The 210473-nt window shown below is 50.0% G+C and overlaps 5 protein-coding genes, 2 long non-coding RNA genes, 1 other non-coding gene and 1 pseudogene across 16 annotated transcripts; 6 read left to right on the top strand and 3 right to left on the bottom strand.

The window, feature by feature from the left end:
• Nucleotides 1–4141: 4141 nt before the first annotated feature.
• On the bottom strand, nucleotides 4142–34229 carry LOC118149542 (uncharacterized). The gene is made up of 3 exons (XR_004737094.2): nucleotides 32589–34229; nucleotides 5589–5670; nucleotides 4142–4452 (listed from the first exon to the last, which is right to left on the bottom strand). It is a non-coding gene; the product is annotated as an uncharacterized LOC118149542 (long non-coding RNA).
• CSRP1 (cysteine and glycine rich protein 1) lies at nucleotides 32887–58085 on the top strand. Of its 2 annotated transcripts, none has more exons than XM_002760640.7 (6): nucleotides 32887–32937; nucleotides 43619–43731; nucleotides 51137–51305; nucleotides 52488–52617; nucleotides 56232–56325; nucleotides 56819–58085. In XM_002760640.7, exons 2-6 carry the CDS (start codon nucleotides 43620–43622, stop codon nucleotides 56893–56895), a joined length of 582 nt encoding a protein of 193 aa, XP_002760686.1. In that variant the 5' UTR covers nucleotides 32887–32937; nucleotide 43619; the 3' UTR covers nucleotides 56896–58085. The 2 variants fall into 2 exon arrangements, with proteins under 2 accessions (XP_002760686.1, XP_008983651.1); XM_008985403.5 differs by lacking the exon at nucleotides 32887–32937 and adding an exon at nucleotides 34425–34559.
• On the top strand, nucleotides 56875–135593 carry TNNI1 (troponin I1, slow skeletal type). Of its 5 annotated transcripts, none has more exons than XM_078356379.1 (11): nucleotides 56875–60191; nucleotides 76709–76798; nucleotides 77669–90703; nucleotides 123239–123292; nucleotides 124712–124849; nucleotides 126897–129496; nucleotides 130052–130183; nucleotides 131382–131471; nucleotides 132964–133140; nucleotides 134028–134137; nucleotides 135265–135593. In XM_078356379.1, the coding sequence occupies exons 7-10, from the start codon at nucleotides 130058–130060 to the stop codon at nucleotides 134133–134135; spliced, it is 501 nt and encodes a 166-aa protein (XP_078212505.1). In that variant the 5' UTR covers nucleotides 56875–60191; nucleotides 76709–76798; nucleotides 77669–90703; nucleotides 123239–123292; nucleotides 124712–124849; nucleotides 126897–129496; nucleotides 130052–130057; the 3' UTR covers nucleotides 134136–134137; nucleotides 135265–135593.
• On the top strand, nucleotides 74730–78344 carry PHLDA3 (pleckstrin homology like domain family A member 3). Its single transcript, XM_035280650.3, has 2 exons — nucleotides 74730–75523; nucleotides 77669–78344. Exon 1 carries the CDS (start codon nucleotides 75078–75080, stop codon nucleotides 75459–75461), a length of 384 nt encoding a protein of 127 aa, XP_035136541.1. The 5' UTR covers nucleotides 74730–75077; the 3' UTR covers nucleotides 75462–75523; nucleotides 77669–78344.
• LOC118149647 (U4 spliceosomal RNA) lies at nucleotides 99643–99783 on the bottom strand. The gene has a single exon (XR_004737204.1). It is a non-coding gene; the product is annotated as a U4 spliceosomal RNA (small nuclear RNA).
• On the bottom strand, nucleotides 110608–118632 carry LOC144580386 (uncharacterized). Its single transcript, XR_013529806.1, has 3 exons — nucleotides 118508–118632; nucleotides 115603–115684; nucleotides 110608–114371 (listed from the first exon to the last, which is right to left on the bottom strand). It is a non-coding gene; the product is annotated as an uncharacterized LOC144580386 (long non-coding RNA).
• A 12269-nt stretch (nucleotides 135594–147862) lies between the features above and the next one.
• On the top strand, nucleotides 147863–166409 carry LAD1 (ladinin 1). 4 transcript variants are annotated; one of them, XM_078356796.1, is made up of 10 exons: nucleotides 147863–148025; nucleotides 158667–158810; nucleotides 160474–161281; nucleotides 161815–161919; nucleotides 162817–162860; nucleotides 164252–164324; nucleotides 164422–164559; nucleotides 164895–164981; nucleotides 165284–165358; nucleotides 165719–166409. In XM_078356796.1, exons 1-10 carry the CDS (start codon nucleotides 147946–147948, stop codon nucleotides 165722–165724), a joined length of 1560 nt encoding a protein of 519 aa, XP_078212922.1. In that variant the 5' UTR covers nucleotides 147863–147945; the 3' UTR covers nucleotides 165725–166409. The 4 variants fall into 4 exon arrangements, with proteins under 4 accessions (XP_078212922.1, XP_035136603.2, XP_078212921.1 ...); XM_035280712.3 differs by lacking the exon at nucleotides 147863–148025 and adding an exon at nucleotides 148077–148166; XM_078356795.1 differs by lacking the exons at nucleotides 147863–148025; nucleotides 164422–164559 and adding an exon at nucleotides 148077–148166.
• Nucleotides 166410–170242: 3833 nt separating this feature from the next.
• Nucleotides 170243–188679, top strand: TNNT2 (troponin T2, cardiac type). Its single transcript, XM_008985392.5, has 16 exons — nucleotides 170243–170300; nucleotides 174963–175016; nucleotides 176202–176212; nucleotides 176315–176329; nucleotides 178498–178527; nucleotides 180005–180070; nucleotides 180420–180455; nucleotides 181346–181379; nucleotides 182467–182527; nucleotides 182839–182955; nucleotides 183605–183682; nucleotides 184229–184339; nucleotides 185584–185693; nucleotides 186234–186324; nucleotides 188035–188075; nucleotides 188440–188679. Exons 2-16 carry the CDS (start codon nucleotides 174976–174978, stop codon nucleotides 188483–188485), a joined length of 888 nt encoding a protein of 295 aa, XP_008983640.1. The 5' UTR covers nucleotides 170243–170300; nucleotides 174963–174975; the 3' UTR covers nucleotides 188486–188679.
• A 13869-nt stretch (nucleotides 188680–202548) lies between these two features.
• Nucleotides 202549–203139, top strand: LOC100396378 (large ribosomal subunit protein eL15 pseudogene; annotated as a pseudogene).
• Nucleotides 203140–210473: the final 7334 nt, after the last annotated feature.

Raw genomic sequence — 210473 nt, 5'->3', positions numbered from 1 at the left:
TCTATACTAAAAATACAAAATTAACTGGGTGTGGTGGCACCTGCCTTTAATCCCAGCTATTTCAGAGACTGAGGCAGGAGCATCACTTGAACCTGGGAGGCAGAGGTTGCAGTGAGCCGAGATTGCACCATTGCACTCTAGCCTGGGCAACAAGAGCGAAACTCCATCTCAAAAAAAAATATATATATATATATTGAGGTCAAGTATCTTGTCTGGGTCTCAGCTAGTAAGTGCTAGAGGCAAGATTTGAACTCAGGAAGCCTGGCTCCTGAGTCCATGCTTTCTAATACTACATATATGCAGAGGACAGGTGTCTATAGCAGTGTGGAGAGCTTGATTATGTACTAGCTCAGCACATTTCTTTATTTCTTTTCGATAGCTTTATTGAGGTACAATTTACATGCTATAAAATCCACCCACTTGAAGTGTAGAACTCTAAATCTACAGAGTTGTACAATCATGACCACAACCAAGTTTTAGAACATCTCCACTACCCCAAAAAGCTTTCTTGTTCAGTGTGTGTTTTAAACTGAGTCTCAATTTTCTCAACTATAAAATGGGAATATCAGTGCCTGCCTCATAGGATTATTATGAGCATTAAATAAACATGTAAATGGCATACGGTAATGCTCAACGAATGTTACTTATTATTGTTATAGTCTCTTAGAGTCACTTAAATACAGACTTTTAGACCTAGAAGTGGGAATGGTCTTAAAGACAATCTAATCAAACTCTCTCCTTTAACAGAGAAAGAAATAACAGAGCTTATAAGATAATAAGCAGCTTGCCAATTAATGATAGTAAGTTTAGTGGCAGAGCTGGAAATGAAACCCAGGTTTCTTGGTTGGTACTTCAGTTCTTTCTTTTTATTTATTTATTTTTTTGTTTGTTTGTTTTGAGATGGAGTCTCACTCTGTTGCCAGGCTGGAGTATAGTGGTGCAATCTTGGCTCACTGCAATTACTGCCTCTCCAGTTCAAGCGATTCTCCTGCTTCAGCCTCCGAGTAGCTGGGACTACAGGTATGCACCACCATGCCAGGCCACACTTGGCTAATTTTTTTGTATTTTAATAGAGATAGGGTTTCACCATGTTGGCCAGGATGGTCTCAATCTCCTGACCTCGTGGTGAATCCACCTCAGCCTCCCAAAGTGCTAGGATTACAGATGTGAGCCACTGCGCCTGGCCCCAGTCCTTTCTTATCTCCTGAGAGAATTTTCACTCAAAGCACAGGAATATCATTGTCCAGTACCTCCCACCCCCATCTTTCCAGTCTTTGTGGGTGTCTCCAGAACAGTGCTGACTGGCAGGCGTGGATTCTGGGAGTCTGCTTGCGCCGGAATACACAGCACTCTGGGTTTGGAGCAGGGAATGTGGCTGGGGCAGACTGGGTTCAGAACAGGAGACAAGATTCAATGTGGAGGCTGAGAAAGGAATGTCCATTGACAGAACAGGGAATGCATTGACTCAAAAAATCCAGGACACAGCTAGTCCAACAGTCAGCTAGTCTCTGAAGAGCCAGCTTCAAGGCATGTGACCTGTGCAGTCACACGGGGCCTCAGGCTTAGAAAGGCCCCCTGCTTGGTTTAATGCTCTGTTGTTGCCATCTTGAAATTCATAATGATCTTTAACAAGAAAGTCATATTTTTATTTTGCACTGGATCTTGTAAATTATGTAGCTGGCTTTGCACATGTGAGAGAGCAGTGCTGCCGCCAGACTCCTAAGGCCCTAGTAAAGGATAGTGTCTCCCCACCCAAAACTTACTCACATGCAAACTCTCTGTGTAATAGAGTCTTAACACTGAGCATTAGGAGAATAAAAGCCTGGGCAACATAGGGAGAACCTGTCTCTACAAAAAATGTATTAAAATATTAATTTTACATGGTGGCACACGTCTGTGGTCCCAACTACTTGGGAGGCTGAGATAGGAGGATGACTTGAGCCTGGGAGGTCGAGGCTGCAGGGAGCCGTGATTGTGCCATGGCACTCCAACCTTGGCAACAAAGCAAGACCCTGTCTAAAAACAAAGAGAGAATAAAAGTTGTGAAAAAATTTGCACGTTATGATCCAATTTAAGACAAAAGATGCCCCATCAAAGTATATCTTTCTATATGTACATATGCTTGTATGGAGGTATGTTTTTTTAAAGTCTGGAAAAACACTTCAAACTGGCAATCATCAAGGGAGTCATTATTTTTTTCTGTGTGTTTGAGTTTGTTTTTTACGAGGAGACTGTATTCATGTATTATATACATATTATTATAAATAAAATTGCAAAATACTCCTAATATGTTCTGCAAACATTTTCTTATATTAATAAATAGTCTTAAAATGCTAAGAAAAGGTGTCTTGAGAGGGGAAAATGGAAGTAGGTGTGAAGAGCAACCCTGGAGAGTGGTAGACAGAGGAAAAGACTATTTCAGGCCATACAGGGCCTCAGGGAAGCAGGCTTGGACTGGAGGAAGGGAATACAGGGTGGGGAAACGCAGAGGTAACTGGCAAGAGGGTGGGTGCTAGGTGTCAGCTCTGTTCAGATTTAGAGGCTGTGATGTCCGCTTTGGTGAGGGTGGAGGAGGATGATAGAAGCTGGAGGTGGGTGAATTGTCAAATACGACTGGTGGTAAGGGCTGTATAGGTGACTCCGGCTGTGGTGAGAAATGGATGAGGTGGAGGTAGGCAGTGATTCCCTGCAGAGGGAGAAAGAATGGGGCTCAGATATGGTATTTACCAGGGAATGGGAGATTTGAGGCAGTGTGGTCCAGTGGTCAGAGTACAAGCTTTGGAGTCAAGACTGCAATCAAATCCCAGATTTGCCAGGTGCAGTGGTTCATGCCTATAATCCCAGCACTCTGGGAGGCCAAGGCAGGCAGATCAGGGGGTCAAGAGTTCAAGACCAGCCTGACCAACATGGTGAAACCCTGTCTCTACTAAAAACACAAAAATTAGCTGGGCGTGGTGGCAGAGGCACCTGTAATTCCAGCTACTCAGGAGACTAAGGCAGGAGAATCACTTGAACCCAGGAGGCAGAGGTTGCAGTGAGTTGAGATCACACCACTGCACTACAGCATGGCGACAGAGCAAGACTCTGTCTCAAAAAAAAAAAAAAAAAGAAAAACAAAAAAAACAACCAGATTCACTGTATCCTAACAGTGTAACCTTGAATTCTCCCCTGGGAAACAGAATGATCTTAATAATACCTATGTGACAGGGTCGCCTGGAAGATTTGATGAGGTGATGGAGGTAAAGCATGGCATCCAGTGGCTGGCACAGACCCCAAAACCTTCCCCTTTCTCTTTAATTGATTTTGTGGTTCGAGGCTCTTAAATGGCAAGAAATCATTTGCATGAATAAAGAGCCATTCTTCCAAGCACTTCCCTCCTAGTTTTCTGGGAGAGCCACTGGGAGCCAGGATTCAGAGTTCCATCCTGCAAAAGCTGAGCTGAGCTGGCCAGGAAGGAGGAGGAGCTGTGGCCCAAGCTGGGGGAGCAAGGCCGAAGGGGAGAAGCCAGCCCTAATTCCCGCAGTGCTGGTGCCAGCGAGGCTGACTTTGGGAGAACCTTATCAGGGGATAAGTTTCCTCTAAGAGGGATCTCTAAGAGAAGGGTGCTCTGTGAATGCCGATCTCAGATTCTCTCACCCCCTGGCCTTTTCAGAGCACTCCCCCCAGTTCTGGGGAGAGTGTGAGTGACTGACGGGTCCTGCTGCAGCTGCAGCCTCCTCACTGTGGGTACAGATGTGCTCAGCAGCAGCTGTGACGTGGAGCCCACACCTGCTCCCTAGCTCAGCTGCTGTAACTCTACTCCTGGGAAAGCAGGCCAGGTGCCCAGGCCTTGCCAAAGCGGTCAGAAAGCAGGTGGAAAGTCGGGCATCTGCCTGTCACAGCAGCGGTGCAGTCTGCCTGGAAGGGTCACGGGGCCCTGGGAGTCTGAGCTACAGGCTCCGCTTCCTGCCCAGGCTTGCTCCCAGCTGTGCGCCTCCCATGGGCCCTCTGTGGTTTTCTGACCCCCTTCCTGGGCACCACCACATTGGGGTGGGAGAGACTGAGGAGCTAGGAAGGAGGCGGGGAGTTTTGAATGGGATGCCTCTGGCCATCTGTTATTCTGGACCTGTGAGTTATAAAGTCAGGCCGACTTATCCTGGGAGGTGAAGGCGCAGTGGAGCTGAGCAGCAATGAGGACCGGAGAAGTCAAAGAGAACTGGGGCTGGGAGAGGTCAAGGATGAGGGTGCATCTGAAAACCAGAGCAGGAGCGCCTCTTGCGTGGCTTCGGCCTGGGAGACCTTCGTTCCAGAGACCCTGGGCTGCTATAGGAGAATTCCACTGAGCATGTGTCCAGGGCGGGCCCAGGCAGGCGGCTGTGGGAGTGCTGCACAAACGCTGCTCCAGGCCGTGGCCAGCCAAAGCTCCACTCCAGGAGAGCCCGCGTACCGGGTGAATCCAGAAATCCCAGGTCCCTGGGAAAATTTCAACAAGGCAACTCCGACACGCTCCCTCTGACACCCAGACCGACACAATATATTGCTCATGCCAATACACATAAAAACCTCCCGATAGAAAACCAGATGGTGAGTTGGCATTGCTGATGTCTGGATTCTACACCCACACCCACGTAGTGCTTATAAAGAACACACCCTCCACTCCTCCAGCCCACTCCATGTTCAGGGAGAGGAATCTTGAGCCTGCGATGCTCACAATGATGCTATTGCCTCAATGGAAAGGTGTTTGCCAATTCCCCAACATCCCTGGCAGTGCCAGGAGAAACAGCACATGTGGCAAGAGGCTCCCGGCCAGATGTAGGACACTGCTGACCCCTGCTGGCGTTTTTCTCTCCACGCCAACCAGGGAGAGCCCCAGGGAGAATGCAGTATTGGAAAAACCTTGCAATCTGTCTGGGAGGGGTAGGAAGAAATACCCCAGCTCAGAATCTCCTCATCTGGAGCGACTTTGATGAGACTGAGATGAAATTAGAATAAAATCCAGACTGAGTTTCTGGGAGGAGTGAGACAGACTAATAGTATGTCCCCTTCAGCCTTTGTGGCCTGAAAAACCCTGCTGCCAATCCCCTTGAAACTAAATTAGGAAACCATTAACAACACTCCTTTAGCCAAGCTCAACCATTAGAAGAACAACAACAACAACAACAAAAATTAAATAAAAAGAGAGAGAGAGAACGAAAAAGAAAAGAAAAAAACCCACCATCCCCAAGTAGCCCAATATTTTCCAGTTACAATCAACCCCTTCCCGGTCACCCCCACCCCCACCCCACATCAACCTCTTGCAGAGCCTTTGTGAAGTTTTAGCATAATTTATTATTGTGGGTTTAATATTCCCTTTAGACTAAGATGTGATCATCACATGGGTTTAACACTTTTCTTTCCATGAGAGCACTGTGCTCTTTGAAAAATCTTTACTAAGGCTGGCTCTGGTGGCTCATGCCTGTAATCCCAGCACTTTAGAAAGAGGCCAAGGCAGGTGGATCATCTGAGGTCAGGTGTTTGAGACCAGTCTGGCCAACATGGTGAAACCCTGTCTCTGCTAAAAATACAAAAATTAGCCAGTTGTGGTGGTGGGCGCTCACAATCCTAGCTACTTGGGAGGCTGAGGCAGGAGAATCACTTTAACCCGGGAGGCAGAGGCTGCAGTGAGCCGAGAACATGCCACTGCACTCCAGCCTGGGAAACAAGAGTAAAATGCCACCTCAAAATAAAAATAATAACTTTGTACACACAGAGACAAAGTTCAAATCTTCCAGAATCTCTACTGGAATAGTCATAGGGACCAAAGGAGGACCAGGACTCTGATAATTCCAACAGAATTAGTATGGAAGCCCCTCAGAGAAGTGGTTACCCATTATTAAAACTCCTTTCTCTGGCCAGGCATGTTGTCTCGCCCCTGTAATCCCAGCACTTTGGGAAGCCAAGACAGGCAGATTGCCTGAGTCCAGGAGTTCGAGACCAGGCTTGGCAATGTGACGAAACCCTATCTCTATAAAAAATACAAAAAAATTAGCCAGTTGTCGTAGTGCATGTCTATGATTCCAGCTATTCAGGAGGCTGAAGTGGAAGGATCAGCTGAGCCGAAGAGGCGGTGGTTGCAACGAGCTGAGACCGCACCACTGCACTGCAGCCTGGGCAACAGAGCAAGACCCTGTCTCAAACAACAACAACAAAACTCTTTCTCTCCTTTGTACTCCACTCTAGACCCAGAGCTGCTTTTCACTTTGTTGTTAAACTCCATCAAGGGTGTGTATACTCCCTGTCACTCTGCAACCCATCACCATTAAGCTTCCACTCTGAATACTCCCACAAAGGCAATCGTGGGCCTCTCAAAAGCTAATCTAATGTACATATTCCAGTTCTCATCTTACTTGCCCTCTATAGCATCTGACATTTTAACACCCATTCATTATTTATTTAAAAATTTATTTGGAACTATTTTAGGTCTGCAAAACATATACAGAATAATATAACAAACATACCTGTTTTATTAGTCAGGGTTCTCCAGAAAAGCAGAATCAATAGAATGTATACTATAGAGAGAGAGGGAGAGGATGAAGGGAGAAAGAGAGACAGAGAGGAAGGGAGAGGGAGAGAGAAAGAGATTTATTATAAGGAATTGGCTCATGCAAGTTCCAAGACCTGCAGGGTGAGTCAGCAAGCTGGAGACCCAGGAGAGTTTATAGTCTGTTAGTTCCAGTCCAAGTCAGAAGGCATGAGAACCAGGAGAGCTGATGATGTAAGTCCCGTCCAAAGGCCAGCAGGCTCAAGACCCAGGAAGAACCAGTGTTTCAGGTCAAGTCTGAAAGCAGGAAAAAGCCAGTGTCCCACTTTGAAGGCAGTCAGGCAAGAGGAATTCGCTTTTACTTAGGGGAGAATCAGCCTTTTAAAATTCTATTTAGGCCATCAACTGATTGGATAAGACCCACCTTTATTAGAGAGAGCAGTTTGCTTTACTCGTTCTACTGATTTCAAGGTTAATTTCAACCAAAAGCACCCTCACAGAAACACCCAGAATAATATTTTACCAAATACCTGGGTATCTTATGGCCTGGACAAGTTGACACAAAATTTAGCCATCATACCTGTAAACGCCATGAGTTAATATAGCTTAAGCTCCTCCTCTATTGCATTCCTTTCTTTCCCCCCAGAGGAAATGTTATTCTGAATTTGGTGTTAATCATTCCCATGCATATGTTTCTATTTGTACTGTATTATATACTCTATATGCATTGCGTTTTAACTATATAAATAACATCATGCTGTGTATATTCTTCTACAACTTTCTTTTTTGACTCAACATATTTGTCAAGTTCATCCATGTTAATGCATATAGCTTTAGTTTACTCATTTCACTGCTGTATAATATTCCATTGTACAGCTACACTCTATTCTCTTGTTTCTCGTTTTTTTGCTATTATAAACTGTGCTGCTATGGAAATTCTTGTACAGATCTTATTGTGCCCATTTGTGCTTCTCCAGCAGTCTACCCAGGAGTGAAATTGATGGCTGCAGAGTCTGCACACCTTTAACTCACCATACTCATGCTAACGCTCGTATTGTCAAAGCCTTTTTTTGGACAACCAGATGGGTGTGAGATTTTAGATTATCATGATTTTAATTAATTCAAATTAATCCTCCAACTATTAATAGGATTGAACATCTTTTCATGTGTTTATTGAGATTAGAATTGCCTTCTATTCCTGTTTCCTCATCTTTTTCCAATTATATTATTGGTCATTTTCTCTTGGATTTATAATAATTTTATAGTGTGGCCAATTGTCCCCTTTCAGTTACATGTTTTTATGTTATCCTTTCCAAACTGGTGGCTTCTGTCTCAGCAGCTTTTTAATAGCATTATTAAGGTCTAATTAACATATCCTAAAATTCAACCATGCTAAAGGTATAATTCAATGATTCTTAGTAAACTTGAGGAGTTGTGTAACTATTACCACAGTCTAGTTTTAGAATATTTATAACATCCCAAAGCAATTCTTCCTGCCCGTTTGCAATCAATCTCACCCCCGCCACAGGCAAACGCTAATGTGCTTTCTCTCTATATAGATTTTTCTTTTCTAGACATTCATGTAAATGAAATAATCTAATTTACGGTCTTTTACATCTGGCTGTTTTCACTTAGAATAATCATTTTAAGGTTCATTTGTGGTATAGCTATAGTAGTTTTGTTTTTCTTTTTATTGCTGAGTAGTATTTTATTGTATGAATACAGCACATTTTGTTTATTTACCAATTAATGGATATTTGGCTTAATTATTTCCGATGAGAAATAGCTCTCACATTTATATTTGACCCCAGCATGTAATGTGTCTTTTTTCCCCTTATGGCTGCTTTTAACATTTGCTCTTTATCTTTGGTTTCAGCAACTTTCTCTGATGTACCAAGTGTGATTTTTGTGTGTGTTTTTTGTTTTTTGAGATGGAGTCTTGCTCTTGTCACCCAGGCTGGAGTGCAATGGTGCAATCTCAGCTCACTGCAATCTATGCCTCCTGAGTTCAAGTGATTTTCCTGCCTCAGCCTTCCAAGTAGCTGGGATTACAGGTGCCTACCACCACGCCCGGCTAATTTTTGTAATTTTAGTAGAGACAGGGTTTGTCCATGTTGGTCAGGCTGGTCTCGAACTCCTGACCTCAGGTGATACGCCCACCTCAGCCTCCCAAAGTGCTGGGATTACAGATGTGAGCCACTGCACCCAGCTCTGGCTAATTTTATATTTTTAGTAGAGATGGGTTTCACTAAATTGTCCAGGCTGGTTTTGAAATTCTGACCTCAAATGATCTGCCTACCTAAGCCTCTCAAAGTGCTGGGATTATAGGCCACACCTAGCCGTAAGTATGATTTTTTAAAAGTTTATCCTGCTTGAGTTTAGTTGAACTTTTGGACCTCTGGATTGTTATTTTTCATCTACTTTTAAGCTACTCTTTCTTTAAATATTTTTCTGACTTATTGTTTCTTTCTTCTCCTTATGGAACTTTAATTGCATGTATGTTAGACTGCTTACTATAATCCAACAGTTTGCTAATGCTCTGTTCATTATTTTCAACCATGTTTTCCTCTCTCTGCTTCAATTTAGATGATTTATATTAGCTTATATTCAATTCGTTTATTTTTTTCCTCTGCAATGTCTAATTTGCTGTTAAGCTCATCCAGTAAATCTTCATATGTTGTATTTTTCAATTTTATAATTTATCTTTAGGTCATTCTTGAATTTCTATTTCTTTTGAAATACCCTATCTCTTTACCCATTGTGTCTGTTTTGTTTTTCCTTTAAAATTTTCAGCATACTCACAACTGTTGTTTTAAAGCCTTTGTCTGCTGATTCTCATAACTAGATCACCTAATGATCTAGTTGTCTTGTGACTATGAGTCATAGTTTTCTACTTTTTCATATGTCATAGAAAATTTGTATTCTGTACCCTGTGTGTGAAATAGCAGTAGAGGCTTAAGCATAATTTTTTGTTTTGTTTTCATTTTTCAGGGAGTGCAAGCTTTTCCCTCTGTTTGGTGGTTAAAGTGCATAAACATAGGATTATTATATCCTTTTGATGAAATGACCCCTGATCATTATGAAATGTCCTTCTTTATCTCCGATGTCTTTGCTCTGAAATCAATTTTTATTGTTGTTGTTGCTATTGTTTTGTTTTTGTTTTTTGAGATAGGGTCTTACTCTATCACCCAGGCTGGAGTGCAGTGGCATGACCAGAGCTCACTGCAACCTCTGCCTCCTGGGCTCAAGCAATCATCCCACCTCAGCCTCCCAAGTAGCTGGGACTACAGGTCTGCACCACCACACCTGGCTAATTTGTTTGTATTCTTTGTAGAGACAGGCTTTCACCATGTTGCCCAGGCTGGTCTGAAATCAACTTTGTCTGGTGTTTATATAGAAACTCCAACCTTCTTTTGACTAATGTTAACAAAGTATGTCCTTCTTACCCTTTTAAAGATTTTGTATTTAAAGTACATTTCTTGTAGATAGCAAATAATAGAGTCTTAAAAAAAATCCATCTAACAGTCTCTGCCTTTAAAATGAAGTGTTTAGGCCATTTAGATTTAATGTGATTATTGATGTAGTTAGACTTGAGGCTATCACTTCACTGTCTATTTTCTATTGGTCCCATCTATTCTTTGTTCCATTTTTTCTCTTTTTCTGCTTACCTTTAGATTAATTATTTTCAATTGAGTATCAATTATTTGCAAATGTTACAAACCCAGAAATACATTCTTATTATTTTTGTTTAAATAGTCAACTATCTTTTAAAAAGTTTTAAACAATTTTCTTTTTTTATGAGATGGAGTCTTACTTTGTCACCCAGGCTGGAGTGCAGTGGTGCCACCTCGGCTTACTGCAACCTCCGCCTCCTGGGTTCAAAAGATTCTCCTGCTTCAGTTTCCCATAGCTGGGATTCCAGGCACCCGCTCCCATGCCCAGCTTATTTTTGCATTTTTAGTAGAGACGGGGGTTTCAGCATGTTGGCCAGGCTGATCACGAACTCCTGATGTCAGGTGATCTGTCTGCCTTAGCCTCCCAAAGTGCTGGGATTCTAGGTGTGAGCTACAGTGCCTGGCCAGTTTTAAGTACTTTTTAAAAAATTGTATTTTTTACCCATATAGTTACCATTTCTTCTACTCTTTATTTCTAAAACATATTTTTTCTGGATATAAAAGTATATGTTGACAATTTTTTTTTTTTTGTGGGGTGGCAGTTTGAGGTTGGAAAATAGGGGTGTGGCCTAGAGGAGCAAGAGGTAGATCGCCCAACAGGAAGAAAGAGAAAGAAAAAGAGGGAAAAAGAACAGGTATATTACTTGATTCTAAAAATAGGTATTAATAATGGCCGATCAATATTTTTTGTGTTTAAAATGGACAATGTATATTTTGTGTGTTTAAAATGGAGAGCTCTATTGAATTTATTTGTTCTGGATCTGAGTTCAAGTCCTGGATATCGTTATCAATTTTCTGTCTCGTTGAATCTAAATCTCATTATGGGTCTTATGTATCTGGGTGTTAAGATCTCTTATTATTACATTAATCCTTTTACCCTTGTATCCTTGTAGCTTTGAAATCTATTTTATCAAATGTGAGAATTGCATCTCCTGCTTTTTATTTATTCATTTTTGCTCTCCATTTGGTTGGTAAATTTTTTTCCAACCCTTTATTTTGAGTCTTTGTATATCTTTGGATATACCATTAGATTTTGTCTGTATCTTTTGATTAGGGGATTTAATCGATTTAAATTTAGGGTTACTGCCATTTGATATTAACTGGCTATTTTATCCTTTTGTTGATGTAAATTCTTCTTTATGTTAATGCTCTTTACTTTTTGGTGTATTTTTAAGAAAGGTTCATACTGGTTGTTCCTTTCTATGTATAATGCTTCTTTTAGAAGTTCTTGCAAAGCAGGCCTGGTGGTAATAAAATCTCTGAGTACTTGCTTGTTCCTAAAATATTTTATTTTTCCTTCAATTGTGAAGCTTAAATTGGCAGGATATGAAATTCTGGGCTGAAAGTTCTGTTCTTTAAGTATGTTGAATATTGGCCCCCACTCTCTTCTAGCTTGTAGGGTTTCTGCTGAGAGATCTGCTGTAAGCCTAATAGGCTTCCCTTTATGGGTAACCTGATCTTTCTTTCTGGCTGCCCTTAATATTTTCTCCTTCGTTTCGATCCTGGTGAATCTAACGATTATGTGCCTTGGGGTTGGTCTTCTTGAGGAATATCTTTGTGGTGTTCTCTGTATTGCCTGGGGTTGAATAGTGTCCTGCTTTGCTAAATTAGGAAAATTTTCCTGGATAATGTCCTGAAGAGTATTTTCCAGCTTGAATTCATTCTCTCCATCACATTCAGGTACACCAATCAAACGTATATTAGGTCTTTTCACATAGTCCCATATTTCTTGGAGGCTTTGCTCATTCCTTTTTATCCTTTTTTCTCTATTCTTGTCTTGTCGTTTTATTTCATTAAGTTGGTCTTCGACATCTGATATCCTTTCTTCTGCTTGATCCATTCGGCTATTTAAGCTTGTACATATTTCACTAAGTTCTCGTGTTGTATTTTTCAACTCCATAAGTTCATTTGTATTCCTCTCTATATTGTCTATTCTTTTCATCATTTCAGCCAACCTTTTTTCAAAGTTCTTAGTTTCTTTACATTGGGTTAGAACAAGTTCCTTTAACTCCCAGAAGTTTCTTATCATCCACCTTTTAAAGCCTACTTCAGATAATGGAACACAGTCCTTTTCCATCAGGGCTTGTTCTGTTGCTGATGGGTCCTTTTCCATCAGGGCTTGTTCTGTTGCTGATGAGTCCTTTTCCATCAGGGCTTGTTCCGTTACTGATGGGTTCTGATTTTGGGTATGCTCAGCCTTCTTAGGCTGTTTTTTCCCCTTCATTGTAGATGAACCGCCTTTCTAATTAGGTTTCTGAGTCGACGTCTGGTTTATTGATTCCCAGTGCTGGGATCCAAGCAACCCACTGTGCCGGCCTAAATAGCAGCGATAAGACTGATGGTGCTCTTCTGCCCGGGAATCTCTGGTCTGGCTTCCCTCTTGAGTCCGCAACAAGCAGCTCTGACTTCCCGGAGCTCCAAACTCCAGTCAGTAGGGGAAGCAGTCCCGTTTGCTCTGCATGAAGAGCTGCTGCGCCAAGGCACTGGCAAAACCGCTGCGGCAGCCACAAGAGTCGCGCTGGCGACCCGTGGGGCTCCTCCACTGGAAATCGGCTGATCCGTGAGTGATGAAAATTCGTCTAAAAGTGTGGCATCGTCTCGTTCTCTGAGCTTTCACTGGGAGCTACAATCCCGAGCTGTTAGTGATCAGCCATCTTGGATCTCATCTCTCCGACAATTTTTTAAAAGAACTTAAAAATGTTACTCTGCTGTCTTCTTGCTTGTTTCCAGTGAAAAATAAGACATTATCTTTATCTCTGTTCCTTCTTTTTACTTCTGTTAAGGACTTCCTTTAACATTTCTTATATTGTGGGTCTGCTTGTTGTGAATTACTTCTCCTTTTTAATAACTTTATTAATATACAGTTTATATACCATACAAGTCATCTACTGAAAATAGACAACTTAGCCAGGCACAGTGGCTTATGCCTGTAATCCCAGCACTTTGGGAGACTGAAACAGGTGGATTGCTTGAGCACAGAAGTTAGAGACCAGTCTGGGCAATGTAATGAGACCTCTTTTTTTTTTGAAAAAAAACAAACAAACAAAACTCTGGTTTCTCTTCAGATCGTATAAATCTTTCACCTTTTACTAAAGAAATGGAGTTTCGCTCTTCTTGCCCAGGCTGGAGTGCAATGGTGCAGTCTGGGCTCACAGCAACCTCTGCCTCCCGGATACAAGTGGTTCTCCTGTCTCAGCCTCCCAAATAGCTGGGATTACATACAGGCACCCGCCATCATGCCCAGCTAATTTTTGTATTTATAGTAGAGACAAGGTTTGGCCATGTTGTCCGGGCTGCATGAGACCTCATTTCTACAAAAAAAAAAAAATCTAAAAAATGAGGTGGAAAAATTGCTTGAGCCTGGGAGGTTGAGGCTGCAATAAGCTGAGATTGTGCCACTGCACTCCCATCTGGGTGACAGAGTAAGACCTGCCCTGCCCCAGCCCCCCCAAAAAAGAAAATGTCCAACTCAATGATTTTTAAAAACTACTTGAGATATAACTGACATACAAAAAGATGTACAGATTTAGTGGATACAACTTAATGAATTTCAATAGTTTTTCTTATATTCTCACAGTTCTGCAACTATCACCACAATCTAATTTTAGAACATTTATCACCCCAAAAAGAAACCTGGTACCCATTATAAGTCACTCTCCACTCTTCCGTGCCCCACCCAACCCTAGCAACTGCTCACTTACTTTCTGTCCCCGTAGAAAGAAACTGCTAATTTATTATACTTCCTGGTCTCCCCAGACTCAGCTCTTTCTCAACTCAGGAAATCTCCAAGCTCTGCTTAGGTTCCTTATGCTGCACCTCGGCTTGGAAGTTCTTTCACATGGTAACCTGGGGCAATCAGAGGGCACCTCATTTGTGTCTCATTTCTCATAGACACTCTCCTTTATTGCCTGATTTCCAGTGTCTTGAAAACTATTGTTTGATATATTTTGTCCCCTGTTGTTTTAATCAGGAAGGTACCTGTTACTCCATCTTGCCCAGAGGCAGATGTCCATTAAAAGGAGTGGCCACAGGGGTGGGGGCACAGTGCCTCATGCTTGTAATCCCAGCAATTTGGGAGGCCAGTGGGGGCAGATCACTTGAGATCAGGAGTTGGAGACCAGCCTGGCCAACATGACGAAACCCTGTCTCTACTAAAAATACAAACATTAGCTGGGTGTGGTGGCATGCACTTGTAATCCTAGCTACTCAGGAGGCTGAGGTGGAAGAATCTCTTGAACCTGGGAGGTGGAGGTTGCAGTGAGTCAAGATTGTGCTACTGCACTCCAGACTGGGCAAAAAACAAGACTCTGTCTTAAAAAAAAAAAAAAAAAAAGAAGAAGAAGAAAGAAAGAGAAAGAAGGAAAGGAAGGAAGAAACATTTAACAAACCTGACTAAGAACCCACAGGTCTCCAGATACTACATTTGTGGAATCTTTGTTTAAGAAATTTTATTCAATAACAAAAAGGCAAATAATTTAAAAATAGGTAAAGTCGAGGCATAGTAATCACAGCACTTTGGGAAGCTGAGGTAGGAGAATTGCTTGAAGCCTGAAGTTTGAGAGCAGCCTGGGCAACATATTGAGATCCCATCTCTACAAAAATTTCAAAAATTAGTTGGGCATAGTGGCGCGTAACTATAGTCCTAGCTACTCAGGAGGCTGAGGTAGGAGGATTGCTTGCTTGAGTCCAATAGTTACAGGTTACAGTGAGCTATGATCACACCACTGCACTCTCTTCTAGATGACAGAGTGAGATCCTATCTCTTAAAAAAAAGGAAAGAAAGAAAGAAAGATAGGTTAAAAGGGACACATGTTCTCAGGATCTCCTGAGGGCTGTGTCATGAGAAAAATATTATATATAAAAAATAAGTAAAATATTTAAATAGACATTTTTTTCCAAAGAAGTTATGCAGACAGAAATAGATATCATTAGGATATGCAAATCCAAACCTCAATGAATTACCAATTCACACCCATTAAGATGGCCATCAACAAAAAACTGATAATAACAGGTGTTGGTGAGGATATGGAGAAATGAGAACCCTCCTTGTTAGTGTGAATATAAAATGGTGCAGGTACTTTGGAAAACAGTTTGACAGTTCCTCAAGAGTTAAACAGAGTTACCATATGACCCAACAATTCCACTCCTAGATATATATCCACTAAATTTAAAAACTCATCTACATGAAAATTTATGCATTAATGTCCATATTAGCATTATTCAAAAATACAAAGAAGCAGAAACAACTCAAGAGGTAAAAGCTAATTGAGGTCCAGGCACGGTGGCTCAGGGCCTGTAATCCCAGAACTTTGGGAGACTGAGGTGGGTGGATCACTTGAGGCCAGAAGTTCAAGACCAGCTTAGACAACATAGCTAAACCCCATCTCTACTAAAAATACAAAAATTAGCTGGACAGGGTGGTGTGCACCTGTAATCCCAGCTACTTGGGAGGCTGAGGCAGGAGGATTGCTTGAACCCAGGAGGTGGAAGTTACAGTGAGCTGAGATCGTGCCATTGCACTCTCAAAAAAAAAAAAAAAAAAAAAGCCCACTGTTATTTAAAGAAAAAAATTAATAATAATAATGAATATGTGTTAGTGAAAGAAATAAAAATATTTCACCTTAAAATCTACTTCTCTGACAGATTTTGAAACAGCTGTTCAAAGGGCCTTGGAAACAAAAAACTGAGGAGAGCAAAGATCACCTAGTGACCATCATGCCAACTATCCAGAGGCAAAACTTCTTGTCTGAGGAGTTTAGAAGTAGACTTCTCTGTTACCTAAAGCAGGCATCTGGTACCAGGCCAAAAATTATAAGTAACTAGAATTTCTGTACTTCGCCTGAATGAATGCATGTTGAAACTCATTGTGCAGTCCTTGCTGACATTAAGGCACCAAAATATCAGCCGGGTGTGGTGGCTTACACCCATAATCCCAGCACTTTGGGAAGCCGAGGCCGGTGGGTCACCTGAGGTCAGGAGTTCAAGACCAGCCTGGCCAAGATGGTGAAACCCCCCTCTCTACTAAAAATACGAAAATTAGCTGGGCACAATGGCAGGCGCCTGTAATTGGAGGTTGCAGTGAGCCCAGGTCATGCCACTGTACTCTAGCCTGAGCGACAGAGCAAGACTCCATCTCAAAAAAAAAGGCACCAAAATGTCTACAAATGTAATCACTTATCATGACCTATGTGGCTAAGAAGGTCCACATTACTCCTAAGCTCCTGCCTTAAGCTCCATAAATACCACAAGGAAAAGCCTGCAGCGGTGTGCTTACTTTTCTCACGCTGGGGCACCTGGCTGCACCCTTCTGCAGCGTTCTTCCTTTCTAGTGAAACTTTCCTTTTTCAAACCTATATTGTTCTCAGTAAATGCTTCCTACCAACCCATGAGTCAACCACTGTTTTGTTTGTTTGTTTCTTTGTTTTTTGAGACAGAGTTTCGCTCTTGTCGCCCAGGCTAGAAAGCAATGGCAAGATCTTGGCTAACTACAACCTCTGCCTCCCATGTTCAAGTGATTCTCTTGCCTCAGGTTCTTGAGTAGCTGAGAGTACAGGCACCTGCCACCATACCTGGCTAATTTTTGTATTTTTAGTAGAGACCATGTTTCGCCACGTTGGCCAGACTTGTCTGGAACTCCTGACCTCAGGTGATCCACCGGCTTCAGCTTCCCAAAGTGCGGGGGTTAAAGGAGTGAGCCACGGTGCCCGACGAGTCAACCACTTGATGTGGGGCTCTGATACCTCACCCAGCATTGATGACTTTATAAACAAAATGTTCTATGTTCATGCAATGGCATATTATTTGGCGATAAAAAAAAAGGAATGAAGTACTTATACGTGTTAGTGAAAGAAATACAAATATTTCACCTTAAAATATACTTCTTTGACATATTTTGAGACAGCTGTTTAAAGGGCCTTGGAAACAGAAGTATCCCTGCAAACCTGTCTTTTGTGGGAGAGATTTGAATCTGTAGAGAAAATCTTCACTGGTGTAGGGCCTCTCTTCTTTAGATTTAGGAAAGATTAACCAAGACTCTGACACCTTTAAGGGTCTGAAAGAAATATTTACCATTGGCTGGGCGTGGTGGCTCATGCCTGTAATCAATTCTAGCACTCTGGGAGACTGAGGCGAGTGGATCACTTGAAGTCAGGAATTTGAGACCAGCCTGACCAACACGGATAAACCCCATCTCTACTAAAAATACCAAAATTAGTTGGGTGTGGTGGCAAGCGCCTGTAATCCCAGCTACTCAGGAGGCTGAGGCAGCAGAATTGCTTGAACCCGGAAGGCAGAGGTTGCGGTGAACGCAGATCGCACAATTACATTCCAGTCTGGGCGACAGAGTGAGACTCCGTCGCAAAAGAAAAAAGAAGTATTTACCATCAATTCTGTCTGAGGGCTCCTACCTGTGAGATTTCATTCACATAACAAGACCGCTTACGCTAGCCAGGCCTCATCTTTTCCCCTCCCGTAACATGTCTTGCCACTAAAACCTGCTTAACACTATAACTTGTTTTTGGTCATGCTCTGAGTCCCCATTCATTTTGCAACCTCAAGATGGTATGGGCTGGGCGCAGTGGCTCACACCTGTAACCTCAACACTTTGGGAGGCCAAGGCAGGCAGATCACCTGAGGTCAAGAGTTTGAGACTAGCCTGGCCAACATGGTGAAACCCCACCCCCGCTGAGGCAGAAGAATTGCTTGAGTCTGGGAGGTGGAGGTTTCAGTGAGCTGAGATTGTGTCACTGCACTCCAGCCTGGGTGACAGAAAGAGACTGTCTCAAAAAAAAAAAAAAAAAGATGGTATGTAAGCTCCTATACCCCGTTGGGAGGTTAGGGTAACTCTGAGGTGCTCCCCTGCATGCATGTTAATAAATGTATATGCCTTTTCTTCAATTAATCTGCCTTTCATCAGTTGCTTTTTCGGTGATCCTTCAGAGGGCCAAGGGGAAGATTTCCCTAATGTTATGTAAAAGAAACTAGACATGAGCTGGGGGCAGAGGCTCATGCCTATTATCCAACACTTTGGGAAGCTGAGGTAAGCAGATCATGAGGTCAGGAGTTTGAGACCAGCCTGACTGACATGGAGAAGCACCGTCTCTACTAAAAATACACACACACACACACAATAAGCCAGGAGTGGTGGCATATGCCTGTAATCTCAGTTACTCAGGAGGCTGAGGCAGAAGAATCACTTGAACCCAGGAGGTGGGGTTTGCAGTGAGCTGAGATTGTGTATCTGGGTGACAGAGTGAGACTCCATCTCAAAAAGAAAAAAAAAGGAAGAAACTAGACACAAAAGACCACATATATGATTACATTTATATGAAATGTTCAGGTCAGTTGTGGTGGCTAACACCTGTAATCCCAGCACTTTAAGACGGGTGGATCGCTTAAGTTCAGGAGTTTGAGATCAGCCTGGGGAACATGACAAAACCCCATCCCCACAAAAAATACATAAAAATTATCCAGACTTGGTGGTGCACACCTACAGTCCCAGCTACTGGGCGAGGGGGTAGAGGGTGCTGGGGTGGGAGGATCACTAGAGGTCAGGAACTGGAGGTTGCAATGAGCAATGATTGAGCCACTGTGCTCCAGCCTGGGTGACAGAGCCAGACCCTGTCTCAAAAAAATAAAAATAAAAATTGGAACAGGAGATTTATAGAAACATAAAATGTATAAGTACTTGTGTAACCACCCAGATGTTTCTCCTTGCCCTATACCTAAACAGAGCAGATTTATCAAGAGAGGGAAATTGCAAAAAAGAGTTTAATTTACAAAGAGCTTGCTGAAGGAGAGACGGAAGTTTTATTATTACTCAAACCAGTCTCCTGGAAAATTTGGAGACTGGAATTTTTAAGGACAATTTGGTGGGTAGGGGTCCAGGAAGTGGAGAATGCTGATTGGCTGGGTCAGAGATGAAATCACAGGGGGTCAAAGTGGGATTTTCTTCCTGTCCTCTGTTATGGGGTGAGATCGCAGAACTGGTTGAGCCAGATGTGGGTGGAACCACCTGTTGCATCAGAATGCAGTGTGAAAAATGTCTGCAGCACTGGTCTTAGGTTTTACAATAGTGATGTTATCTTTCTGAGCAATTGGGGAGGTTCAAAATCTTGTGGCCTGTCTGCATTAATCTTTTAAGACTGAGTCTCACTGCTTTTTCACCCAGGCTGGAGCGCAGAGGTTCGATCGGCTCACTGCAACCTCTGCCTCCTGAGTTCAAGCAATTTTCCTGCCTCAGCCTCCCAAGTAGCTGGGATGACAGGCCCCCTGCCACCATGCCCAGCTAATTTTTGTAATTTTAGTAGAGATGGGGTTTCACCATGTTGGCCAGGTCGGTCTCCAACTCCTGACCTCAGGTGATCCGCCCGCCTCAGCCTCCCAAAGTGCTGGGATTACAGGCGTGAGCCACCACGCGCCCAGACTGTCTGCATTAATCTTGAGGCTAATTTGTTAGTGCTACACAGGCAGTCTGGTCCAGGGGCTGTGTTAGGGGAAAAGGCTGTTTTCATCTCTGTTTCAAAGTTAAGCTATGAGCTAAATCCTCCCAAAGTTAGTTTGGCCTATGCCCAGGAATGAGCAAGGGCAGCTTGGGGGTTAGAAGCACGATGGAGTCAGTGAGGTCGGATCTCCTTCGCTGTCATCATTTTCTCATTGCTGTAATTTTTGCAAAGGCAGTTTCAGTTGCTGGGGAGGTCGTGGGAAAATGCGGAAGTGATTGCAAGTGGGCACAGGGTTTTTATTAGGCTGATAAAATGTTCTAAAATGGTCTGTGGTGATGGTTGCAAAACTGTAAATATACCAAAAACCATTGAAATGTACACCTTAAATGGGCAAATCATATGACTTGTGAATTATATCTCTATAAAGCTTTTAAAAAAATGTTATCACATATCGTATGTCTATGTGGGTTTCCAGTAACTACTCTTGCGCTCCTGGACTGGCCAGATTAGGTATGACTAAGAATTCGTGGTATGGCCTTTTGTATTATCGACTCTTTTCCTCTCTCCCTCCCTCCCTCCCTCCTTTCGTCCTTCCCTCTCACCCTCCCTCCCTCCCTCCCTCCCTTCCTTCCTCTCTCCTTTCCTTCCTTCCAAGACACTATGCTTGGAATGCTACCCCAGGCACTGAGCATACAGATACTGACCAAGATCTAATCCTGTCCGCAAAGGACATGATTGTCCTCAGCCCCCGCAGCAAAAGAAACTTTTATTGGGACCACTTCTGTATACCCTGAGCTATGTAGAGTAAATTCAACCTTTCTAAAGTCACATAAATCTGCACTTAGTAGGGGCTCAGGTAATGGAGCTCCAGTGCTCATAAGCAGGTGAAAAACACAAGGTAGATTTAATACCTTGTATCTATTTAGCCCTTCTCATCTCCAGGGTAGGTCACAGAAAAGGAAGCCAATGTCTCCTTCCTCTTTTGGTCTCAGGGTCCAGACACCATGTAGCTGGAAGCTCACTAATGAGACACTCAGCAGCTGCCAGGTGGGCAAACGCCCTATTTCCTACACAGCCAAGCTTGACCACCATTATTCCTGGCTCAGGCATCCTTTCCTGTAAGGCTGGTGGTTGACATGGAAGGTCCTGGGCATTCAGGCTATGGTGCCATCAAGGGCCTTGCGCTGTCAACCTCTGAAGTGGTTCTTGATCTCACTCCATATCCAGCTCAGTGTGAAGCTGCCTTCTAACTGGGGCTGTGTCTTATCTCTGACCCAGCTCTTGCTCGTGCATGATGACTGTTCCCTGCCTGTTATTACCCGCAAATGATAGCTTCTATGTCTTGTGGCTTCTTGTGAAACTGCCTTTGCAAAACTATAACTGAAGAAATTATGACAGTGAGAGAAATCAGACCTAACCATTCTGTTTCTAACCTTTAAGCTGTCCTTATTCATTCCTAGGCACAGGTGGAATTAACTTTGAGAAGGAATTCAGTTCATGATTTGACTCTGAAACAAAATTGGTAACAGCCCTTTCCCGAAAAGATCCTCTTCTTGCCTGGGAACCAGTCTACCTTTGCAGGACTAACAAATTAGCTACAAGATTAGAAATGACAGTTTAGGGGTCACGAAGCCTCTGGCTCCAAGAGTCTGAACCTCCTTAAATTGCTTCTAGGGATCCTATCACTTTTGTAAAACCGAAGATCAGTGCTTGAGATATCTTGCAGACCCTACATTCTGGGTGGATCAGCTGACACCACCCAGACCTGTAATCTGGCTCAACCAGTTCTGCCATCCCACCCAGGAACAGGAAACAGCAAGATAAACTCAATTCAACCCCCTTTGATTCCATCTCCAACCTGAGCAATCAGCACTCTCCACTTCCCAAGCCCCCACCTGCCAAATCAAAACTCTGATCCCCGAATGCTCAGAGAAGCTGATCTGAGTGGTAATAAAACTCCGGTCTCCCGCACAGCCAGCTCTGTGTGAATTCCTCTTTCTCCATTGCTATTCCCCTGTCTTGATAAATCAACGCTGTCTAGGCAGCGGACAAGGTGAACCTGCTGGGCAGTTACACTTGTGTGCTTATCTCTCTTGCTGCAGTACAGTTTTCGTTAACTATTGCTTTCTGGTTTGGGCCCTGCCTACTACGGCTTTTGAGGACTCAGCTTGGACATAGCCTCTGGTTATTCCTGGCCACTTGCTATAGGGACACAAAGTCAATTCTTCCCTCTCTAAGAATCGGTTTTGGCAGGCCTTTACTAGTTTGCTAGTCCACTGCCTTTGCCAACTGTGAGCTGCCATCCATCCCAGCCTCCTGACTCCCCCTTGGAGTCCACTTCAAAAGGCATCTCTCCCTGCCTCAGCATCTTCTCTTCAGAGGAATGTTTCTTATAGGTCTTAGTGAAGATGGCTCAGTAAATGCTTCCAAAACCTCATGCTTTCCCTTAATGCCAAGTCTGTAGAAACCACTTTCGTTCTAAAAATGCATCTCCAAAGTCACCATCAGTGAAGACATCCACCTGAAATGACTCCCTGCCAGCAGCAAGTTGTATTTTCCCCAAATGGTTGCAACAATACTTTATATTTCACACGCTCTTCCAGCACCTTGCCACTCACACATCAGGAGATACAGTCTCTGTTTCTTTCTTTGGAAACTGAGTGGGGCTTCATGACCATCTCAACTAGTGAAGCACAGGGGAGGATTCAAAAGGCGAGACAACTTTCTCCTGCTCTCTCTTGGGATGCTTGCCCTTGCAACCAGTCACCATGCTGTGAGAGAGTCCAGGTCCCATGGCTAACAGCCTCAGCTGAGGTCCCAGCCTCCAGCCAGCATCAGCCTCCAGCCACAGGAGTAAGGCAGACTCTGAAGAATCCAGCCAGCTCTCATCTGAGTATAATCACAGGGGATATCCCAGCAAGAACAATCAGCTGAGCTTGGTAAACCCCTAGAACCAAGAGAGATAAACACGAATGACTGCTGTGTTACGCTACCAAGTTTGGGGTGGTTTGTTGCACAGTATAGGTTACCAGAACACTGTCTGTCTCCCCACATTCTGAGCCTGACCACCCTTTATGGGCCAGCTCATTAGCCTGTCACCTCTCAGGTAAGCCTTCTGGGATCCCCACAATGGAGTTCTCTCCCTCTCTGAACTCCCAGTGCTCTCACAGTGTCAGTCTCCTCTCTCACATCTGGGTGCACACCTGATCCCTTTACAGGGATCTCCCCTCCCTGTAAAGTCTCAATTCATATCTCTTGGCACCTAGCCCAATGCTTGGCCCAGAGTGGGTGTTCAATACAGGCCTTCTCTGTCTGGAAGCATGAAGCATAGGGGAAGGGATCCTGAAGAGAGAACATCTGCCAGTGGAGAAGAGAGGGTCCTGAGTAACAAAACAGCTTCCACTGCTTTCAAAGATCTGTTTCTCTGACTAGTGTCCTAGGACATTTTTGGCTGCTCTGCTAAGAATGTAGGGTCATGAGTTACATCAAAATAACTTATTAATAAGTATCAAGTTGTCAGAGGTGTTTGAGCCAGAGCAACTCCATCTTGAGTAGGGGCTGGGTAAAATGAGGCTGAGACCTACTGGGCTGCATTCCCAGACAGTTAGGTTAGGCATTCTAAGTCACAGCATGCAATAGGAGGTCGGCACAAGATACAGGTCACAAATACCTTGCTGATGAAACAGCTTCCAGTAAAGAAGCCAGCTAAGCCAGGTGCAGTGGCTCACGCCTGTAATTCCAGCACTTTGAGAGGCTGAGGTGGGCAGATCACGAGGTCAGGAGTTCGAGACCAGCCTGGCCAACAGGGTGAAATCACATCTCTACTAAAAATATGAAAAATTAGCCAGGAATGGTGGAGAGTGCCTGTAATTCCAGCTACTCAGGAGGCTGAGGCATGAGAATCACTTGAACCTAGGAGGCAGAGGTTGTGATCAGTGGAGATTGTGCCATTGCACTCCAGCCTGGGTGACAGAGCAAGACTCCATCTCAAAAAAAAAGCCAGCTAAAACCCATCAAAACCAAGATGGTGACCAGAGAGACCTCCAGCTTTCCTCACTGCTACACTCCCACCAGCACCATGACAGTTTACAAATGCCAGGACAATGTCAGGAAGTTACCTTACATGGTTTAAAAGGAGAGGCATGAATAATCCACCTCTTATTTAGCATATAATCAAGAAATAAGCATAAAAATTGGCAACCAGCAGCCCTCGGGGCTACTCTGTCTATGGAGCAGCCATTCTTCGTTACTTTACTTTCCTCATAAACTTGCTTTCACTTTACTCTATGGATTCATTCTGAATACTTTCTTGCATGATATCCAAGAACCCCTCTTTGGAGATCTGGATAGGGACCCCTTTCCTGTAGCAAAGTGCTCCTAGGAAAGAAAAGATTGTCCAAACTGAGGGTTTTCTTAGGATGACAGTGTATGGCCACTTTGGGGGCTGAGGCACTGCAAGGCGTCTTTCATAAGTTCACCAGCAGATGGCAAGCTTACTCGTGGTTTCTTGCAAATTGGATTTAGGCACACATTTGTAAAATATTGAGCACCTACTCCATATAAGGCTCTGTGTGAGCTACAGAGGAGGGTAAGCTACAGTTCCTGCCCTCTGAGATCTTCCAGTCTAGTGAACTAAATGCTTCTTTAGTTTCTCTTTGGGTTGAAATCATTCTTCAAAAGTCATCCAATCCTTTCTTCTGTCTGTGTAATTTCATATAATTGATCCTGATGGAAGAGAGGTGTCAATAATCTTGCCAAGGCCAGGTGTGGTGGTCCACACCTATAATCCCAGCACTTTGGGAGGCTGAGGTGGGCAGATCACTTGAGGCCAGGAGTTCGAGACCAGCCTAGCCAACACGGTGAAATCCCATCTCTACTAAAAATACAAAAATTAGCCAGGCATTGTGGCTCATGCCTGTAGTCCCAGGCTGGGAGGCTGAAGTTGCAGTGAGCTTAGATCGCACCACTGCACTCCAGCCTGGGCAACAGAGCAAGACTCCGTCTCAAAAAAAAAAAAAGAGTTTTGCCGCAAGTCTGGTTATTTTGAGTCTGTTTCACTGCTTTAAGCAGATTGGCCAGGTGACCATAGGCGAGATCAGAGCAGTAAAGGTGGCATGGCTAGGGACCAGGAGGGCAGGGAGAAAGAGATTTTAAGGCAGGAGGAAAGCAAATTGATTAGGAGATTAGGAGCTGGGGTGATTGAAACTGGGCCTGTCAGAAAAGCCTCTCCTGAGCCTTCAGCCAGCTCCCTGTGGCCACACTTCCTAGAGCCTGTCAGGCTCAGAATATTGGAGCCATGCAAGCCAGCTGCCGGGAGCTCCCTGCCGTCTGCTCCTGCCCTGAGCCCCAGCTCCTCCTGCTTTCTGCTCTCCACACTTTGGCTGTGAGAGACACTCCACAGTTTTGCCTGTTTGGGACAGAGGCAGTGGCTGCAGAGGGAGCAGGAAGGAAGTGGCCTTATATCAGTTTCAGGCCAAGGGGAGGGGAAGAGGAAGTGGTCATTTAAAAACCTAGCTAGACTGTTTCAGAGTGTCCTTAAGGACCCAACCCTGAGCCACACCTGTGCATTTCTGAGTCACCTTTCAAGCTCCCCTGGAAAATTCTTTGTGCTTCACAGTGTTAATTTCAGCTTGAAAATCAGAGGAACAGGGCATGATGGCTCACGCCTGTAATCCCAGCACTTTGGGAGGCCAAGGCGGGCAGATTGAGGTCAGCAGTTCGAGGCCAGCCTGGCCAATGTGGTGAAACCCCATCTCTACCAAAAATACAAAATTTAACTGGGCGTGGTGGTACACACCTGTAATCTCAGCTACTCAGGAGACTGCGGCAGGAGAATCACTTGAACCCAGGAGGCGGAGGTTGCAGTAAGCTGAGATCTCCCGGTCGAGAGTGCACCATTGCACTCTAGCCTGGGTGACAAGAACGAAACTCAAAAAAAGGAAAGAAAATGAGAAGAGGTTTCTAGATCAAGAGCCCCCTGGAGTTTTTATTTTGTTCCTTTCCAAAAGGATTTCCCCTTTTCTTGCCTCCAGGCATTTTATTTTTATAACAAGTATACACTGCCTTTTCTGATTTTCATTTGCCTCTGGCTGCCAAGCTCATTTCTGCAGCAAACCCTGAGAGATTCCAGGAATCCTCCTTGGGAAATCTGAATACGGGAACTGAAAGCAAATGCTGGGCCTATTCTACAACCCCCTTTGACTTGCCTCATCATAGCCTAGCAAGAACAGCACCAGAACCAGGGAGAGCCTTGCAGACCACCTATGTGGGTAGGTGGGGCCCAGTCATATTCCCAGGGGCCCACAGAGATACTAACCAGCAAGCATGATACATTTTCTAAGAACTTCCATTTCTCTGAACAGTAAGTAATTTTATTTATTTATTCATTTATTTTCTGAGACAGGGTCTCACTTTGTCACCCAGGCTGGAGTGCAGTGTCGTGATCTCAGCTCACTGCAACCTCTGTCCCCTGGGTTCAAGTGATCCTCCTACTTCATCTTCCTAGTAGCTGGGACTACAGACATGCCGCCTTGTCCAGATAATTTTTGTATATTTTACAAAGACTGGGTTTTACCATGTTGCCAAAGTTGGTCTCAAACTCCTGGACTCAAATGATCCACCTGCCTCGGCCTTCCAAAGTGTTGAGATTAGAGGTGTGAGTCATCCTGCCTGGCCAGCAAGTCATTTTAACATTAGCTTTCTTTTTTTTTTTTTTTTTGAGACTGAGTCTCGTTCTGTCGCCCTAGGCTGGAATATACGGGCATGACCTGCTGTGCTCACTGTAACCTCCGCGTCCCGGGTTCAAGCGATTCTTCTGTCTCAGCCTCCACAGTAGTTGAGATTACAGGCACACACCACCATGCCCAGTTAAGTTTTGTATTTTTAGTAGAGATGGGGTTTCACCATGTTGACCAGGCTGGTCTTAAACTCTTGGCCTCAAGTGATCCACTTGCCTCAGCCTCCCAAAGTGCTGGGATTAAGGCGAGAGCGACTGTCCAGGGCCATCAGTAGTATTTTAAGTCATAGATGACAGAGCTGAGATTCAAATTGCAAGTTTAGGGCTGGATATTTTAAAGCATAGCTGCCTCAGGTGACCTAAGGGGTCTTGTTTTATATTGGAGTCCGTTTCAGGTACGAAATGGCTCTGAATACCCCTTGGGAAGTGTGAACACTGATGTCTGTAGAAAAACATTCTAATCTGTGCAGTGAGGTCATTAATCTCTGAGCCTTCATACTCCCTAAATTTATTTCTTTAGCTCTACAAAATCCTCAATCCTTCAAGCAGAACTTGGGGGAATACATTACACATTTTCTAGGGTGTGGGGAAGAGGAAGGAAAACCAAATGGTTTGGCATAATGGAGATTAGTACTCCTTTAGCAAGAAGTGCTATAATTTTTTTGTATTTTTAGTAGAGGCGGGGTTTCACCATGTTGGCCAGGATGGTCTCGATCTTTTGACCTTGTGATCCACCCGCCTTGGCCTCCCAAACTGCTGGGATTACAGGCTTGAGCCATCGCGCCTGGCTTCTTTTTTTCTTTTGAGACAGGGTCTCACTGTTGCCCAGGCTGTGGCAGGATCAGCCTTTACCAGCTGGGCCTAAGCAATGCTCCCACCTCAACCTCCCAAGTAGCTGGGTCTACAGGTGTGCACCACCATGCCCAGCTAATTTTTGTTTTTTTGTAGAGATGGGGTTTCCCCCATGTTGTTCTCCAACTCCTGGGTTCAAGTGATCCACATGCCTTAGCCTCCTAAAGTGCTGGGATTACAGGTGGAGCCCCCGTGCCTGCCTGGCGGCTCCATTCATTTTCTTCCCCAGGCATCTCCATACTTCCCAGGTGTGAGGATGCCTGGGAAAGGCTCCCAAGGCTCCTTCCTCCTTGAAGCTCTCTCTCCCTTGGCCTCCCTGCCATCAGTTTCTCCTACATCCTTCATCATTGTTTCTCAGTTTCCTCTGCAGGCTCTCAGTCACCCTCAAAGGGTGTTTCTCGGGGTTCTGAGCCTGCTCCTCTTTTATAAGCTCTCTCTGGACTGAAGACCCCCAAATCTCTTTCTCCATCCTGACTCCTCCTTTGCTTTGTGTCCAACTGTCTACTGGACATTTCACTTGGATGTTTCACAAGCATCTCAAATCCAGTGAAATTAAGTTCATTATCCCCTCCTGTCCCTTAACCTGCAGCTGGTTCTGAATTCCCTAACTAGAAACAAGGAGCCATCCCTGACTCCTCCCTTCCTTTTTCTGCTGCACCCCACCCCCAGAAGACAATTGCTTATCACGTCTGGCAGATTCTGCCTCCTCAACAACCCTCAAATCCATCCCCCACTTTCCATCCTCCGGGCTACTGCCGGTCATTGCTTGTTCTTTTTTTTTTTTTTTTTTGAGACGGAGTTTCACTCTCATTACCCAGGCTGGAGTGCAATGGCGCGATCTCGGCTCACTGCAACCTCTGCCTCCTGGGTTCAGGCAATTCTCCTACCTCAGCCTCCTGAGTAGCTGGGATTACAGGCACGCGCCACCATGCCCAGCTAATTTTTTGTATTTTTAGTAGAGACGGGGTTTCACCATGTTGACCAGGATGGTCTCGATCTCTTGACCTTGTGATCCACCCGCCTTGGCCTCCCAAAGTGCTGAGGTGGCTTGAGCCACTGCGCCCGGCCTTTTTTTTTTTTTTTTTTTTTTTAAGACAGAGTCTAGCTCTGCTGCTAGGCTGGAGTGCAGTAGGGTGATCTTGGCTCACTGCAACCTCTGCCTCCCGGGTTCTAGCAATTCTACTGCCTCAGCCTTCTGAGTAGCTGGGACTATAGGCATGTGCTGCCACACCAGGCCAATTTTTTGTGTTTTTAGGAGAGACGGGGTTTCACCATATTGGCCAGATTGGTCTCGAACTCCTGACTTTGTGATCCGCCCACCTTGGCCTCCCAAAGTGCTGGGATTACAGGTGTAAGTCACTGTGCCTGGCCTACTGCAATAATCTTCTGATGGGTGCCCCAGGCTCTCCTTCCACCTCACAGGGAGTCATAGTCATCTTCCTAGAATATTTTTCAAACTGACCATGTCATTTTCCTAGTTAAGGTCCTTCAGTACTCCCACTGCTCCAAGTGGTGTGCAATGTCCGCCATATTCTTCTGGTCTCTGCCTAGCCAACGGCCCCATCTCTCACGGAATCCTGTCTTTCATCTCAGGTGTCAGCTCTGCTGATAAACTTGACATTCTTTGGTTGAACAATGCTGTTCCAAGATCTTGCCCCTTCTTCTTGTTCCCTAGCCAGCTCTTAATCATCTTTCTTGACCCCAGGCTCTCCCCCAGGGAAAAAGCTTTAAGCATCCTTTGTTACTCACTGTCCCCTACACCCATTCCTTCATGCTCCTGAAATACTTCGAGGGCCTGATATTAGTTTACCCATTAGATGAGTAAATTTCTTGAGGTCAGGATCCAAGTTATATTCTTCCTTGTATTCTAGAGCCTAGAGACCAGCACAGAGTGGGGCCCTAATAGATGTCTGCTGAGTGAATGGGTGAATGGATACATGGATGAACAGGTGGATGGATGCACAGACAGATAGATGAACAAAGGGATGGATGGATGGATGAATGAATTAATGGACAGATGGATGGAAAGATGGACGAGTAAGAAGATCTTCAGCCCAGACTGGATCTCTAAGGTCTCTGGGATAATGGGCAGAGCTAAGCCAGCCACATCTGCTTACTCTTTCCTTAGCCTTACACTCAGGTCCCCCTCACTTGGGATCAATGCGGAAAAGAAAGGTTTCACCACAGGAGACGAGAGAGAAGATGTAGCATCAGGTTGCTGATGAGGGAAGAAAGAGAAGAAAAGATGATAGAAGAAGTGGCAGAGAAAGTTGGAAGCTGGAGGACAGGGGCCCTACTTCCTGCCTGTAACAGGCCCCACTTCATCCCCAGCAGCCATCAAATACCAATCCAGAGGCGTTGGAAATAGAGTGCACAGAGAGGACATAAAGATACTGAAAAGGTTAGACGTTTGTGAGAGTCCTGAGAAGCAGATGAGCCCCTAAGCGTGCCAAGTCTCCTTCTAGAATGCCCAGCAGATAATCCCTTGGTGATGAGCCCCAACTGCGCTGTCTCTGCAGATGTGGGTGCTGCTGGCCAGGTGGCGCCAGTCTAGATATGGTTATGTAAATGAGGTCAGCCAGAATGAGAATCTCTTTCTTAAGGATATCCTAAGTAGTGATGTTTACTGGTTTTTCTGTGATTTCAACATCAGGCTTGTGCCTGTTTGTGTGGTGGGTAACCCCAGCATCTTTGACTCAACTAAATCCCAAAGCCCTTCCACATTCCTCAAGCCTTCTTTATCTGCAAATGGGCTATCTAAGACCAAGCCCAAATAATTGGCAGCAGGCAGAGAGAACAACATAATCAAGTGAGAGGTTCTGGAAAAACAGCAAACAAGGCAGGTCCTACTCGGCTTCCTTTATCTCTAGCTCTGCATAGACAGCTCTTAAGAAAACTGCACTGGCAGTCTTTGGGTAGACAAGTGGGGTGACCACCTGCCCTGGACTGCCTGAGGTAGTCCTGCTGCCTTAGTGTCGTTAGGAATACTACCACACACTGCTGACTATCAAAAGGATTCTGGTTTAGAGACACATTGTACAACTGCTCTGTTTACAAGGTGCTCTAAGATCTGGGAGAAATCCAAGTGTGACTGCGGTAACTGCTCTTCTTTTCCTGGATCTGCCCGAAAGCCATTTCACAGCACAGGTTGGCATGTCCTCACAGGGAAATTTATCAACAGTCTCACGACTCCAGAGAGGACAAACCAGACCAAAGAAGGAAATGTAGGAGTTTGCCCTTTTAGCAAAATCCTGGGCAGAACTCTGAGGTTCGTCTCTCCGTGATACTGAGAATTGAAAGGAAAGGGGAAAATCCCATGGGATTGCCATCTTCAGGCAGAAGCCCTTGGTCTCTGACACCGATGGTAGTTCTGCAACTGAAGGCACCTGTTTAACTATTGCTTGCTCAGTGCAGCTGTGACCAGGAATTCTTCTGATTTCTCCTCCTACATCTTGGTTGGGTCAGATGAAAATGGCCCAGTCTGCAAGAAACGCTGGTTGGGTGCCTATAGACATTTTAATCTGGGAGGGCCTTGTTTATATGATGGACCTGGCCAAAGGGAAGATGTTGCTTAAGGCAGAAAGCAAGAAAACCTAGATAAACACTTCTTGTTCTTCTCCTCCTCATCCTCCTCGTCGTAGTCGTCGTCGTCCTCCTCCTCCTCCTCCTCCTGCTCCTCCTTCTCCTCCTTCTTCCTCCTCTTGTTCTTCTTCTTTTTTTTTGAGACACATTCTCGCTCTGTTGCCCAGGCTGGAATGCAGTGGTGCAATCTTGGCTCACTGCAACATCTGCCTCCCGAGTTCAAGGGATCCTTCCACCTCAGCCTCAAGTAGCTGGGATTGCAGGCACACACCACTATGCCTGGCTGATTTTTAAAATTTTTTGCAGAAACATGGTTTCCCCTGGTCTTGTCCTGGGTTTAAGCAACCTGCCTGCCTCAGCCTCCCAAAGTGCTGGGATTACAGGTGTGAGCCACCATGCCTGGTCAAATACTTCATTTTTTAGATCATAAAATGCTTAACTTTATTCCTGGAAAAAAGTTGATTCAGCAAACCAGGGCTTTAAGTGAAGCTGGTTGAGGCCTGAACCCTTTCCTGCTGCATCTATAGGCCACCTGGGGTGTGGGGTGAGCAGCTGCTTAGCAAACCTTCCAGGGCCGCCCTGCAGTGAACTGCTATGGGCGTTAGGAGGCTGCAGAAGTTCCTTCTGAGCATGCTCTGGAATATAGCAGAAAGTTACACACAGAGACACTCACACAACATTCACAATCACACTGAAGTGCACATCCAAGATCCGAGGGCAGTTTCTTTCCCATCACAGTCTACAGTGAAAATAATGTAATTCAATGTTAGAGAATAGACATAACATCAGCCCTTGACTTCCTTTGGTCTTAGAAATAAAGTGAACAGGTTTGAGAAAACTTACAAACTACAAGACAGGGCTTTGTTTCACTCCTTCCTTATTCCTCCTACTCCTGGAAACATCAGTTTCTCTTGCAGATTCTTCATGTTTCCCCAAATCCAAACTCACAAGTTCCCAAAAAGGGCAGTGTTCCTTGCTAGATGTACAGCAGGATGGACAGGGACAGGGAGGAGGAAAAGAAAATGGTACTTCCCCTTAAAGTCTGTCTCTCCTCACCTGCCTAGGTCCTCCCTGCCAGAGGCTTCTGGGAAGCTGCTTCTCTGTGTAGAACATTGCATTTCTGGGCTGTTTCCCATCCAGGCAAGGGGTGAGGGCTCTCCTCTGGCCCAGGCAGCGGCTCTGGAGGGTGTGAGCTTCTCTGCCCCCTGTAACACCTACACAGGACACTCAGGAAGGGATGGGGACTGGATGAGGAGGTAGGGACAGAATGCCCCCTGGAACTGCCCCAGGGGCAGCTTGAGTGGCCTGAGCCTGTGTTTGTCCTACTGAAGGTTGGAGCCCCAGAGAAAAGCCTCTATGGAGGCACCCACTTTTCAGAACTGCTGCTTTTGGGTGAGAACATCTTTTTCCAGGTGTTGTCCTTGGGGTAGCAGGGAAGACTGGGAAAAAGTGACAGGACAAGAGCTGTTGGAGGGGGAGTTACACTGGTTGAGTGTCTACTACATGCTGGGTGCCGCTGAAGGTGTGTGGGTCCTACAGGATGTCCTTTAGGCCTCACTTCCCTGTAGATTACACGCAGTTCACAGATGACTCTGAACCCAGAGGGGCTGTCTAGGCCCAGGGCCCAGCTAGTGAGTGGATGGGCAGAATCAGACCTGCCCTGGAAGGGTCTGTCTTACCCTGGCGCCCAAGATGTGTCCCTTACCCTCTGCCACCAGTACACGCAAATTCGAGACACTCCTTGTTAGGGGCCGAAGTTTATCGTGGGTCTGACCTCTAAGGTCACATCTCCGCCTGCTCACCCGACTGACAGGAAAACCCTGAAATGTCCCTCACATGTGCAAGACGTTTTCCGCGGTGGCGGCGACAGGGCACACAGTGGGACCGCAGCGCGAGCACGGGGCGCGCCGGCAGTCGGTGACTCCTGAACCCGCCCCCTGCCGGCCGGGCTGTCCCGGGGCCTGGGAGGGCAGCGCCGCCGGGCTTCGCGCCATGACATCAGCCCTGGAGTGGTGCAGTGTGCAAAGCCCACTGGTTGGCGTGGCCCGGGACACGCCTTCCCCGGAGCGGAACAAAACGGCGCGCAGGCCGGGCGCACCCAGCCACTTCCGAGAGCGCCTGCATCCCGCGCGCCGCCCAGCCAGCTGCCAGGTGAGTGCGCCCCGGGCCGCGCGGCTCTGCCCCCCTCAGAGGGGCGCCTGGGCACGCACCCAGCGCCTCCCAGTCTTGCCCGCCCCGCCGCGGCCCGGGGGCTGTCGCTGATGGGGAACTGTGAGAAGTGACCGCAGTTAGCCGGGGGCAGTGCTGCTCTTTCCTGGAGGCACTAGGTCCCTCCACATCCCGCGGCTTCCTGGGCTTCCTGGACACAGTTGACTTACGCGTGTCCGTGACCCAGGGCGACCCGGCCTCCCCCAACTGCCTGCAGGTCCGGCAGAACAATCGGTGATTCTGCGCGACACTGACGCTCATTGTATGGCAGAAAGATGAGGGCATCCGTGCCACCCCCTCCCTCACCCTCCTGCTGGGGAGAAAATGCCCGCGGGCGGGGTGGGGCAAACATCTGGCGTCATAGGCCTGACCTTGGACATCTGTGTCCCTGAGGCAGGTACGAGTTTTACCTCTTGTGAAAGAACTGCATGGAAACCTCTCCACGCCAAGTCTTGGTGCCAGGTGGTGATAGTTACTGAAGCCTGAAAGAGCCTGCAGTCAGTATTTTGTGGCCTCAGTTTTTGAAAGCGATGGAGGAAGAAAGGGGCTGGTATTAAGCACGTTTTAAGCAAATCACAATGTGTTACCTAACCATCAACCCTCTGAGGCAGGTAGTGTATCTTCTGGTACAGACCAGAGAATATTTTGCATGTTTCTTGTTCTGGTGCTGTTGTGATCCAGGAATTGGCTGGAGCAATAGTGGGCTCAGGCTCTGCCTAGATCCCTGGGCTCCAGCCACCCACCCACTGCTCCCTGAGAGTGAATGAATGGGCAGGCCCTCCCCACTCTGGGATACTGTCACAGTGGCACCGAGGAAATCCACTGGATGGGTCCTGGTAGAAAGTGTATCAGTGTATCGTGAAGAGGCGGCCTGGAGTCTTGCTGGGGATTGTTTGGAAGGCAGAGTTTTGACTCTTGGATTTGCCACTTAACACATAGGTTTCCTTGGCCAAACCGTTTAACTTCTTAATGCGTCAATTTCTTTCAGGGATGCTACTTGGGGAGTGTAATTACACAGAGCCTCCAAGGCAGGAGTGCTCTCTCAGTTACATCTTCTTCCTTGTCCTCTGCCCATCCCTTGCCTCCCTCCCAGAAGCTAAAGAGGCTGGAGGTGCTAGCTGTCTCTCTCTGTCCTCTCAGAGCGCATGCTGGGGATTTCCCCAAGTGGGATTTGGGGGACTGAGCTTGCCCTGTTCCCATTCAGCTGCTGCCTCCTGACTCTCCAGCGGCACTCTGGCTCAGGAGGTCAGGCTTCCTCTTTTGAGAGAGACTGTCCTCAGCCCTCAGCTGCTGGTGGGCAGCTCTTACCCATTGTTTCCTAAATCCAGCCTCATGCTGCCAGGCTCTCCCAGTGAATGACCCTTTGCCTTGGAAGGGATATCCGGGGCGGAGGCAATCAGACAAGGAAGGAAGTTTATCCTGCAGAGGGTGTAGTGTGGGTTAGAAGAGAGGGAGGAGAGAACCGTCTTTAAGGCCTGAGATGCCCAGGATGGAGGGTATGTGGGCGATGCAGGAGAGAAACTGACGAGAAGGCCCATCAGCTCTGCAATTGGCCTGCTAATAAGGTGGGGAAAACAAGGGTGCTGTGGCCTCTGTGCCTCCGCTGGTCTGTCTTAGCACCTTCCTTCCTGGCCCAGGTGTTTGCTCTTTTAATCGCACACTTGTGCATCTGCGTCTGGAGCTAGTGAGTCCTGACTAGTCAAGTGTAGAGACAGTTGACTGGTTGATCAGTAAGCATTTGATGAATGAGTGGGGTAGCCATGGCCTTTCAGCTGAGTTGCCCTACGGACAGAGACTCATAAACCTTACAAATAGTTACTAGCCAGTTTTTCCACATAGGTAGATTGACAAGCAGGTGAGGAAAAAAGGCATAGTTTTCTTTCCTCTCTCCTTCCTTCCTTCCTTTTTTTTTTTTTTGAGGCAGAGTCTGGCTCTGTTGCCCAGGCTGGAGTGCAATTGTGGGACCTTGGCTCACTGCAACCTCTGCCTCCCAGGTTCAAGCGATTCTCCTGACTCAGCCTTCCAAATAGCTGGGATTACAGGTGTCCGCCAATACGTCCTGCTAATTTTTGTATTTTTAGTAGAGACAGTCAGTGTTTTGCCATACTGGCCAGGCTGTTCTTGAACTCCTGACCTCCAGTGATCCACCTGCCTTGGCTTCCCAAAGTGCTGGGATTACAAGTGTTAGCCACTGAACCTGGACTGTTTTGTTTTTTAGAAACTGTGTCTCATATATTGGTCAGTCTGGTCTCGAACTCCTGGCCTCAAGTGGTCCCCTCCCTGTCCCCACCACCATCTCGGCCTTCCAAAGCACTGGGATTATGGGCATGACCCACTGTGCCTAGAGACATAATCTTTATTCACCGTCCATCTCCTGGTGAGGGAAGCAAATTGGGAAGGCTTTTCTGGCAGGTTGCTAAAGTTGTAAATATTTATGTAAGCCTGGCTTATTGTGATATGTTGGCTTGCTAGAAGACTATGAAGATACAGGCATTAAACATTTTGGGACCCAAAGAGGTGTTAGTGAGAATAAAAAGACTTTTTCTTCCAAGTCAGCCGTTTGCTATTACTCAGTCATATTGTTGAATATCAAAAGAGACACAAAACTGAGTGAGCAGTGTTAGAGTTGGCCTCTCCTTCAGATAAGAATGAGCGGATACGCACGCTTGCTATGTACCAGCGTGAGAAGTACTTCACATGTGTTGTCTTGGACAGTTTATGAGGTAGCTACTGATGCTCTCCATTTTACAGATGGAGAAACTGAGGCCCAGAGGTAGTAAGAAAGTTGCTCAGGATCACAGCTGGTCAGCTGTGGAGCTGCCGTTCAAATATGGGCTGTTCCCAAAATTTATGCTCACTCGCTACCTTAGTATTTTTCTTTGCTGCTCTACATTTCCTTTTTCCAGATCAACTCACTCAGGAAGTAGCTGTCATTTGTGGAACACATCAGCTTTACAGGGTACTTTACAGTGTCTTAGAAACTATTTAAGGAAGATAATCTTTAAGTTGGATGGATCAGGGCTAGAACGCCTGACTTCCGGGTTTTTAGTCTGTTGTATGGGCAGGTAGGAGCAGAAGGGACCCTGGGAGTTCATTCCCAGACACCCATGGATATGCTTTCACCAGGTCCGCATGTTTGAGTTTCGGAGGCAGGTTTGCAGGAAAGTCAAGGAAGCCTGGAAAAGAGCCTGCTTGAGAAAGAGAGAAAGAGCGAGAACTAGTAAAATTTGAGGGGAAGGCAGAGAAGGTGAGGTGGAGGGGTCTTGGGTTCTGACTGCTATTTCCAGTTGTCAAGAATTTATATGGTAATGATGTGCCTGTACTACGCAGCTCCCCAGGAATTTGTCTGACGTCAGCACTGAGCAATTCCCATGTATGGTAAAGTGTGTAAATACGGGGGCAGCTAGCATTTCCAGACTCTGACATTTCCAGGGCTTCTCCAGGGCCAGTAGGCAGCGTCTGAGTCGTCAGTGGTGACAACAGAGGAAGAGATGGAAGGTTAGCAGCTGGAGCTCAGCCCCAGCCAGGCAGCCGGCACCCCCGACCCTCCACCGTGTGCCTGGCTTTCTTTATGCAGGGGTGGTGTGGATTGGTGCTTTCTTTATGCAGGGGTGGTGTGGATTGGTGCTTCCTGGGACATCGGCTGCAAACAACTTGTGTTTGTAAGACCTAAGTGCTAATTTGTTTTTACTATTTAAAAATTAATCAAAGAAAAATCACTCAGACCATTTGTTCAGCACGGGATAACCAACATCATTCCAGATCTGGATAAGAGCAAGGAAACCACATCTGTTAATTTTTCTGTCAGGCTTTATTATAATGCAGGATTTCCTGTAGAAGTTTTGAAATACTACAAAGAACTCATCGACCTCCATTTCTACCTGTGTTGACCTTCAGCCTTTTTTTTTTTATTTTGAGACAGAGTTTCCCTCTTGTCCCCCAGGCTGGAGTGCAGTGGCGTGATCTCAGCTCATTGCAACCTCCACCTCCTGGGTTCAAGTGATTGTCCTGCCTCAGCCTCCTGAGTAGCTGGAATTACAGGCACGCGCCACCACCCTTGGCTAGTGTGTGTGTGTGTGTGTGTGTGTGTGTAGTAGAGACAGGGTTTCAACCTGTTGGTCAGGCTGGTCTCAAACTCCTGACCTCAAGTGATCTAACCATTTTGGCCTGGCAAAGTGTTAGCTTTATAGGCGTGAACCACCATGTCCTGCAAACTTCTGAGCTCCGAGGGTAGAGAACTCTGCTATCGAAAGCATCAGGGGCAAGAAAAAGGAGAGACATACACCGCCCTTGTCAGCTCACTATCTCACAAGGGCCTGGATATGGATTTGAAAAGAGAAAACTCATGCAATAGAGAGGAGGATCCCTGAGCTAGAATGACAGTTGAGTTCTGGAGTCCCATAGGGCCTGGAGTGATTGTAGCTCAGTGATGCTGGTTACCTTCTCAGAGAGTTGGGCCATGTGCAGCGTTCTCAAGGAAACATGAGGTGGAATGTACAAAGCTGAAGCCAAGCCTGCCCCATCTCCATGGCAGCCATTCTCCCCCTACCAGTGACCCTTACCTTCAGGAGAGACCTATTTCCTGAGCTCTCAGGTGTCACCTCTAAGACTTGGCTCTGAGACCCGACCAGCAGGGCCCCCTCCTTCCCTCTCTGCCCTTGGCTGCTCTCTGACACTGGGGAGTGGGGGCAAAAGCTGAGCTGCAGTTTGGAAGGGATGCAGCCCTCCTTTCCACCTGGCAGATACCAAGCAGCTCAGCTAATTCGAGGGAGCTAGATAAACATCTGCCAGGTTTCTACTGGAGCAAGTGGGTGGGGACTTTAGCCCTGTGCAGTCAGTCACTCTTTGGCCCTAGGGGATAAGTGATTTTGAAATGGGAGAGTTGGGAGTTTTCCACTGGAGAAATAAAGATATGCGTGGTTTTGAAGGGTTTGATAAGAGGGGGCTTGCCTTCAGGCACTGGTGGCTGGCAGTTAAGGATTTTACATCTCTGCAATTGTTCCTTCAGCTTGAAACAAAGGTGACCACCTGTCACCTGAGCCTGACTTTTTTTTCTTGAGACTGAGTCTTGCTCTATTGCTCAGGCTGGAGTGTCATGGTGCAGTCTCGGCTCACTGCAACCTCCCCCTCCCGGATTCAAGCAATTCTCCTGTCTTAGCCTCTGAAGCAGCTGGGATTACAGGCACCCACCACCATGCCTGGCTAGTTCTTGTGTTTTTAGATGGGATGGGGTTTCACCATGTTGCCTCGGCTGGTCTCGAACTCCTGACCTCAAGTGATCTGCCCTCCTCGGCCTCCCAAAGTGCTAGGATTACAGGTGTGAGCCACCATGCCCAGCTGAGCCTGACTTTCATGAGATTTGGGATGACTGTGAGAGTCTGTGCCCTTTTTCTTCTCCTTTCTCTGCTGCTGTAAGAGCTGCCACCTTGGCTTTCTCCTCTCAAGACTGAGGAAGATATGGCAGCAGACACAGCAGGCTTCTAGCCTCCAGCCACTTCGGGAAAATAGCTAACCAGGTGTTTCCAGCCATTCAGCAGAAAATTCAAGATCTGTTCTCTATTGAGATGCTCAACACAGTGAAATAGGACATCTCACACAGCCGGGGGGAGCTAAACCCCAAAGAAGGTCAAGTAACTTGTCCCAGACTCATTTGCTGGGCTGGCAGATGAATCAGGAGTTCCTGGCCCTATTTGGCCTGTTACTTCTTAAGCCTCGCTCCTTCCATATGTGGACTAGATACACGGGGACAGCTGACCCACATCTAGCAGTGTGGTGTCAAGGTAGGACTGGGCTAGTCTTGTGAGAGGTAGTCAGAGGGTTGGGCACTTACAGTGTGCTGGCCATCACTTCCATACATCCTCATTTAATCCTTACAGCTCAATTTTAGGGAGTTCACTTATGGTCCATATTAGAGACAAGCAAATTGATGTTGAGAGAGGAAAGTAACTTGCTCAAGATCATTCAGCTAAGAAGGGGTGAATCTGGGTCCATCGAGCCCAGCTGCCATTTTCCTAACCATTGACCTTTACTGCCTGAACTCTGACCTGGGGAACTTCTCTCGTCCCAGCCTCCTGCAGGGCCTCTGTCCCCCAGAGCTGGGAAGGCAATTGAGAAGGAGCCAAACATCCCTCTGAGGCACTCCATGAACTCAGAGAAACAGGTTTCCTTTTAAGGCAATCCAGTCTCCCTACAGGCAGAATTTGGCTTTTGGAGAGAAGGGGCTGGGCAGAAAGGGTGGGGGCTGGAGTGGAGACTGAGCCCCGCCTGTTGCCAGGGTTCCCTCCAGCTGAGCTGAGCCTCTTCCCCACAGGCAGGGTCACCTGGAGGGGTCCTCTTGTGTGTGGAGAGGGACAGGAGCCCATCCACAGGGACTGTCTCAAACCCTTCCTGGCTAGGGACGCAGTCATCACTTTTCATCTCAGGGCAATAGAGCCCTGTCCCTTCACTGGGCTCTTGAGGGGAGACCCCCCACCCCACCCAAACTAAATGACCAGGATCAAAGAGCAGCCTCGCTAAGGGACGTCCTGAGCAGATTTTCCTTACTGGCAGGTCCTTGGGTTTCACCCATTTCTCCGCCCATGTTCTTGATTCCCTGGGGCCTTGCTGGATGTGGGCCCCTGACATGGAGCCAGGGAAAACAAGGGGAGGCCTGTATGGAGCTGTGGGTCTCCCCCAGAGGGAGAAGGGCTTTTGTGTCTGGGAACAAAACAGTGCTTGGAACTGGCTCCCAACCATGTGATTAGGGGAATTTTCCTCCCTTAGGGGTGTTCCTAGGGGCCTGAGTGTGTCCCCTGCTGGTTCAGGGGCTTGGAGAAGGAGAGGATCCGCATTGATGTATTGTATGCCTACCACAAGCAGCCCCTCTTAAATACGCAAGGGCCACAGCATGGTGACTGGGGCACAGAGGACTCAGAAGTAGAGGAGCTTGCATTAGAATCCCAGGTCTACCTCTTCTAGCTGTGTGACTATAAGCAAGTTGCCTAACCTCCCTGAGTCTTGCTTTTCTTATCTGTTAGGTGGGCATACATTCTTTATCTTTGGATGATGAGGATGAAATGAGATGATGTGGCTGGGCGCAGTGGTTCATGCCTTAATCCCAGCACTTTGGGAGGCTAAGGCAGGAAGATCACTTGAGGTCAGGAGTTCGAGACCAGCCTGGCCAACATGGTAAAACCCTATCTCTAATAAAAATACAAAAATTAGTTGGGTATGGTGGTGGGTGCCTATAATCCCAGCTACTCAGTAGTCTGAGGCCTGAGAATTGCTTGAACCCAGGAGATGGAGGTTGCAGTGAGCATAGATTGCGCCGCTGCACTCCAGTCTGGGTGATAGAGTGAAACTCCATCTCCAAAAGAGAAGAAATGAGATGATGCAAACGAGCCATCTGATACATAGTAGGCATTCAGCCCATGGCAGTGTGGGTGCTGTGGCTGAGTTCCAAGGGTCACACTGAGTCACCTTATCAGAGGGAGAAGAGAGCCTGTGTGGCTCCGTACAATTGGACACATTATTCACAGAAGCTTCCCAGCAGACCTCCTTCACATCTCACTGGCCAGAAATGGTCTCAGCCTGTTCCTGATCCAGCCACTGGCAGGAGAATGGAATCCCCATGGTTGGCTGAGGGGATGCAGGCTCTGTTCCTCCCTCAGGGGAAAGGGCATCTCCCCAGTCACTCCATGGCCTGAATAAAATCAGGGCTCTGTAGCAAGGAAGAAGGGGGAAATGGCTGATGGTTAGCCCGACCGTAACACACATTGCTCTTGGCTGTTCCTGTTGGACTGTCCTTCACATTGTATTGAGGTTTTCAGCCCCAAATCTTTGCTCAACAAGGGCAGCTAGCAGTCCTCAGAACAGAAGAAGTCTGAAGGAACAGTGCGACATCAGAGGCCAGGAACGGGGAGCTCAGGCGCAATGGATAATCTTGAGGAAGATGGAGATGGGGATGTGAGCACTAGATAAATTCCTGCCGGGCGTGTCAGCGACATGTGGGGGCCTGAGCAGGAGCGGCCGGTCCAGAACCCCAGAAAGGGAGAACTGGGCTGATGCAGCAGGCACAGTCTACCTAGACCCCCCAGCATCACCAACACCACTTCCCCACAGGAAGCCCTGCTCTCAGCCTGCACATGCTTACTAAGCACCTCCACTAGGGGCCAGGCCCTGCAGAGATTCACTGTGCAGAGAAAATGGCCCCAGAAGCCGTGGCTTTCAATATCAGTACATCCTTCATTCATTCCTCAACTATTCACGGCCACCTATCTGAACAGCTACATGCCAAGAGCTATGCAGGGCATGGGACAGAGTGGTGAACCTGACCTGGATCCTCATCTTGAGCGGAGGCCTGTGTCACCACCAGACAGGAAGCTCTCCAGCAGTGGAGACTGTGTCTCCCTTTGCCCTTGACGTTGATTCTTCAGCTGACATTGACTCTCCAGCTGTTACCGGGGGGTTGGGCTCTGGTTGCCCCATCCCTATTTTCAACATTTCCATACCACAGGCTCCCTGAGCTCTCTCCTTAGGCTCCTTTGCCTGCCTCCAGAGGCACAGACCCCTCTGACTCCCAGCCCCTTTACTTCCCAGCACCTCCCTGTGTCCTTTCCTCACTATGTCCTGGGCAATGGCAGGCACCCAGCCTGTACCCACTGTAGGTGGTGCTTTGTATAGCCCTTCCCTCATGAACTCTGTTGAAAAAGAGCTGGAAGGGCCATCTTCCTCCTCCAGCCACTCCTTCTATTGAGTGAGTGAGTGAAATGGAAGGAGAGAAGCAGCCCCCATATGTTCTTCATGACCTTCTGTGCTGCTCTGTGGCCACGGGGGCACTGACCTGAGGCATCGCCTGGACTTCTGTGTGCCATGTATGTGCCAGGCTCTGTGCCTTGCCTTTGATGTATCATATCTTATTTAATTGCCAGATATACTTGGTGAAGCTGCTATTCTTTTTTTTTTTGAGACGGAGTTTCACTCTTGTTACCCAGGCTGGAGTGCAATGGTGCGATCTCGGCTCACCGCAACCTCCGCCTCCTGGGTTCAGGCAATTCTCCTGCCTCAGCCTCCTGAGTAGCTGGGATTACAGGCACATGCCACCATGCCCAGCTATTTTTTTGTATTTTTTTAGTAGAGACGGGGTTTCACCATGTTGACCAGGTTGGTCTCTATCTCTTGACCTCGTGATCCACCCGCCTTGGCCTCCCAAAGTGCTGGGATTACAAGCTTGAGCCACTGTGCTGGGCAAAGCTGCTATTCTTATCCTTATCTAACACATACAGAAATCAAAAGTTTGGAAAGACCAACTATCTGGCCCAAGGTCACACAGCCAATGAGTGGCAGGATCAAGACTGAGATGCCTGCCTAGCATCAGGACTCAGCTCTGAACTAACACCTAGAGCACCTCAAAGTTCATCTGGGCCACCTGCTTTGTTTGCCTGGGGTGCTTATTAAAAAATTGAGATTCATGTACCTCATTCTCAGAGGTTATAATTCATTAGATGTGGGGTGCTGCTACTAAATCTGATTTTGCAAAAGCCCCTCACTCTGAAGGTTGAGAACTCTGCCCTGTGTGCCTACCTCCTGCTTTTTTTCTTTTCTTTTTCTTTCTTTTTTTCTTTTTTTGAGACACAATGTTGCTCCGTTGCCCAAGCTGGAGTGTAGTGGTGCTCTCTTGGCTCACTGCTACCTCCGCCTCCCAGGTTCAAGTGATTCTCCTGCCTCAGCCTCCTGAGTAGCTGGGATTGCAGGGGCCCACCACCAGACCCAGCTAATTTTTGTATTTTTAGTAAAGACGGGGTTTTGCCATGTTGGTCAGGCTGATCTGTAACTCCTAACCTCAGGTGATCCACCCTCCCCAGCCACCCAAGTTAAGGAGAACAGGCGTGAGCCACCACACCCAGCCCTGCATTTTTTTTTAAACCTTTTTTCTTGTGGCGAACTATAGCTTATATACAAGAGTACACACAAAACCTACATGTACAGTTCAAAGAATAATTATAAAGTGAGTCCCCATATGCCAGCCACCCAAGTGAAGACGGAGAATATTGTCGGGCAGCGTCTTGCCAGCCTCCCTGGCCTCCCACTCAGTCATGGTCCCTTCCTTCCCTTAGAAGGAACTTTTCTAAGGTAAGAGCTTGTGATCATCATTCCTTTGCTTTTCTGTAGTAAGTTTTCCACACATACGTCCATTTCTTAACAATATGGGTTTAGCCCATTTGTGAATTTCATACAAATGGGCTTGCATTTTCCCAGCTCTGGTCTGTCCGCTTCTTCCCTTCCACATTCTCTTTGAGATCCGTCATGTTGATGCATGTAGGGGTTGGCAGTCCATTTTTATTGCCACTGTAGCCCTGTATCTTCTGCTGATCCACATCCTTTGGTGTGCCTAGCACAGGGCTAAAAATGCAGCAGCTGCTCCGTAAAGACCTGCTAATTAGATTGGGGGAGGAAATCCCCACGTGACCTGTGAGGATGCCGTGGAGAGCTAGCAGAAAGTGCTCAGCCAGGCCTGGTGGCCCCCTAGGCATTCTGCCTTCATCTTTCTCTCCTCAGGCTCTGACTGTTGCATTTCTGTCGTGGACAATCTGAGATGTTTCCATCTCCTTGTAAAATTAATTCTCATTTCTGTGTCCCTTTTCAGAATGCCAAACTGGGGAGGAGGCAAGAAATGTGGGGTGTGTCAGAAGACAGTTTACTTTGCCGAAGAGGTTCAGTGCGAAGGCAACAGCTTCCATAAATCCTGCTTCCTGTGCAGTGAGTACACCCGAGGCCCTGCTGCTGTTGCCTTGGACACCCGGGTCGGGCCTGCCCCCACAGGCTGGGCCTGTCAACACCCTGGGGAACTGGTCCCATGGGATGTAAACAGCTTGACATTTGGCTGAAGCGCAGCTGGGCAGGGAAACACTTAAGGGAGTCTTTGTTCCGTTCAGAAGCTTCTTTCTCAGGGATGAACTGGCTAGAGCGGGTTGGGGTGGCAAGCGTTCAGGGGCTGACAGCCAAGCCATAAGGACTTCGTTAAGAAAACTTTCCACTTAGCTCTCTCTTCTCTTTTTTTTTTTTTTGAGACGGAGTTTCGCTCTTGTTACCCAGGCTGGAGTGCAATGGCGCGATCTCGGCTCACCGCAACCTCGGCCTCCTGGGTTCAGGCAATTCTCCTGCCTCAGCCTCCTGAGTAGCTGGGATTACAGGCATGCGCCACTATGCCCAGCTAATTTTTTGTATTTTTAGTAGAGACGGGGTTTCACCGTGTTGACCAGGTTGGTCTCAATCTCTTGACCTCATGATCCACCCGCCTCGGCCTCCCAAAGTGCTGGGATTACAGGCTTGAGCCACCGCACCCGGCTAGCTCTCTTCTCTCTCTCCCTGCCATGATCCCACCATTTCAGAGGAAAACACTTCCAGCCCTTTGGACCCTAATTATCTCTTGTTCAAAGGCAACAGAGCCCACATCTCATGGTGCAGCTGAGTCTGGAGTAAGAGCAGGGCTCCTCCTTTGTCAGTGCCTTGGAGGCCAGCCCGTTCACTTCTTCACTTCCCATTCCCACCCAGACAGCCTGGGATGAGAGGAGGAGGGAGTGAGGAGTTCCGTGAAATCTATTCCTAATAAGCCAGAGCAAGGCTTGCTCCAGTCACAAGCCTAGATGAGTAGGAAATCAGATGAAAGATACGAAGCAACTGACAGGTCAGCTCGACCCAGGGATCCTGACACCGTGATGCTGCACCAGCCGGTACCTGGGCCAGGTGATGTTTCCAGGATGTGGCAACTTGGAGAAGCATCTCCTCAGGTTCCTAAATGACTTGGTTCATTGTGATCAGAGCAGAAGGTCTAGATTAGAAGAAGAGTCAGCTTCAGCAAGGTGCATTTTATTTCCTAAGACAGAGTCTCACTCAGTCACCCGGGCTGGAGTGCAGTGTCTTACTGCAGCCTCCACTTCAAAAGATCCTCCCACCTCAGCCTCCTAAATAGCTAGGACTACACATGCATGCCACCACGCTTGGCCAATTAAAAAAAAAAACTTTCAGAGAGACTGGGTCTCCCTATATTACCTGGGTTGGTCTTGAGCTCCTGGGTTCAAGCAGTCTGCCCACCTCAGCCTCCCAAAGTGTTGGGATTACAGGTGTGAGCCACTGTGCCTGGCCAAGGTACATTCTTCATGAGAGCAGACGGAATGGACGGTAGGAGAATGTCTTCGTTAAAAAAAGATTCAGTGTTTATTATCCATGTGATGATGGACAAGTGACTCAGTTTCTTTCTGGTTGAGTTTTCTCGTTATTACAGTGGAGGTAATAATAGCTACCTTGTGGGATTGTTGTGAGAATTAAAATGAAAGAAACTCGTAAAACAAAGCACTTAAAACAATTATGACTATTGAAGAAATGATACACACACACACACACACTGCGGAGGGATCTATAGCAAGACAGTGTGATGCAAAAAAGACCTCAGAGGGGCTGAGGCCCCAGCCCATCTGGGAGATCCAAGAATGGGGTCCTGTCTGTTCGGCATTACATGAAGCAAAGTTTCATGATTTGTGCTCCAGAGCAGGATCCAGGTGGGCCACGAGCCACGTGTTCAACAGACGTTTGCGTCTCTGCCTGTCACTGGGTAGACCAACCTAAGGCCACCTCACGCAGGGCAGCAGGGGCCCCACACCCTGCTCGGCCGGCCTGGAGTGACAGCTCCAGGGCTGCGTCTGATAATGGGGAGTAAACAAGGTTCGGTGGAGCTTTGTTGGCTTCCAGCCTGCAAAGGAAGCCAGAAACAGCAGCATCTTGTTATCAGCAGTTCACTACTCTTAGGAATTTCCAAGCTGTTTATTTTTCCAGAGGGAATAAGTGAGAGCTTGGCCCTGGCTGGGAAGGAAGTCTAGGCGGGGAAAGGGGTCCTAAGGGCCCCTCTCTTTGCTCGTGGATGTTGCTTAATCACTGACTATAAGGGGTCAGCTGTGGGCGACAGTGCCTGCCTGCAGACCTGTTTATGGAGGAGTAGTCGGTCAGAGGGTTGAGGGAAGTCAGGAATTCAGGGGGTGGCATAGGAAGGAAGGAGCAGGGCCTAGGGCAGGGTGTGAGGGGCGCTGCGGATGAGAAACAGTTGCAGAAGTCAGGCTGGGGGGCAGGGCTCTGTGTTATGCAATGAGCAGCCATAGGAGGCAGTCCCAGGTCACACTAGGGTCTCAGGGGCCGTGCAGCTCTTGGGTATCAGAGCACCAAGTGGACCCCTGAGCACTGCATGAGTCCCAGCAGGCTGAGCCATCTCCACAACTTGCTCATTCCTCATGCCCAGCACAGTGCCTGGCACACAGTGGGGTTCCTGACAAAGATTTGTTTACGAATGGAAGGAGCATCATTTCTCTTTCTCAGTGAAGTGGGTGGTAACTGTCCACCCCATTCAGGGTGCCTACTGAATCAAAGGACTTTCCCTCCCGAGGAAGGGAGAGGCTAGCTGGGTCTGGGCCAAAGGCAGTAAAGGCCATCCATCTCCCTCATTGGTCAGGCCTGGGTAGGTCCCCAGAAGCAGTTCTGACCAGGTGGGTCCTTGGCTCCAGATTCTACTCAGCTTGCCCACTTACATGCCTGTATTAGTCTATTCTCAGTCTGCTAATAAAGACATGCCTGAGACTGAGTAGTTTATTTATTTATTTTTATTTTTGAGACAGAGCCTTGCTCTGTCACCCAAGCTCCACCTTCTGGGTTCAAGCAACTCTTGTGCCTCAGCCTCCTGAGTAGAAGGGATTACAGGTGCCTGCCACTGCATCCAGCTAATATTTGCATTTTTAGTAGAGATGAGGTTTTACCATCTTGGCCAGACTGGTCTTGAACTCCTGACCTTGTGATCCACCCACCTCGGCCTCCCAAAAATGCTGGGATTACAGGTATGAGCCACCGCACCTGGCTGAGACTGTGTAATTTAAAAAGGAAAGAGGTTTAATGGACTCACAGTTCCACATGGCTGGTGAGACCTCACAATCATGGCAGAAGGCAAAGAAGAAGCAAAGCCATGTCTTACATGGTGGCAGCAAGAGAGCGTGTGCAGGGAACTCCCATTTATATAACCATCACATCTTGAGAGACTTTTTCACTATCACAAGAACAGTCCCGGGGACCAACCACCCCCACAATTCAATTATCTCCATCTGGCCCCACTTGACATGTGGGGATTATTATAATTCAACGTGAGATTTGGGGGGAACGCAGCCAAACCAGATCAGTGCCCTTTCCTGAGGGTCTGAATGGGCAGGAGGAAGACAGGATGATGTCATAGGCAAAGTTGGGGAGAATCACCTCCACCCTGGGCTTGGCCTGGGAACAGGGACTAAGAGGGTCTACAGTATACTCCCATGGCCTGGAAAGGGGCTGCCAGATCCTATGAACGGGCGGTGGTTCAGAGACTGGTGGGAAAGCTCAGCCCCATGGCCGGGAACCTGCCCAAGGCTATGTGCCCATCTCTGAGCTGTACCCAGCTCTCTCCTGGGGAAGGTCGGGTAGGGCAGCCCTGGGGAACGAGCTCTGTGGTGGTGGCCGATAGAACAGGACCCCGCAGGTTGGCCCTGGGCTGTTCCCTAGAATCCAAGAGCACGGGGGAGCTCACAGAAGCCTTGCCCACCCTCTGACCCAGCGTCTCCTCACCCACAGGCCAAGGCTTACTGTCACTTTTCACCCTCCCTGCCCCAGTGCCTGGCCCACTGGAGGGGAGCCATGGCTCGCAGAAAACAACCAGGTCTGGGGGTCAGGGGCTGCGTTCTGGCCTGGCCCTGCATCTGGCCGGCATGTGATCTGGAACTATTTTGTGGGCCTCGGTTTTCCTTCTAGAAGCAGAGAATTATTCTCCATTTCGGAGTGGGGCAAGGGGGCTCTGACCTCTCCCCTGGGGCTGCCTTTCCCCTGGATTTCCAAGCAGCATCACAAGGGCCCACCAAGGTGGCATCTGCATGTGTTTCCAACAAATCCAGTCCTTTTTTTTTTTTTTTTCCTTTATTGGCTTACCATGATTTGGTAGAAATTTATTCAGACCTGCCTTCAAAATTCCCCTTGATGGAGTCTTTGGTGGGTCTTACAAGTGAGCTACAGAGTCTCTCACTATATCACCTGGATGGAGGTAGAGGGGCAAAGGCCCATTGTGAGGCAGGATTGGGCCTCTGGGAGGACAGAAGGGCCAAGGCAGAGCAGGAAGGAGCAGGGAGGTCTTCGGCAGGGAGCCATCTGAAAGGTATCAGCTTTTAGGCCCTGAAGTCTGCTCTGGGCCGAGTTCCTGGGTTTCCTGCTGGAGAGATCGGCCAAAAGAGACCTTGGTTCCCCCAAGTGCTCTTATCTGCTTTCTGCCTTCTCTCTGGTCTTGGAATTTTCAGTTCAGTTTGGATCTTACAGGCAAATAATTCCAGGCCAATTCCTGACTTCCCACCCTAGAAGGGAATGTTGGAGCCCTCGGCCTGTGGTTCCCTCTCCCTCCTTCTCCAGGCCCCAGGGGAAATGGTGGGAAGTTCCATATTTGGATGGCCCAGAGTGCTGGAATGAGATGGAGAACTCCAGGGCAGGACAAGAGGGTCCTTATTTAGTCTGAAGCCTCCAACCTGGGGCTTAGGGTGAGAGAGGAGCTGGCAGAGGGCTGGACCCTTTAAAGGCAAGAGGATGGCAGTTGCAAAGAAAGGAGCTGAGAGCTTCTCCGAGGGCGGTAAGAGGTGTGGCCTCTCCAGTGGCATCCTTGGTTTCTGTCTTCAGGACATGTTTGAGGGTGCAGTCAAACAGGTGAGATGCCAAACTCCAGTATTTAAGGAATATTATCAAACCAAAGTAGAATTATAGGCCAAGTGAAGAAACAGAATGCAGCTGAATCTCTTGAGGAGTATTTGGAGGTTAGAAGCAATGATCTCTTGAGGCCAGGGCCTGTCCCTCCCGCTTCCTTGTCTCCCGATGGTACTGACTTTATACAGTCCTAATAAGAGTAGCCAACATTTATTATGTACCTGTTGTATGCAGGGCAGTGTGCCAAGTACTTGACATGTCAGATCTCATTTGATTCTCACCACCAGCTTTTGGGGAGGACATTATTATCTTCGTTTACAAATGAGGACACAGAGGCCGGAAAGGCCGAATAACTTGCACACAGTTGGAAAGGGAGAGAGCTGGGGTTTGATTCCGGGAAGTCTGACTCTTCGTGACCCCAAGCTCTGAACTATTTTAACTTTATTTGTTTATTTTATTTATTTCTGAGACAAAGTCTCACTGTGTCTCCCAGGCTGGAGTGCAATGGCGTGATCTCGGCTCACTGCAACCTCTGCGTCCCTGGTTCAAGCGATTCTTCTGCCTCAGCCTCCCGAGGAGGTGGAATTACAGGCACATGCCACCACGCCTGGCTAATTTTTCTATTATTAGTAGAGACAGGGTTTCATCTTGTTGGTCAGGGTGATCCCGAACTCCTGACCTTGCGATCCGCCTGCCTTGGCCTCCCAAAGTGCTCGGATTACAGGCATGAGCCATCGCTTCCAGCCACTTTATTTTTATTTTTAAATTTTTTTTTTGTTTATTTATTTTCAAATAAAGAGACAGGGTTTTTCCATCTTGCCCAGGCTGGTCTCAAACTCCTGGGCTCAAGTAATCTTCCAGCCTTGGCCTCCCACTGCTGGGACTACAGGTGTGAACCACTGCACCCAGCCTCAACTCTTTTACTTGGATAGCTAGGCATAGCTGCCCTCTGAGAGTAACAGGATGAAATATGAAGGGCCCACAGCCTTTCTAGCTCAGACCATTGCAATCCCTAGCTCCTCCCACTCTACTCTCTCTGACCCCAGGAGTCAGGAAGTTCTTCCCAGTGTCTGACTTCACTTCTTCCTGTGGCAAAGTGATTTCTGAGATTAGAAACTTCAGATCCTGTTGTGATCAGCATGAGCTGCATCTCATTTCAAAGCCCACCATGTGGGGCACTTAATAAAGGTTAAACTTTTCTTCTGGGGTGTCATGCCACCTGCATCTCCCCAGCTGGCTCCCTGCTGGCATGCACAGATAGTCTCTTCTGGGGTGTCATGCCACCTGCATCTCCCCACCTGGCTCCCTGCCGGCATGCACAGATAGTCTCTTCTGGGGTGTCATGCCACCTGCATCTCCCCAGCTGGCTCCCTGCCGGCATGCACAGATATTCTCTTCTGGGGTGTCATGCCACCTGCATCTCCCCAGCTGGCTCCCTGCTGGCATGCACAGATAGTCTCTTCTGGGGTGCCATGCCACCTGCATCTCCCCAGCTGGCTCCCTGCCGGCATGCACAGATAGTCTCTTCTGGGGTGTCATGCCACCTGCATCTCCCCAGCTGGCTCCCTGCCGGCATGCACAGATAGTCTCTTCTGGGGTGTCATGCCACCTGCATCTCCCCAGCTGGCTCCCTGCCGGCATGCACAGATAGTCTCTTCTGGGGTGCCATGCCACCTGCATCTCCCCAGCTGGCTCCCTGCCGGCATGCACAGATGTCTCTTCTGGGGTGTCATGCCACCTGCATCTCCCCAGCTGGCTCCCTGCCGGCATGCACAGATGTCTCTTCTGGGGTGTCATGCCACCTGCATCTCCCCAGCTGGCTCCCTGCCGGCATGCACAGATAGTCTCTTCTGGGGTGTCATGCCACCTGCATCTCCCCAGCTGGCTCCCTGCCAGCATGCACAGATGTCTCTTCTGGGGTGTCATGCCACCTGCATCTCCCCAGCTGGCTCCCTGCCGGCATGCACAGATAGTCTCTTCTGGGTTCCATTGTTGAAGGCAGGAAAACCCTGCCCCTCCTCTTTTCTTTTTTCTCCTCTCCTGCTAGGACACATGACCTCTGTTGAGAGCAGACTAAGGAACCTCAACAGGCGTCCTGTGGCTTGTGGTCAGCCTAGGCTCTTGCCTCTGAACCCCTGTGTTGCACTGCAGCCTCAGGAAGTTTGGGGGTGCAGAGGACCGGCGGAGACACACATGGATTCCTGGAAGAGGAATTGGTGTTGGCCAGCATTTCTAGAGTCAGACATGCAGATCCCATCCCTCTGTCCTCCCACCCATTGGCCATCCCGCCTGCCTCCATTTCTAGATAGTTTCTGAAAGATCAGGATATGATTTATGCAAATAGCACAGAGAGCTTCAGCAGTAGGAAGCTTGCAGCTCCCCGCAGCTTTGACTCACTGTGCCCGCTTCCCCTCCGCAGTGGTCTGCAAGAAGAATCTGGACAGCACCACTGTGGCCGTGCATGGCGAGGAGATCTACTGCAAGTCCTGCTACGGCAAGAAGTATGGGCCCAAAGGCTATGGCTATGGGCAGGGCGCCGGCACCCTGAGCACCGACAAGGGCGAGTCGCTGGGCATCAAGCACGAGGAGTGAGTAAAACATCCTCTCCCAACCGTTCTCTTCAGTTCTCTCCCCCACCCCTGCATTAGGCCTCACGTGTATTTAAACCATTTTTGGGTAAGCAACGGAAGGCTCAGAAAACCAGTTATTTAAAAGGCAGCCACAGAGCAGTGCTGTGTGTCAGGCTGCTGCAGAAACTGAGGATTCAGCTGGGGCTAAAACAGGTGGGGCTCCTCCCTGCGTGGAATGTGCATTCTATATCTAGATAAGGGTCAGAGCTGGGAGGAGCCCCAAGAATTACTTAGTCCAATTTTCTCTGTTTATTTTTTTGGAAAGGGAGTCTTGCTCTGTCACCCAGGCTGGAGTGCAGTGCTGCAATCTTGGCTCACTGAAGCCTCTGCTTCTTGGGCTCAAGTGATCCTCTTGCCTCAGCCTCTTCAGTAGCTGGAACTACAGGCGTGTGCCACATACCCCGCTAATTTTGTGTTTTTGTAGAGACGAGGTTTCACCCTCTTGCCTCCTCTTTTTATAGATGAGAAAATCCAGCCCAGGCCCAGTTACTTTCCTGGGGTCCCACGGCCAGTGAGTGTCAGAGCCAGGCCAGGGGCTCAGGGCAGCACCACTGCCACACCAGCCTCACTCTCAGCCCTGCTGTCTCTCACTCCTAGTGAGGAGAAGTCATCTCCCTTGCTCGGAAATGCCACAGGCTGTCACTAGGTCCCCCCCGCCCCCACCCCACTGCACTCCCTGGCCTCTGGGTAAATGGTGGCTTTGGCAGTCGGCCTGGCTGGCTCCTCAGCCTGGAGGTGGACGGATATGATGGATGAGTTACCAAGTTTCAGCCAAGGTCATTGCCCCAATAGGAATGATTCGTCAGCAGAATTGTCCTGGAAAGAATCTGATAGTAGACCAGCTGCAGGAATGAGGGGCAGAGGAGGGGGGTTTTTAGCAAATGGGGTGTTAAATGATTCTGAGGTTAACTGAGTGACCGAGGGAAGTATGATGTTTCAATGAAAATAATATTATGCGGAGCCTTGGTTTGTCCATCTGTAAAATGGGAGATAACCCTAGAGGCCCTAGCCTTTGTGACACAGGCAGAGAGAACTGCCCGCTGCTCTGGCATGAGACAAAGGTAGGTCATGCCCTCTCAGTGCCAGCCCCACCTGTACTTACAGTATAAGTCACCTCAGCCCATGCCCTTCTCCATACAGAGCCCCTGGCCACAGGCCCACCACCAACCCCAATGCTTCCAAATTTGCCCAGAAGATTGGTGGCTCCGAGCGCTGTCCCCGATGCAGCCAGGCAGTCTATGCTGCGGAGAAGGTGATTGGTGCTGGAAAGGTAAGGCGGCTGTTGGGCTTGATGGGGATGGGGAGAGATACCTTCCTGAAATGTGGATTCCAGAACTTTTAAGTTGGTGACCCAGCTCTGCTCAGGGCAGCCTGAGCACTAGGGTTTAACCTCTTCCCTTTGTCCCTGTGGGTTGCATGTACCTGTGCTTTCCAGTCTCCAAGGAGCTCATATCAGCCATGAACAGTAACTGGATGGACAATGGGCAATGCATAGGGAGTGGCAATGATCTATATCTCTAAAGTTGGAGAACAGAGTGTAAGCATACATGGATGGGCTCAGAGGGTCCACAAAGCCCCGAAAATTATATGCAGTTTCATGGGAATATGTCTGTTTCCTAGAAGACAATCCATAGCTTTTATCAGATTTTCAACGGATTTGTGATCCCAAAAATATACATTCTGTTTCATGGGATGTGAACTCCCAAACCCCATCCAAATACCCCAGGGCAGAGATTTTCAAGGTTCAAGCCTAGCAGAGCCTCCTGGGAGGCTTTTTTCACACTGTTTGTAATTGCCACGCATGCCATTCCCCCATGATATCCTGACAGTAGCCCTCAATCACCAATGCACAGTGACGGTGACCAGAGCAAACCAGCAGCTCCCAGTTGAGCCGATCCCTTCCCTCAGACAGGCTGCATAGAGAAGAGGCAGAATTCTTGCCCCAGGAGTTTGCAGCATCAGATGAGCAGTCAGAAAGTCACAGAAGAGGTATCTTTAAGCTATGAGGCCAGAGTGGATTTCTGGAGCATCACAGGAAACCTGAGATAGAAAAGTGACTTGGCCAAGATCACACAACAAGGTTGTGGAGTGCCTGGGCCTAGAGCCCATCTTTGGCTCTTCTGGGTTTGGGTTTTGGGTTTCAAGGCTTTTGACCTTGAGGAGTGGGATAGGGGAATAGATTAAGAAATGTTGATAGGCCAAGATTTGACTCAAAAAAAGGTTAGCCTCAGTCAAGAAATACTGAGGAGCTGGGAGTACTTTTGGGTGCTTAAGAATGAGCAAAGGGATTCAGCTTATTTTGGCGGTGGGGGGTGGCTAGAAAATATGAGGAGGGGTATTGGTCTAGGGGTGATTTAGTTCTTCTCCAGCCTGGAGAGTTTGGGGTGGCAGCCCCTGCTTTACAGAGGAGGCAGCAAAGGCTGGACTCTCACAGTCATAGTCAGACAGAGATGGGCATTAGTGTCGCTGCTGTACAGATGAAGAAACTGAGAGTCAGAAAGATTAAATAATTTGCCCAGATCTGCTAGCTAGAAAGGGGCTAAGCCAGGCTCCAGCCCAGGTTTGTCTGACCTCGAAGCCCTTGCACTTACTGCTCTTACTACTGCTAATGCTACTTTGAACCATTTAACCCCTTCGAACCCATTTCCAACACTGCAAAACGGGAAGGGATTGTTAATCCTAGCGCAGTGATTAAGAGCTTGGGCTCCAGACAGCCCTGCTTTGAATCCTAGTTTTGCCACTTATTGGCTGAGTGACCTTGGGAAAATTTAGCATTCCTGAGCCTCAGTTCTGCACCTCTAAAGTGGGCCCGGATGGTAGAGGAAATGCAAAGTGGACAAAATAAGGCAGGGTTTTTGTTTTCGTTTTTGAGGCAGAATTTCACTCTTGTCACACAGGCTAGAGATCTTAGCTCACTGCAACCTCTGCCTCCTGGGTTCAAGTGATTCTCCTGCCTCAGCCTCCTGAGTAGCTGGGTCTACAGATGTGTGCCACCATGCCCAGCGAATTTTTGTATTTTTAGTAGAGATGTGATTTCACCATGTTGGCCAGGCTGGTCTTGAACTCCTGACCTCGTGATCTGCCCACCTCAGTCTCCCAAAGTGCTGGGATTATAGGCATGAGCCACCATACCCGGCAACAAGTCAGTTTCAATGATTAAATGAAATAATACATGTGTAGCATGCAATGTAGTGCCAGGTATGTGCTCAGTACAGTTTTGCTATTATTATTATTATTGTTGTTTATTTTCAGGGATTGTTATGAGGTCACTATGAAGATCCTTACCATTGATTAAATAATATAAAAATAGGAGAACATCATATTATTATGAAATTGGGTTTTTTTGTTCTATCTCATTATGAGAATGGAAAGTTGTTAAGAATAGCTAAGGATCACTATTTCCATTAGTTAGACAGGCTATAAGGTAAAGTTAAGGCTGGACTAAGGAGTAGGATAAGAGAATTTTGCATTCAAGTGGAAAAGGTAGGGAGAAGCCCCCACCTTTCTATTGCCTTGGTCAAGAGATATTGAGGAGCTGGGAGTACTTTTGGGTGCTTATGAATGGGCAAAGGGATTCAGCTTATTTTGGCAGGGAGATGGCTAGGAAATAGGAGGAGGGGTGTTGGTCTAGATGTAATTCAGTTCTTCTCCAGCCTGGAGAGCTTGGGGTAGCAGCCCCTGCTTTACAGAGGAGGCAGCAAAGGCCGAGTGACTATTGAGGTTGCACCGGCACTAACTGAGACCCGGGTTTCCCCATCTCAGCTCTTTGGAGGAGAAGCCAATGTGCAAGGTCAGGCAGCCAGGAAATCTGAGGGCATGAATTTCCTTTCTCATCCTCCAGCCTGGGCACTTTGGAGTCTCTTTGCCCTTAAAAGGCTTTGCTTTGTCTTCTCTGACTGCTGCCTGCCTCTTGCTTTTCCTGTGGTAAGCAGAGCTGTCTACACGTCAGCCTCTTAGCCTGCTCAGCTGCTGATGGGAGCTGGCTGCTAAGAAGTCTGCCTGCAACATCCCATCAGTGTACAAACTCGGGCATCGCTTTTTTCTGGGAGAGCTGATTACCCTGTGTTGCAGAATGGATGTGAGGGCTAGATAGTTAAATCTATGATGCCTGGCCACAGAAAAGCTATTTATCATTGGGATTCTCCTGGACCAGCCCAGTCTCTGAAGTTCTAGAATTGGGTGCCTCCTTTGCCCAAAGCCTATCACCCATTGGAGGGTAGGGTGGCAGTATGTCCCTTCTCACTGGGTAGCTGTGAACATTAACTGACTTCACCAGTGTAAAGTGCCTGGTACAGGGCCTGGCACAGAGGAGGCTTGAGTCAGTGTTGTCTAGTATTACTTTGGAAGGAGAATAAGTCCATGAAATGCATTGAACTCAGCAGGGAAAGACCTGAGGAGTGTAGTTTCTCCAGGGGCCGCAGAAGACCCTTTGTGTCTCTGAGATGCCCCAAGTCAACACAGGGCAGAGAGTTCTTTTCAATGAGGGCTGTTCAAGAACGAAGTGGCAGTGCCAGGAAGAGTGCAAAGCCCTGGCTCTACTGGCAAGATGGATCTGGAGAAGCCTCATTTAGCCCAGCCAGTGGGGGAATAGCTACCTTGGTGTTAAACCCATCCCCTCACCTGCCTTTTGTGATATAGCTGGTGACCCTAATCATCAGGCCATTGCAACATATCATGGAAGATGGTGCGAGGTGGCCTGTGGTCGCTGTCCTTCTCCCTCTACTGCCTATCACTATGCCCATCTCCTCCTAGCAGCACCAGCTGAGCAGATATCAGAAATGCCTCGAGCCTTTATATGATGGTTCTGTCAAAGGGAGTTGGCCTGGGGGTGGAGGGTGCCCTAGTCACTGGTGGCAGCCATTAACTATTTCCTTCCCTACCTAGTCCTGGCATAAGTCCTGCTTCCGATGTGCCAAGTGTGGCAAAGGCCTTGAGTCAACCACCCTGGCCGACAAGGATGGCGAGATTTACTGCAAAGGTGGGTAGTTTCACTTCTAATTGAGGATCAGGAGGCCTGAGGGGACAGGGGGACTAAGTAGTTTTGCCTTTGCTGAATGTAAACTAATTCCTGGCCTTGGGATCCAAGGTCCAGAGCATCTAGTATGATTCCTTCATTGTACAGATGAGGAAACAAGCCCAGAGGGAGAGAGTAACTTGGACAGAATCATATGGCAAATTGAGGCAGGCATAGGGCTAGACCCTGGCTTCGTAACTGCCAGTCCAATGCTCTACAGCAGATGATGCTTCTATAATTTTGGTGGCAGGGGCAGTGGGTACAGGGTGGAACCAAGAACCTCTTCACTTTTTTGCTATTGAGATTGGGGTACTGTGGAGGTGAGGGGGTGCTAGTGGACCTTCCTTCTCTAGGGGTCTGGCTGGGCTCTAGGAGTGGGGGATCGTCAGCAGGAGGGTGGGTGGTGTGGCTGGGGGTGGAGAAGGAACATGCCCTTACCTCTCTCCTCTCTCTACAGGATGCTATGCTAAAAACTTTGGGCCCAAGGGCTTTGGTTTTGGGCAAGGAGCTGGGGCCTTGGTCCACTCTGAGTGAAGCCACGATCGCCCACCACGCCCTGCCCACTCCTGCGCTTTTCATCACCATTCCCTCCCCAGCAGCTTTGGAGACCTCTGGGATTATTTCTCTCTCGGCCCTGCCACATATCACTAATGACTTGAACTTGGACATCTGGCTTCCTTTGGTTTGAGGGTCTGCCTGAAGTCCCATGCCACTAAAAGGCTCCCCAGGCCTGGCATCTGACCCCATCACCAGCAGGAGACCTCAGTGATTTTAGTCTAGGTGAGAGCAGGCCCCTCTCCCCACACCTCATCCCACAGAGCTCTGTTCTTAGCCTCTTGCTCTGTGGGTATCCATCATCAGCTGGCCAAGACACCTGAGGACACATCTTGGTGCCCAGAGGAACAGCAGCAACAGGCTGGAGGGAGAGGGAAGCAACACCAAGATGGGGACGGGGGAAGGCTGGGTTTATTGGATCCCAGAGATTCTCTTCTGTGGGAAAGAGGATGGGCTTCCTAGTGTTCCTCAGAATAAGCCTGAGGAGTCCCAGCTCAGGGAGTCACTGCCGGACGCAGAGAGGCACGCAGGCAGGGTCCTAGGAGCCCCTGCTTCTCAAGGCCTCTTGCCTTTGAGTCTTTGTGGAACTGATAGCCTCCCACTTGGAGTGGAGGAGAATAACCCAGGTCTAAGGACTGCTAAGTCAGGATGTCGTTTAACCTTCTCAGACATGCCGTTCCCTGCTTGATGGGGGGATCCTAATGAAACGCCCGAAACATATGTTGGCATTTATCAGTGGCCCAAATCTTCAGGTAGTTACCTCTGGCCTTAACCCTGGGTCCTGAGGCTGTGGTCAGCAGAGCCCAGATCAGGGCCCTGTTCTTGCCACACCTACTTGATCCTCAGATGTGGAGGGAGGTAGGCACAGCCTCGGTCTTCATCCAGACACCCCTTCCCTTTGCCCTGAGACCTCGGACTCTTCCCTTTAACCCAAGACCCTGCCTCTTCCACCCTACCCTTCTCAAGGGACCCTTTGATCACACCACTCCACCCGTTCCAGGCCCCAGGTTAGGAGTAGTGGTAGGAGGAAGGGGAAAGGGCTGGGCCTCACTGCTTCACGCAACTGAAAGAACACTATCTGAGTGAAAGAACAACACGGAAAAGGCTGAAGGCATGGGCTGTACCCAAGTGGATTTCTCATCTGGTCAATAAAGCTGTTTAGACCAGAACTCTGGTGTCCCAATCCTGTCTATGGAGCTGGGAAGGAACTCAATGGGAGCAATCAAAATTAGCAGGGCTTTGGGAAGCTGAGGTGGATGGATCACCTGAGGTTAGGAATTCAAGACCAGCCTGGCTAACATGGTGAGATCCTATTTCGACTAAAAATACAAAAAATTAGCCAGGCACGGTGGCTCACGCCTTTGTTATCACAGCACTTTGGGAGGCCAAGGTGGGCAGATCATGAGGTCAGGAGTTCAAGACCAGCCTGGCCAATACGGTGAAACCCCGTCTCTACTAAAAGTACAAAAATTAGTTGAGCATGGTGGCACTCGCCTGTAATCCCAGCTAATCAGGAGGCTGAGGCAGAAGAATTGCTTGGGAGGCGGAGGTTGCAGTGAGCCAAGATTACACCACTGCTCTCCAGCCTGGGTGACAGAGCGAGACTCTGTCTCAAAAAAAAAATTAGCTGGGCATGGTGGCAGGTGTCTGTAATCCCAGCTACCTGGGAGACTGAGGCAAAAGAATCCCTTGAACCCAGTAAGCAGAGGTTGTAGCAAACTGAGATCACGCCATTGCACTCCAGCCTGGGTGACAAGTGCAAAAATCTGTCTCAAAAAAAAAAAAAAAAAAAAAAAATTAGCAGGGAGTCTGGTCAAAATGAATCAAAGCAGATTTGTTCCTGCTTTTTCTAAGGACCAGTTACTTCTCAGCATCAATTCCAACTGAACCACACTGTCTGAAGTGACCTGACCAACCAAATACCACTGCCTTGTTCTGTCTGGTCTCCGCCCCCAAATCTGGGCCTGAGAATCACATGAACTTTGGACTTGGAGGGGTTCAGCTAAGCCCCAAGACTGTGCTCAGAACTTCTCCCGGCTTGGAAAGCCCCCGGCCTGAGGGGGAAATTCAGCCAGAGGAACTTTCACTTCAAATCTAGAAAGCTCACTTCTGCTTAGGAGGGAGTGGTGGAGGGACCTGGCTCCGCCTGCTGTGCTGTTAGGGGCTCCACAGCAAGTCTATGGAAGGCCACATTTTTTGGAAATAGGGTCATGTGAGGGGGCGAAGCATCCTTCATCTTAGACTCACCTGTCTAATGTGTCCCAGCTAAGCTGCTCTGCTTTAGCCCTTCTTGAAAATGTGCCCACACTAAAATTTCAAAACAAAGGCAAATGCTTTAACAAGGCCTCTTGTAGGTACTTCCCAGATGACCAGTTCCAACAGTGGCCTTGACAGAGCCCCCTCCTCGACTCTGAGAAACGGACCTATGCATACAATGGTGCAGAGCGATGAGAAAGTGCAAGGTGACAGGGAGAAGAGCTGGAGGAGCTCAGAGAATTTCAGCCCAGGGTGGGCACTGACGGGGAGTTCTGCAATCGGGGTCAAGGGCTCCATCTTGGTAACCCCTCTGGCTCCAGCACAGGGCGTGGCCCACAAAAGCTGCTCTGGACAGGTTTGTGCACCCAGGAGGATGGCTGGTTCCACGCACACAGGTGAACCCTCCTGTTCTGGGAGGGGCCTGCAGGAGTGACCAGGATGGGAACTTTTGGGGCCGAAAGCTGGAGAGAGGCTGCCCTCTGCTGGCTACTCCGGAGGGCCTGTCGGCCACTCCTCCTCTTGTCCCCTGCTCCGCTAGCTGTCCTGCCTCGGGGCCCCTGTCTTCCAGTGCAGCCCCACGGTGGGGAAGGGGCCCCGGGCGCACCTCCTGGGAGTAAGACCCGGGTAAAGGCAGTGGGCTGTAAGCCAGCTACGGCCAAGTCAGGAAGCACCCACTGGACAATGAAGGGCGCGGCGAGGAAGGAGGAACACCAGGCAGGGGAGGCACGGGGCGAAGGGGGGTCGGGTGACGGGAAGGGGGCCCAGCATCCGCAGGCGCAGTGCTTGCGCCGTCCCAGGAGACACCAGGTGGCGCTGTGGGGTCAGGGCAAAAGGCGGGCGCTGCCTTTCCGCGCCCCCCACACCCCCTCCTGTCCCCGTGGACCCTGAAGACTCAGCTCCTGCACAAGACAGCGCACGCGTCTGATCCCCGACGCTCCCTTCTTCTCTGAATACTGGCGTGCTTCGGGGCCCTGTGGAATACCAAACCCTGTGGAATTGACACGAAGGGTCACCAAAGGGTGAGCAAGGTCTTTATGTGCACTTAGGTATTTCTTTTCTCGTTTCTGTCATCTCCAAGCAAGGCGTCCAGGGCGACCTCGGGAGAATGCATTTGGTGGGAGCTATGCCCAGCTGCAGGGGCGGCCGAGCCCTGGGCTTTTTCGGATGTGATGGGAAACAGCTCTCCTCCCGATGGGCGACAGGCCCAGTCTCCTCGGGCTGCCCTTCTCCAAGAGCCTTAGCAAATTGTCTGGGTCCCCTGAGAAGCTGGGGAGGCACAGGAAGACCAGGAGGCCGACTGGAGGGGTGAGGCCAGAGATCTTAGGGAGCCGGGGTTGGGGGCGTTAGAGCCTCTATTAGGTGTGAGAGTGATCCCTGAATCGAGGGCCAAGAAATTATTCGAGGGGGGCACCCAGTCGCTTCTCGAACTTTTGGCTAAGATGAAATGTGGGGGGGCACCCAGCGAGGCACGATCCCTCGACCCAGATCGGTGAGGGTGGTAGAGGAGAGTGAGGAACGCAGGGATTAGCTACTGGACAGTCTGGCCCTCCGCCCGCCTCGCCCCCGTGCCACGCCCAGCCCTGGCCCCGCCTCCAAGCGCGGACCTTATTCTGAGAATCATTGGGGAAGCCTTTAAAAATTCTGATCCGGTTGGCCTGGGCGGGGCCTGGGCATCTGTATTCAACAAGCTCCTCAGGTGATGCTGACGCTCGCCCGCGCTCTGCCCGGCTTGAGAACCCGCGGACCAGCCCAGCCTCCCAGGGGGTGCTGGGCTCCACCCCGCAGCTCACCCTCCTGATTGGGCAACCGCTTAGCTGCCAAGAGCTCCGCACCCCGCCCCGCCCCGCCACGCAGCTGGGGCTGCCTCTGAACAGTTCTAATGATTAGAGAGGACGTCCTGGAACTTCCTATTTCTGTCCCCTAGAGTCATCCAGAACAGATCTAATCCCTCTCCTGTGTGACAGGGCTTCGGAGATTTGAAGACAGCTGTCATCTGCCTGAGTGTGCCCCTCCCCACCAGAGATCCCCTGGCCTTTCAGGGCGTCCTGATGGAGGCACCAGGGAGCCCAGTGAGTCCAGTGGAGGAGGAAAAACACAGCCAGGGGTTGGGGCCCATCCAGTGGCCAGAGAAACAGACTGGGGACTTAAAATAGGCCAAAGGGACAAAATGGAGGCAGCTCCTCCTGAGAAATGCCTGTCCCCTGCCTTTCTAGGGTGCAACTACCTCCACCCTAGTCTTCATTTGGACATTTTGGAAACATTATTCATCCAACTTGTGTGCCTACTATATGCTATAGACCCTTTGAAGACCTTAAATATATTAACTCATTTAATTCTCACATTATTCATCCAACTTGTGTGCTTACTAAGTGTATAGACCGTTTGAAGACCTTACATGTATTAACTCATATAATTCTCACAATGGCCCTATGAAGTGGGTGCTGTCGTTTTATCCATTCACAACTGATCAAACTGAAGCCAAGAACCAAAAAAACAATTCAGCAGCTGTCTCAAGGTCAAATTGAGCAGGATATAAATGCAGGCAGCTGGGTCCAGGTCCCATCTCTGCAGTGCCAGATCTAACACCCTTGCTTTAAGAAGAAACTGTCATGTTCTGGGAGTATGAGGCCTGGTGCTGGAACAGTGAGTTAAGACCACAGCAGGCCGGGCACGGTGGTTCAAGCCGGTAATCCCAGCACTTTGGGAGGCTGAGGCAGGTGGATCCCGAGGTCAAGAGATCGAGACCATCCTGGTCAATTTGGGAAACCCCGTCTCTACTAAAAATACAAAAAAAAATTAGCTGGGCATGGTGGCGCGTGCCTGTAATCCCAGCTACTCAGGAGGCTGAGGCAGGAGAATTGCCTGAACCCAGGAGGTGGAGGTTGCAGTGAGTCAAGATCGCGCCATTGCACTGCAGCCTGGGTAACAAGAGTGAAACTCCGTCTCAAAATAAATAAATAAATAAATAAAGACCACAGCAATACCTAACAGTTACTGAGCACATACTATGTGCCCGGCACTGGTCTAGATGTTGTCTTATTTGATCCTCATATAAGCACTGAGAGGTAATTATATTATCACTTTATTATATAAGAGGAAACTGAGATTGTGAATTTTAAAGAGACTTACTCAAGTCCCTGGCAAGTGGTGGAGCCAGGATTGGAACCAGCTGTGTGACTTTGGGCTGCCTCCTCCCCTCTGGGTGTCAGCTCCTCATTTGTGGAGTGAAGATGTTGGCCTAAATTAGTTCTGGGGAAATGCTTCTCAAGCTTTAATGTGCATATGAATCTCCTGGGGATCTTGTTAAAATGCAGATTCTAGTTCAGTGGTTTTGGGTGGGGCATGAGATTGGACATCTCTCACAAGCTCCCAGGGGGAGGTGGTGCTGATGTGGCTGATCCTGAGACCACACTTGAACAGCCAGGCTTCAGGGGATCTGCCCACCTCTGATGTCCGAGTTTATGGGCCTACAAAGACTCACCCTAAAGGCCATGAAAATTCAGGAAGCAGATTATCATGAATAAAGCCTTAGTGGGCATTTCCCATGCCTGGACAAGCCCTTGATGCCTTTTCAGAAGCACCTGCTCCTGAGCCTTCTACATTTCCACTCTGTTGACCCCAACCTGACTCTTCCAGAAAGTTCAAGGGCTTGGTCCCACACCAAGGGGGATTGTTGCTTTCTACTGGAGGAGCGAAGAGATGGCTCTGCCTTCTGGGGGTACCCACCAGTCCCACACTGTCTAGTCCTTTAAAGGATGGCAACCACACGGTCTAGTCCTTTAAAGGATGTTCACAGATATTCCTGGGCACACAGTAATATCTACCTTTACATTGAGAGGTTACATTTGGCCTCCTCCCTTGAATTTTGATATGGTAATGTGACTTGGTATGGCCTCTAATTGAGACCAGAAGTGTCACTTCTGAGAAGACTTCTTTAAGAGACACGGTGTGACTCCTCATGTCCCTTTTCCCTGTTGCAGAGAGTGTGGAAGTCGGTGTCGTGATGGAACCTCAGCCACCTGGATATGTGTATATCACAATGAGTAGAATCTCCCCTGCCAGCTCAAGTAGGGCATATGGCATGAGTGAGATGATCTTTGCTGTGTGAAGCTACTGGGTTTGGGAGGAGTTTGTTAACGCAGCATAACCTACCCCATCCTGATTAGTACACATACCAATATCACCTTAGATAGGCCAAGTCCGGTACGGAAACCATGTTTCTGTAAAGTCAGAATCATGGCCTGTCAAAGATCTAATGCTTAACTCTGGGACCTTCAGTAGGAGGGAATATCTTCTTGCAAGAGTAGGCGGGGATTCCTAAGGATGTGAACTCCACCTCCCCTTGTGTTGCCAGTCCCTGTGAAGTACAGAATTCTGATTCACACATTTGCCATTGTGTCCTTAAAGTCTAGCCCAAGGCCTGGCTCACAGAATGCTTAATTCTTAATTCACAAACAAGGGGATTTACTCTGAAGTTCCTTTCTGTGAATCTCCCTGTAGATGGAATCCAAGAATATGCCATGAGCCTTTCTCCCTTCCCTAATCCCCTCCACACACCCCTCTGATTTGAGCAATCTGTTAATTTCTCCTTGACCTAAGCCTCAGGCTGAACAACTCACAGCCTTCTCTGCCTGATCTTGACAACGGCACTGTGTAAGAACTTCTCTGTTATCAAAGTAATACTCACAAATTATATATATATATAATTTTTTTTGAGACAGAGCCTCACTCTCTCACCCAGGCTGGAATGCAATGGTGCAATCTCAGCTCACTGCCAACATCTGCTTCCTGGGTTCAAGTGATCTCCTGCTTCAGCCTCTCAAGTAGCCAGGACTACAGGTGCATGCCACCACACCTCGCTAATTTTTATATTTTTTTTAGAGAGGGGGTTTCACTACGTTGGCCAGGCTGGTCTTGAATGGCTGACCTCATGATCCTCCCGCCTTGGCCTCCCAAAGTGCTGGGATGACAGGTGTGAGCCACTGCACTTGGCCAAATAATAATCTTTATAACTCTCAGGATGGAACATTTGAAAATCAGAAGCAAGTGGTAAAAAACTCATCCATAATCTCCTCACCTTGAAGGAACTGCTTTTGACACTGTGACCTTTCTTTTCCTATTTTCCTCTATGCATTCCCCTTCCACCCTATACTTTTAGGGAGATCCTATGAATGTCTCCTCTTTCGGAAGAGAGGGAAAAGCCACCCACAAATGCAGACAATGGCAGAGATGGAAGGGGACTTATGAATCCTTCAACCAACTTCCTTATATTACCAATGAGAATGCTGCTTTATACTAGTCTGAGTACAGAGGCACGAAAAGTCAAAACAAATGTCTGTCGAGACCGAAACCAGGCTAAGGGATTGTTGTCTCTGGGGTTGGGGGACTAGAGGGGTGGTGAAAAATACTGTCATGTTTTGAATCTTTTGCAACAAAAATGTATTCAAGCATTACTTGCATTTAAAGCACACTATTATTACTAGAAGAAAAGAGAAAGCAGTTTATAGGTCAAGGGCTTCACGGCTATTACTGGCATGCTGGTTGAGGCCACTAGTTCCCTGGGCATCGGTCAGTCTCCTCCTAGTGTGCTTGCCCCTTGGCCAAGTGTCCTCAAGGAAGAGAGTCATTCCAGGGCAGCTCATTTGTTCCTACAACATGGGCACGCAGATGCCAAGATGGCATGGGAAAGGGAAAATTCTACAGGCCCCAACCTGAACTGTGAGCCCACAAGTCCAATCTCTGTAAGACCCATTCTGGGATCAAATGCCTTCAAGCCCAGACTCAGCCCCATCAGAGAGGGGCAGTAGGTGCTCTCAAGACGAAAGGGATTCCTGGTGAATCAGGAAAGTTATTGGGCTGGAAAGTGATTAAAGGGCTGAGCGTGGGAGGGGATTTCCACTGAGAGAGCCAGGCCCAGGAGCAAGCCTGGGCGGGTCGGCTGCAGGGTTGCTGCTCACTTGAAGTCTGTCGCAATGGTGCCCATAAAACCCAAGTCATCAGCGACTTGAAACCTCTGTCGATTTTTCCTTCTGTTTCCCTTGAGGAAAACAGAGATCCGAGGAAACCCCAAAGCCCTGGAACAAAGAGCTGTACATCAAAGGGGACCGAGCAGGCCAGGAGAAGTCTAATAGAGTGGTCAGCTGGGGAGTGGGTCTCCTGGCCCCAGCTCCCAGGGAGAGGAGAGCAGCAAGGGCCCTGTGGATTGAAGGGTGGGTGCAGAAACCTGAAGGGAGAAGCAGGGTGGTGAGGAACAGGGCTGGGGAACCAACACATTTTCACGCCCTATGTAGGTGAGGAGGAGCTACCCGGCCTGAGGAATCCAGGGATGTAGAACAGATTGAGGAGTAACGATGTTTTCTTTTCTTGCCTATTCAGGGGGTTCCATAGCTCCCATAAAGTAGCCAGGTTTTTTTTTTTTTTTTTCAGATATGCTCTAAATCTGCAAGACAGAACTCAACAGTTTCCATTTTACAGATGAGAAAACTGAGGTCAGAGAGGGGAAATGATTGTGTAAGGTGTCACCAAGCTTGGGCTATGACATGGGTTCCCTGTCTCCTAGCTGAGTGCTCCTTCCCCTACACCAGTGGTTCTCACACGTGTGCATCAGAATCACCTGGAGGGCTTGTTAAAACATGGATTGCTGGGCTCCAAACCCCGGACTGGGGTGGAGCCTAGAATTTGCCTTTCTAACAAGTTCCCAGGTGATGCTGACGCTGCTGGTCTGAGGCTGCATTTTGAGAATCACTGCTCTAGACCCTTGCTATCTAAAGTGTGTTCTTTTTTTTTTTAGGGAAAAAGAGAAAAAGAAGGGGAAAAAAAGAAAAAGGGGGAAAAAGGAATATTACTTCATTCCTAAAATGGGTTTCAATAATGGCCGATCAATATTTTGAGTGTTTAAAGTGGTTAATGCATATTTTATGTGTTTAAAATGGAGACCTCTATTGTGTTTATTTGTTCTGGCTCTGAGTTCAAATCCTGGATATCGTTATCAATTTGTTGTCTCGTTGAATCTAAATCTATGTGTCTTATGTATCTGGGTGTTAAGATCTCTTATTGTTACATTAATCCTTTTACCCTTGTATCCTTATAGCTTTGAAATCTATTTTGTCAAATGTGAAAATTGCAACTCCTGCTTTTTATTTATTTATTTTTGCTCTCCATTTGGTTGGTACGTTTTTTTTTTCCAACCCTTTATTTTGAGTCTATGTATATCTTTGGATATACCGTTGGATTTTGTCTGTATCTTTTGATTGGGAGATTTGGTTGATTTAACTTTAGGGTTGCTGCCATTTGATATTAACTAGCTATTTTGTCCTTTTGTTGATAAAAATTCTTCTTTATGTTAACGCTCTTTACTTTTTGGTGTATTTTTAGAAAGGATCATACTGGTTGTTCCTTTCTGTGTATAATGCTTCTTTTAGAAGTTCTTGTAAAGCAGGCCTGGTGGTAATAAAATCTCTGAGTACTTGCTTGTTCCTAAAAGATTTTATTTTTCCTTCAAATGTAAAGCTTAAATTGGCAGGATATGAAATTCTGGGCTGAAAGTTTTGTTCTTTAAGTATATTGAATATTGGCCCCCACTCTCTTCTAGCTTGTAGGGTTTCCGTTGAGAGATCTGCTGTAAGCCTAATAGGCTTACCTTTATGGGTAACTTGATCTTTCTCTCTGGCTGCCCTTAATATTTTCTCCTTCGTTTCGATCTTGGTGAATCTAACGATTATGTGCCTTGGGGTTGGTCTTCTTGAGGAATATCTTTGTGGTGTTCTCTGTATTGCCTGGGGTTGAATAGTGTCCTGCTTTGCTAAATTAGGAAAATTTTCCTGGATAATGTCCTGGAGAGTATTTTCCAGCTTGACTTCATTCTCTCAGTCACATTCAGGTACACCAATCAAGCGTATATTAGGTCTTTTCACATAGTCCCATATTTCTTGGAGACTTTGCTCATTCCTTTTTATCCTTTTTTCTCTATTCTTGTCTTGTCGTTTTGTTTCATTAAGTTGGTCTTCGACCTCTGATACCCTTTCTTCTGCTTGATCCATTCGGCTGTTTAAGCTTGTACATATTTCACTCAGTTCTCGTGTTGTATTTTTCAACTCCATAAGTTCATTTGTATTCCTCTCTATATTGTCTATTCTTTTCAACATTTCATCGAACCTTTTTTCCAAGTTCTTAGTTTCTTTACATTGGGTTAGAACAAGTTCCTTTAGCTCCCAGAAGTTTCTTATCATCCACCTTTTAAAGCCTACTTCAGATAATGGAACACAGTCCTTTTCCATCAGGGCTTGTTCCGTTACTGATGAGTCCTTTTCCATCAGGGCTTGTTCTGCTGCTGATGAGTCCTTTTCCATCAGGGCTTGTTCTGTTGCTGATGGGTTCTGATTTTGAGTATACTCAGCCTTCTTAGGCTGTTTTTTTCCCTTCATTTTAGATGAACCGCCTTTCTAATTAGTTTTCTGAGTCGACGTCCGACTTACTGATTCCCAGTGCTGGGATCCGAGCCACCCACTGTGGCAGCCTAAATAGCAGCGATAAGACTGATGGTGCTCTTCTGCCCGGGAATCTCTGGTCTGGCTTCCCTCTTGAGTCCGCAACAAGCGGCTCTGACTTCCCGGAGCTCCAAACTCTGGTCAGTAGGGGAAGCGGTCCCGTTGGCTCTGCGTGAAGAGCTGCTGCGCCGAGACGCCGGCAAAACCGCTGCAGCGGCCACAAGAGTCGCGCTGGCGACCCGTGGGGCTCCTCCACTGGGAGTCGGCTAATCGGTGAGTGACGAAAATTCGTCTAATGATGTGGCGTCGTCTCGTTCTCTGAGCTTTCACTGGGAGCTACAATCCTGAGCTGTTAGTGGTCGGCCATCTTGGATAGATCTCCCTAAAGTGTGTTCTGTTGACTAGCAGCATCGGTGTTACTTGGAAGCTTCTAGAAGTGCAGAATCTCAGATCCTACCCTAGACCTATTCAGTTAGAAGCTGCATTTGCAAGATTCCCAGGTGATCTGTTTTCACATTAGAGTCTGAGAAGCTGGTCTATACCACACACCTCTTTCTAGACTGGGGGTCAAATTGAGGTATCCTAGATGAACCTTCCAACTCCAGTTGCCAGGGGATAATGGGATGGGTGCCCAGGGTCCTGTAAGGGAACCAGCCCTTTTTTATGTTCCCCAAGGTTGGAGGTAGAGGGCAGAACTGCAGAGACAGAAGGGGCTGCATGCTGAGCTCTGGGTTTGCTCAGCTCTGGTGTACACACCCCACCCCAGGAGGGTCTGTGTGCCACCTTGGGGAATCCTGGGGATGCCTGGAGGCCAGCAACTGCGATTCAAACCTCTAAATCAACCCCTGCTCTGAAGGCAGCCCCTGTGTTTGAAATTCTATTTAAAGAACATATGTAACAGCTATGTGTTTATTTTATTTTAAAAATATGCCTAGTACATGAGTATGACATCCAAACCATATTGAAGCATGCTTGTAAAATGACAGGTATTCTCATACTGCCCATCCCCAGCCTGGACATTCCACAGGTAACATATCGCTGTGAATCCTTCCAGATATAACCTGTACAACAGAGAGGGACTTTTGTTCATGTGTGGTCTTGCTATATGCCTTATTACATTTAGTCTACCGTAGCGTTTCCCCACGAAACAACATATTTCAGGCATCTCAACCTAAGACCTGTGATCTGTTGATTTTTAACTGCTGTACCACATAAACATTTACGTGCTGTGCAGTTGACTAGGTTTTTTTTCCTTCTTTTTCTTTTTTTTGTTTTGACACTGAGTCTCACTCTGTTGCCCAGGCTAGAGTGCAGTGGAGCGATCTGGGCTCACCGCAACATCTGTCTCCCAGATTCAAGCAGTTCTCCCGCCTCAGCCTCCTGGGTAGCTGGGATTACACGTGTGCTCCACCATGCCTGGCTAATTTTTGTATTTTTAGTAGAGACGGGGTTTCACCATGTTGGTTAGGCTGTATCTACCAAAAATACAAAAATTAGATGGGCATAGTGGCACATGCCTGTAGTCCCAGCTACTGGGGAGGCTGAGGCAGGAGAATCACTTGAATCAGGGAGGCGGAGGTTGCAGTGAGCCGAGGTCGCACCACTGCACTCCAGCCTGGTGACGGTGAGACTCCGTCTCAAAAATAAAATTTTTTTGTTTTGGAGACACAAGATCTTACCATGTTGTCCAGGTTGGTGTCAGACTCCTGGGCTCAAGCTATCCTTGTGCCATAGCCTCCTAAAATGCTGAGATCAAGCAAACTATCAATTTTTAGAATTTAATTAAAATACTTAATTGTTATAAGTATTTTAATTATAAAATTAAATAAAATACTTTAATTTTTGGATGTATAGTAAAATTGAGCAGATAGAACAGTTCCTGTATACCTACCTTCCCCCCATAGTTTGTCCTATTATTCACATCTTGCATTAGTGTGCTACATTTGTTACAATGAATGAGCCAATATTGATACATTTACTATTAACTAAGTTCATAGTTTACATTAAGCTCACTCTTGTTATATGGCTCCATAGGCTTTGACAGATGCATAGTGTCACGTATCCACCATCATAGTATCAAACAAAATAGTCTTGCTGCCCTAAAAATCTCCTGTAACCATCTAGTGGTTTCCATTATTGTTTTAAATAATACAGTTACATTCTCTTTATTAGTTCATTAACTCTAGATTGCATTTATTGCTTCCCCATAATGAGAGAAGGGGAACCTATTGCATTATCCTTTCTACCTCCCAGTTTTTGTAAGGTACATTGCCACTTCATTTTCTTATTCAGTAATTATTCGTTGAGGTCCTACAGTGTATTAGGCAACGTTCCAGGGCTGGAGCCACAGGGGTAAAAATGAAATAGATAAAACTCCCTGCTAGCATAGAGCCTACAGGTAGAGGAAGTAGACAATAAATAAAAATATAGAGTTGTGGATGCTAATATGTGCCATAGAGAAAAACTGAGCAGGGAGGGGATATAATATGTGTATCTATGTCTATGGGAGGAGGTTGTGGCTTTAAACAGGGTGTTGGGGGAAGACCCCACTGTGACAGAAATATCTGACCAGAGCTGAGTGAGGTAAAGAAATGAACCATGTGGTGATCTGGGGAAGGGGATTCCAGGCAGTCAGGACAGCAGGTGCAAAGGCCCTGAGGAGGGAGAGTTGCCAAGTTCAAGGGATGATGAGGACCGTGGCTGGAGCCAGGGAGAGAGGAAAGTGGAGGAGGTAAGATGAGATAGTGACGGCTAGGTCTCAGAGGGCCTGCAGGCAGCATCAGTGACTTCCGCTTTACTCAGAATGAGATGAGAAGGTTCTGGTGGCTTTTGAGCAAAGGAATGATATCATCCTTAGTTTTAAAGTTTTTGTGGTGTTAACGTACATTTTGTTTTGTTAATAAATTGCCTTCAATGCTTTTCTTTAGATTGAGTCTAACAATTTATGATCACCAAACAGAATTTATATAAGATTAAGTAAATAGCCAGGTGCGATGTCTCACGCCTGTAATTCCAGCACTTTGGGATTACAAAGTAATTCCCCATAATGAGAGAAAGGGAAACTATTGCATTATCCTTTCCACCTCCCAGTTTTTGTCAGGTACATTGCTGAACCTGGTGGATTGCCTGAGGTCAGGAGTTCGAGACCAGCCTGGCCAACATAGTGAAACCCTGTCTCTACTAAAAATACAAAAAATTAGCCGAGCATGGTGATGGGTACCTGTAGTCCCAGCTACTAGGGAGGCTGAAGCAGGAGAATCGCTTGAACCTAGGAGGTGGAAGTTGCAGTGACCCGAGATTACGCATTGCACTCTAGCCTAGGGAACAAAAGCAAAACTCATCTCAAAAAAAAAAAAAAAAAGATTAAGTAAATATAGAAAACAAAACAAAAGCAAGGTTACTTTTTGCATCTCTCTGGGTCTCATTCTTGCCTTTGTCCTACTTTATTCTCATCTTTCTTTCACCTTGTCCTGGGGAGCTACCCAGAGGGAGCCCTTCTCTCTACTTGGACTTCCTCCTTCTCACACAGGTGTGGAGGTGGGGTGGCTCAGCCCTAGCTAGAACCATTTCCAGCATATTCTTCCCTGGGCCTTTTTGTAGTCTAGCCTGTTCCAGCTGGACTTAGATTTATTGACAGTGCAGATCAGCTGTCCCTTTGGGGTGAGCAGAGGGAGGAGCCAGCTCTGGGCTGCTATCAGGGGACATTCTGTCCATCAGCCCCATGTGGAGTTAACAAGTCAATAAGAATTGAGTAAGTATCTCTAGGGCCCAGCACTGCTCCAGCCCAGTGCCTCAGGAAGGTTAAGTTAGAGCTCCTATTCCATGGGGAGGGGAGGGATACCCTAGCAGGGAGGGAGCAGCAGCACCAGCCCTCTCTGCTCCCTGCTCCCTGGCTTTTGAGTGCTTCTTGATCCTTCCTATGGCCCAAATAATCCAGCCTGGGCCTGAGCCTCTCCCAGATGTGGCTATCAGGCAAGATGCCAGCTCTGGGGAAAGATTCAGAATGAGTCATTTCCCCTAGTCCCAGAGGTCATGAGGCTGGAGGACAGGACTCCAGGTTCCAAGGACCAATTCAGGCCTCCAGAAAGACATGGTGCTGTTGGGAACCAGATGTTTAGTTGATGAAGACCCTTCCAGCAGTAGAGTATGTCTTGCTAACTTTCCTCCAATGGCCCCCTCTTTATCTGCTCACTCTTGCTATCCAATATTCCCTTCTCCTATGTCCAAAAGCCTGGCCCCTCTCCACTCAGTAAGCTCAAGAGAAAAGTATGGGTGGCTGGGTCATTTCTAAAGGAACTGTGTGGACTCAGATGTTCATGTATGGGCAGTGTGGGTATGTATCATCAAATGATCCTGGGCCCTGTTAGCCAGTATGCATTCTCATCCAGGTTTTGCCATTTACAAAGCCACGTAACCCCGTTTACATTACCTGACCTCTCTGGGTCTCAGTTTTCTCAACAGTACAATGCACACAATGACAATAACACCTGTCTATCATGAGCATCTAAAACACATGAGAGGGCTCTGTAAACTTTCAAAGCCCATACAACAGTGAATCGACCTGGAGCTGGAAAGAGCATGAATCCCAGGGCCAGTTTGGGGAGAAGAGAAACTGGTAGAGAGAAAACAGAGTTAGGGGCCAGGCATGGTGGCTCTCGCCTATAATCCCAGCACTTTGGGAGGCTGAGGGGGGCAGATCACCTGAGGTCAGTTCAAGACTAGCCTGGCCAACAGGGTGAACCCCCATTACTAAAAACAAAATGAAACAAAAAAATTCACAGGGACAGAGCCTGGTCTAGGGCCCTGTTTCCTCAGGGAGAGAACTTTGGATCATGGCAGGACTGTGCAAGGTTGGTGCACCCAGGAGACCCCTGTGGGTGGCAGGGAGGAGTCATGGGAGGGCATGGCTGGCAGGCAGGCTGAGACCCTGGGGGAGGTGCTCACTCCCTGTTCCAGGGGACAGGTAGGGATAGGTCTGGCTGTACTGCCCAGGCTGGAGTGCAATGGCATGCCCAGGCAAGGCCATGGCCACCTTAAGCTCCCTCCCCTGCTGCCCTGTGGGCCTCAGGAGACATCTATCTTTGTCTCTTCTTTTATGCCACTATCTACTCCCCCTCCTGGAAGGGCATTCTGGGAGTTAGGAGTTAGTTGTCACATGTGAGTGTGTGTGTATGTAAAGAGCTGTGGATGAGACACTGACAGTTCCCTTCTCTCATCCCCTAACTTTGGGGCTGCAGAGGAGGGCACTCCTACCCCCACAACAGGACCCTCCCTGCATCCGTTAGGCTCTGCTCTTTGGGTAGGAGGATGGCAATACAGGGTGTAAGTACAAAGAGGTCTTATTCCTGTCATTATTCCATATCATTAGCCCCTAAGAATCTATTGTTAACATGTTGGTGAATAACTTAAGAAACTGTGGGCCTGGAGGAGCTGACCAAGAGGGGGGCAGAATAAGGACCTAGGAGAGCCCTCTTCCCCGTGCCTGGCATCTCAGGGTCCCCTCATTCTCTACAGGGAAGAAAAGTAGGGAGAGGGAAGGAAGAATATTTATTGAGACTCAGAGTTGCCAGACCCTGTCTTTGGTCTTTCACAAATGTTATCTAACTTATTCATTAGGACAACCCCATGAGATGAGAATAATTAATAATTTGATGGATGAGGAAATTCAGGGAGGTCAGTAAAGTTGCCCCAAGTGGGTAGGACACAGCAATCAAGGGAGAAGAGGTTTGAACTTAACTCTGCAAAGCTCTGTCTTTACGCAATATTCTAGACAGAACAGAAAGAGACCTCTCCTTCCGGGTTCCCCTCCAGCTCTGCATCTGGGAGAAGTCCATTCTAGGAGGAGGCTGAGGGAGGAGGACAGAATCTTCGGAGCAGGGTCAGGTGCGGTGGCTCAGGCCTATAAATCCAGCACTTTGTGAGGTCGAGGTGGGCAGATCACGATATCAAGAGATCGAGACCATCCTGGCTAATATGGTGAAACCCGGTTGCTACTAAAAACACAAAAATTAACTGAGCCGAGATTGCGCCATTGCACTCCAGCCTGGGTAACAAGAGCGAAACTCTGTCTCAAAAAAAAAAAAAAAAAAAAAAATTAGCTGGGCGTGGTGGCACACACCTGTAGTCCCAGCTACTGGGGAGGCTGAGGCAGGAGAATCGCTTGAACCCGGGAGGCGGAGGTTGCAGTGAGCCGAGATCGCTCTACTGCACTCCAGCCTGGAGACAGAGCGAGACGCCATCCCAGCCTATATATATATATATTTGCGGAGTGGAAGCAAGGTTGGAGCTTTGCTCACACCTGGAACTACTGTGCCATCGGTCCAGCGTCTGCCTCTGCAAGTGTGTGCGGTGGAGAGGACCGCAGACAGTGGCACCCCCAGGTCACGGCGGGGGTCCCTCCTCCCCCACTACGAGGAGTTCATGAATGACCTCAAGGCTCAGCTCTCCTTTGTTGGCACTGGCTACTCTCTACAGGCCTCCCTGCGCAGCGCATGAAGGTAGGAATAGGAGCTGGTGAACCGTGTGGACAGCCTCTCTTGGGTCCTGCACAGAGAAATCGGCCGATGGAGGAGGAACCCAACATAGGCTAGATGCAGAGGCTGAGGGCCCCACGGCCTGCCAAGTAGCCAGCAGCTGTCTGACGCCTAACGTGCAACTGGTGCCATAGCGCGATCGCCAAGCCAGCCACCCACTGTCTAGCAGTACCCTCTCCAATCTAGGAGATGCGCCTTCCCCCTTCCTTCCCCGCCACCTCCCGCTTCATTCAGGGCTTGGGGGAGCCGCGGTTCCGAGAAGTAGCAGACCCGCAGCCAGAAGGCTTGGGCTGTTGAGTAAGCAGCCCCTTCTTGGTCCCAGCCTTCCCCGCCCCTCGCGCTGCGCCTCCAGTGAGTGACAGAGCCCCCGCGGCGGCCCCGCCCCCGGTGCCCGGCTGGAGCTGTGCGCGGAGCGGAGGGGAGGGCCGGCCGGGGCGGGGAGGGCCGGCAGGGGCAGGAATGCGCGGAGGGCGGGCGGCGCAGGAGGCGAGCGGCGGAACATGTAAGGGCACATCCAGCGAGCTGCCGCTCTGCTCTCAGACAGAGCCCAGGGGAGCAAGAGAACGGGCGCACTGCGGGGCTCACGGGCTAGGGAGAGGCGGAGGCACCCGGCAGAGGCGGGTCGGGCTGGGCCAGCTCCGGTCGGGCGGAGGAGCCGGTGCCAGCTGAAGCTGGGCTGTAGGCGCGGCGTGCGCGGGGGGCACGGACATCACCTCCCCGGCAGCGGGGTGCTGAGGGCCGCGGTGCGGGCGCGCGGGGCAGTCAGGGCGCAGGTGAGCACGGCTCACGGCCAGCTGGCCCTGGGCGCCAGAATCCGACGCTGCGGGGCCAAGAAGGGCCCCGCGACCGCCGCAGCCTGCAGCTCTCCGCGAACCTCGAGGCGCCCATGACGGCGGCGGCGACGGCCACCGTGCTCAAGGAGGGCGTGCTGGAGAAGCGCAGCGGCGGGCTGCTGCAGCTGTGGAAGCGGAAGCGCTGCGTACTCACCGAGCGTGGGCTGCAGCTCTTCGAGGCCAAGGGCACGGGCGGCCGGCCCAAGGAGCTCAGCTTCGCCCGCATCAAGGCGGTGGAGTGCGTGGAGAGCACCGGGCGCCACATCTACTTCACGCTGGTGACCGAAGGCGGCGGCGAGATCGACTTCCGCTGCCCCCTGGAAGACCCCGGCTGGAACGCCCAGATCACCCTAGGCCTGGTCAAGTTCAAGAACCAACAGGCCATCCAGACAGTGCGGGCCCGGCAGAGTCTCGGGACTGGGACCCTTGTGTCCTAAACCACCGGGCGCACCATCTTACCTTCATGCTACTCACCACCTCGGTGCTGAGGTCATGGCAGGTAAGCCCCCGGGAGACTGGGCCCTCTCATCTCCTTCTCTCCATTCTCCTCTTTCCCCTACAGAGCGAACGAGAACGAGCATTCTACTTCACAGTTGGACAGTCTTAGGGGAGGTTACTGGGGCCAACAGAGGGCATGGGAGACCTGGGCCAGCGGCCAACCCAGCAGATCCGGACTTTCCCCGGGGCGCCAGGCCGGCGGGTGCTGAATGTGACCCTGGTGCCTCAGAGGAAGATGGAAGCCCTGGGAGGGGGACTCCTGGGTGAGATGAGCCTTCCCACAGGTTGGTTCAGCCCTGACTCAGGTGGAAGGAAGTAGAGAGAGGCTGGCCTGCAGGTTACGCCAGGCTGTGGGCCTCTGCTTTCCACACAGAGCAGGGCTTCTGGACTTCAGCTTTCTGGCAGCTGGGGACAAGCGAGGTTGGGAACGTGGAAGTGGAGACAGACCCTCTTTCCTCTAGGTTGAATGCTTGAATGCTTGTTATAAAGTTTGAGCACTGAATTGATGCAGAAAGACTGTATTCCCCAGTTAGTGAAGGCACCATCAAGGGTTTCAAATAGAGCCAAGGGGTCCAGCTCCCAAGATGGGGCCTCAGTGGGCTGGCTTGGCTGGACTGGGCCTGAGGGATCCAGCTCCTCCTACACACACATACATATATGTATGTGTGTGTGTTTTGTTTGGTTGGGTTTTTTTGGTTCTGAGACAGAGTCTCACTCTGTCACCCAGGCTGGAGTGCAGTGGCACAATCTTGCCTCACTGCAACCTCCACCTTTCAGGCTCAAGTGAATCTCCTGCTTCGGCCTCCCCAGTAGCTGGGATTACAGGTGCCCACCACCACACCCTGCTAATTTTTGTATTTGTAGTAGAGATGGAGTTTTTGCCACGTTGACCAGGCTGGTCTTGAACTCCCGACCTCAGGTGATCTGCCTGCCTTAGCCTCCCAAAGTGCTGGGATTACAGGCATGAGCCACTGTGCCTGGCGTGCGTGTGTGTGTGTGTGTGTGTGTGTGTGTATTCTCTACCTGTTGCCCAGGCTGTTTCAGTGGTACAGTCATGGCTCACTGCAGCCTCAAAAGCTTCAACCTCATGGGCTCAAGCAATCCTTCCACCTCAGCCTCTAGGTAGCTGGGACTACAGGCACATGCCCCCAAGCCTGGCTAATTTTTTTTTTTTTTTTTTTTGTAGATTTGAGGTTTCCCCATGTTGCCCAGGCTGGTTTCAAACTCCTGAGCTCAAGCAATCTGCCCTTGGCTTCCCAAAGTGCTAGGATTACAGGTGTGAGCCACTGCACCTGGTCCCCATTCTTGCCAGTGGGTTTTGGGCCCTAGGGCTCACTGTTGGGAGAGCGAGGGAGCTGGAGGATGGCAACTGCATCAGAGGCTAGGCCACTGATGCCAAGGACCAGGGGTGGTGGGGTGGCATGGGCCTGTCTACCTGCTCCTGACTGCCAGTCAGGAGTGGCTGGGCCAGAGGAGGAGAAGCTGGAGGAGGGCACAGGGCACTGGGGCAGGGTGGGTGGGTACAGGATGGGGTCATGAGTTGTTATTTGTGCTGTCTTAATCCTCCATGAACAGCAGGGCAGGGAGTGGGGGGCAGATTTGTGGTCAGGAAGGCCCAGGAGAGGGGCCAGGAATAGAACCTGGAAGCCCTGGCTGTCAGCCCTGTGCCCTCTTCCCCAGATGCCACTCCTTTCTTGTGAGAACTAGGAGCAGGGCGAGGAAGGATTTAGCCTGCCTTCTAGCCTTAATTTTTCCAGTGGAAACCTAGATCTCCCTCTCCCCACTACCACCTTCCAGGTGGCATCACCCGCCTGCAGGCATCTTAAGAGTCCTAGTGAGCCTGGGACCCCCTTTAGTGCCATAACCCGCTTAGATGGTCCTGTTAACACCCTCCCACATTGTAGTGAGGGTTAGCTGAGAAGTGGGGTGTAAGGCAGATCCCCTGTGCTGAGGATTGATCCACATTGGTCCCTCAGGCCTCAGGGGCCTGGGAGGAAGCAGATTCCCCTGGCCGCAGTACATGTGCAAAAAGTGTTTTCCATGTTTACAGAAAAAGCTGGGAAGCACGGGTGTAAAATGCCCAGCTCATAATAGATATTCCTTTCCCCAGTGTTGCCCTGCTCTGACTGCTGTTCTTTCTTGCCAGCTTCGTTGTTTCCTCTGGCTTGTGGGGGCACGACTCTGCTCCATGCAGCGAGGTGGAAGGCATGGATGTGTGGAGGAGGCACTGGAACTGAAGGAATGGACAGGCCCTGGGAGGAGGGCAGAATGCTACGCAGGGCTGAGGATGAAGAGTCAGCCCCTGGATGCTCCCAGACTCTCAGGACGTGCCTAGCTCAGGGGCTTTGAGCCACAGACCTGGCCTCATATGGCAAGAGAGGGAGCTGGCATCTGAGCCCCCTCCCTGCTGTGGTCCTGCCCTCTGTCCTGCAGACTGCTCTTAGCCCCCTGGCTTTGTGCCAGGCCTGGAGAAGGGCAGTCCCCCATGGGGTGCCGAGCCAACGCCTCAGGAATCAGGAGGACAGGCTGGTACCCATGCCCTCGTAGACAGGCTCACTTTAGAATGGCCTCTGGACTCATCTTGAGAAGGGGGAGCTGCTGGGCCTAAAGCCCACTTCTGGGGGTCTCCTGCTGCTTAGGTCCTTTTGGGACCCCCACCCATCCAGGCCCTCTCTTTGCACACTTCTTCCCGCACCTCTACCCATCTTCCTCCCACTGCGATGTTAGGCCTGGAGGTGGTGGGGGTGAGGTGGGGGTTTGGCCACTACCATTTCATGCCTTTCCCTAAATGAAGATGCCCTGCAAAGGGCAGTAACCACAAAGTTTGCTGAGTGAAATTATTTGCCCACAAAGACCCATGGCTTGGAGCATCTCTCTCTTTACCCCTATTCTCCCAGTTCACAACCCATTCTGGAATCTCTAGCCTAGATGGGCAGAGATGCTACAACCCCAGTAGACAGGGCCTCAGTGGTCTTAGGAAGGAGGGCACATGAATTCTGGACCAAGGGATGTCAAGCTGGTCAGTGCAGTCCCTATAGGGACTCTTCTACAGGAGGCTACCCTGCCCTGGCTACCCTGGGAGAAGCCTCAGCTGCCTGGGCAGAGCTTGTCACCTGTCATTTATACTCAGGCTTTATACATTTACATGGTAAGTTTGCTCTCCTGGAAAGTTAAAAGGAATAATTTCAACAGGGTGAAGGCCTGAGGCAGTGGTTTATGCCTGGAATCCCAGCACTTTGGGAGGCCGAGGTGGGCAGATCACCTGAGGTCAGGAATTTGAGACCAGCCTGGCCAACTTGGTGAAACCCCATCTCTACTAAAAATGCAAAAATTAGCTGGGCATGGTGGTGCACACCTGTAGTCCCAGCCACTAGTGAGGCTGTAGCGGGAGAATCGCTTGAACCTGGGAGGCAGAGTTAGCAGTAAGCCGAGATCGCATCACTGCTCTCCAGCCTAGGTGACAAAGCATTGAGATTCAGTCTCAAAACAAAACAAAAAGCTGGGGAAAACTGAGGAACAGACAATAGCTGCCCAGGGTTATATGGAAACTATTGATCGGGTGACCCTGGACCTTTCCAGGCTGTGGCCAGCAGTTGCCTCTGCCTTCCTTTCCTCCATTACTCCCCACATCTGACCTTCCCTATTGCAAAGCAGTGGCCTACTTCAGAGTCTCTGGAAGGAGCAAGGAGGCTGAGTGGCCCCCTTCAGCAATCAAAGTCTTAAATTGTTTTTTGCTCCAACCTGTTTTGTTCCCCTTCGGATTCCTCCTGCCTTCCAATCAAAACTTCCCTGTCCTGTGTCCCAGTCAGTCCCTCAGAGTCCACAAGAGAGGCATCCTGCTCATCTAATGTGTCATCTGCATTGCACAGTTGAATAGGAATTTGTAAATTACAACAGAACTTTTATAAATATATCATTTATTATTGTATCTAATGGTACAATTGTCCATGAGTGGCTTAATCCCACCATGGCAAATAAGCATCTTTTCATGCAACCCTGATCAGTGCTGAGAAAGATCAGGGCTCAACTAGAATGCTGTGATCAATTGGTGGTGCCTGCCATGGGCTTGGGGAGAAAGGTGGGGAGAACGGCGGTATTATCTGGGAGGTGGGCATGGTTGGAAAGAATAGAGTTGCCACTCCTCCCTTGACTGAGCTTTATTAATGGAAGAGATTAGTTTCTTCATCCTATAAAACAGAAGCCTCTAAAATATAATCTTTTTGCTTTTCAATAAAACCCAAGGGTACCTGATGGTGGGGGGTTCAGGTACTCAGAAATAGGGGAGTGGGCTGGGTGCAGTGGTTGATCCCTGTATTGTAATCCTAGCACTTTGGGAAGCTGAGGCGGGTGGATCACCTGAGATCAGGAGTTTGAGACCAGCCTGGTCAATATGTCAAGACCCTATCTCTACTAAAAATACAAAAATTAATGGGTTGTAGTGGTGCACCCCTGTAATCCCAGCTACTTGGGAGGCTGAGGAAGGAGAATCACTTGAGTCCAGGATGTGGAGGTTGCAGTGAGCCGAGGTCACCCCATTGCACTCCAGCGAAGGGAGCAAGACTCCATGTCAATAAATAAATAAATAAATAAATAAATAAATAAATAAATAGGGAAATGTTAGTGAGCAGACGAGGTTGAGAGACAAGACATCCGGCAAACTAAATGCCTTTGCTGGGGATGCAGAGGAGAAAGACAAGATCCAGTCCTTGCCTCAAGGAGCCCAGGTTCTGGTGAGGAAATCGGTCATTGCTAACTGGTGCCAATAGAACTGGCCACGGGGTCCAGGGGAGCACTGGGCAACACTTCCTCTGTCCAGCACTAGGGGTCGTTCTGGGAGCTTGGCTGCAAAGGGCAGTGGAGTGCATAGCTAGTATGGGACATCAAGGGCAGAGGGCGGGTAGAGGGTGAAGGGGAAAGCAGGCTGTTTTGGAACACCCAGCCCTGTCAGTTTAAAGTATGCTTTGGTTCTTGACCAAACCCAGCTTCAGTTTCTCTTGCTAGGAGAGTCCTTGGAGTATGCTGCTGTTTAGAGACCCTGACACAGACCCTAGAACGCAGTAGGCTCTTAGTAGGCAGCAGGGTAGGTGCTGGTGGTTTCAATGGGATGATCATTTACTATCATTTGTAAGAGCCCTCACAGCACAGAGGTCTGGGGTTCAAGACCAGCTTTTTAAGAAAGATCCATGACCTCTCTGGGGAGTCTTTGCCTCTCTGATGGAGGAGAAACCACCCTGCTTCTGGGGTTCATGGGTGTTCTCAATGCTCTGGTTTTCATGACTTTGAATTTCCAAGAAGGAGCAAAGGCCTCACCCTGGGAAGGCTTGGCTAGACCTCAGCATAGGGTCAGGACCTCTTTGGGGGCACAAACAGGCTCTGACAGTGCCAGCAGACATGCATGAGATGGAAAACCTTTGCTCAATTGGGCCTGTGAGGCCAGGGAGGGGCTGTTGCCACCAACTCTCCCCCTGCTTCAGCAGCCTCAGCCTGGCCTCACCCCCGCCTGATACATGAGTCATCCATGGGAACATGAGACAGGGCAAGTCTCAGCCAGGCAGCTGGGAGTCTGATGAGGTGGGGTGGGGAGGCTGAGGGAGAAGGGATGGGCTTGCTCTGGTTAGGGTGAGCAGGGGTTGGGAGCTAAGGCTTTAGAAAGGGTGAGAATGGAGACCAGTGGGAAGAGCCAGAATGAGAGTCCATGAGCTGGAATTGCAGCAGGAAGGAGTGGGGGCAGATGGACAGGGCACTTCGGTGTGCAATCTTGAAGTCTGTTGGGGATGTATAGGCACTGTCAGCAGCTGTCCCACCAGAGCCAGGACCTGAGGACCTTGGCAAGACTGGCTGTGCAGGAACATACTGTGAGGCTGCGCAGAGAGCCCCAGTTTTACTTCCCTCAGTCTCCTGCCTCAGTGGGTTCACTGTGGTCCACTGAAGTTCTGCTAAAGCTGCCAGCGCTTTCCCCACTGCAGTGGGAGGAGGCCAACTCCTTGCAAGGGTCTGCTGTCCACCATCAGGGCTATCTCTCTAGTGTCTGTTTCCACATGCTCCACACACCCGGCCTTAGCATGCAATTCACCCCCATTCCAGGAGCAGGGAACGCTGCCTCACACTGCTAGGCCAATGTACCGCCACTCTTGCTACACAATTCTGTATCACTGGCTCAGCTCTCTCTCGTGTCACCACCTCAGAGAAGCCTCCCTGACTGCCTTGCCTACAGGGCAGACTGAGTAACTGCTCGCTTCTCTCCGTGCTGCCATACCTCCTCCATTAGTCACACTGCCTTCTGACTGCTGGTTTATGCATCTGCCTGTCCAACTAGACTGGTCAGTTTCTGGACTTGTTATTTGTATATTTCTGGTGCCTCAGAGTATCTGGCACATAGTAGATTCTAATAATAATAATGGGAAGTGGTATATAGTGTTTACTCTGTGCCAGGTATTGATCCAGGAACTGTACAATTCTGGGTTTTTTTGGAGATAGGGTCTCATTTTGTTACCCAGGCTGGACTGCAGTGGCACGATCTTGGCTCACTGCAGCTTCGACCTCCTGCTGGGCTCCAGTGATCCTCCCACCTCAGCCTCCTGAATAGCTGAGACTACAGGCATGTACCACCATGCTCGGCTAGTTTTGTTACGTTTTGTTTTGTTTTGAGATAGGATCTTGTTCTGTTGCCCAGGCTGGAGTGCAGTGGTGCGATATCGACTGACTACAACCTCTACCTCCCAGGTCCTGATTCAGGCAATTCTCCTGCTTCAGCCTCCCAACTAGCTGGGATTACAGGAGCGTGCCACCATGCCCAGCTAATTTTTGTATTTTTAATAGAGATGGGGTTTCACCATGTTGGCCAGGCTGGTCTTGAACTCCTGACCTTGTGATCAGCCTACCTCGGCCTCCCAGAGTGCTGGGATTACAGGCGTGATCCACCACTCCTGGCCTGTATTTTTTGTAGAGATGGAGTTTTACCATGTTGAACTCCTAGGCTCAAGTGATTCACCTGCCTTAGGTTTCCAAAGTGTTGGGATTATAGGCGTGAGCTACCATGCCCAGCCTGTACAATTCTTAAATCATGTAACATTTCAACAACCCTGTGAGGTTCGTGCGATTATCATGACTCCTATATTTTACATTAAGAAACTGAGGCCCAGAGAAGTTAAGTGACTGGTTCAGAGTCATACAGCAGCTAAGTGGTGGAGCCAGGAGGCAATGTGGTCACAGTGGGACTCTATGTAAAAGTGCTCTTAACCCAACACCAAATAGATTCTTAGAGTTTGTGAGTGAATGAGTAAGTGAACGAACCCACCATTTTGCTGGAAGAAAGGAGGTCAGAAGAGAGAGAGTTGGTGAGGATTAAGCCTCGAGGAGTGGGGAGCACGAGAGGGCAGAGAAGGGCATGGGCTGTGGGCTGGGGGTAGGGGAGGCTTCATGGAGAGGATGACTGGAGCCAGGCCTTGAAACAGGGGTGGAGACTAACTACAGGGAAGGACCCAGGGAGATGTCTCATGGGCTCTGGGCCTGCTCACGGGAGCTATGCCTGGGGTGGAAATAGCCTAGAAGAGCAGATGGACTCCTGGTTAGGAAGGAGCAGTGACAACTCTGAACTCAGGTTCAGAACCTTGTTGCTGTATTGGCCTGAGATGTTCTTTGTCTAAGGACCTGGGCACAGGGTCTGTAGGGATAAGTGCTCAAGGGATCAGCAGCTGTGACCTTGTGTGGTGGCAATCCTGGTCCCAGAGGCTTAGAGGCAGCATTCATGCCCTGCTTGCTGGCTGACCAACCATCCTGGTTGGCCTGGAATTCTCCGGTTTTAACATAGAATGTTCTGCACCCTGAGAAGCCTCTCAGTCCTAGGCAAACTGTGATAGATGGCCACCCTACCCACTGCCCCAGGGACAAGGCCTTGCACAACCCATCCTCATGATCTCACCAGTCAGCTCTGCCCACAGCACTCAGTCCCATTGAAGGGACCATGCAGAGTCCAAGCCTGTGGGCAACAGCCCCAAGGAAGGCATCACCCACCGATGATTCAGATATCATCAGCATTTCCTGTCATCTCAGCAGGGAGACCTAGGCCCCCAGCTGCAAAGAAGTAAGATAGCCAGGGGTTTCTCGGGGACTCTCCAATCAGCTCTGGGCTTCCTCCTGGAAGCCAACTGCCACTCACTTTAACTCAACCCAACTTCACTGCTTTGTTAAGCATGAGTGGGTATTTGCTGCAAGGGACATAGGCCTGTCCCACATAAAGCCTGCCCCATACCCTGACTTTAAAGAGCTCCCACGGTAACTGAGACAGAGAGGGCAGCATGCAAAAGGAGCAGGCAGAACTATGGGAGGTGGGGTGGAGGGGCAAGGAACATTTGAGCTGGCTCTTTGAAGGGAGGATACAATTCTGACCATCAGAGAGGAGAGACGGTGTTCCAGGTGGAAGAAATTGCCTATACAAAGGTGCCAGGACCAGCAAAACTGAGGGAGGACAAGAGACACAAAAAGTGTACGTAGAACCTGAGCAGCAATAGCCACGCACAGAGGAAGTGGGCTGGGAGTCTGGGCTTCTTTCTATAGGCAATGGGGAGCCCATCACAGAGCTCTGTTACACACACACACACACACACACACACAAACACAGACACACACACAGTCACAGACACACACACAGACACACAGACGACACACACACAGACACACAACACACACAGACACACACACATGACACACACACAGACATGCATGCACCCCTTATTTTTATTATAAGAAAAATGTGAAAGCACATAAATTTTTAAAGAAGAAAACAAACAATCACCTTTATGCTTCTATCTCTCAGAGATAGTCTTTGTTAGCATTTTGGTATATTTTCTTCTACATCTATTTCTATGCAAACATAACATGTAATTGTTTTTCATACATGGGGTCATACTCTGTATACTCTGTTACATTCTGGTTTTGGTTTTTTTTTTTTTGAGACTGAGTCTCGCTCTGTCTCAGGCTGGAGTGCAATGGTACGATCTCAGCTCACTGGAACCTCCGTCTCCTGGGTTCAAGCGAATTTCCTGCCTCAGCCTCCTGAGTAGCTGGGATTACAGGCATGTGCTGCCACGCCTGGCTAAGTTTTGTATTTTTAGTAGAGACAGGGTTTCACCATGTAGGCCAGGCTGGTCTCGAACCCCTGACCTCATGATCTGCCTGCCTTGGTCTCAGAAAGTGTTGGCATTACAGGAGTGAGCCACCACACCCGGCTCCTATACTCTGGTTTTTAATGTGTCAATATATTGTGGTTATAAAACCATACCATTATATGCCTCTCAATGCCTGTATGTTATGCTGTTCTCTGTACTATTATCTATATAGCGAATTAATCTTTTATTGTTGGACATTCATGTTCATGTTCTTTTTCATTCTTTCTCTCTAACACATGAGGCTTCAATGACCATTTGAACATATTCAAATTTCTGTCTCTGGTTGTTTCTTTAGGGTAATTTTTTTTTTTTTTTTTTGAGACAGAGCCGCACTCTGTCACCCAGGCTGGAATGAGTGAAGTGCAGTGGCGCCATCTTGGCTCACTGCAACCTCTGCATCTCAGGTTCAAGTGATCCTCCTGCTTCAGCCTCCTGAGTAGCGTAGCTGGCACTACAGGTGTCTGCCACCATGCCCGGCTAATATTTTGTAATTTTAGTAGAGATGACGTTTCACCATGTTAGCCAGGATGGTCTCTATCTCCTGACCTCATGATCCGCCTGCCTCGGCTTCCCAAAGTGCTGGGATTACAGGCGTCAGCCACCGCAGCTGGTCCTCTTTAGGATTTAGGTGGAATGGCTGGGTCCCCCTGGAGGGTGGGCAGAAGTGAGAGGTGGTGGCAGTGATGGAGAAGGGAGACCCTGGGAGCCAGGAAGTGAGTTAAGAGTAGAGCTAATGAGAGCCTGATGACCAGAGGCTGGAATGCAAAGAGGAGGTGGAAGGCAGTAATAACAACTAGTTAGGAAATGCCCACTGCGGGCGAGATACTTAAGTACCAGGAGACCTGCCAGTAGCAGTTAACAACTTAAGCTCTAATCACAGCCCTGAGCGTGAAGCCCCGCTGTGTCTCATACTAACCACATGACTTGGGCAAGTGATTTGGCATGCCATTAAAATAGGGGTGATGATAGCCCCACTTCCTAGGATCATTGTGGGACTTAATCGAGAGAATGCCTGTAGAGTGGGTAAAGTACACAGACAGATAGTGCACAATAAATGACTGTTATTACAGTTGCATAATAATCCTCTCAGGAGCCTTGCTTTGCCTAATCCCTATTTAGAAAACTGCACGTAATTAACAATTTAAATTCGTAACACTTCCTGAGTGCTTTTACCTAATCCCAATTCCTAGCCTCCATGCATAAGGGTCTAAATTTTAGACTGTGCTAGATTGATGTTCCTTCCAGACGAGTGTCCTCATTTTACAGATGATGAAGCTGAAACTCAGAGAAGCAAAAGCAGTTGCCTGAGATTCCGCAGCCAGCCGGTGGCTCAGAGTGGATTCCTACCCTCTGACTCTGGATCCTATGCTCTTCTCACCACCTCACGGTACCTCCCTGGCATTTGAACTTCCTGGTTGAAACTGAGGATGGAGAGAGCAGGTGTGGCTCATCACAATCCCCTGGTCATCCGGTTGCGCTGCGCTGTCCTCACCAGCACTGCTAATTGCACTCCATTCCAACAGCTCATGGCCCTTCACACACACAAAGGCCCCGCTCCCCTGCCAGGGAAGAGAAGGTCAGTTGCCCAACCTGTCTGAGTTCACGGAGCATGTCGCCAACTAAGCAAGAAGGAGGACACACAAGTCTGGCCCTGGAAAACCCTTGGCTGACTCTGTCGAGGGCATGGGCCTCCAAGCTCACTGAGTCAGTGCAGATAGAGGAACTGAGTTGTGAAAACAGCTCTAAAAAGCAAACAGCATCTATTAATTAGACTTGACTCGGGTGGTCAGGACTGCGGTTTGGAATTGTCAGCTACTTATGCAAAGGGGACTTTAGGTCACTCTGTGCTTACTCCGTTTCCAAAACACGCAGAACCAGCGGATGCTCCTCACAGTCCGGGTGGCCTCCCACATGGCTCCTGCCCAGTCTGTTTTTCCAGTGGAAAAAAACACAGGCTCCTCCCTGGAAGATTCCTGGAAGACCCTTCCCCCCATCTTCACCTTTCAGTCATGGAAGCTTCGTCATCACTGCTGTGTTTCTTTCCAGGGCTCTTTCAGAGAACGCTCTGGGGTGTTCCTCATCACATGATCGCAACAGCCCTGTGAGGTTGGAAGAGCTGGGACTATTTCCCGATAGATTACAGATGGTCATGCTAAGGCTCTGGGAAGTGAAGTGTCTTCCCCATGGTTAAGCTGGGGTCCTGGATCTGGAATTACACCTAGACTATCTAGTCTGGAATTAGAAAGACAAATGTTTTCAGCCGGGTGTGGTGGCTCACGCCTGTAATCCCAGCACTTTGGGAGGCCAAGGCAGGCAGATCACTTGAGGTCAGGGGTTGGAGACCAGCTGGGCAACATGGCAAAACCCTGTCTCTGTTAAAAATACAAAAATTAGTCCAGTATGGTGGCACGCACTGTAGTCCTAGCTACTTAGGAGGCTGAGGTATGAGAATCGCTTGAACCCTGGAGACGGAGGCTGCAGTGAGCCAAGATCGTGCTACTGCATTTGTGAGACCCTGTCTCAAAAAAAAAAAAAGACAAATATACCCATCCAGGGCCCTCTGCTGAAGGCCGTGGAATTTGGGCATCTTGATTAGTTGAGTTTAACAAGGGGATATCCTCCACGCTCTGTCTCCTGGCCTCTGCTAGGTATCCTGTGGCTCCTCTCAGCTTAGCCTGCAAGTCCTGTTTGTAGTCAGGATCCTCTGCCAGGGCCGACTGCTCACAGAGGTTTCAAAATAAAGGTACTAGTAAATCCAGGGTGCCTGGAGGGCTGTGGGAGGACCTGAGTCCACTTTGTTTTTCCCAGTGCCTCCTGAGCTCCTAGACCCAAAGCTGAGAGGTCTTCTGCCTGCACAGTCTGGTGAGGGGACCACCCTGACCCCAGCAACCGAGCCCTTCCTCTTCTGCTCAGCTGCTCATGGGCCTGGGCAGAACCTGCTGCTAGAACTGACTTGAAGCAGCCCCCTGGTTCCCTGTCCTAGACTGGAGGGTGCAGGAGGGTGGGGTTCGGTAATTTTTTTAAGTTGTGCTCACTGCTGGATTCTCAAGTGAGTGGCTGGCATATGGTGGGTGAGTGTCCAGTAAAGACCTGTGGAAAGTGTGAAATTACGCATGTGTATAGTGTGCACTCATGCACCTGCGTGCATGTGTATGTGTATACTGTCTTGCGGGCTTATTGGCTCCCGGGGTAAGTGTTTTCTGTTTGTAGGTGGATGTGGGCTAGGCTCCTGGGAGCTCCTGGCACACTTCAGATGAGTGAAGCTGGGAAGAAATCAGGCAGGTATGCAGTCGAGGGAAATACAGTGAGAGGACACCTAAGTGGCTCTCAGCAGGAACGCTGGCAGCCTGCACCCTCATTCAAGCTGTCCCTTACCCAGCCCTATGAGGTTGGGCAGTTCCCTCCTTGCTGGGCGTCACCTTCCTCACTTGTAAAGCAAAGAGCCTGAAGTAGGTCAGTAGGTTCCAAATCCTGCAGATGGTCAGACTCTCCCAGGTGCCTATTAAAAGCACAGAACCCTATCACTACTTGCAGCCCACTGAATCCGAACCTCTGGAGCTGGCCTAGGTTTCAGCATTTTTAGTAAGAAGTCCCCACAGTGATTCTGAAGTTGGCAGCCCAAGGGAAGGATGCTTAATGATCTTAGTGACATTCAAGGACTCAGGGCACATAAAAACCGTGGCTGCTGTCCTGGTTCCCGGGGTTTAGGACCCGGGTGATTGGTGGAGAGTCATTGAAAGAAGCCTGCTGAATGGTGTTACACACACACGCCCTGCAATCTTATACACATCCATGTAGCCTCACACGCCAGGGTCCTGGGGAGCACCATTTGCAACAAGGGCAATCTCATTCCTCCCTTTCCCGTGTCTTCCTCAGGCTGTCACTTGTCTTTGGTGATTTTCTTTGTCAGTTCTCATTCATGTCCAAATATTCACTGGAGAAGAGAGCTCCATGGGCAGTTGGCTTCTGGTCACACTCGTACTGGTCTGGGCATCAGTTTTCACAAATATAGAATAGGAACTATTAGCCTCCCTCCCTGCAGGAATACTATATAAATGAACAAGGTCAAAAATACAACACAAATAAGCATATATAAAAAGTAAACCCTGGCTATAGACACACTGTCGCTGATTTGCTTGGGCTGCTCTCTGCAGTGGCAGCCCTCTCTGCACCAGTCTTTCCTATAGAACTCTCTGGTCTCCTTCAGCCTCTGTAGGTCTACCTACCTGGTCCCTTCTGTTCCTTTGAGACTGAGTTCTGGAGCCATGGTGACAGACAGACTGTAAGATGCCCCTGCCCATGAGCTCTGCCTTCCAGAATTCATCCCCTTGTGTAATCATTTCCTTCTGAGAGTGAACGGCCTCATGACTTGCTTCTAACCGACAGAATGGGAATGGGATGGGATGCCACTTCTGTGGTTAGGCTACGTAAGATTGTGATTTCCATCTTGCTCATCCTGACTCTCTCCCTTGCTCATTTTGATGAAGCAAGCTGCCATGTTTTAAAGACCCACTTGGCAAGGAACTGAGGGTAGCCAGGGTGGCTTCTGGTCAAAGCTCACAAGAAACTAAATCTACCAACAACTGTGTGGGCTTGGAAGCAGGTCCTTCCTCAGTCAAGCCTTCAGATGAGACACCATCCTGGCAGATACCTTGACTGCAGTCTTGTGAGGGACCTTGAAGCAGAGGACCTCGTCAAGCCATGCCTGGATTTCTGACCCATAGAAGCTGTGAGACCATACGTGTGTGTTATTTTAAGTCACTAAATTTGTAATAATTTGTTACATAGCAACAGATAACTAATATGGACATCTTCTTCAGGAAGTCTTGCCAGAGTTCTTTTCTTACCCCTAGTCAGAGCCAAGCGCTCCTCCTCTGCATACATCTGTCATTACCCTTTACACAGGCTTACTGGTTCAGCCTTGGTTTACTTGTTCATATCTCTCTCCAGGTAGGGATGACATCTCTTTACTGTTGATCTCTAGTGCTTAGCCCTGTGCCTGGCACATAGTAAGGTTTAGTAAGTGTTTGCTGAGTGATTAAGATTATAGAATCTCTATCCCTCTTTACCTCCCTGCCTTTCCCTAGATTTGGCAGTTTGCCTTCTCAAAAAGTAGGAGTGGATCACCCTGAGATTACTGGCTACTAGAAGGCACCAGAGTGCCCTGGGCTGTGCGAGCAGGCCAGGCTAGCACAGAGAAGGTGCTCAGGATTCAGGCCCATGGTCTTGGAGGCCACATGTATCACCAAGAGGCTGAGAGCGGGCGGAAGAAGAGCTGGGCTCCTCTGCTTTCCACCTGGGCAATTCACCTTCTTTAGCTGGCCTGCTCAGCGTAGACTTCCTACCTTCCTTCTTCAGGTCATCCTGGAATGTTCCGAAGCTGGAATGTCATCGTTTTTTTTTTCCTTTTGAGACCGAGTTTTGTTCTTGTTGCTCAGGCTAGAGTGTAGTGGTGTGATCTCGGCTCAGTGCAACCTCTGCCTCTCAGGTTCAAGCAATTCTCCTGCCTCAGCCTCCCAAGTTGCTGGGATTACAGGCATGTGCCATTATGTCCAGCTAGTTTTTTTTTTTTAATTTTTAGTAGAGACAGGGTTTCATCATGTTGGTCAGGTTGGTCTCGAACTGCTGACCTCAGGTGATCCACCTGCCTCGGCCTCACAAAGTGTTGAGATTGCAGGTAAGAGCCACTGTGCCCAGCCTGAAATGTCATTTTGACCAATTAAAAGTGCTATCCCATAGCAGGGCAGATGAATTCCTTCAAAAGGAAATTCTCCAACACAACATAGAAAAAGAGCCCCTTCCTGAGGGAACCAGGGCTGGGCATATGTTCTTCTCCATTCCATCAGGTGAGGAGAGTATACTGGATTCCTGGGGCTGCTGTAAGAAACTGCCACAAACTTGGCTGCTTAAAACAACAAAAATTCCTTCTCTTGCAGTTCTAAAGGCCAAAGGTCTGGAATCAATGGGCTGAAGTCAAGGTGCTGGCGAGGCCGTGCTCCCTGTAGTGGTTCTAGGTGAGAAACAGTCTTGCCTCTTTGAGCTTCGGGTGGCTCCAGGTGTCCTGTGGTTTATGGGATAGTACTTTCACCTCTGCCTCTGTGGTCACATTGTCTTCTCTTCTGTCTATAACGTCCCTGTGCCTTCCTCTAATAAAGACGTGTGTGACATTTACAGCCCACGCAGCTCATCCAGAATAATCTCAAGTTTCTTCACGTCATCCATTTGCAAAGTCTTTGCCATATGAGGTAACATGCACATGTTCCCAAGGTTACAAAGTGGACACTGTCGGGGCTGCCATCACGGGTGTGCCCAGCAGGGGAGAAGCCGAGGCACAGAGCAGTGCAACATCATATTTTCTTTTTTTCTTTTTTTTTTTTGAAACGGAGTCTCTCTCTGTCTCCCAGGCTGGAGTGCAGTGGTGGGATCTCAGTTTACTGCAACCTCTGCCTCCCGGGTTCAAGCGATTCTCTTGCCTCAGCCTCTAGAGTAGCTGGGATTACCACACCCAGTTAATTTTTAAATTTTTAGTAGAGACAGGGTTTCACCATGTTGGTCAGGGTGGTCTTGAATGCCTGACCTCATGATCCTCCAGCCTCGGCCTCCCAAAGTGCTGGGATTACAGACGTGAGCCACTGTGCCCAGCCGACATCACATTTTCATTTGGAAATGGAAGCTGAGTGCCTGAACTCCCAGACCAACTTCTGCGCCACAAGCTACTGTCTCCAAATGAGGTGAGGCCTTGGACAGACAGGCCCAGCTCCCTCTTTGGTCATTTTGTTCTGCAGAGCCCAGCCTGCCTTCTCCTAGATCCTGAGGCTTCTCTTTCCTGCCCCCTCCTTTCTGCTGGCGCCTGCGTGGGAGGCTCTGGCTGCATGACAGGGGAGTCTGGCCTCAGAGCAAGGACTTGGAGGCATCCTTCTTCAACAAGCTTGGTAGCCCCACGTTGGGGGAGGCTGTAAATCCCCCGCCTCGCCCACGGGAAACAGCTGGGTCCCGGGCACATCCTGTGGACTTAACCCTTTCCAGAACTGCGGACTCCTCCCTAGGGCTGAGCTGGGAAGGGACGGGGTGAGAGGGCTTCAGGTCCAAGCAGAGCTTTTGCTGCTCTTGTGTGCGGTGCTGGCAAGAGACCCCACTATTGTTTATTGAGGGGACTTAAGCCTGCCTATCCTGCCAGTAGCCAGGAATGGCTGGGACTGGTTAACCCTTGGTGTGGCTGGCAGGACCAGGGCAGGAAGGGTGTGGCCTGGGGTGCATGAGCCTCCTCTTCCGTCATCGCCAGCATCCAAAAGGCCTTTGTTCAGAACCAGACTACACCGGGCTTTGGGATGAAGGCTGGACCCGCTGGAAAGAACTGTACACCAGCCCCAGGGCGGGGCTGCTGAAATCTACTGTTTAGTGAGCTCTCTCCTCCATAGACTGCAAGTGTCCAGGGAGCAGGGACCTTGGTTATCGTTGGCAGATAATAAATTGTTTATAAATGACCCAAGTGATGCTTCGACTTTCCAGCTTTCCAAAATCGTTTTTCTTCCCCTATCTCTTCTGACATGGGATCTCTGGGAATGTTGTAATAGTTTGAAGGGTGTGAAAATGCTTAGTAAAGTTAGGTCATTACACACCTAATAATAATAGAGATAATTGTCATCATAGTCTCCAAGAAGCTGGAAGAAGATACTTTTATCTCCAGGTGGGTGGGAAGGCCATCCATTAGTACTGATGATTGTAATAAAATCTCTGCTGTGTGGCCTGGTAATAAATTTTCATGAGGTTTTGGTGACCACAATCTTATTTGATCTTACTTGCCCCCTGGAGCAGAGATAATCCTTTCTCACTTTGTGGATAAGGAAATTAAGAATCAGAGAAGTTTAATATGTAACTGGCTCAAAATTGCAGATTGTGTAGTATGGGAGCTGGGATAAGAGCTCAGGTCTGTGGGACCTGAAAACCAGCCCTGGCACAGCCACAGGAGGACGCTGAAGGCATCTTGGAAGAAGTAGGACCAACAGGAGGAAAAGGGAACAAAAATGGGAATATGGGATCCAGAGCAAAGGCTTGGAAGTTTTACTGTTAAATCCGTGCGCAGGCACGGCGGCTCACTCCTGTGATCCCAGCACTTTTGGAGGCCGCGGTGGGCAGATCACTTGAGGCCGGGAGTTTGAGAGCAGCCTGTCCAACAAGGTGAAACCCCCTGTCTACTAACAGTACAGAAATTTGCCGAGCACTGTGGCGGGTGCCTGTAATCCCAACTACTCAGGAGGCTGAGGGACAAGAATCGCTTGAACTCCAGAGGCAGAGGTTACAGTGAGCCAAGATTGTGCCACTGCACTCCAGCCTGGGCGACAGAGCGAAACTCCATCTCAAAAAAAATAAAAAAAAAAATAATAAAATAAAGTAAATCCTTAACCTGAGTGATTTGGAATGGTAGCTGGTCAATACCAGCATTATGTTGAAAGTTAATTGTGGGCCAATACTGTTAGGTGCATTGCGTGATTTCGTATAGTTCATATAATAAAGGCAGCAAGGGAACAAGGATGGGATGGGGTTATCAAGATAGAAGATGGGAGCTGAGCTTTTTCAGGAGGGGCAAGGGCAGGAGGCAGGGTGCGGAGGCACCTTGATTAGCAATGGGACCCAGCAGGCTGGAAGGATACAGAGCAAATCCTGGCACATGTCTGGCCATTGTGGGGTGGGAGGAAGGTATCAATACCTACCGCTGTAGAAGATGGACTAGAGTGTGAGCCTGGTCCCTCTGGCCTGGCCCTGATGAACCATGATCTATTCCTCCCCCAGGCCACAACAGAAAGACAATAGTCCCAGCGAGCCTCCTTGGGACAGGACAGATCGTGCCAGGCTGCCCAGCAGGACAAGGGGCCCTTGTGCAGGCCTCAGCCTCAGATCCTGCTCCACCCTCCGTGCTTTGGGGGTGGTCGGAAGTTCAGATCCTGCGGTGGGAGGGAGGCTGAGAGTCTTTCTATAGGGCCAGTGCTGGGGCCAGGGTCACCCAGAGGTCTCCAGGGAGCCAGGGGTGGGGCTGGGTGGCAAGTTTTGGGTTTCTGGAGTCTGGGGGATGCAGGAGATTGGCTGCTCTGGTGGCTTCTGGTGGAGCTTGAGGAGTGGCCTTCTCCGAACAGAAGTTTCCAGACCTTTCTCATTCGATCCTCACAACCCTGTGGGGTATAAATGCAAAAGATGATTACCCCCCTTCTACAGATGAGAAAATGGAGGTTCAAACAGAAGGAAGGCTTTACCTGAGGCCACCCAGGGAGTAAGAGGAAGCGCCAGCATTCACAGCAGCTCTGGGAGTGGGGATGGAGCATGTGTGGTGAATTTACTCAAGAGGCCAGAAAGCCATCTGAAAGCATGGGTGCCAGGGTCCTATTTGCAGTGAAGGTCAGGGTCCTCTCATCACTCCACCTGTTCCGTCCCTCCCCACCGCCTCCCCCCCCAATACCAGGGTCGGCTCCTGGAAGCCCAGCCAAGCCTGCAACATTCCAGGGAAGGGAGGTGTGGCTCAGGCTGGAAGCTGGGTCAGGGGGCACAGCGGCCCAGCCAGACTGCCCAAATCCACTCAGCTTTTCCTTGAAATTCCACACACCCTGGGCGTTTGGCAGGAGCCTGGAATGCGCTTCATCTGAACAATTTGTCTTTCATGGTGCATTTGCATCAATCACCCCATTGTTGTTTTGCCTTTTCCTGGACCACTCTGGCGCGCCGTGTGTGTGCTGGGAGCTGCCGGATATGAGGTGTGGGGAGGGTGGGGGCGCCCCCTGGTGGCCCAACCTGCACTCTCCCACCCAGATGTCTGCCTGAGCTACTTAAGAAGTCAGATTCATTTCTCACGATGACTCACCCCGACCCCAGCTTCCCACTCCCCATCCTGTTCCCAGGATCCCTGGGTGGAGTGGGAGAGAAAGATTATGAGAAGCAAAATAGCATAACACAGGCAGGTCAGGCACTTCATGAAAGGGAGGGTCGCTTTGTGACCAAAAAAACCATCCATGGATCCAGGACTTGGGATCAGCCCCCACACTGCCCCAACAACTGTGTAGAGGTGATTCAGCAACCCCTCTGGGCCTCGGCATTATTTGTAAAATAGAAGCAATAGTGTGCAATGGTGCTAAACTCCTGGGCGTGGTCCATCTACGGGGTTTGAATCCTGGCTCTCCCATTTGCTGGCGGGGTGCAAGATGTTTACCTTGAGAAGCCTGTTTCTTGTTCTTTAGAATTGTGAGAGCAACACAGTTGGTCCCGTTATTTGTGGCTTCCATATTTGCAAATGAGTGTACCTGCTAAATCGTATTGGTAGCCCCCAAATCAGTACTTGAGGAGCCCTGATTGCTGGCAGCTGTACAGAATGTCATTTTGAGTCAAATAAGGTGACACGTTGGCTTCTCATTTCAGTTCTCATCTGTAAGCAAGAGTCTTTTTCTTGGTCTGTTTAGTGCCATGGTGTTTTTGCATATCCTTGCTTTTTGTTGGTGACTTTACGGTTCAAAATTGCCACCAAGCATAGCACTTAAGTGCTATCTGCCGTTCCTTAGTGCAAGAAGGATGTGATGTACCTTATGGAGAAAATACGTGTTAGACAAGCTTTGTGCGGTTATGAGTTACCGCGCTGTTGGCTCTGAGTTCAATGTTAATGAACAACAATAAACATTAAATGTAACGCCTTTTATTGTTATTTTTTTGAGAGAGAGTCTTACTCTGGTCACCCAGGCTGGAGTGAGGTAGTACCATCACTTCTCACTGCAGCCTTGACCTGTCAGGCTCAAGAGATCGTCCCACTTCAAGCTCTTCAGTAGCTAGGACCACAGATGCTCACCACCACGCCTGGCTATAGTGGAGATGAGGTCTTTCTGTGTTGCCCAGGCTGGTCTCAAACTCCTGAGCTCAAGGGATCCTTCTGTCTCCCCTTGGCCTTTTGAAGTACACCATGCCTCAATAAGGTGTCTTTAAACAGAAACACACATCATACAAGGTTATAAATTGATTTTATTTATTTATTTATTTTTAACTTATTTTATTTTTTTGAGACAGAGTCTTACTCTGCTGCCCAGGCTAGAATGCAGTGGCACGATCTTGGCTCACTGCAACCTCTGCCTCCCGGGTTCAACCAATTCTCGTGCCTTAGCCTCCCAAGTAGCTGGGATTACAAGCATGTGCCACCACACCTGGGTAATTTTTGTATTTTTTAGTAGAGACAGGGTTTCGCTGTGTTGGCCAGGCGGGTCTCGAACTCCTGACCTTAAATAATCTGCCTGCCTCGGCCTCCCAAAATGCTGGGATTACAGGCGTGAGCCATGGTGCCCAACTACAAACTGATTTTTAAAATTGATAAAAAAACATTGTGACCACAGCTTGCAAGGACATAATTCCAGGAGCAATTGGTCAGTATTTGCTAATTCAGGGTTCCCAGAGACTTTCTACAATGTAACTACCCAAATAGCAAGAATCTACTGTACTTAGAGCTTTTCTCCAAGGCTTGAATATGTCAAGTGCGACATTGTAGCAATCGCAGTTATTACTGTTCCTTGGTGTATAAGCTCCTGTGTGGATTCTCCTGAAGCCTCTAAGCTTCATGTGGGGGCAGCTGCCTGAAGGTGGGATCATACCATGAGTAAAACATCACCGGCCTCGGCTTCGCCGCTCATGCCTGAAACTTCTACCATGAATATACTTCATTCCTTCGTTGCATGAAAAGGCCAACGTTGCTCTTGATGACTCAGGGCTCTCTTCAGTGACGTTACCTCATTTGGCCTTCACAACAATCTCGATGATAGTGCCATTGTTTCCCATTTTATAGATGAGTCTGAAGTTCATAGAGAATGTCCGACCTACCCTCTGCGGGAAGACTGAGCTCGTTCGGAAAAAACCGGACCGCAGGCTAGAGGAAATTCCTTAAGTTCAGGCTTTATTGAGAGGAAAGAGCCTCCGGGCGGACCAGCCGGGAGGAAGAGGAGAATGGCCGCGCCGCTCAGAGGGGCAGGGTTATTTATAGGGGGCTGAAGGGCTGGGGGTGGGGAAGCCAAAAGCCGAGGTGGTGGGCAACTGTTGGTCAGTTTGAACTGCTGGGCGGGAAGCTGGGCAGCGGGAAGCTGGGCAGCATGAGGGCTAGGGCCGGTATCGGTATGTAAAGTGAGAGATAAGGGAGCCTCTTTGTGGGGGAGGGAAAGAGAGAGAGAGCTTTTGCGGTAGGGGCAGAGTTTTCCAAACAGAGAATAAATAAGCTGACCGAGTTCACCTGGTCTGCTGATAGCTGTATTAGTGCATTCTCGCGCGGTTACAAAAAAATACCTGTGAGAAATATTCTCACACTGTTGTAAAGAGGTTTGATTGGCTCATGGTTCCACGGGGTGTACAGGAAGCATGGCAGCATCTGTTTCTGGGGAGGCCTCAGGGAGCTTTTACTCATGGCAGAAGTCAAAGCCGGAGCAGGCATCATACATGACACGAGCAGGAGGAAGAAAGAGAGAGAGAAGAGGTGCTACACATTTTTTTTTTTTTTTTTTGAGATGGAGTCTCCCTCTGTCACCTAGGCTGGAGCGCAATGGTGTGGTCTCAGCTCACTGCAACCTCTGTCTCCTGGGTTCAGTTCTCCTGTTTCAGCCTCCCAGGTAGCTGGGACTACAGGTGCCCATAACCACATCCGGCTAATTTTTGTATTTTTAGTAGAGATGGGTTATCACTACGTTGGCCAGGCTTGTCAAGAACTGCTGACCTCCCAAATGTGTGATTCGCCTGCCTTGACCTCCCAAAATGCTGGGATTACAGGCGTGAGCCGCTGCGCCTGGCAGGTGCTACACACTTTTAAACAACCAGATCTTGCAATAACTCACTCACTCACTATCAGGAGGATAGTACCAAGGAGATGGTGCTAAACCATTCATGAGAAATCCACCCACATGATCCAGCCACCTCCCACCAGGTCCCTCCTCCAACACTGAAGATCACAATTTAACATGAGATTTGGGCAGAGACACACATCCAAACCATATTAGCGGCACAGTCAGAAAGCTTCAAGCTCCACTGTCTTTCTACCACCAGACTCTTTTCTGGTAAAATATAAATGCTCCGGGGGAGGTAAAAGCCAGGTCTTGTTATTTACACTTTAGTGTGAATGAGTGCATTGAGATCCCCAAGGAAATTGACTGAGATCAGGTGGGCAATAAATATCTGATAAATACGCCTCTGCCTCTACCCTGGGCCAGGGATCCCTGCGGCTTATCTGAATCACCCTGACTCCTCCTACCTCCCTTTCTGCCTACAGTCCCTGCCCCACTATCAACACAGTTACCTTTCTAAAACTCAGGTTTGATTATCTTGCATGCCCTAAAATGAATCAGAGAATGCCTTTGCCCGTAGGGTGGGTCCACATCACTTAGCCAGGATTCAAAGCCTTTCCGATGACGTGAGCTTTCCTCTTTTCCCTCCCTTCCTACCAGCTCCCTAAGTTCTGGCCCCAAAGAGAGGTTGCAGGGTCCTACGATGCCTCCGCTTTTTTCCCTTCGGACTTTGGCTTGCAGAGCTCCCTCTGCCTTTGTCTGCTATCTTAGTTAGCTGGGGCTGATAGAACAGAACACCACAGACCGGTGGCTTAAACAACAATTTATTTCTCACAGTTCTGGAGTCTGGGAAGTCCAAGCTCAAGGTGCCGGCAGATCCTTTGTCTGCTGCGGGGTCTCTCCCTTATTTGCAGATGGCTGTCTTCTTGTATCCTCCCATAATCAAGAGAAAAACAATCTGTCTTACGTTTCTCCTCAAAAGGACACTAATTCCATTCATGAGGGCTCTACCTTCATGACCTCATCACCTCCCAAAGGCCCCACCTCCTAACGCCATCACATTGCAGGTGAGGATTTCAACATATGAACTTTAGAGGGAGGCCGGGCCTGGGGCTCACGTCTGTAATCCCAGCTACTCGGGAGGCTGAGGCAGGAGAATCGCTTGAACCCTGGAGGTGGAGGTTGCAGGGAGTCGAGTTTGCACCATTGGCTCCCGGCCTGGGTGACAAGAGCAAAACTCCGTCTCAAACAAAACAAAGCAAACAAACAAGCTGTAGAGGGTCACAAACATTCAGTCCATAGCACACGCCTGTCCTCACACCCTCCTCAGGTCTGCCTGTTCAAATCCAACCCATCCTTCTCGGAGCCTGCTCCATGGTGAGACCCAGCAGCCTCTTGAGTCTGTCCCTTCTTGTCCTCCTGCCCCTTCCCCTCTCTCAGGCTTCAGAGGCCTTTTCAAGGTCACCCGCTGGACTCCCTAACCCCCAAAAACCACCAAGTCCTTTCCTGACCCTGAGGGTCTCTGTGGAACTCGGCCCTGCCTGCCTCAGCCTACCCTCCGGTGGGCTCTGGGCAGGGTTTGCAGGGGCAGAGCTGGGAGAGAGGCTTCCAGGAACAGGAAGCAGGGAGGAGAACGGCTGGGAAAGCTGCTGCGGTGTGAGATCCAGAGGCGGAGAGGAGGCTGGCCGTCATGAATGTAACTGCCTCTTTGACTTTTCTGTCAGAAGGGGAACGGGACTTCAGTTAAGATTTAAATGGGTTTAAGTTGTTTCTGGTTTCCAGACATAATTTTATGTGCATCCCTGACCCAGAGGAGCCCAAGACAGGCATGGGTGAGCGTGCTTCCCCATCCTCACCCCACCCCATCTGGCCCCCACTTTCCTTGCATTTTAGCAAACACCCCTACCTTTTCCTTCCCTGAGACAGCCAAGGATTGGCTGTGCTTAACCTCCTGATTCCATACAAACTCCCAGCTTCTCTATGTATACCTCCCGTCCCTCCTGCCTCAGGGATTATGTTCCTTTCCTGTTGAAGCCAATCTGGCCACTGGTACTCTTTTCTTTTCTCCTTTCTCTTTCAATGTTTTTTTTTTTTTTATTATGGCAGATATGCTTAACCAAATTCACCATATTAACTGTGTTTTCTTCCCTTTTTTTTTTTTTTAAATTCAGTCCCCTTAGAGACTGTCAAAAATTGCCAATGCCAACTATATTTCAAGTCATCATGGCGGGGTATTGGGAAAAGTTTTCAATTAGCAATAATCGAGCCTCGGATAAACCTCATTGGCCACGATGCTGCCACTGCGCAAAGCTCATATTAACCATGTTTAAGAGTAGACTCCGGTGGCATTAACTACGGCCACACTGTTGTGCAGCCATCACCACTGTCCATCCACAGAGCTCTTTTCATCTTGCAAAGTCGAAACTCTGTACCCATGAAACAACAACTCCCCATGCCCCTCCCCCAGCCTGGGCAACCACCATTCTACTTTCTGCCTCCCGAAGTTGACCACTCTAGGAATCTCCTGTAGGTAGATCATAGAGCATTTCTCTCTCTCTCTTTTTTTTTTTTTTGAGACTGAGTCTCACCTGATTACCCAGGCTGGAGTACAGTGACATGATCTTGGTCTACTGCAACCTCTGCCTCCTGGGTTCAAGTGATTCTCCTGCCTCAGCCTCCCGGGTAGCTGAGATGACAGGCATGTGCTATCACGCCTGGCTAGTTTTTGTCTGTTTGTTTTTGTATTTTTAGTAGAGACACGGTTTCACCATGTAGTCAGGCTGGTCTCGAACTCTTGGCCTCAAGTGATCGGCCAGTCTCAGCCTCTCAAAGTGCTGGGATTATCGGCATGAGCCACCACACCCAGCCAGCATTTGTCTTTTTGTTACTGATTTACTTCACTTAGCATAATGTTCTCAAGGTTTACCTGTGTTGTAGCATGTGTGAGAATTTCTTTCCTTTTCAAAGCTGAATAATATTCACACATACAGTGGTATGTCTATATCACATGTATATATCACATTTTGTTTAGCCACTAATTTTTTGGTTTTAGACAGCGTCTGCTTCTGTTGCCCAGGTGTACAGGTATTCCATTGTATGTATACATCACATTTTGCTTATACATTCATTCGTTGTTTTAGACAAGGTCTCACTCACTCTGTGGCCTAGGCTGGAGTGCAGTGGCACAGTCATGGCTCACTGCAGCCTCAATCTCTCAGGCTCAAACGATCCTCCTGCCTCTGCCTCCCTACTTCAGTAGTCCCAGCTACTTGGGAGGCTGAGGCAAGAGCCCCCATGCCTGGCTAATTATTTATTTATTGTAGATGTGGGACCTCACTATGATGCCCAAGTTGGTCTCGAACTGCTGGGCTCAAGTGATCTTTCCACTATGGCCTCCCAAACGCTGGGATTACAGGTGTGAGCCACCACACCAAGCCTCCATTCTTTTGTTGATGGACACTTGGGTTGCTTCTACCTTTTGGGTATTGTGAATAACGCTGCCATGAACACAGGTGTACAAACATCTCTTCAAGATTCCTGCTTTCAATTCTTACAGCCAGGAGTGGAACTGCTGGATCACATGGTAATTCTATTTTTAATATTTGAGGAGCTGCCATGCTGTTTATCACAGTGGCTTGCCACTTCCTGTTGCCATCAACAGTGCACAGGTGTTCCACTCTCTCTCCATCCTCACCAACACTTGTCACTTCCCGTGTGTTTGATGGGAACCATCCTAATAAATGCGAGGTGGTGTGTGGTTTCGGTCTGCATTTCCCGTAACAATTAGTGAAGTTGAGCATGTTTTCACGTGCTTATTGGCAGTTCATATATATTCTCCGGGAAAATATCTATTCAAGTCCTTTGACTTTTCTTTTTTTCGAGACAGAGTTTGCTCTTGTTGCCCAGACTGGAGTGCAATGACACAATCTGGGGCTCATTGCAATCTCCGCCTCCTGGTTCAAGCAATTCTCCTGCCTCAGCCTCTCCAGTAACTGGGATTACAGGCATGTGCCACCATGCCTGGCTAATCTTGTATTTTTAGTAGAGATGAGGTTTCTCCTACTAAAGGTCAGGCTGGTCTTGAACTCCTGACCTCAGGTGATCCACCCACCTCGGCCTCCCAAAGTGCTGGGATTACAGGAGTGAGCCACCTCGCCCGGCCTCTTTTGACCTTTTTTTTTTTTTTTTTTTTTTTTTTAATATGGAGTCTTGCTCTGTCACCCAAGCTGGAGTGCAGTGGCATGAACTCAGCTCACTGCAACCTCCGCCTCCCAGGTTCTAGTAATTTTCCTGCCTCAGCCTCCCGAGTAGATGAGATTACAGGCACACACCACCAAGCCCAGCTAATTTTTTGTATTTTGGTAGAGACAGGGTTTCACAGTGTTGCCCAGGCTGGTCTCCAGCTCCTGAGCTCAGGCAATCCACTACCACGGCCTCCCAAAGTCTTTGACCGTTTTTCAATCTGGTTGGTTGTTTTCTGTTGTAGAAGTGTAGTTCTTTCTATGTTCTGGATATTAATATCTTATCAGATATATGATTGGCAGATATTTTGCCCCATTCAGCGGGTTGCCTTTTCACTCTGTTGGTAGTGTCTTTGAATGCACAAAAGTTTTAAATTTTTATGAAGTCCAATTTGTCTATTTTTACTTTCAATGCCTGTCTTTGGTGTCGTATCCAAGAAGTCATTGCCAAATCCAATGTCGTGAACTTTAGCCCTATGTTTTCTTCTAAGTGTTTTATAGTGTTTACATTTGGGTCTTTGGTCCATTGTGAGTTAATTTTGCATATTAGGTAAGGGTCCAACTTCATTCTTTTTCATGTGGATATCCACTTTCCCAGCACCATTTGTTGAAATGACTATCCTTTCCCCACTGAAGGGTCCTGGCATCCTTGTCTAAAATCATTTGACCATATATATGAGAGTTTGTTTCTGACTCTCTAATCTATTCCATTGGTCTATATGTCTGTCTTTATGTCAGAACCACACTGTTTTGATGACTGTAGCTTTGTAGTAAGTTTTGAAATCAGAAATTGTGAGATCTCCAGCTTTGCTGTTCTTTTCAAACATTGCTTTGGGTTTTAGGGTCCTTTGAGGTGCCATGTAAATTTTAGGATAAAATTTCTATTTTTGAAGAAGATGTTGGGAGGCACCGATACTTTCCACTGCCCTTCTCCACTGAGTTTCCTTCTGTCCTCTGTTCCTGTTAGCTCGTTCTCCACAGGTGCCTTCTCCTTGCTATAAACATGCTCACTTCACTTTGTCATCCTAACAATGATTCCTTTGACCCTGTGTCCACCTCAGATATTTGTTTTATTTATTTTTACATATTTTAAAATCCAACCTCCTTGAAAAAGAAGCTCACTCTCTCACTTCCTCACATATGCCCACATGCTGCTTTTTACTAGCCAATTATTATTTTTATGAAGATAATGAATGGTCACAGCTTAGAAAGACAATAAAGTACCAGATTTCCAGCAGTTTCCTGTGTTTCACTCTCCCTAAAGGCAACCACTTTTTTTTTGAGACAGAATCTTGCTCCTGTAGCCCAGGCTGGAGAGCAATGGTACAATCTTGGCTCACTGCAACCTCCGCCTCCTGGGTTCAAGTGATTCTCCTGCCTCAGACTCCTGAGTAGCTGGGATTATAGGCATGCACCACCATGCCCAGCTAGTTTTTATATTTTTAGTAGAGACAGGGTTTCACCATGTTGGTTAGGCTGGTCTTGAACTCCCAGCCTCAGGTGATCCTCCTGCCTTGGGCTCCCAAAGTGCTGGGATTACAGGCGTGAGCCACCCGCCTGGCTGGCAACCACTTTTAAGTCGTAATTTTTCTGATATTCGACTGCGTACTTCCAACAACAGCTTGATAGTGCTCTTTGCAGAGTTTTCAGTTTAAATACTAGCTAGGCCAGACACAGTGGCTAATGTCTGTAATCCCAGCACTTTTGGGGGCTGAGGCGGGTGGATCATCTGAGTCAAGGAGTTCGAGACCAGCCTGGACAACATGGTGAAATTCTGTCTTTACTGAAAATACAAAAATTAGCCAGGCATGGTGGCAGGTGCCTGCAGTCTCAGCTACTCGGGAGGCTGAGGCAGGAGAATCACTTGAATCCGGGAGTCAGAGGTTGCAGTGAGCTGGGATCTCACAACACTGCAGCCTAGGCGACCGAGTGAAACTCAACCTCAAAAATAAATAAATAAATTTAAAAAAATACTATCTAAACTGACTTCTTGTGACAGAAGGCAAGAACAGTGTTATAGCAAACCTCACCCCCAGCCCCCATGCAAACCCATCGCCCATCCTCTCAATACATTTAGTTTCATCTCAAGTTTTGGTTAAGTGAAAAGTAGCGGCCGGGTGCAGTGGCTCACGCCTGTAATCCCAGCTACTCGGGAGGCTGAGGCAGGCAGAGCACAAGGTCAGGGGATGGAGACCGTCCTGGCCAACACGGTAAAAACCCATCTCTACTAAAAATACAAAAATTTAGCTGGATGTGGTGGCACTCGCCTGTATTCCCACCTACTTGGGAGGCTGAGGCAGGGGAATCCCTTGAACCCGGAAGATGGAGGTTGCAGCAAGCCGAGATAGCACCACTGTACTCCAGCCTGGGTGACAGAGCGAGACTCTGTCTCAAAAAAAAAAAAAAAAAAGTTACATAACTTTGATTAAATTTTTTACCTCCCATGCAGTATGTTATGATCAACATTCCCTTTGTGTATGACTTTTGGTTTTCTCTGAAGTTAAGCTTTGCCGTGTTTTTATTTGCTTAGTTGTCTATGTATTCAGGACTAAATTGGCCTCTTTTTCCTGATGGCCTAGAGGGCTCAGTATATCCCAACCTGTGAGGAAGTTATGAGCATTCTTATCTCTTCTCCTTTCTTTTTTCTCCTCCATACGCCTTGTCCCTAGTCTCCCACTCTAATCTGTGCTAGCTGCTTACTGGGCCTCCTACACAACCCTTAGTGATGCTGGAGCTTCCCTCCCCATTGTCCTGGGAATTCCCTTTGCCTCCTACCTACAGGATCCCAAATTCCCTGAACCCCATGCCTGCCTTTTGGTGATTTACCCCTTTATTTTGGTAAAACCCAATCTCTAGTAGCTTTGTGAGAAAAGAGGCAAGAGAATTTAGAAACTTTGCATGTTTGAAAATACCTTTTGTCTTTTTCTTTTTCTTTTTTTTTTGAGACTGAGTCTAGCCCTTTTGCCCAGGCTGGAGTGCAGTGGCACGATCTCAGCTCACTGAAACCTCCACTTCCTGGGTTCAAATGATTCTTCTGCCTCAGCCTCCTGAGTAGCTGGGATTACAGGCATGTGCCACGATGCCTGGCTAATTTTTGTATTTTTAGTAGAGATGGGGGTTTTACCATGTTGGCCACGCTGGTCTCGAACTCCTGAGCTCAAGTGATCTGCTTACCTCGCCCTCTCAAAGTGCTGTGATTACAAGTGTGAGCCACCAATCCCTGCTGGAAAATATTTTTCTTCTACCTTGACAGTTAATTGATAGTTTAGTCGAACATACATAGAATTCTAGTTGAAAATTATTTTCTCTTATAATTTTTGGGCAGGGTGCGGTGGCTCATGCCTATAATCCCAGCACTTCGGGACGCCAAGGTGGGCATACTTGAGTCTCGAACTTAAGGTCAGGAGTTCGAGACCAGACTAGCCAGCATGGTGAAATCCCCTTTCTACTAAAAATACAAAAAATGAGCTGGGCATGTTGGCATACACCAGTAATCCTTCCTACTCCAGAAGCTGAGGCAAGAGAATCGCTTGAACTTGGGAGGTGGAGGGTGTAGTGAGCCGAGGTTGTTCCAGGGCACTCCAGCCTGGGTGACAGAGTGAGGCTGTCTCAAAAAAAAAAAAAAAAAAATTTTATAGAGTTTTTTTTTTTTTTTTTTGAGACGGAGTTTCTCTCTTGTTACCCAGGCTGGAGTGCAATGGCACAATCTTGGCTCACCGCAACCTCCGCCTCCTGGGTTCAGGCAATTCTCCTGCCTCAGCCTCCTGAGTAGCTGGGATTACAGGCACGTGCCACCATGCCCAGCTAATTTTTTGTATTTTTAGTAGAGATGGGGTTTCACCATGTTGACCAGGATGGTCTCAATATCTTGACCTTGTGATCCACCCGCCTTGGCCTCCCAAAGTGCTGGGATTACAGGCTTGAGCCACCGGAGATTTTTCTATTGTATTCTAGTTTCCTGTGTTGCTCTTCAGAAGGCTCAAACTGTCCAACTTGGAATCTTTTGTGCGTGACCCACACACACAAAAACTTCTCTTTGGAAGTTTCAAATGTCTTCTCTGTCTCCTGTGCCCCAGGTCTTGGTGGTTAATAGAGATGGGACTTGGTGAGCCCTGGCCCCTGCAGCGCTGTGAGTTTCATTTCTTTGGTGACTATCTCCATTTCCGGCTCTTTGTTCTCTTTTTCTGGAGCTCCACGTAGTAAAATATTGGACTTCCTGGATGATCCTTGATTTGATTATCTTTCTTGATCTATTTTCCGTCCTTTTTTTGTGCCTCTGGAATCTTTCTTCAACTTTATTTTCTAGCCCTTCTCATGCACATTCTATGGTTGTTTTCACAGTCCTATTAAGAGTTCCTTTTGTTTCCTGAATGTCCTTTTTTCCTTTTTCGTATGGACTCTCTTCCCATTTCTTGGATGTGATATTATCTCTCTGTCTTTGGAAATATTGATCAGAGCTTTTTGATGCTTCGTTTGTTCTTTGCATTGTGTTTTGTTAACCAACAAGTATCTGAGACAGATCTCAACTGATTTAGAAGTTTATTTCGCCAAGGTTGAGGATGCACCTGGGAAAAAGAAACACAAGCCACGGTGGGATCTGAGGCCCATGCTTTTTCCAGAGACGGTTTTGAGGACTTTAACATTATATCAATTATTTATGTCATTAACAATATCGCATTAATTATGTTAATAGTCCCTTCAGGACTCTGCCTCCCCTTTACTTCTGTGCCATCAGGCTAGTCTTATTCTAGCCCTGTCTCTTTTTCTCTCCTCTTCTGAGTATCTTCCTCTGCCTCTCTTTAAAACATGTCCAAGGCCGGGCACAGTGGCTCACGCCTGTAATCCCAGCACCTCAAGAGGCCAAAAGGGGTGAATCAACTGAGGTCAGGAGTTTGAGACCAGCCTGCCAACATGGTGAAACCCTGTCTCTACCAAAAATACAAAAATTAGCTGAGCATGGTGGTGCGTGCCTGTAGTCCTAGCTACTCAGGAGGCTGAGGCAGGAGAATTGCTTGAATCCGGGAGGCAGGGTTGCAGTGAGCTGAGACTGCACCACTACACTCCAGCCTGGGTGACAGAGCAAGACTTCGTCTCAAACAAAACTAAAAAGAACATGTCCATGTCCCTTGGGGCTTATTCGCAAACTTCTTCTCTTCCATAGCAAGAGTAACTTGCTAGAGTTCCCCACACAGTTTCCTATGCCACTGTGCCTTGGCCAGGCTGTTCCTTGGGTCTGTAGAGCCCTTTGTCCTTGCTTGCCTGATGAACTCCTATACAAACCCAGCTCAGGGCTTATGCCCTCTGCAAAGCTTCTCTTGAGTCTCCTCTGAGAGAATTCATCACTACCTTCTCAGTATGACAGCAAAACACATGTTATTGCATGTATTACAAATGTTTGCCGAGTTTTTATACATTCATGTGGCCAAGAACGCAGGAAAAGCAGGTTTCCCTTCTGTCCGGATTCAGACTGAGTAACAAAAAGTTCACATTTATCAAGGTAGGTGGAGAGGATAAGAGGCAGGTTATAGCGAGAGTGTATTTCGCTCCAGGCTGAACGTCTTGAATTATTTTGAGGTGGCTGCCCCTGGAGGTGGGAGTGAATATTGTTTTGTTACAGGCTATGAGATTCTTGGCTCTCTGGACTCCACAAAGCACCCTGGGAACCTCAATATCCTTCAATAGTGGCAATGGGAATTGTCCTCATACCTGGGTCTCCTGAGGCATCAGGACCGTCCACTCACTCCCTGCTCCACACCTCCCTTTAGGGTCAGCAGCCTTCTCTCAAAGCTCTTTCCTGGCTTCTCAGCGTCTCCGCTGGCCACGCCCAGAGAGGAGCAGCAGGGGCTACTGCAGCCGGTGTCTCTTCCTGGGATGAAGTGTCATCAAGTCTTTAGAGACACTTGTGCACACACTGCTGGTCAGGCATCCTTCCCATGTGCGTCCTTGAATGGGTTCCAGAGGGTCTCTGAGCCCCCTGGAATTGGTGTGTGACAGCTTTTGGCTTTTCAAAATGATATATGTGAATGCCTTTGGTTTGCGAAAGTTTTCATAGGAAGCTTGAGCCCTCTCCCACGCCGTCTCCTTAAAAGTTAAGACCCACAGACCACTTAGATTCTCAAGGGAATTCTGGGACTACAGCGAGACCTCACTTTAAGAAAGATAGTCGTGTCCAAAGCAGCTAGGTTGGGGTTACAGTAGCTGCATTGCAAGACGCTTCAGATGAACTGTATTTGTTGCTCTCCAAGCTTTAGCCCAGGAATCGACCCAGATCACCTAGCTGTGAACAAACATGCAGGGAAGGTTCAGGGAGGGGTGAGTAAGAGGCTGGGACTGGAAACACTTTTGATTGTTTATCGTGTGGGTGGAGGGAGAGAGGAGGGTGGAATGGGGAAGAGGGACATTCACATACCATCAGCCACTCTGAAAGTTTCTCATCCAAGTGATCTCAGGCATATGGTCGGTCACAAACAGGTTGCCCGCTAATTCTTTCTCTCTCTCTCCTTCTCTCTCTGTCTCTCTCTAAACACACACACACACACACACACACACACACACACACCCACACACACACTGGATGCTCACCAATGCTCCCTCTGGTGGCAAGAAGAAGAACTTTATCTCTTTATTCCAGGAATAGAAATTCAGCCAATCAATGCCAGGGTTTTCTCACATAACCCACACAGAGGGCTGAAACAAAACTCACAGTTTTATAATGACACTGTTTCATGCAGTGCCTTAAGGACATTTTATTAAACCACAAAATACCTGGAGCTCACTAGTAATGGCTCATCTTACACGCAATAACTTGTATATTAAAAATTTCTTGGGTGGCGAACGGCGGCTCACGCCTCTAATCCCAGGACTTTGGGAGGGCGAGGCAGATGGATCATCTGAGGTCAAGAGTTCGAGACCAGCCTGACCAACACAGTGAAACCCCATCTCTACTAAAAATACAAAAATTAGCCAGGCATGGTGGCATGCGCCTGTTGTCCCAACTACTCGGGAAGCTGAAGCAGAAGAATTACTTGAACCTGGGAGGCAGAGGTTGCAGTGAGCCAAGACCGAGCCACTGCACTCCAGCCTGGGTGACAGAGAGAGATTCGGTCTCAAAAAAAAAAAAAAAAAAAATTCTTAGTTGAATCCTGTTACTGGCTGCCATTGGACATAATTATAAAAATCATACTTTATTTTTTCTTGATTATTTCATCTTTTGTGTTATTTTGTAGATGCGAATCAGGATAATAACAATAATAACCTACTAATAGTATGGAATGTTGGCTCTCAAACGAATACTAAAGGGTGTAAAGTCAAGGCAAGGTAGCAGCCCCAGGTCACCAACCTGAATAAAGCGTTTATACCCGTGGCAGTCCTCAGTGGCTTAGAAGTTTGTGACACCCTGGGCAACAGAGGGAGACCCAGGACCCCTTTACATGGCTTGCTAAGGACACCAAAGACCTTTTGTTTCAGTCAGTTAAGTCTATTAATATTCTCCATATCAGAAATTAAAACTGAGAATAAAGTTAAACATATGTATATTTGAAACAGAGTCTTGCTCTGTTGTCCAGGCTGGAATGCAGCGGTGCAATCTTGCCTCACTGCAGCCTCCACCTCCTGGGTTCAAGCTATTCTTGTGCCTCAGCCTCCTGAATAGCTGGGATTACAGGCATGTGCCACCATGCCTGGCTAATTTTTGTATTTTTAGTAGAGACTGGGGTTTCACCACGTTGGCCAGGCTGGTCTTGAACTCCTGAGCTCAAGTGATCCACCTGCCTTGGCCTCTCAAATTGCTGGAGTTACAAGTGTGAGCCACTGTGCCCAGCCTAAAATATATTAATTCATTTAGTAATTATAATAAGTCCATCTTACGTGTTAACTTAAACATTTTATTGTATGTTATAAATAATATAACAATATATTATATATTATAAATAATGTAAAAAATAAACAAATAAAGTATTATTATTTATTATAAATAAAATGTTTTATGATAAAATTATGGAGCAGAAATACCTAGTGAAGAGTGGCATTTTTTTACCTTTTTTTTTTTTTTTTTGGGTGGGGAGGAAGGCAGGAAGGGAGGGAAGAAGGACGGTAGGGAGGAAGGAAGGGATGAAGGAAGGAAGGAAGGGAGGGAGGAAGCGGGGAGGGAGGGAGGGAGGGAAGGGAAGGAAGGAAATCAAGCAATGAGAGAGACATTGCTGACCTGGATCTAGAGGTTTACAAGTTGATTTCTTTTTTTTTTTGAGAGAAGGAAAGAAAAAAAAAAAATAAGTAAAGGAGAGGAAGAAAGAGGAAGAGAAAGAGGGAGAGTAAATGGAAATATTGCTTTATTTTGAAAAAAATTGAGTATTAATAATGGCCAATCAATGTTTCATTTAAACTTATGGGTAGGTGTGATGTGGTATTGACAAGAATGTATATTTTATGTATTTGAAGTGGAGAGCTCTATGAATATTTATTAAGTTTACTTGTTCTGGATCTGAGTTCGAGTCCTTGATATCCTTATTAATTTTCTGTCTCATTGAATCTAAGTCTCGTATCTGGGTGTTAGGATCGTTAGCTCTTGTTGTTGCATTGATCCTTTTACCACTATATCTTTGTTGCTTTAAAATCTATTTTCTCTGATACGAGGATTGCAACTCCTGCTTTTTATTTATTTATTATTTATTTTTGCTCTCCATTTGGTTGGTAAATCTTTCTCCATCCCTTTGTTTTGAGTCTTTGTGTGTCCTTGCATGTGAAACAGGTCTGGATGTAACATGCCGTTGGGTTTTGGCTGTGTCTTTTGATTGGGGGATTTAGTCAATTTAAATTTAGGGTTACTGCCATTTGATGTTGACTGGCTGTTTTATCCATTCGTTGGTGTAAATTCTTCTTTATGTTGGTGCTCTTTACTTTTTGGTGTATTTTTAGAAAGGCTAATACTGGTTGTTTCTTTCTGTGTGTAATGCTTCTTTCAGAAGCTCTTGTAAAGCAGGCCTGGTGGTAATAAAATCTCTGAGTTCTTGCTTGTTCATAAAGGACTTTATTTTTCCTTCAGTTGTGAAGCTTAGTTTGGCTGGATATGAAATTCTGGGCTGAAGGTTCTGTTCTTTGAGAATGTTGAATATTGGCCCCCACTCTCTTCTGGCTTGTAGAGTTTCTGCTGAGAGATCTGCTGTAAGTCTGATAGGCTTGCCTTTGTGGGTAACATGACCTTTCTCTCTGGCTGCCCTTAGTATTTTCTCCTTCGTTTCAACCCTGGTGAATCTAACGATTATGTGCCTTGGGGTTGCTCTTCTTGAGGAATATCTTTGTGGTGTTCTCTGTATTACCTGGGGTTGAATGTTGACCTGCTTTGCTAGTTCAGGAAAATTTTCCTGAATAATATCCTGAAGAGTATTTTCCAGCTTGGATTCATTCTCTCGGTCGCATTCAGGTACACCTATCAAACGTAAATTTGGTCTTTTCACATAGTCCCACATTTCTTGGAGACTTTGCTCATTCCTTTTTATCCTTTTTTCTCTAATCTTTTCTTCACGTTTTATTTCATTAAGTTGGACTTTGACCTCTGATATCCCTTCTGCTTGAACAATTCGAGTGTTTAAACCTGTGCATACTTCTCGGAGTTCCTGTATTGTATTCTTCAGTTCCATTAATTCACTCATACTCCTCTCTATGTTGTCTATTCTCAATAGGATTTTATCAAACCTTTTTTCAAAGTTCCTAGTTTCTTTACGTTGGGCTACAACATGGTCTTTTAACTCACCGAAGTTTCTTATTATCCATTCCTTGAAGAGTGATTCTGTCATTGGGATGCGCTCGTTCTCCATCAAGCCTTGTTCCATTGTTGATGTGGAACTGTGATCATCTTTAGAGGTAGAGGCATTCTGACTTTGAGTATTCTCAGCTTTTTTACGCTGGTTTCTTCCCGTCATTGTAAATTTATCCTCCTGTCTCTTTGAAATTACCAACTTTCAGATTAGGTCTCTTGAGTGTACGTCCAGGTTGTTAGTTCCCAGGGCCAGAGCAGCGGCGCTAAAACTGATGGTGCTTTTCTGCCCAGGATTCTCCTGTCGGGCTTCCTTCTTGTGTCCGTAGTAGGCGACTCTGCCTTCCTGGGGCTCCAAACCTCGGTCAGAAGGGAAACCGGTCCTGTTTACTCTGCGCCGAGCGCTCCCGCGCCGAGGTGCCGTCACAGCCGCTGCCGGGCTCTGGTGTCCTGCTGGGGACCCTGGCCGGTCCTCCGAACCTGTTTACTTTGCTCCGAGAGCTGCCGCGCCGAGGTGCCGGCGGAACCGCTGCACCGGCCACGAGAGTCGCGCTGGCCACCCGTGTGTTTCCTCCACTGGGGGATCTCCTGCTCCGTGAGCCACCAGACTTTGTCTGAAAGTGTGGCGTCCTCTAGTTCTCCGCGCCTTCCCTGAGAGCTGCAATCCCGGGATGTTAGCGATCGGCCATCTTGGATCGTTCTGTTTTACCTTTTTATGAATCCTTTTTAATTAAAGGCCTAATAGAAGACAGTTGCATTCTCCTATCTGCTCTGCAGTCAATCTGTTTGCTAGAAATACAAACGAAAATATCTAGTTTTGCATAGATATGTAGTCAGAAAAAAGAAGTATTTTAATAGCCTTTTCAGAGAACTGTGAATATTCTTGGGTACTACATATCAAAACTCAATAAGTGGGAGTTTCTTAAGGGTTAACTACAATGTACAATCTGAAACCTGTCAGTAAAGTTTTAATACTCGGTTACATTAAATTCCATTGATTTATCTTGCACTTTGAATAGATCTTTTACCCATGCATGATTTTGTGACATTATGCCTTGGTCATTTGGAGGATATTGATGTTCTGACTTATGCATATTTTCCAAATGTTGACACATTTCATACATTAAACAATGTTAAAAAATTTCATCCTTAATATTACCATTGACAAATAGAACTTTTCAAGATTCAAATTTTTGTTGGAACGCTTGAATTGTATAATTGGCAACAAATACTCTGAGCTGTTTTCCTTGGAGTTACAGGCTTAGGCTGGGTGCGGTGGCTCACGCCTGTAATCCCAGCACTTTGGGAGGCTGAGGCTGGAGGATCACCTAAGGTCAGGAGTTCTAAACCAGCCTGGCCAACAGGATGAAACCCTGTCTCTACTAAAAACACAAAAATTAACTGGACTGGGTGCTGTATGCCTGCAATCCCAGCTACTCGGGAGGCTGAGGCACAAGAATCACTTGAATCTGGGGGGTGGAGACTGCAGTGAGCTGAGATCCAGGTGCTGCATTCCAGCCTGGGGGACAGAATGAGATTCTGTCTCAAAAAAAAAAAAAAAGTTACAGGCTTACTTTGTTCATTTTTGAGAAAATATCTACCAGTGGTCAAGTCCAGTTAACAGTAGTTTTTCTTTTCGTCTCTTTTTTTTTTTTTTGGAGACAGGGTGTCCCACTGCTGAATTGCAGTAGCTGCTCAATCTCTTCCCTTCCCTTCCCTTTTTCTTTTTCTTTTTTCTGAGACTGGATTTCACTCCGTTGCCTAGGCTGCAGTGCGGTGGTGCAATCTTAGCTTACTGCAGCCTCAACCTCCAGGCTCAAGTGATCCTCCTGCCTTAGCCTCCCAAGTAGCTGAGACCACAGATGTGCACCATTATGCCTGACTAATTTTTGTATTTGTTGTAAAAATGGGGTCTTATATGTTGCCCAGGCTGGTCTCAAACTCCTGGGCTCAAGTAATCTTCCCATCGCGGCCTCCCAAAGTGTTGGAATTACCAGTGTGAGCCATTGCACCCAGACAATAGTTTTTCAATCAGTCCTTTTCTCAAGTGAAAATGATGTTTTCTGATGGAATACAGCACTTAGGGCTTACATAGGTGTGTAGATATGTACTCCATCTATAGACAGGCCTTCTCCATCAGGCAGAAGTGCCATCTACATATGCCAACCATGTTTAATGCAATTCACATTTTCTCCTGTTTCATCAAAGATGCTTACAGAAAACTGGCTTTTTGGCCCCAGTGAGTGCAATGTGGGAAAGAATAAGGCACCAGTTTTACCCACCATCGCCTTTGCACTATCAGTGCACATGCCAACCCAATGAAAAGACAAATATGCCACCGCCAGGAGTTGGTGGACCACTGGTCAAGAAGCATTACTGCATTGCAAACCCAGGATAGTGCGCGATGGGGTGGAGGGGGTCTGTCTTAGGAGGCCTAATCCCCCTCCGCCTTCCGCCTTGGTGGGGAGAATCCATTCCATCCCTAGCCCCCAGGCCCCTATTTGGTTTCTGACCTCTGCTGCAGCAGCTGCACTCTGGGTATAGTCCTGTTTCCCTGCTGGACTGACAGCAAGCACCTTAGAACTGGGCTTTTTGCTCCAATGTTCCCACAGCTGAGCCCCGACAAGCAGCGAAGAGATGGGTAGAGGTGTGGCTGGGAGTCCGCAGGTGTAAGGAAGCAAAGGGGGCCCTCCTCTTTCTTGCATGGAGAGGAGGGTAGCAGCTTGCCCCCCGCCCTGCCCCAGGGTGAACAGGGTGGGATCCCATGAAAGCCCTGCCCTCAGCAAGAGACTCAGCCCAGCCTCAGAGTTTTGGAGAGGTTGTCCCATCCTGGTTGGGGTCTGGAAGGACCTTCATTAGACTTGCTGACTGAGAAGGTCACATCCTGCTCAATTCCTTCCCAAGCCTCCTGCAAAATAATCACGGGGTAGGGGCAAGGGCATGAGAGCGGGGAAGAAGGAGGGCTGGGGTCTGCAGAGGGACAGGGCTTTGGAGGAGCATGGAGTGGGAGGAGGAAGAGGTCAGGGAGGCGGGGATGCTCACCAGACGCAGGGGCAGGGCTCTTTGTCTGTGTTGGCACCTGCTTCCCCCTGACATTCCTGGCCTCAGCCTGGGCATGGGGTGGAGGGGCTGGTCATAGTTCAGGGTGACCTCCCAGGGCCTAAGTTTAACATCAACAAAGGCCCAGTGCCCAGCTGTTGTTTCTATGTGTGTCTGAGCACATTGTTGGAGGGGCTAGCAGTTCATCACCTGTGTCAAGGTCAGTGAGTGGCTGCGGCTGCTCCTCTCTGGGGGAGGGGCAGTTGGGGCCCAGACACTCCAGGTGCCAAGACCTTGAATGAGATGGCTTCTCAGCCAGCCCTTTCCTTGTACCCCTAGTCATGAGCCCACCACCCCCCCCAGCAGCCTTATTTCAGGACCCTGAGAAACAAACAAAAATCCCTCCTGAGCTATGAGAGGCAATTGCCTGCACTGTGTCTGGTCAGAAGTTGCCTCTGCATTGGGTGCTTGTTCATTCATTTATTCAATGAGCATTTATTGAGCAGCTACTATGTGTCAGGCTCTGTGCTGGCCACTGAGGATACAAAAATGAGTCAGACATAGTGTAGATGCTCAGGTTTCTCCCAGATGAGTAAACAGATGACTTTGATATTGTGGATGCCATGTAGGGAAAGAGGGACATGCAGGGCTGTGGGGCCTGGAGGAGCGGCTCCTAATGCAGCCAGGGGTGGTCAGGGTAGACTCCCCGGAAGAGTCAGCGCTCCACTGAGACTTGGAGGATAGGTGGGGTGGGAGAGAAGGGCCTTCGGAGACGCCTCTGCTGCTCTGGGGATGTTGAATAGTTCTGTGCAGCTGGGCCGGGGGGCATAGGGGCCAGGGGAGCTGTGAGGCTGTGATCATGAAAGCGCGTGTGACTTGACTACAGGTTTGCATTTCGTCCCCATATTGTCATTGAGGGAAGTGGTTTGGGCGGAGGTGGGATGGAGAGCCTTCTGGAGCGGTCAGCGGGAGCAGCGAGGGGGCTGCTGCAGTGAAGCTGGCAGAAGGCGGCGGTCCGAGCAGAGACCCCAGCGTGGGTCTGTGGAGGAGGGGGCAGGTCAGCAGGCCCCGAAGGGAGCAGGACAGGACTTGCTACTCACCTGACTGTGAGGAAGAAGGGAGGAAGCAGAGCGGGTAACCCTCAGATTTCTGGTTTGTCTCAGCGGCTGTGGCCGGGCCTTTCTGTGACAGGGAGAACAGAGAGGGAACAGATGGGGTTGAGGGTGGGGCCAGAGAGTGAGGAGGGGCTTGGTGGTGCCCAGGCAGCTGGGCGCACGGGCCTGGTGCTGTCATGGGCTAGGCTGCCCAGCAGGCCCTGGGGAAGGACGGCAGGCTGGGATGCTGCCCCACAGACTCACTCTCCCCTCAGCCTTGGCACTAAGTGTGTCCCTCTGGCAAAGAAGAAAATAATTTCTGTCCCTCGCCGTCTGCTGCATGGGAAGATGGGATGGAGTGAGCGTGGTATGAGGGGATCAGGGATGTCGAAGGGCTGTGTCCAGCTGTTCAAACCATCCACGGGGCCGAACCATGCTGAGGACACTGGTGGGGACAGGAGCCAAGGTTCATCATGTGTCCCAGGGCCTGGGTTGATGCTTTGTAGAGGGGTGTCTGGGGGGCTCCAGAGTTCTTCAGGTCTGAGGCAAGGGTGGGGAGGGCAGCACAGGGGATGGGCAGGGGCTGGGGCTGCTTATGCTCAGTTCAGGGGCCCCGCTGAGGGGTGAGCACAGATAGAAGTGTCGTGTCTGCCTAGAAGGGGTGTGTTTAGGTGTTTCTTTTTCTTTTTCTTTTTCTTTTTTTGAGACAGGGTCTTGCTCTGTTGCCCAGGCTGGAGTGCAGTAGCACGATCTCGGCTCACTGTAGCCTGCGCTTCCCGAGTTCAAGCAATTCTCCTGCCTCAGCCTCCTGAGTAGCTGGGATTACAGTTGCGAGCCACCATGTCTGGCTAATTTTTGTACTTTTAGTAGAGACAGCGGGGTTTCACCATGTTGGTCAGTCTGGTCTCAAATTCCTGACCTTGTGATCTCCCTGGCTTGGCCTCCCAAAGTGCTGGGATTACAGGCATGAGCCACCATACCCAGCCTAGAATCTATGTTTTGACAAGCCCACCCCAAAATTGTGAAGCACTATAAGGGTTTGAAAACCACGGGGGGTGGGGTGGGGGCAGGGGCCTGTTCTGCTGCACATCATGCTGGGTCTGGAGGGAACAGATGAGGGAGAAGCCCCATCCGCTGCCCCTGGGGACAGAGTTTTCAGAGGGAAGGTAGAACTGCGCACAGAAACACAGGAGAGGCAACGCCTAGAACCAAGTGAGCGTCGGAGATAGGCAGTCTTGTGCAGGAGAGCTGGGTGGGACCTGGTGGGTGGGTGGCATGAGGCGGAATTGGGAGAGATGAGGTGACCTGGTGTTCCAGTTCCTGGGGTTGCTAACTGCTCACGTCTCAGCTTGAAAATAATTAGTTTCTAGGGAGGGGTCTACACCCAGTTAGCTAGCTCACTTTCCATCACTTTCCTCCACATTCCCTTGTCCGTGGGCATACAGGATCAGCCCCAAACCTCACCTACTTATTATGGGGATTCCTGGAGAGGCAGCCTGTTTTGGGGGATCTGTCAAGGAACTGCCAGTCTCGGGCTCAGGGTGTGGAGGCTCAGCAGCAGCACGGAAAGAGGGAGCCAGGGGTGGGAGTGGGGGTGGCCTTGGGGCCTCCCTCCTTCATCCTAGCACTGGGCTGACGGGAGAAACTAGATGGGCCAGAAGAGAATTCAGGGTGCGGCAATGCTGAACTCAAGGAGCAGGTAGTTCAACAGAGAAGTGAAGCAACAGTTTTGGCAGAGGACGGTGGATATGGGAGGAAGTCAGGGGCATCGGGAGGTGATGTGGAGGGTGGAGAGTGTGAGAGGGGCAGTGCTGCCTGCCCCGTGCTGGGACCTGCGGGGACCCACAAGACCCCCACCCTCTTCCCTCTGCTCTGCTTCTTCGTCACTTCCACTCACCCCACCTCCAGCCCTACCCACGCCTCCCTGGAGGGGAAGAAGGGGCTCCTCTTGTGGTGGCTCAGGGCTAAATAGAGTGGGCAATATTATTTGTTACTACACAGCCAAACCTCTTACAAGTAGCTACATCAAGAATCAGTCATTCAAAGCATCACTTACTGCTTTTTCTTTTTCTTTTTTTTGACACACGGTCTCATTCTGTCGCCCAGGCTGGAGTACAATGGCACGTGATCTCGGCTCATAGTAGCCTTGATCTCCTTCAGGGCTCAAGCCATCCTTCGCAGTAGCCAGGAGCACAGGTTTGCACCGCCACACCCAGCTAATTTCTGTATTCTTTGCAGTGATGGGCTTTTTGCCATGTCGCCCAGTCTGGTCTCGAACTCCTAAGCCCAAGCCATCTCTATGCCGCAGCCTCCCAAAGTGCTGGGATTACAGGCCCGAGGCACTATGCTCAGCCCATTTACTGTTTTTAATGTTGGGGTGAATTATACCGAGCTTTGGGGTCCATTCCAAGTTCCCTGTGGAAGCCACAGTATTGGCTGAAGATGAGGACATTAAAGTCACAACGATGGCCCGTTTGCTGAACACTTACTATGTGCAGGGCTGGTGAAGGAGCATGGACTTTGGCACAGAGACCTGGGTGCAGCTCTCAGCTCTGCCTCATCCTTGCTGCGGGACCCTGGGTGATTGTTGAGCCACTATGAGCTTGTTTCCTCGTGGGTAGAGTGGGGTAAGCCACAGTGCCTACCTTAGAACATTACTGTGAGGCCTCAAGGGGTATATACCAAGAACCAATATTTGTTCAGCATTTGCCTTGTGCCAGGCCTTTGCAATGCCCTTAATACACAGCACTTCACTGGAGCCTCACAGCAACCCCCAGGGCGGGCACCATGATTATCCCCATTTTACAGATGAGGAGGTGGAGGCTCGGAGGGATACATTGCTAAGCTTCACTAGTGAGTGCTACCGGTGAGTGGCAGGGCCATTTGCTTCCCAAGTCGTGTGTTGACTTACCTCACTGTGCTCCCTCTCTAATCTCACAAACTTTCATGTGAGGCTGATTTGTGGTGAAAAATTAAGAGTGACAGCCTTTTGGTCTCTTTGTTCCTGCTGCTCTAGTCCCCTCAGCCCCCAGCCCTGCCCCCTCTCAGAACTCTGCCACAGAATGCTGGCCCCAGAACAACAATGGGCTTAAGATGGGGTGGGTGGAGAAGACAGGAGGGACACAGGGTTGGCTGTCACTGAGGCAAAGGCCCCTGAGTAGTGGGGGGAGAGGCTGTGTCGGGAGGGGCCGTCGGGAGGACAGATGGTCTGGGCTTTGTCACTTGCTAATTTGGGTTTCTGTACTTCCTAAACCAAGCCAGGGCAGCCAGTGCTGACAGGTGCCAGCCTCTGAGGTGATGCGCCCTGACTGCACAACCCACGGCCTTACAAGGCTTAGCTCCTCCGGCCAGACACTTCCTTCCCTTGCCCTGTGGCCTCCCCAGCCCTGGGAGGAGAAAGGGTGACACTGGAAGCCAGTGGCACTAGAGGCTGGAAACCCCTCCAGGCCTTCTCCTCTCACTGATACCCATCCTGAGTCCTTCTTCTCTCACTGACACCCATCCTGAGTCCCTCTTTCCTAGACTTGCCCCTTCCTCCAGCCATCTAGCCAGCTCTGGTTCTCACTCTTTCTCTTGGCAATTTTTCCATACATTTCCAGTGAGCAGAGCAGTCACAGAAGATCTGAGAGGATACTGACCACAGAGGCCATTCTCCTGAGGCCTGGATTCTGGTTAAGACTGCTTCGGTTTCTTGCTGAACTTTAAAAGAGCCTAAGGGGAACAGACATGGTGGGTCATGCCTGTAATTCCCAGCACTCTGGGAGGCCAAGGCAGGAGGATTGCTTGTGCCCAGGTGTTTGAGACCAACCTGGGAAATATAGGGAGACCACACTTCTATTAAAAATTCAAAAATCTTTTTAAAAAAGAGGCCAAGGGAAAGCCATCAGCCTTGTCCTAAGGAAGGGGACCCCTTGGAAGCCAGGCTCAGCCTTAGGCACCTGTATACCCTCAACCCACTTTGCAAATGAGGAAGCCAAGGTTCAGAGGGCGCTGCACAGCTGGGTCAATTCTGCAGTGAACCTAAATTCAGATTAGTGTCTAGAGCCTGCAATAAGGTGAGGGCCATTGCCAGGAGGGGAAACTCTTGTGGTCTAGAGTAGGGCTTGGAGATGAAGCTGGATTAGGAATTAGAACAAGATCAGTTTTAGCATTTTGCATGCTGTGTGCAAAATGGATTGAGAGGGCAAGTGGCCACCTGGATAAACCAAGCAAAACAGTAGACAGCAAGAAGGCGAAGGTTCTAGTAGGTTAGGGATAAAGACAGGGACAGGGATTATATTACGGATAAAGGAGGGTTAGTGTCAGGGTTAGAACTGGGTTAAAGTTAAGGTTAGGGACGTATCTTTGCATTGTGGGCAGCGTGACAGACTTGGGAGAACTGACCCCTCACCCTGCGGCCTCTCCTCTCAGGGCCTGGGTTTCCTCACAGGCACACCCATGGAACTGGGCAGTCTTCCTGCTCCGGCATCCTTTGATGCTCTCAGCAACAACAGAACTGGCTTTCCGGAAGTCCAGGCCCTGGTAGTGCTGGATTCTGACCTGCTCGGTCTCAGGGATGGCTTGCTTTGAAACCTGGACTGGTTCATCTCACTGACCCTCCTAGGCTCACCATTTTCCTGGCTGGACTGTGAAGTCCAGGGCCCAGCAAGGCACTGGAGAACATATTAGTTTCCCACTGCTGCTGTGACAAGCCAGTACACACAGTGATTTAAAATAACCCAAATGTATTATCTTACAGGTCTGGAGGGTAGAAGTCAGAAGTGTCTCCCTGGGCTGCAAGGCAAGGGGATGGGAGGTCTGTTGCCCCCTGCAGGCTCTAGGGGAGAAGCCGTGCCGTGGCCTTTTCTGGCTTCTAGAGACTGCCTGCATTCCTTGGCTCGTGGCCTCCTTCCACGGTCAAGGCCAGCAGCATGGCATCTTTTCTGACCTCTGCTTCCTTCATCACATTTCCTTCTATCAGCCCTGCTCCTCATGCCTCACTCAGCTGAGAAGGACACTTGTGATTAGATTGGGTTCACCAAGATAATCCAGGATAATCTCGTGTCTTAATGTAATCACATCTGCAAAGTCTCTTTGCCATGTAAGGGAACAGATTCACATTCGCATTAGGGCATGGGCACCTATGGGGCTATTATTCAGCCTAGCACAAAGGGTGCGGCCTGGGGCTCTCCAGAGCCAGGAGCACTGTTTCTGGCTCTGCATCTGGGAAGGGTCCTCCCTGAGCAGTCAGCATCTGGGTCAGACAGAGCCTCATAGCTTTGGACAGCTGTGCCTGCCCTGCAGGGAGAATGGGAAGCCTGGCCCTGGGCTGCTGTGCACTGAGAAGAGGGGAGATTTTCTGTAGGCAAGGAGGGAGGAGACAGGCTGTGGAGGCGCACTTGGCTGGGGCAGCGAGTGGGTCACAGGGCTGAGACCTCCAGTGGTGGCCCCTCAACTGGGTGTGGGCGGCCTGGATCATTGGGGCCTGCTCTGCGCCCACTCTATATATGAAGGTAGATGGGGTCAGGGGCAAGCGCAGCAGGGTATGAGTCTTGCTTCTGAAGTCCACCTTTGAGTGACAGCAGGAGAGAGACCTAGAAAAGTCAGTGTGTGAACTGGGGCCAAAGATCAGGGTGGATCTGAGGGAGTGAGCTGGAGGCTGGATTCCACACAGTGTGCAGGGACGGCGGGGAATTGGGACACTGAAGTGAGGGGCCCCGTCTGCATGCTGCCCAGCAAGTGTGAGGATGCATTACTCTGAGTCTGAGATTCCCCGTGGTTCCTGCCCAGGGAGGCCCCGGCTATGCTGTGTTTGCCACGTCTTGCTGTGGACATCTGGCCGCCTACTTTCTTGGCTTGTGTTCACCCTGCTTTGCTCTTCTATTCTTGACCTGTCCTCTTTATTTTTCCTTTTCAAAAAGCAGGATAATTCAGGCAGAGAATTTATTTTCTGAGAATATCAAGGCCTTTTATTGTATAGGCCAGTCACCGTGGCTCACACCTGTAATCCCAGCACTGTGGGAGGCTGAGGCAGGTGGGTCACTCAAGGCCAGGAGTTCGAGACCAGCCTGGCCAATATGGAGAAACCCCATCTCTACTAAAAATACAGAAAATAACCAGGCATGGTGGTGCACCTGTAATCCCAGCTATTCAGGAGGGTGAGGCAGGAGAATCACTTGAACCCAGGAGGTGGAGGTTTCAGTGAGCCGAGGTCATGCTATTGCACTCCAGCCTGAGTAACAGAGTGAGACTCTGTCTCAATAAATAAATAAAAGGAAAGTTATTGTACACATCATAATAAGCCAAGGCAATAAACTCCGGGAGGCTCATCCCCCAAGCCCCTAACTTCTTCCTCCCTCCAGCTGCTCCTTTTGGCTACAGCCCACCTTCATTACCATCCCAGCCTCTCTACCTGGAATCCTGTGCCCCCAACTCCCCTGCCTCCCCAGACCCTGTTCTTTCTCCCTGGCAGCCTGCTCGCACAGAGGCTTCTCAAAGGTGACCTGACCAGAACAGACTTAGAGCAAGCTCTATTAGGCAGCAGAATGTTGGTGTACAGAAGACAGGGCCTTTACCTCTGTGGGCATGGGGGCATGTCTCCTTAGGACACCCCTGCCCATTACTCTCCCTCTCCAAATGGGGAGCATGGCTGGGGCTCCCTAACCTCCTGCTGCTTGCGAAGCCTCTCTCTGGCATCTGAGAGGGGTCAGTGTCCTGCGTCAGCCCATGAGATGACAGACTATAATAGCCACAGGATTAACATAGCAGGCATTGTCTTTCTCTGACTATAGGGTGGGTATTATGTGTTCATCAACCGTCCTAAAAATACCCAGTAAACAGGTGCAGCCCCTGCGGCACCAGTCTCCTGGGATCTGTTGGCATCTGGCTGGAGATGAAGATTAGGGCAGGGGAGAGATGAATTACTCTCACTGGGTTCCAGGCATGGTACTCGGTTGTCTCCTGATTTCAGGAAACCCACCTGGAGGGGGATGCAGTGTCTGCAGACCCTAGGACCTCCCTGAGCGTAAAGTTGTGCCTTGCTGCCGCTGCTGTTCTGTTCAGCCCCAGAAACTCTCGCTGGGTTCAGCCTGCAATGCTGCTCACATCACTCCCCCTCACAGCCAGCACCCTCCTATCCCACGTGCACCAGGGAGCCACCGAAAAATCCCTGAAAGCTGAGTCTTCAGCCCTCTCCAATTTTGGAGCATGGGTTCGGACGCCTCATTTCCATATTTCCTTGTAAGAGATGCGGGGTTAGCCCAAAAGTCCTCTTCCCCCAGCCACTACTGGCCCCTCTGGGCCTTTGCCGTGACCCCTGGCTTTCCCTTATTCCCCCTCCGTGTCTCATCTCTGTTCAGTCCCCACACCTGGTCTGGCTGTTTAGTTTCTCCCTTCCTGCGGCTTGAGCCTCCCTAGGCGGGTGCTGGTTTCACTCGGTGGCACCTATGTGTGTGTGCTCCGGAGTCACAAACTCACGTGACTCTAGGCCTGTGTGCCTGTGTGTGCATTGCAGCACGCATCTGCCCTATGAGGGGTGTGTGTGGTGGGAGGGGTGGGAGGGAGGAGGGGCAGCAGGAGGGGGCAGTGGGTCTGTTCTATTTTTACCGGCCAGTTGCTGCTGGCCACAGTTTTCATAGCCTCCCCTTGGCTCTGCCCCTCACAGTCTGCAGTCTACGGCGAGGCACAGGCCAGTCCCGCTCCACAAGGACTGAACGAGGTAAGCGTCCACAGCCCAGGACCTCAGATCTAGGTTCATCCCAGGCAGAGACCCTGGGGCTTTTGTTTAAGGAGAAAGCAAGGAAACTGTTTCTTGCCTGTACAGTGTTTTGCTGGTAGAACATTCCTAAAAGACTCCCACGGCGTTTTGTCCCACAGAATGGCATCTCTTCTGCAAAACTGTAGTGAGAGGCGAAAGCTTTTCCTGGCTATTAGGAGGCTGGGAGCAAGGAGCAGAATCTTCCTCCAGGTTCCTTAGGAGCCCCAGGGCAGAGCCTAAGGGATGGTGCTTTCACACGAGATGCCCAGCAGGGTGTGGGAGGGAGAAGCACCCAGGGGAAGGGGTGGCCCTGGGATCTGGGAGCCGGAGCAGAGGGGCTACAATTGCAAGCTTAGGCAGAGCCGGGTGAGCGTTCCAAGTCAGGAATGCCTGCAGCAGGAGAGAAGGAGGGTGCAGGCGCAGGACTCCCAGGGAGCCTAGAAGGCAGGGCCAGAGCCCTCTGCTGACCAAGGAAACCATCTTGCTTCTGTGTTCTTTGTCTTTGAGGGATGCTGTCTCCTCCCTTTGCCCATCCCTCTGTACTACAGCACAACAGCAGGGGGCGGGGGCAGACCAGCAACCCCTCTTGACTGCTCCTGCTCAGCGCTCCTGGCTCTGAGGAGCCGCAGTAGGTATTGGGGGTCCTCTTGGAGGAAGGCAATGGTGGCAGCATTTTGGTTTGGGGCACAAGAGCCAGTGAACACATAAGCCAGGGCAGCATCTACAGGGCAACCCAGGGCTTGGGACAGGGCGCTGTGTGGTTGGCCCGGACTCGGGTGGGGGCTGAAGGCAGCATCTGCCACCGGCTCTGGGAGTCATAGTCCCACAGCAGCTCTGAGATTAGGCTTTGCTGTTCAGAGCTCAAGATGGGGTTGTGGTGTGTGGTAGGAAGCCCAGAGCCATGGGCTTGGGAGTGTGGCCTGTTAAATAACCATCAGTTAAGGAGGACAGGGATGCCCTTGAATGGGGGTCCAAGGTCGGGGGCAGGGAGCAGGGGGAAGCACATCAGCCTAACTAGATACTTGTGGACGTGATTATTGGGTGTGCAAAGTGATCAGTTTCTTCTCCTACACATACACTCTGTCTCTCTCGCACACTCTCACACTCACACACAGTCACATTTACACACACACACACACACACACACACTCAATTTCATAGTCTAGTTGATCGTCCCTTCCATGCTGCAGAGCCTCAGGGAAGGGAAAGCCCAGCTCTGAGGCAACCATCAGAGACTTTGCACCCTCCCTCGGGTGGAGGATTTTCTCATTATCTCCTTGCTTGCTACTTGTGGGGGAGATGGAATCCTGGCTCTCCAAGCCTTCCAGTGGCTGCTATCTACATCCTGACTTCTTATCAGCCCTTGCTTGTCTTCTACAGGGCCCGTGTCTGGTGGGTGTGAGAGCACAGGCTGAGGCCTCTTGCCTGACGTGGGACCCCTCGGTCTGGCATTTGTCAGTGAGGCAGGCTGGGGGCAGGCCCTAGAGCTTGGCAGGAGGTGCAAACTGGCCTTGGCAGGTAGGGCCCCACACTGGGGACAGTTGGCTCTCTGAGGGAGAGAGGGAAGCATGATCCCTGCCAAATGCCCACCAAGGACAAGGCACATCCCAGGGAGGCAGACACAGACCTGGTGCCCTCTGGACACTGGCATTCCTGGAGGCTGGTGATGGACAGATGGGCCTGGAGGTGTCTCTTCGCTAGCTGGTGTTTCCTTTGGACTTCCTCAGTGTCTTTGGAGAAGGAGAGCCCTCAGAAGAAGCAGCTGCCTATAAAATCTAATTCCAGCCAAGCATCTCAGGAATTCCTGGATGGTCTTCACACCCCTCCCTTTGTGCCCCAGCATGACAGCTGAGACTCGGGGGTCACACTACCCTCCACCTCCTCCACCCCAGCCTTACCCTCCCCTGGTGGCAGAGGCAGAGGTAGAGGGAGGCCCAGGAGGCTTTCTGACCCAGTGGAGATTCAGGGGAGGTGGCCAAAGCTGTGTTCACTGGGGTCTGAACAGTGCTTCATGGGCAGCAAGGGAAGGGAGAAAATTAGGGCAGAGGAAGGGGTGTCTCTGGGATGAAATTAGTGGCAGGCACTTTGCAAGGGTCCTTTAATTCCCCACCTCCCAGGCCCCCCAACCAGGTTCTTGAACCAAGTTCAAACTCCTGGCCCTGAGCTCCATGCCTGCCCCCTCCCCACACACCGGGCTCTCCCACCCTTCACTTCACAGCCTGGCCCACCTGCTCCCCACCTCAGCTGTCCCTTTCCTTGCCCGGAGCTTTTGCACAGTTCTCCCCACCAGCCCCCCACGTTGGAATGCTCTGTGTCCAGGCCCAGGCAAGACAGTGAAGGATGTCTGGCTTTGGAACATCTCCCTCCACAGCTGGACAGACCCCCTCTTTGGCCTGGGCCCCAGGATCACCTGGTCAGGGGGCTTCAAACTGTGCGACACCATCAAATGTCCTCACAGAAGGCCACAGGGCTGCTTTGATAACCCCCTTCCACTAGTGCCATTTTGCTCTTTTTGTTCGTTTGACTTTTAAGTTCAGGGGTATGTGTGCAGGATGTGCGGGTTTGTTACACAGGCAAACGTGTCGTGGAGGTTTGTTGTGTCAATTATTTCATCACTCAGGTAGGACAGACGTACCCATTAGTTCGTTTTCCTGATCCTCTCCCTCCTCCCAGCCTCTACTTTTTGATAGGCAAAATGCCATCTTGCTTTTACTGATTGAGTTTATTTTACTTTCAAGTAAGATTTGGTTGGAACAAAGGATTCAACCAAATAATATCAATTTAATATTATTTTAATTAGTTACTATTAATTAATAATAAACATCAAGGGGAAACCCACTGATTTAACCCCTAATTTTGCAGAGTGGAAAACCAGCCCAGAGAGGGGAAAGACAGACTAGAGCGAACACGGGATTTGCCTGGCCTTGAGGGTCATCCTCTCCCTCTCAGGGCCCCCACTGCCCCACCCTGGGGTGCCAGTTGCATTGCCATCTGTGGATGGCGTTGTGCCATGTGGCAGCACCCGCATTCCAGCATCCATTCTGCTCATTCGCTTTCCAAGCCTTCCTCTCTGAGCCCTTCAGTGACCACCCTTTATTCACAGGATGAAGTCTAAACTCAGCTGGCCTTTCAGGGCCCTCGTGAATGAGCTATACTCTCACTTGCCCATCATATTTCCTTTGGCTCCATTCTCCTCCCCACCCGGGTTGGCAAGCTTTATCTGGAAAGGGCCAGATAGTAAATATTTCAGGCTTTGTAGCTCACAGAAGGTTTCTGCCGCAAATACTTTTAATTTTCCTCTCTTAAAAGCTTACCACTCTTTAAGCAAAAACAGGCTAGGGGCCAGGTTCGGCTGAAGGGCTGTGTTTGCTGCCCCCTGCCCTGCAACCCTGTCCCATCCTGACCTGCTGTAATGCAGTGTGTCTGATTTCTTCCCTTTGTGTGCTGACTGTCTCCCAGGCTGGGCTGCAGATTCCCAAGGCTCAGCTGGGAGGTGGGTGGGGGGCGGGAGAGGGAGGCAGGGGTTTCCACTTTCCCTCATGAAGGACTCTTTTGTGCCACCTAGGTGCTGTTCCACTGCCACCATGCCAGAAGTGTAAGTAGTCTCACCGCCATCTGGGGCCCCAGGAAGGCAAGTCCCTTTGCCACAGACTTCAGCCCCATAGTGGAGGCACCCTGTTTTCAACCCCCACGAAGCTTTTCCCTAAGAGACCAGATCCTGAAACAGAGATGGCATTTGATGGTTCTCCCGTGTTGCATGTGTCCTCCCAGCCACCTAGCAGAACTCACTCCCAGGTTGCCCTGGGAAGGCCTTTTGGCCTGTGCTTCAGAGTTTTCCCGTCTTGATCTGTCACACGAATTGCATGTACCAGGCCACCGCTTAACACTGGTGCAGTAGATAAACGAAGCTTTGGGAATTTACCCACATGCCCATGGATGGATGCTTCCACGTTACTGGAACACTACCCCGAGGCTTCCCTGAGGCTTCCCTCACCTTCAACCACTTCTCCCCAACTTATGACATCCAGTACCTCCCAATAAGAATGCCTGGTAGTTCAAAGGGCTGTTGGGTTTTATTCTGTTCTGCCGGAACCTTGAACCGCTCTCCCTGCCTGATGCCTGATGAGTGTCTGGCTCACTGTCATCACCGGCCCCTTGCCCCACAAGCTGGTCTGTGAGGCTCTGCGGCTGCACGGGTAATCCTCGTTGTTCATACTCACTCTGTGCTCTGCTCTTTCCCTGTCCTTCCTGTGATGGATGCCTGAAGCGAGGTAAGTGATACTTGGGTGTCTCTGTTCTGGTTAAATCTTCTGACTGGTAAAGGTGGGGAGGGGGGTTGGCATCAGAGGAGAGGGGAGAGCTTGCGTTAAGGCCTGGTGTAGGGCATTTAGTGGCTGAATACATTCCCGGGAGATGGAAACCTCAGGCGAAGATTCTGGATGTGGGGCTTGCTAGTGTCGAGTGAGTTGCTGTGCCAGTGTACAGTGTCATCCAGGGACTGGTGCTGCAGCCGGGCTGGGTGTGACTCTGCACCCTTGCTGAGCACAAGCTCTTCCTCATCCACTCTGAGAGGTGGTCCAGTCCTGGGGGGACCATCCTGTTCCTTGCAGAGCTGATCTTGTGCAAAGCTATATTTGAAGGGTAAGGGATAGTCATTGGGTTATTCCACTCTCGCCCAGTGGCTGAACATTGAGTGAGGAGCAAAGAAATGTCCTTAAATCCCCTTCAGGCCTTAGAGAGCCCTGACACTGGCCGTTCTGTGCACTCCAGACTTACCAGGCTGCTGAGATCACAGCCTATGTGCAGTCCAAGGATGGATATGGAAGGGATAGGGATGTGGAATCAGGAATGGCAACAGTGAGAATTAGCACTATTGATGGAGGGGACGTTTGGCACAGAGACTCTCAGTAAGAATTGAACATGTTACTTTTCCGCATTCATATGAATTTCTAAGTTTTGCTGAGGCTTGTATTAAAGTGAGTCCCCACTGACAGATGGTCAGATGATGTGGCCATCAGCTCGCCCAGTGGTGGGGAAAGAAGTCCAGAGTGAAACGTTTACCTTGTGTGCACATTACGGTGCATGAACCATGGGGGCAGTGCTTAGAGTCATAGCCCCTTTCTCCTGAAATGGCATTTATCTGAAATGTGACAAAAATCTTTAGGAGAGGAAAAGACAAACAAAGCACTCTGAACAGCCAGGATGGAAGTTACACATTCCATGTGCTGAAACTCACTTATTGTCTCTCATGAGAACTTCCCTGCCAAAGGGAATCACGTCTACCTTCCACAGTGGAGTGACAGATGAGAGCCATGCTCCCCCAGGTCGCAGCACATTAAGTCTGGGTAGGTTGCTTACTCACCTTAGGCAATGAGAAGTGACTTCCTGTTGCCCAGAAGAGATATTAGTGCTCAAAAGGCATCACAGTCTCATTAGTTGGGGGCGAAGCAGCCCTAACTTACCTTTGCCAGCCCTGAGGGGCCACTGTCACAGGGCTAGGACTGGTAAGCAGGAACCTGTTTAGGGTTTTTGATAATAAAACAGTGCTTTGGTATCTTAGATTTGTATGGGTAGTATTAATATTTTAAAAGGCTTTGAGGTTTACATAGACATATTTCATTTATCTGGGAAATTCACAGCTTGTTTATTCAGTGAGACAGATCATCAAGGTATTGCTGTATTATGACCTGAAGTGTGAAAATGTACATAGCTTGTATGCTTTTCAAAGGATTTGCACATCCATGATCTCATTTCATCTGTAACAACTCTGTGAATTAAGTAAGTAGTAGGTGGGGGGGGGGTTCATCATATCCTTATTTACAGATGAGGAAGGAGGTGCCTCTAGAAGCCATGTGGCCCTCATAGTATCTTACAAGATTTCAGCAGCAGCCGAATCAGTGGGAAGTTAAAGCTTCAGCCCCTAAGTCAGGGTAGCTGACTGCAGCCTTCTCTGAACTGCAGGGGTTAAATTACAAAGATGAGCTTTTAAGGCACCATAGGGTGAGTAGAGAATTCTAGATAAAGATAGAGAACCCTGGCTGGGACTTGTCCTGGCCTAGACCAGAACTCCAGTTCTGCAACCTCTGCCTTACCACCTGTCTCTCTCTCTCTTCTTGCCCACAGAGAAAACCCAAGATCACTGCCTCCCGAAAACTCTTGCTGAAGGTGAGGCTGGGGGCTGGATGCAGGGGGATGCCCAGTGGGAGGCAGAGGGGCAGCAGAGCAGACTCTTAAGGGAGGGTTACAGAAAGGAGAAAGGAAGGAGGCCAGAGCGAGGATGATGAGGGGCACAAAGAGCCCAGCATTGCTGGAGCCAGTGCCAGGCTCAGGCAGTCAGTGGGTGGGATCCTCAAGTATGGATCCTGGCACCCGCCTGGGGTCCCAAGAGGAGGTGGTGATCAGCTTCAGAGTGGGAAGTTACTAGTACAGGCAGAGGGACTTACTTTATTTTTATATGTTTCTCTGTTTTGGGCTTTGTGGGTCAAAACAGACAGTAAGTGGGTAAGAGGAAGGAAGACTGTCAGGGAAAAACAAATTTCAGGGCTGTTGTGAGTGGCCACTTGGCATACCCTCCTGCATGGCCTGCCCATGGCAGCTGCACACACTTCTACACTGGATGGTGGTCTCAGGGCTGGCCCAGCCTGGGGCTGCCTTCCCCTCATTCCCTGATGCCGGGTGGGAGATGCGAGGCCCCCAGTTCAGCAGGTTTGTCCTGTCCAGAGCCTGATGCTGGCCAAGGCCAAGGAATGCTGGGAGCAGGAGCACGAGGAGCGTGAGGCTGAGAAGGTGCGCTACCTGGCAGAGCGCATCCCCACGCTGCAGACCCGTGGCCTGTCCCTCAGTGCCCTGCAGGTGAGCCTGGCATGTGGGGTGGGGCAGGGTGAGGCTGGAGGCGTTGTGTGGGTGGCTTCAGGGACCAGGCAGCAGGAGCCTGAAATAACACCAGCTCAAGGCTCTATAATTTACAGGGCACCCCTCCCTTATATGGTCTCATTTAACCCTCACAACGTGGGGACGTTAGATCCCATTTTACAGGCAGTGAACTGAGCCTCAGCGGGGAGACGTGACTTGCCTGGGCGGGTCGAGCCAGGGATCCAGCTTCGCAATCAGCCAGTGTGGTGGCAGGGAGTGGGGAGGTGGCCGGGGTTTAGAGAAGCCCCCCTTCTCCAAGGACTTGTCTATCCTTTCCTAGAGTTTGGTCTTTAATGTTTTCAGAACACTGGTAAATTGTTTAAATGCCAGTTATTATAGAGAAAAGAGACTGGAAGGAAATATATCAAAACGTTACTGAGTATCTCTGGCTGGTGGCATCACTAGGTATTTTAATAATACATTGTTTCCAAGATGTCTACAATTAACACATTACTTTCATCACAAGAAAACAATTTTGTTTTGCTGGGCACAGTTGCTCATGCCTGTAATCCCAGCACTTTGAGAGGCTGAGGCATGTGGATCACTTGAATGCAGGATACCAGCCTGGGCAACAAGTGACCTTGTCTCTACAAAAATTTTAAAAAATGAGATGGGAGGATCACTTGAGCCCAGGAGCTTGAGGCTGCAATGAGCCGTGATGAAAGAATACTATTTTTTTTTTTTTGAGACAGAGTCTCACTCTGTTGCCCAGGCTGGAGTGCAGTGGCATGATCTTGGCTCACTGCAACCTCCACTTCCCAGGTTCAAGTGATTCTCCTGTCTCAGCCTCCTGAGTAGCTGGACTATAGGTACATGCCACCATGTCTGGCTAATTTTTGTATTTTAGTAGAGATAGGGTTTCACTATATTGGTCAGGCTTGTTTTGAACTCCTGACCTCAGGTGACCCACCCACCTTGGCCTCCCAAAGTGCTGGGATTACAGGTGTGAGCCACAGTGCCCGGCCAAGAATGCTATTTTTTAAGAAAGCACATACAGGAGCCTCAGAGTGGAGGAGATGGGCAGCTCCTCTCTGAATCCCAGGACTTGCAAAGGCTCTGGGGAGAGGGTCAAGGGCTGGAAGCTGATGGCTTTGTTCCCATCTTCTTCACGCCTGCCTGATCCATCTGCCTCCTGCAGGACTTGTGCCGGGAGCTGCATGCCAAGGTGGAGGTGGTGGATGAGGAGCGATACGACATCGAGGCCAAATGCCTCCATAACACCAGGGAGGTGAGTCTGAGGAAGGGAAGGGGCACAGCCAGGGTGGGCTGGGCGGGGGGAGCGGGGTTGGGCATGGATGCAGCAGCCATGGGATGTCCCCTTCTTCCGCAGGGCCTGGGAGGGGGCCACTTATCAGGAAGCTTGCACACACTTCTCTACACACATTTGGCTTCTCCACACTAGCCCTATAGGGCTGGAGACAGGCAGAGTGGAAAATCACACGTGAAAAGTACAAACTTCCCCCATACCTGCCATGTGGGCTCATCAGCCTAACAGAAGCACTCTCTTTATCCACCCACACAAATAATCATATACCTGTTAATAAGGTCTTACCTTTGTGAAGTGCTTTCATTGCATTACGGCCTTTGATCCTCCCTACACGCCTGTGGATGAAGTAGGGGCTATTATCTGCACCTTGCAGAGGAGGACACCGAGGTTCAGAAAGGCCAAGGACTTGTCCTGGGTCACACAGTGGCGGTCCTGGGACCAGTGCTGGTCTCTGGTTCCCACTTCGGTGCTCTGTGCTCCCTTAGCATGGGGTGTGGGAGGATTAGCTCCGTCCAGAGCCCGCTTCAGTGGGGCAAGGCAGAGCGGGGAAGGACAGGGCTCCTTTGGGGCATCTGAGGAAGGGTTGGGGAGGTACCACAATCCACTTCCCTCCTTCCCCCTTCTACCCACCAGGAATGATGATATGTGGGGTCACCAAGCTCCTAAGATTTCCCTCTAGACATCACACCCTGGAAATTCCTCCGGGAGTCCAGGACCTGGACGTTTATCACCCTGCTGGACCAGGGCTGTGAGCCGCTTTGAAGGCTCACTGGGGAGGATAAGTTAGAAGCAGGCATGAGGCTGCAGGAACAAGAGGAAGCAGGCCTGCACTCCACACAGGGCTTCCAAACCACGCAGGTCTCAGTCTGGTGGGGCTGCCCCTTTTATTCAAGGGTACAGGGTTAGCAACAGCTAATAGGCTTTATCTGTCCACGTATCCATCTGTTTATCAGCAAATGTGCAGTGGCTATTTGCAAAGGGATGGGTGGGTCTGAGTGTCTTAGAGCAGGGATCCCTCACCCTCGGGCTGGGGACCAGCACCTGTCCGTGGCCTGCTAGGAACTGGGCCACACAGCAGGAGGTGAGTATTCCGACCTGAGCTCTGCTTCCTATCAGATCGGCAGTGGCATTAGATTCTGGTAGGAGTGAGAATGCTATTGTGAACTGTGCATGTGAGGGATCTAGGTTGCATGCTCCTCATGAGAATCTAACTCATGCTCGAGGTGGAGCAGTTCCATCCTGAAACCACCCACCACTTCGCTGTGGAAAAAGCATCTTCCACAAAACCAGTCCCTGGTGACAAAAAGGCTGGTGACTGCTGAGAGGTCTGGCTCCAGGGGTGGACAATTTAAGGTGTGTCTCTGGCTGGAACCCTAGCAGTCTGAGGTCCTCAGGAAGGGTGCCCTGTGGCTAGCTCCCTCTCCAGTGAGACCCAGGCCTTTCTCACCTGCAGATTAAGGACCTGAAGCTGAAGGTGCTGGACCTCCGCGGGAAGTTCAAGCGCCCGCCCCTGCGTCGGGTCCGCGTCTCGGCTGACGCCATGCTCCGGGCCCTGCTGGGCTCCAAGCACAAGGTGTCCATGGATCTGCGGGCCAACCTCAAGTCTGTGAAGAAGGAAGACACAGAGAAGGTGAGGCCCCTTTCCCCAGAACCTTCCACACCCCACCTTGCCAGTTTTCCCCTTGTCAGACCCTCACCCAGCCTCAGCCAGGCCCAGGAGCTCCTGCTAGAGGCCAGTCAGCTTGACAGAACATTCTAGAACCCTTTGGGAGACCAGTGTAGGAAGAAAAAAGAAAGACTTGCTCCCTTCCTTCAGGCTGCCCCCAGTCTGATGAAGAAATGGGACACCAAGAAAGCTAGACCCCAGACAGAGAAATGAAGTAAAAACCTTGTCCAATGTGAAGAGAACGTGGAGATTTAGGGTAATGGTGGAGACAACTCCCAGGTCACCACAGGGAAGGGAGACAGCAGCTTATACACAAGCACAGATATTAGAGTACTGAGCTCAACCACCCAGCAGCAAATTACTCAGTTTGGTTGAACTCACGGTATATGTGCTCCAAACTGATAGGCTCTGTAAGAAACAGGGATGACAGGAACACAGTCTCCAAGAAGCTTCAGAGGAGAAGACGTGAGCCGGGCAGTGTACTGAGGGAGTGGGAAGGCCGCCACCTTAGCAGGGAAGGCTTCTCGGAAGAGGTTGCCTTGAGCCTGCAGACTGCCAGACCAGGAGGGTGGCGTGGGGCCTTGGAGGAGTTTTCCCTGAGGTGCACCGAGGTGGGAACTGGCCCCGTAGCTGCCACTATCACCCAGTGCTCCCAAGCCACACAGCTGCCCTTTTCCTGTGGGGCCTCAGCTTGGCCCACGTCCACCTGCCTGGCAGAGTCCTAGGACCTTACCAGCTGGGGAGGGGTGTCAGGATTTCTTATCATCCGAGGAGAGTGGTTTTCTATGACCCAGCTTCTCTTGAGCTGTGGGGCTGTCCAGCCTGGTAAGTCCCTGCTGTGTCATCCACAGGAGCGGCCTGTGGAGGTGGGTGACTGGAGGAAGAATGTGGAGGCCATGTCTGGGATGGAAGGCCGGAAGAAGATGTTTGATGCTGCCAAGTCTCCAACCTCACAATAGAGGTACCTAGAGACCAGCTCCCTTCTCTGGGGTCCAGCAGAGTCTAGAGGATAATGTCGGAGTCTGCAGTCAGCAGGCGGGTTGTACCCAGTGTGGTGCAGGGGGGAAGGCACCGATGAGACTGATGAGGGCCAGCTAGCTGGGCTCAGTCCTGGCTCCAGCACCGTGATACCTTGGGCATGTCATTTCTGTTTGGGGGTGCTATTTGTTCCCCACGTCTATGAAATTGGGGGCTGTATCAAATCAGTGGTTCTCCAAGTGTGGTCCTGGGACCAGCAGCATCTTTACCACCTGGGATGCAAATGATCAGCCCCCACCCCAGATCCACTAAATTGGAAACTCTGGGGTGAGGCCAGCCTTCTAGGTGACTGTGATGCACACGAGAGTTTGAGAACCACTAGATTAGAGGATCCTTGGGGTCCCTCCTTCTCTGACTTTCTGAAAATCTATGCTCTTTTAAACATCTCCTGGTGATGTCCTTTATTTGTGCTCCCTGCAAAGTACCCAGCAGTCACAGTACCTGTTCCCAAGGAGCTACCACTCAGAGAAGCTAAGGCTTCTCACCCCCTGAGGAAATAGCTGGGAAAACTGAGCAAAGCAAGGAAATTAGGCCACATGAAGCCCTCTATGGAAGTGCTGAGACAACGTGCAATAGGGCAGGCATCCACCAGATAGCATTGGTCAGAGCAGGCGCTCTGGAGAGGAGGAGTCTCTGAGGACGTGATGGGTTAACTGGTAAGGGGAAGGGCACGTCCAAGGGCTGATGGTGCCACAGAAGCATGGAGTTGGGAATTAAGCAGCCACGGCGTAGCATGGTAAGGCCAGGTAAAAGCTGAGGCCACAGTGTGGAGGAGCGGTGTGAGGGGTCCTAAAAGGTGGAGAACTGTGCCCACGGACTGTGCCCACGGACTGAGAAGCTGAGGTTTTGTAGGAGCTCCTACAAATGAAGATCTGGCCAGGGGTGTGCTAGGTGTGAGAAGCCCTGGGACTGCATGTGCTGTAGGTAAGTCAGGGATTCATGCGCTGCACACAGGTCTGCGGGAACTGATGGCTTCGCCTCTCTGTCCCTACAGGCCAGCTTGCTGTGCTGCGCTCTGGGCTCCTGCTTCATGCTTCTTCTCCAACCCAGCTCACTCACCTCTCTGCCCGTGTCCAGAGCATCCTGCCCCACCCCCACTTCTTCCCTCCAGCCTGCATGCCCTCCTCTGGAACTGGGAATTCACAGATACCCAAGAGGCAGGACAAACACGAGTGTCTGAAGACCTCACCCCAGCAGAGTGGGCTTCCATCCACCCATGAGGCACCTGGGGTTTCCTGGCCACCCCATGGTGTCACAAGTGGAGGAAGAGGCGGGAGTGAGAGCAGCTTTCTTCCAGCCCCGTGCCACACCCCTTCTATGACGTGTACAGTGTCCACAGGCATCTCAGCCTCTTCATTAAAAACCCAGTTTCCTGGTCATTTCTGCAGCTCTGACTGAGAGCACTGAGAAGAAAGGGAAGGTGTGGGGCTTGTGAAGAGAGGGCTGCGCTGGGCTCCAGTCACTCTGTCTGCATCTGGAGCTCGGGATCTGAAGGGAGGGCTAAGGAATTGGTGGCTGCTTGCCAGGGTGCCCGGATCCCCTTCTGCCCAGTCCCTGTGACATTACACAGCACACATTAACCACCCAGGGTGCTCAGCTCACCAGAGCCCTGACCTCCGAGAACTGACCCAGTCCTGCCCCTGATTCTGGCCGTCAGGAGAGGCCTGTCTATTCAGAGCTGCTTCTCCTGCCGGGTTTCATGCTCTCCTTCCTCCGCAAACCTGGATTATCTCTCCCTGATGCCTGCTGGCTGTACCTGAAAGTGTTCTGGTCAGAGCACTTTCAATCCCTCACCTGGCCCTGTGGCACAGGGCGGGAGGCCCTGCAGAAGGGATACTTGCAGTTCCAGACATGGCCACCAGGTGACTCCTTCCCTCTGTCCTGGGCTCTCCTGTCCATCCCAACTCCACTCTTCCTACCCTCACTCACCTTCCTCCCAATTATTTCCCCTTCACACTCCTGCACTGGTCCTATCCCCCAGGACTGATTCTTTCCCAGAGGTGGGGCAGCCACTAGTCTGTCCTCTGGGTTAGGTCCTTTCTCCATCCCACTAACTTCTGGGTCCAAAGCCTGGTGAGGGCATAGGCCTGCTGGGGTGGAGTGGTGGTCTGGGGCAGCCCCTCTTCCACCAACATACTCATGAGAGTGGCTCCTGTGAAGCGGAGACCAAAGTTATGACTTCTTTTCTTTTTTCTTTCTTTTTGAGACAGTCTTTCTTGCTCTGTTACCCAGGCTGGAGTACAGTGGCACAATCTCAGCTCACCACAACTTCCATTTCCTGAGTTCAAGTGATTCTCCTGCCTCAGCCTCCTGAGTAGCTGGGATTACAGGTGCACGCCACCACACCCGGCTAATTTTTGTATTTTTAGTAGAGACGGGGTTTCACTGTGTTGATCAGGCTGGTCTTGAACTCCTGACCTCATGATCCACCCGCCTCGGCCTCCCAAAGTGCTGGGATTACAGGTGCGAGCCACCGCTCCTGGCAAATTCTGACTTTTCAGGGCAGTGGGATGGTGACTTTTGAACTAAGCCTACAAGGGAAGTGACTGGTGTCAGACCTGGGGTCCCTTGGCTTTATGACCACCCCAGCACCGGCCCTAGTAGGGGCTGAGTTATCTGAGCAGCAACCCTTCCACCCACCGCACTGAGTCATTCTGCCCTTGAATCCCATGTGTTATCTGCCATAAATGCCAGAAACTGGTACAAAGTGCAGTGCCAGCTACTCCCTGGGGCATGGTCTGGTTTCCTGGGTTGCTGGGCTACCAGGCCCTTTCAGAGAGCATGGCAGTGGGAACCAGCAACTTGGGCTACACTGGGGGAAGCAGCACTCTTGCTATTAATAGGTCAGTAGGCAGAGAGGCAGACGTGTGCAAAAAGCACAACCCCACCACACACACAAACCGGTAGGCACGGACACGCCCAGTCTCAATGCACAAAGTTGGAGAACCTGACAGGGCTGGTCCAGGCCACAGAGGATGGGGTTAGGCTTCATGCCTTCATGCCCAGGCAGCCACAGAAACCCACCCTTCCCCGCCTCACAGGGCTCCTCCGGTTGGCCTGGGTCCAAAGCGGTCTCCTTGTTTCACCTCTTTCCAGCCCTTCCCTAGAGCCTGGCCCCAAGTTCCAGAGTCAAATCCCAGCTCTGCAGTCAACTATTAACCTGGGGCCCTGGCAGATTGGGGTATCCACCCTGCCATGTAAAGGCAGGAGACCTGCTCTGGGCCTGACTCAAAGCAAACATGTGGGTGTAGAGGGCCCATGGGAGGCAGGGCCCACTCAACACGCCTAAGCCTGTGGCCCTCTAGAAGGGGCAGAAGAGCCAACCAGAGGCTTCCTGAAGGTCATGAGGTTCCTCCTTCTGCTTCCAGGCAGGACCAGACCTAATTTATCTCCTGTCAGGATGGAGCAAGAGCAAATATAGGCATAGACACATTCAGAGCACAAGGATTGAGAGAGCCTGTGGACAAGGGGGAAGGAGGCCTGGGGGCGGGAGAAGGATCTATGGAAGGGGCTGTTGGAGCCAAGAATGGCGCCTAGGGGTGAGAGTCCTGGCCTCTGGAGAGCCCTGGTTCCACGTAGTCCTCTCTCACCATGGAGGGCCAACAGCACCCAGCCTGGACTCAAGGCCAGCAGAGCTGGGAGGGGGGCCTGCCAGTGACTGACAGCTCACACAGATAGCACACTTCTGTGTCAGGCACCAGCGTGCACACCTCAGTTCATTTAACCTTCACAACAACCCCAGGAGACAGTACGGCTGCTATTCTCATGGTACAACACGGGAAACCAAGGCACAGAGAGGTTAGGGACTTTTCATGATCACACAGCTAGTAAGTGGTGGGATCAGGATTCAACCCAAGAGGCCTGTTAGTATCTGTACTCTTATCAACTATTTGAATGATAGCATTTCAGTGATAGTGATGTGTGATGCTAAGTGCTTTATCTGAATTATATCATTGCATTCTCACAAAAATGGTACATTTGTTAGCTTAAATTTACAGATGAGGAAATGGAGGCCTGGAGAGTTCAAGCAGCTCACTTTAAGTTACAGGGTTTGCTAGTTGCAGACTGGAGACTGGATCCCCGGTCACTCTGCCTTGGGGTTGCCCTTTTCTGAAATCAGACTGGCCTTCACAGAACCCAACCAGCCACTTTCTTGGAGGGACAGAGCTGGGGGTCAAGGGCCCTGCGTATGCATCCAGGGAGTCCCCACATCCCCACCAAAGGGGAAACATTCAAAGGAGATGCAAGGGACATCCAAATGGACTAAGGGAGGCCTTCTGCAAACACGTGGATGCAGAAGGCCCGTGGGAGGTGGGGTCCACTCAGCACACCTAAGCCTGTGGGGCCTAAGGCTGAGGGTAGAGGGATGGGGTGCTACTTGGGCGATATCTGTTCTAATCAGCACACAATAGCTGGGTGGACACCCCCTCTCTCTGCAGCTGGTGGAGATGGGCCTGGTGCTCCTCTCTGCTTGGTAGGAATGACCAGGGCAGGACGCCACCTGCTAGACCCTTGCCTGTTCCAAAGCCCTTGGGAGACCAGCTGTTGCTCCCACCTTTCCCCACAAGGTGCGCAGTCCCCGTGGGGCAAGGAGACCAAGCCCAGCTGTGTGTCTGGAGCCCACTCGGCAGCAGGCATGATCAGGGCAGGGCCAGTGCTCATGGCTGCTGGGGCTAAAGTGCCCTACCGAAGGAAGGGCAGAGTTAAACATTAGCCACAATGGCCCCCCACGAAGTGAGTCACACTCCCCACAAGGCTCTGGGCTGGGCAGCAGAGGGAGGGAGGCAGATTCGTTCCAGGTGGGTGACCAAGCTGCGGAAGCCCGGGACAGTTCGCTGAGACTAGTGCAAATGGCAGCCTCTTCTCCTGACCCCCATCATGTCTCTTCCCTCAGGCATCCCCAAAGCTTGTCTGCCTCCAGGTCCTTCATTAAAGGTGAGGGGCAAGGATGTTCTCTCCCTCCCAAGACACACTCCTAGGCTGGCCTGTGGGTCCCCTGAGGCCAAGGCTGAGCAGCGTGAGCCTCAAAAACCCCGTAGCACTGGCCTAGAGCACTGTGGTCAATGTTCGAAGGCCCAGAGAGGGAGAGTGACTTGCTCAAGGTCACAGACCTAACTGGAGCTAGGAAGTAGGTCCCCAGACTCCCAGTCTGAGAAAACCGTATGTGGACAGGGCTCTGCTCTCCCTGCCAAGGGCAAAGGCCCAGGGACCCGAGCCGGCTGCACATCTCTGGCCTCAACCCAGCACCCCAAATGGCTCCAGTGCCAACCACTGCCCTCTCTCACTGGTTGGCACAGGCTGGGTGAGCCTGGCTCTTTTCCCTGGGTTCAAAAGAGAGGTATAGCCTTGCCTGGCAATCAGGGGAAGTGGTGTGTGTATGTGTGTGTGTGTGGCCATGCAGAATGCAGGGTGATGACCTGCCTGCCAGCCCTGAGTGTCACTGACACCTGTGTGTCCCCTGTACTACTGCCTCCCAGATACTGCTCCACCTGACAATGAGGAAATCAGGGCCACAAATGTAGTGAGATTTTCATAACACTAAATGTGTTCGGTGGAAATGGCTGTCTGATCTGAAAGCACGGATGCCCTTATTTTATTACTGGAGTAGTAAATGAGCCCTTACTCATGGAATAGGACAACAGTAGGTGGCAATTGTTTTCTAATGCTGTTACTTCACAAAATAAAATGGTGGCAGCACAATGTCAGTATTTATATTAAACAATATTAATAGTTTATAAAAACCAAAAGCCAGGGAGCTTACTGCCCTGGCTTCTCCAGGGTGTGGGTCTTATCACTTCATTCATTTCCTCCCCTCCCCCAAGAGTGCCACAAGCATGGCAGTTGCTCAGCTGAGACACACAAATGGGAACAGAACCCGAAATGTCAGGATGTAACCTCAAGCCAGCTAGTTGGGGCTGGGGATACCCCTGGGTCTCCACTCTGTCCTCTCTGAAAAAGGAGAAGCTGCCTTATGAGTGTTTTGTCTGGGAGATTCCAGAGCTTGAACATCTGTTCTGAGGCTCCTCAGAGCCTCAAGGGAGGAGAAGAGAAAGATAACTCCTTCCTCAACCACTGGCTGAAAAATCTTGAAATTCCCTGATTTTGACCAGGGGCTTCCCAGTAGTGCTAAGCCCTGCCTGGTGGGATCTCCCTGGAGGAAGTAAGCAGCACACGTGTACATTTTTAATGTACATATAAAGAATCATAAAGTGGACACCCCTCTGCCAACCACTCATTTTAAGAACGAGGATATTTTGAAGCCCTCACGCGCCCCTCCCCAATCACAACCCCTTCCTCTCCACAAAGGTAAATACAATCCTCAATTTTGTGTTTGCAATCCTCTTGGTTCTCTTTATAATGTTACTGCCTATTTATGAATTCCTAATACGTCACTGGGTGTTGCATCTTTTTGGAAAGCTTAAGGGCATGCATTTTGCTTTCTCCCCTTCAGTGCTAAGGTTGTAAATTCATCCCTGTTAAATAATTGCAGTTTATTTATGCTCACTGCCATGAAATGACGGAAACACCGTTTATTCGTTCCCTCTCCTGCTGATAGACATTTAGATTTCTGCTACTGCCGTTGTGCTGATCTGAATATTCAAGAACCTCACTTCTGATGCTCAAGTTCAAGAGCTTCTCTACCCAGGAGTGTGACTGTTGCTTGGCAATAATGACATCCCCAGCTTTACTAGTTGTACCACTTACCCTGCTGATGCAGCTCTGACAGTGGCTGATGCGCCACATCCAGGTTTTGCCAGATCCTGGAGGACAAGGGTCCTGGATGTTTAAACCCCCATGATCTCAGCTTCTCCCCGACCCAGCCCCCTGATGTTACTCTTGGCAGGGGCTCTCAGGCTATTTGGGTTTTCCTGTTCTTCCCAAATCAAGTTAGTGCAATTCTCTAAACCTTCATTAAGTACCAACTTTGCCAGGCAGTGTTGAGAGGGTACAGAGGCAAATAAGACACCTTTTTCTTCTCAAGGCACCACAGGATGCTTGGAGAGCCAGGACAGGGGCACAGATAACTTGAACTCCAACCTCCCTGCTCACAAGGAATCATTTCCTCCTCCTTCCTACTCAGCATTGGCCCTTGGGTGCTACAGCACACACAAGGCAAAGCTGTCTCCTGAGCTCCCCATCTCCAACATTCAACCATGTATTGGGCAGTTCCATCTGGCTGTCTTCAGGGACCTTACATTCAAATGAGTAGAAGCCAAGGATGCTGCTGACCATCTCACAATGCACAGACAGCCCCCCCCCCCAGAACAAGGAATAATCGGGCTTAAACGGCTGTGATGCTGAGGCTGAGAAACTCTCAGTGGTCTAAGATCCCCTGCTCTCACATCCCTGTCTCATCAATGGCACCTCATTCACCCAGTCCCTCCAGCAGGGAGATGGCAGTCACCCAGATTTCTCCTCCCTCATAAGCCATAGTCAATCAACTCAGTCCTGGCCACCCAGCCTTCCAAAACTCCCGTCAACACCTTCTCCTCCCCTTCCTCCTGGTGCCTTTGCTCAGGGATGCTTCACTTCTTTTGTCGACTATAAAAAACAGCCCCCAAGCAGTCTCCCTTCCAGTGTGACCTCTTGCCACACTGCCTCCAAATGCTTCTCATTTTCTATTTTCAACTTCAACTTTATTCTACGGATAAAGGCTGTTTTTTTTTTTTGTTGTTGTTGTTGTTTTTTTTGAGACAGTGTCTTGCTTTGTCTCCCAGGCTGGAGTGCAGTGGTGTGATCTCTGCTCACTACAACCTCTGCCTCCTGGGTTCAAGTGATTCTTCTGCCTCAGCCTCCTGAGTAGCTGGGATTACAGGTGCCCACCACCATGCCTAGCTAATTTTTGTATTTTTAGTAGAGATGGGGTTGCACCATGTTGCCCTGACTAGTTTTGAACTCCTGACCTCAAGTGATCTGCCCACCCTGGCCTCCCAAAGTGCTAGGACTACAGGCATGAGCCACCATGCCTAGCTATTTTTTTTTTTGTATTTTTAGGAGAGATGGGGTTTCACCATGTTGCCCAGACTGGTCTTAAACTCCTGACCTCAAGTGATCTGCCCTCCTCAGCCTCCCAAAATGCTGGTATTACAGGCGTGAGTCACCACACCCAGCCAAGGCTGACTGACTCTTTAGCACAACACTCAAAGTCCTTACTACCCGTCTCCAACATTTCCTTTCAGTCTTGAAGGGGCTCAGTGCTTCACTTCCCTGTTCCAAACACACATTTCATTTTTATGTCCCAATGTCTTTGTTTATGCTGTGTCCTGTAGCTGGATGCCCTTACGCCCTTTCTGACGATTGCATTCCACTGACCCTTCAAGGCCCAACCTAGATGTTCTTTCCTGTGTGAGGACTTCCCCAATCCCTCCTGATGACACAATTTCCATTTTTAATCAGTCTGACTTGAATGAGGCTTGGGGTGTCTGTATGGTTGTGTATGCGTGTGTGTTCACCAGCATGTGTGTGTCTGCACTGCTAGATTGAGAATGTCCTGAGGTCAGGAGCTGAGTCCTTATCATCTTTGTGTCCCTGAGTGAAAACCACCTGCTGATTATAGTGGGCAGAATGAGTTATAGTGGGTAGAACACGTCCCAAAAAGATGTGTTCAATTCATAACTTCTGGTACCTGTGAATGTGACCTTCTTTGGAGATAGGGTCTTTGCAGGCGTAATCAAGCTAAAATGAGGTCATGCTAAATTAGGGTGGAGGGACACTTGGACACCAACACAGAGACACAGGGAGAATGCTGTGTGACAACAGAGGCAAAGCTTGGAGTGATGGAGCTGTATGTGAAGGACTCTCCCCTGGAGCCTTTGGAGAGAGCCTGGCTCTGCTCACATCTTGATCTCAGACTTCTAACCTTCAGAACTGTGAGAGACTAAATTTCTGTTTAAAGCCACCTGGTTTGTGGCACTTTGTCACAGTAGCCCCAGGAAATGGATGCACTGATCCAGCACCAGGCACAGCAGCTGGCACTTAGAAAGTATCCCGTAAGGCCGGGCACAGTGGCTCACGCCTGTAATCCCAGCACTTTGGGAGGCCAAGGTGGGCAGACCACCTGAGGTCAGGAGTTCAAGACCAGCCTAACCAACATGGAAAAACCCTGTCTCTACTAAAAAAATACAAAATTATCCTGGTGTGGTAGTGCATGCCTGTAATCTCAGCTACTAGGGAGGCTGAGGCAGGAGAATCTCTTGAACCTGGGAGGCAAAGGTTGCAGTGAGCCGAGATCGAGCCATTGCTCTCCAGCCTGGGCAATAAGAGTGAAACTCTGGCTCAAAAAAACCAAAAAACCAAAAAAACAGTGTCCCGTAAATGTACAATGCCTGCCCTTAAGGAACTTTCTGGGCACTAACATGTATGTCATTCACTTTTCCTTACTTCTAGAGTTGTCTGCATACAAACCTTCCATGTCTTGGGGCTTTTATATCTGTAGAGAGGCGGATCCAAGATGGCCGACCACTAACAGCTCAGGATTGTAGCTCCCAGTGAAAGCCCAGAGAACGAGACGACGCCACACTTTTAGACGAATTTTCGTCACTCACCGATCAGCCGATTCCCAGTGGAGGAGCCCCACGGGTCGCCAGCGTGACTCTTGTGGCCGCCGCAGCGGTTTTGCCGGCGTCTCGGCGCAGCAGCTCTTCATGCAGAGCAAACGGGACTGCTTCCCCTACTGACCGGAGTTTGGCGCTCAGGGAAGTCAGAGCCGCTTGTTGCGGACTCAAGAGGGAAGCCAGACCAGAGATTCCCAGGCAGAAGAGCACCATCAGTCTTATCGCTGCTATTTAGGCTGCCACAGTGGGTTGCTCGGATCCCAGCACTGGGAATCAATAAGTTGGATGTCGACTCAGAAACCTAATTAGAAAGGCAGTTCATCTACAATGAAGGGAAAAAAACAGCCTAAGAAGGCCGAGTATACTCAAAATCAGAACCCATCAGCAACGGAACAAGCCCTGATGGAAAAGGACTCATCAGCAACCGAACAAGCCCTGATGGAAAAGGACTCATCAGTAACGGAACAAGCCCTGATGGAAAAGGACTGTGCTCCATTATCTGAAGTAGGCTTTAAAAGGTGGATGATAAGAAACTTCTGGAAGTTAAAGGAACTTGTTCTAACCCAATGTAAAGAAACTAAGAACTTGGAAAAAAGGTTCGATGAAATGTTGAAAAGAATAGACAATATAGAGAGGAATACAAATGAACTTATGGAGTTGAAAAATACAACACGAGAACTTAGTGAAATATGTACAAGCTTAAACAGCCGAATGGATCAAGCAGAAGAAAGGGTATCAGAGGTCGAAGATCAACTTAATGAAACAAAACAACAAGACAAGAATAGAGAAAAAAGGATAAAAAGGAATGAGCAAACTCTCCAAGCAATATGGGACTATGTGAAAAGACCTAATATACGCTTGATTGGTGTACCTGAATGTGACTGAGAGAATGAATTCAAGCTGGAAAATACTCTCCAGGATATTATCCAGGAAAATTTTCCTAATTTAGCAAAGCAGGACACTATTCAACCCCAGGCAATACAGAGAACACCACAAAGATATTCCTCAAGAAGACCAACCCCAAGGCACATAATCGTTAGATTCACCAAGATCGAAACGAAGGAGAAAATATTAAGGGCAGCCAGAGAGAAAGATCAAGTTACCCATAAAGGTAAGCCTATTAGGCTTACAGCAGATCTCTCAACGGAAACCCTACAAGCTAGAAGAGAGTGGGGGCCAATATTCAATATACTTAATCAACAGAACTTTCAGCCCAGAATTTTATATCCTGCCAATTTAAGCTTTACATTTGAAGGAAAAATAAAATCTTTTAGGAACAAGCAAGTACTCAGAGATTTTATTACCACCAGGCCTGCTTTACAAGAACTTCTAAAAGAAGCATTATACACAGAAAGGAACAACCAGTATGACCCTTTCTAAAAATACACCAAAAAGTAAAGAGCATTAACATAAAGAAGAATTTTTATCAACGAAAGGACAAAATAGCCAGTTAATATCAAACGGCAGCAACCCTAAATTTAAATCGACCAAATCTCCCAATCAAAAGATACAGACAAAATCTAACGGTATATCCAAAGATATACATAGACTCAAAATAAAAGGTTGGGAAAAAAAAAACATACCAACCAAATGGAGAGCAAAAATAAATAAATAAAAAGCAGGAGTTGCAATTTTCACATTTGACAAAATAGATTTCAAAGCTACAAGGATACAAGGGTAAAAGGATTAATGTAATAATAAGAGATCTTAACACCCAGATACATAAGACCCATAATGAGATTTAGATTCAACGAGACAGAAAATTGATAACGATATCCAGGACTGGAACTAAGATCCAGAACAAATAAACTCAATAGAGCTCTCCATTTTAAACACACAAAATATACATTATCCACAAAATCTAACGATATATCTAAAGATATACAAAGACTCAAAACAAGGGGATGGAAAAAAACTCACCAACCAAATGAAGAGCAAAAATAAATAAATAACAAGCAGGAGTTGCAATTCTCACACTTAATAAAATAGATTTCAAAGCTACAAGGATGCAAGGGTAAAAGGATTAATGCAACAATAAGAGATCCTAACACCCAGATACATAAGACACATAATGAGATTTAGATTCAACGAGACAACAAATTGATAACGATATCCAGGACTTGAACTCAGAGCCAGAACAAATAAACACAATAGAGGTCTCCATTTTAAACACATAAAATATGCATTAACCACTTTAAACACTCAAAATATTGATCGGCCATTATTGAAACCCATTTTAGGAATGAAGTAATATTCCTTTTTCCCTCTTTTTCTTTGTTTTCCCTTCTTTTTCTAAAAAAAAAAAAAAAAAAAAGAACCCATCATGTACCCAGCCCTATGCTGAGGTGCCTACAGAGCCCAGAGTTTTCACCAACTTGTTTTTTAAGAGATGGGGTCTCACTCTATTGCCAGGTTGTAGGGCAATGATGCAATCATAACTCACTGCAACCTCAAATTCCTGGGCTGAAGTGATCCTCCCATCTCAGCTTCCCAAGTAGCTGGGACTATAGGCACACACCACCCTGTCCAGCTAATTTAAGAAAAAAATTAAGGATAGGGTCTTGCAAAAAAAAAAAAAAAAAAAAAAAATAGAATTTGGGCTTTTAGAAGCTGGACTGTTCCCTGGCTTCATGAAGTATCCCTGGTATGACTTCAAATGACTTCATAGGACTATTTTTCTTCCTGTGTTGAGGTGCCATCACTGACCAGCCATGGGAAGAACATTCAGTAAGTCCCCAGGGAGACAGGAGCTTCCCTGACGGTGTCAGGCCTGGGGTCAGAGGATCCAGGGATCTAGACTTTTGCCTCTTTCTCTGGAAAGGGCAAACGGCTCCAGGGCCTGCCTTGGCCTCTGCTCAGAACTCCCCGGGGTCTTGTCAATGTTCATCTGCTCCCTCCAGTGTCGCTAGCAGGGAACTCATTTGATTTCCACAACCTGGAAGGAAGCAGAGCAAGGTATCATCACTTCCACTCCACAGATGAGGAAACTGAGGCAGTTTGCACGACGTTGCATAGTTCACAAATGTCAGAATCAGAGCTTAAAGTCAAGTGTGCAGATTACTAGTCCAGTTCTCATGTCCTGGATCTCCTCCTGCTCCTCCTAGGCCAAGAAGGAAGGCTCCCTGGAGGAGGGGGTACTTTGGGAGAAGGAATCTCAACAGGCTGACGGTGTGTGTGTGTGTGTGTGTGTGTGTGTTTCCAGGCTTCTGCCCTGCAGCTGGCTTGCCCTTTGCCATGAGCCCTTAGCGCTGGAAGCCTGGAAGGCTGAGGCTAGGCTGTTCTGCCTCGGCTCCCTTTTGATCTTCTCATCTTGGCGCTGGGGGCACTGCCTCCTTCCTCTCAGGGCAGGAACTGCAGCTGCACAGACCCTGCAGTTCAGATCCATCGGGGAAGGTAAGAATCCTCATGCTCAGGCACTGACCCTCTCTCAGCCCACCTGAGGCTGGTCCTGGATAGAAAGCACCTGGCACCACACCAGCCCAAATGCACACCTGAAGGGAGCCAGGTGGTGCAGGGGGTGCCTGAGCTCTCTCACGGTGCTCCAAAATTCAAGTCCTAGATATCTGTGTTTAATATATCAGGGGAGAAAAGCTGAGCTTCCTCTGCCCTTATTACACACCTTGCCACTCCAGCCCAAAGTCCAGTATCAGAGAGCAAGGACAGTACCTTTGACAAATTTGTGCTTTCAGGCTGTGGGCACACAAATGTTTGCTGAATTGAGTCTAAGATTCTCCCTTTGGGTGGGGCGGGCTCTACCAGGGGCATGCTTTGTGTGCTGCTCAGAAAGCAATGCCCCGTTCATCTCAGCGAGGCCTACTGGGGCGGTGGGCCCAGGGTGGGGGTTCTGAAGCCCGGGAGTTGGGAGGGCTCTCCTGGGAAGGAGCCCAGAAGGCGCGGGCGCTCTAGACCCGAGATTACGGTACCTGCGCTAACTTTTCCGCTCAGCTTCTTGCCCCCAGCCCAGCTCCCCGGCACCCCGGGCCGCGACTCCGCGCGAGGAGGCGGCCCAGCGCCAAGCTGGTCCGACTGGTTCTGAGCAGGAAGTCTCCCGCCCTCGCCCGGGGCAGCCCACCAGCCCCACGCCGGCCCCGGGCGTCCGTCCGTCGGTCCCGAGATCGGTCCGACGTTCCACCCAGCGCTTGCGGCCTCGCGGCGCGGCCGGCCAGGGCTGCGATCAATGCGGCTTTGTCTGGGACGCCCACACCCCAGAGGCCGCTCCTGGGTCGGCAAATCGGAGCGCGGCCGGGGCGCGCGGGGGTGAGATAAGCGGCCATGTGACCCCACCTGAGCAGGCGGGGGAGGGGCTCCAGGTGAGGCGGCGGCCGGCGGGGCGCGGGCGGCCACGCGGGGCTCCTGCAGCATGTCTGTCAGCAGGAAGGACTGGTCTGCGCTGTCCAGGTGAGCGCCGGAGGGAGCCGGGCGGGGCGCGTGGTCCGCGGCGCGCCTTTGGGTCTCCTCTCCCCGGGCGCCAGCCTCCTCCCGGCCTGGGACCCTGGCACCGAAGCCGGACCCTGGTCTTGCTGAGACTCGCGGGAGACAGGATTGGGGCCAAACTCGGGACCCCTGAGGTTACAGGATGGGTCTTCTCCCTTCCGGGCCTGAGGCTCCACACTGGGTGCTTGGGGAAGGCTGACGCCCCCTGGGGTCGGGCCCCCCTGTGGAAGGTGGGGACGGGAAGGAACGATTTGGGGGGTTGTGGAGGTGTTCACAAGTAACCTCCAAGCCTCATTCCTGAGAGAAGCCTCCCTCACTGTCCCCGTCTCTGGCGGAGAGGACCCCTGGGAGGTGTCCTACAGCCCTTCTTGAGAGGGGGAGCAGGGAGCGCCGCCTTGGATGGGACAGTGAAGAGGACTTGAGGGAAACAGACCCGTTTTCCACTAAGGAGGCTCAAAATCTCAGCATGGCATTTTGGGGTGGCGTCTGGGCAGGGAACCTTAAGATAGCTGCCATCCCCATCTGTGCTGCTGCATTCTGAATTTGTACACTGGTGGTCCCTAAACGGTCAGGGGATGAGGCATCCTATCCTTGCCTGCTGGACATCCCATCAGAGTCAGAGAGGCTTGGGGGAAGTGGGTGTTCAGAAGGCAGCAGCCCTCCTGGAGATTGGTGACATCTAGCGACCCCGCTTGGAGCGACCCCACACCTCTCCCAAGAAGGCCCCCTGTGAGCATCTTCACTTCATTCCTCTACTTGGCGCCCTCTCCCCCATCTTGTCCCTCGGGAATAGCCCAGAGCTGGAGTCTGTTCTTCTGATCTCTTTCTAGCCAGACAGACACTGACCTCTTGGCCCCTCCCAGGTGGGCATTTGGGTCTTTTCTTTTTTTTTTTTTTTTTTGAGATGGAGTTTCACTCTTGTTACCCAGGCTGGAGTGCAATGGTGTGATCTCAGCTCACTGCAACCTCCGCCTCCTGGGTTCAAGAAATTCTCCTGCCTCAGCCTCCTGAGTAGCTGGGACTACAGACGTGTGCCACCATGCTCAGCTAATTTTTGTATTTTTAGTAGAGACAGGGTTTCACCATGTTGACCAGGATGGTCTCGATCTCTTGACCTCGTGATCCACCCACCTCAGCCTCCCAAAGTGCTGGGATTATAGGCGTGAGCCACTGCACCCGGGTCTTGGCTTTCTCTGAAGGTGCAGACCGTCACCTTCCAGCTGTCTGGGTCCTGCAGGCCTTCCCCATCAAGGCATCTTTCACAGGTTTTTCCAGTCCTCTACCCCACTCCTGCCCTTCTTTAAGGGCTCCAGAACTACCTCATTGTCTCAGGCTTAGCCTCTCCATGGCAGCTCATCCTCGGAGGCTGGGGGGCCACCTCCGCAGACCCTCAAGGCCTCACAGCTCTGAAGCACAGCTGCCCATTAACCCCTTTTCAGGCAGCCCATGGGGTCTAGAGAGGGGAAAAAGTAAGCCCCACGAATGGAGGGAACTCAGTGCTCTGGAAGAGAAACCCAGGCTGCTACAGAGGAAGGTCTGTGCTGAGGGTGCAGCTGAGGAGTCAAGGTCTTGGACTTTGCATGTGGGTCAGTGTGCCTGGGGGTTGATGTGGGAGTGTCTTTGCTTCTAGATGTGGGCCTACCGGTGCCTATGAATGTATGCTTATGTGTGTGTGTTGGGGGGGGTACGTGTGGACAGATGTGTTTATGGCCTTTGAAGAGATGAAACATCTGTGTGGGGAGTTGGTTCTTGTGTGGCTAAATATTGAGCTTGTCACTCTGCATGTGTTCAGTTTAAATGTTTATTGAAGACCTCAGTATTGTGCATTGGGTTAAAAATACAAACCAGACACTCCTTCCTCAGAAGTTCAGAGTCTGGTGGGATATATGTGATTTTGTGTCTGAAAGCATGCCTGGATATGCATAGGGGGTGCGTGTGGGGGGAGGCAGCTGGGGCACTGGAACTTCGAAAATGGGAGCAAGGTCTGGCCTAAGCTTGTCCGCTGCTCAGATGGACATGGCCTCATGTGGCTGTAGCCAAGTTCCCATGAGATGTCCAGGGTAAGTGCCAGGGAGGCCCTGGGGAACCAGTCCTACCACTGGGGCCCCTGGCCGGCCCTCCCTGCCCGGTCCCAGCCCTCATAGAGCCCTGTGGGCAGACGCAGCTGCTGCCAACAGTCACCCTGATGAGGCACCTGGAGCAGAGGACCGCTCCCGCTCTGCTCCTTGGGTGAACAACAAGCCTCAGCCGGCAGGCAGGAAAGGGCTGTGAGTCATTGTCAACGGAGCCTCCTGGGCTGGGGAGGACTATGCTAGGGTGTGACAGCGTGGTCCCAGGTGGGGAGGTGGGTGGGTAGCTGGGGCCAGCCGGCAGCCCATCCTTGGCATAAAGCAGAAATTCAAGTCCGCCAGTCCTGGGATAGGGCAGTGGGAGCTGGCTGGCTGGGTGTCCTGGTCAGAGGCTTTGTCCTTTTCTCCCTGGACTGGCCTGGTGACCAGTGAGGCTGGGCCAGGCCTGTCTGCAGGGGGTGAGGGGTGGATCTGAGAGTGCCTGGGACTGAACAGCCAGTGGTTAATCATTTCCCTGCCTGGGCCTTGAGCCGCCCTCCTACCTCCAATCATTGCCCTGGGTTCTCCCGACACCTCTCCCTAGAAGTTTGGGGCTGGAAGAGACTCAGTGACCCCCGCCCCCGCCTACAGTGACCATGCAGAAGGGGAGTCTGAGGCCTGCCCTGCTCGGGTGCAGAAGACTGGCCAAGGTCATGGCCATGCCCACACCCATCTCTCCTCTGCCCTCCCTTCCCTAACCTCAGCCCCCAAGATTTGCAAATTATGCTCCTTGAGCCCCAGGGTTCCACAGACTGCTTCTGGGACAGCCTCCTCACTCTCTCCCAGCTGTAAGCAGTAAGCTGTAAGCAGAGCAGCTGAGCCTTGATCTGTTATATAATGGGCTTCTATCTGTGATTCAATTTGGGAAAACGGGTTCTACTGTTAAACATGACTTTTAACAAACACTTCACTTAAATCTCTGCCATCCGTTGCTGCAGAATACATGGAATTAGACTTCAGGAAGAAAATTCCCAGTATAGACAAGGTCTCTAGTGGGTAGCAGGGCAGAATATCCTTTAGAATTATTTAAGAGGAAAAGAGGATCCCTATCCCCAAAGGATGGAGTCAAAGTCTGGAGTGGGGAGGAGGATAGCAACATTACGTGGCATCACAGAGGAATGTGTGTCCCCAGATGAAGGCAGAAGGTGGGGAAAAGTGCTGTTGAGAGGGAAGGCGTGGTGGACAGCTGCCTGGGGCTCTGCCCTCAGCTAGTAGGAGCAGCTGAGCCTCCCCACCTGTTGGGGTCTGCAGGTTTCACCCTGAGCCTGGCTCTGGGGCTCAAAGGTCAGTGTTGCACTGGCCATGGGGTTTTCCCAAACCTCTGCCCTCCCAGGCCGTGCCCTGGGGCCCAGCCTGTCCCTGGGTGGGGAATACCACACCTTCAGATGCCCTCTTGGCCTTCTGTTTCCTCCCCTGAATGCTGAGCTGTTGAGCTCACTCTGGTTAGGGCCAGCCCTCCCTGGACATCCTTTTCTGGCACTTGGTATCATGGTTAAGGGTAGGTGATTTTGAGAGGCTGATACAGGTTTAAATCTTGGTTTCTTGTTTTTATTAGCTGTGGGATCTTGGAAAAGTTGTTAACTCTTTTGAGCCTCAGTTTCTTTATATACGAGATGGACAGAGTCTCACTATGTCACCAAGGCTGAAGCACGATCTCAGCTTACTGCAACCTCTGCCTCCTGGGTTCTAAGTGAGTCTCATGCCTCAGACTCCCAAGTAGCTGGGATTACAGGTGTGCACCACCACACCCAGCTAATTTTTTCTCTTTTTAGTAGAGATGGGGTTTCACCATGTTGCCCAGGCTGGTCTCAAACTCCTGGCCTCAAGTGATCCACCTGCCTTGGCCTCCCAAAGTGCTGGGATTATAGGCGTGAGCCACCATGCCTGGCCAGTTGTTTTAAAGGTGAGTGCTAGGGGTATTAGAACAGTTCCTGGTGTTAGAGTAAGCACTCCATGTTAGAGGGCTCACTCCCGGCCTTATTCCTTTAGTTATTGATTTATTCATATTCACCGTGTTCAACAAGCATCCAGCACTGTTTTGAGTCCTCAATTTTTTATTACTGTAGTTTCAACAGCTGCACCCACTGAGGCTCCTCCTGGGAACTGTCCTTTGCCCTTCCATCCGGTCCATTTTTATTCTAATAACTTGTGCTTATTGGAGATAACATTTCTCCCCGGTTGGGTGGTACTGCTGAAGGGACTCATTTTTTGCCAGGTGTCAGGGTTGAAGGCAGCCCCATGCTTCCCAAGCAGCAAAGGTGGTGGCCACATCATCTTGGGTGAGCTGTGGGGTCTTAGTATAAAGCTTGGGGATACTCAAGGATGTCTGGATTCTGAGTCCTGCAGCCCAGCCCTGGAGACCCCCAGGACCAACCTGAGGAGAGAATCAGTTCCAAGGAGACCAGGCTCTGAGTGTTCATGCACCATCTAGATCCTCACGGGAGGATAAATAGGCCACTTCCCCAAGGGCTGAGAGTGGCGTGTGGGAGCTGGGTGGCTCAAGACCCAGGAATCCTGGAGGCTCCAGCTCTGCCAGCTGTGAGTGTGGTCAGGGGAGAGGCACTTGGAGCCTCGTGGGTCACTTTCCTCAGTATGTGGATCCTTCAGCTTTGGGGGGCAGAGCTGTTTCCAGACTGTGGACAAGGGACAAGGGTGCATCCAGAGAAGCAGGGAGGTGGAGATGTGGCCTCACATGTGAGCCAGCAGAAGTTGGCATTTCTGAGTCTGAATAAGAAAACTGAGGACAAGTGGGACATTGGCGTCTGCCTCGTAAGAGAGCATCAGTTTGTGTGTAGTGAATAAAGGATGAATGAACAATCAATGTTCAATCTACAAATACTCAGAGCTCACGGGAGTCCTGCAGAGGCCCAGGGGAATCTTGTTTTAAGTTCCACGGCCAGGGTCAAAGGGGGAAAGTTGGATTTGGGCCCCTCTCCATCTCCTCTGAGGAAGTAGAGGTGTGACTGACAGGAGGGATTGAGGCTCTCACCAGGAAGAGCTGCCCTGCTGGCAGAATTGGGAGGGTCTAGAAGGTTCTCCTCCAAAGGCACCTCCTTTCCCATGGGGTGATTGCCTTTGCCGGGCAGATTGCCTTTCGGGGAGGCGTGGGCTTTGTGCGCCTCGGCATCCAGGCAGAGGTTTGGTAATTCCTAGGGAGGAGGAGAGCCCAGCACTCCTGAAATGGATGCTTACTTGCTTTTCCACATTCGTCAGCACCTGTGGGTGCCAGGCGCCGTGCTGGGCACTGGAGATGAAAGACACCCTGTCCTGTGGTTGTTTCCTTCACCACAGGGCAACTTCATCAGTCTCCTTTCTTTTTTTTCTTATATAGAGATGGGAGTCTCACTTTGTTGCCCAAGTTGGTCTCAAACTCCTAGCCTCCTACCTTGGCCTCCTAAAGTGCTGGGATTACCGGCCTGAGCCACCGTGCCCAGCCAGTCAGTCTCTTCAACCCTCTCAGAACGTCTCCACTCTCCTTTGTTTGCTCATCCAAAAAAAAAAAAAAAAAACTTAAGATCTGTACATTTATGTAAATTATACCTCAACTCAAACAAGCATTCTTTGAGCCCACATCCCCTCTAGCTACTGTCCCATTCTTTTCTTTTTTTTTTTTTTTTTTTTGAGATGGAGTCTTGCTCTGTCGTCCAGGCTGGAATGCAGTGGTATGATATTGGCTCACTGCAACCTCCGCCTCCTGGGTTCAATCAATTGTCCAGCCTCACCCTCCCTAGTAGCTGGGATTACAAGCACCTGCCACCATGCCTGGCTAATTTTTGTGTTTTTAGTAGAGACCAGGTTTCCCCATGTTGGCCAGGCTGATCTCGAACTCCTGACCTCATGTGATCGACCCACCTCGGCCTCCCAGAGTGCTGGGATTACAGGTGTCAGCCGCTGCACCCAGTCACTACTGTCCCATTCTATTTGCTTCTCAAAAGAGTTGTTACTGCTCACTAATTCCATTTGCTGGTTTCCATTTACCCCCGCCAGCCTGCTCAGGCTCTGGCACACCCTGGCATCTGCTTTTCCTGTGGCACCTGGCGCTCTGTGCTCATGATTCCATCCTGGTCTCGTTCCCCTTGCAGCAGCATCTGACTGGGGCCCTCACTCCCCTGTTCATGCCAACACCTTCCTCTAGTTTCCTTCCAGCTTCCTGGCTGCAGCATCTTGATCTTTGCTTTTCACTGGTTTCTTCTCCTTCGGAACACGCCAGAAGCACAGCTCTTCATTTTCCTCTTGTCCCTCCCCACTATCACCCAACAGCCCACCACACTCCTTCCTCCCCTTGTCTTCCCCATCTTACTAATGGCAGCTCCAGGAATAGCTCAGGCCCAAAATCTAGCAGTTCTCGATTCTTCTCTTTTCCTCCCCCTCCTCTCACCCAACATCCAACAGCAAACCCTGGTGGCTGTATCTTCAGACCATGTCCCGAATCTATCACTTTCCCCCGTGTTTTCTGTCACCACCCCAGTTCAAACCACTGTAGTTCTAGTTCTCGCCTGCGTGACTGCAGGTGCCTTCTGATGGGTCCCCTGTTTCCCCTCTCCTTGGCCCCGTCAATTTTTTTTCATACAGCAACGAGAGAGATTAAAAACAGAGCGATCCTGTCATGTCGCTTCTCTGTGTACCACTCTCCAGGGCTCTCCAGCACACCTGGAACCAAACCTAAGTCCTTTTCATGGTCTCCAAGGCCCTCTGCGCTGGCCTTGCCTGTCCAACTTTTCTGTGGGCCACTCTGGCCCCAGCCTCCCATATTCCCCTGAGTAGCCAGCTCCTCTCATGTGGTCTCTGCACTGGCTGGATCCTCCTCCCGGGACACCCGCTGCCAGATCTTGCTTCGCTGCCTCCTCCTCATGAACCATGTCTCTCCAAGGGGGCTTCTCCACCCAGCCACCTTCTCTCATGCCACTCGCTTTGTGCCCTTGGCTAGTGACACCTTGCTGGTGCCGTTTTGTTCATGGGCTGGTTTCCTTGCTCACAGTCTGACTCCCCCCATGCTGGATGTGTGCTCTGTGAAGGGAAAGACCCCACTGGTCTCATTCCCTGCTGTTTCCAGCCCCTGGAATCATGCCTGGCACACAGTAGGTGCTCAAAAGTAATATTTTAGTGAATACTGGCTCCATCCAGGGGATGTGGGACCTAGAAAAATGTCAGAGTGGTCATGTGGTTCATCCTTCTCATTTTACAAGAGAAAACTGACAAAGAGATATGGAAGTGACTTACCCGAGGGCAAAAGGACTTGAAACCAGACCACCTGACCCTGCCTTACCAAAGAATCCCTGAGGAATCGTTCAGGCCCTCCCGGAGGAGAGAGGCTCAGAGGGAACCCGGGCTGGGCAGCAGGAGAGGCTGGGGAGCAAAGAGCAGAGAGTTTGGCATCTGGCAGTGGCAAGGGGAGGACTTGCAGTCATTCCTGTAACTCCGGGAGGAAAGACAGAGGCTTTTCTAGAACCTTTTAACCTGATTCGCAGACAATGCAGGGGGAGCCACAAGGAGTGCCAGGAAGGGCTTCCCCGGCTGACTTTCATAGCCTGGTACTCCCCTGTTCACACCCTCTCCTGTCTCCCGGGGTGAAGCTCAGCCTCTTACCCCCAGCAAACCCTGCCCCTCAGTTGCTCGATACCTTCCCTCTGCCTGGACCGCCAGCCACCCCGTTGAAAGCCTGTGTGTTCCCCGAGATGCAGCACAGGTTCATCTCTTCCATGAGCCTTTTCCAATCATCCTGGCCTATGGCATTTGTTCTCACTCTGCAGAAGAGCTTCTGCACTTTGGTGGGGGAGTTATTGGTGGACACACTTCTCTTTTTCACTAGATTGTCAGTATCTCCGGGGCAGAGACCCTGCCATGTTCTGTGACCCCACACAGTTCCTGACGTGGTGCTGGCCTGTCACAGTCACTCAGTTTTCATTTGCTCTTTGGTTGGATTTGAAGGGGTAGGGTGGTTGGAAGATGGGCTGATGGGAGGTGGTGGGTGGATGGAAGATGGGCTGGTGGATAAAGATGGTGGAAACGGGTGGGTGGCTGAGCACATGGGTGTGTGAGTGAGCAGTAGATGGATAGACTGGTGGGGTTGGCTGGCTGGCTGGCTGTAGAATGCCTGGTTGGCCCCATGAATGAAGAGCGACTGGGGCAAGAACCAAAAGTGGGGTATGGGATCCCCTTGCTCCCTAGACAAATGAAAGTTGTCTGGATTTCCATCCAGATCTGTGGAGCTCTGTGGCTCAACTCTTTCAATGAAGTTTTTTCCATCTGAAAGGTGAGGTAGGCTCCAAAAATCCCTGGGAAGTGAAGGGAAGGTGATATTAGAGTTTTATCCAGGTGTAAGTCTTCCCTTCCCAAGAGCTAAGAAAATCCACGGGGAATTGAGTAACTGAGGAATTATCTCCATGACTGTACTGAGGGTTATTACCTAAGAATCCCAGGGCCAAAAAGAGAAAGGCACTTGGCAAGTGCATCTATTTCCTTCAGAAAGGACCAGGCCTGCCCTTCCACATTCCTGGTCAGCCCCAGGGAAGGAGGCCCCCCCATTCCCTTCCTGGGGTCCACAGTACCGTCCATCCCAATGGTTCCTATCTGGGGTGACTTTGCCCCCCAGGGGACATTTGGCAATGTCGGGAAACATTTTGGGTGTCCCAGCTGGGGAATGTACTACTGGCACCCAGCAGGTAGAGGCTGGGGATGCCGCTAGACCTCCTGTGATCCAGGACAGCCCCAGACACAGAACTGTCTGGCCAAAGTGTCAACGGTGCTGAGCGGGAGAAACCCGGGTCTAATCCACAGCCCTGCAGCTTTACTGGGAATTTAATAGATGTATAATTTGAATTACATTTAAAATGTTAAGTTTTTTTTTTGAGATGGAGTTTCGGTCTTGTTGCCTAGGATGGAATGCATGGCATTTAACTCATTACAACTTCCAACTCCCAGGTTCAAGTGATTCTCCTGCCTCAGCCTCCCTAGTAGCTGGGATTACAGGCATGTGCCACCACGGTAATTGTTTTCTGTATTTTCAGCAGAGACAGGGCTTCACTGTGTCCTGATCTCAGGTGATCCACCTCCTCAGCCTTTCGAAGTGCTGGGATTACAGGGGCGAGCCACCACACCCAGCCTAAAATGTTAAGTTTTTGAGTAGTCACAAAAGTAAAAAGCAGCCCAGCGCAGTGGCTCCTGCCTGTAATCCCAGCACTTCAGAAGGCTGAGTGAGGTGGGAGGATCACTTGAGCCCAGGAGTCTAGGACCAGCCTGAGCAACATTGTGAGACCTCATTTCTACAAAAAATTTAAAAATTAACCGGGTGTAGTGCTGCACGCCTGTAGTCCCAGCTACTTGAGAGGCTGAGGTGAGAGGATCACTTGAGCCTGGGAGGTTGTGGCTGTAGTGAGTCGTTTTTTTGCCATTGCACTCCAGTCTGGGCAACAGAGGGAGACCCTGTTTCAAAAAAAAAGGCCGGGCGCAGTGGCTCATATCTGTAATCCCAGCATTTTGGAAGGCCAAGGCAGGTGGATGACTTTGAGGTCAGGAGTTCCTGACCAGCCTGGCCAACATGGTGAAACCCCGTCGCTAATAAAAATACAAAAATTAGCCAAGTGTGGTAGTGCACCTCTGTAATCCCAGCTACTCGGGAGAGTGAGGCAGGAGAATCACTTGAACCCGGGAGGCGAGGTTATAGTGAGCTGAGATCATGCCACTGCACTCAGCCTGGGCGATGGAGCAAGACTCCGTCTAAAAAAAAGCAAAAGAAAAGAAATAAAAGGAAAGAAACAAAAGTAATTTTAATACACTAGCTAATTTTCCCCAATATATCAACAATATTACCGTTTCAACACATAATCAATGTACACAATTTTTTCTTTCTTTTTGAAACAGTCTCACTGTGTCACCCAGGCTAGGGTACAGTGACACAATCTCGGCTCACTGCAACCTCTGCCTCCTGGGTTCAAGTGATTCCCATGCCTTGACCTCCCCAGTAGCTGGGACTACAGGTGCGCACCACCACACTCCAGCAATTTTTTATTTGTTGTATTTTTAGTAGAGATGGGGTTTTGCCATGATGCCCAGGTTGGTCTTGAACTCCTGAGCTCAGGCAATCTGTCTTGGCCTCCTAAAGTGCTAGGATTACAGGCATGAGCCGCCGTGCCTGGCCAATGTACAGAGTTCTTAATGAGAGCATTCACTGGTCTTCAAGATCCAGTGTGTATTTCACATGGCACGCCTCGGTTCACACCATCCATGTTTCAAGCGCTCCCGAGCTGCCTGTAGCCAGTGCAGGCCTGGAGGGCATTTGGTCTCTTTTCCCAGCCCCACAGCAGCCTGCCTTGGAAGGGTTTCCCGGCGGTGCTGACTCTCTCCTTCCTTCCCCTAGCCTAGCCTGGCAGCGGACTCTGGAGGATGAGGAGGAGCAGGAGCGTGAGCGCAGGCGGCGGCACCGCAACCTGAGCTCTGCGACGGAGGATGAGGCTCCCAGGCTCAGCCAGCATGGAGACCGGCGGACCTCTGCTTCTGAGAGGTAGGTGCTCAGGTTTCTATCCTGAGTGATGGGGATGGACAGGCTGCCTCAGTCTAAGTGCAGCATGTTCCGTCTCCCCAGGGCTCTGTGGCCCAGGAAATGAGGCTGAAGGATGTGACGATGAACTTCAAGTTCCCTGCTGTCCCCAGACTCAGTCCTGCCAGCTTCTATCGTCTTTATGACAAGCTGGCTACTATTTGTTGAGGGCTTCCCTAAGCCAATACTGTGCTGGATGTTTTATGGCCAGAGCTTACAGAATGCTTATTCTATCCCTGAGAGAGAGGTATTTTTAACCCATTTCACAGGTGGAGAAGCAGGGTTGAAGAGTGCTTATGTGACTTGCTGAGATCATGTACCTCAGAAGTGGCAGGGCCAGAGTTTCCTTCCAGATCTGTTAAGCTCCTGCCTCTTTCCTTTATCCAGCCTGCCTCCCTCTAGCCCTGACCCTCTATAATTCACTTCTCTTTTTTTTTTGAGATGGAGTCTTGCTCTGTCACCCAGGCTGGAATGCAGTCAGCTTACTGCAACCTCCGCCTCCCAGGTTCAAACGATTCTCCTGCCTCAGCCTCCCAAGTAGCTGGGATTACTGGCACCTGCCACCACACCTAGCTAATTTTTCATTTTTAGTAGAAATGGGTTTTCACTGTGTTGGCCAGGCTGGTCTCAAACTCCTGACCTCAGGTGATCCAATCTGCCTCGGCCTCTGGAAGTGCTGAGATTTCAGGCATGTGCCACTGTGCTGGGCCTATAATTTACTTCTGAGGAGAACTCTGGGGCTAGTTTTACCATCTAGATTTAGGGATTATGAGGCAGGGATGAGCCTGGAGTTTACTGAATGCCACTGATGTGCCAGGACTGTGCTGGGTACTCTCATGAGTCTCATTTTGCTTCCTAACAAGTCCAGTTAGCAGATTTGAAAACTGAGGCTCAGAGAGTAAGTTAACTCACCTGAAATCACATGGAGAGCAGAGTGGTAAGGAAGGAAAAGAATCTCCTTGTGCTGGAGGCCAGGTGCTATGGGTTTTGGACAGTCCTCTCATGTTGCTTTAGTTTATTCGGGTCCCCTGAGAAGGGAGAGCAGGGCTGTGCTGACCTCTCCTCCCTTTCCCTAGCCTTGCCCAGCGGCAGACTCTGGAGGATGTCTAGAGCTGGGCTGCACCAGTACCTTTGGCTGTCACCTAGTCTTGGCTGCACCCACATAACTGACAGGACTGTGGAATGGTGCATCGGAAGCCTTAGTTCTGCTCCCAGTTCCCCCACCAATTAGCTGTGTGACCTTGGCCACATCCCTGCACATCTCTAGTCTTGATCTAAGATCTAAGGGCAGTGACTGTACTTATTCCTTTTGACCCCATGCCCTGAGCAGGCTCTGGCACACATTAAAGTCATTATTTAGAGTCTGTTGACTACGTCTGAACATGGAGCAGTTGGACTTTATAGGAATTTATAAGCATTTAAAAGCATAGAGTGCTTTGTACAGCTGATACCTTGGAAGTGCAATATATCGAGTGGATACAGGTGGTGGTGAGCTGGGACGGCCAGGGCCTGACTTCCTCACCTCCTCCTCGGTGGCCCTGGCCACCGAGCATCTCCACTGGGTTAGGGAGACCCAGGATCCCTTCCACCTCTATCCTCTGATTCTGTCTCTCATCTTCTGACACAGACTGCCGAGTGCGGAAGAAGCAGAGGTGCCCAAGCTACTGCCCCCAGCCTCCAAAGACGAGGACAAGGACATCCAGACCATCCTCAGAACGCGGCAGGAGCGGAGGCAGAGGCAGCAGGCGGTGGAGGCTGCACAGGCCCCCATCCGGGAGAGGCTGGAGGCGGAGAAGGGGAGGGACAGCTTGAGCCCTGGGCAGGCCACACAGCAACCCCTAGTCCCCAGGAAGGAACTGGAGACTCCACCTCGCCAGAGACTGAGTCGTGAACAGCAGGGCCCCTGGGCCCTGGAGGAGGAGAGCTTGATGGGCAGGGAGCCAGGAGGGAGGAAAAAAGGGGTTCCAGAGAAGTCCCCAGTCTTGGAGGAATCCTCCACACCAGAAAAGATGGCACCCAAAAAGAGCCTGGTCTCTGAGAAAACCTCCATCTCTGAGAAGGGGCTGGCCTCAGAGAAGACATCCCTATTGGAGAAGACAGCAGTGTCAGAGAAGAAGTTTGATCTAGGAAAAAACAGTGTCTCTGACAAGTCACTGGGCTCAGGAAGAAGACTGGTGTCTGAGAAAGCATCTATCTTCGAGAAGACACTGGCCTCAGAGAAGAGCCCAACCACAGACACCAAGCCGGCCCCAAAGAGGGCCACAGCCTCAGAGCAGTTCCTGGTGCAGGAACCACCAGCCTCTGGTGGAAGCCCAGCCACCACCAAGGAGCAGAGAGGAAGGATCCTCCCTAGGAAGAACCTGCCCTCCTTGGCAGAGCAGGGGGCTTTGGACCCTCCGACTGTGGCCTCCTGCCTCCCACCCATCACACTCCAGGTTGGCAGTGTTCCATCCCTCCCACCCTTCCACCCTGCCACCTGGCTGGCCCGGCTGGCCAGTCCCACCCAGGTGGTTCCTGGTTCTCTGGCTGCCTCCATCCTCCCACCTGCAGGCTGGCCTTGGCTGTCTCTTCTCTCCCTGCCTGCTTCCAGCCATGGTCAGAGCAAGGACACTAAGACAGGGCAAGCTGCTGGAGCTTAAAGGGTCACCAGCTGTGGGGCAGGGAGCCCCTGGTGCTCCCCACCACATCCTCCTCCAGGGCCTGGGCTACAGGACCCCAGCAGACTCGTGGGAAGCCTCAGATCCTTCTAGAAGCTCCCCTAGAAAGCTCTGCCTGGAGCCCTGGCCCCAAGGGACTGTGTCAGCGAGCCACTCCCACAGCAGATGAAGGAGGCAGGAGAGAAGAAGGCACAGGGCTGTCTCACTCTCCCCTTCTTCCTGCAGCTCCTGGGGTGAGCCATGGGGTCCATGGCTGCCCCGGCCTGGTGGGCCCTAGACGTCTTGTGTGACACGCCCCCTGCTCCTTCCAGGTGAAAATCCCCAGCAAGGAGGAAGAGACATACATGTCCTCACCCACCCAGCGAACCTACAGCAGCTCCCTCAAACGCTCTAGTTCCAGAACCATCTCTTTTCGGGTGAGAGCCCTGGGCACTTAGGTCTGTGAGCCGCTGGAGGGCAAGCAGAGGAAGCCCGCATCCATTACAACATAGGAGCCTTAGGTTAGGTAGAAAGGTCCTCTGGATAGAGAGGAGCTTTGGATTTCCGTGGGTGGCCCAGAGCAGACCAGACTGTATTCAGCAGAGGAGAGCAGGTTAGTGACCTGGGTGGTGGGTGCCAATAAGCATGAGCCCCACCTAGTGGGCAAAGCCAGGGCTGCAGGAAGGCTGGATAGGCAGGGCTGGCCCTGGGCTGCAGGGAGGTCCACACCTGCCTTCATCTGTTCCCGACCTCACCTAGGAAGCTTGCCCAGGAGGGGAGGGAAGGAAGGGAGAGCATCAAGGCTCTCCCTGTGCTCCCTGCTGTGACTGTCCCAATAGTACAAACTCTGTGGATTGGGGAAATCTCAGCTTGCTTTGTCCCAGTGTTTGTTCTTAGTTCTTCTCTTCACTGGGTCATTCACTCATTCATTGGACATCATGCTTCTCATGTGTGCCAGGCCCTGGAGGGGAGGCTGGAGGCCCGATAGTGACTGGTGCCCCCACAGAGCTCATGGGCAGTGGGAGGCAGATAGGAAACGGGTGGTTACAGGTGCCCTGAGAAGGAAGCCTGGGGAAAGGCTTCTGACCCAGATCAGTGGGTGGGAACCTGTGTCTTCAGATACAAACGCTGTTCTTTAAGGAAGGTTTATCCACATACTTCTCTGGTGGGGCTTGACCCCTGGTAGAAGGGGTGGGAGATCGGAGGAGGAGGAGGAGGAGGAGGAGGAGGAGGAAGAGGAAGAGGACATGTCCTGAGAGCCGGGCTCCTCAGTTGAGGGGGCCACCGATTTCCCCAGGACTCCCAGACACCAACACCTTTCCTTCTCATTTCAGATGAACCCCAGGAAAGACAACTCCGAAACAACCCTAACTCGAAGGTGGGAGGCCTGGAGGCTCTGGTTCTTTCCTCTCTGGCAGTGTTCAGGCTATTTTCTGAGTACCTGTACCCACCCTCCTTGTGCCAGGCTGTGCTGTAGGGCACATGAGGGGAAGGCGTGGTCCTTGCCCAGGCCTCCAGATTGTGGGGGGGAGGATGGGATTAATAGGAGGGACTCTGGCTGAATGAGATGGAACAAGGAGGGAAGGATTAGGGAGAGCTGCTTGGAGGAGGCAGGGCTTGGGTGGCGCTACAAACGGGGAGGAAGGTTTAACCTTGAGGTTAGGAGAGGGAAAGGGGGCTTTCTGGGAGGGAGACCATGAACAGTGTAAAGGAGGGGAAGCCCCTGATTCAGCAGCCCTGGTGGGAGGCTGCAGGTCTGTAGGTTTAACAAGGATTCCTGGGCTCGGTGGTGTTGATGCAAGTAGCCTGAGGACTATGCTTTGAAAAATAGCAAAACTGAAATAGGATCTGAGAAGCAGATGTGCTTATGTGTTAGGAATGTCGTCCACTCATGCTGTATTCATCTGCCCCACGAACATTCAGGCTAGGCCTGGGGACTGGGGTGGGGACAGAGGAGGAGTACAAAGATGAATGACGCAGCTGCTGCCCTCAAGCGACTCATACCCACCCAGCAAACCTACAGCAGCTCTCTCAAACGTGAGACCCTTACACTGGCCAAGCGGAGAGGGACAGAGGCACAGGAATGTGAACCCAGGGCTAGGAGCTCAGGAGTAGCTGCACCTGCTCAGCCTGTGAGAGCTGGGGAAGGTGTCACCGAGCAATTGATGTTCCCTGAACTAGTAGGACGTTTGCACATATAAAACTGGAGGGATAGCATTTTAAATAGAAGGAACAGCATGTGAGAGGCAGAGTGACGAGCGTGGTGTCCAGCTGGCTGGCACATAGGCATACTGTGGGGCTGGGGGGGAAAGGGCGAGCCCATATCACTAGAGCCTAGTGTGCTGTACCAAGGCCTGCGGTACAGGATCCTGGAAGGACAGGATCCGAGGTAGGAGCAGCCTGGTGGAGAGCTCAAGGTGGCCGGCCGGGAGAGCAGGTAGGTGGTGATTGTTGTGATGGGGAAGGTGGAAAGGAAGGGCCTGCTTCAGAAGTTGTTTTGTGGGGGAAATGATACGGTATAGAGGAGAAAGGAAGGAGGGACATCCTGGGGATGTCCTATGAAATGAGACATTTCTCAGGAGTGGAGGGAAATCCCTGGAGTCTGCAAATTTCTCACCTTGGTCAAGTCAACACAGCCTGCTGTGTGATGGAGGGCCATGTTCTCTGCCTCAGTGAGGACATGTGACGGGGCTGCTCCTCAGGCCCTGGGGGCAGGCCTGGTCTCCCTGGGTGTCTCACTTGGCTCCCCTGTTCCGTCTCATCCTGCAGTGCCAGCATGAGGCTCCCAGCCAACACAGAGAAGTTGGGAGAGAAGCTGGAGAGATACCACACGGCCATACAGGTGGGTGGGGCTTCTGAGGGGCGACGGGGGCAGGAGGAGTAGTGGGCATGGCCCTTGCCCCCCGCAGGGGTCAGCTATTTGTGTTCTTGTTCCCCAGAGATCAGAATCCATCAAGTCTCTGGGCTCCTCTCGCACTGAGTTCTTTGTGGCCCCTGTGAGTGTAGCCAGCAAGCGCCACCTCTTTGAGAAGGAACGGGCAGGTCAGAGTCAAGAGGAACCAGCCTCCAGCCGGAAGGTGAGGGGCTCAGGCCCCACAGGGTCTTTAGGCTGATTAGCCTCGAGGTCTCTGAAACCTGAGTGTTGGCCGTGGCAGTGCTAGAAAACTCTGTTTTCATATGTCAGTTAATGTTGGCAGAAGCTTCACTTGAGTTCCCATTCACGTTCCTGAGCCTATCTCCTTAGCGGGGCACACAGCTCCCTGGGGGAAGGGGAAGGGCTGCCCCAGGTATATGTGGCATGCACTAGATGCATATGGGAGTGAGGGAGAGTCCCATCCCCTTCCAGGGCCTCTGAACTTGCCTCGATGCTACCAAGGGCCCCAAACCCTGAGATGGAAGGTTCTCTTTTTAGGAGAATTTGAGGCTCTCAGGGATTGTGACATCAAGGCTCAACCTGTGGATCAGCAGGACCCAGGAGTCCGGAGATCAGGACCCCCAGGTGCCCTCACCCTCCCTGATGTCTCTTAACTGTGGACTCTTTGTGGTGGGATGACTGGGGACAGAGGAGGGACAGCCGAGAGAGACTGAGTCATTTCAGCAGGGAAACAGTGGGGGATGGATGGGTGTGTGGGTCAGACTCCAGCAGAGAGCAGGGGTGGGTCTGGGTTCCTTTTCTCTTTTGGGAAGAGAAAGGACATCCTAGGATGGAGGCTGGGTCTGGGGGATGCTGGGCCTGGGGGATCCTGAGCCCCTTGGAGCCTGGCCTTAGTGCCTGGTCTCCACCCTGATGCCCTCAATCAGGAGGCACAGAAAGAGTCAGCTGCTACCAAGAGGACTCAGTGGGGAAAGAAATCTGACTCCACTCTGGATGCTGAGGTGAATGGTGGGGAGGAGCCTGGCCCTATGGGGGAGGGCCACAGTGCACTGTGGGAGACCCCATCGTCCCCCTGTGCACATGCTAATTGACCTGCAGACACACAGTCCACCGAGAACACCCCATCCCTATGCATGCAGGCTGGTCTAAGCCAACCATGAGAACAAGGTCGAGCCCTCAGCTGGCTGCGCTGCCCGCACCTCTGCAGAGCCCCTGCCCCTCCAGCCGGCAGATTGCAGGGCTCTGACCTGCAATTGTGGGTGTGGGGCATGGGCAAAGGGATGCCTTCCTGTCCAGTGGCCCCCTTCTCCTTCCATCCTGAGCACCCCCCTGCCTTGTGCTAACAGCTCTTTGCCCCACAGGTATGACAAGCTCTGCCAAGACAGACCTGCACATCTTCATCTTGAGAGGCCTCCCTCATGCCCGGCCCCTGCCTCTCACAGCAGCACCCCTGCCTCCTCTCATTGTCCCTGTTCCCTTTTTGCCTCTGGATCTGTTCGGGCAGAGCTTCTGGGTTTGGGAATATTTGCAAGACTCAGCCAGCTCCTTCCCAGCCTAGCCTCTTGGGGCTGGGACCTTCTTGCCTCACTGCAGGTGCAGCAGATGCTGGGACCCAGCCTCTGCCCAGAACACAGCACAGGTGCACATCAGCACTATGGGGCCTATGTCCTGGCCAGAGGCCTCTGCTCCTTTTTGCTCCCATCCAGGGTCAGGGCAGGGCATCCTCAAGAACTCCAGAGTCACCTGTCTTGTCGGCTCCCAGCAAGTGCCTCTGAGTGTCTGTGATGTCTCCATCACCGAGGCCTGGGCCCACCCATCTTGGTCCCTGGGACCTGTGCCCAGCCACCGAGGTTCACTCTGTTCAGATTGGGAAGGAGCTGCTGTGCATCTTCCACATGCCCTGTCTCCCTGCTTTGTTCTCCCCTCTCTTCCCTGGCCTGCTGCCCTGGCCGGGAGCTAAGTGCCTTTTTGTGTGCAACCACTTACCCTTTCTCTGAGAAACCTGCTCTCAGGAAGAATCTAATAAACTCATTCACTCTCAGGTGCAATTGACTGGTGAGACCTTAAAAGTGATTTTCTTTCTAGAGGCCTTGCTTTCTAGCGGAGATCATCTGAAGTGTGTGAGGATTATTTGGGCTGGGGTGGAGGATCGTCATTTTCCTAGTCCCCACTCTTCTCACATTAAGGTGGTGGCTTGTTGCTCCACAATCCTAGCTTGGTGACTGCGGAACTGCCACATACAGGGCCAGGCCTACCCCCTTTCCGCACAGACTCCTTCCAGCCCCCCTCCCCATGCTCCTAACATCATGGCCCCTGTGAGCTTGGAGAATGATGAACCATCAGAATATAGAACCAACCAAGCTAGGAACATCAGCATGGTGCCGTGTTAACCCCTTAAGGCTATAGTTTAAAACTTCTCAAAAGTTTTCATCATTAGAACTCCCCGTCTTGACTGACCACTTTAGTTTTGCTCAGAAGCAGCCGGGGGTGCAGCCAGGTGCAGAGCCCCTTGCCCAGTCCTCCCTTTTGCATGCCTGGGGAAGCTTCTCAGAGCACGACCCTTAACACGGCTCCTCAGGGTATCACTAGTCCAGTTCCCCAGGTGTGTGGGAGGTGAGCTCTACCCCCACTCTGTGACAATGGGTGAGGGCTCCTCCGATCTGTGTCCCAGGGGACAGGCCCTCAAAGCCCCATATGCAGAGGTCCCAGTGCCCCAGGCTGGCCCACCTCCGGCCAGTGAGTCTTCTGTGCCTGAGTGAGGGATACTGGGACCTGGGGGCCCTGCCCCGAGTGCCCCCACCCACTGCTGGGGCTGGAGCTTTGTGAATGTTCTAACTTCACAGCCGAGAGTTGAAGGACAAGGTTGGGGCAGAGCTGAGGAGCAGGTGAGTCCTGCCTGGGGCCTCGGGACGTCTAAAGATCTCTGGCTCTGCCCAGACCTCAGGTGGGACCCTGAGCCATTCCCTTCTCCCAGCCTCAAGCAGATGACCTCAGAGGACTTTCACATGCTCATTCCCTGAACTTTTTTTCTGAGACAGAATCTCACTCTGTTGCCCAGGTTGGAGTGCAGTGGCGTGGTCTCAGCTCACTGCAACCTCCGCCTACCAGGTTCAAGGGATTCTCCTGCCTCAGCCTCCTGAGTAGCTGGGATTACAGGCACATGTGACCACACCCTGATAATTTTTGTATTTTTAGTAGAGATAGGGTTTCACCATGTTGGCCAGGATGGTATCGAACTCCTAACCTTGTGATCCGCCTACCTCGGCCTCCCAAAGTGCTGGGATTACAGGCCTGAGCCACTGCGCCTGGCAGCCCTAAACTTTGTAAAGTCCTCCTGACAGGTGAACTTTCCCAGTAAGCAAAACTGTCCCCACACACAGTCAAGAGAGTCTCCTGGAAGCCTTTCCTGGCAGTGGGGCCTAACCCTGGAGTAAGAGCCTGCAAGGACACTGAGAGGCCTGTTCCTGCAGCTGCAGCCTCGGCAGGGCCTTCACACCTGCACCCCGCCCTCGGTGCCCAGTGAGGGCGGGCTGCTAGGGGAAACGCCCTGGGGCACCACAGCACTGCCTCTTCCCCTCCCCTGTGAATCCGAGAAGTGAGGGCCCTGCCCTCATTCCTGCTGGGGACACAGCCAGTTAACAAGGAGACCAGGGTGTGCCCAAGATGACCTCAGCTGGGGGTAGATGAGTGGTAGCAACTGGGTGTCTGGGTGGGGCGGAGGCCTCGAGGGGTGACATTGGGCACCCTCTGGAGACAGAACAGTGTTTCCACTCACCATTCCTGGCCCCACCCTCCTGCTCACTGGCCATAGGGGCCCTGTGACCCCACAAGTGGCCCCGTCCTGTTGTGGAGCCTCAAATTTACACGCATCATTTCAGTATAAGCTTCTTCCCATTCCACTCTGGCTCTATTTTCTCTTTACATCCCTTTGCAAGGACAGGGACATCAAACAAATGGGCTGGAAGTAACCCTGCTATGCCCAGGAGTGGTTGCTGCCTGGGGGCTGGGTTTCCTCATCTGAGTGGCTGTCTCAGCGCTCTGAATGGAGCTCCTGCTGTAGAGCAATTAGAAGCTGTACGCGTGTGGGCCATGACACCAAGGATCCGCTGGGCTTTTCCCATGGGGCTCTGTAGTGATCTAGGTGCACAGAGCCCTCTTGTAGGCATTCATGCAAATAAACTGTGGCCTGTTGGAAGGGTTATTTGACTTATGAGGAGCAGTAACCCACCTTCAAGTTAAAAAAGGGTTTGGGAAAAGTGCTGATAAATTCTGTTATTCCAGGCTAGGACCCAAGGCAAGGCTGGCCCTGCTCATGGGCTAGGATGAGGCGGAGGAATGAGGGGGCTCCCCTCACTTTCCTGTGGATAGTCCGGCTCCTTCCTCACCATCCCTTGGGAATCTGTCCCTTCATCTGCCTCTCTTTCTACAAAGTCTCCCTGCTTCCCTGTGGGCCTCCTCAGTCTCACAATGCTGGCCAGCAGGTGGTTGGCTTCAGCTTGCCCTGCCATGGGTCTGCTGGCAGCGTGGAGGCCCACGTGGCAGGGGATAAGCCTGGAGCTGGCCATTCAAGGCCAATGGACTCAGAGGCCACAGGGAGCCATGGAAGGGATGGAGTCAGCTGAGTGACGGGACAAGGGTCTGATAGCAGCATGGGTGTGGAGCAAATGGAAGTGCCCTGTGCAGAGGACCTTTTCAAGGACATTAGAGGTGGAGGCAGCATAGTAGCTCCTGAGGTAGAGGGACAGCAAAGACTTTGAGGACTGGGAAGGCAGGACACATGGTTGTGTGAAGGGAGAAGATGGCAGAGAATGGCAGAATTGCTTTCTTTGTCCATGGAGAAACAGAGGAGTGTGGGTCATGAATGGCAAGATCTGGAAGTGCCAGGGGAGTCATGGGGGAGGGGAGGGCCTGGTCCAGAGCCAGGCAGGACCTAGGCTGTGAAGCTTTAGAGAGATGGAGGGAGTGTCAGCTCAGCTGCCCACTGGCTTGCTTTCCTCCTCTCTCTTTTTCATCATCTACCGAACCCGCAATGGGCCAGCCCTGGACATACATGTGCACGTGCATGGTCAGACGCAGGCAAGCGCGCATACCCCTGGCCCTGACCTCTGCGTCTGCAGTCTAGTATGGTTGGCAGATCATGGTCCTGCACTGGTTGATTTAAAGCCTTTGGGGGATGACCTTTGGCAGTCCTCACCATCATGCTCACACAATGAGCCGGCTATTCAAGGTTCTTGACTGGAAGTTCTACCTTGTGTCTGACCTCCTGTAGCAGTTTAAGCCCATTGCCTGTGAGGAGGGTGTGCCACGTGGCTTTGGGGGTCACGGAGAAGACCCACCTTGCAGATGTCCTCACTGAGGCTGGTAGAGCCGGCAACCTGCCCAAGGCTGCTCCGCCCATTAGGAGCCAGTAGCCCAGAAGACGTCTTTACCCCCAGCATCCGTTCAAGTGGAGCAGCACACAGCTCTTGTCCTCTGCCTTCCAAGACCCTGGTGCTGAGACTTATGGAGTGTCTTGGAGGTTACCTCTGTCCCCAGCCTTGCTCCCGGCCGGCCCTCCCTGGTGTGGGTTGTCGGCTTCTGCTTTATCAGGATTCTCAGGAGGACAGCTGGTTTATGTTGCATGCCTGCTCTCTGCGTATCTGCTCTGGTTTTAAATAGCTTATCTGAGCAGCTGGAGGACCACATGGGCTTATATGGCGTGGGGTACATGTTCCTGTAGCCTTGTCCCTGGCACCTGCCAAAATAGCAGCCAACACCCCCCCACCCCCACTGCCATCCCCCTGCCCCACCCGTCCCCCGTCGCGCATTCCTCCCTCCGCAGGGCTGGCTCACCGGGCCCCAGCCCACATGCTTGCTTAAAGCCCTCTCCATCCCCTGCCTCACCCAGTCCCTGCTGAGGCTGAGCAGACACCTCCAGGATCTGTCGGCAGCTGCTGTGCTGAGGTAAGGCTTGGGCATGGCTCTGGGGAAGGGGCGAGCAGAGAAAGGATGGGGTGATGTGAGGGTCTTGTGCCCTGGCATTCTTACCCAGAGTCCGCCTTTGTCCGCAGACATCCATGGCCCCTCCTGGTGGAGGCCACACTTCAGAGGAGGGCTTGCCAGGACTGGGCTCAAGATTAGTGCAGTAGAGCAGAGGGAGAGAGAGAATCTCATGGTAGCCGTTGGAGACCAGTGTCAGAGGGCCTGCCGCTGAAGATGTAGCGTTGTGGACTCCTGGATGAGTTACTTTCCCTCCCCATTCCTCAGTTTTCTCATCTGTAGAGTGGGCTAAGTATTTGCTAGGCTTCTGCTTGCTCTAAATACAATGGGGCTCTAACCAAAAGGGACTCCCCCAGATTGCTTGTTCCAGGCCGAGGGGCACCTATACCTTCCAGGCAGGTTCTTCTGAGCCCCAGAGAGCAGAGTGAGACTGCAGCCCTGTCAGTCAGGTGAGTCCCCTGGTCATATTCTCAAGGCCAGGGACTCAGAAGCTGTCCCACTAGGAAAGACGGTGTGTAGGGCCCGCTGCAGCGCCTCTCCAGGCTGACGCAGGAATTCCACTGGATGTGCCTGACTCAGTGCCACTTGCTCCCAGACAGGACCTGGAACTGAGCTGCACTTGGGGGGCAGATGGGCAAAGGCCCTGCTGGGAGAACCTTTACTGGGGCATGAGCCCAGCTGGTTAGCATTAAAGGGTTTAACTTGGGTCCCTAAGTGTAACCCTTGTCTCATTGCACCCCAACACCGCCTCTTGGGACAGGCCTTGCTCTATGCCCAGGAGTGGTAGAGACAGACTCCCTTGGTTTTTAGTTTCTTCCGGGCAGGCTGGGGACTATCTGGGGAGGGGGTTGCCGGGCATGTAAGGAATTTCAGAGCACATTCCTGGCCTGCCGTAGCCGGGAAGCGACCTGCCCTCCCAAATTCCTCCTCTGACCCGTGTCTTACAGGGCAAATACTCTGTCTCTCTGCAAAAGGGCAATCTGAGAGGATCAGGTTGCCTGCTGCCCCTACTTTCTGCCCCCGCTTCCACTCCCCCTGCCCTCTCCCCATCCTCTTACCTTCACTTTCCTGGTGGCCTAACAACTGTTGGCTTAGGAAAATCCCAGCTGAATGCTGGGGACAGGGATTGAGGGGCGGGGCCCGTGTTCCTCAGAAACTCAGAGACTCTTTCTACAAGACCAGAACTGAAGCCTCATCTGTTTTACAGTTGGGTAACTGAAGTCAGAGACGCTAAGTGACTGAAATAAGTCCATACAGCAAAATCTAAGTTTTAAACCCAGATCGTTTTGACCAGAAGGTCGGTGTGCTTTATGCCTTCTATTGTCTTTGCTTTACTCCCCGAGAAAGGTGACTCTTGGCTGTGAACGTGTTAGGCTGGAAAGCTGCCTGTGGAAGTGGGTGGGGCTTGGGTGCGAGGACACAGGTGTCTCAGGACATTCTGTTCCCTTGCCCTGCCAGGTTCTTGACCCTCTCCCATTCTGCAGCCCCCAGTCTCCGCCACCTCTTCCCCCTGCATCAGGTCCTGGACCCTCTCCCATTCTGCAGCCCCCAGTCTCCGCCACCTCTTTCCCCTGCATCAGGTCCTGGACCCTCTCCCATTCTGCAGCCCCCAGTCTCAGCCACCTCTTTCCCCTGCATCAGGTCCTGCCTTTGAGCCACTGGCTTGGTGGTGTCCTCTGGGCTGGCTGCAAGCCCTCCTCCATCCTCCATGTCTGCGTGCTATTTTTGGGAGCTGAATGGTGCTCCCAGGAACAGGGAGAGGAGTCAAGCTACTCTGTCCTCCTCTGAGCCCCAGCACCATGCCCAGTGGCTCTGAACTGGAGGAAGGCCAGGGGAGGAGAGGAGAGAAAGCTGGGAGCTATGAGGTTCCTCCGAGAATTTTCTCCCTCCCACTGAGGGACAGGCTCCTCCTGGGGCTCAGGTAGCAGCACCTCAAGTTCTCAAGTCACCAGTTCTGGCAGCTCCCCTGGGGCTTTGGGCAACACTTGTCACCCACACCCATCCTGGGGTTAGGAAGGCTATTCTTTGGCCACACCCATCCTAAGACTCATTTGGAGACTCTCTGGGGTTTGAGTCTTTTTTTCAGCAGAATGAGGCTTGATTCCCCATTATAACACCTCGAACATTTGATTTCTCTTCTTTTCCCCCACCCACCCCACCCTGGATGTTGGGGCAAAACAGTGGCTCAGAGCTACTGTCCAGAGCTCCTTGTAAACAGGGCTCCTCCCTCACTGTCGTCATCCTGCTCCAGCAGAGGGAACAGTGGAGGGACCGCTCCGGTGCTGCCCTGCTTGTCCCTAACCTAGCAGGACTGGACATAATGGGAGCAGGGTCTGAAGACAGTTAGTCCAGGGCTGCAGTGGGTGCTGAGTCTGGAGAAGTCTCTACCCAGAGGGGCAGCTGGGGAGTGGCAGCTCCCTTGGAACCACTCAGCCTCAAAGGGGCTGCCTTGCGGCAGACATCATCCCACCTAACCAGAGCCCTGGCTCTTGCTGGATGTCCACAGATGAGTGCCTGGGGTTGTTCTCAGCCACTATGGGGAGATGTGCAGGGAGAGATGGTGAGGGAGTGAGCAGGACTCTCTGTGTGCCTCTGTCCTCATCCTGCCCCTTGGGTCTGAAACTGGTGCTGCAGCATTGGCAGATGTGAGTGGGGCAGGGGGCGGGCAGCAGAGGAGGAGCATTGGAGGGTGGTCCTGAGCATCACTGTGATTCTTCTCCCCCCTCACTTTGGCCTCATTCTCACATTGCACTGTCCATTCTCTCCCTTGAAAGCCGACATCAGGGAGGTCGTGGGGCTGGCTTATTGCACCGCAACAGGGTTGCTGTTCACGTTTCCAACAATGTGACTGGGTCCCTGGAGCAGGGCACTGTCATGGCCCAGGAGGGCTGGGTCACAGCACTTATTAGCTGAATGCCTACACTGCACACCAGCTCTGTTCCTCACACCTGCCCAAGAAGAACAGCAATTTCACAGCAACGGGAGCTGAGATGTAGGGAGGCTAAGCGACCTTGCCAAGGTCGCAGGCAAACGCATGCTAGAGCCAGCATTCAAAGCGAGATTAGTCTCACACTCAAGTGCTTGCTCTCTGCCCCCTCCCTGTGATTACACGCGCACTGCAACACCTGACATTGCCTAATGCCTTCCCCTTTTGTTAATGTCAACTGGAGCCTCACAAAGACCCTGAGTAGCCAGGATGTGGACACTTTATCTCCATGAGACAGAGGAAGGACTGAGGTCTGGAGATGTTAAAAAGACTTGCCTAAACACCCTTAGCAAGCTAATGGAAGAGGATCTGAATCCAGATTATCTGTTCCCGGTGCAGTGAGAAGATGATCTCAGGATGAGTTCCCCGGGGAACATTTTTTTAATCGGAATTTTCATTGAGATAATTAAAGACTAATACACAGTTGTCTTTAACAGCGAGTGTTTACACACTTTACCTAGTTTCTCTCAAGGGCAACGTTTGCAAAACTAGTACAATATTAAAACTGAGATTGGACATCAATACAACTGATCTATGATTTTATTCAGATTTGCCCACAATTGCACTGCACTGTGTGTGTGTGCGCACCTGTGTGTGTGTGTGAAACTCTATACAACTTTAACCTATGTGGGTTCATGTGTCCGTCGCCACAGTGGACATGCTGAAAAGATCCCCAACCACAAGGATCCCTCCTGTGCCCTTTCTTTCTTTTTATTTTTTGAGACAGGGTCTCACTCTTCTGACCAAGCTGGAGTGCAGTGGACCATGGCTCACTGCAGCCTTAACCTTCTGGGCTCAAGAGATTCTCCCACCTCCACCTCCTGAGTTGCTGGGACTATACTCATGCGCCACCACGCCCAGCTAATTTTTGTTTTTGTGGTAGAGCCGGGATTTTGCCGCATTGCCCAGGCTATTTCAAACTCCTGGGCTCAAGGGATCCTCTTGCCTCAGTCCCTTCAAGTGCTGAGATGACAGGTGTGAGCCACCACACCCGGTCCACGTGTGTTTTCACGGCCACATTCGTGCCCCTCCCAGCTGCCTCAGAACCCTTGGCAACCACGAATCTGTTCTCCGTGTTGCCATTCCAAGAATGTTATACTAATGGAATTCTACAGTATGTGACTTTCTGAGTTGGCTTTTTCTCCTCAATCAGTGGAATTCCCTGGAGATGAATTCCCTGGGGGTGCATGCCAGTTGTTGTATGCATACACAGTTTATTCCTTGTTATCGCTGAGTTGTATTCCACGGTACAGATGCTACAGTTGGTTTGACCACTCTCCCAGGTCAGAGCTAAACAGATCCTGTGGAGTGGGGGTGGGCAGTGTGGAAGGAAAGGTTGAGAAACTGCAGACATTGTCTTGAGTGTTACAAATGGGAAACAGCATCCCAGGCAGTATTGCCTGTTCAGGGGCAAGGAATGAAGTGGACATCAGCAGGTGGCCTTGCTGCCATGTGGGTGTCACTATCTCCACTTGGCAGGGAGGAAATAGGCTTTTTTTGCTGCAGGTCACACAGCTAATAAGAGGTGGAAATAGATTCACCCTCGGCCTCTCTGATCTCTGTATGACAGGGGACAGAGGTCTTCTGAGGAAGACAGGCTTCCCTTTGCACCCGCACTGACTGTGTTCTCTTTCTGGAAGGAGAGCAGAGACCATGTCTGACACGGAAGAGGTGGTGGAAGAGTACGAGGAGGAGTGAGTATCTGGAGCATCCTGGCTGAGTGGGGTCCCCCTCCCACCACCCTCACACCTGGTCCGGGAGCCGCCCAGCTGCCCTGGGATTCTGGATGGAAGTAGCTGTGTGCATTTTGGGTACCCAGGGGAGAGATATAGCCATTTCCTTTCCGTCTGAGTAGCCAGGATATGGAGACTATCTCCGTGATAAAGGTTGTAGATCCCAGGCAGAGCATAGGCTGGGGGACTTTGGGAAACACAGAGGTTCAGCTCTGGGGTCATCAGGGTCCTTGGCCTGTCCTGACTGGGGGACAGGCCATGAACAGAGAAGCTGAGATGTTGGGTCTCCGGAAACTGACTGAGAAAGGTTCAATGACTCTCCGGAGGTTACAGAGCTGATTGTGCCCCCAAAACCCAGGTCAGAACCCTGTGTTATCACTTTGTCTCGGATCCCTGCTCTCCCCTGGCAGTGACCTGCCCACAGTCCTAACCCAGAGGGAAACCAGGGTGTGGAACACTGCCAATCCAATAACTACAGAGAATGGTGGTCACCAGGGAGGAGTCAGAGGTCTAGGCACAGCTCCTGACCTCACAGAACTTACTCTGCCATTGAGATGTTAAGCCATAAACTGGGGGAAGAAATTAGCCAGTGGGGCCCGGTGTGGAGGGTGGGCTGTTGGTAGTGCAGGGTCTCTAAGGAGAGGGAGATCAGGGGCTGAATAGTCAGGGGGCTGTGGAGAAGGCAGGTCCTACCTGTGTAGAATTTGGAGAGAGGAGATATTTGGGAGAGGGCAGGACTTCCTAGAAAGGGGTACAGCCTGGACAAGGATGGAAACAGTAAGTGAGCAGAATGCTGGTGAGGCCAAGCCGGCTGGGGTGGAGACTTGCCGAGGATGGTAGGAGGCAGCCCTGTATGGGAAGGGCAGGCTGGGCTAGTGGGTGTCATTGCAGGGTGGGCAGGATAGCATGGACCCCACTAGGCAACAAGGGAAAAAGAGTGGGGATTATCTTAAGGGAAAGGCCAGCATGTGCAAGCCTGTGTGTGCATGTGTGTGTGTGCACGCATGTGTGCATATGTGTGCAGGTCTGTGTGTGCATGTGTGTATGCATGCGTGTGTGCATATGTGTGCAGGCCCGTGTGTGTGTGTGTGTGTGTGTGTGTGTGTGCGTGCGCGAGCTACTGACAGTGTTTCCTGTTGCTCTCAGGGAGCAGGAAGGTAAGCGTAAACGTGTGTACTCATTCGGATCACAGACGCCTAGTTAGAAACTGATCCACCTCTTCTCTCTTCTCTTGCTGCCTGGACTTCTCTTCTGAGCAGAAGCAGCTGTTGAAGGTACGTACCTTAGGCAGGTGGAGAGCCAGAAAGGGGCAGGCTCAGGAATGTGGAAATCCTGGGAGCCCTGGGAAAGCAGCTGGTCTGTCCCTGCTCCTCACTCTCAGCTGAGCAAGATCCTCCAACAGCAGGGCCCCCTGAGATGGAAATCAGTGCTACCTGGGTTGCTCAGGTATTGAGGCAAACGATTGAAACCTGGCTCTTCTGTTTGCTATTTGCTTCAAACACAATGACCACTTTTCCTAATTAGTTTTGCTTCTTTTCCCTTTTATCCTGGGAAAATTTAAATGCATATAAAGGTAGCAATAATAATTATAATAGTGCCCCCTACCCAGTGTACCCATTATCATCTTCAACAATCATCAACCTAGGGTCGATCTTCTTTCCTCTATACTCTGTTTTCCCCCCAGTTACTTTGGAGCAGACATCCAAAACCATTCCCAGGCACCACGTCATTTCATGCTTCAAGGTTTCGCTTCACTGTATCTCTAAGAGATACGCACTACTTAAAACCATAACCAAATGCCATGATCGTGCCCACAAACGTTCCATTTAGTGATTTCTCAAATGCGATTGTGAGTGTGAAATTGCTCAGTGATCTGAGGCGCCTTATCTCGGCATGAAGCTTTGTCATTATTCTGACCTTGCAGAGGCCCCTCTTGCTGCTCCTATTCTGATCAGTTAGCCCATTGCCCTCCTCAGCCTTAGGTCCCACACCTCCCTGAAAGAACGCCCTCACCTTCCCTTCTTCCCGAGAGCTTGGCCCATGGAAATGATCCAGAGGCTTCGCTCCAGACCTCCCCCTATCCCCCAGGCAGGCGGGCCCTGCCTTTTAGTGGCTCAGGTATCACTTCAGCATGTGGCGTGTAGACATTAGGAGAAGGATCTCTACTGAAGGTCTGGGGAGGGAGCCCAGTGGCCCTTCCCTTGCTCCCCGTGGTTCGGAGGGAAAACGGGGACCCGCCTGCACATTTAGGGCTGTTCCAGGGGTGTCTGGCCAAAGAGGACACAGAAGAGAAATTCACGGGAGAAACTGAAAAAGGCCACAGGAGTCTTTTTTGGTTTTCAAGGAATACCAGCTACTTCAGAAGCTGTCAGAAATATTTTTTTGAATCAAAAATCTAGCTGGCTCCAAATTCCGCTGCGTTCCCTGAACAGACTCTTTGTATGATAGCCCTCCCTTTGTTTTGGAGGATTTTCCACTTCCTTATAACAGGTTTGGGGTGGTGGAGTTTGAGACGTAGGTCTCTGGATTTGGGACCTATCTGCCGGCCACACACAGTAGAATCTGGATGTGTTTACAGTCATTCTCCACTGAGCTGGGGTCTGAGCCATGTAGCACCTGCCTTGCTTGGCATGAATAGATGAGACCCACCTCCCACACAGCTGAGGAGCTGGCTGCAAATGATCAGGAGAGAGCAACGTCCAGATGGGTGTCCACTAAGCCTGCAGGATAGACAGTGCCGCGTGTCTTTCTTCCAGAAGAGGAATTGTTCCACTTGCTGGAACTGTTTTTTGGGCAGATATTTATGCACAGAACAACTATTGTAGATACAGTCTCTTTCCTTAGGGTTATAATGCTGGGCCCTTCTTAGATGGGGCAGTCTCCTCCCAACAGGCTGGGCAAATCTCTCCTGGGGCCAGGCTCTCCAGCGAGGCTTTCTAAAGCATGGAAACGGGATATGGTTTGCAGAATATCCAAGAGCTTCATTCAGAGCAGGAACATGGGCAGGTTCCTTGAAGGCAGGAAATTTGATGGAAGTGAATTGTGCCCCACTCTCTGCTCTTTGGGGGCCTCTGTCTTAGTAAGAGGGAAGCCGAGGCTCTGTCGTCTAGACGCAGTGCAGTTACCACAGAGTGCATGCTCCTCTTGTGCTGGGCACCCGCTGGGCACTCTAGGCATGCTGAGTCCATTCAGTCCTCACAACCGCTGAGAAGTGAGTAGAACGATTTCCATTTTACTGATGAGGCGCCTGAGGAAGTAACTGAGAAGAGAGTGGTCCCTGTTGCTGGAAAGCGGTGGCTTGGGATTTGGAATGCTGGCCTAACTCCAAAGCCCACACTCGTAAAACCATTGCGCTTGGGGGCTGCTCCTGCCCTGGGCTCTCTGCTCCCACACTAACCTGTCTCGCTTTTCCCCTCCGCTGCTGCCACTCCCTGAACCTCAGAAGAGGAGGACTGGAGAGAGGACGAAGACGGTAGTACAGCCTTTTCTTCTGTGGTTCTTTCTGCCGCCTGCTGTCCTGAGTGCAGCCTGCTTGTCCAGGGGCCCTGCTCTGGGGGCGGGGGGGTGTCTGTGAGTGAGGGGCAGGGATGGAGTGGGTCAGTCATTTCCTCCCCAGCCTCCGACCAAGCAGGGTCACAGTTCTGAGCTGCTCATCCTGTCTGACCTTCATGGCCACTGGCTCCTCTCCCTGGTTTCTGATTCTTCCCCTGGGCTGGGCGGTGGGAGGGACCCAGGCTGGCTGGTTTCCCAAGCTGCCCCAAATGTGGCAATAGAGAGGGCCCAGCATCTGGAAGCCAGCAGCGCCACCCTGCCCCCACACATGTCCCAGTGTTCTGTGCTGGGCCCACAGGACCAGGGCAAGGGAGTAAGACTAGGGCTTAGTTTTAGAAAATGCGTTCTGACAGCGATACCTCAAGATGCAGTAGGGGGGCCGGGGAGGCAGTGGGCTCCCCATCCTGCAATGTGGCATGGCCACTGGGTGAGGTGGGGTGTGTTGTACACATAATGACATGTCAGATGAGGTGGCAGAGGTGTGAGCAAGATGGCCTAAAGGTGGACCCCACAATGGTCCTGCTCTTCCTCGCTAGCCCCCGGCTCTCACAACTTCTAAAAGGATCCTTTTGGGGTAAGCCTCCTGCAGGGATCAAAGAAAAGGCTTCTTCAGGCTTCAGAGAGGACTCAGACATGGGAAGGGACGACAGAGAGCATGAAGGCCGATCCTTCTCCCACAGTGGTGTCTTCCTCCTGCCTGAGGCTTTTTCTTTTCCCTCTGCCAAGAGGACCCCACTTCCCAGTGCATCAACCATTCAACCATTGATCGCTCAGTCAACAAATGTTGATCTGGGCATCACAGATCACTTCCTGCAGGCAGAGCCCAGGCCAGAGCCCAGGCCAGGTAGCATCCTGTCTGCCTTATCTGTCTGTCTAGTCCAGGTGCCTGATTGGGATGGGGGCCACATCCTACCAATCAAATGGGTGAAAATAGAAAAATCATGCCCACTTTTGGATACTGTGAAGATCCAGATATTGGGTGTGCCATCCAGCCACACAGTCATACTCTTTTGGTTTCTTTGAGATGTGGATGGAAGGTGTCCAGAGTCACTAGATTCAGGAGAGAAGCTTCCGGAGAACTTAGCTTAAGCAGGGCATGTCCTGTGGTGCCAGACACAGGGTGGAACCTCTGGGCTGGAAAGTTGGGGAATGGGGTGGAGTCCCATCATCAGGGAGGTCACTGGGACAAGTGGGCTAAACTGGGTCGGGGGAGGCAGCCAACAGTCAAAACCAAGAATGGCAACCTCTCTGGCATTCACGTTAGTTGCCCCCGACTTCATCTGGACCTAGACGTCTTAACCCCATTCCCACTCCTCACGGCCCATTCTCTGCTCTGGGTTCTGTCTGATGGCAGGAGTGGGGCCTACTTGTTCACTGTCTCTGCTTCACTTCTCCAGAGCAGGAGGAGGGTGCTGAGGGTGGGGCTGAAGCAGATGCTGAGACTGAGGAGACCAAGGCAGAGGGTAAGTCTCTGGATGAGGGTGCAGGAGCCTCAGGGGTGGTGAGAGCCCCCCGGAGCCATTCTTGAGGCAATAAGAACCCCCCCAGAAGAGGCTCGCCCATGTGCACCTGTTCCTCCTATTGGCCGTGATTCAACGGTTGATTGCCCAATCAACAAATGTTGATCCAGCGCTTCTCTTGAGTCAGGCAGTCTTGGGTCCAGGGGAACATGTGTGTGAGAGGCAGCACTGTGACCCCCAAAACCAACAGGGTGCATCTTGGCTAGGACTTATTTGTGGGGGAGGCACTTGGTGAGGGGGGAGACTTGAGCTCAGAACAAGGACCTTGACTGATTTCTCATGTTTCATTTAGAAGCTGGAGAAGAAGAGGAAGTGAAGGAGGCTGAAGGTAAGGATAATAGGAGAGAGGCAGAGGGTGGCAGAGGAAACCCTCACAGCAGCTTTGGAGGAGAGTGCCCACAGTGCCCCTTCCAGGGAAGTGGGTGGGCACTGAGAGGGTTTGGGAGAGGAGAGGACAGAACTTGGTGGCATCTGCAAAGTTTTCCATGTTGAGTTTTAAACTTTGCCCCTTCTCATCCCAGAGAAGCTGTAATGGTGGGACCCAGTGGGAAGGGAGGCCACCGTCCAGCTCCCTGGTCTGGATAGAGCAATGGGACCCAGAAGTCATACCCACACATGAAGCTCCCAGAGCTTATGTGAAATCACTTGTAGGATGCGGTATCTGTAGACTGAGATCCCAAGGCACAGGTGGTCATGGTGGCTCATTGCTGCAGTCATCATCATGCTGCAGCCTTCACCAGGATTCTAGGCGGTCCCAGTCACTTCTCTAGAGGGAAGGGGACTACCAGCTGGGGCTTGAAATCATGTCAGCTTCTGCACTATGGCAACCAGAAGGTAACAAAGGAGGCAAAGACCTGGGAGGGGATTCTAGGGCCAGGACCCCTGGGGACGTTTCCAAAGGACTCCTCCTCACCGTGAAACCCAACAGTAGCAAAATTGCTTTGCCCTGAACTGGTGAGTGAGAGAAGGCTTTATGTGAAGTTCTGCACTGCATGAGTGTGTGCCCTGCAGAACTCCATGGAGAGGGAGGGTGGCATTTGCAACCCTGCTGCCTTCATTCTCCTGGACGCCCCTGGAACCAGGGCTCCCCAGTGCTGGAGGGGGCTCACTGTGCAGATGGAGACATGGAAACCAGCAGGGGTGTAGCTCATCGAGGGTACAGTTGGGACCACATCTGGGGCTGCCTGACCCATGGCTGTGTGCTTCTGTCTCCTCCAGATGGCCCGACGGAGGAGTCCAAACCCAAGCCCAGGTGAGTGGGATGCACCTGGGTAGAGCTGGGAGCAGAGGCTTGGGGAGAGAGGATGATGATGGAACAGGGGTGCAGTGTGGTGCAGTGGGCATGGCAGCGGGGTTGGTGGGTACAGACCACCACATACAGTTGTACAAGTTGTGTACTGCACAAGGGTCTCTTCCTAAGGGAATGAGTGAGGGCTGAATTCCACCCAACACTCACCACCAATCATGCACCCTGGCAGGGCAGGGCTATGTTCTTCTAGAGGAAGGGCCCAGAACACCCTCCTCCACAGCTGAGGTGGGACCTGGGGATAAAGGGAAGCAAACCGTGGGGAGCCACACAATGAAACTGTGCCAGCCTAGGCATGGCAGCTTCAGAGAGCTGAGAGGGCAGGGCAGGGCGGCTTGGTGCCACACACACGAAGCCCACCTAGGGGTGGTATGTGCTGGGGGGCTGGGGAATAGAGAGCATTTCCCTTTTGATAATGCCAACCCCACCAGCAGGTGGCACCTCTGCCCTCTCACAGGCTCTTCCCATTTCAATGGGGGCTTCTGAAACCAGCCCAAGACATTCCAGATCCGTTCATTTGCCCAATGCCTTTCCCTTTCCTGCCCTCTTGTGCACTGCAGTATCTCATTTCAGCTCCACATACCTGAGGGCGGGGAGCGGGGGGGACACCAAACTGCAAGAGTCCCGGCTTCACTGCGAGTTTCTGTGGGGTCCACCACGGGGATGTGGTCTGATAAGCATGCCATCTTCTCACAGCTTCTTTGATTCCAAGTTGTGTGGCTTTGAGAAAGTCACTCTGCCTCCCCGAGCTCCAGTTCTCCTAAATGAGGTTAATGGTACCTGCTTCATGGGCATATCGTGAGCATGAAATGAAATTGCACATGTGAAAGAGCTTTGTGCATTCCTGGGTGCTGAGCAAGGCCGAGGACGCCATTGTTGACGTCAGTGTTAATATCACTGCTGTGGCTGGTCGGGGCAGTGCCGGAAGATTTTCTAGGAAGGAGCAGGGCCCTGCCTGTCCTGGACATCTTCAGTCCCTAGGTCCAGAATGGGGCTGATGCTCACTCTCACTGATGATTCCTCTCTCCAACAGGTCATTCATGCCCAACTTGGTGCCTCCTAAGATCCCTGATGGAGAGAGAGTGGATTTTGATGTGAGTGGTGGCTGTGGGTTGAGTGGGTCTGGGCTGGGGATAGTCCCATGGGCCCCCGATGACAGGGATTTCGTGTCCGTGGGCTGGGGTAGCACGCAGGTGGGATGGGGTGCAGCGTTAGCCAGGCTGAGTGACGCCGAGTGCCTGACCATGAGCATGGTCCTGGGTTCAGGCCATAGTTGCCCCTTCCCCGGCCATGTGCCAGGCCCTGCCCAAGGTCTTTTGCATTGTGTTGGGGGGTGTCTCGCCCACCCACTATCCCCTGGACTCTTTGGAGTGGCAGCCTCTGAGTCGCAGTTGTCCACCCACAGGACATCCACCGGAAGCGCATGGAGAAGGACCTGAACGAGCTGCAGGCACTGATCGAGGCTCACTTTGAGAACAGGAAGAAGGAGGAGGAGGAACTTGTTTCTCTCAAAGACAGGATTGTAGGTGTCCAGTCTGCCCACCTATCATTCCCTGATGGCCCAATCTGTCCTCCATTCCTTTTGTGAGGCCCTACCTCCTCTAGACAGCCTTCCCTGGTGCCTCAAACCCCGCTAGGTGTGAGATCTCCTTCAGGGGCCCTCCAGCACTCTGACCTGCTCCTGCAGCCCTGACTGGTTTCTTGGGTCCCTGCCTTTTCTCCTCACCAGACTGGATGCTTCTTGACCACAAGAGCTGAGTCTGATCTGTTTCAGGCCTCCCCAAGGCCTAACTCAGGCCCTAACTTGCCTTCCCACAGACGTGCTGCTCTGGCTGGAGCAATGACTTGGCCATCTATCCAAGCATATTGCACAGAGCAGCTGCCAGGGCAGGGTGGGATGGAGGTGGGGCAGAGCCCAGGAAGAACCCCCCGATGTTTCCCAATTGTGGAGGGCGGTCTCGCCATGAGGAATGTTGGAGGTGGGTCACTGCCTGGTGTGCACGTCTGCAGAGTTGGTTGAAAGTAGAATCCATTGGAGGCCGGGCACCACTGCTTCAAGACTCTGGGAGGAACCCCCCAGGAATTCCCTTGCCACCCCATGAAGTTTCCTGTTCCTGCCACATCACCTTCTCCCCATGTACACCTGCACGGGCTTTGCCTCTTCTCCTTAGGAGAGACGTCGGGCCGAGCGGGCCGAGCAGCAGCGCATCCGGAATGAGCGTGAGAAGGAGCGGCAGAACCGCCTGGCTGTGAGTGACGCCCAGCCTGGGCCCACAGAGCCCCCCACCATGCTCCCAGCTCCTGCTGGGCTCCCAGGCCCCTCTCTATTCATCAACATGAATTCAATCAAGAGACAACATCAACCTAGGAAGTGCTGGGCATTGTCTTGGCTCCGATAATACATCAGCAAACAAGAGCGGAATGGCTGGTCCTTATGAACATGTGGTTTGATAAGACTCTCCAGTCCTCACCCCTTCCCCAGTGCAGACTGAAGGCCCTGTAGCTCTCTTCCTGTGCAGCTGCTTAAGGCATTTCCAGAGCAACAGATCTTCCTGGGGCACTCCCAGCTTGAGGGGATGATGAGACCTCGCATTAGGGCATCAGGACCTATCCATTCGTGCCATCATTTCTCACTCAGTGGACTCCTGTGCTGTGCTGGGAGCTACCCCCTCAGAAAACTCCTTACCCAGCAGGGAGAAGGCTGAACTCACCCATAAAGACCAAGAGCTTCAGCCCAGAATTACGGTTTCCCATCCTTTCCCTAATTTGCTTTCTTCCTCCTCCCTGTAAATCAGGAAGAGAGGGCTCGGCGAGAGGAGGAGGAGAACAGGAGGAAGGCTGAGGACGAGGCCCGGAAGAAGAAGGCTTTGTCCAACATGATGCATTTCGGAGGTTACATCCAGAAGGTAGGTGGGGAGCAGCAGGGGTCCCCAGGAGGACCTGGTATAGCCCTGAAGAATGAGCTGTCCACTGCAGCAGGTAGACTTTAGATCAGAACCCAGGAAGAGATTCCCAGCTGCTGCAGGTGGGAGACTAATGTCTCCTCATGCCTAGGCCCTGAGCTGGTTTTCAGCCTGAGTGTGGCTTGCACTAGGAGGGGCCTGCTAGGGTAGGGGCTACAGGCAGAGCCTGGAGCACCAATGGTGCACCACATATCTGGCCCCAGCAGTGCTCAGGAGCCCCCAGGGAGGATGGGTGCAGCTGGAAAAGCCTTGTGCTAAGAGTCAGAGCTCTGGCTGGAGAACCCACTCTGCCACATACAGTTGCGTGACCTTTTGCACCTCTGAGCCTCGGTTTCCTCACCCGGCACTCATTGCCTCGATGGTTTGAGAAGCTCAAATGAGCTACCATGGAAAGTATCTACGTGCCACACAGAGGTTGTTTGTTCTTGGAAACTCACTCTCAGTCCCTAATTTTGTGGGCCATTCTTCCTACATCCTCTGTTCCTAAGGGAGCAGGGCTATGTGAACTTGATTTTCTCTAGGTAGTGATGGAATCAAAACATTTCCTTAGATTTCCAGCTTAGTCCCCAGCTCAGAACTAGGCCACCCCTGCCTCTGCCCCCATGGTGACCACACCAGCCAAGACTTTGGCATCATCACCCCACAGAGGCTGCTGTGAACCCCAGACCCAGGTCCTAGTAAGCCCGGCTGCCTACAGCGAGTGTCTGAATCTTCTCTTCCGTATCTCTCTTCCCTTTGTCTTCCGCCTTCTCTCTGTGTCTCTGTTGCGGTCTCGGTCTTTTTCTCTGGGCCTCTCTCTCATGGTTTCCCGGTTTAGCAGGCCCAGGTGGGTACCAAAACCTCAAACGTTCTTCCTCCCCGTAGTTGTCCGGAACTCCCTGGGAGGGGAAGGTGCCTTGCTGGAGGGGAGGAGTGTAGAGATTGGGCTGGCTGGGGAGGGGGGAGGCTGGTGAGAGGTGGAAGAGGTTAGTTAAGTAAAGGAGGAAGAGGCTGACGTGATCCTCCTTGCTCCTGCCTCAGTTTCCCCAGAGAATGCATGTAGTTGGTAGTGCGTGGTATGGCAGGAAAAAGAGCGTAAGAACCTGGCCCTCCTGCAGGCTTGCTCCACACCCCAGAGGATTCGGGGAGGGTTAGGGGACAGGGAGGGGGCAGTCTAGCCAGTTTTCTCTGCTTCCCACCCCCTTTAGACAGAGCGGAAAAGTGGGAAAAGGCAGACTGAGCGGGAAAAGAAGAAGAAGATTCTGGCTGAGAGGAGGAAGGTGCTGGCTATCGACCACCTGAATGAAGATCAGCTGAGGTGGGGGCTGGGAGGAGTGGTCCTGGGGCACAGCCCGCATCTGGTGGGTGTGTTGGGGTGGGGGTGGGGGGGGAGTTGGGCTGAGGGCACTTCTTGCTGTGAGCCACCAGAGGGCGCAACTGCCTCACATATTTTCCCATGGCAAGTTTGGAGGGACCAGCGCTGGGCCCCCCAGCAGGTCGGGCCGGCTCCTTTCTGGGCTTTGCTGATGGGCAAAGAGAAGTGAGCAGGTACCCCATCTCTCTGAGCTTCATCTTCCCCACCTGCACAGGGGTGTCAGGACGGGGGTTGAACTAGATGCTGTCCTGTGCCAGAAGGGCTTCTCCTGCTGCCCGCGTGTTCTCAGAACTTTACCCTGGCAGCCCCTGGTGTCTGTTCCTGAGCTGCTGCTGGTCCCCAGGCTGGGCCAGGCCCAGGGGGTGGGCTGGGGTACCCTCGGCAAGCCTGGAGGCGGGAATGGGGGCTGGGACCCTTGGGGCTGGGCCAGGACCAGGACAGCGTCCCATGAGGGCTGTTCTTTACCAGCCCTTGCCCCTGCAGGGAGAAGGCCAAGGAGCTGTGGCAGAGCATTTATAACTTGGAGGCAGAGAAGTTCGACCTGCAGGAGAAGTTCAAGCAGCAGAAATACGAGGTGGGGCGCCATGCTGTTCCCCCCACAGCCCCTCTGTCACATGCTCCTGGTTCACTGGGCCGAGCAATACTGCTGCAGGTCACTGGGTCCCTGTCCCTGTTCCCCGCCAACCCCCTTCAGCTCCTGCATCTGCCCCTGCTGTCTGGCCTTCAGCAGGGTTCCGTGTCCACCGTGTTGGCGACTGCTTGCTGGAAGTGTCTGAGAGCTTGCTGGGGCTGAGCAGAGACACTTTCCTGGGGTTCCAACCCTGGGAGTCTCCAACATGTCAAGGCAGCAGCTCAGAGCAGTGAGCTGGATACAAGAACCGGGATGCACCAAGCTAGGAGCCCCAGTGGAGGGGGAGGGCTGCCACCGGGGAGGCACTTCTCCCCACGGACACCCAAGGCCCTGGTGCAGGCAGTCAGGCTGAGCCTCAAGTGCACAGCCTTTCAGGGTCCTGTGTGCACTAACTAGGGTCCTAGGTGAACAAACACCAGGCAAGGAAATGGCTTAGAGGACACTGATGCTGCACACCTGAGCTCAGAGAGGCGCCAGCCCTTCCCTGCCACCACCGCCTCCAAACCCCGCCCTGCCCGGGGCCTCTTTGCTAACTAAGGGAAGAATTCAGCTTCCCCTGGAGGGTCTCCTCTGCTGCTCCTGCCAAACCACTCCTCCCTGGGCAAGGAGCCCCTCCCTGGGTAGACTCAGGCACCAGTGGCTGGAGGGTGCTCCTACCTCCCAAAACGGAGAGAGGCTGTATTGCCTGGCCACAGTGGCATGGACTTCAGAGCCATAGTGCCTGGGCTGAGTTTCTACCTGTGCCCCTCACTGGCTGTGTGACCTTGGCTGAGTTAGTCCACGGTTGCTTGCCTCCATTTCCACAGGTAACACTACAGCCTACTTCGGAGGGTGATGGTGAGGGTGACAGAGATAATAATACTCATTATTATCATTATTATAGTGTTCTGACCACTGTTCTGAGAATTTCCCATGTATTAACTTATTATGTCCTCGCAGCAGCCCTAGGGGTTCATATCTGGGAAAGCGCTCAGGACAGAGCCTGGCACCCACTAAATGCTCAGCAAGTGTTCAGCCACTGTTATGGTCTCTCCAGGCCTGTGCTTTCCACTCCTCCCTCTCTCCCTCCCTCCCTCCCTCCCTTCTTCCCTGCTTCCTTCCTCCCTTCCCCCTCCCCCTCCCTTTCCCCCCTCCTCCCTTCCTTTTTCACTCTTTCTCTCTTTCTTTCTTTTTCCCACTTAACTCTGGACTGGCCAGCAGGACACATTTGCCAAAGTTTGGGGCGGCGCCCTGCAGGGGTGGTGCATGGGGATGCTACCCTTCACAGGGCACAGCTTCTAGGATGGTATACAGCTGGGCAAGGGTGCCCCAGAGGGGTCTTGGACTGGCTGCTAGGAGGGCTCCATGACACGGCCTCCAGCTCTGTGCCCAGCTCTCAGAGGCCTTCCTTATGGGACCCTCATCCTGAACCTACTGTGGCCCTGGGACCCCATAGCAGAAGGCCCATGAGGCATCTGGAAGCTTCTCCTTGTTCTGCCTGTGGCTCCCGGGACTCCTTGACCCTTAACTATCCTAAATCCTCCTACCCTCCTACCCTTTGGTGCTCCTCCTCCTCCTGCACCTCTGCGCTCAGCCCTCCCCATCCCCAGGCCACCTTGGGCCGGAGCCTGTCAGCTCCAGTGTTGCTCCTCATCCTTCCCACTTTCCTTGCAGATCAATGTTCTTCGAAACAGGATCAATGATAACCAGAAAGTGTAAGTATTGAGGTCATCCGCGCCTAGCCCACCCCTGCCTCTTCCTTCCCCACCTTCCAGCCACCATCCCACTCCTCCTTGGAGGGTCCCAGGCTCCTAGGGATTCCTCCTCTGCTTCGCCCATAGGTTTCCTTCTCAGGCTCCTCTGGGCCTTGTTTCCCTCCCTGTGGCCTCTGCTTGCTGATGGGGGTGGGATGTGGGGTGGAGAAGCCTCCTTCCGGCCTCAGGCTGCTATCCTATTCTGCCCCTGAAGGCAGCTCCCAGCTGCTCCTCTCACCTTCGGCAGCTCCATCATACCCCAGCCCCATGGTGACCTGCAATCCTGCCTGTGTCCCCATGTCACTCAGTCCTGCTTCTTCTGCAGCTCCAAGACCCGCGGGAAGGCCAAAGTCACCGGGCGCTGGAAGTAGAGCCCAGCTTCCTTCATTAAAGATCTGCTCCTCGCTCGTACCTGTCCCTGGCCTGCACGCCCCAGCTCCTGGGCCCTCCTGGGACTCCAGGCAGCTCCTGTTTGGAAATGGGGAGCTGGCTCAGCTGCGAGCTAGCACTCCTGCCTGCCCCCACACCCACTCCATGCCAGTAATTAAAAGCCACCACACACTGACTGGCATTTCTGTCACTTCCCCTTCAGAGTGAGAGAAACTGAGGCATGACCTTGGTCTCACAGGCCCCGGTGTCTTCCAAGCCTAGAGGAGCTTTCCCCTGTCTGGTCTCCCTGCTTGCCTCCAGCGAGGGAGAGGGTGGGGGGCCCAGGGCTGCAGCCTGGCAGGTAGGAACAGTGGAAAGGGCTTCTGATCATAGCTCCTGGGAGTGACCAAAACAGCACATGGGAAAAGTGCTGTCAAGGGGGACAGAGCGTTCCCTGCATGAGTCACTCACTGGAGTACAATGCAGGCTCTTTGGATGGTTCCTGTTCTCTTCCTCCTCCTAGACAGGGCCCTGGGAACCAAGCGTCTGAGGGTCGGGGAGCCCTTGAGGAAGGAAGGGTCATTTGTATTGAGCAGCCTGAGTTGCTGAAAAGTGTGAGTTAGTCTGGGCGCCTCAGTTTCCCCTCCCATGATCTGCACATCCTTAAGGGCTTAAACCACAGGGTCCTGAACTGAAGACGACAGCTTGGTGGTGGGAATTTCAGTTGGCAGAAAGACAAGGAAATGAGGGTACCATCCTCCTCTCTGGAGGAAAGCCTGGGAGGACACATTCTCTTGACCCCCATCCCTTTGTCAGGCATGGAATTTCTCCAAATTCCTGATTCCTTCTCTTGGCTCCCCACTTACCACCATCAGCAAGTGCCTGATGAGCTGTCAGGAAAGGCTTCCTGTGGTCTCCCAGGCAGAGCAAATCCACTTGTCCTTGCTAGAGCATGTGCGGCCACAGCTCTGCCATCCAATGCCACAATCTGTTAGACACGTCTCTTCCTGCAGGCGTGGCTCTCATGCTCCCAGGAGACAATGCAGACCTGTTATCTTGTGCTGTGTGCCAAGCACTGGGGTAGTAGTGATACAGAGATGCAGAGGAAATGGTCCTTGGGCCACAGGAAGGGGCTTAGCCTGGAGTCTCTGTCTCATTTCTCATTCATTCATTCATTCATTTATTCAGTAAATGCCTCCTGAGCACCAACTATATGCTGGCCATGGGATGCTGTGATTTAAGCCAGCACTTCCCTCATGGAGCTCACAGAGCTCACATCCAGCAGCAGGGAGACAGCAAGAGGAGGTCCCAGCCCTGGGTGACAGGGGAGGGTTGGGGGGTGCAATGCTGGGGAGGTGCATAGCCATGCACCACACCTGGCCCTGGCAGCTGGGAGGGCTTTCTGGAAGAAAGAGTGTCTAGGCTTAATGTCAGAGGGTGAGGAGGGGGAAGTCAAGGGAAAGAGGTTGGGGGTGGGACTGGAAACAGCACATATAAAGTGTGAGAAGCCAGAGCCAGCATGGTGTGTTTGAGGAGCCACGGTTATTAGCAGAATCTAAGTATATTCTGGCGGGAACAAGAAGGCTCCACTGGTTGGGTGCGGTGGCTCACGCCTGTAATTCCAGCACTTTGGGAGCCTAAGGTGGGCGGATCATGAGGTCAGGAGTTCAAGATCACCCTGATCAACATGGTGAAACCCTGTCTTTACTAAAAATACAAAAATTAGTTGGGCATGATGACAGGCGCCTGTAATCCCAGCTATTGAGGAGGCTGAGGCAACAAAATCGCTTGAACCTGGGAGGTGCAGGTTGCAGTGAGCTGAGATTGCACCAATGCCCTCTAGCCTGGGCAACAGAGCAAGGCTCCATCTCACAGAAAAAGAAGGCTCCACTATAAGTGCCCCCAAAATGGATGGGGAGGCAGGAGGCAGGCCTCAGGTGCAAGGAAATCTCTCACCCATGGGCTCTGGGAGACCCACTGGCAGCTCCTGGCACGCCCCAACCCTACTTTCCCAGTTTGCTGGATAGGACAGCTGGGGCAGTGCCCTAGCCCCTCTCCCCATGAGGGGGCACTGCACGACACCCCCACCTGCCACCTTGGCTTCAACTCCTATGCCTAGTGTCTCCTTGGAGCAACAAAAGGTCATGATGGGTCCTGTGTCTGGGAACCTGTCTCCTGCTGCTTCTCTCCCAGCAGGGTCCTTGTGATCATTTCTCTAGTACAGTGGCCCCAGCCTTTTTGGCACCAAGGACCAGTTTCTTGGAAGACAATTTTTCCCCGGACAGGGGTGGGATGGGGAGAAAGAGTGGGGGTGGGGTAGGTGGGGATGGTTTCAGGATAAAACTGTTTCACCCCTCAGATTGTCAGGCAGTAGATTCTCATAAGGAGCATGCACCCTAGATCCTGCGCATGCACAGTGCACAATAGGGCTCTCACTCCTATGAGAATCTAATGCTGCTGCTCATCTGACAGGTGGCGGAGCTCAGGCGATGCTTGCCCACCCACGGCTCACATCCTGCTGTGCAACCTGGTTCCTAACAGGTCACAGACTGGTTCAGTCCCATCTGTAGAGCAAAGGTTGGGGACCCCTGCTCTAGTAGATTTGGTCTCTCTTTTAAAAATTGTGCCCAAGCCAGGTGAGGTGGCTCACACCTATAATCCCAGCACTTTCGGAAGCTGAGGTGGGCAGATCACGAGGTCAGGAGACCATCCTGGCCAACATGGTAAAACCCCATCTCTACTAAAAAAAATAAAAGAAAAAATGGCTAGGCATGGTGGCCCGTGCCTATAGTCGCAGCTACTCAGGAGGATGAGGCAGGGTAATTACTTGAACCTGGGAGATGGAGGTTGCAGCGAGCCGAGATCATGCCACTGCACTCCAGCCTGGCAACAGAGTGAGACTCCATCTCAAAAAAGAAAAAACAATTGTGCCCAGAGGAGGGCATAGGAGATGCTTGCCCTCTGATTCTGAACAACCCCTAAGACCAGGTCCCACTTAATCTCTTTTCTCCTGAGATGACCTGGTGTTCAGGAAAGAACTTCAGAGTGCCCCAGACACTGCCCCCATGGGAGACCCACCCAGTTGAGGTCCCCATCCCATCATCTTAAGAGGAACATCATAGGTTAACCCAAGTGCTGCCTCTAGGCAGGAGACCTGCAGACACCTGGTCTGCATGGAATCTGAGGCACTGGTCCATTAGTGGAGCCTGGGAAGGTGACCCTGTTTTATCCCAGGACAGAGGAGACAGCAAGTGAGTGCCCGGGTGCAGGGGCACACCTGGTCCATCAGCCCAGGGCAGGGAGTCCTGCCAACTTCAAAAGGCAAGGGTGGGGCTTCAGGCCAGGCAGTCCTGTGCTCTCCCCATGATATTCCTAGGGAACAGAGGACCATGGACACGTGCACAGAACACACTGAGATAGCTTCATAGATAGGGCCTCCGAGCGCCCTCCACAGTTCACCTGCCACTTCCATCACTTGTGCATGCGATGGTCCTGAACCAAACATGGTAGGTGCAAGCAGCGGCCAAGAGCCAGCCGGGGCCTCCTGACCAGAGGAGCTGGATGCAGTGGGGTGAGCTGAGGCCTACCCAGACACCCTGATGCCCACTATCCCCACTGTCCTCACAGTCCCCTGCAGGGATGTCGCTCTACGCCTCTCAGGTCCCATCTCACTCTACTTTTGATCCATGACCCATTGCCTCATGGGCCTCTCAGCCCTAGTGAGAGGTTTGGGGGAGCAGCTGGCCTCAGGGATAGGCCCCAGGGCCAGGCTGTCCAGTGGGCTCCTGATGGGTATGGAGCAGGCTGGGGGTGCAGGGGAGACCAGGCCGGACCCTGTGTTTCCACAGCGTAGCCATCAACACTCATTCACTTCTCTGGGCTTGGCTTTGCCTCTGAAAGTCCAGTCTGCCCTGTCATCCCTACCAAGAAGAAGACTAAGTGTGAATTTGGGGAAAATGTTGCTGATCTGGGTCAGCTCATCTCCCCTGCATGCATGCCCTTCATGTGTTTCTCGTTCTATCCTCCATGCAGGCACTGGGACAGCTACTTTACATGTGTTCTCTACAGCCAACCATCCATAGTCCCCAGATCACCCCACATGTTGCAAATGAGGAAACTGAGGTACAGACAGTTTAGGCGATATGCTGAGGGCCATTCAGTTAGTAAGTAGCAAAGCTGGGATTTGAACCCAGGTCTACCTGATGCCACAGCCAGGATTCTTCCCATCATTTGGATCTTGTAGAGTGAGGAGCACTCCAAATCTCCCCAGACTTGGACCAGAATCAGAGCCTCCCGTGAGCTGGCTGGAGGTGAGGGCACAGGCCTTGACTCTCTCTGCTCCCCTCCAGCTGCCCACCTGAAACCTGGCAGGAGGAGATGTGCTCTGTACAGCACACGGGGGCGGCCTCTGGAAGGACAGTCAAGGCGGTGTTGAGTGGGGCTTGACCCAGCATGCAAGAGAACAGTAAGGCAGCCTCCTCCAGCTTGACGGTAGTTATAGCCCATGCCTGTGTCCCAGAGTGACTGGGGGGACCTGGGTGTCATGGAAGCACCTGTCATTACCTTTTGATCCATGGTATGGGGGTTACCCCTCAACTCTGCAAAGACAGTGAGTAAACCTCAGGGTGGGCAGAGTCCTGGGTCTACATGCCAGCAGGTCCTATCTGGCTGTTGTTGGAGGTGGCAGAGATGCTTCAGGGACCCTCTGTGGTCTACCTCCAGCGTTACTTACTTCTCAGTCACATGGAGCTAGCTACTTTTGTTTCTCCAACATGTCCTATCCGCTCCCACCTCTGCAATGCTCTTTCTACCCCTAGAATGCCCTTCTCTCTCTCTCTGCCGGTCCAACTGCCCTCCCCTTTCCTCAGGGCTGTGGTGAAGTCCCTGTTTCTCCAAGAAGCTGTTGGGACTCCCACCTGAGCACCTGTCACTTCCTGAGCACCAGCGATGCCTCTGGTGCTGCCCTAAGAGCCACATGTTGAAGGCCCATTCACTGTGGGCCTCTTGTGATTCACAGAAATCAGAACTGGGTGCCCAGCCCAGGCCTCCCTCCCTGGCACTGTTCCCAGGGCTTCAGCCCCACCCACCTGCTCATCCCAGGTTCTCAGCCCCCACCCCAGCATCTACAGGAATTTAAATTGCTCTCAAATGAAGACTCAGGAGAAAAATGTTTCCATACTAGTGCAGAACACCCTGGCCTGGGGCAGGGGTTGGGGGGAGTAGCCCCAGCCCCGCCCTGTGGCCCTGCCCTCAGTGCTGGTCTTGGCCACACTGGCTGCACCTGCAGAACACCCCAATCCCAAAGCAGTTTTCCCTGTAAAGTCAGGCCTGAACAATGCAAATCTGAAGAAGCCTGGGGCTAGGCTGGGGCTGCTCTTCAGGAAAGAGGTGGGTGGGGTGGGAGAGGTGGTGTGATTCCCAGACTGAGAGGTGCTGAGATTGTGCTGGGTTTGCTAAATGCAGGACAGGGAGACCTGTTTAGGACCAGCTGCCTCACCCCGTCCTCTCCCCACCCTTCTGTCCCCTGCCAATTCCCAGAAGATGATGGCAGCTAGGAATGCAGGTTGGTGAGGATAAAGGGAGAGGGTCGCTTCACTTCTACTTGGGGGCAATGGACAAAGCAGCTTTTCCCCTCCGAACTTTACACAGAGACCCCTCTGGCCCCATGTCTACCACCTATTCAGGCCCAGGTAATGTAGTGAGCAGTGGTTTCTGCTGGGAGACACTTGGCATAATTTATAAGCCAGCGCTACGTGATAATACTAACAGATGCTGTTGGCCTCCATGTATCAGGTACCTATTGTGTGTCATGTACCATGTTATGTAATTTACATGCACTCTCTAATTACAGTAACATGCAAAACTAGGTCCTATATAATCACTCCATTTTATACACAAGGAAACTGAGGCTCCGAGGAGTTATGTGACTCATCCAAGTTCATACAGGGCAGGATCCCGATTACTGTATTTTTATTACAATGTTAACATTATTTGAATGGTCTGCTTCCTACCAAATTAAATCAGGCAACTGATAGAAACAAAGAAAAGCATATTTTCAAGAAATCCTTTCTGTATTTTAGCCAACAAATATTTGAATAATTTATGATTATATAACGCAAAGTATGTGTGCATGAATCCTTATCACAGAAAAATTTGTGTAAAATAATGTTCACATTTATCTATTGCAAAAATTTGATCACTCACCTGGGAAATCACGGATGAGAATGTAAGAACTCACCACCGCCCCTTGCACGTATAAAGCGGCCTGCGAATTCACTTAGTCCTCGTGCCATCAGTTGCGGTGTTGATTTCCTCATCTCTCCTCTACTTCTAGCCTGGGCACTTCTTGGACCCTGGGGCCCCGGGTTGTTCATCCGTAGATCCTAGTGGCCTCCATGCATGGGAATTAATACATGAGAAGAATCATTCTCGAATTAGATGATCTTGCATAAGGTTTGATGTTAAATATGAAATATTGTCAGAGAGGGAAAAAGTGGCCAACTAATCACATTAGTGTTGCATTGTCCTTCACGGTTGTCAAAGCACTGCGGCAAGTCCATGAGATGGTAACTTTAGAAAATGAATAACTTTGATCTTGGAAGGGTCATATATTTACTTCGCTCACCTCATATCGATATAAGCATGACATCTGCTTGATTATCAAGGTTTCTCTTAGAAAATAGGGGTCATTGACACATTGGTTCAGCCATTGTGTAAATCCAACACATACTGATTGAGCACATACTCTATTCCAGGTACTGGCTGGTTATCAGGGTTACAACTGCGGACAGACCAAGACTCTTCCATACCTTTACAAACAAGAGGAGAAAAGCATTAAACAGACATTAGATCATTAGATAGATAGATAGGTAGACAGACAGATAGATAGACATATGATAGAGAGAGAGCGCGCGCGGGGCGGGCATGGTGGCTCATGCCTGTAATCCTAGCAGTTTGGGAGGCCAAGGCGGGCAAATCACAAGGTCAGGAGTTCGAGACCAGCAAGCCCTGCTCCTGCCTTACATCTTGACTCCTACTTTCACGGCAGGCTGCCCCACCAGCCTGCAGGTTTCAAGGCTGGAATTCCCCCTGCAAGGCTCATCAGTGACACTTGGTTCATGCACACAGAGAGCTCTCCCAGTCCATGTCCATCTGGTTTGGCATTTGACCTGTTCCGGGACAGCCTTTGCCTGGGATTCCAGAATTTCCCTTTGGAAGTAAGCTTAACCAATCTCAGTGTGGCTGCCCAAAGTGGCTCTCTGAAACTGGTGTTCTGTTAAAAAGTTTTCTGCATGGAAGTAAACTGGGAGGAGCTTCTTGCTACCTCTTTGTCTTTTTCTCTTTCTTCTCTGCTATGATACACATGGGCACATTAAAGCTTCTGAGAATCACGAGGAAAAAAAACTGCTTCACCTCATTTAGCCCAGAGTTTCTAAAACTTAGACCTCCTTTGCTGCTCAGCGTTGTGAACATTCTCCGGAACTCATTTGGGAAATGCTAATCTGATTCCCTTATGCTTACACACATACACACACACACACAGAGCAACTACTAAGATTTCTTTTTTTTTGAGACAGAGTCTCACTCTGTCACCCAGACTAGGGTGCGATGGCGTGATCTTGGCTTACTGCAACCTCCACCTCCCAGGTTCAAGCAATTCTCTGCCTCAGCCTCCCGAGTAGCTGGGATTACAGGTGCCCGCCACCACGCCTGGCTAATTTTGTATTTTTAGTAGAGACCAGGTTTCACCATCTTGGCCAGGTTGGTCTTGAACTCCTTGCCTCGTCCTCTCAAAGTGCCAGGATTACAGCCATGAGCCACCGCGCCTGGCAGCAACTACTAAGATTTTATGCAGGCTCCTTGGATACTGCAGGACCCTTGAGCTGATTCTCTAAGTGAGCAGCTGAGTCTGGTGGTGTTGCAGAGGGTCTGCTCGGGCTTCTCTTCCAAATCCTTTCTGGGCGGGGCAGGGCTGGTACAGGCATTGCCAACTCATGGTCTGTAGGGGGGCTGTCCTTACCAACCTTGATTTCTTCTGTATACTGGGTGGCTCAACTTTTATTTTGAGTCTCAAATGTTACTTGTTCTCTCAAATCTGCCAATCTAGTCCTACAGTTGAAGTTCCTGCCAGCAGGGAGAAGTTCCTGCCAGTTCCCATGGGCCTGATGGTCATTGTAAAACGTGTCCTCCCCACTGAGGGAAGGCGGGAAGGACTTCCACAAATCCAGGGCTTGAGCTCAGTGTATGCAGTGAAGTTCTACGTGCCTTGCTCACCTGGAGAGTGGTGGCAGCAGAGTTTTCCAGCCAAACCTCAACTTGCCTTTTGCTGACACTGTGGTTAGATGGAAGGTGGAGCCAGCAGGGCCAGTTTTGATGCCTGACTCACGGCTTCTCTAGCTCCCCGCCACTGGTACAGGGAGGTTGAGGAGGCTGGGTGGGTGAGGGTGTGGGAATCTGTGCATGAATGCCCAATTGGAGGCTCCCCAGTCCTAGCCAGGGAGCTGGGCAGGCTGGGGCCAATGTTTGGGGTTTGTTGAGAACCTAGGGAAGCTGGGCATGGGAGAAGGAGACCTTGAGAGCATCAATGCTCTGAGAATCACAGGGTGAAAGCAGAGAGATTTCTGTTCCACGAAAACTCACATGAAGGTCTGATTTGGACGGGAAGGGACCCCAGATATGCCCTCATTTCAGCAGGAAGGAAACTGGTGAGGGGGTTTTTCCAAGGCCACTCATCAACCCTGAGGCAGGTCTGGGATACCCTGTTAGTTACATTGAGGCATCACTGTTTGTAGCATCTGGGCTCCTTCCCCAGCTGGAACTGTCACATTCAGACCTACCTGAGATAAGTTTATCCTGAAGCTCTGCAGAATCCCATTTCCAAATACCGACATATGCCACGCCCAATTTCCTTGCTCCTCCCTGAAGAGGTAGCAGAGTAAGATCCACCATGGGCTGAAGGTGCTGGAATATCTGGAACACCATGCAGTCAAAAGAAATCCTTGTGTGAGTTTCTGAGGAACTGGAGTTTGGAGACCCTAGGACCTGGCAATTTCCAGGCCTAGATCACAAATTTGGGATGTCCAAAATCCGAAGGAGTCCAGCCCTGCTGTGCTCGGTGCAACTCAGACCACATCTGATGGCCCTTGACCTATTCAAAGCTCCAGTCCTTTTTTTCTTTTTCTTTCTTTTTGAGATGGAGTCTTGCTCTGTCGCCAGGCTAGAGTGCAGTGGTGCGATCTCAGCTCACTGCAACCTCCGACTCCCTGGTTCAAGTGATTCTCCTGCCTCAGCCTCCAGAGTAGCTGGGATTACAGGCACATGCCACTGTGTCCAGCTAATTTTTGTATTTTTAGGAGAGACAGGTTTTCACCATGTTGGCCAGGATGATCTTGATCTCCTGGCCTCGTGATCCACCTGCCTCAGCCTCCCAAAGTGCTGGGATTACAGGCATCAGCCACCACGCCCAGCCCAGAGGTCCAGTTCTTAAGAGGGACAGTGACAATCTGAGACATGTTCAGAGAGGGGTGACAAAGAGGGACACTAAATTATGCCCTCAAGGAATGGTTGAAGCAGCTGAGGAGGCTTAGCCTGGATATGAGAAAGTTCAGAAGCACCAGAAGGCTGTGTTCAGATACTGGAAGGATTGTCATGGGGAAGAGACTGGACTGGCTCTCCATGGCCCCAGTGAGGAAAGACGAGACTAGTGAGTGGAAGCTGTAGGAACCCAGAACCCAGAACCCAGAACCCAGAACCCAGAACCCAGAGCAGTGTCGGAGACTTGACTTGGGGTTGGCACATCTTCGGGTTCTCTTCCCCTGGAGGTGCTTGCAGGGTGCTGCTTGGCCAATGTGGAAGGCTGTTTATGAATCTTCAGGGGTCAGTGAGAGGAGGGAGGCCTGGGAGACTCTCAAGGTCAGTTCGACACGCAATTATATGAATTTATACCCAGACCTCTGTTCCATCCAGCATGTTGAGCATGTGCTCTGTGCGGGACACGGTGCCAGGTATGAAGAAAGGGCAAAAAAAGGGAGCAAGTCACTGTCACAGAGGGAAAAATAGATGCACACACAAGCCAGAGCACGACTGGGGCCTCCACACAGGTGCATGCACTCAGGTCTCACAGAGGGATGACATATGAGTTGGGCCTCAAAGGATGAACAGGATTTTGACAGGCAGCGGCAGGGGAAGGGCACACTAGGCAGAAGGAATGAAACAAAGACTGGGATTAGCCCGGCACATCGTGTCTGGGGAGATGCCTGCCATGGGTGGAGTACAGGGAGGGAATGGGAAGCAGCAGGAGGCAGTGGGTGGGGTGGCCAGCCTGGGAGAGCCTTGGGTGACAGCCTAAGAAGTCTGGCTACAGAAAAGTGGGAGCTGGCGATGCACTGAGGCTGGGGAAGGGTGCAGTCAGCATTATTTAGAAAGATGGCTCCAGTTGAGGCACACCCTGGGGGTGAAGGGATGGGAAACAAGCGTCAGAGGGCCCCGCTAGGAGGCCTGGCATATTGCCGCAGAAGGGGCCAGGCCTGACGGTGGCCCAGGGTAGACAGTGGTGATGGGTGTGGAGGTGAGGTAACATTTTGGAGTTGTCAGGACTTGGTGCCTCAATGGGAAAGGAAGTGTGAAAGATGAGGCCAGAGTGTCTTGCTGGGGTGACTGGGTGGGTGGTGATTTGATTAACCTTTGTCTTTTGCTTTTCAAAAGCAAATGAACCAAAACACCTGTGGCTCAGGCTGGTTCAGAACTGTGTGGAGCACTGAGAAAAGGAAGGAAGGCCCAGCGAGGTGTTGGGAAGCTGGGTAGAAGCTCTGAGGGGCAGCCACAAGAGGCCGGAGGGTTGCTGTGTGAGTGCTCCCCTCTTGGGGCCTCAGTTTCCCCTGAATGAGCAGCAGGGGCAGACACAATATCTGGTTCTCTAGGGAGGAGCCAGACCCTCTCCTCTGCATCCCTCTTTCACAACTATGTCTCTCACTCCATCTCAACCTCTCTACCAACCTCTGCACCACTCCTCTCAAGGTAAGCTGGTAGGTTGATGATATGGCAAGTTGTCAGTGCCCGCTGCACCAGCCTTACCCATCCCCCTAGCTAGACTTGCTAGGAGTTTGGGTGACCACCAACCAGTATCTTTGGTCCACAGGGCTCAGACCTACCAGACCACCAGATGTGAAGTATGGAGTCTTTCTCGTTCTAATCCCAAACAAGGGTTTCTTCTGGGTTATGTCTGAGTATTTGGAGCTCGTCTCTGTCCCCAGGTGGTCTGTGTACTGACTGGCAACTGTCACAGGCGGAGTGTAGGATAGAGGAATGCCTGGTGCTGCCGTGAGCCATGCTTCAGTTTAGTTAAACACGTGTCTCTCATCACACTGTGCCACTGCTTTCCCTTCTGTTGCCGTCACTGATAGACCCCGAGACACTCCTCTCACTTCCCTGAAAATTTTCGCTCCAATCTACCATCACTTTCTCAATGTCAGTTCCGTTATAATTCTTGGTGGTTTCAGTAACTATGAGTACGATCCGTCCGACATCCTGGCCTCTTGGTTTCTTGATCTCTTCTCCAGAGATTTTCGTCCTCTATCCCACTTTAGCCATTTACTTTCATGGTCGGTCAATTCCCTCATGTTCTCGATTCCCAGCAGCACACTGTTTGACCACTACTCTCCAAAGGACACCTCACTGCCTCAAGCACCCAGACCCCAATCCTCCTTTGGGCCCTGCAGTCTGTTCACTCCATCATCTTAATTTTAATTATCTCTCAACCACCCCCCTTGTGTTTTCTCCTTCCTTACCCAGGTTAAAGTTCATGGCCCATCTATAGCCACTTCCTTGCCCACATCCTTAACTCCCTTCCTCCTCTCTTGCCTCACTGACCTGCCTGGAAACCCCCCTGGTCAAGTCCTCTTCACTTGCTCTGCACCTGTACCTGTGTGGTAGCAACATATAGGTGGAGTAAGCACATGACTGTGCTGACCCGTCTTCCTTTACATTCACGACCACCAACCTTAAGCGGGTTCTCAGTGCTGCCCAGCATTCTAATTTGTATTTCACTAGTTCTTTAATTTTCCTGCACTTCTCAACTATTTGGTGCCTTTCCCCCTCTTCCAGCATCTAACATGTCCTCCTCTATCCTCACTCTCAGATCTCACTGAGAACATGGACGTATCACAAAGAGAACTCCAATGATCTCCCACCACCATGTCTACCCGCACCTACCTTGGTAACTGTAGTTGAGCTGTCCACAGCCCAGCCAGGACCAGTCCTTCCACTTGCGCATCAGGTGCTATGCCTATTCACCTACCCAAGGACATCACACCAGCAATGTTTTCCTCTCTCTCAGGACATTGATTTCTCCTTCTCTGTCGTATTATTCCCATCAGCATATACGACATGATTTTATTTTTACAAAAAAACTGTTTATGCCACATTCACCCCTTAAAGCACCTCGTTTATCTCTTCTTCTTCTTCACAAAAACCTTCTTAGAAAACTGTCAGTCCTCACTCTCTAAAATTCCTTTTCTTCCTCTTCCTCTTGAACCCACTCCAGTCAAGTTTCTGCCCACCATTTAACCAAAATTGCTTTGGTCAAGTCACCAATGACTTCCATGTCACTAAATTTGATGATCAGAGGGTTCCAGCAAATCATAAGCATCTTTCCTATAGACAACAGCTAGAAACTCTGAGCAAAATATAAGAAGTAACAACTATGTGCAGACACTGGAGAACGATCAGAAGACAGAAGAAACTGATGGGAAGCTGGCACTCAGATAAATAAAGTTTCATTGTGTAAGTTTTCCATTGCAGCTTTTTATCAGAGGGCAGACTGCAATTGGCTTCATGCAGAGTGTCTTAAAGTTCAAGTAGAAACTTGTAGTCTCATTGGCTTAGAGAACCAGAGGAGAGAGGTTGGGGCAGCTGGAAAGTGGAGGAGGGACATACTGCAAAGGAGAGTGCCCCAAATTCTGAATATAAACTTTGCCTGAATCTCTAACTCTTTAACTACACAAACATAGGGGAGAATCCAAAAAGCCCAGCTGAACTAACAGAACTGAACAGCAATTTCTGCTGATGCTCACCATGAAGGAAATGGTATTTCAAGTTTGAGTTCAGCCAGTTAATTGCCTCGTAAAACAAAACATCAACACCCTTCAGAGAAGTGAAGAACAGAATCCAGAAGTGATACAATGTATCATTCATGAAGTCCAGGATGCAATCAAAAATTACTAACATAGTAAGAAACAAGAACACCTGACTCATAATTGAGAGAAAAGATAATACATGAGGACTGATCATAAAATGATTTTGGTGCTGGAATTAACAGACAAATATTTTAAGCAGAAATTATACTTTTGCTCAAAGATATAAAGGAAAATATTCTTGTAATAAATAAATAAGAAATGTTATCAAATAAATTGAGACTGTCAAATAAAACCTAATAGAAATTATAAAACTGAAAAATATAATAAAGAAGTAAAATTAAAAATTTACTGAATGGGCTCAACAGCACATTTACAATGACAGAACAATGAGTCAGTGAACCTGAACACGGATCAACAGACATGAACTAATCTGAAGAACAGAGAACAAAAATAAACAGGTGCTCACTGATCAGTGGGACGATATCAAAAGGTCTAACACATGCAATTGGAAGCTCAGAATGAGAGAAGAAAAACAAATGAGATATAAAAGTAATTGAAGACATAGTGGCCTACATTTCCCCAACATGATGAAAGGTATAATGTATAAATCTAAAAAGCTCAGCAGACCCTAAGCAAGTTGTGTCTAAAAAAAAACCACACGTGGGCACATTCTAGTCATACTGTTATATATCTAAGATGTAAAGAAAATCTTGAAATCAGGAAGAAAAAATAATGATACTATACAGAACATTACTAATGACTACTAATTCTTTTTTTTTAATAGAGGAAGAAAACAATCTTATTTACAATAGCATTGAAATGATAAATTTCTGAGATCAAATTTAACAAAGCAGGTAAAAATCTTTATAGCAATATATTATTAAAGAAATTAGAAAAGAAATAAATTTAAAAATATTTTATGTAGACAGCTCTTTCCTTTACGTCTGGCGGCAGCCATCAGGTGAGTCAAGATGTGTGCATACAAGTACATCCAGGAGCCATGGAGAAAGAAGTGGTCTGATGCCATGGGCTTTCTTCTGAGGGTCTGTTGCTGGCAGTACTGCCAGCTCTCTGCTCTCCACAGGGCTCCCTGCCCCACCCGGCCTGATAAAGCGCACTGACTGGGCTATAAGGCCAAGCAAGCTTACGTTATATATAGGATTTGTATTCACCGTGGTGGCCGAAAACGCCCAGTTCCTAAGGGTACTTCTTACAGCAAGCCTGTCCATCATGGTGTTAACCAGGTAAAGTTTGCTTGAAGCCTTCAGTCTGTTGCAGAGGAGTGAGCTGGACGCCACTGTGGGGCTCTAAGAGTCCTGAATTCTTACTGGGTTGATGAAGATTCCACATATAAATTTTTTGAGGTTATTCTCATTGATCCATTCTATAAAGCTATCAGAAGAAATCCTAACACCCAGTGGATCACACAACCAGTCTACAAGCACAGGGAGATGCGTGGGCTGACACCTGAAGGCTGAAAGAGCTGTGGCCTTGGAAAGGGCCATAAGTTGCACCATATATAAAATATATAACACATATTATATAAATAATATATAATATAGAATATATATTTATAAATAATATTATATATCATATATTATTTATAAATATATATAATATATATATTTTATGTCTATGCATTTAAAGAATAAATAATGTTGAGAATGATCCAAGATGGCTGATTGCTAACATCTTGGGATTGTAGCTCCCAGTGAAAGCGCAGAGAATGAGAGGATGCCACACTTTCAGACGAATTTTTGTCGCTCACAGACCAGAAGATCCCCAGTGGAGGAGCCCCACAGGTCGCCAGCGTGACTCTTGTGACTGGTGCAGCGGTTTTGCCCGTGCCTCAACGCGGCAGCTCTTGGTGTAGAGTAAACAGGATTGGTTCCCCTTCAGACCGACGTTTGGAGCTCCGGGAAGGCAGAGTCGACTATTACGGACTCAAGAAGGAAGCCAGACCAGAGATTCCCGGGCAGAAAAGCACCATCAGTCTTAATGCCGCTGTTTTGGCCAGTGCAGTGGGTTGCTCAGATTTCGGCCCTGGGAATTAACAAGTTGGACGTTCACGTCTTAATTTGAAAGTTGGCAATTACAAAGACGACAGGTGGATAAACTTACAACAATGGGAAGAAACCAGCGTAAAAAGGCTGAGAATACTCAAAATCAGAATGCCTCTCCCTCTACAGAGGATCACAGTTCCTCACCAACAAAGGAACAAGGCTTGATGGAGAATGAATGCATTCCATTAACAGAATCAGGCTTCAGAAGATGGATAATAAGAAACTTCTGTGAGTTAAAAGAACATGTTGTAGCCCAAGGTAAAGAAACTAAGAACTTTGGAAAAAGGTTTGACGAAATCCTAATGAGAATAGACAACTTAGAGAGGAATATAAATGAATTAATGGAACTGAAGAATACAATATGGGAACTCCGAGAAGTATGCACAGGTTTTAACACTCGAATTGAAGTAGAAGAAAGGATATCAGAGGTCGAAGATCAACTTAATGAAATAAAACAAGAAGACAAGAATAGAGAAAAAAGGATAAAAAGGAATGAGCAAAGTCTCCAAGAAATATGGGACTATGTGAAAAGACGTAATTTACATTTGATAGGTATACCTGAATGCGACAGAGAGAATGAATCCAAACTGGAAAATACTCTTCAGGATATTATTCAGGAAAACTTTCCCAACCTAGCAAAGCAGGACAATATTCAACCCCAGGTAATACAGAGAACACCACAAAGATATTCCTCAAGAAGAGCAACCCCAAGGCACATAATCGTTAGATTCACCAGGGTTGAAATGAAGGAGAAAATACTAAGGGCAGCCAGAGAGAAAGGTCAGGTTACCCACAAAGGGAAGGCCATCAGACTCACAGCAGATCTCTTAGCAGAAACCCTACAAGCCAGAAGAGAGTGGGGGCCAATATTCAACATCCTTAAAGAACAGAACTTTCAGCCCAGAATTTCATATCCAGCCAAACTAAGATTCATAAGTGAAGGAAAAATAAAATCCTTTGCGAACAAGCAAGTACTCAGAGATTTTATTACCACCAGGCCTGCTTTAAAAGAGCTTCTGAAAGAAGCATTACACATAGAAAGGAACAACCAGTATTAGCCTTTCTAAAAATATACCAAAACGTAAAGAGCATCAACATAAAGAAGAATTTACATCAATGAATGGATACAACAGCCAGTTAACATCAGAAGGCAGTAATCCTAAATTTAAATTGACTAAATCCCCCAATCAAAAGATACAGCCAAAACCCAACAGTATGCTACATCCAGACCCATCTCACATGCAAAGATACACAAAGACTCAAAACAAAGGGATGGAGAAAGATTAACCAACTAAATGGAGAGCAAAAATTAATAAAAAAAAATAAAAAGCAGGAGTTACAATTTTCGCATCTGATAAAATAGATTTTAAAGCAACAAAGATATAATGGTAAAAGGATCAATGCAACAATAAGAGCTAACGATCCTAACACCCAGATACATAAGACCTATAAAGAGACTTAGACTCAACGAGACAGAAAATTAATAAGGATATCCAGGACTTGAACTCAGATCTGGAACAAGTAAACTTAATAAATATTTATAGAGCTCTCCACTTTAAATACACAAAATATACATTCTTGTCATACCACATCACACCTACTCAGAGGTTTAAATGAAATATTGATCGGCCATTATTAATACCCATTTTTAGAATAAAGCAACATTCCCATTCTTTCTCCCTCTTTTTCTTCCTCTTTCTTCCTCTCCTTCACTACTTTTTTGTCTTTCCTTCTCTCCTTTCAAAAAACAAAGAATAAATAATATTAAAGTGCCATGTTATCCAAACTGATCTATAGATTCAATAAACTGTCAAAATTTCAGTGGCAATCTTTTTTAATTAATGGAAAATACAATTTTGTAATTTACATGAAACTACAACAGACTTTGAATAGTCCAAGCAATCTTAAAAATAAAGAACAAAGCAGGGGGTATACTTTACAACTTTAAACTACATTTGAAAACTAAAGTAACACAAACAAGATAAAATAACAAAAAAATGGGACAGAAACTACTACTTACATTCTACACATGATACAAAAAGAAAACCTAAAAAATTGTTTAACAAAATCTTTTTTAAAATTATTCAGATTTGTGTGTTCCCCCCCAAAATGTAAAAGCCATCAGATTGTGCAGTTTTTTAGATGCCATGAAGAGGACAGTGGCTCTCACTGAAAACTTGAAAGAAGACCACGAAAAAGAAAGTAGAATCCTTAGAAAATTTAAACACATAAAACTAAAGATGTTCAAATATGTAAGAAAAAAAAAAAAAAAAACAACATCAGGTTTCCCAGAAACCATTTCCTATGGAACACAGCTTTTCAACTCACATTTTAACAACTGGCTTTTTCCTTAATATTCAGGCCTCTTATCTGTGTCATCCACTGTGTTCACCTTCACTCTTACCTGCCTGGTGGTTTATCCACCATCTCATGTCTCTTCATATTCCAAGGCTCGTTTTCTTGCTTCAGACAGGTGACCAGGTCTGGCTTAGAGACAGCAATACCCAGAAAGACCTGATTCCCGTAGTTCTTTAAAACATATTCCTGTATAAATTCTGCTGTGCAGGGTCCAAGGATTGCCACTCTGTCATAAAGATTCTTTGGCCACATCTCTAAACGTCAGTGGTGCCATTTCTAGGCTTCCAGGGGGTCCTGGTGTCTTAGCTGTGGATCTCCAAATACATGCAGGTCACAGGGCCACAGAAGCTGGACCTCCAGGAGCAGAGGGCAAAGAAATAAAGATGAGCCCTGCTGCTCCCGCTTCAACGAGAGACAAAGCCTCCTCCAAATCAGCTACTAAGTTCTTATCAGGAAAAATGGATGCCAGAAGGCACTGGAAGAGCATCTTTAAAGTAGTGACAGAAAAAAAGACACCATCAATCAGAATTCTGGGTCTGGAAAAACTGGCCTTGAAGTTTGAAGGTAAAATAAGAAGTTTAAAGACAAATGTAAATGAGAGAATTCATCATTATTGGCCTGCACAACAAGAGATGATGAAGACAGTGCTGCAGACTGAAAGGAAATAATACCAAGCGGAAACTGGAGTCTTTAGGAAGACACGAGAAGCACTGCACATGAAAAGTACTACAGGCGACTTTTCTCTTAATTGCTTTCAGGTGGATATGACATTTTAAGGCAAAAATGATAACATTTTATTGTGGCATTTACAATATATGTAAATATGATACAAAGGACAGCGCCAACATAAAGGAAGAGGGCTAGTAAGCGGACATGTGTGGCCGCAAATTCTTACATTTCATTTACAGTGGCACAGTGTCAGTTGTAAGCAGACTAAAAATTTAAAGATATATATTATAATCTCCAGATAAATCACAAAAGACCCAAAAATATAAAAATATAAAAAGCCTATGGATGAATTAAAATGAAATTATAAAAATACTTAACCCCAAAGAAAGCAGAAAAAAACAAACAAAAAACCCAGAGGACCAAAAAGAATACTAATCAGAAAACAAATAGTAAAACGAGAGACAAATTTAGCCATACCAAGAATTATCCCAACTCTAAATTGATTAAACACTTTGCTTAAAATCCACAGATTATCAGAATGGGGAAAAATAAGAGTAAGTCTTAACTATTTGCTACCTACAAGAGATGCATATTTAATACAAAGACATAGATACATTGAAAGTAAAAAAAATGGCAAAAGATACAGCACACAAACAGTAACTGGAACACTGGAGAGCAGATTAATACTAGATGCCAGTCTCAGATTGCAAAACAAAGAGTATCAATAGAAACAGAGGGACATTTTATGAGGACATTCATTGGGAAGACAGCAAACAAATGTATGGGCATACTTAACAACGGTAGAATACACAGGATTTTCAAGTGCATATGGTTCATTCACTAAGAAAATATGTTTGGCTCTGAAACAAGTTTCAATAAGTTTAAAGGGACTGAAATTATACAGAAAATGTTCTTTGAGTATAATGGAATTAAATTAGAGATAAATAAAAAGTGTCTAGAAACTCCCAAATATTTGAAATTGAATAACACTCTTCTAAATAATCCACAAGTCAAAAAAATTACAAGGGCGGCCAGGCCTGGTGGCTCACGTCTATAATCCCAGCACTTTGGGAGGCTGAGGTGGGCCAATTGCCTGAGCTCAGGAGTTCGCAACCAGCCTGGGCAACACAGTGAAACCCCGTCTCTACTGAAAAAATACAAAAAATTAGCTGGGTGTGGTGGCATGTGCCTGTAGTCCCAGCTACTCGGGAGGCTGAGGCAAGAGAGTTGCTTGAACCCAGGAGGTGGAAGTTGCAGTGAGCCCAGATCATGCCACTGCACTCCAGCCTGGGCAACAGAGCAAGACTACATCTCAAAAGAAACAAAAACAAACCAACGAACCAAACAAAAAAACACCACAAGGGAATTTGGAAAATATTCTTCATGAAATAATAATGAAAGTACGTGTCAAAATGCATGAGATGCTGTTGAAGCAGTGCTGAGAAAGAACTTTAAATACCTGAAAGATTAAAATCAATGACCTAAGTTTCTACTTTAAGAATCTAAATAAGCCCAAAGTAAGTAGAAGAAAGAAAATCATAAAGAGCAGAAATTGATGAAATGGAAAAAAAATAGAGAAAATTAACAAAGCCAAAAGTTGGTTTTCTGCAAAAATAAACCCCTAGCTAGACTATTCGAGAGAGAGAGAGAGAGAGAGTGAGAGAGAGAACACAAATTACCAATATCAGAACTAAAACAGGGCATACACTATAGATTCTGCATATATTACTTTTTTTTTTTTTTGAGACGGAGTCTTGCTCTTGTCGCCCAGGCTGGAGTGCAGTGGCGCGATCTCAGCTCACTGCAACCTCTGCCTCCCGGACTCAAGCGATTCCCCTGCTTCAGCCTCCCTAGCAGCTGGGACTACAGGCATGTGCCACCACACCCAGCTAATTTTTTGTATTTTAGTAGAGACGGGGTTTCACCATGTTGGCCAGGATGGTCTCGATCTCCCAACCTCGTGATGTGCCCACCTTGGCCTCCCAAAGACTACATTTTTTTAAATTAGGCAAAATTAATATGTCATGAAAAAAGCAGAACTGTGGTGACCTTTTACAGGGAAGGGGATTTTTTTTTTTTTTTCAGAACTGGAAAAAAACCACTTAAACTTCATATGGAAGCAAGAGAAGGGAAGGGGGATTGTTGATTGGGAAAATGCATGTGATGACATATTCTATATTTTGATAGAACTTTGGGTTGCAGAGATGTCTGCATTTGTCAAAATCTATTGAATGATATACTTAAGATTTGTGCATTTCACTGTATCTAAATTTTACCTAAAAGAGCAGAAAGGGTGGAGGAGGAAATAGAAGAATGGTGAGTCCAATGTCAGCTCTGCCCTCATCCTGTATGCTCATTACCACCGTACCACAGAGCCCGGCCCTCCTTTATCTGGGCCCACTTCCTTTCCTTGGCTCCCAGATGCCACACTCTCCTGGCTGGCCTCCCACTTCACTGGCTGTTCCTCCTCATTCTCTCTGATCAGTGGTCTGCAGCTTCTGAAGCTCTTCTCTATTCCCCACGCCCTTGGTCATCTCGTCCAGTCTCACGGTGTTTTGTTTTGTTGTTTTGGAGATGGAGTCTCACTTTGTTGCCCAGGCTGGTCTCAAACTCCTGGGCACAAGCAACCTCCTGCCTCGGCCTCCCAAAATGCTGGGATTAGACGTGAGCCACCATGCCTGGCCTAGTCTCATCGTTCAAAAGCCCTTGGATCTTTGATCAAAGGTGTGCAGCCCCACTCCTTTTAGAATGTGGGCATCAATCTCTCCCCTGTGGAGTCCTGGTCACCAAAGCTGGGGCTACAGGGAGAGTCTTCTCATCATACAGGGACACTGATCCTTACCAAGCCTCTGCTCTGTGCCTGCCCGCAGTGCCGGGTGCTGTCACAGAGCCCTCCAGCAGCCTCATGGTTGTGTGTGTGTAAGTGTAAAGCTCTTTCGGAGTCTGTGTGTGTGTGTTTGTGTGTGTGTGTGTGTGAACTCCCCCTGTGTTTAGAGTCCCATGTTTCTTGGAAACCATTAAAATAGTATACCGGACAAAAAATATTTCTCTTCTTTTATTTGCAACTTCCCCCTCCTTCCCTGTTCACTTAAAATAATAAATATCCAGCCCCTTCCCTGTGCCAGGCACTGCTTGGTCTCTGCCCTCAGTGACCTCACAGTCCAGTGCAGAAAGCGGCTGTACCAACCACCCAGGAGCTGGGTGTTACATCAGGGCTCCAGCAAGCACTGTGGAACATCCAGAGGTGCCATTAGTCCAGTGGAGAGAGGAGGGGCAGTTGCAGCACAGAGCAGAGGGGGGTGTAGAGAAGGGCCTGGCCCTGCTCCTAGTGCTGCTTTGTGACCCAGCAAGTCACCTCCCTTTCCGGTCCTCAGTTCCTCACTGCAAAGTGAGAGAGTTGGACTAGACCAGTGGTTTCTCCTGGTCTCCTGGACTAGACCAGTGGAGCTCCTGCCCGAGACTCTTCCACTCGGGCTGCCTCTGACTCCCCCATTTGGTGTTTCACTTTCCAGGTCAGTGTGGCTTAGACAAAGGATTCTGTGGCTGGAAAATGGGTGGATACTGCCTGCAGAGATGTGCTCCCTGACCATGCCACTCTGATGGTCCATGACCCTGACACAGGCCAGCTCCAGAGAGCAGATCCTGGGTGCTGGATGGTGGGTCCAGTGTGCCACTGAGCTAGCCTGACTCCCAGCCCCCAGTATCTGTGGCTATAGTCCCACCCCCGGCAGTCCTGCCATTGGTCCAGCCATCAAGGACATCTGGTT

The sequence above is a fragment of the Callithrix jacchus genome, chromosome 19 (genome assembly GCF_049354715.1).
Source record: "Callithrix jacchus isolate 240 chromosome 19, calJac240_pri, whole genome shotgun sequence".
Lineage (NCBI taxonomy): Eukaryota > Metazoa > Chordata > Mammalia > Primates > Cebidae > Callithrix > Callithrix jacchus.
The sequence above is the reverse complement of the archived record's forward strand: the minus strand, read 5'-3'. Positions and strand labels throughout refer to the sequence as shown.

What these genes read in the sequence shown, in the direction of transcription:
- TNNT2 (XM_008985392.5), top strand. Translation starts at nt 174,976, where the DNA reads ATGTCTGACACGGAAGAGGTGGTGGAAGAGTACGAGGAGGA. An exon ending in GGAAGTGAAGGAGGCTGAAG is followed by an intron (nt 180,456 to 181,345) that starts GTAAGGATAATA and finishes TGTCTCCTCCAG; the next exon opens with ATGGCCCGACGGAGGAGTCC. An exon ending in GAGAGAGAGTGGATTTTGAT is followed by an intron (nt 182,528 to 182,838) that starts GTGAGTGGTGGC and finishes GTCCACCCACAG; the next exon opens with GACATCCACCGGAAGCGCAT.
- CSRP1 (XM_002760640.7), top strand. Translation starts at nt 43,620, where the DNA reads ATGCCAAACTGGGGAGGAGGCAAGAAATGTGGGGTGTGTCAGAAGACA. An exon ending in CTGGGCATCAAGCACGAGGA is followed by an intron (nt 51,306 to 52,487) that starts GTGAGTAAAACA and finishes TTCTCCATACAG; the next exon opens with AGCCCCTGGCCACAGGCCCA. An exon ending in AGGTGATTGGTGCTGGAAAG is followed by an intron (nt 52,618 to 56,231) that starts GTAAGGCGGCTG and finishes TTCCCTACCTAG; the next exon opens with TCCTGGCATAAGTCCTGCTT.
- LAD1 (XM_078356796.1), top strand. Translation starts at nt 147,946, where the DNA reads ATGCGGCTTTGTCTGGGACGCCCACACCCCAGAGGCCGCTCCTGGGTC. An exon ending in GATACCACACGGCCATACAG is followed by an intron (nt 164,325 to 164,421) that starts GTGGGTGGGGCT and finishes CTTGTTCCCCAG; the next exon opens with AGATCAGAATCCATCAAGTC. An exon ending in AACCAGCCTCCAGCCGGAAG is followed by an intron (nt 164,560 to 164,894) that starts GTGAGGGGCTCA and finishes TTCTCTTTTTAG; the next exon opens with GAGAATTTGAGGCTCTCAGG.
- PHLDA3 (XM_035280650.3), top strand. Translation starts at nt 75,078, where the DNA reads ATGACGGCGGCGGCGACGGCCACCGTGCTCAAGGAGGGCGTGCTGGAG.
- TNNI1 (XM_078356378.1), top strand. Translation starts at nt 130,058, where the DNA reads ATGCTGGCCAAGGCCAAGGAATGCTGGGAGCAGGAGCACGAGGAGCGT. An exon ending in TGTCCCTCAGTGCCCTGCAG is followed by an intron (nt 130,184 to 131,381) that starts GTGAGCCTGGCA and finishes TGCCTCCTGCAG; the next exon opens with GACTTGTGCCGGGAGCTGCA. An exon ending in GCCTCCATAACACCAGGGAG is followed by an intron (nt 131,472 to 132,963) that starts GTGAGTCTGAGG and finishes TCTCACCTGCAG; the next exon opens with ATTAAGGACCTGAAGCTGAA.